A 288,358-nucleotide genomic window follows, 5' to 3' on the forward strand; every position below is an offset into this window, starting at 1 on the left:
CCAGCGGCCGCCCTATTCCAGCGAGAGTGGGTCAGGGCTACAGGGAATGGCCCAAGCTCCGTCTGGAACCTATCCGGTTCCATCAGGCACGTGGGGCGGTACCAACTTGGACAGTTTGGTTCCGCCTCCTCACGGTGGGGGGTAGCGCCAGGGAAGTCCAGCCGGAGACATGAATGATCTGACCATGACAGGGGGGTAATGTTTACATCCCCTCTTCCCAGATCACTCGTCCACTGTTCAGATACGAAAACAAGGTCCAGAGTGTGGCCACCTTCGTGTGTGGGGTCCTGAATTAATTGGGTCAGGTCCATGGCTGTCATGGAAGCCATGAACTCCCGAGCTACCTCAGATGCTTCCCCCGTCGACGGCAAGTTGAAATCCCCCATAACCACAAGCTTGGGGGTCTCAACTGCCGTCTCTGAGATCAGCTCGAGGAGCTCGGGCAGGGCTGCTGACGCATAGCAAGGAGCCAAGTATACAATCAGCAAGCCCCACTGCCTCCCTGGGCCCCATTTCACACCAAGGGACTCACATCCGGGTATCTGAGGTACAGTGAACTCCCTCGGCTCTAGACATTCCCGTATAACTACCGCCACCCCACCACCCTTACCCAGGGCCCGAGGCTGATGGAATGCACGGAAACCCGGTGGGCACATTTCCACGAGGGGTAAACCACCCTCGTGGCCCAACCAGGTCTCCGTTATCCCTGCAAGGTCCAGCTCCCCCTCTGAGATCAACTCATTAATGAGGGGGGCCTTGTTGGTCACGGACCTTGCATTGCAGAGCATCAGCCTCAGGCCCTGGCTCTGTAGTTCCTGACCACCTAGATTGCGGGGGTTGGTACAAACGACCGGGTGTAACCAACAACCACGGTCTCCCAACCGACGTTGTGGTCTTCTCCTGTCCTCGCATCCCCTCCTCCCCGCGACCGATGTGATAAGACAACCCTCTATTGGAATGTTCTTTCCCCTCCCCCCCTCCACCACACTCACTTCCCTCCTAGACTCACCTGTTCGCCTGGCACTGGCCCCCCTCCTGGACAGATTCCCCCCCACCCTAAAACCCTCCCTGGAACCCCCTAAAAAGGATAAAAAACATTTATTTAAAAACCCCCTAAGCTTCCGTTTCTTCCACCTCTCGGGGTCTATAAACCCGTCATCAAGGTGGGCCCTTACAAGCGACAAGGGCCATGCCTGCGAGAGGGGGGACTCCCGCAGGCGGAGCAGGTCTAGCCTCGAATAAATAATCTTAAAAGATCTTAAAAAACACGATGGGGTCAAGGTGCTGTGGATGATGAGGGGTCAGTCAAAAAAGGGGGGGAAAGAGTAATAAAATGTCCAAGTGGTGGTCTGGGTGGTGGAGAGATGATCCAAAGGGTGGTAGCAGCCTAGATGATCCTAGGTGGGTGGGAGTTCATAGAGAGAGTTTGTAGATAGTAGTCTAGAGTTCTTAAGGAATGGGGTTCCCAATTGGGAGGGGGACGATGTTCTTGGGGGCAGATGGTCTTGGCCTAGACATCCCTGTGGCCTACCCATGGCCCTGATATAGGGCTTCCGGTGGCCCCCGGTGTTCCAGGCCGCCCCCAGCCGCCCCCAACCTCCATTCCAATCCTGCTCTCTCATGGCCCCCACCCAAAATCCAGATGTTGGTGGGTCTCACCCAATGTCCTAATGATGTTCCTGGCATCCATGTCAGCTCTTTCAGCGGCTGCTACTGTTGGTGCCAGCCTCTCTCCTTCCAGCGTCCTTCCAGCGTCGCTGCAGCCGCAGTCGCAGCCACTTTCTCTCCATTCACCAGCTTCTCTCCTTCCAACTCCTTCTTTTTCTCTCTCTCTCCTTCCAATCTCTCCTTCTCTCCTTCCAATCCTCTCTGCTCACCAGCCTCTCTCCTTCCAGCTTCCAGCTTCTTCTTCCCTCTCTCCTTCCAACGTTGCTCACCAGCCTCACCAGCCTTTCTCCTTCTCCTTCCAGCGTCTGCTCACTCGCTTCTCTCCTTCCAGCATTTGCTCACCAGCCTCTCTCCTTCCAACGTTTGCTCACCAGCCTCTCTCCTTCCAACGTTCCAACAATTCTCTTCCCTTCCCGGCGTCACCACGGCTATAGCCTCTCTCCCGAGGCCTCTCAGCCTCTCAGCTTCACAGCTTCACAGTCTCACATTCGCAGCCTCACATTCTCAGCCTCCACAGTCCTCTTTCCTCCCGCTCTCTCCAACGCTGCTGCCGCCGCTGCCACAACACCGCCATTTCCGCTGCCGGCTTCTCTCCACACTCCACACACCATCTTCTCTTTAGCCTTCCCTCCAACCTCCCGACCCACCCTGGCGGACCCAAATGGGTCCAAAATGGGCCAGGGTGGCCATGCTGTCTGACTCCCGGCCCTCAGATGGAACGAGGGCCGGATACAGCCTCTTTCCCCCATCGCTGAGCTCCTTGGCGTTCCGGAGCTTCAAGACGCGACCTCCATTGCCGGAAGCTCCTCCTCTCTGATAGATAGGGAGGGGAGGGAGGGAGGATCAATATAATGGGTGGGTAGGGTGAGGAGGGGCAGCTGAGGAAGGGGCTTCACTCAGGGCAGCAGGACTGGCTGGTGGGCACTTCTCTCGCTTTGCCCTCAGATCACTAGGTTTTCTCATAACATCCCTGGGAGGTGGGGGAGGCCAAGAGGGAGTTATCTGGAAGCTCCAAGGTGGTCCTGGTTTGTGAGGCACAGCAAGGGGCTTTTGCTAATACCCATTTTGAGATCAGCCATTCTCATTCAGGCCATGTGAAGATGCCTCTGAAATGGGGGAAGCAAATTTAAGGCCGGGTCTAAGGAAGAGCAGCTTTTGTAAAGGCCGGGTCTAAGGAAGAGCAGCTTTTGGAAAGCCTAACATGATCTTTTCCAGAAAGGCATTCTTTAAAAAAAACTATTTTCCTCCCCTTGTCTCCCCTTCCCCATATTCCTTCCCCTCCCTTCCCTTCCCCTCACCATCCCATTTTTACCTTCTTTTTCTTCCATTCCCCATACCAATTCCCCTCCCTGTCCCAATCCCTGATCCTGACTCTCTCAACCTCACCCTCCCCTTCAGCCTGTCCCTCACCCTTTCACCTTTACCCCTCTCCTCACCCCCACCCTAAATCTAACCCAAACACTCACCTTCACTCACCCCTCTGGGAGTGAGTTAGAAAAGGAGGGAAGCTTCTCCAGAGTCCAGAAGCCACACTGAAGAGCAGCTTATCTCTAAGAAGGCAGCTTCACTCTGATAACTGACAATAACTGACAGTTTAACTTGCAGGGATGAAGTCATAAAGCCATCAGAATTCCCAAGGAGATGACCCACCTCCCTTCTCCTCCTATCAAAGGGCATCTGCTCCTCCACCTTTGTAACCTACATCTGTGCCACACAAAGGTCTCTAGGAAGCTACCAAAACAATCACTAAAGCTGCCTATTTGTCATTTTTTGCAAGGTAGCCATAGCTCTTTGGATGTGGATTGCCTCTTGATATAGAAGCTCCACTAATTGCTTCAGCACTGCTGAGCAGCTTAATAGTCTGCTGTTTGCTTTCTGAAGTCAGGGGTTGGAATTTAACTTTATTTAGGGAAGACCTCGAAATAGATTTGTCCCACTGTCCAATACAACTCAGTCTAACAAATCTCACTGGTTTTAGTGGCACAGCATTGACAAATGTTGAATCCAGTCCATTGTCTGGAAAGGCCAATAGATTTTAAACCAATATTATTCAGTCTGTCCTATTTATACCTATTACAATATATACTCTGCATTGTTTTCTGATTGACAAAAGGAAACAATTTTTTTAAATTTATTACTTTCTTCTCCCACTGTTTGAAGTCTCTGTCTTCCACATATGTCTCTGTTGCCTTGCCTTATTTAATCAATGAAGCTCCTTCTCTTTTCCCCATCAAAGAGGCAGGGTGCTATAAACTGTTCAGAAATGACAGTGGAAATAGAATACATTGGCTCAGGAATTCTAGGAATTAAAGTCCACAGGTCATAAAGTTGCCATAGGTGCCCAACTCCTGATATAGAGGAATCCTGACAAAAGAGGCCCCAGAAAATCCAATTCATCTGATGGTGCTATCAATTTTGGGTTTATTTAGTTTCTCATTTCCCAACTGCAAATTGTTTTCACCAACTTAAGTGGTCACAAGCTATACAACATGTTTAGTGGCTTATTCTTGAAGCTATAAAATGCCTGAGCAATATTACCGCATAGACTGAATCAAGGAACGATGTTTTATCAACTTCTAGCTGTGAAAAGCAATTGCTTACATCAAGAAGTTGAAGAAATAAACTTCCTCGTCACAGGTGAGCGTTATATGGATCCTGAGTGAGAGCACTGATGATGTATGATACCTTGTGCTATGTACTGAAACGTTTTCCTACCTAGGTCTGCCTGAAATAAGCAGTGAAATTATCATAAAGAGCACTCTTGGATTGGAAATTTTTCATTTCAGTGGGAATTATTCAGGAGACCTTGACCGTGGGATTGTGTCCTCTCTAAAATCAAAACCAATGGAAATATTATTAAAATTATATTGCATTGTGGAAAAGATGTCCTTACACCAACAGTTCATCACATTCCAGTTATAAAGAACAACCTTAAAGGGTCATTCTGACTAATGAAATGGGCTATTCTTAGTGTTTCTAATTGTGTAACTTCCAAAAGTTTTGCTTTGAATTAAACAAAACACTTAAGCTTTTGAGGTTTTTTTTTTCCCAACAAAGAGGACCCAACATTAATGTTCCAACATAACATTTTGAGTGGAGCTATTCTGTTCCACATTCAAAATGCATTTCTTGCTATATGCACAGCCTTAATAAAAATAATGTTCAATGCAAGTTGCACCTGGTTTAATAGCTAGAAATTATTATTAAGAAATAGGAAGGGGACAGCATGCTACTCAACATCTATTGGTTTAAATGGGAAGATGAAAGCTATGTTTAAACTGAAGGCTGTATTCAAGTATGAACTAAAGTCTGGTTTGTATAGTTTATGTCTTATGTGACTAACATATCTAATAGCAATTTGCTTATAACCATGCCATTTTTAATTCCATATAGAAGACTTAAAAACAACTTGAATTGTCAAGCTTGGGGAAGCTGTAACATCTGTATAGTGAGTTGCATATGATTGGCCATACCTAGGGATAGATGAACTTGACTCTTCCAAACACTTACCATGGTTCCAAACTGATTTGTCATCTGTTTGGAAATCAGTTTTTAAAAAGTCAGCATAATTTATAGGCATACAAAATTGCATGTACAAAGTAAATTTTGCACTCCCCTTACAGCTGAAATATTAAGGCTGTTTCTTATATCATTACAAGTATTGATTTTACAATCAAGCTTAGTAGTCCAGGACTGTGCCATCGCAGAAATAGAAGCAGTACTTGGATGAACGCAGCATCTTTTGAAATGTCTCATGGTGGCATCAATCCTGGAGCTCATCAAGAACAGAAAATTCAGAGACAAGGTGTTTCCATTTTGGAGTTAAATCTTAAAAGTGTTATAAATTTACTTGTACCACTGCAGAGCTAGAATAACTTTTTGTAAAATGTTAAAGACTCTATTTTAGGAGATAACATGAATCAGTAATCAAGCTCTATAGTATTTTAATAGTATAATGATGGCATGATTCCACCAAATTAAGCATGACTAAATCCCATTGCTAACACTGAGAATAAGGGCATTTCAGATGTTCATTTCATAAGATGAGATAAGAATGTGATGATTGGTTCGGCCTGCGTACATTACAAAAATGCACGCATAGTCCTCACGCATTGGGTATTGGTTCTTGTCAGGATTCATGGAAAAAGAAACTTACAAACTTTGGCACACTGAATAATTGTGATGATGAATAAGTGTACATGTAAGCATGCCTTCAAAATAAACACAATACAAATTATGGGGAACAAAGAGAACGTTGAGCAAGGCCAACTCTGTCTTGTAACTGCAAGAAGTGACTTCATCCAACACTCTCAAACTGGAGAAAAAGAACACCAAACTTGTTGCATGTAGTAAAACAGAAGGTCCAAAAATGCTGGCCTACTACAAGGGGAGTAAGGAAGGTCTTAGATCCACTACCATCAGCAAAATATGTTGAGTGATACAGACAGAGAGAGAAAAGAAAAAATTGAAAACTGTTTTCCATTCAATAAACAATCAATGAAATATATGATTTAGCAGTTGATGTTACAAACAATTCTATGCACAACAGAGCTTTGTTTTCAATCTTTGAGATCTTGAATTCCAGTGAAATGATGATTTCACTGCTCCCTCTTTATCATTCCCTCTGTTATGAAGTTTTTACTCAGACATCAATAAATAGTTTTAATATGGATTGTTTCTGTTTAAAGCAAACATATGAACAGGGGGCAGCACACTAAGAATCTACTTTTCAAATGTTCTTAGCTCCCATCCATGTTATCTTTAAAAGACTAGTTAAACTTCCCCCTCCTTTTTTTGTCACTCCCTTCATCTCAATATTTTAAGATAGACTTTAAGGTGATTGGTTAACTGGATGATTGATTAGGACATAACCTGTAATTCCTACAGCAGAGATTATACTAGTTTCAAGATCAAATCAAGAATCTTAATTTAATAGCTTGCCTTGGACACAAGTTCATCTTTTATAAGTAGAGATTGCAAAACTTCTATTTTGAAGTCAAAATTATATGAAATGTCCCATTTCGAATACAAACTGAAAGCTGGAACTTTCAACCCTGAAAAAAAATATTAAAGATGAGCCAAGTGAACCTTTTCTATCTACATAGATATGGCAACGGACTTCCAGTTTGCTCGTAGGGCCGGTTTAAGCCCTCCGGAGGCTTCCAGGACCTTCAGGAAGCTTCCCTGAAGCCTCCAGAGGACTAAAAACCACCCCACGAGCAAACCGGAAGTCCCTCTGGAGGCTTCAGGGCTTAAACTAGCGCTACGAGCAAGCTGGAAGTGACTTCCGGTTTGCTCGTTGGGTCCTTTTTAGTCCTCCAGAGGCTTCAGGGAAGCCTCCTGAAAGTCCCTGAAGCCTCCGGAGGTCCTCCGGGGGGGCAGGGGAGGCTGTTTTCACACTCCCCAGGCTCCTACGGAGCCTGGGGAGGGCGAAAAAAGCATGCAAAAATGGAGGGGAGCGCCTCTCATGTGGCATGCGCACTGGTGGGGGGTTGTGCATTGCATTATGGGTGCGGCACACTCACACACGACCCCCCTGCGCTCTCCCCCTTATGGCACGTGAGCCAAAAAAGGTTCACCACCGCTGCTATAAAATCTTCAGATATTGTGTTGAATTGGTTTGGCAGGAAGAAATTGACCAAAACTCTAAGAGACCAATCACTGATTATGAAAATCTCTTGTTTACTATATTTGCAACAAAATTGCAACCAGTTAAAACAAGAAACACTTTTTCATGCTGGCATATCACATCATGGATGACTTTCTTTATGAAAAAAATTAAACAAACATCAAACTTGAGTACAGTTGATGTATCAGCAGTACTCACATGAAACTCCAATGACCTACTGGGCAAAAATCAGAAGATTTCACAAATCTATATGCTGTCCTTCAACAGTAAACCTTTCATTCACATTGTACTTTTGGTAAATTATATTAAACGTAGTCCATACTTTCTTTATATTGAAAGTTACGATGCAAGGCTGTCACAATTTATTACCACAAAGTCCCCTGTGTAGAAGTGAAACTTTTTGCCTCATCAAAGTACCGAAGTTTGGCTTCACTACTGCTGATTTCTATGACCCTTCCAAACTCTCTCCAAAAGCACTTCCAGATACTGGACATATCAAAGACAGCAGCTAAAGTGAAGTGAGGCAGCAGCTTCGCTTTATCCTTAAAAAGTAAGGAGCCACATTCCTTTACAAAGCAACTTTGAACACTTTGCTCAAAGCATCCTTTGGGGAAAAAAATCAGTCCTTTGAAAACTCAGTCCTAGTATTAATCCAACTTTAGCCAGAGGAGTCAGTAACAGAGTGTCCCCCAATTCTTTGATGTTCAATTCCCATTCTCCCAGACTACTTGGCAGGTTGGTAGATGTTTATAGTAACAGAACTCCCAACTAACTATAGTTAGCTGCTTTTGTGTCTCAGGCAGACTTTTGACCATGTTTTTGATGGAGTATGGTAAGAGGACTTCTGTATGTAATGCACACACTCTAACATTCACCCTTTATTACTGGCCTTCTGTGCCCTATATTATCCCACCAATGAACCATGTTTTATATCAGAGGGTGAGCTTGTCTTGCCTTGGTCAACAGAGAACTAATTGTTAGTGGTCTTCTATCCATATTGATCCAAGGTGGTGGGGGGAACTATCCCTTCCACAATCAGTCTTCTTATTATATATACTTGTAATGAAATAACTGTGTTTTGAGATGTTTCTTCATATTTGGTCTTATGCATGTGGATTTTCTGGATTCCTCTGACAACACACAAAATAAAGAGAAGCAAGGAACCCTTTTTGCATCATTTTGCTCATTTATTTAACACTGATGGTCTACAGCTTCTGTTTATAAAATTCAGTACCATGTGTCTACTTGTCAAGCAATATATTTAGATGTCAGACCTTTAATCTGTTTACCCTTTTTATTTCAACAAATCAATGTGGCAGCAATTAGATACCTTGCCTACAAGACAATCATCTATATCAGTGTTTCTCAAACTTGGCGACTTTAAGTCCTGTGGACTTCAACTCCCAGAATTCCCCAGCCAGCTATGCTGGCTGGGGGATTCTGGGAGTTGAAGTCCACAGGACTTAAAGTCGCCAAGTTTGAGAAACACTGATCTATATAAAGTCAATGAAAGCCAAGGGAATGAAAGGTCATCTGCTGTGGCTGGTATTCTAGCCTATATAGAGATGTTTCCCTAATTGGAAATTTGCAATTGCAGGCTTCATCCTACATCATCACTTCAATAATAAAGGATTCACAGAATTTCATCTGCCTACTTCCTAATCAGTAATCTTTAAAAGTGTTACACTGAGTGTCCCTAAAATTTTAAGAAGATACCATAATACTTTTGTTCACTATTCACCATGATAATAAGAACATTTTAGAACACATGGTTTGCCACTGATCTCACTGATGGAGGGGTGTCAAACTTGATTTCATTGAGGGCCACATCAGAGTGACCTTGGGAGGGAAATGGGCGTAGCCAGGTTGGGCGTGGCCAGCTCGATATCATTCATATTGGGGGCACTTGTGATGGCCGAGAGCCTACCAGCAATAACGGGCTCTCAAGCTCCACTTTCGGCTATGACGGCTTCCTGCAATCCTCTGCCAGTGAAAACAGAGCTTGGGAGGGTTGCTCCATTTTCACTGCCAGAGGCACCATGGGCCCATCCTTTGCTCTTTCCAGGGAAGCCCTGCGGACCAGATCTAAGCTGTCTGCGGGCCAGATCTGGCCCCCAGGCCTTGAGTTTGACACTCCTACACTAGTGGATATAAATTGGACTCACAGCTCCAAATCCAAATGACAAGCTTTATAGCTTAGAAATTTCAGGGACAAGTAGTTCTGTATCAGATACTAGGTATGCCTAATAATGCAAATTATCAGAAATATGCACTCTGCATAGTATGTATGGGCTGGTTTATTAATTTAGTGATCTAATCTCAGTTCAGTGTTCATTTTTAGTGGGTCAGTAGATCAGGAGAACAAGCATTATAAACAGGGTTAAACACCAGGATTTAGTGCCTAAAATAATATTTTCTGCATCTAGAACACATAAAAACAGTATTATGAGGTTGATAGCAGAGAGTGCAACATTAATATTTTGATGTTTTAAATGGTTGATGGCCTTAATAACTAACTCAACTAACAAAATAACACAAAAGGTTAAGAAAACTATTAAAATGCTATCAAAATTGTACTAACAAAGCTAACCATCTAATCTGAATTATAATTTTATAATTTCATATTTTAACTAAAGATTTGGCCCTTCATCATTCGCTTATATATATTGTATCATCATATTTATCCAGCTGGTAAAATGACACCAAAAATCCTGTTTTTAGACAAACTGTAGATATGGAGAGAGTAAACATAAAAAAGAATAGCAAAAAAAAATCAACATTAATAATTACAATCACAAATATACTTAATCTGATACATTTAGTAGGAAAAGCTGGGGGTAAGAGAGGGAGGGAGGGAGAGGGAGAGGGAGAGACAGAATAATCTTATCAGATAATGCATCTTCATCCTGAAGTCTAAGTAAAAATTATAATAGTAGGTCATTTTTTATATTTTTCCTTTTAAGTTAATACTGGTGTCTTACATTGACAAGACATCATGATTCATTATTTTGTATCTTTTAAAGGTTGAAATTTAAATAATACATTCCATTTAGTCACTTAAATACTATTACAGTTATAATCATCAGTGGGTCAAAAATCTCCTGAGAGTTACCTTACATGTTACTAGATATAGCTAGACACTGTATTTCTTCTTCATAATTATGGGTTCCTTCTTTCAGCCTATAAATTAAATAGGAAAATTACAGCGGCGAATTGACCAGCTCTTTATAATTCCTCTCAGGACAAGGAGACAACTTGAGATTGCCTACAAGTGCCCCGTGAAGCTCCTCTTAAGGAGTTCACAATGCAGCATCTCCAGAATATTTAGATCTCTGAAAGAAAAGGGAATACCTATTTTGCTCAGCTCATGGCTGGTGCCTTCAAGACACTGCATTCTTATATTTCCTTTTCTAATCATTTTCAGATATTGCTTATTAGCCAATTTTAGCTATTAGAAACCTTTGGATTGACAAGTTTTAGAGGTTCCGGTTCCGGCGCCGGCGGCGGCGACGGGCAGCTCTTTGCCCGCTCCGGCTCCCCGGTGGGCTTCCCCACTCCTTGGGGGGCACAGGACACCCTGCAGAGGGGTCCTGCCGGAGGGGCGGCATCGCGGAGGACTCCTGCAGCGGCGGCGGCCGGCGGGAGGTCTCTCGCGCGCCCAAGGCACCGGGGAGCAAGCTCGGAGGGCGCTTCGCGTTTCTGCGCCTCGTGCCTCGCTATAAGCCGACTGGAGAATGCAACAATAGAAGGAAGCGGCTGCAGGGCGGTGAGGTTGCTTCTCTCTTCATTCCCTACTTTGCATGAAGAACTATTCAGCTTTTTTAAAAAGATTTTTACTTTCGGAGCATTTTGGAGGCGCGGCTGGAGGGAGGGGAGTTTTCCCCCCCCTTGGACAAGCGGCGAGGAACAATTCTGCTCTCAGCCCCCGGGGAAGGAGGAGGGGGGAGAGCCAACGAATGAAGCCTCACCCAGGCTGAGATGATTTTCTCTTCAACTTATTTCTACATATTACTGTGATTTGAGGACTTTTGGAACTTTTTAAAACTTTTTAAAACTTTGTTATGCCTCTGTGCCCAAAACTGGCAGGGCAAGATGGCACACTTCCGTTGTCTTTATGAACTGTGAAACCTGACTCCACCTTTAAAATTCAGGCTTCCAGTCTTTGTCTCCGTGTCTCCCAGAGGAATCTCTTGTGGATTGGTATTTTTTAAACTTCCTAGGGGAAATTTTCTATCTACTGCCAGATTTATTAGAGAGACTCTCTTCTGCCTGGCTCTTCTGCTCCCGAGACTCACCTGGCTACCCTTCTTTTCTAACTGTCTATCTTATATATGGACTGAACTTCTAACGTATAAAGGATGACATCTAAAAGACCACCTCCTGGAAAACCTGGCTTTGCCACTTCTGCTCCAACATCCGCAACATCCAGTCCAGCCACACAGTCAAAGATATCAGAACTGATGCAACCTAAGACTACAGAGATGGACTTTCAACAAATGCTTCAACAAATTCTACAGGGCCAGGAGGAAATTAAGAAACAGCTAAGGGAAATGAAAGATGAAATTAAAGAAAACCAAGCCCAAATATATAAGAACTCACAAAGACTGAATCTTGTGGAAGGGGGGGTGGAGGAGGTGAGGGGGGGGTAGAAGCTGTGCAGAAAGGGAACAAAGATCTTGACATCCAACAGATGAAAATAGAATTTGAGAGAATGTCCTATTACCTTAGATTTCAAAATGTTATAGAAGAAGATGGGGAAAACATAAAGGAGATCATGACAAACATCCTGGCTGACTACACACACAAAGAAAAACAACAGATGGGGTGGGATATAGACCTGGTTTATAGAGTGAACTCAGCTTATGCTAGAACACACGATGTACCTAGGGAGGTTCACATTAAATTTCTTAGAAAAAGCACAAGAGATGAAATTCTGGGTGTACAAAGGGGGCAAGCATTGACATACCATGATATGGAGATAACCATTCTGAAGCAGATCCCTAAGAAGATTAGAGAAAAAAGGAAGAATTATTCGCAATTAGCGAATAAATTATACCAGAAAGGGGTGTGGTTTAGATGGTTGATGCCTGAAGGTATGCTGATATTCTGGGAGGAGACAAGAATCAGAATCAATTCACCCATAGAGGCGCAGGCCTTTATGGAAAAAAACAAAACACTCCTAGAAAAAACACAAGACACTACAACGGACACACAGGACACGGGAGGGGCCAGAGCTCTGCCAGTGGAGGGAGATGGGGCAATAGCAAGAAGACTCAGATCACAAAAATAAACAAGAAAATCATATTATTATAAACTGACCGAAAGTGATAATGGAATTATATCTGGATTTTATACTGTAATGTCTAATCTGATTGAATTTAGTAATAGAACTAATATGCTGATTGTAATCAATTATATACCAATGCATTATATATAAATGTATACTATGAGTATGGAGGGAGGGACGCCTGCCACATTTTGCAACTGCCAAAATTTGTATACCTGTCCATTTACCCTTTTCCCTATAAATGTTGAAAAACCAATAAAAAATTGTATTAAAAAAAAAGACAAGTTTTACAGGACTAAATGAGTTTCTTTCAATTCTTATTAAAAGAATGTTTAAGTAGACTTTTTTTTAAAAAAATCTGGAATAACACAAAAGAGTAATTAAAACTTTGATTTTAGAAAGGTACAAACAGACCAAAGGTTAACATTAATTTGAAATAAGATTTTAGAATTAATTATAAGAATTCTTCCCATCAAAAAATACTTTTGTTTTCAATTCTGTAAAAACCATAAGGACAGGGACTTTGAAGGTTGGACAATAGAGGAAACTAGAAGCAACTAATGATTATAATTAAAGGAGAATACTTACATTTAGTTTACAAATACAGAAAGGAGTAAAATACATTATGTTAACATTCAATGTACTGACAGGTACTTTTGAACAATGGACCCATAAGTTAATTTTAAGAGTGTCTGCCTCTATAAGTAGACTATATTTAAAACACGTTATGGAAGAGAAACATGTTTACAGGACAGGACTGAGACAAATATAAAAGTGGATTTAAAAATGACAAGATACAAGAGTGATGTTACATGGGATATACAAAAGAAACTGCTGATGTCTTTATAATTAAAAGGAGTATACAAATAACAAACAAAGAGAGTGACCTAGATAGCCTTCCTATATTGGCTTTCCAAAAGAGGCTTGTTAAAGCTTTGAAGAATTTTATGAAAAGGGACGAGGAAATAATTTGGGGGGTGGGATTAGAACATTATTTGGAGGAACTAAAGATCAAGATTGTTAAAACTAACAGAAAACAATATAAAGTTGTTTTATTTGATCATGGTTAAAATAGAAATGTTATCTCTGGTAACTCTTAATAGACTTGCTGATCAGGACAAAAATGATGAGATTTTTAAGGATTTGTTTATAGGTAAGTAACGGAATATAGAATGAAGAAATATTTGCTGTATTTTAAGAAAATATGTTGAGTTACTAACTTGTTTATATTTATGAACAAGAAGGAAACCATTTATTTCTTTTATTTTTTATTCTTATTTTTTCTTTCTTTTCTATTTTTTCTGTTTTCTTCTTTTCTGGACCTTTTATTTTTTAGTTTGTATTAATTTTTTATCACTGTGGTTGTGATTTTTAATAAAAGTACTATTTTGTTTAAAAAAGAATATCTATTGTCACCAATGACGTTTTCTTCTTAATTCAAGCATGTAAACTGGTGTTTGGGAGTGGGAGACAGGCACATTAATCTCTGGGAAGAGAAGGTTCAGTTTGCAAGATGCATGGGTACTGGTACCAGTCCATATTGGAAACTTACATTCTTCAATTCTTTTGAAGAAAGTATGAATACACATAGAAGAAAAGTGCATGGTGGATCTGAAACAGTGGTGGGATACGACTGGTATGCCCCAGTACGGACATACCGGTGCCTGCTGAGAGCACCAGGTACCATTCCAGTATGGTGCTCTGGACGGCCCTCCCGCCCACCCACCCGCCCTCCTTACCTGTATTTGAGCCAATCAGGTCTTCCATGCACATGCATGGAGCGTATGGCACCTGCGCAATGCTCCGCCAAGCAGCTGGAGCAGCGCAGGCATTAAGTATGCATGCGAGTGCTGCGCATGTGCTGTGTGTGTGCATGTGGTGTATGCCCAGCCCCGTTGCACAGTACCAGTTGCAATGGGATCCGGAACCCACCACTAATCTGTAATGTAATATGCAACTTCATACAGAGGAACTCTCCCACTATAATTCAAGTCACAATGTTGTACCACATGATTTGGGTTCATCATTATTATTGTTATTCCTGACCAGAGGCAAATGATGCCCTTCTTAAAATCATGTTAAAGTGAGATGGACAAAAACTCTATTCCTTAACTTATCACAGTATCCATCTAGGCCAGTGCTGCTCAAACTTGGCAACTTTGACATTTATGAACGTCAACTCCAAGGATTCCCCAGCCAGCATGATTAGAAACACAGTGATCTAGGCTTACTATCATTTCATCTGTAGCAATACATTTTGCAAACTGTTCTTTCTCAGTATTTAGGATTTAGTTAACATATAACTGTTCCTGATAGGATTAGGTTCAGCATGAATACCACCTGCAGTTTTCCAATTAAACCATATTTATTCATGTTGGCCCTTTAAAGTAGTCTAGATCAGAAAACAGATCCCATGAGAAATATTGAAATTCCGCTTTATTGATATTGCTATAATAACAATCTTAGAAGCCTGATAGTGTTTTCCATTCCATCCCTTTGATACTAAACAGAGTCAAGACAGATCAAGTGTTCTCTTTTTTTCCTGAACTGAGCTCCTGTTTTGCTAACAGTCGCTACATATCTCTTCCAAGGTCATGTATGTCTCTTCTATAATTCTGTCAAAATATTCCCATTAATCTTTGGGAAGAAAATAATTTTTCATAACTCAACAGTCTTTGTTCATTCAGGGACCTATAATTACATCATAACTTAGAGCAATATTTTATCAGTTGAATTCTTGTAATTCATTAACCTGGAGATAATAACACATTTATGTTATACTAACAATTGACATAGATGCTGTTTCACCCACCTGATTTCCAAATTATCCTGTGGTGCTTTAAAAGGTTTTGTATTAAAGAGGTTAGTATCTCCCAATTATTTACATTTATCTACCCTAAACAGATACTCTGTTAATCATAGCTTCAATGCTATAGAGGTATTTAGCATGCAATCAATGCTGACATTGCTAAAATAAGCAGCTTGTTTTCCTCAGCTTAATAATAATAATAATAATAATAATAATAATAATAATAATAATAATAATAATAATAATAATAATAATAATAATAATAATAATAATAATAATAATTTTATTTGTTAGCCGCAACCATCTCCCAAAGGACTCGGGGCGGCGTACAATCAAAACAAATAAAATACAAATAATGACAAACATACATACATAAAACAAGGACATATACATGTGCATGGAGGAGGTAGACTAATGAGTGAAAACAATTAAAAAACGCAATTTAAAATCCCATTGAATAAAATTACTGAATTAAAAAACGCGTCAGGAGCGTTATGAAGTTATGGTTGAGCCAGGCCAGCTATTTGGAATAGGTGGGTCTTGAGCTTTACACGGAAGGAGCGGAGGTCAGTGGTGGTCCTAATATCCAGAGGGAGGTCATTCCACAGGGCTGGGCCCGCCACAGAGAAGGCTCTGCTCCTAGGTGCCGCCCCTCGGCACTGTCTGGTGGACGGCACCTGGAGAAGTCCCTCTCTGTGCGAGCGGATGGGTCGTAGGGATGTATGGGGCAGAATACGATCCCGCAGGTAACTAGGTCCTGAGCCATGGAGCGCTTTAAAGATCGTAATCAAGACCTTGAAACGCACCCGATAGACCACAGGAAGCCAGTGCAGCTCGCGCAGGAGAGGTGTCACATGGGAGTACCTAGTACTCCCCATAATCACCCGCGCGGCCGCATTCTGGACCAACTGCAGTCTCCGAGTGCATTTCAAGGGAAGCCCCATGTAGAGAGCGTTGCAGTAGTCCAGGCGAGACGTCACCAGTGCATGAGTGACTGTGCGTAAGGCGTCCCGGTCCAATAGGGGGCGCAATTGGCGCACCAGGCGAACCTGGTGGAACGCCCCCCTGGCCACGGCTGTCACATGGTCATCCATGGACAGCCTGGCATCCAGGAGGACGCCCAAATTGCGCGCCCGCTCCACGGGGGCGAGTTGAATGCCCCCAATGGCCAGAGATGGGATTAACTGGTTGAACCGGGGAGCCGGAACCCACAGCCACTCCGTCTTGGAAGGGTTGAGCTTGAGTCGGTTGTCATCCATCCAGACCCGTACGGCTTCCACACACCGGGACATCACTTCGTTGGGGTGGTTCGGGATGGAAATGTACAGCTGAGTATCATCAGCATACAGATGATATCCCACCCCGAAACCACGGATGATCTCGCCCAGCGGCTTCATGTATGTGTTGAACAGGAGTGGTGAGAGGACCGACCCCTGTGGCACCCCACAAGTAAGGGGGCTTAGGGTCGACCTCTGCTCCCCTGCCAACACACGTTGCGTCCGGCCAGAAAGGTAGGAGCCGAACCCCTGCAAAACGGTGCCCCAGACCCCCAACCCCTCCAGTCGGTGCAACAGGATACCATGGTCGATGGTAACAAAAGCCGCCGAGAGGTCTAATAGGACCAGGATAGAGGAACAACCCCTATCTCTGGCCCTCCAGAGATCATCAACCAACGCGACCAAGGCCGTCTCTGTGCTGTGCCCGGGGCGAAAGCCGGACTGGCGCGGGTCTAGATAATCATTCTCCTCCAGATGTCGTGGGAACTGAGAAGCCACCACACTCTCTACAACCTTCACCAGAAAGGGAAGGTTGGAGACAGGACGATAATTGGCCAGCTCCGTAGGGTCCAGGGAAGGCTTCTTGAGCAAGGGTCTCACCACCGCCTCTTTCAAGACGGCCGGAAGAGACCCCTCACCCAATGAAGCGTTCAGTAGGCCCAGGAGCCAGTCGCGTGTAACCTCCCAGGATGCCAGTACAAGCCAGGAGGGACATGGGTCCAGTAAACATGTGGTAGGTCGCAGTCGTCCACGCAATCTGTCCAAATCCTCGATGACAACCAAGTCAAACTCCTCCCAGAAAGGAGGAGACATAAGATTGCCTGAATATCTTTTACTGATGTGTATATCTTAAAATTTCAATAAACACTCTCTTAAGAAATAGGTACTATCTTTAAAACTGTTGTAATATGTTTGTTTAACATGTCTGTTGTAATGTGTTTTGTTTCTATGCAAAATTATACTTCTGCAGATATCCTTCCCCCACCAAATCCTTACTGTTGCAGGGCATGTGGGCAGGTGGGGGGATTGGGAAATGTTCCTGTCAGGAATGAGTAAAAAAATGTTGGAGGTATTTTGTAAAAGTATAGAATCCTAGCAAAGTCACCCAAACAGTGGAGATCATCCCTGTTGCCCAACTAAAGCAATTATTTAGAGCAGTGGCACAGTGGTTGGAATGCAATACTGCAGGCTACTTCTGCTGACTGCCGGCTGACTGCAGTTTGGTAGATCGAATCTCACCAGGCTCCAGGTTGACTCATCCTTCCATCCTTCTTCCATCCTTCCAAGGTGGGTAAAATGAGGACCCAGATTGTTGGGGGCAATATGCTGACTCTGTAAACCGCTTAGAGAGGGCTGGAAAAGCACTGTGAAGCAGTATATAAGTCCAAGTGCTATTGCTATTTTGGGTAGCCGTGATATGGGCAGTTGCCATATGATCACTTTAGTTACAATGTCAAAGGCATCAATTCATTCAGTGTGGGAAAAGGCAATAGTAAACCACTCTTGTATTTTTACCAAGAGAACCAGATGGCCATAAAATATAACACAACATAGCGCTAAATGATGAGTGCCTCAGCTTGCATGGCACTCGACATGCTCCTGAAGAAGAATTGAGGATGATAAATATTTCTTGATTTCTGATCACAATTGGAATTGTAATTTCCATCGTAAATTGGTGTGGTCATAAAGTGAGTCACCATATAACCAGGCACTTATTTTTATCATGTTAAATTAAGTCATTAAGTGAATCATACCTAGCAACCAATATATTAGAAAAACAGGTATGGGAGTGAAGTAAAGATTTGTATAAGGATTAACAGCAATTTACCTAATATTGGAAAATAATTTCTATTGCATAAATGGTAAAAGCATGTGAAGTACTATTATTGGTTTTCTGAGCCTATATGCTCTTATATTCCCTATGATAGGAGTGCTTATTTGAAATGTTGCTTGACTACTTAATTTTACACTGAGCTTTTTCCTTCAGTAGTTCTTCAGATATCTGTAATTATTTTCTTGTGGCTTTTGTTGTACTATTCCATTTTCTGTAAAATTTGTCCTGTAATTCTATAATTATTTCTGAGATTTGAGGGTAGTAGTTTTAAAAATTAAAAGTTGGGTTTATTTCTGCTCCAGTTCTCTTATGCATTGGTCACCCTTAAGTTCAATGTCTTTGGATAGTCTCAGTCAACGAGGTCATGGTTGTCCCAAAGGTGCTTTTTTCCCCCCTTGAAGACGTTTTACTTCTTATCCCAGTCAGAATTGAAGAATTTAATTGAAGAAGCTTCTTGGATAAGAAACAAAATGTCTTCAATGAAAAACAAAGTCCAGCTGCCTTTTGGAAAAAAAAAACACCTTTGGGATCTTAAGTTCAGTTGTATTATAACATTTGTATTGGTATATTCTCTACATTTTGTTTTTAATTCACTTAAAATTATTCATACTTGACAAATTTCCCGTATTTTATGGCTTTCATTTCAACTTAGCTGCACCATTGAGTTATTTATTAGATGGCAAAACCTACAGCAATCTTGTCAAGCATGCATTTATCCCAGAAAATGAGCTGTATGCATTATCCTTCACAGGTGACAGTTTTTAAAGAAATCTATAATATATTAACTAGGCAGTGAAGCGTATTATATATAAACGGAAGTGCATCGTATTGAAAAGTTCTGGGTGGGTTGGAAAAAGATATTTTCCATCTGCCTCTTTGATTCAAAAAAGGGGGAGGGGAAATTGTGATAGAATTAACATTAATTTTATTAAAATATATTATTGTACTACTGGTTGTATCCTTAGCATATTTACGTAAGCTAATACTAGGCAAGAAAAGAAAAACTAGATTTTTTTAAAAGAAATTATCCAGACCTGTGTTCAGCAACAAATAATTCCCAGTGGTTTCCATCTTTTAGAAGAAAATTGATCCAAGTTCAAAAGTACCTCAAGGACAAATCCTCTTCAGTCACTTAAAAGAGGAGAAAGGTGGGGGATGCATTTAATAGATGTGCTTATATAAAACAATCACTGTGTCTTTGAAAATACTCGGTATACAATACTTGCCTTATTTTCTTGTCCCTTGTTTTTTTTAATACGGTATTAAAAGTTGGACACAGCCTCTATCTCTAAGCAAATTTGCCTGTCAAGCTTGCTCTTTTGTCCTTGCTCTCATCTCATGTGACAGCCACAGGGCCATGTCCCTGAAGCCATAGGATCTGGGTTTCCTGATTGCTTCACTAGCTTCACACAGGCGGATGGGGGAGTTTCTATATGGAAGTTAAGTTGCTTCATCACCATTTTTCTCAAGAGGTTGTCATTTAAACTTTCCCAAATGCATTGTCTACAGTATCATAGTTTTATCACCAATGAGTTTGAGGAAAAGGAGTGTGAAATGGGATGGCAAAAAGGAAAGGGAACATATGGGAAAGAAGGAGATTAAATCATAGGATGAAACTGGAGGGGGGGGACTACTGGGTAGTGAGGCAAGAATTGATTAAGGTAGTGGTGGGGAACTACGGCCATTTTATGGCTTGTAGACTTCAACTTTTGGAATTCTTGAGCCAACATGGCTGGCTCAGGAATTCTGGCAGTTGAAGTCCACACGTCATAAAAGGGCAGTAGTTCCCCATCTCTGGGTTAAGGGGTGGATCTAAAAGACAGAATGATCTACAGAGAGTAAAAAGGTGAAAGCAAGGAGGAGTAGGGGAGTGAGCAGAAGTGCTAGAAGAAGGAGCACATGTCCAAAGAGGAAAATAATTTCAAGTTGAGAGATGACGGGAAACATGGAAAAGGAATATAAGAGATAGCAGCAAAGAGATCATTTCACAGATTCTCTTAGAAATGGTAACTCAGTGCAGGTGGGGAAGAGATCTGAGTCACAGCATTTCAAAGTATTCAGAGAAATGCCACCTTAATTAACTCACTATAAATTAGTCGGAGATATTTACAGTTTCCAAGACTTACATCAATCGGCCCAAAGCCACCTATTGGAATAAGAGAATCAATTTGTTTTCTCCAAAGTTGTCATATGATTCCTTTCTATACCATATGCAATGCAAGAGTTACTGCTGAGGCTGGATTCTAAATGAAGGCTTTTCAAACAGCTGGACAAAATAGTACGGTTTCTTGTTTTGCTGTGTTTTGTTGCTGTTATTGAAACTACTTCCTTTTGTGTCTCAGAAAACAAAAGGTTATTCCCCAGAAGTGCAATAAATACTTCTGAAATAAAGCTTGACATGATGTTCATTTTAGTGGATAGTGGCTGTCATAATTAGATCATTCACTATTCCAAAATATTTTTTACAAGAGGAGGAAATGCCTGAAGAGATGTGAGTCTTAGAACAAATCCCCAGCTATATTTCAAACATTAAATTCACTTGATACCGCAGCACAAATGCCTGTCTTTCTGTGCATGTATGTATGCATGTGTATATCTGAAGTTCGGATTATGAACCTGTCCATATTATAATAAATACAAGCATTCCTCACTTAACTCATTCAGTGACTGTTCAAACCAGGGGTGGGTTCCTGCCAGTTCTAACCTCTTCTATAGAAGAGGTTCCACAAATCTACAGTGCCGTTTAGAACCAGCTCCCTCCCCCTGCCCATCCGCATATCATCAAGATGAAGAAAGAGAGGAGAAATTCTGGGAGTTGAAGTCCACAAGTCTTAAATCTGTCAAGTTTGAACACCCTTGTGGTTTTTTTCTAAAGGGTTAGGGGTGCAAGGGTCTTGCAACTTGACAGCTTTAAGACTTGCACACTTCAACGCCAGAGTTCCTGAGCCAACATTTTGGTTGCTAAGTAAGAGTGTTGTTAAGTGAGTTTCACCATATTTTACAAGCTGGCCACGCCCACCCAGTCACATGGCTGGCAAGCCACTCCCACCTGGTCAATGGCCAGCAAGCCACTCCCACAAAGCAGGCCACATTTAAAGAAGAGGTTCTAAAATTTTTTGAAACCCAACACTGCTTCAAACTTACAATGGTACTGACCAAGTGGTACGGATGACCAGTCCTCATAGCTACAGCTGTTCCCCATGGTCACATGGTTGCAATCTGGGCACTCTGTGATGATCTCACAATCACAACATTGCAGTGTCTCACAATCATATGACTGCCATTTGTGACCTTCTCTGCCAGTTTCTTACAAGCAAAGTCAATAGGGAATCTGTCAGAAAGAAGCAAATGGCAGCCATGTCAGGGGTGAAATCCAGCAGGTTCTGACAGGTTCTGGAGAACCGGTAGTGGACATTTTGAGTAGTTAGGAGAACCGGTAGCGGAGATTTGAGTAGTTTGGAGAACCGGCAAATGCCTTCTCTGGCTGGCGGGTGGTGTGGTGGGAATGGAGATTTTGCAGTATCCTTCCCCCGCCATGCCCACCAAGCCACACCCACAGAACCAGTAGTAAAAAAAATTGAATTTCACCACTGGGCCATGTGATATTACACTTTCTGACCATATCACTTAGCAACAGAAATGTCAGTCCCAATTACCATTGTTAACCAAGGATTACCTGTTTTATGTATTTACCAAATGTTATAGCTTATCTTTCTAATGCACACCCACCCACACCCACTAGTTAAGACAACTAGCATCACTTAAGTACTTATTTAAGATTATTTAAAAGAGAAAAAAAAAACCTCTGAAAATAAGGATAGATTTTCTGACTGTAAGAGCTATGAAGTAATTGCCTGCTGTGGTGCTCTACCAATGGTGATTATCAAGCGAAGGTTAGACAACAATTTATCCAGAATAATCTGAGGTCTTTTGCCTTGGGCAGTGGTTGGACTAGAAAGCTTCTAATGTTCCTTCCAACCCTATGAATTTGTAAACCTAAACACACAATTATGCCAAACAACAACAGCCTAGTAATCACATCCTTTTTCACGTAGATAAATTATTAGTAAATATATTTGTAACAAATTAGGATTTTTTTTAAAAACACGGGAGCACACTCAGAGCATTTTTTTAAAAATCTGGAAATTGGATAGGTTTTAAAATTGGAACACTTAAATAAGGTCTTAGGATGTTGGTTGGTATAACTGCATTCTGCTATGGCTATTTTCATCTGGATAGCAAAAATCTGGATAATCCCTATGCTTGTGTTATTTGTTCCTCCCATGAATCCTTAGCAATCCCATTGTTTCTTAGTGGGCTTAATGAGTTTTGGGATTCTTTACACCACATGCTACATTTACGCCTTAGGAAAGCACCAGATAACCAGCTGCCATATAGTGACTATCTGGATTTTAGGAGTTCAGATCTGTTAGTCTATTCATGAGAAATGAACAATGGGCCAGGATTCTGTCTTTTTTTTTAGACATCCTGATTCTTCCAGTTGATTTCTCAGTGTCTTAAGATTATTTTTACAGAAAGATTTCCTGTAATAGCAGAATAAAGTAGAAAAGACTTCTGTAGAATTACCATCAAAATCTGTTCAGTAGAATGCAGGATATAAATCTATCTCTTTAAATGCTGAACACGCTTGATAGAAATCCCTGTTGAGTTTTTGCTGTTTTTCAGCTGTATTGTTTATAGCCAAATGCCTTAGTTTCAGCATCATTGGGTTTAGAGAGGGAACAGAAGTAATGTTGCATTTAAAGAATGTTCAGAATTGCTGTCTCATTATTTCAAAGGTATAGTTTCCTGCTGAGGGGCCAGAAGTACAGGTAGTCCTTGACTTACAACCAACTGTTTAGTGTCCATTCAAATGCACATCTAACAGCAAATCTAACCCTGTACTAAAACAAGGGTGGAAGAGTTCTTTTATGGTCTGATGATTAATTCTGCAAGTTGAGAAGTCAGTGTCTAAGTCACGGGTGTCAAACTCGCTGTGTCATGTTGCTGTCACATGACATATTGCAATGTTTTTTTTCTGTTTGCAGAGCTGGGCTGGGTGTAGCTTGACACCCCAGTCTAAGTTATTAAGCAGTCATGTGCCTATAGTATTCTGAGAAAGAACTACTGTATTTTTCGGAGTATAAGACGCACCCTTTTCCCTCAAAAAAGAGGCTGAAAATCTGGGTGCGTCTTATACACTGAATACAGCATCTTTTGTCTCCCGAAACACCACCCTCTTCACCAAAATAGCCAAGCATAACCTTTAGGATCCAGAGTGCTCCAGAGGACTGAAGAGGGCAGAGTGAAAAACAGGCTGTTTTTTGCTCAATTTTGCCCCCCTCCCAGCCTCCAGGAGCACTCTATAAGCCTCATAAAGGCTATGCATGCCCTTTTTCGTCAAAAACCGGGCCTGTTTTCACACAAAACCGACCATATTTTGCTCATTTGGGGGGGGGGCACCACCCAGGAGCACTCTACAAGCCTCTTAAAGGTATTCATGCTCCTTTTTTGAAAATAAACAGGGCCGTTTTCATGAAAAAACAGGCCGATTTTGGGAGGTCTGCAGAGTGCAAAAACTTTTTTAAAAAATTTGCCTCTTCAAAATCCTGGTGCATCTTATACTCCGAGAAATATGGTAAGAACATAAGATAAACCAAGTAGAATCAAAATAAGAAACACATCTTGTCCTGCATTCTGTCCAGATGCCTTTGGCAAGCCAAGCATGAGATCAACAGGCCAACAAAAACACTTGGAAATGGAAACAATTTTTTTTTTACATACAGCATTATTTACATAAATTTGGCACTTTAATTTTCAAGAACAGATTGCTGACGAGGTCCGTTTTGTATATATTCCACACATGCAGGTAGTCCTTGACTTATGTGTGGTTGCTTAGAAATCGGTGGAAGTTACAACAAACAGCCCAAAAGGTACTTATACTTTAATTCTGATGTTGCAACAGTCAGCTTCCCCTGGTCATGTGACCACATTTTGGATGCTCAGCAACTGACCTGAATTTATCATTTATTTATTAAATTTGTATGCTGCCCATCCTGCTAAGAGGTGACTTTATGGCCATTTGCAATGTCCCTCAGTCACATGACTGTGATTTGAGACATTCATACCCTAAACTAGCATTTACTTCTGGGCTTTTGGCAAAAATGCCCCAAAGCAAACAATGGATTCATTTAATTGTAGCATTTGCTTAAGGATAGCTGCAAAAAAAAAAAAAGATCATAAGATTGGGTTAGTCATGTGGAAGACTCATTTTATGACCATTGAGACTTACAAACATATTAGGCAGGCTTCACTAGTCATAAGTTGAAGACAATATATATCCTTACTATAATTATTTTACTTTGACTATTATTTACCTTTAACAGTAGAATTTATAGGGATTTATAGCCTACTGGATTTGAAAGCAAAAATAATGCTACAGGCTATGCAAGAGGGTACCACTTATATATAACTCTTTAAAGCAACCACATGGGATGGATCCCAAGGAAAGATGCATTTATTTTTAAAAGTTGCAGAAAACTTTTAATACATTCCCTCCCTTCAAGCACCTTTTTGCTCTTGAAATCTCAAGTACTGCACAGCTTCTCAGTCTAAGTTTTGAAGTTGTCTTCCCTCAATGAAAATGGAGGATTTGTATGCAAAGGAAATATTTACATTCCTTCTCTCTAGCTGTCTAAAAATTGTCCCAATTTTTGCTTGAGTACCTGAAAAGTTCATTTAAAACTGAGCTTATATATATATTATGGCTACCCTTTAACTACTTTAAAGATTTCTCTCTGTTTCTCTCCCTTCCCACACACATTTTCCCTTTAAAGAGTTTGCAAACAACATTTTAAATTCGGAGCTTAAATTATAGTTCAGAATTTAATGACAGCAGGATCCTCTGCCTATTTATCAATACCCTTGTTCCCACAATCCTCTTAATTGGCAATGGGGGCTTAGTGTGTCATGGAAACACTAAAAAGTAGGGAGGTGGGTTGGAACTGACTCACTTAACTAAGACTGAGAGGACTGGAATTAAACTAAAGCTGACTGAGATTTGCATAGGTTTAAACTGCAATCAATCCATATCATTGGAATACAATACCTGAACCCTTTTGACTAACTAGTCCTGTTAGTTTTTGTTACTTTTCTCCATTAAAGTTCCAGGTTTCCTTGCCAGAAATGTGAATATGTTTTTCTCTCAACAGACTTCAGTTTGGAGGCACTGGCTCAAGAATTAGGATGGTAAAGGAGGACTTCCGGTTCCGGCGGCTGACGACGACGGGCAGAGACTGCTCGCCCCGCGCATCCCCGGTGGGCTCCCCACTCCTTGGGGGGCACAGGACGCCCCGGAGAGGCGTTCTGCCGGAGGAGCGGCACGGCGGGAGGACCCCTGCATCGGCGGCGGCCGTCGGGGGGGCTCTCGCTTCGCTCCAGGCACCGAGGAGCGCGAAGGGGAGGCGCGCTAAAGCGTCTTCGCTGTGAGGCTGTCCGGAAGAAAAAAAGATACTTGAAGGATGCAGCGGCGGTGCGGTGAGGCGTAGACTCCCTTCATACCTATTACCAATCCTAAAACTTGTCAGTTGTGTTAATTGGAACTTTTGTTTAACTTGGAGAAGTGCGGCTGGAGGGGGGGATTTCCCCCCCCCCTTGGACAAGCGGCTAGAAACAAAAGTGCTCGTAGCCCCAGGGAAGGAGGAGGGGGAGAGCCAAACCAAAGAGGTCACACTCCAACTAAATGGATCTTCAGACTTAAACCCTTAAGCTTTAAGAAAATGTGATCTTTGGGAACTTTGAATTCTGAAAACTTATTTGTTGCCTCAGCACTCGAAGTTGGCAGGGCAAGATGGCACACTTCCGTTGTCTTCATGAAAGTTGAACTTGACTCCACCTTTTAGCTTCAGGCTTCCGGTCTTTGTCTCCGTGTTATTTGGATACTTCTCTTGTGGATTGTTTGCTTTTGAAACAATCCCTAGCTCCCAGCACTCTATAAGTGCTCCATAAGGCTATGCATGCAATTGTTTTGACAAAAAAACGGGCTCATTTTCGCGAAAAACAGACCATTTTTTGCTTGTTCCCCCCCCCCAGGAGCACTCTGCAAGCCCCCCCAAGGCTATTCATGCCTTTTAAAAAAAAACAGGCCTGTTTTCGCAAAAAATGGGCCTTTTTGAGAGGTTTGCAGAGTGCAAAAACTTTTTTTGTTTTCCTTTTGGAAATCTCTTTAACTGATTGATGAGAATTACATTGATCAAGTGCTGTGCCAGCAGAAACGAAGTCTTAGGTGCTGCAGATTGTCAGCGATTTTCTTCTCCAGCACATGGATAAATATATCTGGAACATCTACCTACCTACTCTCTCTCTGTCCCTTCCTACCTACTATATTTCTCTCTCTCTCTCTCTCTATCCTTCTATCTACCTACCTATTCTCTCTCCCCATCTACTGTATTTCTCTCTCCCTCCCCTCTACCTACATACATACCTACTCTCTCTCTCTCCCTACCTATCTACTGTATTTCTCTCTCTCTCTATTTCTTTCTCTATCCCTCTACCTACCAACCTATACCCTCTCTCCCTCTAACTATCTACTGTATTTCTCTCTCTCTCCCCCTCCCTTTATCTACCTACCTACCTAACTAACTAACTAACTAACTAACTACCTAACTACTCTCTCTCCCTCCCTACCTACCTACTGTATTTCTCTCCTTCTCTATCCCTCTATCTACCTACCTTTTTTAAAAAATTTGTCTCTTCAAAACCTTGGTGCGCCTTATACTGCGGTGCGTCTTACACTCCGAAAAATAAGGTAAATTCCTGAAGTTACAGTCATTGTAGTAGAGGTGGGTTCCTGCCGGTTCTAACCAGTTCGGTAGAAGAGGTTCGTCAAATCTACTGTACCAGTTAGAAGAGGTTCCACCGGTGGACCTGGAAGTAAGTTCCGGAACACCTGCCCCGGCCCTGTCGCTCACTCGCCCCGACCATTCCGTCACAGCTCGCTCGCTCCCCCACCCATCTGCACTAAACTAGCCTAGTCCGTCACTCACTGATTGGCTGGAGTCCAGCCATTTGTGAGCAGGCTGCAGTCGACCCACCCACTTCTAACACCCATTTAAAAGTGTGGCGCCAACGGCCAACATCCTGAGCAACTGTCACGTCGCGCTTGCTGATCGGGTCCTCCCTTCGCTTTGCTTCACTTTGCTTCGCTTTGCTTCGCTTCACCTTCCAGCAGCTTGCTGCTTCCCTCAGGTAAGCAACTAAGTGCGAGGGGGGAAGGCGATGGCAGCAGGAGGCTAGCATATGCCAGCCTTTCATGTCATGAAAGCCGTGGGCTGGCATACACCGTGTGGCCGCAAAAGGTGCAGTGGGAGGAGGCTAGCGTACGCCAGCTCGTGGCTTTCACGAGGGAAGGCCTTCAGGGAGGGAAAGCAGCAGGCTGGCATATGCCGCGTGGCCAAAAGGGGTTTCCTGCTACCCCCCCGCCCCCAGTCCCCAGCCTCGCCTAGCTGGCTAAGCCTGTCAGGCGGCACGCCTAGCTGACCCAGTTGTCCCTTGTCCCTTCAGTCCAGCTTACCCACTGCCTCGTTGCTTGCCTGCTCCCCGCTGCATCCATCAAGTGGGAGAGCTGCTGATAAGTGACCTGTTTTTTTTCTTTTATGCTTTTAATGTTTTTTAAAAGAATATTTTATTTATTGTGTATAGAATTTTTTTAAATCATTTTATTTAAAAGTATTTATAGATTTTTTTTAAATGGTTTATTTTAATTGATTGTTGATAGAATCTTTTTTTAAATTGCCTTATTCCCTAAAAATAATATTTTAAAAAATATTCTATAAATAATAAAAAATCCTTAAAAACCATTTTAAAATATTCTATACACAATAAATTAAAATAAAACCATTAAAATATTATATACTTAATACTTTTAAATAAAATGATTTAAAATATTCTCTCCACAATACATTTAAAAGTATTGTGGATAGAATATTTTTAAATGGTTTATTTTAATTTATTGTGTATAGAATATTTTTAAATGGTTTTTAATGATTTTTTTATTATTTATAGAATATCTTTTTAAATTATTTTTAGGGAATTTTTACTTATTTGTTGTTTATAGAATATGTTTATTACAAGAAATTTTATTCCTTTTTGCAAATGTTTTATTTGTGATGCAATATATTGCTTTTAAGTGTGCAGGTTGGTGCATGGTTTATGTTCTCAAAGTGGCTGCTTTTCTATGAGCAGGCCAGTTTGGTGCAAGGCAGCTTTGCCAGATTTTGTGTGTTTCTGTGTGATACCTGGTTATTTATGTAATTGTGAGGTGGTTGCTGGTTCTATGAGCTTCCTGGTACTGTCCTTTATAATTTCTCACAATGCCTTGATGGTTTTTATTCCAGTGGCTTTGTCTTTCCTGTTCTTAGGGTTAAGGAAAAAAACTGGTTTCGTCTGCAATCTTTTGGGGGGAAATTGTTATTTTTTGGTGTTTTCCTAGCACTGTCATAGTTTGTGTGTGTGGGTGTGTAATGTCCCACAGTTATCTACACATTAATAATGATTAAATACTAATAATATTTCCTTATACATTTTAGTGATCTTTCCTTACATAATTGGTGTTTTCTTTCATACATTTAGATTTCTAATTTCTGTTTCTGTTAGCAATTAATAAAACAAATCTCACGTAAAAAAGCATTCGAAGCCTTCTTGATTTTAATTGTCAATTTATTCATTCCTGCACATTCTAATATTTATTCATTTTCATATCTTTGTTTTTCCACTGTTGTCCAAACACAATTCCAGCAGCTGTTAACATGTGTAAAATTAAATATGTATTGTATTCCCTTTGAAATGCCCAACCAAATATTACTGGTTTTAAATCCATATCTTGCTTTACCATTGCTTCTAACCCACCACTAACTCTTGAATAGCTACTTGGTCTGTCCTAAGTACTGAACCTAATTCATATATTCCTGTTTTTTGAACTGAGGAATAAATTTCAGAAAAAGAAATCTGTATTGCTCTGTAAATCTACCTATGACATTCATTCTTAATCTAACTTCTTAGATGAAAAACTATAACTTTCCTGTTTGTTGGGGGACATCCTTCCTGAAAAGACTGTACATTGTTGGGTGAAAACAGAGGTCTCTTCTGTTACCTGTAGTGTAGTCCTAAGCTTACAACCACAATCGAGTTCAATATTGTTTTATTTCTTCTGCAGTTAGTATTATTTAACAGGATGAAGGGGCAACAGAGTATGACCGCTAGGACAGTCATCTTTCCTATGTAAGTAGCTGTTTTATTGCTTTGTGTGCTTGTTTCATCCTTAATATAGTAGTGCAAGCAATTAAAGTCTTCCTTTCTGTATCTCTTTGTGCAGGCCATTCATTGGAGCAAGGTGGTCAGTGAGTGACTTCAACACACAAAAGGTCAGTAATCTTCCTTTTCTATTATTTTGTGTGCTGGTTTCATCCTAATGCAGTGCATGCAATGAAAGAGTTCATTTCTGTATCTCTTCTTTGTGCAGGCCATTCATTGGAGTCAGTGATATTGAAGACTGGCAAGGACAGTCATCTTCCTTCTGTAAGTAGCTTTTTATTGTTTTGTGTACTTATTTTAATCTTATTTAAGTAGTAAGTACACAAAATAATAAATTTCCTTTTTTATATCTTTTTGTAGATCATCCATTGGGGCAAAGAATTCAGTGACATCATCTTGGCTACTCCCACCCAGTCACATGACTGCCAAGCCACTCCCACCGTCACATGGCTGGCAAGCCACTCCCACCAGTCACATGGCCAGCAAGCCACTCCCACCCAGTCACATGGCCGGCTAGCCACTCCCACCCGGTCACATGGCCAACAAGCCACTCCCACAAAGCAGCCACACCTACAGAAGAGGTTCCAAAAATTTTTGAAACCCACCACTGCATTGCAGTGTCCCAGTCACGGATAAAAATTTGGCCGCTTGGGCATTTGCCTGCACTTACAACTGCATGGGCATTTAAATTCCCCCTGCCTATCTCCTCCCATCTATTTCCTGTTGTTCTTCTGCAGTCCATGATTCTGGTGCCCTAGCTTACCTCTGCTGTCTTCTTGCTTCCACTGCTGACCAAGCGTCCCTGGTCTCACTCATTGCAAGGCAGCTGCTGGCCACACAAAGCTTTCTTCTCCCAGTTGTGCATAATGGTTTCTTATGAAACTTGCTACAATAGGCTCTGTTCTTAACTATGAGTTGTCTTTAAACTGAAGAGTTCTTTTTTTGTTATTCAAATTTTTATTGGTTTTTAAAAAGTTTTCAGGGAAAAAGGGTTATAGGGTATTAAACATTTTGACAGCTACATCGTGCGGGGGGGGGGAGAAGCCCCCCAGCTCTTGCAACTTACAAACAATGATAGAAAAATATCAACATTTTCCTAAGTATTAGCAGTTTAAAATTTGACACAAAATCATCAGTATGTTTCAATCATTTGTTTTGTATCACTTCCATAAAAATACATTGTAGCAACAATTGCAATAGTATTCCAAATCATTTTTGTGATCTTCTAGCTGTGCATCCCCTCTCCCATCCACCGGCTGAGCCTCAGCCCCTCCCTCCTTTGTTTCTTGTGTAACATCCCCCATTTCACCTAAAAGAGCACTGTGTTTTTTAGCGAAAGCCTCTGCTTCCGCTGGTGTGTGAATTCTAATTCTGCTGCCCTCCCAAAAAATCAGCTTCTGGAAATAGCCATCTGAACCAGACCCCATTATTATATAATTTTTTTGCTAAGAAGGAATATTTCCTTCTATTATCTCTTACTTTTTTTGGAATCTGTTTAAGAATGGTTATCTCTTTATCTTTATATTTTAGTGGTCCTCCCCTTTGAGCTCCTAGAACCTCATCTCTTGTAGTTCTAAGAAATTTAATATGAACTTCCCTTGGAATGTTATGTGTTCTTGCATAGGCCGAATTAACCCTATAAATCAGGTCAATGTCCCACCAAAGCTGTTGTTTCTCTCTATTAATATACTCTGCTAGTATTGTGGTCATAATCTCCTTAAGATCTTCATTCTCAGCTTCTGGTAAATTTTGGAACCTAAGAAAAAAATTCCATTTCAAATTCCTTTCAAATTCCATTTTTAACATCTGATTCCCAGATTCTGTATTCCCCCTCTGGATTGACTTCATCTCATCTCTAATCCCAACCGCCCCCTCCTCCAGCACACCAATCCTCTGTTCATTCCGTGTGGTTTGCTGGTTCGTCTCTCTGAGCTCTTCCTTTAAGTCCTGCAATTATTTTTTTAATTTCGTCCTGTCCCTTTAAAATGTTTTGAAGCATCTGCTGAGTAGACAGGTCTTTTGCACTCTCTTCAGAGGCTTTGGGTTGTAGGAAAGATCCCATTTGTGACTGGTGTGCAGGGCTGGACGTTGAAGATGTTGGGGCCGACGAGGCCTTACCAGGTGGCAATTTCTTAGGACACATCATGAGGCTCAGAGTTAATTGTTATTCTGTACAGAGAAATGGCGTCTGTGGGAGAGCACAGCCAGCAGGGATCACCAAACAAGCAAGTCTAAAGGAGAACAAGTCCTCTAGCAGAGAAGTTAAAACAAATAGGTGGGTCAAGATATTCCAAGTCCAGGGGAGTAACGTATTTGAAGAGGCTCCTGGAGGTCTCTGGGGTGGAAGTTAGTTGAAAGCCATAAAGTTTTCCAAGGGAGGAGTCTCATTCATAAAGACAAAGAAGAAGGAGGAAGTTGGCCATCTTGGGTCAACCAGTATAGGTGATCAGGAAAACAACAAAGTCAAAATTTCCATAAGTAGTTTAAAAAAGAATCAGTTCAGCCATCCTTTCTCTCGCAATTGTAGCCAAAGAAAAAGATTTTCTTTTCCCCATTATTTAAGGGAAGTGAAAGTAGTTTTTAATCTTTCTCTCTCCCCCATGAAGGGGAGGGATTTTTCAAGCGCCGCTTTTCTGAGGGGGGTGGAATTTCCCCCCCCCTCCAATCTAAGCTCCTCCAGAGGTTGAAACAAGCAAGGCAGGAAAACTGCAAAACCGTCAGAAGTATAAAAATAGTAAAAGACCTGGGGAGACCCCTCGGCTCACCGCTCTTCAGCTGCTTCGTTCTAATTGTTTAAACCTCCCAGGGCCATCCGGCGAAGAGGCGACGTCACTCGCCCCCCCATTGCTCCCTGGCGCCTAGGCAAAGCTGGCAAAAACACACCCACCGGCTGCCGCCACTGCGGGGGGTCCCAGCAAGCCGCCTTTCGGCAGGAGACCCTTCGCTCGAGCCTCCTGTGCTCCTTTCGGAGCCCGCCAAGGGAGCGATCGGCGGACTACACATCCGTCGCCATTCGGTCCCGGAAGCGGAAGTCAAACTGAAGAGTTCTTAACACATATAGCGGATCTATACCAATTCATGATGGATTGAACCAGTGGTGGGTTGTTTCCGGTTCAGCCCAGTTCAGCCGAACTGGTAGTAGCGGTGGCGGGAGGCCCTGCCCACCCACCCAGACGCTTCTGCACATGCACAGAAGTGTTGCACTTGTGCGGGAGCACATCCGAACCTGTAGTAAAAATATTTGCAACCCACCACTGGTTTGAACGCTACCTGGAATAAAATATAGCTAGCATTTGACCTTCTCTACAAAAACAATCCATTCTGGCTACAGGCAGGGGCCTTTCATCTCTTCTTCCTTCTCTTTTTTTAAGTGTTCTAAAAGTAAAATAAATTTATATCCCTAAATTCCAGGATTTTCTTATGGTATATTTAAACTGTTGGTAGTGTTTTTTTTAAGTTAGAGGCTGGTTCCTCAAAACCACAAAGCAAATTAGATGTTCTAAGCTATTCTTACCAATGTTCAACTGGTAATGATATCGTAATATCTGAGAATTATTATGGCTTAAAATAACTGTTACAATAGCACCAAGTTAAAGGAAGGCTGATTTAAGCCACTTAATTTCACAGAGAGCTCCAAGAGGTCAGCTACATACCTGAAATCAACTACAGAGCAGAAATAATAAAATAGTAATGCACTGGTAAAAGGTTACTTCAAAATGAAAAACAACAAAATACTTCTCGAATTACTTGTAACAGATACTCTTCTGATAATGCTAAAAAGAGAACTTGGCATTTTCAACAGACTCTCTCTCTCCCTACAAATTGGTCCCCAGGCAGGAGGATATGATGAATTGCTGTGTTAGATTTTTGTTGCTGCATCAATATAACACTTAGAAAAATAAAAAGAACTACGTTTACTGACAGCATGAGAAATGACAGTCAGATCAATGAATGTTGGACTACTTGACACACACCATATAAACCACTGTTTCTTAACTATGGTTTCTAGAGTAAGTCACAATTTCTTGGTTTATGTAAACACAAAATGGATGTTATTCAACGAAACAGAATTCACTAAATTACGTCTGAACTGTGATGATTTCTATACATTACATATTTGGTTTCATATCAGTTTCAGTCTGTCTCCATTATGGCGTCTCCCAAAATCTAAAACTTTCTTTTTTGACACCAGCCTCTCATTTAAGCATTGAAGTCATACAGATATGTAACTGATCCAGTCTATAGAAAAGCAGGTTCAGTATATTTCTGGATTTACTGCCAGAGATACTGAATTTCAAAATATTTCCTAACAGTTCCAATGGACCTTCCAGGAGCTCAGAGCTTTATTTTTTAATGCACTTTGGTGTCTATATTTAAAACAGCCAGAGGCTTATACTGGTGGCCAACATATCATGCTAAAAGATCTCTCATTTGGTTCCTAATGATAACATTATTGGAACCTGAATTAGAAGTTCACATTTGACACTGGAGCACTAGACTAGGAGAGCCTGGTTTTTATTGGTTGGCTAATCCAAATTCATTTTTTGAATTACAAAATAGTTGTTTGCTTCCACACTGGAAATAATTATTTTCTTTAATTTTCTGCAATATTAATTTAGGATTGTGAATAAGGGATTAGACACGGAACGTTCGATGTATTTGAGAAGTCTAGAAATATACCTAGGGCTCTGGTAAGAAAGTATAAAGAAAAAGTTATATATTATAATTTATAAAGTAAAATAAGTAAATTAGAGTAAAACAGTTATAAGAACGTATTAGTTGCAATGATAATTTTTCCATCATAACAGTTTTTTCAGCTTTGTTGTGACAAAGAAAGAAAGAAAGAGAGAGAGAGAGAGAGAGAGAAAGAAAGAAAGAAAGAAAGAAAGAAAGAAAGAAAGAAAGAAAGCCAGTGCTCTATTTTAAAGGTAGCCCACAAAGATCTACAGGGATCAGTCAGTGTGTATGTGGGTACATGTACATATTATTATCATCTCTTTGGGAGACTAAAGGAAAGGAAATTCTGAAATAGAAAGGGCTCCCAGAGAGGCTTACATCATCTTGACTTATTTTCTTCACTGAGCCACTAATGCCCTTGTTAGATTGGGTAATGGATAGGCACACACAGGCTTAATGGTAACAACAGCTCTTTATTAAGTACAACAAGTGAGAACAATCCAGCGAAGGTAGAGTCTGACAGCAGCCCTTTTATAGGGGGCTGTCAGACCCTTCGACCAATAGGATTAAACCTCTGTTCCCGCCGGAACAGAGGACCTTGGTGGAAACCACTGTAGCTAGGGCAAGTATCTAACACCCCTCCCCTCTTGGATGGAACAATCCTACTTGTTACGTAGTCACACAGGTAGGCGGACTTTTGGGTAGCTCTACCTGACCTGAGCAGTTCAGTAGGAGGGGTTTCCTTGGACAGGTTGGACAGACCCTTTGCTCCTCAGCTCCGTTTGGTGGAAGCTCCTGGATACTTTCACCGGCCGCGGCTGGAGCTTCTAGAGCTGGTTTGCTCGGAGCTCGCTGCGGGCCTGCAACATAACCAGATAAGTTTCCTGGTACCCTCGGGCTTGAGCTGGCCATGGAAGGAGTGAGTGTTTGCTCCGTTTGGGTAGGGCTTTGGCTAACTTGTGCAGGAGTTACCTCTGGTTGTCTAAGAGTGGAGTTGGAGAGGCAGCCACGGAGTTGGTCAATATGCCTTCTCCAATTCCTACCATCCTCGAGCTCTAGGAGGTAAGAGCGAGGGCTGGTGATGCCTATCACTGTGGCAGGAATCCTCAGAGTTCCCTCAGCATAGTTGTGGGCATATACCGAATCCCCTACGCTAAATGTCCGAATCTTGCTTGTGGAGTCTGGGGGCAATGAGGCAGAATAATCGGGGTGTAGCCGGTCTAAGAGGGACCTTAGCCGGCGACTCGTGAGAAGCTCGGAGGGGCTTCTTCCTGTAGTGGCACTGGGTGAGATGTGCTGAATTAGCAAATAGTGGTCTACCCATGTTTGCCAATCTCCCAGGCCCATCCTAGAGAGGGCCTCTTTTGCAGATCTCACCATTCTCTCTGCCTGACCATTGGAGGCTGGATTGAATGGTGCGACCAGGGCATGTCTGATTCCCTGAGCTGCTAGGAAGGTCTCAAATTGCATGGCTGTGAATTGGGGTCAGTTGTCAGAGACCAAGATGCCAGGCAAGCCGTGCATGGAGAAAAGTCTCTGTAGCACCTTGATGACCGCTTTTGCCATAGTGGAGGTCATCAGGACTACCTCTAACCATTTCGAGTAGGCGTCCACAACTACGAGAAATGTCTGGCCATGAACTGGGCCAGCAAAGTCAATGTACACCCTAGACCATGGTGCTTGATGTTGCTCCCACTCCTTAACGGGCCCCTCTGGGGGAGCTGGTCTGGACTCCTGGCATGGTGTGCAGGTAGCCACCCATTCTTCGATCTCCCTGTCCATGTTAAGCCACCACACATAACTCCTAGCCAAAGACTTCATCCTATGTGTAAAGCCTCTAATACTGCAATGTGCAGTTTGGAAGGAACAACGACCCGGTCCCCCCACAGTAAACAGCCATTTACAACCGATAATTCATCGTGTTTGGCAAAATACATTTTGAAATCAGCCCCAACAAGCCCCTTGGTCCACCCCCTCCACACCCAGTTCAAAATTTGTTTGATGGTGTAGTCCTTCCCAGAGTGATGAGCAACATCACTGGACGAGACAGGCCCAGTCTCAAGGCAGTCAATGAGGAGGACTGGCGTCTCAGGGGTAGGGTCTGCGAGAAATTCAGGCAGCGGGCAGCAGCTGAGAGCATCAGCGTGCCCCAAAGTGCAGCCCTGTCGTTCGATGAGATGGTAGGAAGACGGTCCATCTGGTCATGCGGGGTGATAATGACACTGGGGTAGGTCGGTCCCCAGCCAGTAAGCCCAACAACGTCTTGTGGTCCGTAACCAGTTCGAAGTCCCGGACATATAGATACTCATGGAACCTCTTTACTCCGGCCACTGCAGCCAAAGCCTCACGGTCCAGCTGGCTGTAGTTCCGCTTTGCGGCAGACAAGGTCCTGGAGTAAAATGCAATAGAGGCTTTGGTTCCGTTGGGCATGCAGTGGCTGAGGACGGCGCCAACGCCGAATGGGGAAGCATCACAGGTCAGCACCAACAGCAGGGCCTGGCTGTATTGTACCAGGAAGGAGTCCGCCGACAAGAGTCATTTTACCATGGCAAATGCGGCAGCCTCAGCTTTGCTTGTCAATTTCCCTGTCAATTTTGGGGCAGAGAGCAAAAGGTACTCTCCTGGGTTTTAGCCTTATTGGGGCTATGCTGGGGTCCAAACTAAAGGAAATTGGAGTCCCCACATACTTACCCAGACAGGTGCCGAAGACGTCCTCGAACTCCTTAAAGATGGCTTCAGCGCCATCGTCTTTCAAGGCGTTGATACTGGTCACCTCTAGGCCCAGGGCTTGGAACCAATCTAGCCCTAGGAGGCTCTGCAGGTTGCCGCTGACCACTGTCACTGGGAGTTTTCCGCTGAACTGCTTGAACTTCACCTGGAATGTGCCTTGACCCACAATGGGGACCCGGTTTCCCTGGTAATTGGGTAGGTGGATGTTAGGGGTGCAAAGATGCTGCTTCTGTAGGCTAGGGATAGCCTGCTTTAGGGTAGACTTCGGCATGATGGTCAGTGATGACCCGGTGTCTATCTCCATCTCAAATGGAGAGTCCTCAATGAGGACTGTGACCTTCAGCTTTTTTGGCTGCTTGGTGTGGACTTGGCCGATTGATGTGTGATAGGTGATTCTATTGTCAGCCTCTGAGCACCGTGGTGGTGGCCGCCATGCCTCTTGGTCGGGCCTCTGCTGGCGGTTAGATTGGCTTCGTGGCTGCCAGGTCATCGGGGGGAGCTTGCTTCGGCAAACCTTGGCGATGTGCCCTTTCGCTCGCAGTGCTGGCAGATAGCATCGCGGAGACGGCAAAACGATCTGGCATGGTCTCCTCCACAGCTAGCATAAGGCGGGAGACGCAGTTTGAATTTGCATGCCGGCTGGGTAGTGGCTACTGTGCATGCAGCAGCTGTCATCTTCTTCGCCTTCTGAGCTGTCGGTCTCTGCAGCTTTGTGATGTGAGCATGCACTCTTCCACACGTCCTGTGAAGCGCCCTGGCTTTCTGCAGACTTAGCGACTGATTCTGATGCCCCGGCTTCGTCCAAGGCAATTTGCAGAGTGAGGTCAGACGTGGCAAGTAACCTCCTCTGTAGGTTACTGTCCCGCACGCCGCAAATTATGTGGTCCAGAATCAGCTTGTTCAGGTCTCAGAATTTGCAGTACGCAGCAGCCTTGCAAAGCGCCGCAACGTGCTCATTTATTGACTCGCCCTCTTTCTGGTTCCTGATGTTAAACTCATGCCAGCGAACGTGTTTGGACGGCTTGGGGGCATAGTGGGTCCTCAGCGTCTGCTGGAGCATGGATCAAGTGACTGATTCCAGCGGGTCAGAGAGGTCTTTCGCCGTCTCGAACACTTCCCAGCCACAACTTCCGAGGAACATGTTCTTCTTGCGGCCTTCAGAAAGGCCCATGAGGTCGTTTGCCTTGAGGAAGCAGTCAAATCGTAGCATGTACGAGTCCCAGCGCTTGGTGACTGGGTCATACAGAGTCGGTGGGGCGTGCATGGCCGTTTTGTGTTCAGAGGGTGTTTTGAGTTTGCCACTCAAAAATGGCTGCTCGAAGCCGTGCTGAGCTCTGGGCTGGATAACTTGCTGGATTGCTACGCTCTTTTTGGTTCGCCTAGTTGCCTTCCAATCCCATCCTTGTCGCCAGTGTTAGATTGGATAATGGATAGGTACACACAGGCTTAACGGTAACAACAGCTCTTTATTAAGTACAACAAGTGAGAACAATCCAGCCAAGGTTGAGTCTGACAGCAGCCCTTTTTATAGGGAGCTGTCAGACCCTTCAACCAATAGGATTAAACCTCTGTTCCCACTGGAACAGAGGACCTTGATGGAAACCACTGTAGTTAGAGCAAGTATCTAACAGCCCTAGTATGGGGAAGAAGTCAGTCCTACACTAATTTCCCCCCTTCTTGGAAATGAATAGCATTGTTGAGGTTACAATAGTTTGGCCAATACTAAACCAGCCCTAAATTTAGCCTTTTCTGATGTCTCCAGAATGTTGAACTAGCACTACCATAATTGGATTGTAAAAATCCAGACCACCACTCAATGGTTGCAAAGGCAGAAATTCAGACTGTTACAGCCCAGGCTTAGCTATAGCTTCATTTCCACTCCGACACTAATGGCTATTGAACAGAGAACTTCCCTACTGCTATCAGCTGAGAATGTTTTCATCAGTGATGCCCTGTAATTTAATATGGGACCCTCTGTGGCAAATAAGGTATTTCTTGCCTGCTACGGGAAATTAAAAGGCATGGCCCATCTCCAGGCTGCTGCAAATTAAAAGGCTTTCGCAATTATTTTGCTGATGGGAATTTTATTAGTATCCTCCTTTCACACTGTAGAAAACTGGTTGAAAACAGTAATAATTTCAATAGTACACAAATTTTTAAAGGGCCGTGTTTGCTTTCTGGAAACAAATACAAAGAGGATGAAAAGAGCTCAGGCCTCATCTTGGCACAGTAGTGCTATTTCCCTCTCTAAAATCCTTAACATTAAATCATTTTTGGAACAGGACATATTTCTGTCCTGAAGGTGAATGTCATCCAGAGGGCAGAGCTGACTCTCTGCAGGTTATCCTGCTTTTCCAGGGCTACACTACCACTGCTGCTATTTTTTTTGCAGGATTTGCTGCTTCCCCCCGCCCGCCCCCCAAGCCATTGCAGGAATGAATTTGCACTGGCTCTTTGCCATACAATCAGGAGTCAGCTACTGTGCTAATGTGTTGTCTGAAGTGTACTGTATCTACTAGAGAGGGAGGGAGGGAGAGGGAGAGAGGGAGAGAGGGAGAGAGGGAGAGAGGGAGAGAGGGGGAGAGAGAGAGAGAGAGAGAGAGAGAGAGAGGGAGAGGGAGGGAGAGAGAGAGAGAGACCCTTTCCTATCTTGAAGCTCTTGCATGTGATACACATGTGCACAGACAGGAAGAGAACACAGTGTAGCAAAATATGACTCTAAATTGCTGCAAATAAAAATTAACTTGTCTGGAAGTGATGTATTATGGATACATGCTTTATAAATGGCAAATGGATTCAAATCCTCTAAAGACAAAAGATGGTGCCGAGGTTTCCATAGCTAACACTGGGAGTTGGGGAGCAGGATGCAGATTGCCAGCTGAACTGAACGCCAAAGACAGGCATGTTTTGCAAAGTCTGTTTACGCCAACCAGGGGGCAAACTGCTCCTTCACAGGAACGTGAAGCAGCCCAATGTGCTCAGGTCGAAGCCTCCGGGGACCCCATTATGCTGCCATGATGATGAAACCTGCCTGGTGTTGTTTGCTCCTTTGCTGCAGCTCAGCAGGCTCTCTTGTTATTGCAGATACTAAAGGCACTCAAATAGATTGAAAACGAGAGAGAAAAAGTGATATAAAGCAAGATGTGGAATTTCTGCCCAGACAGAATCAAAGAAATGACACTTGATCCCTGCAGCTCTCCCTCCCTTTTCTCTGCAAAGGTGGCAGTATTCCACATGCATGCAGCTGTGCCTACAGTATGGCACAGAATGGGAGATGTTTGATCACTTTGCTTGTCAGCAGGAACATTTGCTGGGCGGAGATGGAGGTTGGGAAGGGCAGGACTGCATCTCTGCTGCACAGAATCTGCTTGTCTTCTGCCGCGGAAGGCGCAGGAAAGGCAGCCCTTCCTCACCTCTTCCATTAAGGAGGCTGCAAAGCCACTCATTTAATTAGTGGCCCGAGTGAGAAAAATACAGGTGATGTGTGGAGGCCGCTTTTGAGAGTCTAGACATTGCAGTGGTAGCAGCTCTGTTTTAATGAGCCTCTCTGAAGCACGTGCACACACACACACACACAAACACACACGGGGCAGCAATGACAGACCCTTCCTTTTCTCATCCGATGAACTTGATAAAATTGCAAGTGACCTGGATGCAGCCCTTCTATATTTCCCTCCCCATATGCAGGTGTGTGGATCATTTTTATTTGCCCCATCAAAAATGCATTTCAAGATTTGCTTTCGCCTTCTACTGAGCAATGTACCAGCAGAAATAGAAACCAATCATAAGAACAGGCGAGACCCTTGCTGCCAGGATCAGAATACCTTGCTTTGAGATTTCTGCTCTTTGTCAGTTTTGAGAGCAAGCAACTGCACCAATGAGCCAGATGAAGTAGATATAACATCTCCCTTTTAGCTCCTTCACAGCACAATCCTATTTTGAATTGGGTCTGCGTTTAATGACTGGGATGCCAACCTAACTTTCTTTCCTAGCCATGCAAATGTTCTCACTGCTGCCTCTCTATTTCAATATATATTTTCCAGAGTTCTTTACCCAGGGGGAAAACTAGCCTTCCACAAAAGCCGTCCACTTGTAATATATGACACTTCTTCCTTCTTGACAGCCAGTCTTGCATATTTTTGCTGGCAAAGATATTACTGGACACAGAAAGGGAGAGTTTAGGCGGTTTATGAGGAACATCATCTCTCTCTTTTGTAGGAACACATAGCTTGTGTCCTCTTTTCACCTCTGCTCAAACAGATTGTGCAGGTTTTTGAAAAAAAATATATTAAAAAAGCCTTGCTGAGTTCAGTCATCTGAGATAAAAATAGGAGGCAAATAAAGCCCAAAAGAGTCAGTCTTTGAGCCAGTGACAGTTCCAGAGAGACGGCCTTCCACTTCTATCTAAGATATTTATCTATAGTTTCTTGCCAGAGGCTCCTGCTCTATTACTCTTCTAGCAATCAGTCTAGCATTATTATTATTATTATTTTTGCAAGTTGCAGGTAATGCTGTATGGAATATTTCTAAATCCCTTCTTTTTTTTACTCAATTAGATTTTCACCCTACCGCATTTTAAATGTATATGAAAGTTGAATGCTAAATACTACTAAGTTAAATCAATACAGTGGGTTTTTTTTTAAATGTTGCTTTCTTCCAAATGTGTCATAACTCTTACAGCAGCAGCTCTGCAAGCAGCAAATAATGAAGCCCTGGCTGTATCCAGTATGTTAGTAGGGTGACTAGATGTAAAGACCTGATTCCTTTACTGTGCAGAAGAGAGAATCTGTCAAGCAGAGATGAGAAAAGCTGGAATAACTTTTATATAAAGATGAAAGGAAAGCAGCTATCTTTTTCCTTTTTGCAACAGATTCTGTTTCCCGGTCTGATTTGAAGCAGGCCAGTCTTTCACACAGGGATACAACCTAATTCTCCTGGCAACGAGACAATTTTATCTATTTTATTTTAATGCCAAGAGATGGGGGGGGGGGATGGAAGTCAGAATTTAATAGGCAAATTCAACAAATGGTATTATCTGCATCAATTGAAAAGATCTTGTACACAGTGTTGGTAGGCCTGCCTGTTTTTCTTTGGGCTAAAAAACTAGGTACAGTTAAAAATTAAAAGGAAAAAAAACATTCCAGAAGGGGCAATTGTTCCATACTGTTATAAAAGAAACTGCATTGATATAACCATGAAGCCATCAAAAATCAATCACAAGTTGAATGGTTTTGCATTCCCTACAGCAGAAATTTAGAGATTATATATAAGTTGCCACGTCTAGATTTTTTTTTCTTTTAATTTTCCAGTGCAGCTTGTAATTTCCCATTCAAACAAACTTTCCAACCAATACGGTCCTGAGTTTTCTTTTGTCAACTGGGCTCATAATACTTGCTGATGTCGTAGATCCATCTTGTTTTAGGTCTACTTCGTGGACACTTTTTAATCAAGTGGGATCCATTCCATGACTGCCTTCGTCCACCTGCCATCACTTCTTCTTGTTATGTAACCAGCCTATTTCCAATGCAATTCTTTTACTCTCTTGATGATAGCGTATACTTTCATTTGTTCTGTAATCCATGTGCAGGTCTTTCTATTTTGCCCTCTACACACACACACACACACACACACTGCAGTGCACCCCGCCCCCTGTGCATGCATGCATGCATGACCTCCCATGCACCCCCCTGCCACCCATGCATGCGCACACATCTCCCACATATGCGGCAGAGACCTGAAAATCAGCTGGCCAGTAGGAGGTATGTGCATATGCATGGTAGAGCTGAGTAGGGCAACAGTTTGCCTGCCCACAGAGAGGGCTCCGCGTGCCGTAGGTTCACCATCACAGGTCTAGTAGATACGGCAATCAAAAGACTGTGAGTTCTAGACCCACCCTTAAATATGAGAGCCAGTGACATAACGAGAGCAAGTGACAAGCTGTTGCATTATTTCCTGTTACAACCAATGAATCAACCTTTGGTTAATTAAAAAGAAAAGTGGACCCTGCACCTGCAAGAAAATGCTAGAAAGAAAAAATCTATACTTGTTAATTTGAGGAGAAGACAAAATATGGAAAACTGATCTTTTGAAGTGAACTTTGTCCACTCCATGGTGCAGTGTTTCTCAAGCTTTCTTCAATCATGGCTCACTGGAGAAATATTCTGAAAATGCAATTAAAGGAACTGCCACTTCCTACATTTTCATCTTTAAGGGCACAGGAGTTCACACTTTTCAGTGAACAACATAATGATTATAATTGCATGTGTACAGTCCTGGCATATATCTTTAGATTGGTTTGGAGAACTTGCTGAACTAAAATATCCAGTAATTGCTAGCATTATGGCCAATAATGGGGGATGGTGGGAGTTACGGTTCAGCGGCATATGGAAGGACACAAGTGTCAGCATCAAAAATTATGTTCTGTACTATTTCATTATTGTACATTATATTAATGTTCCAAAATTTGGTAATAACACATGTTAAATTGCAATTTCAGCAACGTCTACTTAGAAATAAGGAACATACAATTAATGGAATTTATTCCAAGATAAATATCCTGGGTAAATAAGCCCGGGATTATAGCCCAAGAGTCAGTGTAAACATACAGTATGATTGTGCACTAATGCATGAATTCATTCTAATACTTATCCAAGGAACTCAAAACAATTACTATTGCTAATCACTATATTTCCCTCTTTATTTCACAAGGTTTGTAAACTGCTTTCATCAGACAATTCTAAATATCATAAACTCCCAAAATTCACAATTCAGAAAATTACCAACTGACATAATATGAACAATAACAACCCAGTCAATTTATAGTCTCTGTGTGTGTGTGTGTGTGTGTGTGTGTGTGTGTGTGTATCTGTGTCTGTGTGTCTGTGTATCTGTGTCTGTGTGTCTGTGTGTGTGTGTCTGTGTATCTGTGTCTGTGTGTCTGTGTGTGTGTCTGTGTGTACAGCATAGTACACCATAGGAATACACAAATACATACACACAGGCAGAGGAATATTAAAATCCATAGTCCCAAATTAAAACATATTTCCTCACTAAAAGGAGCAATCATAATATTCTGGCTGCCATGGCCTGAATAAATTTTGTGTCAAGGGAGCTATTTTCAATTTATAGTTCTTATTGACCAAAGGAAATATTAATATAATACTTTCAGGGGAAAAAATGGGAGTAATTCCAACATTTGAAGAAAAAGTCTGCTACCAGTAATTCTGCCATTCTGAATAGATTCTTAAGTGTTGCTTTGCAGAAGAAGAAGAAATATTTCATTTAGCCCCACCATACAGCTGCCAGTCACAATTTAAAAATGCCGACAAACCAGTTTTGATGCTAGCAGGAGCAACATGACATAGTGCAAGTCATGCTCATGTTGACCTTTACCTTGTATAATTTGTGACTGAAAATCTGTAAATAGCAGCGAATTCAAAAATGTGGAAGCAGAGTAACAGAATTAAGTTTTAATTGATAGAAGGGAATATTTGTAGCTCAGGTTTGAACTGGTGGGTCCCTTTGGTGCTCTGAGTTTGGCTGTTTTCTTGTACACATTTCATTACCAAATTAGGCGACATCAGCCGTTCTTTAGCTGTTACTCCACATTTCATCATCCAGGTGTTCACACGTCAGAATCAACTGAGCTATTCATGTGCATGCACTCCAAGAAGCAACTCACCATATCCAATGTTCAGGAGACTCGTGTAACAACCTGTAAAACAACTTTGTGCAAGTTGCATTAAATAGCAGCTAAGCTATCACTGGGTTGCTCTTTGAACATTGAGCAAATATATGTTCATTGGTTTTATTTACATATATCCATAGTAATTACTTTATTCATTACCTGGGTAAGTGGCATTATGGGCAAGAAAAAAGTTTTGAAAAGGTAGAAGTAAGAAAAAATTGGAAGCAAGGTACCAGAAAAAAAGGAAATTAAGTAGATTTACCATATACAGATCCTACATTTCTCCTCATTATCTTCCATGATAGGGTCGACAACATAAATATAACTCTCCGCCACTATCATGGCTTTGATCTATCAAGGATTTCACATGACATTTATTGGCAGATTTTAAAAAAAGAATCATCTAGGTAGCCTTAGTTGTATGTAGGTAACATGCAGCAATCTCTCAAAGGAATGATAACTGGCCATTATGCAAAAAGTTTAGCTAAAAATTAATTTAACCCAGGCATGATCATACTGCTCTATACAAAACAGGATCTCAAAGGATAAAATTTAAATAAGTGTCTCTTCTGGTTTCAAATACTGACTCATACATGGTCAGTATAATTTAGTCAAAGTCAAAGAGATAACTACAATTAAAGCATGCAAACCCTGACAGACCCTTGCCTGAAGCTTTTTAATAAGAACACACTGAAGATTAATCCAAAATCAGTCCAAGGCTCCAAGAGCCAGATCATAGTTGTCAGGCAGAGTCCACACAAATTGTCATGCAAGATCTGGAGATTGGACAATTGTTTCCAGCAAAGAAACATGGGTCAGGCCTGGGCCTTAAATCAAGCTGCAGTCAACAATCATTAATCAAGAAATTTACTCCCTTGCTGGGTAAGAAGCCTTATGGAATATCTCTGCTCTGCTATCCTCTCTATCTACATACCTACTACTGAATACAGGGATGAAGGACAGGGACACCTGATGCTATCCTCATCTGACTACTCCTATTGTCCAGATGGTGCTTATATTTGATCCGCCTCTGATTCTTACTGTCTCCTGAGGCTTAAATTCCACAGGTTCTGCTGGAGTATCTTCTTCAAAGTCAGAGACAGTATCTGAGTCCTGATCCACTAGACTGTCATTAAAACGAATTCCACTAACCATTAAAAACATAATGGTTTTTGCATTAAGATTTTTGACATTTTTATAAGTTTGTTTGTTTGATTTTTATGTTTCCCATCTCACTGATATAGTGATTTTCTTGAATAGTGGGAGAGTGAGATCCAAATGCATTCTTTGGGAAGTGCATTCCAGACCTGAGGAACCCCAAAGAGATGGGCTGCTTCCTCAATTGATAGGTAATAGATAAAATGAGTGTCTTGTAGCTTCACCTGGCTCTTCTGTTTATCTAGGACAGGAAAACAGCACTATTTTCAGATGTTATTCTGCTCCAGATGAATATTATAAATGTGCTAAATTCTATAAGTACACCTAAAAAGTGCAACTTCAGTTAAAATCTCTGAACACTGTGAAACAGAGGCATATCTCAACCTAGTGATCTCCAGATTATTTAGACTACCTACTCCACATCACTATCACATAACTGTGCTACCATCCAGCTTAGGTACCAAGCTAGCTCACAAAATATGGCATATATTCCTTCCAAGGAACTTGATATTTATTTACATACATATATAATCAAATGAACCAGACTTGCCTGATGATGATGATGATGATGATGATGATAATTAATAATAATAATAATAATAATAATAATAATAATAATAATAATAATAATAATAATAATAATAATAATTATTATTATTATTATTATTATTATTATTATTATTATTATTATTATTATTATTATTATTATTATTATTATTATTATTTTAGGGAATAATATGCATTTCAGAACTATACCTTTATTCTTGTTGCATAACAGAAGTACACAAAAAGCATTTGAATTTCCTTAGGATTTATTTTGGAATAATATTGCCATCTTCCCAAAAAAATAAAATAATTTTGCCACAAAATATAGAGAGCAGTGGTGGGTTTCAAACTTTTTTAAAACCTCTTCTGTAGGTGTGGCCTGCTTTGTGGGAGTGACTTGCCAGCCATGTGACCAGATGGGAGTGGCTTGTCACCCATGTGACTGGGTGGCCGTGGCCAACTTGTAAAATATGATGAAACTCACTTAACAACGCTCTTGCTTAGCAACCAAAATGTTGGCTCAGAAACTCTGTCATTTGAAGTATGCAACTCTTTTTTTTTTTTATAATAAAATTTTATTGGGTTTTCAACATTTATAGGGAAAAGGGTAAATGGACAGGTCTACAAATTTTGGCAGTTGCAAAATATGGCAGGCGTCCCTCCCTCCATACTCATAGTATACATTTATACTGAAGTATGCAACTCTTAAAGCTGTCATGTTACAAGACCCTTGCACCCCTAACCCTTTAGAAAAAAAATACCCCGGGGGTGTTCAAACTTGACAGCTTTAAGACTTGTGGACTTCAACTGTCAGAATTCCTCCCCTTGCTCTTCATCTAGATCAGGGGTGTCCAAACTTGGGAACTTTAAGACTTGTGGACTTCAAGTCCACAAGTCTTAAAGTTCCTAAGTTTGGACACCCCTGATCTAGATGATGTGTGGACGGGCGGGGGGAGGGAGCTGGAACCGGTTCTAAATGGCACTGTAGATTTGTGGAACCTCTTAGAACTGGCAGAAACCCACCCCTGATAGAGAGATATATTAGCATGTACTTGCATATGTGCATCAAAAGATAAAAAATATTATCTATACTCATACTATAATGGCCAGGTAAGAAATCCACTCAGTTGTTGATCTCTGCATAATTTTGTAATAATGGGATTGTTTTTTCATCTACAAAGAAGCATAATTTAAAAGCAAAAAATTATACTTTCCAGTTATATCTAGGGAAACAGAAAAGATACTGGTATTTAAATGCTATTTTTAAAATAATGCTATTTTCTAAGCAAGACAGTGATAGAAAATTGAATTTGCCCCCCCCCCTGCAAAGAACCATCACTACTTCTTTTTAAAAGCTATTAGAGACTTTTAAAATATTAAGTAATTTGCAAGTACTGTATGTAAAGCATTCAGAGATGTCCTTGTTCTGCATGAGTGTGCAGACAAGTAGAAATAGCATTCAGAGCAACTACTTGAGCCTTCTACCAGACACATCTGCTTGAAAGCTTGAGGAAAGATACTTTTCAGACCAAGAGATTTCCAAATGCTTTCTACAGGCCTATATTAGTGCTATGTGGCTTACAGCCTGGCCAAGAATTTTGGCTAAGTAACCCGAATAAATAAATAATTTTACATTCAAAGCAGCCACATAGTTATTATGTGTCATTTATGTGTTCTATAAACTTTATATAATAATAACTTCTGCCAGTTGTTATCAATAAATGGCAATCTCAGGATTTAATCACAATCATGGCAGACACCCCCCCCCCCATGTACTTGGAACAACAAATCAATAGAGAAATCAGTACAAATGGAAGAGAATAGCAAAGAAGGTTTTACAAACCAAAGGCAGAAAACTTGCTTCAATCTGACAGTATTGAAATTAAATCCTAGCACTACCTCTTTATGCTATGCAATAGAACTGGAGGAAGATAACGTTTATAAAATAAGACCAGATAATCTTTATTGTCGTTTTTTCTGTAAGCACACTGGCACACATTAAAAATAAAATTCTGTTGCCTGCTCTCAAAAGAAAGTACCAGTGGTGGGTTCCTACTAGTTCAGACCAGTTCAGCCAAACCAGTAGTGGTTTGGTGACCTGGGTCGCTGGAACCAGCAGCGACCCAGGCCTGCCATGCCCCCGAACCGGTCCTCCGGGCAGCGCCATCTTGTTTTTCGGTTCTGCGCATGCACAGAACAATTTTCATTGCACTTGCAGCGCGCACACAAGCAAACCAGCAGTAGTGCCTGCCGTAACCCACCCCTGGAAATACATATCTACCCACACACATGTGTTGGTCTGACTGGTGTTGAGCTTTTGGCAACCCGAAGTAAATACTTATTGGCTCTAATTAACTTCAATCCTAATTTTCTATGAAATTTCCCGACAAATCCCTCTTTTAAAGCTGAACAGTTTCTAGCCTATTTTCTCTCTAGTTATATTTTTTTCCCTCATTAACGATGTTTCCAACACAACATATTCTAGCATTTGAACACTTCACTTAGACCTCACTTAGACAAGTATATGGAACAAGGAAATGGTACCCTCTAAAAGGCCACACACATACACACACACACTAGCTGTACACATTATTTGGATGTACTTTTAAATACAAATCTAAATCCCTGTTTATTTAATAAAATAAGAATTGGTGGAAGGGACAGAGAGTTGTGGTAGAGATATTTTACTAGATATCTTATTAGTAAAGTCAGAGGTAGATTTACGATTTTTATAAATATTTAGAATTATTTTTATTGTGATTGTAAATGTAATATTGTATACATTGGTTTTATTCTTTCTGCATAATTTTAATCACTGTAATTTTTTTCTCATTTATCAATGTTTACTGTGGTTGGATCGTACTTCAGTGAGGGGGAAACTCTTTCATTAATCTTTCTTTTTGCCCACAGACTAATGCATTGATTCAAAATCTTCACTGCTGGAAATGCTAATGAAATCTTAACCAAAGATTGGCTATTTTTAAACTGTACCATTTTGCTTTTCTGACTTCTTTATCAAGGACCACTAGAAGAATATTCAGTTCAGAGTGTAATTTTTTCATTGTTATTACGTGTAGGTATATGCATACCCTGTTTCCCCCAAAATAGACCTCCCCGGATAGTAAGCCCAATCAGGCTTTTGAGCGCATGCACTAAAATAAGCCTTCCCCAAAAAATAACCCATCCCCAAAAATATTACAACACAGCAGCAGCCATGAAGTGACCACACTCACTGCCTCTTGCACCTCAAGAATAACAAGACCTCCCTGAAAATAAGTGCAAGTGCTTATTTTGGGGGTCACAGTACTTCTAGTTTCTCTAACAGTTAACTAACTTTAATAATATTGTATCTATTGTTGTTTTTTCACTGTTTTAAAACAAATGTCCCAATTTGATTAGGCAAACAAGAAAAATCAAACCTGTAACATAGCCTAGAACTTGAGGTCTTAATCCTCAATAGCAGAGCAATCTAAATCCTCAATTCTCCTGGTACAGAAAAGATGTATATACAGGAACTGCTTAGTGGGAGTCCCACTGCTCTTTGGAAAAACTCTGCAGACACAGAACTCTGTCAACAATCTTCCTAATAGTAATAGCCGACGTAAGATCTCAACCTGAAAGTATTGGAGTACTTGGCTACTAAAAAGTTAGTTTTATTAACCCAATAATAACTAAAAAACCTCTGATATCCCTTCCAGTCCTATGATTCTGTGATTCTGTTTGCTTCCAGCCTCTCATTTTTTAAAATGAACAGTTTACAGCCTTTCTTTCCTGTTTCTACACTTCCATGTCTGTGTCAACATTTCTGGTTGCCACAGCAGTGTGCAATGCATAGACAAAAGGTCCGTGGGTTTAAAATTGTGACACATTTGTTCGGGTTTGATTCTGAAACCTTGACCCTGCTCTTATGCCAGACCACAAAGACTTATCTAACTGCATCTAATTATACTTATTCTAAAAGGGTAGCACACAAGCTAAACAAACCTAATAAACTGAAATTATCGCTGAGCTCCCTCATGTCAACAACCTATACCCACTATTAATTAGAATTAATAACAGATAATCTTATGGAATGAAATTTAGTGGAAGCAGCTTCTCTATGATTATGAATATAATTACATCCTTTGTATGTAGAATATTCCTCAGTGTCATAATCAACAGTCAGGGGACAAAAGAAGTTGCTTACATTTGTCTAGATGATATTCTATCCAATGATTGTTTTGTTCTTGGGAAGTACTGTCTTGAAATATCCCGTGCTCAAATAACATCTGGTTTCTCAACATTTAAAAATATTGATTACTCATTAGCGTTCATGTTCAAGATTATTTATTTCAAATGTTTTAAAATCTATAACTGAAGTGCTCTAAAAGACAGCACCATATATTCAAAGCTATAATTTGTTTTTAAGAGCTTTTTAAATAATTCTATATTTGCAGCTTCTGCACCTGATTCTAAATTACTCTCCTCAATAAAATGTACATTGGAATGCTAGATGTTCTTTTGCAATCTAATCTCATCCTGATAGAGCTTTTTGTAAGTATTTGAATCATGCATCCAAAAGAGGCTTCCCATTCCATCCTAATTCAATTTAAAGCTGAAAGATGCTTATTTCTGTAAATAGTTTTTTTAAATTAAATCAATCAGTTTGCTTGAAAGAAATACACATTTCCAACATGATGTGTGTGTTTTTAACATAGCCTAAATTCATCTGAGTTTTAGTATCTTATCTCTTCATATGTATGTATGTATGTATGTGTGTGTGTGTGTGTGTGTGTGTATGTATGTATGTATGTATGAATATAAATACATATTTGTAAGCAAAAATCATTAAAAAATCAGTAAACAACTTTTTGAACATCGCACCTTTTTACAAAGGGTAAAAATGAGTGTCAAAAAACCAAACAGTAGTGACAGCCATGAATAACCAATTAGTTAAGTTGATAGTTGCCAAAATAAATATACTTTTAACAAACCAGAAAAATATCATTAAGGAAGAAGCTGAGTGGATTATTTGCAACCTGAGACTCTTACAACTTGGTACAATTGTAAAGAATGTTGGAAGTGATTTATGTGTGAAAAGAGAATATCTAACCTGAGCAACAGCTAGTGAGGTAACTTTAATTTTAACAGAAAGATTTATTACTTGAAACAAGGGGGGAGAGGGGAAAGCAAAACCTACTTTCTACAACTAATTAAGCACAGTGTCAAACGGAAAATGTCCTTAGGAAGATAAAAGCAGGAAGGAAGAATCCTGAAATGAAGAATTTCTCAGACAAGAATCAGGCAGAATGAAAGATCCCATTTAGTTCTGTGGCCAGATTATGAGATACAACTTACTCAATGTTACCAATATAAATCTCAAACAATTCTCCAAATATACTTCACATAAAAATAGCATAATTTAGGGGGGAAACCAGAGGTGGTAATTAGCTGGTTCAGACCAGTTCGCCCGAACCGGTAGTGGAAATCGCGGGTGGGCCTGCTCACCCGCCTTGGTGCTATGTCATCCTATTTAGGGACTTTTTTTAGCAAAGCGGATGCGCAGAAGACCGGGCGCATGCATGGATGGGGTGCATGCAAACGAAGCAAGAGCATGTGCAGCGTATTCACATTTGCAAACTAGCAGGGAAGGTAAGTGAAACCTTCCCCTGGAAAAAACACCTGGTGAGGTAGCTCTGAAACCTGTCTTTAGGAAACCATCTTCCGATATTTTGGTCCAAATCAATTAGAGCTTTAAAGATATGGGTAGGTATTACTTTAAAATATATTGTTCATTAGTTGGAAATAATATCCTAGGCAAGGGTAAACCTGTTAAGTATTTCATTGGGGCCAACAGAAAACATGGGCCTTTAAGTTCAGAAAATATCCCAGAAGGCAGGAAGGGCAAATCACATCAGAACTATTGCCAAAAAAACTGTGCAGATGTTTGAAAAAAATAATCAGGAATCAAGGCCAAATTAAGGGAGCCTCTACCTCAAAGTAAAAGTAGTCTACAGCTGTATCCAATTCAAAGTTCAATTGCTCCCTATTTGTTGATAATGAGTTTGAAATGCTGTCACTCAAAGCTCTCTGCCTCTTATCTTTTTTTTCCTTTTGTAAAATGGTATGCCCGCACAATATACAGTATTCAAAATGCTTATATATAAAATTTTAAAACTTGTCAGGAAAAAAAAAGCTGTCTACCTGGTATATCTGCCAAATGAGGAAGATCTTTTTAAAATTGCCACTTGCCTACAAAACTCCCTAGAAGTTTTGTTCAGCTCATATTTTTATTCATTTAGAGGTGTGGGTAAACATCTACTTTAATCTCCCAGGCTTTTTTAGAAAATGATTTAAGTGTGGTTTAATTAGACACTGCATTCTTCCTTCATACTGTTGATTTTAACTGCTATTATGCCGTGCTGCTGTATTTGTTTTATATTTATCTTACATTTTAAATTCAAAATTAATTTAAACACCACAAAGTGTTGGCAAACAGAAGTGGTATAATTTGAAATCAATTTTGATGAAGAGAAATGTCATTCAAATTCCCAAATCTTAATTTCCTTTGGACAATATATATCTAGAGCTTATTAGACATCCTTACAATACTTCAAGAGTGAGCAAGGAATAAATAGCAATGTATCACTGACATCCACACAAATACACATCTCATCTACAGTTTCACTTGTTAGCCTAACTAAAGTCAATCTGTACATCGCTACTATTGGTTTTACACATACATGCTGAGAGACAAGACCATACGGAAATGATCTTTCATGGAAATCAAGGTGAAAAGAAACCATGATTTATTTTAACCATCATTACTGAATAAACCACAATGACTGAGTTCATACAAAATTCTAAGTTATAAATTCATGGTTGAAAAACCAAAATAGTTGTATTCATATATCACACACTAAAACTAGCCGAACCAGATAAATGAATGCAGGACAGAGATGAAAAAGAAAGCCAGCTAATATCACTAATCTTTTCATATATTAAATATAAATTCTTGGTGGTATTGAATGGATGGTTACTAAAACAGAAATGGGCTTTCCTTTCCCAAAGCATTTCACACATTACATGACTGTGTAAAAATAAACAGGCTTGCAAATCCTTAATTGTATTAAAACAACTGCTTCAGAGTTATGCTTTTAGAGAACACACTTTAGCAAATAAACAAATGTAAAATGAAATACTTTCAAAGGTCCTTAATGTTTGCAAATTTCTAATAACATTGTCAATGCAAAAGAAAATTTAAATGAACATCATAATGTTCTTTTGCCAACATAAGTGTGTGGAGGGGGGTGTGGTGGAGAAATCCCCAATAAAAATAAAATTTACCTAAACAGGATTTTCTGTGATAGCCCCTTCAATCTGCTAGGTTGTCAAATTTTTCAACTTTCAATTTCCAAACATTAGAGGTGCTCAAAAGTTGTGACACGCCTTGGGGATTGTAAAGATATTTTGGTTACTTCAATATAATTTAGATATGCTTGGTAGTAACTACATAAACATCACAACTCTTTAACATTTTGTTTGTTTCATTAAAGTTAAAAAGTTATATAAATGGGGAAAACATATCAGTTGAATAAATTTTTTCTAGCAAACAGCAGCAGCAGTATCCTTTCTTGTCATTCTTCCTTTTTCTTAGCATATGACCTGAAGCATTGTTTCAAAATTTAGTAAACAGAAAACTAAAGATATCCATTCAGAAGTAAATCACACTAAATATAAGCAGGATAACTTGTATTCTAAGATTGGAACTTACAAGCATTTATTTATTGGATTTTTATCCTAACTTTTTTTTGTTAACTCAAGGTGGCACACATATCTAATGTTCCCATTTCCAATTTTCCGCCCAACAACAACTTTCTGCGGTTGAGTAAGATAGATAGAAAAAGCGAGTGGTCCAAAGATACTCTCCTGGCTTTCAAGACTAATGGAGACCTAGAACTCATAACCTTATGGTTATTAGCCCAGCATTACCCCAAATTGACTCTCATGATAGCTATGTACTTATTAAAAAAACAACTCTCACATAACTGCAAATTCAAGGTATCAATCAAACTGCCACAGCAAACGTATCAACTGCAGTATTCACTAATATTTATTCATTCACCATTTATTTATTCACAGTCAATCAGAATCCCTTAACAGAAAGCCATAGTATGTAACTTTTAAACAAAACCAAGAACCACATTAAATGAGGCATTAAATGTGCTTTTGCATTTAATGAGCATTTTTAAAACAATCATGGCCATAGGACCTGAAGAGGATTAGGAGCAAGGCAGAGATCAAATGGATATAGCTTTCTCAATTGGTAAAGCAAAGATTTCTCAATTGACTGATTTTAGTTTCATAAACTTAGTAATTCTTTCTTCTATAATTGTCCTATATTAATTACAGCAAGAGGCGAACATCTGAGAAATAATTCATAACAGCATGATAGTAACTTTTAACTTTATATATATATATATATATATATATATATATATATATATATATATATATATATATATATATATATATATATATATATATATATATATATATATATATGCAACACTGATATATAATTTGTTGGGTTTTTTGAATGTGGTACATGCTAGTATCTATAATTTAACAATAACGGTTGAATTATGTATGAATTTTTTCCTCTTATTTAATATGGAATTTCATGTAGTTACATGGAAAGAAATCTCACTATGTTCATGGAACATACCTCTTGGTAAACATGCTACAAATCAGACTGCCAGTGAATAATAACTCATTCTGAATTTAATCTTGCAGCAATGCTTACGTGGAGCTCTTTTTTATGGGAAATGGCAACTGCGTGTAGTTAAAGTTTACAGACAGGGTGTGTGACTTCCAACATAACACACTAATATAAATCATTGTCCTATTATTGCAAGGAATTGAGCTGGATTTCATCATGCACGCATGTGAAAAGTTTCTGAATCAAAAATATGCAAGCAGCTGTCAGTTAGAAATAAAGTAGGTGTCCATTATCTCTTTAAATGGCTAGGTCTAAAAAACATATGTAGTATATTTTCTAGAATGTTTACCTTTGTGTTAAAGATGGGTGGTACATTTTCACTTTTCAACAAGATCCTTAGCATATTTATTCAGAAACATTTTTGTTTGATCTACGAGTTATCTAGAGAAGAGGTTTCCTGGTATGGTGTGAAGTCTTGGTTCATGCATTCATTTTAATTTTTAATAAAATAGAACTATCTTATTTATTGAATGATGGCTCAGTGGTTAACACAATTTCAAGATTGGAGCCCTGATCGAGATCCAGATTCGAGACCTAAGCATCACTCAACGGGGTGAGGGCTATCTTAGCCGAACACCTAGCAGTTCGAAAGTATGCAAATACGATTAGACAAACAAGTACCACTTTAGTGGGGAGGAAACAGCACTCTGTGACATCATAATGGCCTTAAAATGGAGATGAGCGCTGCACCCTATAGTCGGCAACGACTATCAGGGTTAAAGTCACAGGGACTGTTTTCCCTTCCATCTTATTTATTATGTATATTTTCGCCACCCATCTTATAACAAATTCTGGGCCAAAAAACCCATAAAATTTAAATATTTTTTTGTTAGTTTTCAGTATTTGTTTTGGAAATTTGTACTTGTTTTAATGCTATACTGTTTTCACTACATTAATAAGGTTAATGTGTACTTATTAACATAGAACTTCAGAAAAAAATATTGCTTCTATTTCATGGATCAGCTTTCAACTAGACTTTTTTTTTGTAAAAGGTTTACAGGTGTGCTAATATACACAGCTGTGTACTAGCTGTATATTTTCCAGTTATCTTCACGGTCTTACTTTAAATAGGCTTTAAAAAGAAAACTCGAGTCATCCTGTGAATTTAAAGCTGAGTAGACTAAGAATTCCAAAATACATGTGATCTAAATTTCATTATTAAAAGGGGGAGGTGAGAGATTATATATTGCTCTTCCTGATGCATGTCAGAAAACAATCTGAGGATGAAAATAAATGGTTGTAGGCTTGGATCTGGCCATGGCCTATTCAGCATAGCACCATGACCTCTGTGATGATTTGGCCCAGAAGGAAGAAACAAGTACTTTTCCCGAAGCAAGGAACATTTCTGAGGAAATAGCTCATCCTCTGAAATACATATAAACAATCACTCATGCCTAATAAAGAGGCAGGCAAAAAAACCTCAATTCTGAACCCTATAGGCTATGTTTATTTCCCTGCATCACTTCATTTATTGGTCTTTAAACCACACACAAAAACACTTGGGGGGAAGGAGAGATTTGGAGATGTATGGTAATATAATTACTATTGATGTCTGAAGGCCTGTGGAATTGAAAAATATGAAAAGAGAAGCCATACCTTTATTCCAATGGTTCACTTTTCCTCCAGTAATCTGATCAAATTAATAGGATTTTCATAACTAATTTTAGAGATTATCTCTCATCCGGCTTTCTGCCTCAGTTTAGGAACAGTCACCAATCACTAGGCTGTGGAGAGAATTAATATTATGGTGACATGTGTTATTTTCCTCTCTCTTTCCCGATAAGGAGCTGTAGTCTTCATTTAGCAAGAGTTTTGTGTATTTTTCCTATGAGGCCTCTAAACTAATTAGAAAGTATATTCCACAATCTTTAGAGCAGTCGAGCCCAAATACAATTAGATTGCCCAAAACAAAGATGCAGATTTAAAAAAAAACATGACGAAGAGAAGACAGAACCTGGAATACTGCAAGCATATTGCCCATTGAGGTGGAGGAAGAGTTGCTCTGTAATTAACTTCATAAGGAAATAGAAATCCAATCCATTTTACAGGGAAGAAAGAAACTTGTCCTTATTTCCGAATACTATTAAAGAAAATTGAAAAGAAATTAGTTTCCGATCTGGCACAGGGAGGAATGTAAAACAAGGACTTTTCAAAGGAATTCATCAGATAGTCTATTACTTCTAGGGAATAAACTATTACACATGAAGTTGCTCATTGGCTAATTCAGCCTGAAGTCCTAAATACACATATTTGAAATCAATAAAATTTCAATTGGGTTTTTCACATTGAGTTTAGGTTTGGTGGTCATCAATATCTGACATAGTCTCTTAAATTTGTGCCGAATTCAGCTTCTGAACCTGCCTAAGTGATCACAAAATAATAATTAAAAAGGGATTTTTTAAAAAGGAAGCCTTTGGGATACCTTTGTGGATTCCCATACTTTAGGCTAGGTCAGTGATGGCGATAGGCTAGGTCAGTAATTTTGAGCACTCCGAAGGCATCAGAGAAGCCTCCGGACGATCCCTGAAGCCTTCGGAGCACTCAAAACGAACCTCCAAGCAAACCGGAAGTGAGTTCCGGTTTGCTCTGAGGGTCGTTTTAAGCGTTCCGAAGGCTTCAGGGAAGCCTCCGGACGGTCCCTGAAGCCTCCGCAGGGCCTCCGGGGGGGGGCTGGGGAGGCTCTTTTCACCTTCCCCAGGCTCCTATAAAGCCTCTGGAGCCTGAGGAGGGCAAAAAAAGCATGTAAAAATTGGGGGGAGCTCCTGTTGTGCGCGCATTGCATTATGGATGCGGCACACCCACACACGGCCCCCCTGTGCTCCCCCTTGTGGCACGCGAGCCAAAAAAGGTTCACCATCGCTGGGCTAGGTGGTACTTAGGAGGGGTGAACTATTCAGAACAACTCATGTTAAAGTTTCTATATCTCCATAACAAGTAGTTACTTTCTTTGCTGTGGATGAATCAACCCACCTTTTGTACAATTAAACTTCCTAATTTGTTAGATTTTGCCAGGTATTATTTTCTAATCAAATAGAGACTTTTAAAAGCATAATGGGAAGGACAACTAAGTAAAGGGAAACTTCACAACCAGCCTATTAGGAACAGCAAAGAAAGGACTTTTTTTACTGGACTTTATTTAAGAAGGACGACACATTGACTTGGTTGGCTATAGCGCATCAATGGCATTATACAAATCTAAGAATTAACTAGTTTTTGGTACCTCCCCCCCTTTTCTGCAACTGAAGTACAAGAAAAGATTCTTAAAAGCCATCTGTCAGATCTAGCATGTGGGCTCTGGGACCATCTTCTGTAGAGAGGGAGATATTTCAAATTGTCTATGAAAACTGCTGAAGGTATTTTTAGACTTGCAGAATATCCTCCTACACTACCAGGGAAGCCTGTCAAAAACATTTCTTCATTTGTTCTGCACTTCCAATTCATGCTTGTTTGCAGTAATATTTGTTGACCAAAGGTGGGTGGTTGAGCTATTTAGCATCCATCTCAGCTAATGTGAAATTAAAAATATAACAGATCTCTTTGCAAAGTTGTTCAGAAAGTTTGAACACAGAAAATTTAAGGGAGGATATGATGATAAAAACAATAGCCACAAAATGAATAAGATAAGAGAGGTTTTACATTTCACACTAGAAAGTCTAGGTTTACTAGATATTAATTATGAACACAATGTTGTGGCAGCCATGGACAAACAGGGGTATGTTCATCTAACCATGTTAAATTATCTGATTTTACAATGACCAGAAATGCTTTATGGATCATAAAGCATCCTTTCCAAGGCTGTTATAACTTTAAATGACTGGCCATTAGTCAGGAACAAGCTGTAAGTACTTTTAATATTTTACAGAGAGCACTGTAATCTTAACAGGCATTATTATAAAACAGCTATCTAAATCAGTAAAATATACAGAAACTAAAGTAATAAGGTTATCTTCTTTGCTTCCAACTAGGTATTTCCATGTGGCACTATACTTTAGGATATATCCCAGTCAGCAGAAATAGATAGCAATCAAAAGTCATGCAACAATAATGTAGAAGGGAAAAAGTATGAACATGGGGTGGGGGGGAATTGCATTATGAGTAATAAATGAGCAGAACAAATAGAAGCATTGCTTCTATTTTCTATTCAAAAATTGTATACTTTCAAACATAAAGATGCATCAGTTTCATTCAAGTGGTACTGTTTTTACGTTTTTCAACTGAATTATGCACATTAAATTTGCTTTAAATATACATGCTTTAACATAGTAAGTCTTCACCACAAAATATGTTTAAGTGGACCAATTCCACTTCATTTTAAATATTTTGTTTGAAAAATACTACTCCGACTTCTGTAAAATAATTAAAACATTGACAAGTCTTACAAGATTTTGAAAGTGTGAACAAAGAAAACAGACATGTTTCTTGTTTAGAGGAAAATCTTAAGTAGAAGATTCCTGCTGATGGCACCTTCAAATAGGTAATTCCCTATTCAAATAGGAACTTGTTTTCAAATGGGCTGAATGCAAATGGCAAAGCTGCTTTGGAGCAGTTTGAATCCTCATGTAGCATTACTGGCAACTCCTTAAAGCAGCGGCTTCTATTCCCAGGATCAAGTGGCTGTTCTCCATAGTTAGAGTGCAATCCTTGGAAAAGAGACATTTGGCTTAAAGAATTATAACATTGTACTAATACTGTATGTGCTGCGAAATATACTGTACTTTTCACTTTGAAACCAAAGGAACAATTCTTGAAGTTGTTAGATACCAGAAATATTGGTAATGGTTTACACAAAGGTCCTCTGTTCCAGCGGAAACAGAGATTCAATCTGATTGGTCGAAAAGTCTGACAGCTCCCTATAAAAGAGCTGCTGTCAGATTGAACCTTCGCTGGATTATACATAGTTGACTTGTGCTAATAAAGAGCTGTTTGTTTCTCTGAAGTCTGAGTGTGCATTCACCCAATCTAACACTGGCGATGAGAATGGGATTGGAAGGCAACTAGGCAGACAAAAAGAGCATGACAATCCAGCAAGTCAATCCAGCCCAGAGCACAGCGCGGCATCGAGCAGCCATCTTTGAGCAGCAAATTCAAACGCGCTCAGGAACACAAGATGACAATGCACGCCCCACCGACTCCATACAACCCAGCCACGAACACTGGGAATCCTACATGATGAGGTTCGATTGCTTCCTCGAAGCCAACAACCTCATGGGCCTTTCTGAAGGCCGGAAAAAGAATATGTTCTGAGCTACTGCGAACCAAAGATGTTTGAGACGGCGAAGGAATTGTCTGAGCCAACACCACTCCAATCGGTCGCTTGATCGGTTCTACAACAGACACTGAGAACACACTACGCTCCCAGACCATCTAAATATGTCCGGGGGAACAAATTCAACATCCGTAACCAAAAAGAAGGGGAATCCATCAATGAATACGTTGTGGCACTCAGAAAGGCTGCAGCATACTGAGAGTTTTGAGATCTTGATGAACTACTACTTGACCGCATCATATGCGGTGTTAGGGACTTTGGCCTGCAGAGGAGGCTATTAGCAAAAACTAATCTTACTCTCCACATTGCCCTAGACGAAGCCAGGGCTACTGAGTCTTCAATTAAATCAACGGAAACCCTGCAGCACCAAAATAGTCCAAAGAGTGCACAAAAGAGCGCAGGCATGCATCGTGAGGCCACAGAGCCTGAAGGCTCAGAGAGTGAAGGTGCTACCGCATGTGCAGTGATCGCACCAAGCTGGAGTGAAATTTGAACCGCATTTCCCGCAATGCACCGGCTGCGGAGGAAACCTCCTCAGAACACATTGCCATTTCCGCAATGCCATCTGTCAACGCTGCGAACGCAAGAAGCACATCACCAAGGTCTGCAGAAGCGATCGCCCCACTACAACCTGGAAGCCCAGAAGCATACCTAACCATCAGCAGAGGCCCAACCAAGGGGCATGGCAGCCGCCACCACGGCGAACAGAAGGCGGCACCAGAGTCACCTACCACACCTCCATAGGCCAAGTCCGCACGAAGCGACTAAAAAAGCTGAAAGTCACAGTCCTCATTGAGGACTCTTCATGCAATATGGAGATTGACACGGGGTCATCCTTGACCATAATGTCTTGGGCAGCAATCAAATAGGCTATCCCTAGCCTTAAAAAACACCAGCTGTGGGTTCCAGACATTCGCCTTCACGACTACCAGGGGAACCGAGTCCCCATCATGGACCAGGGGACCTTCCGGGTGAGGTTTAAGACCTTCTGCAGCCAGCTACCAATGACGATAGTCAACGGAGACCTACAGAGCCTCCTGGGGATTGACTGGTTTGAACCAGAATCAACACCATATGAGACAAAAGCACTGAGGAATTCCTTAAGGAGTCGAGGATATCTTCAGCACCAGTCTAGGTAAGTATGAGGGGACTCCAATATCTTTTAACTTGGATCCCAATGTAGCTCCCATCAGGCTAAAACCCAGGAGAGTACCTTTTACTCTCCGTCCAAAAATTGATTTGGAACTAGACAAATTAATTAGCCAGGGAATCCTAGAGTTGGTTGATCACGCACACTGGGAGACCACTACCTGTCAAGCCTGATGGGTCTGTCTGCATCTGTGCGGATTACAAGTGCATGATAAACAAAGCTTTGCAGCAAAGCGCTTATCCTGTACCCATTGTACAGCATTTACTGCACTCATTAGGCCCCGGAAAAGTTTTTGCAAAATGGCGCAGGCATACCAGCAGTTGCCTGTAGATGGTGCAATGGCGGAAGCCCAAATCATCATGACGCACAGGGGTGCATTCAAATGCACCCGTCTTCAATTCGGAGGTTGAATAGCCCCTGGACTGTTCCAAAGCGTCATGGAATGGATTTTGCAGGGGATTCCAGGAGTCGTCCCCTATTTTGACGACATATTGGTATCAGCTGCAAATAAGGTGCAATTATTTAAGATTTGGAACTGTTCTGGCCAGAATCAGAGACAAAGGCCTCCATCTCAAAAAAGAGACATGCCAAATTAACGTGCCAAAGGTTGAATTCTTAGGGTACCTAATCGATGGCTCTGTGATTCACCCGACCACACAAAAAATCAAAGCAATTCAGGATGCCCCCACACCTTGCAATCAAACCGATGAGTCCTCCTCATTGACTGTCTTGAGGCTGGTCCTGTCTCATCTTGTGACGTTGCCTGCCACTCGGGCAAAAGACTCTACATTCCAACATGTTTTGAACTGGGGGTGGCCCAAGGGCCTGTGGGGTCTGAATTTAAAATGTTTTACTGCAAACGTGATGAACTGTCAGTAATAAATGGTTGTGTACTGAGGGGGGACCGGGTCGTTGTTCCACCCAAACTGTGCATTGCAATATTAGAGGCCTTGTATGTAGGGCATCCTGGAATTGTCAGGATGAAATCTTTGGCCAGGAATTACGTGGGGGCCTAACATGGACAGGGAGATTGAAGAATGGGTGGCTACCTGCACAACATGCCAGGAGTCCAGACCAGCTCCCCCAGAGGCGCCCGCTAAGGAGTGGGAGCGACCTCAAGCACCATGGTCTAGGGTGCACATAGATTTTGCTGACCTTGTTCATGGCCAGACCTTTATGGTAGTTGTGGACGCCTACTCAAAATGGCTAGAAGTAGTCCTCATGACCTCTACCATGGCAGAAGTGGTCATAAAGGCACTACGGAGACTTTTCTCCACTCACGGCCTGCCCAATGTTTTGGTCTCTGACAACGGCCCCAATTTACAGCCATGCAATTTGAGACCTATTTAGCAGAACAGGGAATCAGGCATGCCCTGGTCGCTCCATTCCAGATTGGCAAACATGGGTTGATCAAGTCCTCCTCATACAGCACATCACACCACGTGATACCACTGGTAGAAGCCCTTCCGAGCTTCTAATGGGTCACCGGATAAGGTTCCACTTAGACCACCTACACCCAAACTACTGTGCCGCGTCGCCCCCAGATTCGACTGGCAAAATAAGAAACTTTAGCGTAGGGGATCAAGTTTGTGCCCACAACTATGCTGGGTGAACTCTTTGGATTCCTGCCACAGTAATAGGCATCACCGGGCCTCACTCTTACCTATTAGAGCTTGAGGATGGTCGAAATTGGAGATGGTACATTGACCAACTCCGTGGCCGCAGCTCCAACTCCAGTCTTAGGCAACCAGAGGTAACTCCTGCACGAGTTAGCCAAAGCCCTACACAAAAGGAGCATGAATTCACTCCTTCCACAAATAACTCAATCCTGAACGTACCGGGGCACTTATCTGTAAGTGTTGCAGGCCCGCAGTGAGTTCCGAGCGAACCAACTCCAGAAACTCCAGCCGCGGCCTATGAGAAGTTCCAGGAGCTTCCACCAGGCGAAGCCACGGAGACAACAGGTCCATCTGACCTGACTGAAGAACACCCACCAACTGAACTGCGCAGGTCTGGGCGAGCCACCAGAAAGCCCTCCTACCTGCGTGATTACGTCACAAGTCGGTTGAACCCATCTAAGAGGGGATGGGTGTTAGATACCAGAAATATTGGTAATTGTTTACACCAGGGTCCTCTGTTCCGGCGGGTACAGAGATTCAATCTAATTGGTCGAAGGGTCTGACAGCTTCCTATAAAAGGGCTGCTGTCAGACTGAACCTTCGTTGGATTGTACATAGTTGACTTGTGCTAATAAAGAGCTGTTTCTCTGAAGTCTGAGTCTGCCTTTATTCACCCTATCTAACAGAAGTGTTATGTAAATGTTTTGCCATCATACTTATCTTTACTGTAATCTTAATGTATAAATCTCCTGTTCAAATCCAAACACCAAAATGAACACAAATGAATAATTAAAACAATACAATGAAATTTTGGAGAAAGGTGGATTTATTCCAACAATGTGTAATTATAAGGTTCTTCACACCTTGCCTGAAATCGGTCTGTTTCTTCCCCAATGGATGTACAATTTGGGAAAGAGAGATATGAGAGCCAGTTTGGTGTAGGGCAGTGGTGGGTTCCGGATACCGTCGCATCTGGTACGCTACACATGGGGCTGGGTGTCCTAGTTGGGCATGCACGCTGCACACGCATGCGCATGCCACCGCCCTGTGACACCCAGCTTTTCGGTGGAAGTCACGCAGGCACCATACACTGCGCATGTGCGCAATTGGCCGGTCGCATTATAAACAGCTATGGAACGTGGGCGAGCAGATGGGCCAAATGAGCCACCATACTGGTACGGTGGCCGCTGCTCCCAGCTACTACCGGTATGGCTGTACCAGGCCGTACCGCCCGGAACCCACCATTGGTGTAGGGGTAAAGTGCTGGCCTAAAAAGCTGGAGACTATGAATTGCAGGCCTGCCTTAGGAATGAAAGACAGCTGGATGGGACAATCACTGTCAGCCAAACCCACCACACAGGGTTGTTGTAGAAAACATAGGAGGCAGGAGTATTTGTTATGTTAAGGTGACCAACCGTCCTCCTTTAGGGAGATCAGTCCTTCTTTTGTAAGTTCTGTCCTCCCTCGAAAAGTGTCCTCCTACATGTCCTCCTTTTTGATATTTGAAGACTAATCTGTTGCACATTATGTGATGTATTTTATTAAACAGTTTTTAATGGTGTTTTTTTTACTTCATCGCAAGTATATTGAACAGATATTGAATCTTGTGTTGAATTTTTATCTAAAGAAATGCTAGACATTAAAATAGACGACAATTGTCTCTTTGAAGAAATTAGAAGACTGAATGTATATTTAAATTCTGAAAAATTAATACAATGGGAAAATCAACACGTTGAAATTGATAAAAGATGGGTAGATATTTTCAGCCATTTCAAAAATGAAAATATTCCATGTGAACATTTATTTATACTTGTTCAATTTACGTTGTGCTGCCCTGGAACTAATGCAGCAGTTGAAAGAGTTTTTTTCAATTGCCAATGATTTTTGGACAAGTGAGAAATCGAGATTGAATGTTGATACTCTAGCTGCAGCACTTGCCGTAAAATTCAATATGAAGGATATTTCTTGTTCAGATATTTCCAATATATTCTTAGAAGATGATACATTGACAAAAAATATTAATTCAATGGAAAAGTAATCATTTAAATAATAATTAACAGGCATGTAAGCATAATTACAATATAAAATGTTACAAATGTTTTTATTATGCATATATCATATTTTAGTATATTATTGTTGCAATGAATAAAATATTTCTTTTATTTACGATATATTTTTTCCAATTTATTTGTCCTCCTTTTCATTGTAAAAAAGTTGGTCACCTTAGTTATGTTCACCACAAAGAGAGAGAGAGAGAGAGAGGAAGAGAGAGAGGGAGTGATTAGATTAGATTAGATTAGATTAGATTAGATTAGATTAGATTGACAGATAGATATGGAAAGATTACTGTATAACGAAAGACAGGACTTTCCCAGGCATCCCTTAGTAATCTCGTAACTAAATAAATACAATAATGTCATATTTAAAGAAATTTTGATGCAATTTCTTTGATCAAATTGAATGAAATCTGATTTTAAAAACAGCAGAATTTCTCTGCCTAGTAAATTAATTGCTAGTTGTACAAAGTATTAGTGTTGTTTGGTTTTTTTGCTTGAATTTTCTATTCACTGCCAATGTCATACTTTACTTTTGAAGTACTCTCGGATACCAATAATTTAGACTACAAATGTTTTGTTAATATATTAATGAATCTAACTGTGAGCTCTATAGCTTTGTTTCTAATCTTATCTCTTGGATTAACCTTCTTTTATGTCCCCTCTGAAAGATATTTTCTTCATAGCTTTTTTCAAATGAGATGCAAATATGGCATTTGAGCTATCCTTTCATTAACTACACAACATAGAACCAGGCCTGCACAACCCCTGGTCTACCAAGCAGCTTTGTGCAGCCAGCTGGTATTTTTTAAAAAGTCATAAATTCAACTACTGCTGCCCAAAAGACACATTGCTGAGCACCTCCAGGACTCACTGCTGCCAACTCTAATACTGCCATAAATACAATACAGGCAGTCCTCAACTTACGACACAATTGAGCCCATTTTTTTTGCTAAATTTTTTATTTTATTTTTAATTTTCAAAACAAACACAACGCATCCTTCTTTACATACTGTAGAAAGTGCATCAGTTGGTTACAAAAAGGCTTATGTGCATCTATTCCATAGTCAACAAACTTAATTCATATTAAGTCAAATATTTTAACTCAGATATTTATACATGTTATTATCATCATACCTCCATTTTCATTTGACTATAATTGTTTAAACGTCCTTCATCATAAAATATACCAAGATTTAATACATAACCACATACTGGCATTTCATTTACTATTTCCAAAATTCTCCAATAACACTAAATCCTTATGTCCTATTCTAGCTAAACATCCATAATATTTGATAACAAAGTTTTCTAATCCTTCTTTCCAAATCACTGTTTACAATTTACATCCCATTTCCTTATGTTGTACCCATACATATATAGACGTTGTTATCATTATCCCTCCTTAATTTAACTATATCCTGTATCATATCATTTCCCCCCCTAACAATCAAGACTTAACTGAATCTAACTTAATTCTTTTTTATTAACCTTTATATACAATCCAAAAGGGTTTCTAATCTTCCTTTCATGGGTGCCATTCAATATTCATATCCAGTTATTACTTATCATAACACTACACGTTGTATACATTATTATCATTATCAATTATTTATTTAACTAAATCTATTGTCACTAAATTTCAGTAAGTTTAACTAGTTTTAAGTTATACTTTTCCATCTATCAACCTGTATCTTTCCAGTAGAGCCCAAATTTTTTGTTGCTAAGCGAGATTTGTTAAGTGAGTTTTGTCCCATTTGATGACCTTTCTTGCCACAGTCATTAAGTGACTCACTGTGGTTGTGAAGTTAGTTATATGGTTGTTAAGCAAATTTAGTTTCCCCATTGACTTTGTCAGGTCACAAAAAGGGATCATATAACCCCAGGACATTGCATGTCATAAATATGAGCCAGTTGCCAAGTGTCTGAATTTTGCTAATGTTACCATGCGGATGCTGCAACGATTGTGTGAAAAACATTAAGTCACTTAGCAATCATAAGTCACTTTTTTCAATAATTTTCTAACTTTGAATGGTCACTAAATGAACTGTTGTAAGCCAAGGACTACCTGTAGCTAAATAACTGATCAGTTGGTTGGTTGGTTGGTTGGCAATGATTTTTAATTTATTCCCTCTACAAGCTGTAAAGGCCTGCACTATTATAAATATAGAAATACTTACCAGGATAAAACATGAAGCTAAATCCAACAGCCCCAGGAAATTTTCTTCACCTCATTTATAAACCCTATTACAATACAAGATTTTCAATCATAAAATCATTATCTCCTAGGAACATTTGTGCAGAGTTACCAAATACTTTCAATGATGCATATATCCAGTCAAATCTCAAGTAAGTAAAATTAGGTAGCCGCATGCCTTCGGAAGGATTGTCTACCCTGTTTAAAATAAACGAATCATTTAAAAAGTTGTTTTGAGTTGTCATCTAGGCCACAGATGAAATTTACACCTTTAAAGATGATAGGAATAGGCAGCAGATACAAAAAAAAAAAAGGTTTGACCAAAATGATCCCTGCTCTTACATGAAAAAATAATTTTGCATTAAAATCATGTTCCTTTTGGCTATTTTTTTTTAAACTGATGTTACTTTCAACAGATTTCTATAGAAGTTCAAACACGAACACTAGATAATTGTTCACTGTCTTCTACAATTCTAATGTAATGGTAATAAGATCTAAAATGTCAGACATTCTGCTAATGATATTTCTATTTAGTAAGTTTTATATTGCAGTACTCACCAGCATACACAAACAGTGACATCAGTCTAATTTCTACCAGCTGGGGAGATAAGCACTGCTTCATTCACTCAGTAGGGTAGTTGTCATCACCAGAAAGAATTAATAAGAAAGACTGAATAAATCAGAATAGATTATTTATTATTACTCACCATTTTGTAGACATGATCTAGTACAGTTTCTTAGTTGTGAATACATTATTAGGTTTATTGACTATGGTCATGTTGTATTATTGTTTGAACAGCTGTATGGTTCTTTGCCGTGTAAACCAGGTTTAGTGTTAAATTAAAAGTCATCTGATTGTACATAATGGGCTGCTGTTCTGTTCTCCACATTAGAACATTTTAGTGATTATTTTGTATGGTATTCTCAAAGCTTTATAGTTATGTTTGTTATCAGAGATGGACTATTTGAAAAATCATCACCATGTTTAAAGTTTTTGGTAAAACAGAAGAGAATTAAAAAGCAAAAATATCATAAGTAACTTGCATTCAGTTTGCAGGAAAATGAAATAAGGAAAAAGTTGTTCTTGCTACCTAATGCATATGTCAACATACTTAAGGGCAGGAAGAATGTTTGTTGAATTAGATCTTAGTCTTAATTGTGTAGTTAAAGTGATGGAACTGAGCTTTATTGATTTATTAAACTGTGGGATAGTATTTATTTCACAGGTAATGTATTTATGACTTGTTTGTACCAGTATGTACAATTCCAACTCAAATTAAAAAAAATTCTAAAGGTAGTCTTTGACTTACCACTGATCATATAGCAACCAGGAAAAATTATGATGAACTTGAGAAAGTTACTTACAACCCATCCTTGAAGTTATAACTGTCGTATCACCCCAACAGAGAAGTAATTGCATTTCAAGAGCCTAGTAACTGGTTTACGTTTATGAGCAGTTGCAGCATCCTGCGGTCATGTGATTGTGTTTTGTGACTTTCTTGCCATTTTCCAGCAAAAGATACACATTGGAGAAGCTGGATTCAGACCTCCAACTGCATGATTCGCTTAACAATAATTGTAAAAACAATCCGAACATTGAGTCTGATCCAAAGGTGGTATTCAGCAGGTTCTGACCAGTTCTGGAGAACCAGTAACAGAAATTTTGAGTAGTTTAGAGAACCAGTAAATACCACCTCTGACTGGCCCCACCCCCATCTATTCTCTGACTCCCGAGTCCGAACTGATCGAGAAGAAATGGGGATTTTGCAGTTACCTTCCCCTGGAGTGGAGAGGGAATGGAGATTTTACAGTATCCTTCCCCTGCCATGCCTACCCACCCACGCCCACCAAGCAATCCCCACAGAACCACTAGTAAAAAAAATTGAATCCCACCACTGGTCTGGTTGTGTAGTTAATCAGCTTATGACTGCAATGACTTATGACCAAAATTCCAGGGTCAAATGTGGTTGTAACCTGAGGACTACCTGTACATCTCTTCTGCTTTAGGAGTGCAGGGAACCATTTGTCTGCAGATATTGCTTGATTACACCTCCCATCATTCATGACCACTGATTATGCCAGATCAGTCGTTCCCAAACTTTTTCAGTCCACCGCCCCCTTGGTGCTACAAACTGATCCTCAGTGCCCCCCACCCAGTGGTGGAATTCAATTTTTTTACTACTGGTTCTGTGGGCGTGGCTTGGTGGGCATGGCTGGGGGGTCATGTGACTGGGCGGTTTGCATGACAGAAGGAAGATAATAATAATAATAATAATAATTTTATTTGATTAGCCGCAACCCTCTCCCGAAGGACTCGGGGCGGCGTACAATCAAACAGATAAAAAATACACATAAGACAAACATATATACAAAAAACAGAGACATATACATATGTGCATGGAGGAGGATGGACTTAAGTGAAAGACAGTTAAAAATACAATTTAAAATCCCCTAATAAAATTACCAAATTAAAAACCCATCAGGAGCGTTATTAAGTTATGGTCGAGCCAGGCCAGCTATTTGGAAAAGGTGGGTCTTGAGCTTGACACGGAAGGAGCGGAGGTCAGTAGTAGTCCTAATATCCGGGGGGAGGTCATTCCACAGGGCTGGGCCCGCCACAGAGAAGGCTCTGCTCCTAGGCGCCGCCCCATGGCACTGTCTGGTAGACGGCACCTGGAGAAGTCCCTCTCTGTGCGAGCGGATGGGTCGTAGGGATGTATGGGGCAGAATACGATCCCGCAGGTAACTAGGTGCTGAGCCATGGAGCGCTTTAAAGATCGTAATCAAAACCTTGAAACGCACTTGATAGACCACAGGGAGCCAGTGCAGCTCGCGCAGGAGAGGTGTCACATGGGAGTACTTGGTACTCCCCATAATCACCCGCGCGGCCGCATTCTGGACCAACTGCAGTCTCCAAGTGCATTTCAAGGGGAGCCCCATGTAGAGAGCGTTACAGTAGTCCAGGCGAGATAGTAACAGTAAAATTCAAAACTGTAACAATTGCACATTTATTGAAAATCCAATTTTAAAACCTTTTTAGTTAATGTTAATAGGATCCAAATTGGAATGGAGAAAAATGGTTTTATGCGTGAGAGAGAGAGAGAGAGAGAGAGAGAGAGAGAGAGAGAGAGAGAGAGAGAGAGTGTGTGTGTGTGTGTGTGTTTGAGTGAGTGCAGGGTCCGGTAAGGGAACTGCGCCTATTTAGAAAAGGTAAATTATTGCAAACATGATCAGTCGAAGATAAGTATGGGGACAGGTTGGGCGGTAGAGAGAAAGTGATAAAAGAGTGGGAGAGAGGAAGAGAGGAAGAAAAAAGAAGGTAGAGAGACAGAAAGACACAGAGAAGGAGAGAGAAAGTGACAGAAGAGTGGGAAAGAAGGAGAGAGAAAGAGAGACAAAGAGAAGGAAGGTGAGAGAGAGACAGAAAGAGACAAAGAGGAGAGAGAAGGGAGAAGGAGAGAGAAAGTGATAGAAGAATGGAAAAGAAGGAGAGAGAAAGAGAAGAAAGACAAAGAGAAAGAGGATGAGAGAGACAGAGAGAGAAGAGAGGAAGAGGAAAGAGTAAGAGAGAACATCTCATTTCAACCCTGAGGTATAAATATTCTCTTTGATTATTTGTCCATTTACTATCCAATGCTTTCATTTCTCCTTAAGTTCATCAAGAATTCCCTTCTTTTCATTGAATACCTTGAGAACAACCTTTTTCAGCATAACTTTACAGCTATTTAAAATATATAGTAATTTAGGTCAGGTTTTCAGAGCATTAGTCTATTTATAAGTCACTAAGTGCAAAGAAACAGAATTCAGAAAGTTGGCTTCCCTTTTTGTAATTGCCTATTGTCTGCTTAATTTTCTACCTACATTTTTGATAACTGATATTCACTGTTGACCCAAGAAGCCCATTATAGAAGTTTGATCTTTTTCTCAATCATACAGTAGCATATTCTTTCTAAGGAGGATATAATCAAGGTATTCCATAATTGCCTATCAATCTAACAGTATGGCGATTGGCAATCTCTTTATATTTCAACTCTAACTCTTTCAGTCTTAAAGGTTTGGTGGGGAGAAATCCAAAAATTATTTTAAAGAGGAAAAAAAATGATTGCACAATTGCATCCATGGAGACATGTATATATACACAACACACAGAGAAACAAACTTAACAAAGTGCTAAGTCTGCCCACCTAACTAACTCTCTCTCTCTCTCAATGAGAGAGAGAGAGAGAGAGAGAGAGAGAGAGAGAGAGAGAGAGAGAGAGAGAGAGAGAGAGAGAGAGAGAGAGAGAGAGAGAGAGAGAGAGAGAGAGAGAGAGAGAGAATGTGTATCCCTCCTTCCTTCAGCTCAACACTCTCACTGGCATCCCGGCCAAACAAGAGGGACTGCAGAGGGTCTCCCCGAGTCTAGGGCAATGAGTCATTCGATGAGAAACTTGCCTCTTGGAAGGAAAGTGGCTTGGCTCCCGCTTTCGATCTGCCGCCCAACGACCGAACGGAGAAGCGAAGAGGCAGGAGAGACAAAGCGGGAGCCAACCTGGGTCATTCCTTCAAAGAGGCAACTTTTTCATCTAATGACTAGCTGCCCTAGACTCGAGGTGACCCTCTGCAGTCCCTCTCGTCTGGCCAGGATGCCAGTGAGAGTGTTGGGCTGAAGGAAGGAGGGATACACACGCTCGCGCTCTCCCTCTCCTTCCCTCTTTCTCGCAAATGGCAAATCCGAGCAGCCACTGCTGGGAGCCCGTCCCATGCCTTCTCCCAACCCCCACACCCCTTCTCTCAGCTACTTTCTGCCTTGTGGACATAGAACTGATTGCTGACTATAGGCTGGCTCTCCTCTCCTATTATCATGGAAGATGTCTCACAAAAACCACTGTGCGGCAGTTGGAAACTGCTGAGCGGTGTTTTGTTGCCACATGCATGGTCGCGCACCTGCGCAGCTTAGAGGGAACATTGCTAGTGACCCAAAACATCCAACAAAATTGCACAGATAAACTGACAGATAGGAAGTTTAATTAGCTTAAAAGCAAAAATATTCTCAATGACTTTGAAAATCCCAATGAGTTATCAAATATCAGTGATGTCACTTGACTGGCTGGGGACTTAAAGATAGCTGAGATTGCAGCCAGGACAGGTAGAACAAGGAAGATTTTCTTTGAAGGAGAGAGATGCAGGAGGAAACAGACCCTGCTTCCTGCATTTGGATTCTGTGGCGCGTGCACTCTAGGATCGCTGCTGCGCTGCCCTGGATTTGCCATTGCGAGCTTCAGGTGGGTAGCCTCGAGAGAAACGGCAGCAGTGAGCCTCCTGCCATCGCTTTCTACCTCGTTGTGGAAAGGTTGAAAGCGAAGGCAGGAGGCTCACTGCCGCCGTTTCTCTTGAGTATGGGTTGCTCTCTGCGGAGCAACCCACGCTCGGCTTAGTTGGCTAGTTCTTGGTTCATGACCAGCCCCCACCCCCACCCCTTGTGAGCTTTTATGTATTAATCGAGGCACGGATGCTGGAGAGGAAGGGAAGCCGGCTGCTTTCACACAATACAGTTTATCTCAGAGGCTGAATTAATCATGCGGGTCAGAAAGACAGGGAACTTTCTTTCAGCAAGTTTCGGCCAATCACTCCCTCCCCCCCCCACCCAATGAGGCAAATTTAGCCCTCTTAAACTTGTGCAAAGGCAGCTATGGGCAATGTTCCCTCTAAAATAGTTGCTCCAGGAAGCCCGAGCCACCTCAAGCCCTCAACCCACTCACTTTGCTGCCCTGCTGCACCTCAAGACTCCTGTTTAGCTGGAGGGGGTTTCAATCGCGATTGTGCGGCCGCTCTGCAGACTGCAGTCCGTGTCCTGCAAACAACACTGCACGGCAGTTGAAAACTGCTGCGTGGTGTTTACTTTCCACATGCCAACTTGGGCAGCGGGCGATTGAAATGGCGGGTGCCCCTCTCCTGGGAGGAAGGCGGGGAGGGGAGGGTGGTGATGCCTCTGCAGCCAACACGATCTTTTTTTCCTCGCCCCCTTAGCGCCTCCCTGTCACCCCTCCCTTGCCTCTTACCGCCCCCCTAAGTCATCTCACCGCCCCCCCAGAGGGTGGTACTGCCCACTTTGGGAACCACTGTGCTAGATGGAAACCTAAAGTCTAACACCATCTGGAGAACTAAACATTTTCAGATGACATATAGTCTAGTTTGATTTCATAAAATATCCAGTTCAAATACAATAAAAATAACATTTGTCACCTAACATGTTTTCGTAAAATCCAAAGTATTCAAGTGGATGGTGGTTCCAGCAGTCAAACAAAGAGTTCAAAAAGCGAGTTGTAAATGATGATCTACGGAGTTTGCAGAGCATAGCACTCCCTCACACTCAAATATGACCAGAGAAGATCAGCCAAAGTATAAAAAAGTTAATACCTAGCATTCTTAATCATAAAAAGGAATGACTATTATCTTTCAAATATGATTTATCTGTTCCGACATTAGACTGCTTGAGTTTATTGATGTGCAGAGCTAAGGCCACTTCCAGCTTTTTTTTCTTTTTTTTGTAAAGTAAAAGACTGGTCTGAAAATTGTAAAATTGTATGACTATTCTACATCTGGAGAAAGATAAACATTGCTTATTTGTGTCATATCAATATACCTGAACTTGAAGAATACAATTGCAATTCTGAGAAAATATCATCCTTTAAAGCAGTGATGGCGAACCTGTGGCACGCGGAGCCATTTGTCAGGGCACGTGAGGCGCTGCCCTGTCAGCTGGCCAGCGCACATGGGCGCGCTGGCCAGCTGAGTTCACCATTTTTAAAAGCCATTTTTCGCCCTCCCCAGGCTCCAGAGGCTTCATAGGAGCCTGGAGAGGGCAAAAAGAGTCTCCCCCCCCGGAGGCCCTCCGGAGGCTTCAGGGACCGTCCGGAGGCTTCCCTGAAGCCTTCTGAATGCTTAAAACGACCCTCCAAGCAAACCAGAAGTCACTTCCGGTTTGCTCGGAGGGTCGTTTTGAGTGCTCCGAATGCATCAGGGAAGCCTCCGGACGGTCCCTGAAGCCTTCGGAACGCTCAAAATGACCCTCCGAGCAAACCGGAAGTCACTTCCGGTTTGCTCGGAGGGTCGTTTTGAGCGCTCAGAACGTGTCAGGGAAGCCTCCGGATGGTCCCCGAAGCCTTTGGAGTGCTCAAAACGACCCTCCGAGCAAACCGGAAGTGACTTATAAAGCCTCTGGAGCCTGGGAGGGCGAAAAAAGCATGTAAAAATGGGGGGAGCGCCTTTTGTGCGCGCATGCGCAGTGGGTCACGCATTGCATTATGGGTGCGGCACACACGCACATGACCCCCCTGCGCTCCCCCCAATTGTGGCACGTGAGCCAAAAAAGGTTTGCCATTGCTGCTTTAAAGTTTACTTCCTTTGGCTGGAAAATATGTGATCTGGCCTCTTGCTCACAGTGGAAAAATAAGATCCCTTACAGCAGAACTATTCAAAAGGAAAGTCCCTTGGCTGAATTGGGCATTGAATAAATAAAATAAACAAATCAATTCTGAAGCATTAGTACAGGTAGTCCTTGACATACGACCACAATTGAGCCCAAAATTTTCACTGAAAAGCAACGCAGTTGTTAAAGTGACTTTTTCATTTTATGACCTTTCCTACCACAGTTGTAGAGTGAATCACTGCGGTTAAGTTAGTAACATGGTTGTTAAGTGAATCTGGCTTTCCCATGGACTTTGCTGGTCAGAAAAGGTTTTCATCTTACCTAAGGACTCACTACAACCATCACAAATATATGCTAGTTACCAAGCATCCAAATTCTGATCACATGTCTCTGGAGATGCTGCATTGGTCAAGTGAAAAATAATTGTAAGTCACTTTTTCAATCCCATTGTAATTTCAAATGGTCATTAAACAGATGGTTGCAACTCAAGGACCTGTATTACATAGGCTATGTTTTGCTTGTTCGTTTTTAAGATTGATATGGCTGCCATATTCAAATAAATGAAACTCTGTAACAAATGACATTCAAAAATAAATAAATACATCCCATCATATAACAATTAGCAAATACAATATATAAACATAAAATAGCAACCAGTACCTACTACACACACACACACACACACACACACACACACACAATCAGCAATGATAAGTACATAAATACATGAGCTACATCTTACCATATATAAAAACGTATTTTGTGCACATAATTGTGTATAATAATAATAATAATAATAATAATAATAATAATAATAATAATAATAATAATAATAATAATAATAATAATAATTTTATTTGATTAGCCGCAACCCTCTCCCGAAGGACTCGGGGCGGCGTACAATCAAAACGGATAAAAATACACATAAGACAAACATATATACAAAAAGAACAGAGACATATACATATGTGCATGGAGGAGAGTTGACTTATAAGTAAAAGACAGTTAAAAACACAATTTAAAATCCCCTTAAATAAAATTACTAAATTAAAAAACCCATCAGGAGCGATACGAAGTTATGGTTGAGCCAGGCCAGCTATTTGGAAAAGGTGGGTCTTGAGCTTGACACGGAAGGAGCGGAGGTCAGTAGTGGTCCTAATATCCGGGGGGAGGTCATTCCACAGGGCTGGGCCCGCCACAGAGAAGGCTCTGCTCCTAGGCGCCGCCCCATGGCACTGTCTGGTGGACGGCACCTGGAGAAATCCCTCTCTGTGCGAGCGGATGGGTCGTAGGGATGTATGGGGCAGAATACGATCCCGCAGGTAACTAGGTCCTGAGCCATGGAGCGCTTTAAAGATCGTAATCAAGACCTTGAAACGCACTCGATAGACCACAGGAAGCCAGTGCAGCTCGCGCAGGAGAGGTGTCACATGGGAGTACTTAGTACTCCCCATAATCACCCGCGCGGCCGCATTCTGGACCAACTGCAGTCTCCGAGTGCATTTCAAGGGAAGCCCCATGTAGAGAGCGTTACAGTAGTCCAGGCGAGACATCACCAGCGCATGGGTGACTGTGCGTAGGGCGTCCTGGTCCAATAGGGGGCGCAATTGGCGCACCAGGCGAACCTGGTGGAACGCCCCCCTGGCCACGGCTGTCACATGTTCATCCATGGACAGCCTGGCATCTAGGAGGACGCCCAAATTGCGCGCCCGCTCCACGGGGGCGAGTTGAATGCCCCCAATGGCCAGGGATGGAATTATCTGGTTGAACCGGGGAGCCGGAACCCACAGCCACTCCGTCTTGGAAGGGTTGAGCCTGAGTCGGTTGTCATCCATCCAGACCCGTACGGCTTCCACACACCGGGACATCACTTCGACGGCCTCGTTGGGGTGGTTCGGGGTGGAAATGTACAGCTGAGTATCATCAGCGTACAGATGATATCCCACCCCAAAACCACGGATGATCTCACCCAGCGGCTTCATGTATGTGTTGAACAGGAGTGGCGAGAGGACCGACCCCTATGGCACCCCACAAGTCAGGGGGCATAGGGTCGACCTCTGCTCCCCTGCCAACACATGTTGCGTCCGGCCAGAGAGGTAGGAGCCGAACCACCGCAAAACGGTGCCCCGGACCCCCAACCCCTCCAGTCGGTGCAACAGGATACCATGGTCGATGGTATCAAAAGCCGCCGAGAGGTCTAATAGGACCAGGATAGAGGAACAGCCCCTATCTCTGGCCCTCCAGAGATCATCTACCAACGCGACCAAGGCCGTCTCTGTGCTGTGCCCAGGGCGAAAGCCAGACTGGCGCGGGTCTAGATAATCATTCTCCTCCAGATGTCGTGGAAACTGAGAAGCCACCACACTCTCTACAACCTTCGCCAAAAAGGGAAGGTTGGAGACAGGACGATAATTGGCCAGCTCCGTAGGGTCCAGGGAAGGCTTCTTGAGCAAGGGTCTCACCACCGCCTCTTTCAAGGCGGCCGGGAGAGACCCCTCACCCAACGAAGCGTTCACTAGGCCCAGGAGCCAGTCGCGTGTAACCTCCCAGGATGCCAGTACAAGCCAGGAGGGACACGGGTCCAGTAAACATGTGGTAGGTCGCAGTCGTCCACGCAATCTGTCCAAATCCTCGATGACAACCAAGTCAAACTCCTCCCAAAAAGGTTTCTCAAGACTCGCCACTGGCGTCTCGACTGGGCCACTGAAGGGGACCCAATCCTTCCGGATTTGAGCGACTTTATCCTGCAGATATTTCCCAAACTCCTCTGCCCTACCCTGTAGAGGGGCCTCCCGCGGCCTCTGAAACAGAAGGGAGCGGGACACCCGAAACAGGGTGGCAGGGCGGTTCTCTGCGGATGCAATGAGAGCGGCACAATATTGACGTTTGGCCGTTCTCAATGCCACTAGGTACGTCCTTAAATGGGCTCGTACCTGTGCTCGGTCAAATTCGGATCGGGAGGATCTCCAACGACTCTCTAGGCATCTCTTGCGGCGCTTCATCACCCTTAGCTCCTCGGTAAACCAAGGAGCAAGGGTGGATCGTTGCCGCTGGAGAGGCCGCAAAGGCGCCACCCGGTTCAAGGCCCCGGTAGTCGCATTATTCCACGCGGCCACCAGGTCCTCTACCCGAGGGCGGGTCAGGGCTGCAGGAGGTGGCCCATGCTCCGTCTGGAACCTGTCTGGTTCCATCAAGAGCCTGGGGCGGAACCATCTAGTGTTTTCCGGTTCCGCCTCCCCGCAGCGAGGGGTAGCACCAGGGAAGTCAAGTCGGAGGAGTGAGTGATCTGACCATGACAGAGAAGTGATGGTTAAATTCACTCCTCCCAGATCACTCAACCACTGGCGAGAGACAAAAACAAGGTCCAAGGTGTGACCTCCCTCGTGTGTCGGGCCCTGAATCATTTGAGTCAGGTCCATGGCTATCATGGAAGCCATGAACTCCCAAACCCCCTCTGATGCTTCTCCCACCGACGGCAGGTTAAAATCCCCCATCACTAGAAGTTTGGGGGTCTCAACCGCCACCGATGAGATCAGCTCGAGGAGCTCAGGCAGGGTCGCTGATGTATGGCGGGGAGCCAGGTATACTATCAGCAGGCCCAACTGCCTCCCAGGGCCCCATTTCACAACAAGGGATTCACATCCGGACGTCTGTGGCACAGTGGACTCCCTCGGCTCTAAGTCCTCCCGGATAATCACTGCTACCCCACCGCCCCTTCCCCGGGCCCGGGGCTGGTGAAATGCTTGGTAACCTGGTGGGCACATTTCCACGAGGGGTAACCCTCCCTCGTGGCCCAACCAGGTTTCCGTTATTCCCGCGAGGTCCGGCTCCCCCTCCAAAATTAGATCATGAATGAGGGGGGGCCTTATTGACAACGGACCTCGCATTGCATAACAACAGCCTCAGGCCCTGGGCCTGCAGATCCTGACCACCTAGAACGCGGGGGTTGGTACAAGCGACCGGGTGTAACCAGCACCCACGGTCTCCCAACCGACTGCGAGTTGTTAATCTGTCCTCATATCTGCCCCTCCCTACGACTGTTGGAATCAAGGAGCCCTGTATAGGAATGATATCCTCTCCCCCCTCCTCCTCTCTGCTCCTTCTGCTCAAGACCCCACCTGGTGACCTGGCTCTGTCATCGCTCCTGATCTGACCCACCCACCCCCCAACCCCTAAACCCCTAAAAGAATTTAAAAAACATTTAACTAAAAACCCCCTAAGTCTCCGCTTCCTCCACCTCTCGGGATTAATGAATCCGTCATCAAGGTGGGCCCTTGAAAGGGCGGAGGGCCACACCTGTGAGAGGGGGGACTCCCGCAGTAGGATTAGGTCTAGCCTAGAGTACATATGCTGTTAAAAAATTCATCAGGGCCTAGGCTCTGTGCTGCAGATGGTGTGGTCAATACGCCATAGTCCAATAAAATTGAAAAAGCCGGGTTCCGGTGCAAAGAGAATCGTCGAGTCCAAGATGAGGGGGTGGGGGTAGTGATGATAATAAGCTGGTCAGGTGCCGGTCAGTAAGTGAGGGCTAGTGGGTGGTCAATGGTGGATGGTGAGGGGTAGATGGATTTTTGCTTGATAATGGGCAAGGGGCAGATGGTCAGTCAGATGAAGATAGGGAGGTAAAAAACCTCCAGGGCGCGCAAGGATGAAAAACAGGGGCAGTTGTTAGTCCAAAAGCCAGCGGGGGGGGGGGGGTAAACGGAACAGTCAATGAGGTGGCTGGCAGGAGGTAAAAAACTCCCCTGCCAAGTCTGATGTTAAACCTCCTGCCAGTTCCCAGCAAGCCTCCCCCCCAGCCTCCAAGCAGCCTCCTGGAACGCAGCCCTTCTCCTACCAGGCCTTCGGCATTTAGGTCTTGCCTAGGCCTGCATCCAAGTTCTAAGCACTCCAGCCAAACCATTACAAGCCCCAACGCCGCTCCTACCGGCCTCCTGTCCTTCCTGCTCCAGTCCTTGGCTCGCTCCAAGCCACAAGCCTCCAAAAACGACCACAGCACGCCCCCGCACGCTCCAGGCGCCGTTTCTTCACCTTTCGCCATTCTTCCGAGCTCCTCCAAACCTCTCCGCTCCCAGAACGGCGAACTCAACTCCTCCGGTCTCAAAAACGGCGTTTCTGGGCGGCGTCTCTCATTGGCAGCTCACCGGTCCACTCTCCGAGCTATTTCCAGGTCTTCAAGCCACCCTGGGAGACCCCCTTGGGTCATAAAAAGACCCAGGGTGGCTGTTTATTGGACACCTGGTCCCCATGATGTAAAAAGGGGGCCGGCAGCACCCCTGCTCCCTTAAAAGAGCTCGTGGATCTAAGGCAGACCGCCATTGCTCCAGGAAGCTCCTCCTTCTATATAATTATTGCTTCCCCTTCACTGTTTCTGAAGTTCACACAGTTCCCTTATTCATCCAAGCTTTTCTATTTACTTTAATAGAGGACCCTCCACATACTGAATCCTCAGCATAGACCTATCTCTTTGAAAGAAATGGGAGCCATGATAATAAACAATCAGCTGCAATAGGTTTTCTGAATGCAGCTGATCAGTACATGGATCTATACATTCTTCAAGTGTTTGTAAATCTAGTAGGCGTATACTTCAACAATCAAAAATAGATTTTTATCCTGGGTGATTGAAAAGATAATATGGATGGCATATTTGTAAGTTTGTTTACTTATTCTTACTCTAAATGTAGTAAAGAAATACTCTGACATCTATCTTGCCAATATGGAATCTCCTCTGACAATTACAGATGTATTTATAATGTGCAATAGGGGCTTAGTAGAGAAAATAAACATTCTCTACCATTCAACTACTTATTTTACTACTGTTTTGTATGTTGTTGGGATAAATCTTATCTCTAAAAAAAAACTTCTAGCAGGTGTGTGTATGTGTGTGTGTGTGTGCGTGCTGGTCTTGTTGTATTCGGATCTTTTCCCATGTAAGATTGAGATTGTCTTGGCAACGTTTCGGGGAGGTCTCACTCGCCATCTTCAAGCTGGGTTTTGGGCTTAAAGCGTGGTCGGAGCTGCTGTCTTTCTATAAATCTTGGTGGGGGTGCGTGGAGTGCTGGTTTTGTTTCATATATATATGAAACACACACACACACACACACACACATTTGGGTCTTTTTTCTCTTTGTTACATTTATAAAAACATGATTTTATTTATTTCAGTTCAATGTAATTCAATTACTTTACAGTATGTGTATCCTTTCATTATAGAAAACAGGTACCATTTATTACATTTATGCATTTCTCCTACCTACTCAAAAAACCCCACCTTTTAGTTCAGTGAGACTTCATATGCTTACATATCGATATGCAGAACACATTAATTTGACAGTATCTGCTGAAAGGAACAAGAATAACCTGTTAAGACCATTGTTATTTATTTCTAAACAGTCAAGTTTATAGAAAATTTGCAGTGAGGATAAAGTGGTAGTATATGTTAAGTAAAATATGAAATTATATCTAGATGGAGGCAGGAAAAACAATTTTCTTGTACTGGTTAAAAGAAAAAGAAATAGGTAGTCTTTGGAAGAAGTTGTCCTCATTAATTCTAAGCTGGCCAACGTTGATATGTGGTGTAGAAGACAGAGCAGCAACTAGAACTCAATAAAACAAAAGGAAACCATACTGTGCATTTTTAGACTGTAGGAAAGAAATTAATTAAGTACTTGCAATGGCAGAAAAATAAATTAGTCCTTCAGACAGTGATAGAATTACAAATCTCAGGGAATTTAGTGCAAAGGAAACCAAGCTAAAATCCTGAAGAAGGAAAAACAGACAAAATGAAAAATAAATTAGAGAAAAGAAAAAGAGGAAACATAATCTTGTTCTGAATTAGCTGGCCCATGCTCTCTGAACACAGCTGCTATAAAACAACTGTATGTTCAGGTGAGGGTGGTAAAAGACATACCATGGCCATGCTAAACTGTTCAGAGTGATATAAATGCAAAACCAAATAGGAAAAAAAATAACATAGATTTAGAATGCTCAGACCTTCAAGCTCATTTTGGCAACTGGCACACAGCCACCTTCTTCTCTCCATGCCTATCTGTCCCTGTCTCTCAAATCAATGTCCATCTTTATAGTACATAAAGTGAAACAATTATCTCCAAGAACTTTTTCTACAGGTCAGGAATGAAAGGTTTGTTTGAATTATGTGGGATTTAATAAAACACTGTCCTTTTAAAATACACAAGGGAATATGAACAAAATTTAAGACCAATGTAGGCTTGATTTCGGAAATCAAAACCTCCACAAGTGTGAAATTATTTCCTGCTCACTTTCCTTCAATTGTTGTGGGTGAACATTGGTAATCAGAATAGATGCAGCAATCTGACTCTACACTGATTCTGTATCTTTGAAGACAAACAGAATGGTTTATGCTGTCACAACTGTAGCTGCAGACATTGTTTGATTAATCAAGTCACTACTGCTTTCCTCTATCATCTGCAATCCCCTTAGAAAAAAATTGTGCCTGACAGTATTCTTTACTAAGGTTCATCATACTCAAATTCGTGCCAGGAAGTAACATTCAATGTTTCTACAAGTGATGTTCTTGTCATAGCAATACTAACCTTCTTTGCTGTCCCATTTCCACATAATCTTCAACAGGCCCACAGGTAATATCATAGACTCTAATACTTCATGTAAGTAATAATATTCCACTTTCACTGCAGTGGCTTCTACATTTTTCAAGGCACATAATATTCAGAATGTGGTTACGAACATACTGCTTTTGACATTTTCATGACATTTTTTTATAGACATTATATAAAGCCTTGTTGCAACATCTTCTAATAAAACATATGGCAATGGTTTATATTTCATGAAGCATATTAAATTTATTTTCATTTATTGCTATAACCATATATTTCACTTGTGAATAAGCTTGGTACATAAATCTCTCTAAAAAAACCTGGTGATGGCATGGATAGAAATCAACAAAAATATGTTGTTCCAACTTCCAATAATTGAGGTATGACCAAATATCCATAGCACGTTATGTCTAATATCTATAATGTAAACAGATCTCAAGGTTTACATACTATAAAATATATTTTATATACTCTTATGTAGAGAGAGCTACAGACAACCACTATTTATTAGCTTATTTATTTACATTTCTAAGATTTTGATAAAATATGTTCTCCAAATCTTGTAAATTTAAATCATAAAAATAATACTGTATAAAATCTAAAGCATAATAATAAACCCAAAACAATAGGAATTGCAGACAATACCTTGCCAAAACTGAGCACCTTAATGCTATTACCATATAGAATTTATAGCATATATTCAAAGGAGAAAAGATAGTTTGGATCAAGCATGAGTTTATAAGCAAGTCCAATTGACATTTAGAAAATATCTTTTCACAGGATTGTGCTGCAGCTATATAGCAGAGTTGCATGATTCAGAGAAAAGATGTAACTGCTTTAAAAAGTTGTCAACAAATTATCTATGAGCATTCCAACATGCTCTGATATATTTTTTCCCTTCTGAATCTGAATCATTTGCCTCTTTAATCCTACAATTAATTAAAATGAATACATAAATATGCCAGTAAAATAAAATTTCAGAATTATGTAGTTTTTCAATACTAAATGTTAACGTTTGTCATTTTTTATAAGTTGTGGGATAATTAGGCACAATTATTTAGAAAAAATACAAATAACTTTCATTTATTTTATTTTCTAATATAATGTTATGATTTAAGCATGATTATCTCAAGAATGGAATACTGGTTCAGCAGACTGATGATTTATGTATGGCCAGTTTTAGTTTTATATTAAAAACTGGATTTTGAATGTAAAAGTCTTATGTTTTTAAAATTCTAAAATGTATCTTCCAAATTTCAATATCTCCAAAAGAGTCTAATGCTTTTCAAGTCAGTTTTGCAGCAATCAACATAAATAGGATCTAACTTCAAACATACTTTGCTTTGATGTTCAAAAGACTGAATCTCTCTCATGGCAGACTAAGCATACAGGAGTAGGACTAGAATCTTAATGCTGTACAACACATGAAGGGGCAAAATATTTATGGGAGTTAGTCTGGTATAGTAATTAAGGCACCAGGCTAGAAATTGGGATATTGTGAATTCTAGTGGGTCATCAATTGGGTCACTTTGGTATACATGTGTATTCCCAGCTAAAAAATGCAAGCAAGGAGAACAGTTTGTCTTTTTCTTTGCTATATCAGACTTTCAAAATTTTTACAGAGTTTTTAAATGGATCAGTGAAAATTTTTTTGAGAGTTACAATTTTAGTGGAACAGTCCATATTATCCTCAAGATCAAGATGAAAAGATCAAACTCAATCAAACTGACTTTTAATTCCTGGTGATTACATGTTCATGGCTATGAATTGTTCTTGGCAGTAATAAAGGTATCAATTTGCCTAATGTCTAGATGTTTACCTATGTTCTCAATCCATTTTACAGTCCTGTATTTCCTTGATTCAATCTGGAATACTATTTTTCAAGTTCAGCATTGATAAGGGGCTGCTGCCAGCTTTAAGTCAAGATACAATATTATATATTTTCCCTTTAATCCCATTCCATTTTGTTGTAAAACAGGCCTGGTTTATTCAGTTTCATAAGACATAACAGTTTAACAGTTATCTTACTGTAGTTGTAGCTTGGGAAATGAAAAATGACTGCTGAACAGCTCAGATACTTACAACAAAGTGAGAGAGAAAGAATGCTTATGGATATTTACTTTAGCTGGGCTTGCAAAGTTTAAATCTGCTATGATTATGCTCAAAACACACTACATTAACTTACTTTGGAGTAAGTCTTCGTAGGGTTAAAGACTTAATAATCACTTATAATACCTACTAAATTTCTGGGTCTGAAACACAATAGAGGTCTTTAAAAGTCTTAGGGTAACTTATTTTAATTAAAATAAGCTTCTGAATTAGTTTTAATGATTGCAAATTTATTTTTCCTTATTTTATTTTACACTTTACATTTGCTTTTGATTTAAAAGACCACTTAGATGTGGTGTGATAAAAATATGTTCAAACACAACTTTTTCCATATAAGCTGGCCTTTAACTGATCTAATAATTTTACCAGAAACCTGAAGGCATTTCTAAGATACATCACAAAAATCTGAAGAGAAAACCATTAGGGCTATCTGTTTAGTTTTTTTTTTAATTAACGGAAAGCAGGAACAAACCTCTCAGATCTAAAAATATCCAAAGTCCCTCTGGAAAGCATATAAGCATAAGGTGTTTATAGGCGTTTTGAGCTGAGATCATTCCTGTCCAAGACTGGCCTGTCCTAATCTGCCTCTTACTCCGCTTTTACTGCTCCATCAATGAAAAAGCTTTCGACCAGCATCAGCACTATCCTTTATCCCTCCATCGCTTCCTGCAATACAGCTGCCTCATTTCTTTCACGCGGAAGAGAGGACTTCAAAGAAGTAAACAAACAAAGTTTAACCACGTCGTCTCTTTTAATCATTTGTCTCCACGGGGAACGGCCATCCAAGTCACCTTGGGAGCCCGTCAACTTTTGAAGGCGACAGCGGAATTTCCCCCTTACTGCCTTTACCTGAACGGAGGGCGCACTGGCGCTCCGTCCTCACCTGGGACATCCCTATTGCCGCCTTGCACAACAGCAGGGATGCCCCTCCAGCCCCATCACCAGGCTCTGTGTGCCTGCATCTCTGGCGTCGGGCGGACGCGGTCAGAATGCTTCGAAATCGGACCGACCGACTCATAGGTCGGCGGGAACTTAGCCAAATAATTGCCCTTCGACGACCCCCCCCCCTTTTTTTTTTTTTACTCTGACGCACATCCCACCTCTTGAGGCAAGCGGGAGCTGGGCTGCAGCCCCTTGCAAGCCTCTCCAGGAAGGTACCCGAAGCTAGACCTTCAGGCGCCCTGTTCAGCCGTTCCAAGACGCGCTTTTTGTCCCGGAGGCTGCATTCAAAGGGCTTTAATTCCCCCCTCCCCCAGCCCTGGCTCCCAAGAGGCCAATGCGCCCCCAAAACCCCAGCACGCCTTCTAGGAAGGCCGTTAGGACGTGTCTCCCCCCCCGCCTCCCCCCAATAACAAGAAAAGACAGCAACATCCGGGTGCTTGCAGGAAGGCCTTGTACCGCGCATGCTCCGCCTCGGTCACTCCTGCTTTGCCACTACCAGCAGTTTAAGGAGACAACAGCGATAAGCTACCATAGGGGTTTGGTGGGGAAGGAGGAAGACGGTGTTGCCACCGCCACCGCTTCACGGTGGGATCGCCTTTCTGTGTGGCGAGGCGAGGCGAGGCGGCAGCAGCAATAGCTGCCGGCATAGCCTTTCCGGGAGGATGATTGTGGGGGCGTGTGACAGCCGGCGGCAGCAAAGTCCCCGCGAAGCGCCGCTGGCGACACTCCCGGAGCAGGAGTCGCGCTGAGGGGCAGCGTTGCCGGCGAGGCAGGGCGGCAGGCCGGCGAGGCAGCCAGCCAACGCAACCACCGGGCAGCAGGGAATTGCAACTGCGCCGGGGAGAGAGAGAGAGAAACTGTGGTGGGCACCCGGCGAGATGATGGACAGCCGCTTCTACTCCCTTTAAGTGAAAAGGGGTGGGAAGTTGAGGCGGCCGCCGCTGTCACTTCTGGGTTCGCAGCCGCACGAGGAGGAGGAGGAGGAAGAGGAGGAGGAGGAAGGGGGGAAGAGGCAGGCTCGGGCTCCCCTCGCCGCGCAGCAGTAGTGGCAAAGAGCGGGAGGGGCAGGCGAGGAGAGTCGGTGCAAAAGGAGGGCCGAGGCTTAGGGGTTTGGGCGGGAAAGGAAGTGCAGGCAAAGGGCAGCCTGCGGAAGACAGTCGAAGCGGCCTTCCCGGAGCCCAGAGGGCGCCCGGGGGGTGGGGGTCGGGGGCAGAGTCGTTTGAGCTGCTCGCCTGAGTGTGGCGTGCAAGCGCGCTGGCGTGGCGAGCCGCCCCAAAGAAGCCGCCGCGCTACGTTAATCTCGCCGCTAGATTTATTTACTTCGTGCGTTCCCCTCCTTCCTTTTCCTCTTCCTGTTCGGCGCTTTCCTCTTCCTTGGTCAGGTCCACTCCTTCCCTCAACTGATAAGGGTGACTGCTCTGCCCCCTGAGTCCGCCTCTGCCTTGAGCAACCTCCCCCCCCCGCGCGCGACTTGCCTTCCCACCCCTTGCCCAGACCGAGGAGGGGAGGTGATAATGGTTGGATGAAGAAGGCAAAGCAGGAGGGGGGAAAAGCCGACACTTCGAGGCGTCCTTCCCTTTGCTTCCCCCTCCCTTTGCAGCGGGACCCTTCGCCTAGCCCGCCTGCTCCTTCCCTTTCTCCGCTCGTCTGGATGAGGTGTGTGGCCGGGCGGGAGTAGGAGCCACGGCAAGAGGGGGGTGGAGAGGGGGAGGAGGGGGAGGAAGAAGAAAAGGGTGCGCCGCCGGAGAGACCATGAGGAAATTTAACATCAGAAAGGTGTTGGACGGCCTGGCGGGCTCGTCGTCCTCTTCAGCTTCCTCCTCCTCGCAGCAGCAGCAGGCTGCAACCCGGGAGAACGACATCCAGGAGACCCTCCAGTCCGAGCACTTCCAGCTCTGCAAGGTGAATGCTGCAGCCGGTTGGGAAGAAATGGGGGGGGGGGGGGAAGCAGAGGATGATGTAGCCATGATGGGTTCTGCAGACTCTGGACTCCGATGCTTTTAAAGCTGTCAATTTAATGTGTTTGGGTTGTTGTTGTTTTTTTTAAAAATTGTGGGTGGGGGAAGAAGAGCAACCGCGAGGATGACGTTATGAGGGACCCTCGGCTTTTATTGAGAAGCATCTTCCCCTGAATGGCTATTTATCACTTGAATTTTAAGATGCAGATATGTACATGTATATCTGAGATGCTTGGAGGGAAGCCTCTAAATGTGTGCTTCGCTGTTGAACACAATTAAAATACCACTCTGATGCGATCAGAGGACAGAGTACTAAATGCTCTGCATTACCAGCAAACGGGGATTTTAACAGTCTTCAGTAAATGGTGTTCTCTAAATATAGAGGGAATAATTCTTCATTTTGGGGATGGAGGAAGAAGTAATAGTAATAGGAAAAGATATTTCTTTTCCGATGGGATGCAGTAAATGCAGTTGGAGTCTAAATTCCAAAACGGTGATGCAGCAGATTAATTCACCAGTTGTGCCAAATTGAAACACAAAACGAAGTGGATGTTCCTCTCCACCTTTAGACACCTGTGGCCTAAGCTGCTGTAGATCAGCTTGTGGATTGAATACTTTATCTAAATAATGGGTTAGGATTGATCCTTAAGATAAAAAACATTTTGGTTTTACTGGCTTTGCCTGTGCTGTTTGCTCATTATACCCCACACACAATGAGGTTAAGTATACCTCTAGTTGTTAAAAAATAAAAAGGAGGAGCATTGGTGGCCATTGTAATGCATTAAATGCAGAAGTGCCTATGTGTTGTTGTTTTTTAAAAAAATCAAGGCCTTCAGAGAAATAGAAATAGCTCTCCAAAGAGCTATCTTAATAATTAGTGAACACTTAATTACAGGAATGACTGCATCATCAAATTTCTCAGTCTGTCTCAGATTTTAATACAGTTGTTTAATTTTTGCAAGAGTTTCTAAAAATAGTAAAGTGAGAAGTGAATGATAAACTTATGTATAGGTATTTGAGCAAAGACTTCATTTTGTTTTCTGTATGTTCAGTAAGATTTAAATATATTGTAATCTATTTTCCTCCAAGTTAAAAAAAATATTTTGTACATTAAATTAAGTCATTTCTTCCTAAAACATTGGCTTTTTATTTTTCTTTGGTTGCCTGAATCACCATTGCTTCACTACCTTGACTTGACAGACTGTTCGCCATGGTTTCCCCTATCAGCCTTCAGCCTTGGCTTTTGATCCTGTTCAGAAGATACTTGCCATTGGAACACAAACTGGCGCTTTAAGGCTGTATCCTTTTGTTATGCTTTTAAAAGAAAATACTTAGAAGGCCGTCCTTATGTTCTATTTAGTCCTGGAGTTACTGTGACAAAGCACTCTGCAAGCCAGGTATGCATTTGAACGGGAGAGACAAAAAAGTTGTTCCTTTGCATTTACTTCTGTGTCTGTAATCTAAGTCTTCCAGTATTGGAAGTATAAGACATTGCGGGAAAACATGTTGGTTATTTTTACTGTTATTAATTGATAGTTTTTCTGGAAGATTAAAGCAGAGTAATTATTTTCCATGTTGCAAACCAAAAACGTGAATTAAGATTTGGGGAGGGGGGGTTTCCTTGTATGTTAAAATATGAATCAGAAATGTACCACTGGAATATGTTATCTAAAATGTTTTGATAAGTAAAATATTTTTATTGTTGTTTAATGGCAAATGAAGTAGTTGTTATGTGGCTTTCAAGTTTAAAAAATGATAGATTATTTCATAACTCAATTAGAGAACCAAAACTGAGCCAATATATGGCTTTGTTGGTAGCACTGATAGCATTAAATGTTTCTTAATAGATAAAGAAACAATATATTCTCCTTTGGAAAAAACTTTTGAGATATAAGGGAATTGTTGGCAAATGTACATGATCTAGGTACATAGTTAATAAGTGATGGTGTTTCTTTAGTAGAAGTTTAAGGTAAACAAAAGCAATTCATTTGGGGATGGACTAGAGCTGTATTCTTGCCGAGAAAATTACGTGGACATATCTATGAAGTTACTAAGAGACATTACCTTTTAATCACCTCTCCTGTTGTGGCAACATCTTAAATTACAAAAATGATTGTAGTGTTAATTTGTTAAAATTGTAATTTAATTAAAATGTTAATGCTGATTTTATCCTATTTTTTTAAACTAAAAGATGGGATGAAAGCATTGGTCTTTTTGCCAATTACAAACTACAAAAAATACTTCCAATGATGTGTTAATATAAAAGAATTTAAAATAAAGGTTGGATGCAACCAATACTTAATCCATGTTTCTTTGTTTACAAACTAAACATCTTTCTGTCTGCATTATAAATGGCAAGTCCTTCTCAACTGGCAGTTTCTGGCTTTGCTTAAGAGAGAATATATGCTACTAATTTGCAGGATGTATAAAGTCCTTTAGAAAAATACTGAACATTTGGGATTGGTTTCCATATATTGACCTGCCCTCATTGAGGATAGTGTGGAGGCTTATGTTCCACGTGGAGTAAAATAATCAGTTTAGCCCCTTGATGATTCTTTTATTGACACTGCAAATACATTAGAAAGTGGGGGATGATGCACAGGAGTAAAATTGTGAGTCAGTGTAAATAATCTGTTGAAGAAATTATAGCAAAATAAACAGTTGGATAAGAGCTGAACCATTGCATCCTGGGATACAATTTTATGTTAAAAGTCTTAGTTTTCAAATATGGACAGTGGATCAAACTAAACATAAAGACTAGACTAGTTTATTGATGTCAATGGGTATAAGCAGTTGTAATGGTTGTAATGTAAGCAGTTGTAATGATTGTGTCTATGCTATCCATAGGGTGTTTGTAAGTAAGAATTGAAAATATAAAATGCCTACATTAATTGTAGAAAAATAGTTTTTAATACTGGGACAAGTAACTTGATATGCTTTTCAAATCTTTCTATACACTAAATAGTAGAGTTGAGATTATTAGTGTGGTTTTCTATCATTTAACATGTTCTCTAGCCCCTTAGTTGCACCATATTTGCAGAATTGGAGTGTGATAATTAATGAGTTATATAGCTTGTACTTCATAAAATATTGTTAAGTCAGGAAAAACAACATGGATTTGGAATGATAAGGTTGGTTTTTTTCTACTTCCACTGTGCAACAAAAGGCATGGAGATAATAGGTTGTCAAAGTCTAGGAATAGGGTTTCGTACTTGTCAATCACACATAGAAACTAAAGGGGACTACTGCCCTATATTTCAAATTCCTGGAGTACGTACTTATTCAGTCCAGTAGCACCATAAACAGCAGTTTCTGGAAAGGTTTGCTGCATAAACATAGCTTGCTTCATTCGGTATAGAAACTACAGTGAAAATTCTAAATTTTATAAACAGCTGAAAGCTTTTTTTTCTAGTTTCTTTTAAATATTTAGTAAAATGTTTAGTGACACCTACTTTCTACTGTTCTTTGCATAAATGTGTATCCGTTCCTCTTAAACAAAATTTTAGTTTTATCAACTTTCATCAGACTAGTCAACTTCAACTCTAGTTTGAAGATCCTATATATAAAATTATATTAATAGGGTCTTATACTGTTGTTTCCTTGTTCCTTAAGCAACTGCTCCTCTACATGACAAAGAGATTTCAAATCTGGCTCTTTTAAGGGTCCTGGAATTAATGGAATTAATAAACTATACCCAACAATGTACATAGAGGTAGTCCTTGACTTAATCACAATTAAGCCCCAAATTTCTGTTGCTAAGCAAGACAATTGTTAAGTGAGTTTTGCCCCATTTTACAACCTTTTTTGCTACAGTTATTAAGTTAATCTCTGCAGTAACAAACCTAAATCTCAAAGGTGCTTAGTAACAAACCTAAATCTCAAAGGTGCTTTTTCAAAAGGCAACTGGACTTTGTTTTTTCCTTTTTTTTTTTAAACAAAATTTTATTGGTTTTTAAAACAAAATATTCAAGGAAAGGGGTAATGGATGAAGTACAAATTTTGACAGTTACATTATGCAGGAAATAGCCCTCCCCCCCCATTCTCATAACTTTCATTTACTAATACATTAGTTTGTTATTACTAAGTACTATTTTGTCAGCAATAAACTTTTATCTTAAGATAATTTCAATCATTTTATATCACACAGATTTTCAAGTTCATTTTTGTGATCTGAGTTTTCTCAATGTTGCCTCTTCTCCCCCCTCTCCCCCTGGCAGGGCTCCGGCACCTCCTGTGTCCTGTAAGTCCGGTGTAGTGTCATTAGGTTTATCTAGGAGGACTTTATTTTTTCCATAAAGGCCTCAGCCTCAGTTGATTCTAACTCTCATGTCCTCCCAGAATATTAGCATACCTTCTGACAACAGCCATAGAAACCACACCCCTTTCTGGTATAATTTATTCGCTAAGAGCGAATATTTTTTTCTTTTATCTCTAACTTTCTTTGGGATCTGTTTCAGAATGGCTATTTCTCTATCCTTATATTTTAATGTTTGCCCCCTTTGTGCACTCAGAATCTCGTCTCTTGTGGTCTTTCTAAGAAATTTGATGTGTGCCTCCCTTGGGACATTGTGTGTTCTAGCATATGTTGAGTTTACTCTATAAACCAGGTCCATGTCCCACCCCATCTGTTGTCTGTCTTTTCCAATAAATTCAGCCAATAAATTTGCCATAATATCCCTCAAGTTTTCATCATCAACCTCAATTACATTTTGAAACCTAAGAAAGAAGGACATCCATTTTTATCTGGTGGTTCTCCAGTTCTTGATTTCCTTTCTGCACTCCCTTTACCTCTCTTCTCATCTCAGCCGTTCCCTCCTCCAAAAGTTCCAGTCTCTGTGAATTTTGGGTCACATGGTCTTTATTCTCTCTGATCTGCTCGTTCATTTCTTTCAGTTGATTTTTTAATTCCTCCTGCCCCTTTAAGAGTTGTTCAAACATCTGTTGAAAGTCCACTTCAGAGGGCTTGGGCTGGAACAGGGAAGTTAGTGTCTGTTGTCCGCTGGGGCTGGAGGTTGAGGATGTTGGGGCGGAGCCGACTTTGTTTTTTCCTTGATGAAGATGTTTATCTTCTCATCAAAGAAGATTCATCAATTGTAACTGGATGGTTGGGGTGTGTGTGGAAAGATTAGTTCTGAAGTTGTTAAATGAATCTGGCTTCTCTATTGACTTTGCTTGTCAGAATGTCGCAAAAGGTGATCACATGGCTCGTGCGGCCGCCTGCACACTTGATGTGCGCTGTGTGAGCATGTGCAGTACAATAAAAATTGTTCTGTGCATGCACAGAAGCGAAAAACAAGATGGCGGCGCTGATTTGGGGTGCGGCAGGCCTGGGTTGCTGCCAGTTCCAGCGACCCAGGCTGCCAAACCACTACCGTTTTGGTTGAACCGGTCCAAACTAGTAGGAACCCACCACTGAAGAGATCCATGGTTTTACGAATTTAGTGCCCTTCATTAGATGTTGAAGATTGGCTACGTTCTCAAAGTACAAAAATTGGGCAATTTCAACTGCCCCACCATTCCAAGCATTGGAACCACCATAGGTTAAATATTGAGATTCATAATGCCCACAAATCTAGCCATTCCACTGCCTCTAATTCAGTAAGCTTAGTTCACATGGTTTTAGCAAAATTTATTAGTTAAAAATAGCTATTCATTTTTTCTGATTTTTGGATACCATAGTCTAGCTGCCATTCAGCTCTCTTTCTACAGTGCCTATTTGTTTTAGTATGGTTTATTATTATAGCATATTTTCAAAAGGTTACTTTTTTATAACTATTCACTTTCAAGCAATGATCTATAAAAATGTCCCTCCTGTCAAAAATAATATTCTCTTAACCCCTCTATAAATTGCAGCCTAGTAACTTCTTGGGTTTTCCTTCTCTGAACAGTTGATCAATTTGAATCAGTTGACTTTGGGATTAGCAAATAATGCCACAGGAGAGTTTCAGGTGGGATTTGCAAAAATTCAACCTTAATTGTGCATGATTGCAAAAACCTATAAGCTATTTTAAATTTTGATAACCCACAGCATTAAACAATATCTCACATTAGAATCTTAATTCGGAGACTTGTATTCCATTTTAGAGAGCCAGTTTGGTGTAGTTAAGGCATCAGGCTAGAATCCAGAGATTGTGAGTTCTAGTCCTACCCTTAGGCAAGAACCAGCTGAGAGACCTTGGGACAGTCACTTTTTTTCCAGCCCTAGGAAGAAGACAGTGGCAAACCACTTATTTAAAAACAAATCTTGCCAAGAAAACTGTAAGGAGTAGTCCAGGCAGTTTCTGAGAATTGGACCTGATTGAACAATAACAAAAAAATATTTTGAATCAATTGGCATGACTGACTCAGATTCATCCAGAATTCAGATTCTGTTTTAGCTTAATTCTTAAATGTATGGGTTTTGTTTCTATTAGCACTCCAAATTTTGCAAGCTGTAGAAAAATGAAATTATGATGCAACTATTGACTTAAATAACTAACAAAACTCATAAAATACACAAAGCATATTTTTGATAGTTGTCTATTATCATGAGCATAAAACAATATATTTTGGAAACTCAGTTTTATAAATTAGATAATACCAGATACTGTTAGTTCGGCATGTGACTAAATTATTAGGTGATTTATTTATTCTATTTAAAATTTCCTTGTACGTTTTTCAAAAAGAAATTTCAGTCATAAAAAGAGAAGCATTTCAGGTTTTGCATTTACAGTTCACAGTTCGTCTTCTTTCTTAACTCCTGTTAATAACATTATTTGTGTAAAGTCTCTAATAGAGTATACTTTATAATTGTTAGGAAGTGTATTTTTTTTTGAAGGAAGCTTAGATAGTTCATCTGCAGTTTCCAGCATACTTAAGCTTCATGAATATGCTAGGACTTCTATTGCCTTGTTAGTTACCTGTGGCAGCTTCCGTTCTGTTTCTCAACTGAAGTTTGATTGCTTAATCCATAAAACTTTCAATAGTAATCTAGTGAACTTTAGAAAAAGTGTGACTACTAGTGCTGCTTATAAAGACTAGATTGTATCCCAAGATCTAAGATAAAATTTTCTTCTTGTTGGTTGACAGTTACTGAGCAAAGAATCCTTTTTTTCATGATTGACCAAATATTCTTACTGATAGCATGGTAAATAAAATTACATAATAAAAGTAGTAAATGTGAGCGACATCTTATTAACAAGATAGGTTAAACCATTTGAAAATAGATTTATAAATATTTATTATGATCAAATTACTTGTGTGATCAATTCTGAAATTACATATTTTGTGTAAAATGTTATGAACATATTTCTAGTTGCTTAATAAAATTGTTTCATTGCGAACTACTTTTCCTTCTTTGAAAGTTCTGTGAAAGATTTCATAGATGCTTATAAAATCATAAGTTTTACCCTATCCAGTAAGGTTTAATAGAAAAGGTGATAATATCCTTGGAGCAAAATGTTTGATTCCAGAACATGTGGGTTTATGGGTATGATGCTTATGTATTAAGTGTACTTTATAGTTCAGTCAGCTAACACAATGTTTGTGTGTGCATGATTAACTGTGCTTCGCATACAAGATGATTCTGCTGAGGTTATATAAATGTAAATATTACTAATACAGTGCCCACTTGTTCATTATTCTTTGGGTATATGTACTTGGTGTAGGCATTTTTTAAGAGCTGCAAGTTAGCACTGGCCTGCTTTGGTATGTGTGTATACATGATATGGATGTTCCTTTGTCATATTTTTAGTGTTCTTTGTACAAATAAAAAGTATCAGTATGCCTTTTATTGCGCTTTCCCCAATTGGCAAATAAAAACATCAAAAAACAACAGGATAGCTTTTCCTGGGCTTGGGCCCTGGCAGGTAGTCTGGAAAAAAACATGTCCCATCTGTTGCTTGATCTTGCTAAGGAAGCAAGATGTCAATGCCTGCAAAAAAAATTGAAACAGATTTTTTAAAAATAAAAACTTTACAGGAAAAATGTGTTGAAATACTGTTAGTTGTGCACTGAGATTATTGAAAAGATCTCTCGTGTGTTTGTGGGCAGGTTATTTTTAATGACAGATTCCACTCTAAAGAGATTTTCCAGTGGGTGGGAGTAGAGGTATGCTGGTTGATTCCTCAGTAACTTTTTTGGGGAACTTGGTTGAAAGTAGCACTCAGGATGGCTCAGGATGCACACCTCTAGAGTACATTATAAAAGACTGAAATTGAGTATTCCACTAATGATGTACTTAATGGCCTTCCATATAATGCTTTATGAAATAATGTGATTGTTCAAACAGCATGTTTTTTGTGTAATCTTCAATTATATGAAGGCTGTAGTTGCAGACCACGTTGTTCAAGGTTTATAGGGCAACCTATTAGAATGGATGCTTATTAATGGAATTTAAAATCTGAAACTTTAAGTCCCTTTGGTAATGTTACCTAAGATTAAAAAATTGACTAAGTTCATGCTCTGTACTAAACCATTACAATTTTGTCATATATGTAAATAAGACCAGTGTGGCTTATTCAACAAATCATGCCATAAAATTAAGGCAAAGCATGCTGTATGATTTCAGCTATAAGATTAAATGCTGTCACTGTAACTTTAAATGCTATAATTGTAATAACTTTTTGAACTTTAGTATGTAGTTCTTTTTATAAATTAATTGAAGATCTCATTAACAAATTTTGATTGGAGTTAAGCAGCTATGATGATGATGATGATGATGATGATGATGATGATGATGATGTTAATCTTTGGTGAGATTCACAGCCTTTGGGGCTGGTTGGTAGCTCAACAGCTAAAGTCCTAACCAAGGACCTAGGAACTGTTAAGGTAACGTCGGAGGATATAAGTTGTTCCAAGTAGGGTGGTTTTTTGTAGAGTCAGAATGTTATGTTGTAGGCCAAGTGCCTGTCAGTCTGGATTCTGAAGTCCCACAAGATCTTGCCTTTCTCATTCTCTAAAACCTTCTCAACCTGATGGTCCCAGTGGCTTTTGCTGTACTCCAATCCAAACTTTTGGCACAATTTCCAGTGAATAATCTTAGCAATGCGGTCATGGCATTGTAGATAGTCAGTTTGTGCTGCACCCACTGATCAAGTGGTCGACTGTCTCATCTTTCTCATTACAGAGGCGATATTTGCTGTTGTTGGTAACGTTGAATTTTTGCCTTCATGTAGTTTGTGGCTAAGGCTTGTTCTTCAGCTGCCAAAATAAAGCCTTCTGATTCTTTTTTCACTACTCCTGATCTTAACCAGTTCCAAGTTAGTTTTTGGTCAGCTTTGCCTTCAATACTTTTCAAGTATTGGCCATGCATAGCTTTGCTTTCCCAATTTTCAGCTCGCTTCTCAATTACTTCTTTCTTATATTTAGCTTTTAACTTAGTTGCCTTCAAAAGGCCTCCTTTATTTACTTCCTTAATCATTGGTTCTTCACTTTTCTGGATGTAATCATTCAAGCTGTGTCTTTCTTCTTCCACAGTCTGCTTTACTTGTAGGAGGCCTCGACCACCCTCTGCTCTTGGTAGATACAATCGGTCAACATCACTTTCAGGGTGCAGGGCATGATTCATTGTCATAAGCTTCCTTGTTTTTCTGTCCAAATTGTCCAACTCCGTCTGGGTCCAGTCAATTATTCCTGCAGAGTATCGAATTACAGGTATAGCCCAGGTATTTATGGCTTTTATGATGTTTCCTCCACTCAGTTTGGACTTTAGTATCTTGCGAATTCGTCGAATGTACTTGGCTGAGGTTAATTCCTTGACTTTATTATGCATTAAGTCAGAGGCCTCTAAACTCCCCAAGTACTTGTAGCCTTCTTCTGATTTTACTGTCTTTATCATTTCTTCATTCTCAAGTTGTATTCCATCATCTTCTAGGACCTTGCCTGCCTTGGTTGCCATTGTTGCACATTTGTCAATTCCAAACTGCATACCAATGTCTTGGCTAAATTCTTTTGTGCTTTCAATTAATAAATTCAGTTCAGCTTTTGTTTTACCAAACAGCTTCAAATCATCCATGTACACCAAGTGTGAAATTTTCAGTCCTTTCTTTGCAAGTTCGTATCCACAGTTCACCTTCTTCAAAATGGTTGTCAGTGGTAGCACTGAGAGTATAAAAAGTAGGGGTGAAAGGGAATCACCCTGGAAAATGCCTTGTTTAATTTCAACTTCACCCAATTCTTCTCCATTAGCCATAAGCTTCGTTTTACAGAGGTTCATTGAAGTTGTTGTTGTTGTTGTTGTTGTTGTTGTTGTTGTTGTTGTTGTTATTATTATTATTATTATTATTATTATTATTGGTCGTATACTCAGAGAGATGCTTAAACTGACTTTGGGATATTTATCCACCTATCGAGTCCTTCCCTAAGGACTTGGAATAGGCAAATGTTGTTTGATAGTGTTTAAGGCATTCTCGCAGGATGTGATTTCAAGCAAAATTGCATTTTGCAATTGATTTGTTGTGATTTTGACAATACCAGTGGTGTTCACACAGTGCTCCAGATGCTCGGATTGTACCCAAGGTGCCTATTAAATTGATGCGGTCTTTGCTTCCTTTTGCCACGTTCATTCTATTTGCAGATCTTTATATTTTGTTACTTTCTACAGTTCTTTAACTTCTCCAAATAATGTCACATCCATTATTTTTTGTCCTTTTTTTATCAACAGTTGTTAAATCTAGAGTGTTACGTGGCAGGTACTTGTCTGTCTAATTCTAAAGTCCCAGAGTACTTTAGCTTCTATTTGCTATTAATTTTCTGTTACTTAGTCTATTTTGTGCTTTCACCTGTTTTTCTTGCAAACAAATGGTATTTCTTGCAAACAAATGGTATTTCTTGCAGATATTGTTGCTAGCTTGTCATGCCCTTTTTTTGTAATCAGTTTGTGCAGTTTTCTTGCAGTGGTTAAATAGGTGGGCCACTGTTTCTTAAGTTTCTCTGCATAAGCAGCATTTGCTATCATGTGTTGCCTTCTCAGTTCTGCCTTTATATGCATTTGTTCTTAAAGCTTGAGCTCGTGCAGCCAGAATTAGCCTGTCTGTTTCTTATTTCAACTTTCCTGCTCTTAGCCATTGCCAGGTCTTCTTGTTATCTGCTTTGCCTGCTATTTTTTAAGTACTGGCCATGTAATATTTTGCCCTGCTTTGTATCTCTTTTCTAATCTTCATTTGGTCTGTATTGTAGGCCATGTTATAGGCCAGTTTGGTCTTTCCAGTTCTCAGTAAGCCTTCATGGTATACTAGCTTCAGTGCATCTTCTTCACTGTCCTTCAGATATTCTTCCAATGCCCTTTTTTCCTTCTTCAACTGTCTAGTGCACTTACAGCATTCTATGCCCACCTATTTCCCTTGGTAAGTAGAATCTGACAACTTTACTGTGTGGATTTAGGGCATGGTTTATCGTCATTCTTTTTCTGATCTTCCTATCAAGGTTTTTTTTAAACTTCTTTTTGAGTCCAGTCCACTATTTAGAGGCTGTGTCTCTAATGATTGAATTGCCCAGGTATTAACTGCCCTGATGGTGTTTCTGTAGTATTCACTACATTCACTATTATATGAAATGCTAATAATTATTTCATCACTATTAACAAGATTTTCAAATTACTTCCAGAAATTTGACAGTGTACCTTTGACACCCCATTAAGATTGTGAGAGATAATTTGTTCAAAAAGAAAAATGTGACTTGGAATTCATATGAGCACACACTTACCACCTGTTGGGAACACCTTAAACAAATTAATCTTTTCCTAGAACTGCTTTTTGACTATGAAGGCCACCCAGTAAAAACCCAATAAAGCTGCAGCTACTTTAAAGTATTTCTGAGAGGTGATATAGGAACATCAATGCAAGTTTTAAATCACATATTGCCCTTCAAATCCAATCCTATGTGCACCTATATTTTTCTATTTCTTTACACTTGGTTTCTTTATCAAAAGTAAATGGAGGTCCTTCTTAAAGCTCCAGAAACCTAACAATGCTTTCTATTAAAATGGAGATAAACATTTTGGCTGTGACAAATCTTTTAATTAAAAGCTTATCTTTTCTATAATTTTGGGTTTTATGATATTTAGGTTGATTCCTCCAAAGTCTTATTTACTCTTTGGTCACAATCCTTGCCATTTTAGCAACTTTTACTGCACATTGCTGTCCTCTGAATATTCACTGCTGTGAGAGGAAAGTAATGTCATGCACATTTATGGAAGTTCATCCAGGCATATATAAACATTAAGTTCCCAGTATGAGTCAGGACATTCAGAAGATGTAATAATATTGCTTTGTGTTGTATGGGTCAAACAAATGCCAAATTCTCCTACAGTGGGTTCCAGCTATGGGGACTTCTTGGCTTCACTCCACCAACTGCTGTGGGCACCAGCTGTCATTAGACTCTTCTGAGAATCTAATCAGCTGCCATATTCTGTTGGAGGAGGGGAATTCTGCTTCTTGATAATTGGAGGACATGACATCCTATCATGATTCTAGCAAATTATTCCTTTTATTTTGAGGAATTTAGCCACAGGATATTTTAGCTGAATAATTTCATTATTATTGGGATTTCTTTGTTGCTGTGCAGTGCTACAGATTTAACAGAAAAAAATGTACTTCAGAGTGACCAGACATATGCACATAGCATCTACCTTAAAGAAGCTAGGTTTGTGTGGCTGCCTTGCTAAACTGCAGCACAATTTGAGGAAAGGAGTATATATTGTTTACAGAGTTAAAAACAGAAGTTATGTTTTGCACCTCTGCAAGTATTGAAGGACCTTTTAGCCTTTGAACTTAAAACACTGCATAGTCTTACTGGACATACAGTAGGAACTTATTTTTTGTATCCTTATATTTTTGGATATTTCCTCATTTCCATATGAGTTAGGCCTGTAATTTTTGTTGCCTTATTGTCTAAGTTGATTGATTATTGTGAAATCTCCATGTCTTATACTCTCAATTTGCAGGAAAAGATTCATAAGTGATCATCCACTTTATTGGATTTTTCCAATACTGTTCCTCTTGACTGATTTGCCTATTCCGTTGTAACTTAGGGAGTAGCTCACTGCAGTGCAGCAGTATGGATAGTTAAATGTGCACGTTACACCTCTGGTACATGAGATGTATTGTTTGCCAATTTGCTTGGGTCCAATTCAAGGTGCTGATTATAACTTTTAAAGTTCGATGTACCATGGACTGAGATATTTGAGGGACTAACTCTTTCAATTATATCTATTATTTTCTCTGGCAAGGGAGCATGTTGTGGGTTCCATTGGACAGGGAGTGTCATCAGGCAGGGCCCTAGGAAGAATGCCTTTTCTACCACAGTCCCCACTCTGCAGAACATCATCTCTGCCAAGGTGAGACTGGGCCCAACCCTGTTGGTCTATCAGAAGGCCTTTAAAACATGGTTTTGCCAACTAGTTTGAAGATTGCATTCGAGTATAGTTTGCTGGATGGGTGTATGACAGTTAATGGAATGCATTTTATCTCTGTTTTGTTGCCATTTTCATTATTTTTTTCTTCTAGTTTTTAGTTTTAATTCAGATTGGTTCTTTTGATTTTTTTAAAAATATATTTTGATTATTATGTATGCTGCCCACAGTTTCTTCTATGTAGAATGGCTGTCTGTACAAATGAGACTAAATAAATGAATAAATATTGTTTTAGTGCCACACAATTTATCTGGTGATCAAATATAAATAGCAAAATATTTAAGTTATAGGATTATTATGAAGCTGTTCTATGCAATTTATAGTAGTCAACTTCAAAATGATAACAAAGTGCCCCACATACTGTATGCTGGCTGGTACATTTTTATGTGAGAGTTATTACCTGTAAGAAATAATTTATTAGTTTGAATGGAACACTGAGGGTTACATATATAAAAAGTCTGTGAATAATAGGAGAGTCTGCTATAAACTGTTTATGGCTTACATTTACTAGCTTTAGAAGCTGTCTCTCTTAATGTCCACATTTTCTTTTCTTTTTTGACTTCTGTTCTCTTTCACAGCAAATAGTAAGTATAAATTTATATTAAGCTTTTATTACACTTTATCATTGTTGTAAGCATCAAATTGTATGTCATTTAATTATTTTTTGTTTCATGCAAAAAGTCCAAAGGATTTTTTTTAACTAGCATTAAAATTTATGCCTTTTCTCTAATCAGAGCCATTGATTTTACCAGCTCTATTCTTCTGTTATAGGTAATGTCCATTGTTATGCATATAAAAGTCTTGTTGTCATTTATCAAAAGAAATGTTTTGATTTATTAAAAAATGTTCCATGTTTTCCAATTGTTGGTCCACCAGTCCCAAAGTAATATTTCTGAGTTTCAACTGTATATTAGTTTTTACAAACTTCTGAATTAATTGTGCATTTGAATCCAATTATTTTTGGCTTTTGAACGTGTTCTCTCCTGTGGGCTGCATTTCCAAGATACATTTGAGGTTGGACAATTTTAGACAATTTTTTTTTTGGTAGCAAATACCAGCAACACATCATTTTATAAAACATCCTGTTTAAGATTATAATGTGAATTTCAACCCTCTCATGCAGATATCTCATTGTTCCATTTGTATATTATCTTTTTCTTGTGCCATATCCGTTATCGGACATTGGTGATCATGTTGGCGATCCTATTTTTATCAACAGCCGCACAAAAAAGTGCTGTTGAGTTTTGTCAAAACCAGTCCCTTAGATTTTGAAGCCATGATGATGATCTTCTGGCTGGACCTCATTTGCCTTCAATCTTTCCTTGGAGGATTAAGTGAATATTATACACAAAAGTTTTGTTCATTTATCAAGCATTCTTTCCCTTGTTTATCTTCTATTTTAAATTTTAGTGGCAGTTTATAGTTTTTAGCAATAATATGTACATTTTTGTACATAATTCTATTTCAAATTTCTTCTTTTTGTGTTTACTGCCCAAAGTCCTTTTATTTACTTTAATAATTGTACATAGCAAAACCATTGACATATATATCCTTAAAATTCTCTTTTAATATTACTTTAAAATCTCCTGAAAGAGATTTCTAATATATCACTATAAGCTAACCATTATCCTTAGTTATCATGCCTTTTTGGTAATATGCTTCTTGTAGCGAAAAGACATACACATATTTTCAGACATATAATTGTCTATGTGTTCCATACTCTTAATATGGCATGTCCAATAAAATGATTTTTGAACTCAACATTAACTTTAACTTTGTCATACCATAAATAAGTGTGCCACCCAAATCTCAAATCATGCCTTTCTACTTCAATAACCTTCTATTTGACAGTATCACCAAATCTTTCATCCAAACTAGATAACTTGCAAAATATAATTTTAAATTAGCTAGACTTAAGTCTCTTCTTTAGCATCTTGTAATACCTTGTACATAACATTGAATTTTAAAAAAAACATAGTTCTAGAATTTTTTGCTTTCAATACTAGTTTTTAAAGTACATCTTTTTTGTTGGTGTTGCAATTATACAATTCTTTATTCAGCTCATATTCACTTTGAGGTAGGTCTTCCTAAATTCAGCTGTATTTTTAATAGTGTCTAGTTTATTCCTCCTCAGGTTTGTTTAATTAAGCCTGAGATATCAAAAGCTGCCTTCACAAATGATGACTCTGGAAAGCTTAGTCCTTAAATGTAATTTCCAGGTTTCTAAATTGGATTTACGTATTGCTTCCCACCACTGATAAGATTTTTGTGCCTAACCTTTCCACCTACTATCTTCAAATCGTAGAGGTGTATGTATATTGCTTCAGCACAAGTGCTGGTTCCAAACAAGGCTTCATTTGCCACCTTTTCCAGGGAAAAGGCCTTTTATGGGAGCGTGTGACATCAGAAATAGCTTTAGGCTACAACTGAGTAGGCACTGACCCAGGGCACCAAAGCTTAGGGGGTGCCAGTACTGCCCCTCCTGTGAATTGTTCTAAAATTGAAAATCTTTCCATGGTAGGAGTTGGCTCCATCAGCAAATATGACTTAAAGGTACATATATTCTTGAGCCAAACTTCCTGGCATGTTTTGCCAAACAGTAGGGCTTGCACTGCAGTTTCCTAGTCAAAAAAGCTGGCAATGTAACAGTGAGTGCCTATTGCCTTATTGAATCTGCAAAGCACAAGATTAGTTAAAAAAAAGGGCAGCGTCTGGAAAACCTGAATTTTGACTGAGTTATTAAGATCAACCCCAACCCCACCAATTTGTATGTATATTTAATAATTTGTCTAATTTGCTAAACGTGATAACTGTAATTATAATAATGCCATACAGCATCAAGTATATTAAAGGAATCACTTAAATAATTGTTTAAACCAGAAGTATTGAACCCATGGCCCACAGACTGCATGTGGCCTTGGGCAGCTGGTAATGTGGCCCCACAAAGTTGTAAACCTTTAAGATATTTACGTGATATATATACATTAACTATATTGTATATTTTACATGCATCCCAAGACAGCTCTTCTTCACTCAATGGGGCCCAAGCAAACCAAAAAGTTGGACACCCATGTGCTAAACCAGGGGTGTCCAAACTTGAGAACTTTAAGACTTGTGGACTTCAACTCCCAGAATTCCCCAGCCAGCCATGCTGGCTGGGGAATTCTGGAAATTGAAGTCCACAAGTCTTAAAGTTTTCCTGTGCACCGCTTGGAGAGTCCAAGCAATGGGTTAATTCACTCTGGTTGCCCTGGATACTGAGGAACTTTTTTTCTCCCTTTAACCACACCTCCTCGTGTGATTACTGCCAGAATAATTTTCCTCATGCCCAGATCGGATGTATTTTTGAGTTCAGGCTATTAATCCTTGGCTTGGACTCTCCTAAAAATTTGGAAAACCTTTTCCTCTTCAAAACGAACTTTTCTCCCTGCCTTTTATTCTTCTACAATCAACATCAGCTATCTAGGAGGCCAGGAGGTAAGCGTGTGTGGGGGAGGTTGTTTCTCCACAGCCTCGCACTTTTGCAGGCTTGGAAACTTGCCGCTTGCTCCCAGAGCGCGGCAACAGCGGCGAAGGGGTTTTTTTTTTCTTTGTTTTTTGGTCGGTTCCCTCCACGGTTGTTATTTTCCAGCCTAGTTTTTTCGTTTTTTTGACTTCCCTGCGTTTTTTTCCACCCCTCAGCCCCCGCGGAGCTACGAGCGGCCCGGATTGATCCTGGCTGCCGCTCTCCTCTCCGCCCAGCTCCTCGCTGTTGCGGCGGCCATTTTTAGGCGCGAAAAGTTCGCGCCTTTAATTTTAGGCCTCTGCCGCTCAGCCACGCTCCTGCAGGAGGCCGCTTGGTGGCTACAGGGCCTCGCCGGGCCCGCCCAACGGACCCTCGGCCACCACCCACTGGACATCAGCGGCGCTGGTAATTTGGCCACCACGTGTCCTTTGCACCGGCACAGGGAAGGATTTTCTTTATCCTTAAGATCTGGCCAGGCCTTCGCCTTTTTTTAAGCTCTAGTCTCCTGGCCTACGGACTTCCCTGCCTCTCCTGCAAGGGTTACTGCAGCCTGAGCTGCAGGCCCACCTCATAGCTCAGCCTCCTGGGTGTCCTCCTCCCATTTGGCTACTGGTGTTAGGCTGAAATGGATTTATTAATTTTTCCTATACCTGTATTATTAATCATAATTGTCTTTTTTCTTTATGCCTTTCAGTGTAGCCAGTCGAATTCCGCTGCAGCCCACCCGTTTGCCTGTGTTTTCTGCATCATCCTTGTGCGGTCATTGGCATGGAGCTCCCTCCATCAGGTTCCGTTGAGGCTAGATCCGGCCCCTCTCAGGCCCCTAGCAAGGATCCCCCTTCCAGTAGGGGTGGGAGTGTGGGCAAGGGTATCTCAGGGGACACCCATAGGCACCCTGTCAAGGCCCCGACTGCAGCCGAAACCAAGGACGCTGAGAGACGCCAGCGGGCCCTTGATAAACAATTTGAGAAGGCCCGGCGCCAGGCTGGGACAGGGTCCCCCCCAGAGGTGGCCCCCGTTCCCCCATCCAGAAGTGATATCTTGGCATTGCTGAATGAGGAGGTAGAGTCTCAGGATCTGTCCCCGGACAGATCACTGGCGGAGCCAACTTCTCCTGCCCCGTCCTGGTCATATGAGCAGGACCCAGTCCCAGAGGGTCACACCAGGGCTTCCCCGGCTGGGGGTTCTCCCTACCATCTCCAAGACCCCAGGGACCCGGGATCAGATTCTGATCAGGAGCCCGAGCTGTCACCGCGCGTGCAGGCTTTGGTCGATCGTGCTATCGCCAGAGGCATTGCTGAGGGCCTCCAAAAGCGCTCCCCTCCCCCTTCGGGGCCAGGGACCGCTTCCCGGGGCCCGGCGGCCCCTCCTCCAGCCAAGCGTGCCCGCCATCCGTCCCTTGAGTCATCCGTGGTCAGCGAAACCTCCGCCATCGAGGACGCTGACCAGGACGGCCTGGAGCTATCTGAAGACGAGGGCCTCCCCCCGGACGCCCCTGCCTTTTCCGGACTTTTCAAACCCACTCTCTTTAAGTCCATTCTCCGTAAGGCCAAACTAGCTAGCAGGGTAGGGATTAAACCTAAGCCGGTCCAACCTTCGGCCGATGCTGTTCCCGAAAATCCCAATGCGGCCATGTTCGACGTCCCGGCCCCCCAACAGGAGCTGGTCCCGGTTCCGGGTTTATTCCTGGACGTAATCCAACGCCAGTGGGCCCAACCAGCCACCTTGTCTTCCCCCAGCGGGGCAGACAAGAAACTTTACTCTATGGACCCCACCTTGGAAGACCTTTTGGTTCTCCCAGCCGTGGAACCACCTATCACTGCCCTGACCTCCAACTCTTCCCTCCCAGCAGAACTGCTGGATGGGCTCAAGGCGGAGGATAAGAAGGCGGAGAGGGTGTGCCATAAGGCCCACCTGGCGGCTGCCTGGGCCATCAAAGCCTCCTCTTCCGCCTCCTTTTTTAACAGGGCCTCCGTTATATGGCTAAGGGAACTGTTGACCAAACTCCCGGCAGGAGACTTGCGCCTCCGCCAGGATATTTCAAAAATTATTGCGGCCTCCCAATATGCGGCGGACGCATCCCTTAACGCCTCTAAATTTGCTTCTAGAGCCTTGGCGGCCAACGTCACCTCACGCCGCCTGATCTGGCTCCGCCACTGGCAGGCGGACCAGAAGCATAAGTGGAAGCTGGCCTCAGCCCCCTTTAAGGGCGCCAAATTATTTGGGGAGGCGCTTGAGCCTCTCCTCATTGAATCCAAAGATAAAAGGAAGATTTTGCCTTCCACCACGAAAAAGCAGGACCGCAAGTCCGCTCCATACCCCAGGAGGCAGCCCTTTCGTGCCCCTGAACCCTCTACCTCTACTTCCTTCTCCCCGCCCTACCAACCGGCCGGTCAGTCAGGGGACAGGTTCCAGGACAGGTCCTCCTTTAAGGACAGAGGTAGACAACAATTCGGTTTCCGTAAATCCAACCGCGGAGGTGCCTCTAACAGGCCCTTCCGCAAATCTAAGTGACTGCCCGGGCCCGTCACCCATAGGGGGGCGCCTCCAGCTATTCGCCCACCATTGGGTCCAGACCACGGAGGACGCCTGGGTCCTCCAGATCGTGAGGGAGGGCGTATCCCTAGAATTCCTATCCCCCCCTCCCCGGAACTTCATCCGGTGTCCCACTCCTTCCTGTCCTCTGAAGAGGGAGCTTATGAACCAGGAGATTCGCCATCTCCTGGAGATAGACGCGATAGAGCAGGTTCCCCCCGACCAGGAAAGGAAGGGGTTCTACTCCATCCTCTTCCTGGTACCAAAGAACTCGGGGGGCTGGAGGGCCATCTTGGACCTGAAGAACCTCAACAGGCACATTGCCTACCGGAGGTTCAAGATGCAGTCCCTCCAGTCCATCCTGTCGGGGATCCGTCAGGGAGACCTCCTTACCTCTATCGACCTCAAGGAGGCTTACCTACACATCCCCATCCGTCCCCAGCACAGGAGGTTCCTGCGCTTTTTTTATGCCGGCAGGCATTTTCAATACCGGGCCCTTCCCTTCGGCCTTGGAAAATCATTGGATAAAATGTGAAGACTGTACTTTTCTACCCAGCCTATATCTCAGTTTGGTTGCATTTTCCTATAGAGTGTATTTATTTTTTAAGAAATAAAATTATAGTAGAAAGATTGCCAGGTTAAAAAATATGGATTAATAAATCCTGTTTTGGAATCACTTCATGAGCAATATCGTTCAAGGCTCAGAGAGAAGATTGGGAAAGGTAACTAAAATGCAGTAGGAAGACACTGGAACATTTTAAATGTAATTAAGCCAACAGTTTCAGCAAAAGAAGGTGATGTTTTTAGACATTGCAGAGAAATATTTAAGAAATTTATAAAAGAAAACTTTCACTACTAAAATACAGTCCTGCAAAATACCAATTGTGACATTTTATATTTGCTCTTAATAGTTAAATTTTGAAGAAAATGAAACCTTTAAGGCACTTTCAATAATGATTTTTTATATACAGGTGAAACTCGAAAAATTAGAATATCGTGCGAAAGTTCATTTATTTCAGTAATGCAACTTAAAAGGTGAAACTAACATATGAGATATTGGGATTACTGTGCATTGCCAAGAGAAAGATGAGATACATGAGGCCAAACAATGCAGAAGAGCTGAAGGCCGCTATTGAAGCATCCTGGTCTTCCATAACACCTCAGCAGTGCCACAGGCTGATAGCTTCCATGCCACGCCACATTGAAGCATAATTGCTGCAAAAGTGGCCCAAACCAAGTACTGAGTACATATGCATGCTTATACTTTTCAGAGGTCCAATATTGTTCTATGTTCAATCCTTGTTTTATTGATTGCATGTAATATTCCAATTTTCTGAGATGCTGGATTTGGGCTTTTCATGAGCTGTAAGCCATAATCATCACAATTGTGACAAATCACGGCTTGAACTATCTTGCTTTGCACGTAATGAGTCTATCTCATATATTCGTTTCACCTTTTAAGTTGCATTACTGGAATAAATGAACTTTTGCACGATATTCTATTTTTTCGAGTTTCACCTGTATAGCTTTGAGGACAAATATTTCAATACTTCTAGAAATTTGGATTGAATTCCCTTTTAAACTTATTTTGCAGTATATGTTGTCTCTCTAGTATTTAAACCTTTTCATTCTGTTTGGCGAAAATATATTTATGAGTGATAGTTATTAGGATTTCATTTCAAAGAGACTTAGGTAATAAAAGATGTTGTATATCACTGTCTATCATTTTCCACAAAACATTTATCTTGCTGACTTTTTTGCATAAGGTTGATATAAAAGCTAATTCTTATGGGCAATACTGTTGAGCCGCTTTTCTGCTCATAAAGTAATTTATTTTAATTCATATTCTCATCTGGTTTAGTATTAGGAGCTCTAGATATATTTAGAGTGCAATATATAGATTTTTAACAATTGATAGAAGCTGAATACATGCATGTGTTCCTTGGCAGTCTATTAAAATAAGAAGTATTGGGACAGTTATTTGAGAAAATGTGGTGGTGCCACTATTTGTGTAAAATTTGCTAGAGGTAGGTTGTAGATATGAATATACTTAATATAAAATATATATTTTCCCTTGCTTTATAGCGCTTTTATAAATAAACAAATTTAAAATGGAAGCTATATACCTAAGCATCTTAAAAAAAGAAATTGGGCAGTTAGCAAAAAGTCTCCCAAACCATAGAACCTTAAGAAGATACTTAAACACATTAAAGAAAGACTTTAATTATGATGATGTTGACGATGATTTGTCACACAGTCAACCAGTAGTTTAGAGTTGATTTGGTATTATACAACCTATCGATTCCTTCCCAAGGGTCTGGGATAGGCTGATGTTGTTTGATGTTTAAAATATCCTCTCAGGTTGCAAGTGGTTCCAAGTAAAGCTGAATTTTGCAATTGATTGATGGTGATTTTGTCAATGCCAGTGGTGATTACATGGTACTCCAGATGCCTTGGGATTATTACTATTGGTGATAGCTTTGCTTTCCTTTGCCACAGACATTCTCATCAACAGTTGTTAAATCTAGGGTGTTATATGGCAGGTGCTTGTTTGTTTAAATTCTAAAGACTCAGGGCACTTTTACTTTTCATTTCATGTTGTGTATTTTCTTCTGCAATTCTTGCTTGCAAGCAAATAGTATTTATTGCAGATATTCCAATTCACTTTTGTTGGGACTTCGTCATGTTGTTGTTTGTAATTACAATAGTCTGTGCAATTTTCTTGCAGTGGTTAAATAGATGGTCCATTGTTTCTTCAGTTTCTCTGCAGAAGCAGCATTTGCTGTCTTGCTACCTTCTCAATCCTGGTTTGTATGCATTTGTTCTTAAGTCTTGTGCAGGAGGAATTAGATCTTCTATCTCTTTATTTCACTTTTGCTGCTCTTAGCTGTTGTCTGGCCTTGTTGCTTTGCCTGCTATTTTTTATATGTAAAAAAGTTTACGTAAAACTTTACCTTGCTATTTCTCTTTTCATTTATTTAGTTTGTCTGTCTTTTTGACCAGTTTGATCTCTCCAGTACTCACTAAGCCTTTGTGATATACTAGCTACAGTGCATTTTCTTCACTGTCCTTCAGGTTCTTGCAATGTTGATGCCATCAACATTGCTATTTGGATGAAGGGCATGATTCATTGCCATTATTTTTCTTCCTATCCTGCCTTCCTGGTCTTCCTACCCAGGGATTTACTTCTGCTTGTGCTCTATTCCAGTTGTTTATCTAATGACTAGAAATGCTCCAGTGTTAGTTTCCTTGATGTATTTCCTCCACTGAATTTGGACTTTAAGATCTCCACTCTCATGATATATTCATTTTTAATCTTGTTGTTGACTTCAGCGTGCTTGATGTTGGCAGCTTGAAGGATGCCCAGGAATTTGGTGTTATTTGCTACCTTGTTATTTTCAGTGCTTCCTTAATGTTTCTTGATCAGGTATTGTTTCATTGTCTTGTTTTTCAGCTTCTTTTTTTCCATCTGTTCTATCTTGCTTGAATATGATCATAGCATGCTCATCTTATTTTCCAGCCTCATTTTCCAATTTAGTAATGTACCGTTTGGGTTTTTTCTTCTTTTTTGATTTTGCATCCCAATTATTCAGGTGTGCTTTACATTCTTTAGTTTGTTTCTTGCAATTAGCTACTGCTTATATTTTATATTACAGCATTGGCATCATTTAATAGTTGTGCTACATAGATGTTTCTTTGGAACAAGCTTCAGAGGGCTCTGCGTACCACCTCTGACATACATGCCATAGTTTGCCATCACTAGTCTGTAAATGCTATGGAAAGTGTGCCTTTGTCCTTTTACTGCATATCAAAGATTCTCAGATTCTCTGCCTCTTTATTCTCTGGGAAAGGCCACTTCCTCCTGCAACTCTGGGCTACATTCTGCCACAATTGTGTTATTTCTATGCTGTTCTAGATGCTCAGTTATTCTTCGTTTTAATTCTTTTTCAATAAGAAGGCATTCTTTCTGAGGAGAAGACAAAGAAAAGGGTACCTGATTTGGAAATGAACATTGTTCCATAACTATGTTGGCTTCCTCTACAGCTTGCACTTCCTGATTTGTCTCTACCATTTGAGCTATTTCTGGCAAAGCTTTGATTCCTTTGCCCTGTCTAGATCTTTGCAGTTCTTCAAGTTCTGCTTCTGTGAATACTTTATTTCGTATTATAACTCAACTTTGATCTGCTAATCTCTGTTCTGTTATTTCTGATTCTGAATATTGTTCTTTCCACTTTTCAGATACCTTTTTCTTATTGGACCTGATTTGTAATAACACCATTATTTATTTGTTTTCAAACGTTGTATATTCAGTATTTCAATTTCAAGCACCATTTCTTCCAGTAGTCCTGTAGCTACTGGTCTTGGTTGCTCAGTCAACAGTTCCAAGTCCTGTAGCCCATTTATCACCAGATGTCCAGGAACTAGTACAGTCTTTGTTAACCCGGGTGATGACCAATCCAATATGGGTTTCTGAAAATTACATCTCACCATATTGTTTATGGGAGATATACAGGAAGTCCTCAACTTACAACAGTTCATTTGCTGACGGTTCAAAGTTACAAGAGCACTGACAATAGTAACTTATGACCATTTTTCACAATTATGACTGTTGCAGCAACCCCATGGTCATGTTACCAAAATCTAGATGCTTAATAACTGATTCATATTTATGATGGTTGCAGTGTCCAGGGATCATGGGATCACTTTTTGCACCCTTCTGACAAGCAAAGTCAATGGGAAAGCCAGGTTCACTTAACAATGGTGTTACTAATTGAACAACTGCAATGATTAATTTTAAAAATGTGGAAAGGAAAGTTGTAAAATGGGGCAAAATTCACCTAACAAATTTCTCAGCAACGTAAATTTTGTGCTTAATTGTGGTTGAAAGTCGAGGACTACCTATACTCTTTGTCTGGATTTTCTGAGGAAACTTGTCCAATATGGTTGAATCTCTGACATAGCACTCATCTTCAGAGTTCAAAAACCACACAACAACATCAAGGGGATGCCTCACTGGGGAATTATTTTTATACTTTTATCCTGTCTTTTATATATATAACTCAAGGTGGCAAACATACATAACATTTCTGCCGCCTCCTATTTTCTCCACAACAACAACCTTGTGAAGTGGACTGAACTGACCCACAGTCACCTTGTGTTGGCTTTCATGCCTAAGGAAGGCTTAGAACTCACAGTCTCCTGGTTACTAGATCAGTACCTTAACCACTACACCAGACTGGCTCTCTAGGAATAACCACTTTTGATTTTTTTTTTGAGCTTTTGATAGAGATACTGTATTATCCAGTCATGGATTCCATCAAGAAAGAAAACAAGTCAAGTGCTTTTGAAGCCAAGTATCTACTCCAAATTCAATTTGAGGTTGGAAAAATCCTTAAAATGGTAATTACATAACAGTTAAAATAAAATCATGATCCCAGCTTCCAATACAGATTTGCGGATGAGCAATTTTTTTCCCCACCGATTTCTCCAGAAAAGGGGGCAGCAAAATGGCAAATTTCAGTAGTGTGATTGTCCATAGTGATGGTGATAGCGTCCAGGAATGGGTTAACTGTGTCTGTCATCCAATCTGCAAGCTGTGATGACACGCCTCCTCTGGTAGTTCCTCCCAGCTTTTAGACTCAGTCTGTCTTAGGACAAGACATGTTTTTAAATTCTCCTCCATTCCTGAATGCCTTATATCTTCCACCTCATCCAAAGAAATCAAGAAAAGGTGTTTTCTTCTGGAAGTCTGGCTCCCATCAACAGCAGGTAGAGCAGCCTCCTGTTCCAGCGCCTGGGGCTTCTGCCCGAGCCTGCTGAATGTGGTCAGACAGCAGTTGGCTGGGTTCCAACAGCCAATATATGGCAGAGGATTGCTCTGGAATGCTGACCCTCACCGTGCGCAGGCTACAAAAGGTGCACTCACTAGTTTTCAGTCCTTTGCGCTAGCTAGGCCTCACAGAGCAATTCCGGTGTCTCAAGGCACCAGCAGGCCTCAAATTGCAAATTCAACATCCCGGTGCCATTTTGAAGCTGCGCCAAAATGAAGGGGCTCCCAGGCGCCATTTAGAAGAGGTGCGAAGGTGAGGTGAACTCTGGGGGGCCCCTTTTGACACCACGTGGAGCCCAGATCGAGGTAATCCAGGCCCCACATGCATTAACTTTAATCACTACCCATATACTTCAATGTAGGGCCACAGGAGTGAGATCAGAATCAGAGGGAGGCCAAACAGTAGGAGTGCCTCGTGGCAATACAAGATGGTGGATACCACCCCTGAAACTTTGGCCACAGTGACAGAAGTCTCTCAGGTGCCCTTCTCTCATGGAGAGGACATGGCAGGAGCCTCGGGATCAGGGCCATAGATAGAGTTTGGCAAGGCCCAAAGGAAGGCAGCCAGGAGGGCCAATGTCCCACAATCCACAGGGCAGGTTAGCCCCCATCCTTTCACATTGTAGCCTCGCACGAGTGACAGCCCACAGCAGGCTGCAATGTTTCCGGACAGCAAGGAGGATCTCCCTTCCACTTCTGTCACCATTCTTCCCCCAGAAGGTGGAAGTTTTTCTAGCTCTCCTACAGGCGGCAGAACCCCTTCAACCAGGGAGCAGCCAATGAGATACAGGGCATCCAACGCGGCAGCAACCTTTACTCCAACGGCTGCAGGCCTCAAGAACCTACAGGGTTTTATCACCTCCCAACATGGCAGCCATAATCTCACAGGCCATCAGGCAAGGAATTGCTGCAGGATTGGAGCAGAGCGCTACCCCAGAGGCCTCAGATATACACACACACACTTACTTTCCAGTTGGTGAAAATTTCTGTTTTGACAGCTGGGAAGCTGACAAAGAAGCCTAGTTTTCCCTGCTGCCTGCAGCTCTTAGAGGAAGGAGGCAGGGAAGCGAGTCCCGGGCCTCATCTCTGCTTCCTTCGTTGAGAGCTGGCTTCGGGGATGCCAGCCTCTCCCGTCACTGCGCCCTTCACTCGCCTTTCACCCGGAGGCTCTGCCAATGAGGCATCTTCCATTTTACCTCCCGAGAGAAGATCGGGAGAGACGCGCAAATGGCTGCAACTCGAGGCTCCCGAGGAGGACGCTGGACACTGGGGGTAGAGGTTGCGCCCACTGCTGATCCTTCTGCTGCTCCCGGTAATGCAGACATCTTGAAGAGCATTAAGTTGCAGGCACAGTGGCCCACCAATTCCAGCAGCTGCGTTTTTCCTTGAAATTTGCTGTCCCAGCAACCCGAAGGGGACATTCTCCCAGCAGCATCTCAGGTGCTCCCATTTTTAGCCAGGAGGGAGTGAGGACGGCTTGGCGCAGTTTGGCACCTCCCGGCTCCCCTCAAATCATCAAGGGGCCTTGCGTGCCTGCTCACATGGCCTGCGTGCTTCTAGCGGAAATGGGAAGCGCGGGGATCTTATTATAGTAGGGCGGGGGAGGCTGGAGCGGAAGGTGAAATAAATAAATTTGGCTTCACCTCCTTGCACAGCAAGAGAGAAAGTTGCCTGAGACGCTGCTGGGAGAATGTCCCCTTCGGGTTGCCAAAACAGCAAGTTTCAAGGCAAAACCCAGCTGTGTCTCAGGCAACTTTCTCTCTTGCCACACAAGGAAGCTGGGTTTTGCCTTGAAACTTGCTGTTCCAGCAACCTGAAGGGGACAGCACGTGCCCTTGGGCTTGTGCAGAGCCGAATCCTCTCCTCCTGTTCTTCGGCTGCTGCACAAGCCCACGTGGCATGCGCTGCCCTCTTCTCTCTTGACAGCTGCCTGGTTAAAAAGAAGGACAAGGCTCTGCTCGTCCAGAGCCCATCCGGGAAGATGAAGAACGCGAGGGGGACCCCTTCCCACATGGATAGCTTCGGACCAGTGGAGCCTCGTCCTTTTTTTTAACCAGGCGGCCGTCAAGAGGAAAGAGGATAGCACGTGCCCTTGGGCTTGTGCAGAGCCGAATCCTCACCTCCTGTTCTTCAGCTGCTGCCCAAACGAGTGAATGAGGCAGACGGAGAATGAAAGGAGATCGCGTTGGGCGAGGGGAGCAAGGCAAGTGTTCCAACCGGTTCTAAACAGCATGGTAGATTTGTGGAACCTCTTTTACTGAACTGGTTAGAACCGGCAGGAACCCATCCCTGCTTCCCAACCACAGGCAGTTTCTCTGCTTCTTCTATGCGGGCAAGCATTATCAGTAGAGGGCCCTCCCCTTTGGTATTTTATCAGTGCCCAAGGTATTTACCAAGCTGATCGCGTCTCTAGCTGGGCATCTCCACACCATGCCAGTCAGGATCCAGTGCTAGCTGGTGATATCTTGCTCCAATCAGGTCAGCAGCTCAGGTGGAGAGAGACCTGGGAATCACCCTTCAGGACCTATAGGACAAAGGGTTCTCCATAAATCTGGACAAGAGTCACTTCCTCCACCTGGGGGCAATCATAGGCACCACAGAGGGCATGGTCTACCTCTCCCAAGAGTACCAGTCCAGTCTTTAAGATCTAGCAAACCACCTCAGGAGGTAACAGCAGGTTCTACTGCTCCTACTCTTCCAACTATTGGGGAAGATGGTGTCCTGCTTGTCCATCGTACCGTGGGCTCAGCTCCATAGCAGATTACCACTAGAAGTAATCAGGTCTCTGGGGTGGTGGCTGTCCTCAGCCATCTCTAGGGGTTGCCAATTCAGGGAGCCAGACTGCCTGACATAGACAACAGATGCCAGCCTCTTTGGCTGAGGAGCACACTTCCAATCTATGTTGGCTCAAGGTCAGTGGTCCCAACCAGATCTGAGCCACAACATAAGTTGGCTGGAGCTTCAGACGGTCCATCTGGCCCTCGTCCATTTCCAGAAGAGCTTGTCCAACGACCACTTCTGGTCCTCACAGACAATACATTCACAAAGGCCCATATCAACTGCCAAGGGGGAGATTTACTCCCGGTCCCTCATTCAGGAGGCCAACAACTGGGCCTCTGGGTGGAAACATATTTCCTGTCCATAAGGGCACATCTTGGGGGTGGCAAACGTACAGGCGGACTGGCTCAGCCGAGCTCCAGTCGATAATGCGGAGTGGTGCCTGCACCCGAACCTATTCTGGGAGCTGGCCGTGCGGTAGAGACTTGCAGTACTCGATCTCTTTGCCACCCCAGATAACAGCCAGCTGCCCTGATACTACACCAGGTATACAGTCCCAGGGAATCACTCCACTGCCCGTGACCTCCAGGTCTACTGTATGCCTTCCCTCCTCATCCACTCATCCAGAGGAAGATGCTGGAGGAGGAGGAGGACCTCCTGCCCCTGGCACCCCACTGGCCTAGAAGGCCTTGGTTCGCAGACCTGATGAGGCTGTCCATGACTCCACCTTGGAGGATCCCTCCAACCAGGATCTCTCTCAGCCATGGGTCTCTGGTACACCTGGACCCTCAGTGGCCCCAGTTGACTGCCTGCCGATTGAGCAGAGGGTCCTGAGCAAGGACAATCTATCCACGAGGGTCATCAGGATGATCCAGGCATCACGACAGTCTTCGACCAATGGCAAATACGGCGCCACCTGGAGGGCCTTTTGCTGTTGGTGCTCAAGTAAGGATCTTGCACCTACAGAGGTTTCCATTCCTCAAGTCCTGGATTTTCTGAAGGAGGGACTTGATAGTGGAATATCCCCTAATACTCTCAGGATGCACGTGGCAGCTCTGTCTTCTGTTTTGACATGTTGCTCACTGGAATCTCTGGCCCACCATCCTTTGATCTGACGGTTCTTACAGGGCGCCACCAACCTCAGATTCCTGGTTGTTCACAGATATCCAACTTGGGACTTGACCAAAGTACTGAACTTCCTCACAGGGGGGCCCTTTGAACCCTTGAGGACTACTGTCTATGCCACCTTACCTTTAAGGTGGTGTTCCTGGTGGCCATCACATCGGCCAGGCGGGTATCGGAACTGGCAGCCCTATTGGTGAGGCAAGACCTCTGTGTGTTCCATTCTGAAAGGTTGGTGTTGCGGCTGGGCCTATCCTTCGTCCTGAAGGTAAACACATAGTTTCACTGAGCCCAGGAGCTTGTGCTGCCCAACTTGTGCCCTGAACCAGTCCATCGCCTGGAGCGGAAGTGGCAAACGCTGGATGTGCAGAGAGCCCTCTGCATTTACATCAGGAGGACCTCTTCTCTGAGACGCACAGAATCCTTGTTCGTCTCCTTTCAACTGGTCACAATGGGCAACAAGGTAAGCAACAAGGTGACCCCGTCTTCTCTGAGGCATTGGATCAGGGCCTGCATTGCAAAAGCCTATGAGTTACAGGCATTACCATCGCCTAGACATATTACCGCCCACTGTACCAGGAGTGCGGCCACGACTGCAGTATGGGCAATGCAGGCCTCGATTGAACAGATCTGTCGAGCCGCCACCTGGGTCTCTCTGTCTCCCTTTATCCACCGTTGCAAGTTGGACAGCTACGCCTTGGTGGAGGCTGCATTTGGTAGGCGGATTCTGCAGGGAGTACACACTGCTCAGGGTACTTCGGCCCACACAACAGCCCACCCGTAAGGACAAGCCAGGCTTTGGTATGTCCCATTCCTGGATGCTATCTCCACCACTATGGAGAATGGCCATTGGTCTTACCTGAGATGCCCGTTCTCTGGGACGTAGAGATAGCATCCAGCCCCACCCGGATAGGTGTTCGGCTCTGGGTCCCAGAGGAGATATTTCTTCACCATCACACGTAAGTCTGCAGTGATGCCTTCGTCAAAAGGTGGGAGGAGCTACCAGAAGTGGCATGTCATCACATCTTGCAGGCTCTGTCCGATTGGATGACAGACGGAGTTAATCTATTCCTGGATGCTATCTCCACCTCTCAGAGAACAGGCACCTCAGGTAAGACCAATGCCCATTTTTCCATTTCTCTATTTCTTTTACAAATTAATCTTCAATATGTGCATACTGGCCCTTTTTTTAAGGACAAAAAGTAACTCCCCCCGAAAGGCCCCAAATCACCCCACCAGTGATGTTACTACCATGTCACGCTGGTCTTGATAACTAGGTAGGTAAGTTGTTTGGTAGATGGAATGTACGTTTCCGAGTCAGCATGAGGCACTTCCTTCCATTATATCAAATTATTTTGAATATAATTTATCTGAAACTTTTCTCTTTTTCAGCTTCTGAGAGGAGTATATTTCCACCGTAAAATTTTCTAATTAGGTATCTTCCCCTTTACCTCCATCTTTTTTCCTTTGCCTCACTAGTCCATTTTTTAGTTGTCCCATACACATAACTTGGATTCTTTTCTGTTAGAGGGTTCCTAGTGCTACAATTAAAACCACTGTTTGTTTTGATACCTACAGTACTGATTTTCTGAAGTTTATTTATATGGCAATGAAATAATGGCACTATTGTTTCACAATAAATGCATTTTCAAAAAATCCTTCATATTAGGTATGCTGGATAATTGTTACTGTTTTTGTGTACTACAAAATGGAGATGTATGTAAGGATAAGTCACAAGAACCGGTTCTGAGGGTACAGAGCCAATTGTTGAAGCTGATCAAGATTCTTCTGCACTCTCTTGCATTCAAACTATATAGGTTGGAGATAAATAATTTGTTGTTCTCCTAAAAACAAGGTTATTGATTAATAATTAAGAAGAGCCAATAAATCTGGTTTTGGAAAGAAGTAAATATGTTCAAACTTTATTTCTCTGAAGTTCTTTTTGATTTCCTGGTTCATTCATCATAGTATAGAATACTAGGTAAGCTTTTAGCAGATCTGTTTGATTTCAGGTTTGTAGAGTGCCTTCAGATTATAGGGTTCTTAATTATTTTTTGGGCTTTCTGATTTCAAAGTTTATTGCATGCTAATCTAAAATATTATGGGCAACATTTTATCTTCTTTTTCTGTCCCTCTTGCAGAGGTGGGTTGCTCGCAGTTTTACTACTAGTTCGCTTCGTGTACCCTTTGTGCATGCGCAAAACAATTTACAGTGAACTACGCACACGCATGCAACAACATACTGGCAGCGGCAACTGGGAAACCGGTTCGGGTAGATAGCCAACCTGGGTCACTGCTGGTTCTGCGACCCAGGCCAAAATACCACTACTGGTTCGGCTGAACCAAGAGCAACCCACCTCTGCCCTCTTGTGCCACCTTATTACTTATATCTCTTTCCTTTTGCATAAAAAGTTTGTAAGGAGGAAAGAAGACTGAGTTGCTGCACAGTGTTTTTTAATTGGAAACACTCTGTGTGGAAGCATCATGTATATGTTCAAAACAATAATATAGCACCTAAATGACTAAGTCAAATATAATATCTGAATAGACTTTATGTGATATGTTTCTGTAGCTTTCATTAAAGTGCTACTAACTCCCTAAACTGCTGAGCCATTAAAATTAAGGTTCACAGATAAACATTGTATAGAATGCAAGAGTATGTGTGGATGGATAGGGTTGGGTATTAGCAATCCTTGATCCACTCTTCTGCATTTCTTCAAGCAAATTAAAATAAATACTTAATTTTCTACAAAACAATATATGAAGTTCTACATATACCCATTAACAAGAGGCAAATGTCAAGGTTCCGACTAATGAACTCAACCAATTCAGCACTCTGAGACGTGCAGCTTTCTCAAAGAACCATTTTATTGAGTACATCATATTGGCATGAATGAAAACAAAACCAGTGCTAACTATTTCCCACATTTTCAGTATAATTAAATAATAGATAACTCCCTCCCTCATTGTCACAGGTGTTCTGGCGTCTTGGTAATCTCTTCCAGTCTCTGGCCAGCACCTGTTGGGATGACCTTGGTTCCCATGGGAATAAGTTGTTTTGTCTGGTCCATTCCAATCCTCTCCCCGCTCTCATACTGTGTGGCAACCTGAGAAACAGCAAGATGGCTGTGACAGGCCTGATCTGTTTCGAAGTTGACAGCAAATAAATTTCAATATTACTTGTACCTCATGACTTACAAAAGTAAAGTCCTTTATTATTATTTTATTTACTTATCCTTCCTTACTTTCACATTTTTAAAGCTAAACACTCTTTCATACCTATAATTCAAGGGTCTATGTTCAATTAAAAGAGGGCCCGTGGTTGTTTTGCTCATTGATTTGACTTCCTTACAGGTATGGTCCTTGAAACTCGGGAACATATTTACTAGAGTAAGGGTTTTCAAACCTTTTCAGATCTTTGAACCAGTAAATTAAAAAAACAATTTCTGGAACCTCTGGTCAGTTGGCAGCTTTTTGCCAAACCCTAGAGTTTGGCAAAACTCTTGTGGAAGAAATACTCAAATACCCTTGAAATACATAGTTCTTGAAAATCTAGCTACATATGGGTAATGTAGAAAATTATAATGTATTTTATATATAATGGATACATATTTTAACCAGAAAAATTTACATCTTAAAGCACTCCAAAAAGTCCTAGACCTATAGTATGGATGCCTGTTGAAATATTATTTAGAAACTAAGAAAGTCAAATTATTTTTCAAATGTATGATTGATTTAAAAATGATAATTGATTTGCAAAAATAGGCAGATTAAAGGATTTATTCTGAATATTGAAGTTAGAGAAAACAGTTGTTTTATCACAGGTACACTTTTCAATGCTGATTGCTATAATAAATCCTTCATAATCAAAAAATGGTTGGAAATCCAATAATCAGAGCAGTATTATAAAGTTCATCAATTTTGAAAGATGATGCAGAACAGAAAGAAACAACTCTTAAATGTTAATTAAAAGTTTTTTTATTTTAAATTTTCAAAATAAACACAACACAAAGAATCCTCCTTCTTCATACTGTAGAAAGGTTACAAAAAGCTTTTATGCATCTCTTCCACTGTCATCACAAAATTCATATTAACTCAAGTATTTTAAATCAGATATTTTTATACATATTACCATCCTCATACCTCCATTTTATTTGACTATAAATGTTTAAACGTCCTTCATCATAAAATGTACCAAGATTTAAAATCTGACCACGTACTGGCATTTCATTTGTTATTTCTAATATCCTCCAATAACACTATATCCTTATGGCCTATTCTGACTAAACATCAATAATATTTAGTAACAAAAATTTCTAATCCTCCTTTCCAAATCACTGTTTACAATTTACATCCAATTTCCTTATGTTCCTTATAAATATATATATTTGTTTTCGTAGATTTTCACGGGTGTAGGTATGCTCGTTTTGTTGTATTCGGGTCTTTTCCCGTGTAAGGTTGAGATTGTCTTTGCAACGTTTCGGCAGGATCTCACCTGCCATCTTCAAGCACATACATACATACATACATACATACATACATACATACATACATACATACATTGTTATCATTACCCCTCCTTCATTTATCCATTATCAAAGCATTCCCCCTCCAATAATCAAAACTTAGCTAAATTCAACTTAGTTCTTTTTTATTAACCTTTATATATAACCAAATAATAAATTCATATCCAATTACTACTTGTCATACCAATGCATATGTATACATTATTATCATTACGGGTTGATTATTTAACCATAACTATTGTCACTAAATTTCACTAAATTTAACTAGTTTTAGATTATACACTTTCATCTATCAACCTGTATCTTTCCAGTAGCAAAACAATCTCATGTCTTCTGCCATTTGTGGTATCAGTCCTCTAATCATCTCCTTAATCAAATTTGTATGGACTCCTCTTTGCAACTCATTGTTTATTGAGTCTCTCATTTCTAATTTCGATGCCCTTCTTCTGTTTCCTTGATCAGCTTATCTTTAATTGTCAGTGGTGTTATCAATGATGTTGCTAATAAAATTTCTCTCTTTAAATCCATAAATTCTTTCGTTTTTTCTTCTTCTGTACCTTGCCATCTGGGGTAGAGTTCCCCTCCATTTAATTCCTCTTTCTATATTCCATTCTTTCCATTTCCTGACACAAACCAATCACCATAGATATCAGCAGATTTGATTTCTTTGTGGTCATTTTTCTCTTTGGTTTTTAGGACTCTAACTTCCACTTTTTCCACTTGATAAACTCCAATTTCTTCATCATATTTTGATCTTCATCTTGATAATCTCCAATTTCTTCATCATATTTTACTGTTAGATGCTCTAGATTTTCCAACTTCTTCTCCGTCCTCTCATATGTGTTTGATAATTTCTGAATTTCAAACATATTTTGCAAACTTAAAGCTTCTTTCTGCTGTTGAAGTTGTGCCGTAATTTCCAGCTGACAAATACTGCTGCTCTGGCTTGAAGGATTTTTACAAGGTTAAACATAAATTCACAGTGAAATCTTTTTTTCACTTTCTCTGGTTAGAAATATAGTTCAAAAGGACACCTGTGTAAAGAATTTGTCCTTTGGTTCTTATCACTCTCTATAAATAAACTGTGAGACTTTGAATTGCCAAGCCAGACTGTTCAGTGAGGAAAGTAAAAGTGCTTTGTTTCCAATACACAAGCCTCCAGCCTCCGAGCAGCAGCACTAACTTTCCCTCTGTTGTTAGAATTCTCTTTGTTTCCTTCTTTTCTTTTCTTTTTTATATTCCAAATAAAAAAAATCAAAATCAAATTCTTGAGTAAAATAGAGGAGAAAAAGAGGAAAACACACGTAGTAATGAGGAAGGAGAATTTTAGTCCATAGGTTGCAAAAATAATAATAAAAAAAGATAGAAGAAGAAAACTTAATTCATTCGTTTTAAAAGGCTTGCATAAATTCCATCCATAAAAATAGCATTTAAGAGCAAGATAACACACTGACCAAAACCATTCAAAGCTTAATTCCGCCGCTTATTTCTTCTGTTCTCAGATTTAAATTAATTTAAGTTTTTTATAGGCAGTCTCTTTTAAAACGGTAAAAATTCCTCACCAGCTGTAAACACTTTCTCTTTCCGTTTCCTTCCATTCGGAGCCGTCCCAACTTCATCAGCCTAGGGGCTGTGCTTTTATCGCCAGCTAGAAGAACTTCTCCTGGGTCGATCAGGGACTTTGCAATGTCCCTGAGATCAACAGGATGTATTCTTCCCGTTCACTGTCTCTACGGGACGGTTTAGGTCCCAACGATAAAAGTTTCAGCAGCGATCTCAGAGCTTTGAGATTGCATATCCGTCTCGTAGCGACATTGGCTCCTCCTTTTCACAACTCTTAAATGTTGATTTGACTTTCCTGCCGGCTGTTACTCCCTTAAGCATTACTACTAATAAACCCTCAATCAGGGATGAGTTCTGGCTGCCACTACTTCTGGTTTACAAAAATTGCTCTGCGCATGCGCAGAAGGCAAAAACAAGATGCCAAGAGAACCGGTTTGGGGGTGTGGCAGGTCTGGGTCACTTCCGGTTATAGCGACCCAGGCCGCCAAGTTACTACCAGTTCGGCTGAACCAATAGGAACCCACCTCTGCCCCCAACACACACACAAAATATAAGAAATTGGCTTACTATATGATAACAGCTGCCATGATACTTTATGCTTCTTACTTACCAGGTAGATCAGACCAAGAATCAACTTTTTTCCAAAGAAAAGATGAGATTACTGTATTGAGAATAGCTATAATAACAAAATCTTGCAAATCTGATTATGCTATACATTCTCTCCTTTCTATACCCACGTGTACCAGAGAAGTGTCTATCTGAGCTGCTTCTCCATACTTTCTTCTTGTTATGGCCATAAGATGTTTGTTACTCATTAGTAACTTAATATTTGAACAATGAATCTGATACAGGGCTTAATTCAACCTTGTAAATGTTATGGGTTATAATTCGGTTGATGGGTTTATATTACATTGGAAGTTTGGAGTTCACTTAAGGTAAGGATTTAAAATATTGGAATTATCTGTTCATCACAACAAGGATGAGTTTTTTAAAAGTTGATAGGAACTTTTACTAATTGTTTATAAATCTTATATTGGCTGCTATTATTAATGATCATTCCAGTAACGGTTAAAATTGTTTTATATGCAGCATTAATCTAAAGTCATTTTTAAAAATATTATTCAGTTTTAACATTTAAGAACATTTTTGTTCTTAACGAACATTTAAGATTTTTCTGTCTTGTATATTCTTTCTTCCTGATTGTGCTATTAGAAGTACAGAAATATATTAAGAACTATTTTAAATGCCTTATAAGACTCATTTTTTGGGAAATCCACTCAGACCTAACATTATTTTGGAGTGGAATCTGAAAAACAGTTTTGCACCAGTTTTTTTAGGAAAAATATAAACACTTACAATGGGACAATATTTATAGGAAATGAGAAATAGAAATAGATGCAGGGATTTTTAAATAACATGCTTTTAATATATTTTTTCAAACTTGTTTTTTTATTTATAGGCCACCATTATTAAGAGAAGACTTTTAAAAGTACACTACCTCTTATTTTTTATTAATAACATTGATTGTGTTGATTTTCCAGTGAGCAGTATGTATGGTATTTTCAGAAAGGGATGGTAGTTCCTTCAAAATGTGTAGAAGTTTCTGTTGGAACTGAGGATGGTAGTAAATTGAGGTGAATAAAATTCTAATATAATGAGTTATTTTGCTTTTTTTCTTAAAATAAAATACAGTTTTAGATAGCCAGGTAAGGCAGTCATAACAATTATTATTTTCAGTGATGGGAGATACAAAATGTAAGGTAAGATATAAGACTTCTTTCTCAGACTTTCTATCTTTATTGTTCAAAATGTTAGGGTTAGTGGCTAATCACAAGGTTTACTCTTTTTGAGGACAAATCTGTCAGTCGTAAATCTGGTTAGTCCTTTTTACATGAAAGAAAACAAAGCTTTTAAAAACGTTGTACATACATGTATTGATCCTTCGAAAGTATGTTTTCAAAGCAGAATTTTGTGAAGGGTTTTAAATAGCAGACAGGGCAATTTTGCCTGTGTGATTTGCCTTAGACTGCTTTGACATCAACAACTTGATGGGGAACACAATGGCTCAATAGTTAAGACTCAAATTCAACTCCTGAGTGCCATACAATGGGGGTGAACTTCCTAGTCAGTGTTAACTCCTGGAGACTGCCTGGATTAGTCCCTGCAGTTTTCAGAAATGGCTTGCTATTGCCTACTTCCTAGAGCTGAAGAGTGACTGACTGAAACCAACTAGTTGGTCACCCAACTAGTTTTGTGCCAAAAATGGGATTAAAAATCAGTCTCCTGGTTTCTAGCTTGATGCCTTAACGTCTGTGCCAAACTGGCTCTTTATCTCTACTAGTGCTTATATGCCATTGAATTCAGGCTTTAGTCCTGCAATAGAACTGTAAAAAAAGATGTATGCCAAGGAAAAAAATTAAATATTTATGTACAATAAGAGAAAATCATGATTAAACCAGAAGGTTTTACTTTTTGCTGAATATTACTGTTATGTGACAATAATCATAGTAACAAAACATTTTTTACGTACCCTGCAGATTTGTGCTGAAAAGTAATAATGGTCTTTTCTGGAATAAGGCATTAATAACATTTTGGGTAAAGTGTCATACAGTGTGGCTAGTTTGCTAATGAGATTCTTAATATTTAGTATTCTGTGTATTCCATTTGTCCAAATCCAAACCCATACATTTTTGGAAAAATTTTGTGTTGTATATTTATACTTCATTATAGCCTTAGATTAGCAATACCTTAAGAAAATACAGGCAGAACATGACAGTGCTGTAGAAGATAGTTACAATAATTCAACTGTCCTAAAATAATACAAGTTCTTCAAAAAATGTCTTTTGTAACAGTATATATTTAGCTTTAGTTTTTGATCTTCTAGGCAGTGAAAATAAAATTTCCCTTTGTAACCTGGAATCTCTGTTAATAAAGGGCTTACATTAGCCTTAAGCAGAGGTCAGAATAAACTTTACATCACAAAAATCACATGTTAGTTCACTCGATCTCCTTACATTTAGAAGGGCATCATCACTTAAATAACTTAGATATTATTAAATCTTCCTTCTAAAACTGCTGAGGAGAGAATATTCTGATTCTAGTGAAGGCCCATAGGATAAGTAGATACTACTCTGATTTTGTCTAAAAGGTCAATACATTTTAAAAGTTTGACAATGTTCACTTTGTGGCTCTGTATCATCGGTCTTTGGCTTAATTCTTTCCTTACCTCGATATAGTATATGCCAGAAGTTAGCAGTTGCTTCATTGAAAATTCCTAGTTTGCAGTTTACCTATAAAACTGCTCCACCACTTGGATTTGTTTTCTTTCTAGTGGTGTTGATGATTGTCAGTTTAATTCTGATCCAGGTAAATACCACTGTTGGCCATGGTTTTCATTTTGTTCTAGGGCAGTGATGGCGAACCTATGGCACGCGTGCCACAGGTGGCACGTGGAGCAATTTGTCAGGGCACGTGAGCTGACTCAGCTGAGTTCACCCTTTTTTAAAACCATTTTTCACCCTCCCCAGGCTCCAGAGGCTTTATAGGAGCCTGGGGAGGGCGAAAAGAGCCTTCCCCGCACCTCGGAGGCCCTCCGGAGGCTTCAGGGACCGTCCGGAGGCTTCCCTGACACCTTCAGAACGCTTAAAACGACCCTCCGAGCAAACTGGGGGAGCGGGGGAGGCTCTTTTTGCCCTCCCCAGGCTCCTATAAAACATCTGGAGCCTGGGAAGGGCAAAAAAAGCATGTAAAAATGGGGGGTCGCGTCTGTAGTGTGCGCATGCACACTGGGGGGGTCGCGCATTGCATTATGGGCGTGGCACGCCTGCACACGACCCCCGTGCGCTCCCCCCACTTGTGGCACGCGAGCCAAAAAAGGTTCGTCATCACTGTTCTAGGGGGACACCTTCTAATTTCAATGTTGCACTGAGAAAAATAACTTGGCATACCAGTAATTTTAAAAAGTTCTTTAAAAGCCTATCTGAATTTTTTTAGAGGTATTGAAGTTAGAAATAGAATGTATTGTATACATAGAGAACATTCAATAGTGTTTTTTTCAGTAAATATATTGATTTTGATGGTAATGTAGTTATCTGTCTGATGTCTATGTAGAACTTGTTTTAGAACAGCTAGTTTGTGTACTGTTTTACATTTTTAATATAACATTGAGACAAAACTAAAGTAAGATCCATTCAGGAAAACAAAACAGATTTGAATGAATAAATAAACTATACATTGTGCTTAATATAAATAATGAATGAGTGCAATTTTCTGCTGTTGAAAAGCAGGAGGTATATGGAAGGAATTATAATTGGTTGTGTTTGTTAGTAATAGTAATTGTAATTTGAAATTTCTGTGACATATAATACCTGCATATTGCTTAGTAATAGTCATAATAATTTTTACTTTTAAATTTAGGAAGGTGTTAAATTATGTGAGAATATTTATGATAATTATGTATTCTTAAAAACTGAATGAATGTTTCCTGTTTAATAATTACTGTTCTCTTCAGCTATTTAATGATTTATTTGTTTGTTTATTCATTTATTGGACTTTATACCACTTCAAACTTAACCATTGCTGAAGTACCTAGCAGTCAATATACATTGGAAAAGTAGTATTCAATGGTTAAATAAACTTTACAAGTTTGTCCAATTAGTTAATTGAAATCTTAGTATAGGAAAAGTCATTGGGCCAGTGGATTCAGCGATTATCAGTCCAGGGACGTAAATGAAAGCAACTTTTCCAGAGATTTGTCCAACCTCAATTTAAACATGTCCAGCAATAACTGCAAATACATCAAATCTCCAGGAAGTTGCTTTCATTATTCATCTACTACAGTGGTTCTCAACCTTCTTAATGCCGCGACCCTTTAATACGGTTCCTCATGTTGTGGTGACCCCCAACCATAACATTATTTTCATTGCTACTATGTAACACCGGGAGCCACAAAACCTGGGTGGGTGTGGCTAACTCAACATCACTCCCACCCATTCACATGACAACCCCCCCTCCCCGGACATGCCTACCAAGGTTTCATGGCTCAGTGTTTTCTGTGGGAATAGAGTCTCCCTCTCTTCTCTCCCCCTTCCTCTCATTTCTGTTTTTCTCTATTTTTCCTCTCCCTTTCTCTTCTTCCTTTCTTTCCTTCCCTTTCCCTCTTTATTTTTCTTTCTTTCTAATTGAATACAATAGCAAATTCAAAATAAAGTTATTAATTGTAGGAAATTGCTTCTCTGCAATCTTTTCAAAGTGAACTATCAGTTGATAGAAGCTGGCAAGATTGTACTAACAGCAATAGGATATATATTTTGATTTCTTTTGAGTTTGACAATATAATACGTTATCCAAAATTATATATAATCTTATTTTCAGATGCATTTTTTTTTGCCATCTCTGTTATTTTCTTTTTAAAAAATCAGACTTGCTTCCAATTTGTGCCTTCTTGCAAACTACAGTTTTCTTGGCAAGAGATCTAGCTTGCCATTGCTTTTGTCATAGGTCTGAGAAAGTTATTTTCTTTCTTTCTTTTCTCTTCCTTTCTTTCCCCAATTGTTTACTTCTCTTTTCCCTCTCTCTCATTCTCTCCCTTCAGCTCTTTCATTTCTCTCTCTCTGTATCTCTCTCTCTTTCTCCCCTTTTCTTTTTCATCTCTTTCTTGCGCGTGCAAGCAAAATACCCTCCTGGGCCGGGATCATGGGACAGTGACTCCTTCTGCTGCCGCCACTGAGAAGTGAGTAGCTGGCTTTGCTGCGCAGGAGACTCCTCAGCGCCAGATTCAGTCGGTCCCCTTCGTTTTGACTCAGGAAAGAGACGGAGCAGGGATCTCTGGATGCAGAGAGGGAAGAGTTCCAAAGCCTTGTGCAAGGAGAGCCGTGTGAAGCGCAGGAGAACTGGAGCTCTCCCCTCCCTGTACCCAACCAGCTGCTGCTGCTTCTCCCCATTCTCCTCCTTCCTGAGCCAACACGAAGGGGACCGAGGCTCGTGCTTACCTGAGTCTGGCGGTGAGGTGTTTCCTGCACTGTGTACCCAGTTACCTCATTGCACAGTTGCGACAGCAGGAGGAGAGTTGTTGTCCCTTCCGCCTTCATCTGGCCCAGGAGAGAGGCTCGTGCCTTCTTTAGGCGGAGAGCAGATTGCGCGATTGGGTCAGCAGGGAGCCGCAGGAGAGGGGCCAAAGCCTATTAAGACTGTAACCCATACTAAGCATGGGTAACAGTCTTAATAGGGAATCTCAGAGTACGTGCGTCCCACGTTCTGTTATTTTATTTTATTTTCCCCACCTTGTTTTACGCCTCAGAAATGATATCTTTTGGTTTCCCTAGCTCTGCCCATCAACCTCCCATCACTCGGAGCGAGCTGCTTTCCCAGCGTCCTCTGTGCTGGGCGCGTCTCTCTTTTCCCCCTCCTTGCCTCTATTCTGGCTCCTACTTCCCACCACCACATCTCCTTCGGTCATGCAGGGAACCCGAGCTGCTCCTTCCCTTTGGGCCGGCTTCTTGCCAGCCTCTCTGCGGGAGGCTCCTCGGCGATCCCTGTGAAAAGGTTGTTCGACCCCAAAAGGGGTCACGACCCACAGGTTGAGAACCGCTGATCTACTAGGTAATTTAATTGGAAACTACTTTTGTGTAACAGTTCTATTGCTTCATATCCTGCATCCTGGAATGAAAGAGATCTTGATTGTTTTCCAAGTGCTTCAGGTATTTGGAGAATGTGATATCATATACTTCATCATTCTTTCCTTCTTAGGGCTAAATGGTTATTTAAATCTCTTCATAAGGATTAGTTGCTAGTTCCCTGATTAACTTTACCATCATTCTCTGAATCTTTTCCACATGACTAAAATTCATTTTAAAGCATGATCTCCAGAAACTGCATTTGCCACTTTTGTACCCAAATCACACTGCTGACTCACATTCATTATATAACCAGGTTTTTTATTCCTATATTCATGTCACAAATACTGTTGCAAAGCCAATTATTCTCTATTCTTATCAGAAATGAATTTGGTGAGGTAAGAACCATTACTTATCTTCCCTATCTTGAGATATTATGGTTCTGTCTTTGCCAAGAACAGCCTTTGCAGTATTATATCTGCATTTGATTTTTTTCCTAACTGCATTAACCTGCATTTGTCTTGTTAAAATGTATTCTGTTCAGCCTATTTATCTAACCTATCAAAATAATTTTGAATGCTGTTCCTCTCTTCTATGATATTTGATTTCCTATCAGATTTTTGTGAGAAGTAAATTTGTGAGAAGATTTTTGTGAGAAGATTTTTGTGAGAAGTAAATTTGTGAGAAGAATACTTCCTACTTCCTCATCTGAAACTTTAATTTAAAAAAATAGGTCAGTTCAGAGCTCAGGATTGTGAATTCTCACTGAATTCCTAAATCTACTTTGAAAAAGAACCATTGATAAGCATTTTCAACTGTATTCAGCTTCTACCTTTAGAACATTATTATGCTCATGGTAGAATTTTTTTCAGTAGAAGTAATTTAATAATTTAGCAGCTTACATATCCAGAAATAAGTTCCCTCTAATTTACTTATAATATTTCTGTTATTTGTTTTCTACAAGGATCTATAATTATCTGAGAGTATTAGGGGAGAAAAGAAGCAAGTACACTAAAGTTGAAAGCTACAGTCTGGCTTTTACCTTTATTAAACCTGATTCAAGTTGTAAGAATGCATTAGAAACACAACAAAACACCTGAAATATCACCCTGAAGAATTTGTACTAAACAAGTTCCAAGGGGCCAAAGCTAGAAAATAGTGTCAGCTGAACTTTACAAGTGAACCGAGCCAAAGATTTAGTATGAAATATTAAAGCTGTTTCTAGTTTGGTCCGTGAATCAGTTTAAATCTTAAGCTGGGGCATCTGTAGGTATGCGATATTTCAAGTGTTACAGTATGTATTTCTATTGCTAGCAATTAAGAGCTAAAGGAAATATTATATTCACAATAAAATAAAAATGGTATATAGATAGTCCTCCATAGACCACAATTGAGTCCAACATTTCCATTGCTAAGCAAGACATTTATGACCTTTCTTGCCATAATTGTTAAGTGCATCACTGCAGTTGTTAAATTAGTAACACAGTTGTAATCTGGCTTCCCCATCGACTTCACTTGTCAGAAGGTCACAAAAGGTGATCACATGCAACTGTCATAAATATGAGCCACTTGCCAAGTAGCTGAATTTTGATCACATGACCATGGGGATGCTGCAATGGTCATAAGTGTAAAAAGCAGTCATAAATAACTTTATTCAGTGTCATTGTAATTTCAAACAGATAGGTTAAGTGGAGGACTCCCCACAATGAAGAATGATATCCTTTGTCAGAATTCTTTGACAGCCTATCATTGCTTTTGTGTTTCTTTATAGATTGTTAAATGAACATTTGGGTTTTTTAAACACCATTTTATTGACATGAGGATGCAATAAATCTAGTATGAATATATATTGAAGTAAAACTTAATTTGGAATACAGTATTTAGTTTTACAGTCCTTTTTTAAAATAGCATTTTAAAGGTAATTTAGCCTTAACACTATTATTTTGTGCCTAAACTTGGTAGATGTTACCAACTACTAATTTAGAACAGATCAGAGAGCAAATAGTTGTCATTGAGATAACATTGTTATTGATTCAAGGACTCTCTATTGTTTAGTTTATGAATAGGCTACATTTCGTGTGTAAGAAAGAAGTGGATTTGGTTAAAAAAAAAACTTCCTAATTTTTTTTTAAAAAAAACCATGGATGTCATTCTAAAATACTAATATCACCTTTAATTAAAACCTAATAATGAAGCCTAAAATTTGAATTACTAATTTGTAATTCCTCAAATGTATTAAAAAGGTACAGTGCATATGCATGAAGCAACCCACTTTTAAAGCACTAGAATTTATAGCCAGGAGTGTCCTTTCTGATTTAATTCAGAGTTCTCTTTAGGCTTGCATTCTGTACAAACACTCCAGATTAAATACAGTCTTATTTCTATCCAGATATAACATATGTTAGTTTTTAAAATGGCAAATCTGTTATTTTATGAGTAAATTAAGTAATTTCTTCATTTTTTTATTTTAATAATGGAAATAAATTCAGATTATCTGGGCACCATTCTTTCATTATCAAAAGGCTTTTAACTACTAGTATTATTCTACATTCATTCCATATTTACCACTGTGAGTCTTCATTATTTATTATTTATACTTCTATTTCAAGCTGAAAAAATTTACTGATCTATACTTCATATGAGGGATGTTATATCTAGTTTGATATTAACCAAATCAATTTTTGAACTGGAAAACTTTTAATTGCTATAAAGCTGTGATTTAGTAAATGAAGCTAAACTATTGTGTAATTAATTTTTCATACATTTTCCAGAAAATTATAATAAGTTTAAATAAAATATGTGATTACATTATTTATAATATATTATTTATTTTAAAATATTAAAGTCTGTGCAAAAGTAAGTGTTAAATATTCCTCTACTTTCCTTGTCATATCTTTTCATAATAGTGGAATTTTAACTTCATTAATTTTAACTACACATTAGTAAGATTGAGATTACTTTTTGAAATATTAATAACACCATATGATTATTCAGTTTTATATGCTACAATATTCTATACATTTTTATATAAGAAAATGAAAGAACTGTGTAAGTTTTATAAACCAAAACTGAACTGGTGACTCATTGATGACAACGAGGTCTTTAAATTAACAAGTCTTAATATATTTTAGTTATATATTAAAATAGAACGGAAATACTCATTTTCCATATTAGTTCATTGAAAGATTCCAGTAACTACTGTTGTTATCATAGAAGCAATTAATTAATAGATGAAGAATATGTAAAGTTTTGAAGAGTTTCCTATATTTTCAAATAATGTTCCTTAATTAATCTAATGCCAGATTTGGTCGACCTGGAGTTGAATGCTACTGCCAACATGATAGTGGTGCTGCAGTAATCCAGCTTCAGTTTTTGATCAATGAGGTTTGTAAGCTTGTGGTATAACTTGTATTTGATTCCTTTAACAGGGGGTTGTTTTTGTTTTGGTAGATAAATAATTCAGAAACTTGTTCTGTTGTAGTGGGTGGCTAGTTGCTATCAATGATACTTTAAAAAGTAAGAAGAATTTGCTGATTTGCTTGATTAAACCTCCCACCCCACAATTTGTACCGTTTTTTATTATTAAATATGTGTTTAATTATTACAGTATATATGATAAAATGAACAAATGATTCTGCCTGATTGAAGCAATTATTGGATAATAAGTTGTAAGAATTTCTGTTAGTGTATACACTTGGTAAAATGGCAAATCATATTTTCTCATTCAGAGCCACTTTTACTTGTACACTGCCAGTTTAAACATATAAATAAAGGAGATCAGAAGAACTTCATTTTTCTAACATTCTTTTCAAAGTTACTATGAGATTCTAATATTAAATTATTGACTCTAAATGACATAATCAAAAATAAATGAAATGGATCTTGCCACTTTGTATTTACAAACCAATAACTTCAAATATATTGATTTTATCTTTCAATTGCTACAATGGAACTGGTCTTCCTAAAAAAAGACAGTGTCCCTAAATCTCTATAGATTTTAACTGTATTTTTTTCTTTTAAGGGTGCCCTTGTGAGTGCCTTGGCTGATGATACCTTACATTTATGGAACTTGCGTCAGAAAAGACCAGCTATATTGCATTCCCTGAAATTTAACAGAGAAAGGTAAATAAATAAATATGCACATATGCACACACTCATACATATATTGTTTTCATGTTATATGATCTTGCTGACTTTTCAAAAACTCTCAACCCTTAGGTTGTAAATATTAAATTCTGATTGTGTTCCTTGATTGTCTACAAGCTACTTACACTGTTTTTGTGACTTTCTTTGTCCCTGGTTCTAAAAATCAAACGCATTTTGTTGCTTTTATGTTTTAATCACATCAAATGATTGTGTATCCACCCTCTTTTTAAGTCTTGTGAGCAAAATGCACGGTATTAATTCCAGTATGAATCCATGGGGATACACACACAAATCAATTACGTACATAAGGAAGTTCAGGAGCCTTAGGTGAACAAATCTAAGCCTTAGATGAACAAAAAAACTAAGTAACCTATTAGATGACTCTTGAATATGTGCGTATTAAAACACCGAAAATTTAAAACTTATATTTACTACCAGAGTTCAATTCCTGGTAGACAGGAAAAAAATCTCACCTACATATGTCTGATAAATCATAAATAAGATGAAACCAGTCAAGTGTGGCCTCCTGGTGGTCATTATGAATACAAATACTACATATGTCTAAAAATAGAATTTTTTCTCCACCCCCAACAAGGGGCATGGAAGAAATATGAAACCTCATGAGGCCATAGCATATGTAACATCTCTCTGGTTTGAATGCTGATGGAAAGAAAGGTGGATTATATATTCCATTCTAAGATGAAAGAATTGTAAAGATAGTGACATTGATTAACAGCTCTTAATGAAGAAAACTCTTGGATTCTGAAAAGTATGACCATATCAGTACTCTTTTACCAGAAACAAATATTCAGTTAATTTATTTGTAATTTGAAGTTGTGGGGAGACAAAATTCTTTTTTCAAGAAGTCAAGGCCTTTTCAGTTATACGATATTCTAGAAGTAGTTCTAACACAGGTTTATATATTAGATATTTGTAATTGTTCCCAATCAAACTGACTGACAAAATTTGGCTGTTCAGGGTAATATTGTGCTCCTGAAAGTGTTAAGCTATTTTTCCAAGCTACCTGGCAATGCAGATCAACTGTTTGTTCTTGTCTATGGAGATTCTCAGTCATCCAGGTCATGGTTGTCTTAAAAGTGCTTTTTCAAAAGGGAATTGGAGTTTGTTTATTCCTTGAGGAAGATGTTTCACTTCACATCCAAGAAGCTTCTTCAGTTCTGTTTGTTCTTTTGAGCTAAAAGGTTATGCCTTTTTGATGGGATCAGAATTGGACAGCTGGGAACAATGGAGATACCTTCATTAAGGTCTAATCTCTGGTCCTGCTGGATCAAATTTAACAAAATTAATCATATTTTCCTATCTACATGGAAAAGGATATATGCTATAATGATGGAAAGTTGAAAGATTAAAATTAAAAACATAATAAGTGCAGCTTGTTAATGTTTGGTGAGGTTATGGCATTTCCTTCCTTTTCATGCTAATGTTCATTCTTCAATCTTAGACTATTAGATCAGGAAGAGGTATTAACTGTTTACTCTCTGTTTTGACCTTCCTTCTACAATTCTACAATTAAGGTAATCAAGGGATTAGGGTGACTGCTTAGTGTCAGTGAGGTTGTTGGTAGACTACATGCTTGTGTGAGCAAATAGCATTTTTGTGATTGCTGTTAGGATTACACTGTTAGAATAGGGAGTAGTTGCATAATTAGCTGCCTACTAGTAAGACAGTATCTATTGTACAGATAGTGATGAGGGTTCCTGGCTCACAGGTAACCAAATCCAATGATGCCTAATCTTAGCTTGTTCCTTAATGCCAATGCATATTTAGGATTAGACAGGAGAGAGTACACAAAGATTTTTTGTGAATTGATTTAGTTGTTCTCCTTTATTTGTAACATTTCCAGAATAAAACAACACGTTTCTCATAAAATATTAACTATGCAAGGAACATTTAGTCAAAGCATACAAACCGTTCTTCAGTTTCCCTTGTCTTTTGTCTTGTGAGGAATACAGTGAACTGTTTTATGGCTTATTGATATTCTATGATATCAATCGTTAACTATCTCCATGCTGCCATAGTTTTGTTTTTGCTGCTGTATGTTTCTATTTTAAATTACCTATTGCTATGTATATAGCAGCTACTAAATTCTCTATAGAGTTAATCAGGGCTTAAGGTACAGTTTAGTCAATAATTTCTAATTCTAGTACAACCATTATTATCATCTTGTCTCTGGATATTGATGCATGATGGGCAGAACCCTTGTCATATTAACTTCCTCTCTAGTGTATTAAATCACTCAGGAAAGTATGTCTCTTCAGCAGACTATTACTACTTAAACCTACCTTTGCCAGCTAGTCATTTTTATTTTTTTTATTTCCTCTGACTCCAATCACTTTTTGACAGTTCCTTAGCATGTTTCAGTTTCTCTTACCAAGAAATACATTGTGCTCATGAAAAACTTGGTTTTCCTCTAAGCTGTTTCCCAGGCTTAAGATATCACAAGTAAAGTTTATGTGTCTGTCTGATCATGCAACAGGATGGTAAACAGCATTTATCTTTTCCACTCAGTCATACTGTAGCTCTATTCTCTTAGGTAATCACCTTTTCCTTGTTTTTTTGCTATGGTGATGCTAATGTGACTTCATCTTTACTGTCATTTCACTCCCTATAAATTATGGCTGCTATACTTTGTGCCATTTGTGGACATAATTTATTAAAATCAGTAGAGCTTGCTTTTAAATAAAGGCACAATTGTGATAGATTAAGAATATTTTGTATATGATCATAGAATATTAAGCTATAAATCTCCACTTTATTGTGAAAGCTTGAGCAAGTTATTGCCTTCAGTTTGGAGTCTAAAATATGTATATATAATAATTGATCTTATATTATTAGAATATCAATTGACAATGTCTACCTATGATTTTTCTTTAGTGCCAATGATTAAATTGTAATTGAACTGTTCAGGCTATGTAGCATAATGTTGTTATTGCTGTTTCTATATGTACCTAATCGTACTTTTAAGTAGAAGTAGCTGAAATTGGTCTTGAAATCATTTGAATAAGAGCTCTAAATAGTGAATATATTTTGTTTATTAAATTTCTGTATTACCCATTTCAACTAAGTGATTCTGGGCAGTTTACAAATAAAAAAACATAAAAAGAGATGTAGTTAAAAACAAAATTAAACAGAATTTTAAAAAGTTATACATTTGAAAATTATAAAAGTTAAAAAAGGCAGAGGGAATGTCTTCAAGCTGCCAACCACTTCTAGAATTGCATGCAATTTTTAGAGCCTCATGCTAGTTGGCAGAACCAGGTTTTGATGCTGTTCTGGAAGGCAGAAGAGTGGGGACTCACTTCACCTCTGGGAGCAAGGTATTCTATAGGGCCGTGATGGCGAACCTATGGCACGCGTGCCACAAGTGGCATGCGGAGCCATTTGTCAGGGCACGCGAGGCGCTGCCCTGTCAGCTGGCCAGCGTGCATGCGCGCGCTGGCCATCTGAGTTCACCTTTTTAAAAGCTATTTTTCGCCTTCCCCAGGCTCCAGAGGCTTTATAGGAGCCTAGGGAGGGTGAAAAGAGCCTCCCCCGCCCCCCCCCCCCCGGAGGCTTCAGGGACCATTCGAGGCTTCCCTGATGCCTTCAGAGCGCTTAAAACAACCCTCCGAGCAACCCGGAAGTCACTTCCGGTTTGCTTGGAGGGTCGTTTTAAGCGCTCCGAAGGCTTCAGGGACCGTCTGAGGCTTCCCTGATGCCTTCGGAGTGCTTAAAGCGACCCTCCGAGCAACCCGGAAGTCATTTCCGGTTTTCTCGGAGGGTGGTTTTAAGCGCTCCGAAGGCTTCAGGGAAGCCTCCGGACAGTCCCTGAAGCCTCCGGAGGGCCTCCAGGGGGTCGGGGGAGCCTCTTTTCGCCCTGCCCAGGCTCCTATAAAGCCCCTGGAGCCTGGGGAGGGCAAAAAAATGTAAAAATGGGGGGCGCGCATTGTGCACGCATGCGCACTGGGGGGTGTCGCGCGTTGCATTATGGGTGCGGCACGCCTGCACTTGACCCCCCTGCACTCCCCCCACTTGTGGCATGCGAGCCAAAAAAGGTTCGTCATCACTGCTATAGGGCAAGGGCAACAGCAGAAAAGGCTCTCTTTCTAGACTCTGCCAGTCAAAGTTCTTTAATTAACAGAATCCATAGCATATCCTGCGTGCTTGACTAGGTGGGACAGGTCAACAAGTTCCTGGGTGGGGCAGGTAGAGCACTTTGCAGTAGTCTGTACTGGAAATGATTAGGGCATGAGTGACAGAAAGAAGGACCTCTTGATCCAGGAAGGGGCACAACTGATGCATAATACAAGCAGGAGCTGTGAGTCCAGGAGAACTTCCAGATTACACACCAGATTCCAACCCTACCCAATCCCAGATTTTTTTTTTAAAAAGAAACCCTACCTATGACCTGTGTTTGCTTAAAACCTGTTGTTTTGCATCCAGACCCCTACAGCCTTAAAATACCACTTCACAAGAACATCCATAACATCACTTGACCAGGGATGGGGATGTATTAATGGATATCATCCATATACTGACAATGGTGACAGATGATCTTACCCAAAGGCTTCATGTAGATGTTAAAAAGGAGAAAACAGAGCCCCGAGCCCCGTGGCACCCCATGAAGTAAGGACATGGGCTGGATCTCTCACTCCCTATCAGCACCCATTGGGACCAGCTTCAAAGAAGGAGGTGAATGAGCAGGACAGAGGTTCATGCACTGCTCTGACAAGAAAGCCATGTTTGGTGTATAACCACTGTTTCAAGCTGAGATAGGCCCATGGCCACCATGGTGGCAATAAATCCCCAAACTTCTTCCAAGGACAACAAATGGAAGTTTCCCAAGACATCTGCCTGGATAACTCCACTGCCCAATTATCTACACCTTCATACACACATAAACATCAAAATTCAGCTCTGTCCCCTGGGCTCTCACTCTATGGAAGAAAGGTTACCCCACCACACCAGTGATTCCCCCAGGTTGAAATGCTCTCATGTTGGGTCCCCACATAACCAGTTCTTACAGGGTCTCAACCACCAGCCTCAGATGCCCAGACTGCCGCTCTAGCTAGCCACTGTTTCCTGTTGTTTGCTGCAAATCAGCAATCTCACTACAGGCCACAAACCCATCCCTCCAGTGTTGTTGCCACCACCACCCAAATTGCTGCTACTGTTGGGTGCTTGCTGTTGGCCTGTTGCCCCATCCTCCTATGGAGATCCAGCAACTTTCTTGGGCCTATTAAATCACTTGACCATTGCCTGCTCCAGCCTGCTCCATCCAATTACTGGCCTAAGCCTGGTCCAGGCTTCTATCTGGGTATCCCAATTAGGAACCCTCCAACTTCTTGCCTGGGAAAGCTCAGTTGCCTTCCTGGGCATGCATATTGCCCTTTCCTCGCTGCTACTCACAGCTCACAATTTCCTAATTGTTCTGCCCCCCAGGGAGGCACCAGCTGCTTGGTTACTGAGTACTCCAGCCGTTCTGTCATTATGGCACATCTTCTGAGTTAGTATTCGTAATGGCATTTTTAAATGATGGATTTTGTCTTATAAACTACAACTAGTACAAAATAATGTAGCTAGGTTGCACAATAGGCAAATTATAGTAAACTATTTCATCTATCCTGAAGTTATTGGACTGGCTATAAATTTACTTCCAATTCAAGGTGAAGAAGTCTGCCATAGTATACAAATCTATATATAGCTAGGATCTGGATATCAAGTGATATGCTTACTCCCTATCAACAAAGATGTGGCAAAGATGCCAGCTTGAATTTGCCAGGACTGCTGGCTGTTCATTACACATTTATTTGAAGGAGGGTATTCTCAAACACTATAGTTGTAGAATCTTCTCTGTTTTGGCACCACACTTCCATTGCTAGTTTAAGACCTATCTATTTACTTTACTGAGTTGATACTGCTATACATTTTCTGTTTATATTTTTAATAACTGTCCTGTAGTCGGAGTTTTAAGATTTAAATATCTTTGATTACTGATAATTTAATTTATAAAATATACATTTTTGAAGCATTATTTTTCTTGGGATCAGTTTTTTTAAATATATATAATTGAATATTGTGATTATTAAAAAGTGTAAATGTGGGGGAAAATAGATTAAGATGAAAGCCAGTGCCTGCAAAGTAGTATGTGGAACAATCTCTTTAGTACACGCATTGGCATTGTACATGTGAATTTTCTTTCCAAAATTACTTAACAACATGGTAATAGTGTCGCTGCGTCCATCATGAGGTGAATGTAACCAGTTTTGTAACATTTGAATAATTACAGATATTTGACAAACTGATAATGCATTAATATATTTTTATTTGACCTTTAATGTTTGAGATTTCACAATGAAACTATTTTAGGCAACAAGTTTATTTGTTTAATTGTTATGCATTATGCTAAGTTTTACAAATCATGATAAAGGTTTCTCTTAAGTAGCTCTGACAGTTTTATCAGAGGAGACGTATGGCCTACAAATACCAAAGGAAATCCTTTGAAAGCATCTGCAAATTGCCTCTCAAGTGACCTTGTTTTACTGTTAATACATTTTCATAAGTAATTATGCAGATCGCATTTAGACTCAATAATTTCATAATGTTTATTTTAATTAGAGCTGTATTGTAGAGCTACAGTTTTACTATTTTATTAGCCACAGACATGCCAATAAATACCAAGCTAAAATAAAGCCTAAATTAAACTACTAAGTAGTACTTGACTTTTATTTACTATTAACATATTCAGTTATTGAAAAATCTCTTGTCTATTGCTACATTTCCCATATACCGTTTGTGTCTTTTGATTCCTGTATTCCCAAAAAATTAAAAGCTAACAGAAAAATTGTTAAAATTATTAATTTAAAATAATTTATTTTAATTATTGAAATTATTTATTAAAACAAGACAATATAGTTGCAATAAATTAGAAATTCTGAAAGATATGAATACTAGGATCCTTAACTTTGAACCATGTATTTTATAGATTAAAAATATTGACTTAAAAATGCAAATCTCATAAAGAAGTATTCTGGGAAGAAATGTGATTCAACTTTTATGTTTGAATATAGTAGACATAAATATTTTGGTAGATTGCTTGCATTTTTTCTATTGAATTTCATTTTAATGAGGAGAACATTTTAGTAACTAATTTATAGATTTGACATGTAGCAATTTGTCCCAAATATTTGTGACAAATTTGAAGAAAAAGTCATACAGTGTTAGTTTTTCCAAAATGTTTTAGGAATATATTTACATTTTGTTGATCATAGAAAATTTTTGACATCTTTCCATATTTAATGTCAAAGAAGTATACTAGTTAAGAAGTAAAAGGTGTTCTATTTTGTTTGTATTTTTTAATAGAGGCACATTTAGAAAATAACATTGTTGATGAAGTTGAAAATTTGTGCTTAGCTTAAAAAAGCAGTTTGGATAATGTTAAATTAACTGTATGTGCTTTTGATAATTTTGTGTCTGCATTTATTTTATTTTCAAACTATGCATTCATTTTATTCTACTGTCGGATTTTAGTATTTAGAACTTACTATTTTTAATATGTTCTCTTTCAGGATAACATTTTGCCATATCCCTTTCCAGAGTAAATGGTTGTATGTGGGTACCGAAAGAGGAAATATACACATTGTCAATGTGGAGTCTTTCACTCTCTCAGGCTACGTCATCATGTGGAATAAAGCCATTGAACTGTGAGTATGACATGGGTGAAAAAAATGGATATAGTCCATTTGGACCTTGATCTTTAAAATATACAAATAATTTAATTATACTTTTAATTTTTACTGTGTTTTTGATGCTGGATTGCTGTCCAGGAGGTACAGGCATTGCATAAAATAATAATAATAATATTCTATTCTGAGAAAATATTGTTGCTAAAATAACAACTATTCCAATATTATTTTAAGTGGTTATATGCATAAAACTGTACTCTATTCCTTTACTCATTTATAATTAATTATAGACCCATGAATATAAACTGTTCTCTTCCAGTAGCCCCAGCAGCATTTCATTTTGCCTGTAAAATGTGAATAAATATTGAATGAGATACATAATAGAGAAGTGGGATTTTGAATAATGTGCAGATCCATCTTCGGCATAATGCTTCTGTCCAAATTTCCAGCGTGTTCACCTGATTTACCCACCTCATCCTCATAACAGGGATGCAGAAAGTATCTGCTAATTAAAAAGTTAGTAAATAATGAAAAAAGTAGTTACATTTATTGAATAAGTGGGTGTTAAATAATTTTAAGGTTATGCTCTTTTAAGTGGAAATTTTAAAAAATTACAATTAAAAACCAATGCAAACCTACAAAAGAAAATATGCAAAGTATAGAAAAGAAAGAAAATGAAAATGACTTCGTCATTTCTTCCTCGTTTTCATTTTCTTATCTATACTTTTTAAATTTTCTTTTAAAAGGCTCCACTGTTAAAAGTGGAGCCAATGATTACAACAGAATGTAGAGCTGGCAAGTAGATCTGCAACAGGTTTCCATGTACTGGTGATTCGTACAGCTGGTTAAGGTTTTCATGTGCCAGTGGGCTTTGTGGCATGTGCTGGGCCTCCCAGAGATTCTCCATGGCGCTGCTTGGAGAGTCCAAGGAAGGGTTAACACAGCCTATCTGCCCAAGGACTGAGTTGATTTTTTCCCCTGGTCATGCCTCCTTTGCCTCCCTAGGGTCAGTTTTAAAAACTCAGTCCGCCCGATAGGACGTGTTCAGGGGAGTTCCCGGTCTTTGGACAAATAGGCTGGGTTCCCCAGAAAAATTCTCTTAGTGTAGGATAAATAGTTATAAGGATTTTCCCCCTTTAATTCCCTTTTTTTCTAGTACTGATTCGGCTTTTTTCTTATTGTTTTTTTACATAAATTGAGTAAGCTAATACAGAGGCATTGGAGGAGCCCACCTGCTGTCCTTGCAGTGCAGGCTTATCTGTGGCCACTGGTCTGGCGACTGCCAGCGAGTGTGGGGACGACCCTAGCTTCGGTGCGCCCCCGGCCGCTCGTTAAGGAGATTTTCGGCTGGATTTGTCCACCTTCTGAGATATTCCTGCATGCCTTACCTCAGATTTTGTCTGCTTAATGACCATGAAACAAAGAGTGTCAAATGTGTGAAATCTAGCTCAATGACTGCTTTGCTTAACAACTGCGATTCTGTCCCAATTGTGGTCATAAGTTAAGGACTATATATTTGAAGGGACTAAAGATCAAAATTATTAAAAGGAAAGAATATAATTTGGTTTATTTTATCAAGGTTAAAATAGATATGTTAATCTGCGATGATGTTTAATAGAGTTTTGCTGAACAGGATTGAATGACAAGATTTTAAGGATTTGTTTATAGATAAGATATGAGATATGGGAAAAAGAGAGAAGGTAGGTGATAAGTTACTAAAACATTCTATACTTGTGATGAAGAGGAAAGTTATTTGTTCATATATTTCTTTTTCTTATATTTTCTTTCTTTTCATTTAAGCTTTTTAAATTTTATTTATTTATATAAACCACACTTTTATTTAGGGCACTGGACCTGAAAGCAATATAACATTAATTGCAAATCTGTAGTTCAGTTGAACAACATACACCACCCAGAGTTGTTTCAATACAAGATGAGCAGCAATAAATTTAATAGTTAAATAAATAAAAATAAAATAAATAAAAATTAACCAGATCAAAGGATTTAAAATATTCAACCAAGTGAAAATATAATAGCTGTAAGCACTTAGGCAGATTAAAAAAAATACTACTTAGAGCAGACCAGGGCATTTTATGGCCCCCGGCCACATCCGGCCCTGTCCAACCCATGTAGGGTCAATCGGAAATTAGAAATCAAATGTAAATAAGTTACTGCAGACTGTAGGAGAAGAAGCTGAGTTGGATCCGGCTTTGCGCAGTTGCCATGCTCTCCCCTTGCCTGGAGCGGACTGAGGAAGTGGTGGCGTCATTGCATGATGGGCTATCCACTACCACCTCAATCAAAGCGCAGTCTTATAGGTGGGCGGGTGGAATGCAGCTGGGAGCTAGCAAATGGGTAGCAGCGGCAGCAGAGTGGTGGCCACGGTCTCCAACAGAGTGGAAAGAATTAGTGCCCCATGACCACCCCAGGATGGGAAAAAGTTGCCTGTTCCTTCTTTAGGGCTCTAAAATACAACTAGCACTTTGACTTGGGCTCATGAATGAAAAGTCAATCTGTTTAATAATGACATTGGAGTTTACACTATAAATGATGTAATATTCTATAAATCTGTATTTTTGCTTCTTAAAAATATTGTTTACATTTTTAGGTCATCCAAGTCTCATCCAGGACCTGTTGTCCATATTAGTGACAATCCAATGGATGAAGGCAAGGTATGTTTTAAAAAAACATTAAACCAAAAACATTAAACCAAACCTAAATTATATTGAAGAAGATTGTGCTTTAGCACTAAAGTATGACATATGCTTTATTGGATGGCCCAGGAATCACTTTACATATGTCAAGCATTAGAACAATGTATTTTTTGTAATTATATCCCCAATGGCTATTTGCAAGCTTGTCTACTGACTATTCATAATTGTACTTTTGGCATGTTATGCTTCTAAAACAAATAAATGGAAACTCTAGTAAATGCTCATATGTTTACTTTAGAATGTGTTTGTATTATTGCAAGCAATTACCAAAACATTTGGTTAATTTTTAAAACATTAAATTATTTTTATTACTTTAAAACATCAAAAAAATTCAAATATAGCATATAGCAAAAACAAAAACATGCTGTGATGCATGTAACTACTGTAGTTATGAAACACTGTACAGGTAGACCTCAACTTACAACAGTTCACTTAATGACCTTTTGAAGTTAAAACAGTACTGGAAAAAGTGACTTATGACCATTTTTCACATTTATAATCATTGCAGCATCCCCATGGTCACTTAATTTACATTTGGATGCTTGACAGCTGACTCACATTTATGATGGTTGCAGTGTCCTAGGGTCATGTGATCACTTTCTGCAACCTTCTGACATGCAGAGTCAATGGGGAAAGCAGATTCATTTAACAACTCTGTTGCTAATTTAACAATTGCAGTGATTCCTTCTAAAATGATATAAATAATGCATGCTAATGATAAGACTGAAGGTCAGGAAAACTAATCCCATTTCATCATATAATAGCCATAATTGGGATGAATAAAATCTAGGTTATGCTTCATGTTAAAAATATTTTAAATAATTTATCAGTTTGCTTGATATACTCAGGTACAACAATGGGTATCTTTCTAACAGTGGTGGGTTCCGGATCCCGTTGCAACCAGTATGGTGCAATGGGGCCCAGCATCCCCCACATGCATGCGCATAGCACATGCATGTGCATGCATCCTTACCTCCACGACGCCTCTGTGATGCTCCAGCTGCTCAGTGGAACGTCACACAGGCGCTATACACTCCGTGCACGGAAGCGCCAAAGAGCTCAAATACAGGTGAGCGGGGCGGTGCTCCTGGCAGGCACCTGTACGCCTGAACCAGGGTGTACCGCCTGCAACCCACCACTGCTTTCTAAGCACAAATATTATCTAGGAAGTAATATTCATTTTGACAACATTGGTCTTTCCTTCTAAGTTCATTGTGATTTTTAACTATGTCAATACTACTCAGGTAAAATGTCTCTATATACAGTACTGTACATATTCAGTATATTGCGACCCTTCAGAAGGGGGAGGAGGTGATGCATTTTTTTTACCTTGGAATCAATAATTTAAACAGAGACTATTATCTGCTTATTAATTAAATAGCAAAGCAGTCAAAAGATGAGAAGTTCATTAAACTGACAGAAAATTGAACTATCAAATAAAGTTTGAAGACATCAGCCAAAATTTCAACGTCAAATTTTGGTTGATTTTTTAGATAGTTTACATCTTTTGCATGGAAGATTGATGTCTAATTTTATATTTTTTCATTCATTGAGTATGTGTATATTTTTATTAATTGAAATGGAATATAGTACAGAATAGTTATGTTAGGATAAATTTAAATATTGGAAAATCTTCTCTGATATCTGATTTTAGATTTTAAAAATTGATCTTATATCTAAAACTAAAAGTATATACTTTTCTTTGGTCATATGCAATAGCAGCCTTTGTAGCTAATCAGCAAAGGCTTCTCCTTTCCCAGTCAAGTGGAGATAAACTAGGGACAAAACAGGACCATCCTTTGGGGAACTACTAACTGCATCATCTTCAGATAATGTAGCCCGATGAAATGTTTGCTTCTACGTAAGATTGAAGAACCCAGGCACCATTGTTATGAGATGAGCGGAGGGAAATGCAGCTTTCTTTTATATATATATGCTGGTTTTGTTGTATTCGGGTCTTTTCCCGTGTAAGGGGAAAAGACCCGAATACAACAAAACCAGCATACCTACACCCGTGAAAATCTACGAAAACATATATATGACAGATATATATATATATTTAATGAATTGTTGTATTTGAAATCTTTTCCCTTGTCATGTTTGTTTGCTTACATTCAGGGTACATTTTTATAAGGAATTTCATTCAAGTATGTAGTGATTTAGCTGCAGACTTGGTGATGTTTTGTTACCTTAAGTGGTTCTTAAATCTTCCAATAGTTACTTACTTTAGAAGTGAGTAATTTAGCACTATGTTGTACATTTTGAATGTTGATTTACTTTCTAAAAGAAGAAAAAGGGAATGCAGAAAAGTACAGAGGAATAATTTATTTTTCCAGATCAGTTTCTAGTATTTTTCAGCTCAGCTTCCACTTGAAGCAATAAAGAATTAAGCATGCCACATAAATCAGTGCAGTACATGGTTTACTATCTCTCTCTATATGTAGATATCAGTTTGTCTGTCTATCTACCTGATTACTTACATCCTTCCATATGAACTGAAAAGGCAGTTATACAAGTTGTACTGAGTTTCAGTTTTTGCCCCCATAATTTGCAAAAGCAGAAAATATTACCTACGATAAGTTACAAAAGAGATAAATAACTGTATGGGGAAAAAAGTAATATAGTGCTGGGGGGGTTTTCCTAGCATTTTTTTAAAAAAAATGCTAGGAAGATGATTCAGTTCACATTTTAGAAACTGACTTAGGAAAAAACTGGTCTTGTCACTCAAATTATTGTGTCATGGGGAGATGGATTAGATCTAAAAAAAAGAAGGAAGTAAGATAAAACAGATATTCTGACATATTTTCTACTGAATCGTTATGTAGAGAGTTTCTTAAGTCATGGTATATTCTTAAAATAGTCTTCAAAATCTGAACACCATATTTGTATCCTCCATTAAGTTCAAGAAATTGTAGAAGTATTGGCATGTTTTCTAACATACCACTCACTCCTAAACCTTGAAGCATTTCAAAAAGGTGCCATGATTGATGACATCAAAAGACCTCAATAAGGACTAGGATGTATACATGACTACAGTGGTGAAATTCAATTTTTTTTACTACCAGTTCTGTGGGCGTGGCTTGGTGGGCGTGGCAGGGGAAGAATATTGCAAAATCTCCATTCCCTCACCACTCGGGGGCCAGCCAGAGGCGGTATTTTCTGGTTCTCCAAACTACTCAAAATTTCCACTACCAGTTCTCCAGAACCTGTCAGAACCTGCTGAATTTCATCCCTGCATGACTACCATCCCAGACCAATCAGAGGTTATCTAAAAATGCATTTGGTGCTGTCTCAATGTTATATCCTGCTCTGAAAACCAATTGGAATTACTCAGGATAATCCATTTATTCAGGGCCCTCTATAGTTGCAATCTTTTCAACAGCCTTCCCCCAAAAGGAAGCCAGATAAAAATTGTCCTTGGAAGGTTTTTTTGAGAAGGGGAAGGACCAAAGACTATGTAAGAATGAATTTAATTAATATAATATTTGACAGATAAAGCAGCTTGAGTCAATAAACTATCAAGGGATGTGTTGAACTCCAAGGTACAGACCAGGTCAGGAAACGGACTCCAGGTTGGCCTAAGATGGACTGTTTTAGCAGAATCCTGAGGCATAAATTACTCTTGAGCAAGATTTCTTTGGATGAGTTGCACTATTTTTCTGTTTTCTCCAGACATATAATTTGCTTTATTGGATTAGCAAGCTTGCCATGTACAAGTATGATGAAGAGAAAGGATAGTTGATTATTTGTAACTATAGTTCTTTATTTAATTTCCTATGCTTTTTGCAAGTATCTGTCAGAACAGATTTTAAAGTTCTGTGGTTGCTATGGCAGTTTCCAGGATTCAGTGAAGTGGAGGGGGATGGACTCACGCTGCATGTCTGCATTAAGAAAAATAGCACCCGTGAAAGTGCATAATGCATATTTTATTTATTCAAATAATCTGTAAGGTTACCCATCTTTCCAATGTGACTCTGGTGACATACAAATGTTAAAGCCACAATAACAATAAGTATTAAATGCAAAGGCCACAAATACAATCAAATTCATACAGAGTAATTTAACGACATTTAACCAGCAGAGTTTACCTAAGCACATAGCCTAAATACTTGGAAGAACACCCAGAATCACAGCCATCCTAATCTCTGGGACAGTGCTCTTCTATAGGAATACTACCACCACAGAAAAGACATGACTTTGGGATGTAGCAAGATAAGATTGTTTACAATAATGGAAAGGACATGTGAATGATTAGAGAGGTGACCATTCAGAACAGCAGAGATAAGCATCTTGTTCTTTCTAAGCTCATCTACAATTTACACACTTCCTAGGTCTAGGATACCATGAGCATATTCAGGTAGACTAAATTGGGTGTCTGCAACCTGCAGCTCCAGAGCCACATGCAGCTCTTTGGGCCCTCTGCTGTGGCTTCCTGTTGGGTGATCCCACCACTGGCTGGCCCTGCCCCTCACCATCCCCTTCCAGTCATTCCTTGCCTGGCCTGAGAAGGTAAGCACAACGGGCGGGGGATGGAGAAGCCTCCGAGGCTGATTCTTTGGTGCCTCACACTTGCTAGAGCTTCTTCCAGCCCTTGTTGGTGCTGGGTGTGCCTCAGTCGCTTGGGAAGAAAAGCAACCAGTGGTGGGATTCAAATAATTTAACAACTGGTTCTCTGCCCTAATAATTTCTTCCAAAAACCAGTTCACCAAACTGCTCAGAAAGTTAACAACCAGTTCTACTTAAGTGGTGCGAACTAGCTGAATCCCACCACAGCACGCAACCTGCTCTCCGCCCCAAGATACTGGCCTCACCCAGTTGTGATCGCCGCTGGCTTTGCTAACTTGAGGACTAGCAGGGTGGGATCTGGGAGGAAAGGATGATGGAAAGGGGGATGCGCCCACAGTGCCCAGACATGGCTTTAAATCTTGCATGGAGGGAGTTTCGCCACCTGGAGGGTGCTTTTCAATGAAAGCCACTGGTGGCACCACTCAGCTGGAAGAATAAAGAAGTTCAGGGCAGCGGGAAAAGGGGGCTGGCCCCACCAAACCTTACATGCCCACCCCGGAGGTTAGGCTCAGAGAAAACCAGAGTGCCCTCGCCAATGATGCTCACCCATCATCTGGTCTTCCCCTTCTGTGTGTGTGTGTGTGTTGTATTTGTGCATACCAGGGGTTGTAATACAAATACACACACACACACGTACGTACGTACGTATGTATGTATGTATGTATGTATGTGTGTATGTGTGTTACAACCCCTGGTATGCCCAAATATGGGAGGGAGCTCACTACTCCCTCTTTCTGTCATTCGGCTCATCACAGAAAACCATCCAGACAGAAACCCATATTTTTATTTTTAATGTTGCCTTTTTATATTTGTGTTGTATTTGTGCTGATAAATAAATAAAGGGAGACTAGTATGGATCCACTTCAAGCTATTTAGCTCTCATCAGCTAGCCATACCCTTACTGGGATTCGAACCAGGGCTGTATTGCATATTAGGCTAGCTGATGAGAGCTAAGTAGCTTGAAGTGGATCCATACTAGTCTCCCTTTATTTATTTATCAGCACAAATACAACACAAATATAAAAAGGCAACATTAAAAATAAAAATATGGGTTTCTGGCTGGATGGTTTTCTGTGATGAGCCGAATGACAGAAAGTGGGAGTAGTGAGCTCCCTCCCATATTTGGGCATACCAGGGGTTGTAACAAAAATACATACCTATTTCCCTGGCTTAGCTGATAAAGGAGGAGAGCCTGTGTCTTAGTGGCAATTACATCGGCCTAATATGTAATACAGCCCTGGTTCGAATCCCAATAAGGGTATGGCTAGCTGATGAGAGCTAAATAGCTTGAAATGGATCCATACTAGTCTCCCTTTATTTATTTATCAGCACAAATACAACACACACACACACACACACACACACACACACACATATATGTCTCTGTGTATGTGTCTTTGTATCTCTCTCTCTGTGTCTCTTCTCTCTCTCTCGGAAAGCCGAGGCTAGGGCAAGATGAGCTCTCCTCGCTACTCCTTTTCTTTCTTTTTGACAACTTTTTGGAAATCTGGGATGGCTGAGGAAAGAGTGGGTGATCCTCCCCATCCTTCTCCTCTCGCAACCATAGCCGGCCAGAGAGACACAGAGAGAGAGGGGGGAGACACAGAGAGAGGGAGGGAGGGGGGAGAGAGAAACACACACACACAGAGAGATACAGAGAGGGGGGAGATCAGAAGGGGGTTGCTCCCAGTTCAGGAGAATCAGTAGTGGCGGTGGCGGGAAGCTCTGTCCATCCGCACGGACGCTTCTGTGCATGCACAAAAGAATCATGCGCGTGAGTAAACCAGAAGTGACAGGTTGTATATCTGGGGGAGATAGAAGGGGGGAGAGAGGGAGGGCGGGAGATAGCGGGGGGAGAGAGACATAGAGACACACATAGAGGGGGAGAGGGAGACATAGAGATACATCGAGTGGAAGAGGGAAGAGCTGGGGAGAGAGATATACAGAGGGTAAAGAGGGGGAGGGGAAGAGATAGACACAGAGAGATATACAGAGAGCGGAGGGAGAGAAAGAGATATAGAGAGGGGGGACGAGGGGAGAGAGAGAGGGAGGGAGAGAGATGTCAAAAGGGTTTTGTGGCTCCAAGTGTTTTTTAACAACCAGTTCTCTGCCTTAATGACCAATTGGGTAGTGTGGATAGGATGGTCATGTGACTGGGTGGGAGTGAGTGATGTCAAGTTGGCCACGCCCACTCAGATTTTGTGGTTCCTGGTGTTTTTTGTGGAAAACGGGTCCGAATGGCTCCCCATCTTGCTGGCTTCCCATCTTGAGCCACATGCATCATCAGCTCTACGAAGGCAGAAAGCCTTAGTGAAAGAATACAACAAAATTTTGAGAAGCCCCCTTCTTTGTGTGCACACTGATCTTCCTCAGCTATCAATTGGCAGGCTTAAATCCAGGAAGCCCTCTCTGGCACTCGCTCAACAACTGTCTAACAACTTTGACATCAATATACCCAGATACAGGCAGTTACATAGATGACTACACAAAAGGTACCAGGTTTCAATCTTCTTCGCCAGCATTGGTCAACTCTGAACAGGATCCATACCCAACATGGTGTCTGCCAGGACCCCAGTAAATGGGGTCTTGTCTCTATCCCTCAGTGTGACTGTGGTGCTCCTCGACAAAATAGCCATCACATTGTATCCGAATGTCCATCAAGAGATTACACCGGCCCAATGTCTGATTTTTTTTCAACATAGACCACCCTGTCCTTGAATGGCTGGGTGGACTGAACATTAACATTTGAACCACTGTGAGTCTATGTATTTGCCATAAACTAAATAAATAAAATTCACGTAGTCCTCTACTTACAAGCACAATTGAGCCCAAAATTGATGTTGCTACATGAGAAATTAGTTAAGTGGGTTTACCACATTTTATGACTTTTCTTGCCACATTTGTTAACTGAATCACTGCACTTGTTAAATTAGTAACCCAATTGTTAAGTGAATCTGGTTTTTCCATTGAGAAACTTGCTTGTCAGAAGGTTGCAAAAGGTGATTGCGTGATCCTTGAATACTGCAACCATCATAAATGTGAATCAGTTGTCAAGCATTTGAATGTAATTCATGTGACCATGGGGATGCCGCAATGGTCAAAAGTGTGAAAAATAGTCATATGTCACTTTTTTCAATGCCATTGTAACTAAACGGTGACTAAGCAAACTGTTGTAAGTCGAGGATTACCTTTATAGAATATTTATATGTCTCAGAATATCAAATTATTGGATGTCCCAAACAAATGATATCTCAATTATGATTTGTCTACAATACTTATTGAAATATTAATTTATCTAACATGCAAATGTGTTTATAATAGTGAATTGTAATTTGGTGAGCCATAAAGTTGCACTGATTATTATGTACTAGAATGACATTAATATAACTTGTAATTTATTACAGCTGTTGATTGGTTTTGAATCAGGAACAGTGGCATTATGGGATCTCAAATCCAAGAAGGCAGAATACAGATACACACATGATGAGGTAAAAAAATATATAAGTCTGGCATGTTTTGAGTCATACTGTAATTTCCTTGACTACATTGGAGTTTTGCAGAATAATTATTATTTAGTAAATGTTTACTCATCATTGATATTTATATTTTTGGGGGGAATCTAGATTCAGTCATCTAAATAAAGCAGGAAAATATTCAATTTATTGATTGACATAGGAATTGAAATGTTACTAAAATGGCTTTAAGTGTTGTAGTACCTAAAAGTATATCTCATATATAAAGGACAGAGTAGATTATATGTTTTAGCCACCCTTGTATACTTGGATTGTGAGATTATTGGGATACCTCATATGGCCACAATCAATAATTTGGGCTTGCCCTCCTATTGGGGGGTCAGAACTATCAGACCTATTTTTTCCTGTTATGTAGGATTTTGTAGAGAGCATTACTAAGGAAAATTAGTGTCTTAAAACTTGCAGAAGTTATTTTAACATTTTTTATTGCAATCTTTGAAAGATGCCAAAAAACTGGGGAATAATAAAAATTTCAACTTTTAAAGAAAGGAGAAAGAAGTATCTAAGGAATCAGGGATCAATCAGTTTAATATCTATAGAGGCAAGAATCTAGTTACTAAACCAGAATAAGTGAGCTTTTAACAGGGTTGCTTTGTCAGATAATTTTCTCTCTTTTAGGACAGAAAAAGCTAGTTACATAGTAGAAGTGGTTTACTGACTGATTAGTCTTGCAACGTTATGAGCAAAATAAAATATAATATAATACATAATCTACTTTCAGAATGAAATAGATAGAAGGCGGTACAATGATAAAATATCCATTTAGTAACACAAGGAATTAGTAATCAGATAGACGAATCTCCCTTAAAGGGAACACCAATCTGTTAAATATATCAGGTTCATAGGAACCCTGATTTAGTTATAAATTTAGCAGTTTTGAATACAATGAGCACATTTGAGCCCAAGAGGAAATATGATTGTGGTTTGGATTGCAGTTAGCTGTTCTTTTCAATAAGGATAATAAGTATTTAAGCTTAATGGGGCATATAATTGAGAGTTGAACAATATATAAGAAATATGTTGAGTAGCTAAGACACTGCATATACAGGTTCTCTCATTATATGGCAAGTGGTGGAAATGCTCATATTTGGCCATGAAGTTCAATAACTCAAACTTAAATAGAAAAAAGGAAAGCTGTTGCTGTTGTATGCCTTGATCTCAGTAAAGCATTTGATCAGGAGATTTATAATAGCCTTGTAGACAAGATAGAAAAATATGGACTAGACCCGTGATGGCGAACCTATGGCACGCGTGCCACAGGTGGCACGCGGAGCCATTTCCTAGGGTACGCGGGGCATTGCCCTGTTAGCTCCACTGCACATGCCTGCGCTGGCCAGCTGATTTTTGGCCTTCTTTTTTGGCCATTTTCCCCCCTTTCCTCCGGAGGGCGAAAAACAACTTAACACGCAAACCGGAAGTTCGGAACAGACTTCCGAGCACATTGGGTCATTTTTCTCCGGAGGGAGAAAAGGGAGCATCTCCCAACTTCCCCCCTTTGTGTGTCACTCTTTCTCTCTCTCTCTCTCCCCATTTCTCTCTCCCCTTTCCTTCCTCCTCCTTTTCCTCTGTATGGTTCGCCCCAGTTTTTCACGCTGAGCCATTGGGGGAGGACAGAGGGAGGGAGAGAGAGACGGATTGAGGGGAGCAAAGAGATGGGGGCGTCCCATTTTGAGAAGGCTCCCTTCTCAAAAGATGGCTGAGAGGAAGAAAGGGAGGATTCCCCACCCCACTCAGCGCTGTTTTCGATGGGAGGCTCCCCCCCCCCCTCTCAGAGCTGTTTTAAGATGCAAGGTCAAAAGTGGGGGGGAGGGATGTTGCAGGCATCCACAGGGTGAGTGCTGGGAGAGGGATGTCTCGTGCGCATGTGCAGGGGGTGCATGGGAGGAGCATTGCATTATGGGTGTGGGCACGCAAGTGCATGTGACAGCGTGCATGCACACGATTTCGGCACCTGAGGAAAAAAGGGTTTGCCATCGTTGGACTAGACGATACTATAATACAATACAATGCAATGCAATGCAATGCAATACAATAGCAGAGTTGGAAGGGATCTTGGAGGTCTTCTAGTCCAACCCCCTGCCTAGGCAGGAAACCCTATACCATTTCAGACAAATGGCTATCCAACATCATCTTAAAGACTTCCAGTGTTGGGGCATTCACAACTTCTGGAGGCAAGTTGTTCCAGTGATTGTTCTAACTGTCAGGAAATTTCTCCTCAGTTCTAAGTTGCTTCTCTCTTTGATTAGTCTCCACCCATTGCTTCTTGTTCTGCCCTCAGGTGCCTTGGAGAATAGTTTGACTCCCTCTTCTTTGTGGCAACCCCTGAAATATTGGAACACTGCTGTCATGTCTCCCCTAGTCCTTCTTTTCATTAAACTAGACATACCCAGTTCCTGCAACCGTTCTTCATATGTTTTAGTCTCTAGTCCCCTAATCATCTTTGTTGCTGTTCTCTGCACTCTTTCTAGAGTTAACACATCTTTTCTACATTGTAGCAACCAAAACTGAATGCAGTATTCCAAGTGTGGCCTTACCAAGGCATTAAAAAGTGGTATTAACTCTTCACGGGATCTTGATTCTATCCCTCTGTTTATGTAGCCTAGAACTGTTTTGGGCTTTTTTGGCAGCTGCTGCACACTGCTGGCTCATATTTAAATGGTTGTCCACTAGGACTCCAAGATCCCTCTCACAGTGACTACTATTGAGCAATCCTAACCTATACTGTACCTGTGCATTTAGTTTTCCTTGCCTAAATGTAGAACCTTACTCTTTTCACCATTGAATTTCATTTTATTAGATAGTGCCCAATGTTCAAGTTTGTCAAGACCCTTCTGTATCTTAAGCCTGTCTTCTGGAGTGTTGGCTATTCCTACCAGCTTGGTGTCATCTGCAAATTTGATGAGTTCCCCATTTATTTCCTCATCCAAATCATTGATGAAGATGTTGAAGAGTACTGGGCCTAAAACAGAGCCTTGGGGTACTTCACTGCATTCTTCCCTCCCATGTAGATGCAGTTCCATTGAGGACTACATGTTGAGTGCGATTGGTTAGCCAGTTACAAATCCATCTGGTGGTGATGCTGCCTAATCCACATTCTTCTACATTATCTAGTGGTAGGTTATGGTCTACCTTATCAAATGCCTTACTGAAGTCCAGGTAAACTATATTGATGGCATTCCTCTGGTCCACTATTTTTGTCACTTTGTCAAAGAATGCAATAAGATTAGTCTGGCATGATCTGTTTTTGACAAACCTATGTTGGCTTTTGGCTATTACTTTGTTTACTTCTAGGTGTTCGCTAATTCGTTGCTTGATTATCTTTTCCAGAATCTTTCCTGGTATTGAGGTCAGGCTGATAGGTCTATTTTTTTTTTCCTTTTTGAAGATGGGAACCACATCAGCTCTTTTCCAGTCCTCTTACAGTTGCCCGGTGCTCCAGAATCCCTGAAAGATATAGTTGAGTGGTTCTGAGATCTCATCTGCCAGTTCCTTCAGAACTCTTGGGTGTAATCCGTCCGGCCCTGGTGATTTGAACTCGTCTAGGGTAGACAGGTTCTCACTTACCATTTTCAATTTGTGTTCCTAGTCTGATTTTTGTGGTGCTGTTTTTGATAGGTTGGACTGTTTTATCCCTTTGTGTAAAGACAGATGCAAAAAATAAGTTAAATAGTTCTGCTTTCTCCCTGTTGCTTGTCACCTTCATGCCACTTTCTCCCAGCAATGGACCAATTGTGTCCTTAACTTTTTTCTTGTTTTTAACATGCTGGAAGAAGCTTTTTTTGTTATTTTTTACTTTTGTGGCAAACCTTTCTTCATTGTGAGCCTTATCTTTCCTTATTTCATCTTTACAGGCTCAGGCTATTTGCTGATAGTTATGTCTCCCTCTTTCTACTTTTTATACTTACCTTTTTTATCTTTTAATTTATCAGAGAGTTCTTTATGCAGCCATGCTGGTTTCTTTTGGGAGTTGTTATTTTTCTTCTTCATTGGTATTGTGCTAGACTGAGCTTTTGTAATCTCATTTCTCAAAATTTCTCAAGCTTCTTGAGTTGTTTTCCCCTTGAGGATTCTCATCCATGGAATCCTTCCCAAGCTCCCTCTAAGTTTATTGAAATTAGTTCTACTAGTTGTGTTTGCATAATGTTGAATTCCAATATTGCATGGTCACTTGCTTCCAGGGTTTCTGTGGCTTCAACACCTTGTATCATTTCTTCTCTGTTAGAGAGAATTAAGTTCAATATGGCTGATCCCCTTGTTCCCTTCTCTACTTTTTGGGAAACAAAGTTGTCTGCTAGGTTCGTTAGGAACCTGTTGAATCTTCCACTTGGTGCAGAGTTTGTTTCCCAGTTGATGTCAGGGTAGTTAAAATCTCCCATTACTGTTGTGGTGTGCTTCCTAAATACCTTAGTTAGCTGACTAGCAAAAAGTTCATCTACTTGCTCTGCTTGGTTGGGTGGCCTGTAGTATAGGCCCCAACTTTTAATATTGACCCAAATGCATTCAAGATAATTCTCATCATTGTTGTGCTCTATTTCTATAGAGATGTACTTATTTCTTATATATAGTGCAACTCCACCTCCTCTTTTATTTGGTCTATTTCTTTAAATAATTTAAATCCTTCTAGCTGTATGTTCCATTTGTGGGTTTCATCCCACCAAGTTTCTATAATGGCAACAATATTGTATCTGCCCTCATTCACTTGAATTTCTAATTTATCCTGTTTGTTCCTCATACTCTGTGCATTGGGGTATAGACATTTGAGTCCATTTTTATTAACCCTGTGTTTACTGTCTACATAACCTGTGTTATGCCTGACTGTCCCTATTTTCTTGCCACTTGTATGATACATGCACATGGTATGGCACTCACTATTAAATGCTTGATTTTGCTTGACAGCAGGAGTGATAATCTTACCCGGATACACATCTATGTTAATTTGGGATATTTTCAGCTGATTAAATACCTACATCTAAAGTATCATCATGAGTGGTTTTGATCATTGTGGGGGAATGTTGAGTGGAATGCTTGAAATTTTCATTCTTATTCCAATGCTATTCAACATCTTTAAATACCTGGCTTGAGGTAGTGCATATGATAAGAATCTAGAAATATTTGTATAGCACTACTTACACCCATTTCTCATTTAGTGACCAAGTTCTGTTAAGCAAAATGGTCACTAAATGAACACGTGACTGAGAGAGAGAAAGAGAGAGAGAGAGAGAGAGAGAGAGAGAGAGAGAGAGAGAGAGATGTTACATGTTACAAAGATTACTGGTCATTGCCATCTCATTCAGATAAAGTTCTCTTGCTCAGCTAGTAATTCCAATATTACTTTCCCTCCAGCATGCATTGTTGTCAGGTACATGAAATTTAGTGGTAATTGCATGCATTGGTCACAAAATGATTTTTTTACTGCTGTATTTGCTAATGATCACTAACTGAAGAATGGGCGTATATGTAAATAATCTGTGTGATGTAGCAACTAATACAGGCAAATTACATCCAGATCAAGAGTTAGTAATTACCTGTGTACTCTACTGATTAAACCACATTTGAAGTTCAGTGGTACCTTGATCCTCATCAGTAATTATTTCCAGAAGACGTGCTGAATACTAAAACTGGCTACCGAGAGAACCACGTGACCTGCCACAAGAAATAGCGAGTCACAAGGCAGCCAACATCAGCAAGTTCTTTTTTTGCATGCCAGGAGAAAGACAAGTGTCAGGACAAGATTTCTGCTTCAAAACACGTTGAATACTGAATTCAACGAGTTTTGATGCATCAAGTGCCGAGGTATGACTATATTTTATGCCATTTTGGGATGCTGCACTGAGTTCACAGGATATGTACCAGAATTAGGAGGCCTCTGAAAATCAAGCCTTATGAATAATGGCAATTTTTTAGCTTACAAATAGAAAATTAAGAGGAAATATGAAAGCAGAGAAATATCCAAAGTCTATCATGTCGCAGAAGGGTGTATTGTTCTCCATTGAAACTGAAAGGACAACAAGATTAATGTGTATTAATTAAAGGAGATTGAGGCTAATTATCAGTAAAATGTTCTTAATGACAAGCACCATTAAACAGTTTTCCTAAAACATTATCCAACTACCTCTCATTTGATGTTTTAAAACTGGCTGGATGGCCCTATTAGAAATGATTTAGTGAATTCTTGTACTGTTCATCAATAGCAATTTAATTCCTCTGTGGTTTCCCATCTGTATAATAGTTTTCCAGTTTTAAACATTTGCTTTTCTGCTGTAGGTAAGTACAATAGATGTTCACATCACCTACTTCAAATAAGCTGTAAATATTTTTCAGCTGTGGCATATTCCACAATATAGAATTGCACGACTAACTTTATAGAACATTTGTCCCCTAAAGCAGAAACCATTCATATTCTCTATAGGATTGTTGCCTAAAACATTTTGAGGATCATTTATGTTCAAATGACAGCATGGATTGTATATAGACATTAACAAGGCTTTAATCTTAAAAAAAAGTAATTATATGGAATATAATATAGTTATTTTAACTTGTGATTGTGTATGTGTGTTTGTAGGTGTGATATCTATATCTTAAAAATCTGATTAGATCCAAATTTAGCATTCTGCATTTGGGAATCAGTTCTTTGATGAAAGTTTCTACAAAACTTTCTTTTGTTGTGTCAGTTTAATTAGTAATATTTCATTTTGACTGTTGTATTTTGCTATCTCATTAGCTTATTTCTAATTTCAGAGTGCATTTTGTATGCATATAATTAGATTGTCTAGCTCTTTTTCTTTCTTAATGTTTTGTTTTTAAATTTCAGGTAAGTTAAATTAGGTAGGCGGACATTTGCTGGACACAGTATTTAATTAATGCAGTGATAGCAGAAATTCTGTTCTGTAATTCATTATGCAACGTGTATAGCAGATATACTGTGGTGATAAAGGATAGGGAAGTCATAAAAGTTTGTTAAAAATATATTGATAATCTTATAAAAATAACATCTTTTTCAGTGATATGCAAGTCTGCTTTCAGAAATATAACCCATTAAGATTTTTTGGCCTTTGCCCTGTTATGCTTGGAAGGTTCTTTGCAAGGACACTTAAATTTCTTCTAGATAGCCCAGACTTTAGTTGACTGTAGGTAACGGCTTTTCCTACCATCAGAAACATACAAAAGGTTTATGAGGAAAATGTGAGGAAGGAAGGGAGGCACCCCACATTATATGATTCTTTATGAAATAAAAGTTGTTATTTTTATAATTAATTTTTATAATTAACTGCATATGTCATAATATTTTCAATATTATGAAAAAATAGTGATCTTTTTCTTAGGCACATGCAAGGCTAGTATATGTTTAAAATATTAGGTTGGGTTTTAAGATATAAACTCCTACCAGTGTTGATCATGGTATGAAATTTTACCAGTAATTAATAGCAATATGTCATTAAAGGTGGTAATCATAAAATGAACATTTTACCCCTAAGTATTCCAAACCCATTCTGTTACACAAGAAAAAGGAACAGTATGACTCTTGAGAGTTTTCTTGAAGACTATAGGGATGGGACTTGGTGAATTTCAATTAGTAAAGAACTCCAGTGATTCTGTAGGCATGGAGGAAAAAGAGCAAGCACCCTGATTTATTTCAAATGAGAACAGGTGAGAAGGTACAAACCAGAGGTGTCAAACTCGCAGCCTGTGGGCCGGATGCGTCACGCGCTGGCCACATCCACCCCCGTTTTAGTGACCGGGAAGAAAGTTGCAATACGTCACATGACAATAACATCATGCCACAAGTTTGACATCCTGGTATAAACAATCTGATAAGATTAAGGTAGTCCTTTAAGTAACTTGGCAGCAAATCATTTAATCTTTTAAAACTTAAAACCAACTTTTTAAACTGGGTTCCACCTAAACTGGCAATTAGCAGAGAGGTCACAATTTAATGTCACACAAATTAGTCATTTAATTCAGCCACAAGCATAGATGACAGTTTTTAAAAAAAGTTTTCTGGCTGTTGCCATCTCCCCCATCCCTATAAGAAACAAATGATTTTGGAAGCCCAATCCTTCAGAGACAGGACTGCTCCAAGCTGGAACCACCCAAATGTTGATTTCTTTATATTAGCCACAATGTTGATTTCCCTCTCTGAATCACTTTTGTGTTTCCTGAATTAAATATATTTCTACCAATATGTATGTATAGTATATGTAAACATATACATGGAACTGTATTGTACTCTTTTATATTAAAAGAAGACTCTTTACTCTTAACATTTCCATAAGAACAGTTATACTCCCACTTGGAGCCACATTAAATCCCACCTAAGTATTAAGATGGTAAATTGTTCTCTTCTTGTTTAATCAGCATGATATTTAAACAGAAATTCCAATTTCTGGTATTTCACAGTAGATGCTGCCTTGGTAACCATTATTGGTCCAAAGCAAGGAGCATATTGGCTATTTTAAGGGAGTATTCTGTAAAAGAGAGAAAATATTTTCCTTTTTTAGGACATCATATGGCGGGTCTTCAGTCCATTCAGGAGGCAGAAGCCTATTTGTGATGTGTGAGGTCACTAATGTGGCCCTCTGCTGTATCCCAAGACTGGATGCCCTACATCCAAAGGTTAGTGAGTGTAAATTAGGTTAGGTATTTATAGCTTTATTAGAAAGGACATACCCACACATATTTAATTTCCTTAGAAATTTTATCAAGTCCTATGATTGAAGAACTTAAAAATGGTCAGAAAATTCTTGAATTTAAAATACTAGTCTATGCACTGTAAGTTGGAAGTGCTTACCTTTAAGCTTGCATTTTACATATCAACATAGCATATTCTAAAGAAATCCAAAATAAGAATTGTTTGTAGCATTCCTTATGCAGCTAGTGAGACGTTAAATCTTACACTCCTCTTGCAATAATAGTTCAAATTAGAACAGAGTAATTTTTCTTCATTTAAAATACTAGATTTTACTAGGAAATAGAGATAAAGGATTCACTATAGAAAAATAAATTAACACTTTACTCCCCAAATGACTGAATTTTACAAATTTTTCTTTTAAAAATGACACACAGAGAAGCAAAATATATGCTTTCAAATTCTAATCATTCCTATTTTCAAGTGTAATACTTTTTAAAACAATATTTCTGATTACTCTAGTGACCAAACAAAGATCTGCTTGCTTGTCAGAATATACCAATAGCATCTACAATTAAAAAAAAGGAATTATGGATTTTATAAGCAGTTGCTTTCCACATTTGTATGGTTTATTACTGCCCTGTCCTTGTTTCTCTGAAGAGATTTGTTATCCAGGATTTTGTTGGCTGTATTAGATGATTGCATTCTTTGAGATTGACTTTTTAATACTTATTTTCAGATTACTGTTTATTTATTGGAGGTCTCAAGAAATTGTTTCAAACTATTTTGCATATCCTTGTTTTGATTCAGCATATGTAATCCTTTCCTTTCATAAATGAAGTTTGGAGAAGAAGAATAAAATCTGCTTCATCATGCTGTAGCAAAACTGCCTCTTTCTCAAACTCAATCACACCTCTAAAGTAAATAAGAATTTCTCATGGGAAACAATTTTGGACAAATGAAATGCTATGCGTTTTGTATCAGTTCTCAATTCTTTCCCTTTTCAAAGTTGCCACGTTGTGGATAGTATATGTTGGGTGAATTGTTTTTTTTTTTGTCCTCAACTGGCTCTTGTGCCATGCGCTATCCACTGAAGTCTGTACTATACAATAAAGAAGGAGAATAGCATGCTCTCCTAATGTAAGCATTTTAATTAGATGCATGGTAGACATCATTGTAGAAAAAATAGTTAACTATCAGCAACAGTTTGCAACTACATAATAAACAGCAGTTATTGATGGCCTGTTGCAAGTGCAATCTAGTGCTAGTAATCTGTAGCACAAAATAAGTTTGCATGTCAAATCACAGAATGTTTGTATAAATTCTCCAGAATTTTAAAAAGAATGATTGCACAAGAAAATAAAACATCCTGTTCAAAAGGTTGCTTCTCTTTACTCTTTTGTGAAAGATTTCCCTAAAGAGATTATTTTTACTGATAAATTATTGGTAAACTTTTCTGGTAAATTACTTTTATTAATTAATTTTAATTTAATTTAATTTTTTTTCTAATTAGTGTTTTGATACTTTTATCTTCTTAGTGTCTCTTTTGTCATGCAGTGAATACTCAGCATGTGGAGACTAGTGTTAAAGTTTTCTAATGTTTTGAGAACCAAAAGTAATAGAGGGAAAGTATGTTAGATAATTTTAGTGACTCTTATTATTACAAAATGAAAATGTAATAATTTGTAAGTAACATAGATAAGTATCATGATCCACAGGCACAGATGCTATCTTAAATGAGATGTGAAAGAGTAAAAGAATCAAACAACACTTTAAATTAATATAAGATTGCCCTTCCCAATTGGATGATAGTGGTATTTATAATAAGCAGAGTATTATATAGTAGTGTACAATATAGGCATTTTGAGTAAATGAGTGTTGTCCCAGAATGCTCAGGTCCTTTTACCAGATATGCAGGCCCAATGAACGACTTCAGATAGATGGTAGGAAAAATAAATATTTTATTTGTAAATAAAAATTTACTTGGAAACAAGTTCTAAATGGACTCTTTTATACAATTTTGAAAGGCATACATTGCCATTGGCAAATTATAGAAACATACAAACTTATAAACCAATAATTAAGAGTAACATCATGCATACATATTCAGTAGTCATAGTAGCACTGTTATGAGATAGGCTAAGACCTTTGTCTTATTAATATTCCCCTTTACTAAAAACATTCTTAAGCAACTTGGTACCAGGATCTTGTCATCATCTTTAATTGATACTGTGGCATTTTAATTTACTAAATACTTCAGTATGTCAGTAGCAAATATTTTATCAATACACAAATAAAATTGGATAAGGCTAAATAAATTGGGCTCTCTTAACACAAGCATATTTTGTCCTAAGATGTATAATTGATCTATTTTATCCTTGCAATTTAATGATTTATATAAGAGGGTTGTATATATGGTTGTGTGAAAAAGAACGTACACTATCTTTGAGTTCTTTGGTCTTGCATAGTGCAATAGTAAAAATCATCTGATCCTTAGCAGTTCTTAAAAGTAAATGAATACAACCTTGGATGAATAAACACATGGCATGTTATTACCATGTCATCATTTATTTTACAAAAAGAAAGCCAAAATGGAGAAACCATGTGTGAAAAACTAAGTACACCTTAATGATTCAGTAGATTGTAGAAGCACCTTTAGCAGCAATAACTTGAAGTAATCATTTTCCATATGACTTATCAGTCTCTCACCTGGAGGAATTTTGGACCACTCTTCTTTACAACATAGCTTCAACTCATTGAAGTTTGTGGACATTTGTTTATACACAGCTTTCATGAGGTCCTACCATGGCATTTCAATCAGGTTGAGATCTGGAACATCACAATTCTTTTTTTTTCAACCATTCTGTTGTAGATTTGCTACTGTGCTTGTGATCGTTGTCCTGTTGCATGATGTCAGCCAACCTTTAGCAGTGGGATAGATGGCACCACATTTGACACTAGAATTCTTTGGTATATAGAGGAGTTAATGATCTATTCAATCACTGCAAGAAATCCATGTCCTGTGGCTACAAAATGAACCCAAATCATCCTCTCTCCATCACTGTGCTTGACAATTGGGTATGAGATGTTTGTGGTGTGTTTAGTTTTTGCTGCTAAACGTGACACTGTGCATTATGCCAAACATCTTCACTTTGGTTTCGTCTGTCCAAAGGACAGTGTTCCAGCAGTCTTGTGATTTGTTCAGATGCAACTTTGCAAACCTAAGCCGTGCTGCTGTTTCTTTTAGAGAGAAGAGGCTTTCTCTTGGCAACCTTTCCAAACAAACAATACTTGTTCGCAATGGCAAGTGATTCCACAAGGCACTTGAAAGTTTTTGTAAAACAAATGACATCATATAATACGTCATGCGATGTTCATCTGACATACTTATCTGCTTTTAAGAACTGCTAAGGACCAAATGATTTTTAGTATGTCCTGATACATAAAACCATAGAACTCAAAGAGCATGTACTTTTTCACATGACTATATCATAGTAGTAATGTATTCTAGTACAGGGGTGTCAAACTCACTGCATCACATTGCCCTCACGTGACATAGCGTGACTGTTTTCTCATTCACTAAAATGGGGTGGGCATGGCCATTGTGTGACTTATCCAGCTCATGGGTCCAAGTATGACATCCCTGTACTAGTAGGTTACAAAATCTGGGATTTCTTATATTTCTTAAGTGAGAAGATTACTTTAGAGATAGGATTTCCTGAGAAAACAGACTTGTTATAAATACTAGTGTTCCCTGGTCAAATGTAGTGTTTCAGGAATATCTCAACTGAATTAGTTGCATATCAAAAAATATTCCAAAAATGATTGTACCGTCTAAAGAATCTGTGGCTTTAGAAAAGAGGTGTTTTTTAAAAAAAAGAACTGCATGTATATGTTTTAAAGTCATGGTTGCAGATTTTTGAAGAAGGCTGAAATCATTGTGATGCTTCTTTCCTGATTTTTAACAATATCAGTGTTTTAGTTGTCCAAACTGCATCTTGTTCCACATACAGTACTTTAAGAATTCTGTTGCATTAGTTGATTCTAGCTGCTAATAAAAATTGTTACCATTTTGTTCTGTTAAACATTGGTAATGTTCCAAATCATAAGTTTAAGACTAGTAGTAAATACGTTACATATTTTATATATTATGATTTAATTAATGCAATAATTTTAATATATTAGAAAGTAGATTTGTTCAGAACTTTATTAAAATAACATTCAAATGTTATTCAGCTGCAGTTTTTCTTTTCTACAATGATTCTCCCTGTAGTATATATTAAGTTGCTCTTTGCTGTATAAAATCGGCCTATTTTCCAATTATCCATAAAAGTTGATGAACTGTGTGTGTGTTTGACATGCTAAGCTTTTTATGAGTTTTATGAACTGTGCTTAATAGATAATCACATAATGCAGTTATAAACGATACATCAAATTCTTAAATTCATGATAGAAAGATTTTAAAAGTTGGTTTTCAAGATGGAAGCAAGTCTGCATATAATGATCTTAACAACTAACTAAAAATATATTTCAGAAGCTACATGGGATGGGGCGTGGCAAATATATTACTGCAAAAATAAAAATATAACAGGCTATCATAATTTTCTGATGGTCTACAAGTATAAAACAGGTCGTAATATTTAACTATAAGCAATATGCTGCTGTCTATCAGGCTGCGATAAATAGCCATTTTTATATGAATATAGGTTTATTTTTCTAATTTTTATCAGTGTAAAATATTTGCATTAGAACAGTTAAAATGATTAACTGAAATGACATTAAATGATGTAACTGATATAGCTGCATAAATAATACATGTGTCCTTTAAATGTGGAGACTTTTTCTTTTGAATTAATTTTGTATTAAAATATTGTTTTATGCCAAATTTAACTGCATTGAGGTACTTAACCATACTATATACATATGCATGCATATTATGTTCAATTTATTGTTAGTTTCCTCCTTGCTTAATTTTAGATATTATAATAGAAAAGCCGTATTAGTCTGTAGTGAGAAAAAACTGGCAGCACTTTTTCTGACTAACAGATTTTGTTAAAATACGTAAGCATTTGTGAGCTGCATTCACATCATCAGATCCAACTGATGACGTGAGCTGCAGCCACAGTAGCTTGTGCCTCTTAATATGTTTCTCAGAAAAAATGCTACCATAATCCTGTGAATCCATGCTGTTTTAGTAATTACATTAAATTACTTTTATATTTCTTAATATTTTAAATTATTATTGTTTTGCTCAGGCAATTCATTCTGTAGCTTGGCATCATGACGGAAAGCAATTTATTTGTAGCCATTCAGATGGCACTTTGACTATATGGAATGTAAGGAACCCTACTAAGCCATTGCAGACAATCACTCCCCATGGTAAGTTCACAGTGTATGTGTTTTGTATTTAATATGTTGGTACACTATGCCTTAGGTTGTACTTCTCCACATATCTAGAAGTAAATCTTATGAATTTGCTCCCATATTGTGCCTACGGTGAATAATGTGCCTAGATTGTTACAGAATATTTGTATATTCTTATATGTATAAAAATATTTTTCAGCGTCTTATTCTTAGATACATAGATTAGTGTAAGTAATGACAGCAATCACCATTTGCATATGGCCAGGCTTGCTTTATATATATATTTTACAGTTAAAACTAATTTGACTTTTTAAAAATTGAACACATATATGATTCAGAATTAGGTTGTAGGTCATTATTACAATATAAGAGTGTTACTATATTTCATTGTGTTTAAATACTAATACTGGTTTTAATTTGGTCCTGATATGTAAAACCTTTAAGTATAATGTTAGTGTGACAAAAAAAGGATTATTTATCCTTTGCCATTTTCTAGGAACACGTTATATTACATTCTATTCAATTGAGTGTCAATTACTGATGGTTATTTTAGATAAATGCTCATTCCTTATAAAACACACGGGGATGATTCCACTTAAACATTTATAACAAAACTGAATTAAACAGATTTTCCTGATTATTCTTTTCATTGCATACTCTATTTACCAAAGATTACAGGTAGTCCTCAAGTCACAACAGTTCACATAGCGATGGTTCAAAGTTACAACACCACCCTGAAAAGTACCTGAAGTTATGAATGTTGTCGCATCACGGTAGTTGTTCATCCTTATGACTGACTGCAGAGACACTGCAATGTGACCCCTGCCTATTCCCCCTCCCTGCTATGCTAGGCCACCGGCTCCATCCCATCACTGATTGCTGAGTTACCTTTCATAGATCTGTACAGCTTAGGGCCACATGGCTGGAAAGCATCAATCTTCTCAGATGCTGGTGAAGCTACTTTGGTTAGATTGGTTTGGTTTGGTTTGGTTTGGTTTGGTTTATTTGGATTTATATGCCGCCCTTCTCCAAAAGGACTCAGGGCGGCGTACAACATTAAAAAACACACATCCCAAAAGTTAAAAAAGATTAAATCAATATCCCAAAAAATAAACTGAATTAAAAAAAAAACAATACATTTAAAATAAGTTAAAATTAACAGGCCAGGCCGGCTTGCTGGAAAAGCCAACTTTTTAGGGCGCGTCGGAAGGACCAGAGGTCGGGGATTATCCGAAGCTCCTGGGGCAGCTCATTCCAGAGGGAAGGCGCTCCCACAGAGAAGGCTCTGCCCCTGGGCGTCACCAGCTGACACTGCCTGGCCGACGGCACCCTGAGGAGGCCAACTCTGTGGGATCGTACTGGACGGTGGGAGGCTACTGGTGGCAGTAGGTGGTCTCGCAGGTACCCTGGGCCTAAGCCATGGAGTGCTTTAAAGGTCATAATTAATACCTTGAATCGCACCCGGAAAACCACCGGCAACCAGTGCAGGCCGCCTAAAAGGGGTGTAACATGGGAGCACCTAGGTACCCCCATGACAACCCGCACGGCCGCATTCTGGACCAGCTGAAGCCTCCGGGTGCTCTTCAAGGGCAGCCCCATGTAGAGAGCATTGCAGTAGTCCAGGCGAGAAAGGACGAGGGCATGAGTGACTGTGCACAGAGCATCCCGATCCAGGAAGGGGCGCAACTGATGTACCAGGCGAACCTGGTAAAAGCCCCCCCCCCCGGTCACGGCCATCAGGTGTTCTAAACTAAGCCGCGTATCCAGGAGGACTCCCAGATTGCGAGCCTTCTCTGAGGGGGCTAAAATTTCTCCCCCTATCATCAAAGATGGAACAAGATGTACAAATCGGAATGACGGAAACCACAGCCACTCAGTCTTGGAGAGATTGAGCTTGAGCCTGTTCCTCCCCATCTAGATCCGCACAGCCTCCAGGCATCGGGACATCACGTCGAGGGCATCGTTTGGGTGATTTGGGGTAGAGATGAAAAGTTGGGTATCATCAGCATATTGATGATACCGTACCCCAAAACCACGGATGATCTCGCCCAGCGGTTTCATGTATATGTTGAATAGGAGGGGTGAGATGAACCGACCCCTGGGCACCCCACAAGTGACGCGCTTGGGGGTCGATCTCTGCCCTCCAGTCAACACAAACTGCGACCGATCTGACAGGTAGGAGGAGAACCACCGTAAAACGGTGCCCCCCCTCCCAACTCCCCAAGTCGTCGCAGTAGGATACCTGTATTCTTAACCACCCTTCTGTCTTCTTTGTAAAAGGCTTTTCGCACAGATTACAGAGGCCTGCAGGAGCACGAGATCGCGCCCCCAAAGACTTCCGTCTCCTTCACAAAAGGCTTTTGGCATGAAGAACGGAGGCCTACAGGGTCACAAGATCGTATCCCTAAAGGCTTCCATCCCCCTTTGCAAAAGCTTTTGGAGTGGGGAATGGAGACCTGCAGGGGCTCAAGTTTCCATCCCCTTTGCCCCTGCAGGATTCTATTCTTCAGGCCAAAAGCTTTTGCAAAGAGGGATGGAAGATCTAAAGAAAACAGCTTTTCCTGCATCTGAGAAGAAGGCTGCTTTTCTGCCATGTAGCCAATCTTTGAAAAGTATATGGGGAGAAGGCCGAAACAGCTATGGGGACCCTAAGGGGTGGAAAGGAGAGCATGAGGTATCTCAGGCCTCAGTGCAGGGAGGCCTTGGATGGCCAGAAGCAAGTGATCTTTTCCTGCACTAGCCCCCCCCCCTCCCGAAGTACCTCATATGCACGTTAACAAATGCATTATGGAGAGGAGGGATTCAGTTCATTTGTTTAAAGTGATTCAATTAATGTTATGACCGTAATAGGCAGGGTCCATTACGGCCATAAATCAAGAAGCTATAGTATTTATGAGCAATGATGCTCCATCGAAGTTTTAGGAACACCTAGCCACCACTTCCCCTCTAATTTCAATTTCCCATTTACTCTAACAATAAGGAATTACCCTGAGAAGTTGAGAAAAGGGATGATTGTTCTAAGTAGGCCTTTTGCATGAAAGTTAAGCTGTATGGAACATATTGCTTTTCTAATACATGGATATATTGTTAAGATTGTAATATAATTTCTATGATTTTGATAACTTTCAAATCAATTTTAAATAAAAATAAGGCAATATTTTGTTTTAGGGAAGCAGGTCAAAGATGGAAAGAAGCCAGACCCCTGTAAACCTATTCTTAAAGTGGAATACAAAACATCTAGAATTGGGTAAGAATTGAATCACAGGTATTTAATGATGACTTGAATATTTACTGTGTCTAAAGATGGAATGTATGATCTAGATTTGTCCTGGATAGAGTGTCTTTGATGGGATACTCCATCAGAAGAGAGAAAGCAGCTTCAGTGGATTCCTTATTTTTTTCTGTGTATTGCTACAACAATCCTCCATCCCTCCAAATCTAGAAGGCCTCAGAGGAAAAGCAAACAGATAAAAGTTAGATCTCCCTTATGGCATCCAAAATGTTCCCTGAGTTGAAGCCTCCCCCCCCCCCACTCCCGAATCCAGCCTACATTTTGCAAATTAAGATGTTTCAAACGGGTATAAAAATATTTAATAAGCATTCAAAATGCAGAAATAACTGTTTGTATTCATGAGTTCTTCAGTTTGATCCAGTAAAAAGATATCAAAATTTATACACTTAAAATATACAAATATCTATAAATATAACACCATAAAAATTATTACATCTCTGGAAAGATTTTATTGAACTTTATATTATATCTCCATATGTGACGTTCCAAATTTATTTATGCATGGAAATTACAGAAAAAGAGCAAATTCCATTTCATGGATGGAAATATATTAATGGGATAGTGGATAGAATCAATCATTTTAATAAGTTTAGTACATTTTATGTGGAGTCCCTCTTTGATAAAGGAGTGACTTTGCTCAATCCTTGACCGAGATATGAAGCCCAGTTTATTTGAGTTTGGTAGAATGTGCTAGGCACTAGGTTTTCCTTTCCCTTTCCCTTTTATTACTATTGCATTTATTGTTTTATTATTGCTTGTGAATTACCCAGGTTTATGTTACATAAGATATGTTTAAAGCAGCTGTACAAAACTTTTAAATGAATACATAAATACATAACATTCTTCAACTGCTCCAATTGTAGCTTGAACGAGATACCTTTTTTAAAAAAAGTATCCATTAATTGTTCATAACTCAGTACACTGTCAAGTTTTTCCATGTTTTATTGTTTTTGTTTTAATATGGTATTAAGAACTCATAGAGTTCTTAATATATTATCCCACTAAATCCAACAGTTCCATGTTTTTAATGTTATCTTTCATTGTCTTAACTATTTATTTGTCTTGATTTTCAGAGAGCCTTTTATCATCTTGTCAGGTGGTTTATCATATGACACTGTTGGAAGAAGACCCTGTTTAACTGTTATGCACGGAAAGAGCACCGCTGTTCTAGAAATGGATTACTCGATAGTAGATTTTCTAACTCTGTGTGAAACTCCATACCCTAATGGTGGGTTTTTTATTTTTATGTTCCTTTGTTCTATAATTCCAGCATTCCTTAATTACATTCTTTATTAACAGCATTCTCCACTCAACATCCAGCGGGAATATTGGAACTAAACTCCCAGAACTGCCACCTTCCAATCATGTTAGCTTGCGATTCTAAAAGTTCCAACATTTCTGAAAACAACTAGATTATGTAAAATAGAATATCCAGTTCAGATTTATTTTTATTTATGTAATAAATTTGTTCCCCACCCATTTCACAGCAAAGTGACTCTGGGCGGCTTATAACATAAACTCTGGGCGACTTACAACATCAGATTTATAACCTGATAGGCAATGAAATTGTATAGATATTTACCCAATTTTCCCCTTACGAAAATATCATCGCCCATCAGCTTACTTTACAATAATCTACTGCCATAGTGATAATATTGAAAATAGATAAAGTGTATCGGAGAAAATCATATATGAATTTTAATTGTTTGCAACTGTTTGCAAAGTGAGCCAATTTTTAAGTATGATTATTGTAATCAAAATGGTAGAAGAAATCCACATAGCAGAAGGAAAGTTCTTATACAAATTTTTAAAAATAGTAAATGAATAGATTAAAAAAATAAAAGAATATTTTAAGTGTATGACAAAATAGTCACTAGAAGTATAGGTATGAATAGTATCATACATAGATTTAATTTGATAATTTCTGTCCTGTTAGAACAGTGAGACAGTTATAATAATTAGATTAATTCGATTAACACTTATAAAGAGATTTTTAATTACAATAACATCTGATAAAGAGATTTTTTGAAAAGGGCAGTGGGTTAATTGATACAAAGTTAAGATTACACATAGTAAGCATCTGGGTAATAATCCACATTTACTGTCATTTTTAATTTCTATAGGTTTATGATAATATCATACATACGTAAATGCTTTTGCAATCATCTATGAAAATCATACTATTGTCCAGATGTTTAGGATTGTAATTTCAATTATTTCTAATTAATATGACAATGCTGTTTTAGAGTAATGGAAGCTCTTCTTCAGTTTATTTGATAACTGTTGAATACATATTAGGTGTAGGATATCTGTTATTTCTAATTCTTGCATTGATAATATGGAATGTAATTGGAATGGAGAAATGTGTTTAGGAAATTGCTAAGAAGGCCTTACAGAGAAATGGGAGAGGTATTTGGAATGTCATAATTGAGTGGCTTGGAAAATACGATCCAGATTCTTAAAATTAAAAATGGAAGTTTAATTTCAGAATGGATCCAAGGAAAACTAGGGAGAGATGTGTTGGAATGAAAACTTTTGGAATACCGAGAAATTTCCTGTAAACTCTTTCAGAACTTTTCTTAGTTGCACCAGTTTGCCCTCGGCCAGCTTCAATGCTTTTTGCAATTTTCTATTGGAGTTATTTCGTTTAGTGCATGGGATTATCAGGCAGAAAAACAGAGGGATTTAGCATTGGCCAAGAGGAGAATGCAAGTTATATTGTGACTTGCATTCTTCTTATATTCTTATCAGAATATTGTGATTTACATTCTTCTGCTTTTCCCTATCAGTGAAAGCTTTTAATCCTTTCTGCCAAGGATCGGCAAAGCTATCAGTTTTGTTTGAGGTTTTGAGGAGTTCATTTTTTCTTGGTTTTGTTAGATGTATATTTGGCTGGATTTTTATATTAGTGGTTATGCTCATTTTGACTAGGTTCAATTTTCTTAATTGTTTTATTAATGTTACACTGTTTAGGGATTTTTTTTACTGACAATTAGTAATAAAGTTTTGCAAAAATGATACAAAATGCATGAGTAAAATACTAAACATGAATTATTCTGACAAATTAAAATAAACTCTTGTATGTCAATGCTTTATACCAGTGGTGTAAAGACACCACTAGTTTCTTTGTATGAAATCAACAGTGGCTAAATATTTACTAAATGTGAATTATTAAGTGGCCTTCTTTGAATATTTGTATCTCTTTCTTAGATTTCCAAGAGCCATACGCTGTGGTTGTTCTCCTAGAAAAAGATTTAGTAGTTATTGACCTTGCACAAAATGGGTAAGATATAAAATGTAATATGGAGATACCTATTTTTTTGCTTATTTTCTTATTCATGTTTAACAGTATACTGTTTTTATAGTGGTCAATTTTTTAATGAACTAGGTTTATTGGACATCTTGAAGAAAAAGATTTTAATGAAGTTTTGGCATCATTGAATTTAAATGAACTTAAATTTAGTTAACGTATTTCTATAGTATCTATACATGACATGCTATGGACATTCTAACTTTATCTAAATATAACTTTCTGATCTTAAAATTTGCATTTATTCACACACATGGAAAGTACCACTGCAGAGTTCAAGAACAGTCTTGAGGATCTTTCTCCTTGTTGAGCCTTCTTAGAAGTCTGTAAGCTTACATTTTAATGTATTTCATTAACTGAAATTTTTCACAGTAAAATCTTGTATCACCTTTCTGTGATGTACTTTTAATAGATTTCTTGTATTCCCATTTTTCATATACATACTTTCTTACAAATGCCAAATCCTTGGCATAAGGTACAATATATGTATATTGTATGCCTATACATACACCAGAAAATACATAAGAATACAGCACACATACATATGAATCAAACTACTATAAATCAATATAGAACACTAGTAATGGTCAGTGATTATGCTTCAAGTGTTCTTCAAGTGCTTCATTTTTTCTATTGTATTCATTTCTTTTTCTTTTTTAATGTTTTTATCATTGAAAGTATTTTGAAGAGTATCAAATTTAATTTGTAAAAAATAACAATCCTTGTCTTTTCTGCACCTTATGAAAGGTATCCTATATTTGAGAATCCATATCCCTTGAATATACATGAATCTCCAGTTACTTGTTGTGAATATTTTGCTGATTGCTCTGTAGACCTTATTCCAGCACTTTATTCAGTGGGTGCACGACAAAAGCGTCAAGGCTATAGTAAAAAGGTAAAAAAAAAGTGTTAACATAATATTCTGCAGTACTGTTATTTATATATTGGTAGGCAATTATTATTATTTAATTAATTATTTTTTAAAATAGGAATGGCCTATCAATGGTGGAAATTGGGGTTTGGTCACACAGAGTTATCCAGAGATTATCATTACTGGGTGAGTAATAAAATATGCCAAACAGAACATCACTACATATTGAAAATCTTAGTCATAATGTATGTGTTACGTTTATTTCTTTTAATAGATTCCATTGATCATTCTAGTGCATAAAAAAATAGAATTGAGAACAATGCAGATAGGATTGACTTCTTGTGTAATTTAAAAATAATCTTGTTTGAATTCATTCGAGCTTATTCTCTAGTAAGTATTAAGATTGTAGCCTTGGTTTGCCCTATTCTACAGAACAAAAAGTCTCCAAACTGATTAATGAGATTAAAGACAACTAATCCTTCTAGATTCTGAGATGGTATAAAAAGAGAGGATTCTTTTTGCATTTTAAGAAAGTTAAATCTCAATATTCAACAACTACTGTATATTTCACGGGGATTAAAAAAAAATTATCCAGACTTAGGTTGGAAGGGAAAAAAAGGCAAGTCTTAATTTCTCTTTAGATTACAAAGATACTTGTAATATTGCATCTAAGTCTCTAAGCGCAATAATTTGCTTATATTGTTGAACTAATAACATGTCAATGCTAAGAAATCAGTAACTATATAAAGCTGTACAATTGTTATATAAATTCAGCATAATTAAGTAAATCTCATTACTGTTCCATTTCTAAAAATCCTTTTAAAATATTTCATATTTTAATAGGCATGCAGATGGATCGGTCAAGTTTTGGGATGCTTCTGCAAGTGAGTGATTTGCCACTTTCAATAAGGTTCTTACTCCCACAAACCCCCAAAAAACTGTTATAATAACAGCATAATACTAATGACATAGTAGTGACATTACTTGTCTCATTTTTTTCTTTGTTTGTTTGAAAGTTAAATATTAATATCAGTCTTGCTTGGATCCAATTGAAATTAATGTACTTTAAATTAGTTGTGATAAAATTGTATACTTTGAATAAGACAATTTTTAAAAACTCAACAATTTTTGATTATGCATTTTATCTTAGTGCCATATCATAATTAACAATTCTTTTAATATATAAAATTAAGTACTCATGTTGTTGAAAATCCGTTATTTTTTCTTAAAAGGTATTAGAGTTGTAAAGTGTAATATCTTTCTTACAATAAATTCAGCTCAGACACAGCTCTTTCTGTGCATTGATATTTGATGTCAACCAATGTTAATGAAACTTAAAACACCCTGCAATATAACCTTTATAGGAATTGCATTGTTTGAATGATATTCCTATCCCCTGTTTCAGAATTCCATCCCTTGAATAATAGTCCTATTTATAAATGGAGAAATAGTATCCTCAAAATGATTTCATTCAAATATATAACCAAGTGTATTTCTTAATTTATTCTAGTAACTTTGCAAGTACTATACAAATTAAAAACAGCTAAAGTATTTGAAAAAACTCGAAATAAAGAAGAGAGGCCAAGCACTGACATAGTAGATGAAGATCCATATGCCATTCAGATCATCTCATGGTGTCCAGAAAGCAGGATGCTGTGCATAGCAGGAGTTTCTGCACATGTCATTGTTTACAGATTCAGCAAACAAGAAATAACAACAGAAGTTATTCCGGTAATAGAATTCACTTAAATTCATTTCTACTTAAGTGGCTTACTTAACATTCATATCTATTATTATCAAGATCCCTATATTTCAACAGTGAAAATATAGTAACAATGCCAACTTGCATAATTTTTGTTTCATCAGTTCTTTAGATTTAAGTTTATTAAAAAGTCAATTATGTTTGTGGGTACTTCCCTAGGACTGGGAAATAAGTGGCCTTATTCATTACAAATACAAATACAATTGAAACAAATTTGATAAATTTAGCAATTAAATCATGCCTGTTGTAAGGTTTAAAAAATGTTTCTTTTACTTTACAGTTCAGTCACAGGAAATCATTAGACCTTATCCTAACCATTTTCCATCTTGTGCTCTCTGGCATCCCTATGTACCTGTGGCACAGAAAGTTTAGTACAAGTAGTCCTTGGTTAACAATCACTCATTCAGCAACTGTTCAAAATTAGGATGGTGCTGAACAAATGGTACTTACAACCTGTCTGTAAAGTTCTGGCTGTCCCAGCATTGCTGTGATCATGTGATTATAATCTGACCACTTGGCAACCAGCTCACACCTATGATGGTTGCAGCATCCCATAGTCCCATGATTGTCATTTGTGACCTTCCCTCTAGTTTACTATAACCAGAGTCAATGGGAATGTCAGTAGGAAAGGATGCAAGTAGCTCCTATAAGTCATTCCCACTCCTGTTACTTTCCCACACATCCTCCCACCTTCCGCACAGATGACCGAACTGATTCCAGGATACAGCATCCATTTGCCCACCTTCCTCTACTCACCCCACTTTCAGACATGCTTTTACCAGGCCGTTGCAGTCATCTGTGCAGTCTTCCACACTCTGGAGTACTTATCAACTACCCAGCTGCACTTGTATCACAGCAGCCACAGCCAGCTTGCTTGTGAGCACCCTTGGACTTGCAACTTCCTGCCAGCTTCCCCATTGACGTTGCTTGCTGAAAGTCATAAGGAGCTCCTCAGTAAATGAATTGCAATCCTCGATTAATGACGGCAACAGAGACTGCTAGGATTGCTGTCACTAAGTGACATGGTTGCATGAAATTGCACTTTATGACAACATTGCTTAGCAATGCAAATTCTTGTCCTAATTATCTATAGCTGCTTTCAATTGAGAAATGTTATAGTTTTGTCAGTTCATTTTTATCATATCCAGGAAAATGGTTTATTTTATTATTGATTGTTTGATTAGGTTTATGTACTTGATGGAGTCTACGGTAGGATCTCAGTGTAAGAAGATATAGTATAAAAATCTGATTGGCTGTCATTTATTCTAGATAGAAATGCTAATGGAGTCTCTTAGATGTTGAATGACAAGAGTAGAAATACAATGAGTTTTTTTAACCAGAGTAGGATGCTGAACTAGTTCTGAGTGTCTAGCAGTAATATTTGATTACTGCCTCAGGCTTGGGAAAATGATATAGGAGTTCCAGTGATATGGAGTGCAGAAATTAGCTTAATTGATGAAGATGGGCCAAAATCTTCTCTGTTATTTCAAAGTCATCTATTCTGGTTTCTTGTAAGCTTTTAGTAGCAGCTCAAAGTACTGGTGTTAATATTTAATGACATCACCTAGAAGCATTTGCCCTGTATGTAGCTCTCTAGTACTCAAATTTAAAAGTAGATTCTTTAATGTCTGCCTTTATGGCTGTTAGAGCCATGGGTGACATCTTCATAAAATACCTGCTTTGTTTTTGTAATAGTTTGATGGATGCATTTCAACTTCAGGATATTGACAAGATTAGTTATTTGCCTTTAAGAGAATGCGTCACTGATTTTAAATTCTTGTTATCAAGTTTGTGCTTTTTCATTCTCATTCACAGATGCTTGAAATACGGCTATTATATGAAATAAATTATATAGAATCTCCTGACCCTGAGCAAATGCCACCATTGCCTACTCCAGGCACAGGTTCCAATCCTCAATCCATCATCCCCCAGTCTCATCCCTCCACTAGCAGTAGCTCCTCTGATGGACTTCGTGATAATGTCCCATGTTTAAAGTAAGTATAATAGTGTATTCTAAATAATGGGCATTGTTTATCTTGAGGGCTTAAGCTGATGGAAATACTTCAGTGTATTTTGTCACATATTGTTTTAGTTAGAATATTAAAATATAGTCAGCTTCAGAATCTGAACAAACAAGGACTAGTAGTGTAGAACTATCACTTTTTTTATGCTGGGTGACTTCATCTTCCCTGCTTTAGGGGCTGACTCTGACAAGGCTTTGGAATTCCTGGCCTCCACAATCATGCTTCACTATGGCCTGACATGTGTAGAAGGTTTCAGATTTCATATTTGCCTTGGATTGATGTTATAGCATCTGTAATTAAAAGGGATTTGATACCCTATTGTTATGGTCAGATCATATTCTTACTTAGTTACACTTAGAGTCACCTCTATAGGATGACAAGATTATTTGAATGGCTCATCCCAGGCACCTAATGGATTCTACTGATTTCTGAAGAAAGTGTCAACAGAGACCACTCCTTCCTGAATGCTGTAACCAATTTGAACAATACTTTGTCCACAAAATTACTCACCATATTCTTGTATCTCCAAAGGCAGTATCGGTGGTAATAACTGGGATATTATTTTGTTCTCTGGAATTCCTTTTGGACTGTTTGTTCTGAGGAAGTGGACAGAGTGCTGTCTCGACTATCCATTGTTACACATGGTTGTTCCTTTAACCAGCCCTCACAATAGCTAGGATGGGCATTCTGGCTGTTGTGAGGGCTGGTTAAAGGAAAAACCATGTGGATCCATAAGCCTGTTAGTACCCCCTTACATTTGGGTCAGGGTCTGGCTGCCTAGAAGAAGGAAATAAACACTACCCTTGCTAAAGACAATGATTCTCAGACATTCTCTATCCCATAGTCTTGCATAAATATTGTGTGACTTCCGATATTCAATTTCTGGGGAATGTCGCTGAGACGACTTTCTTCAATCTGGGCTTAGGCTCTCATACAGACTGAAACAGCATTCAATTTCCTTTGCCATTTTAGACCTCTCGGCAGCTTTTGATATTATTGATCATAGTATCTGACTAGGTGACCTCTGAGCCTTGTGAAAGTTTTTCTTTTCATTCTTTTAATGTTTTATTGCAACATCTAAGAGTGTAAAATTGAGGTGGGAAAAACTGTATAAATACAAGAATAGATAAAAATTCAAAAAGAGAGCATTTTTATGAATTAAATGTTTACAGTTGTATGCTTTGCTCTAAACGTTTGCTTGTGGAGGTTTAAAGAATCTTCAAATCAATGAGCTATTTCTAGTAAATATTTAACAGCTGCTCTAGCGTGCAGAAATATGTAAAACCAATAATGAAATATATATCTTTTGAAAAATACTTTCCGCAGGCTAAGTATTAATGCACTTTTCATTTATGTTACAGAGTTAAAAATTCTCCCCTTAAACAGTCTCCAGGATACCAGACCGAGCTAGTTATCCAGTTAGTATGGGTGAGTGGTGAACCTCCTCAGCAAATAACAAGTCTTGCAATCAACTCTGCCTATGGATTGTAAGTAAACTGGTTTTACATTTTATCTCATTCAGATACTATAGTAGAAAATGAACTCAATATTTTAACTCACACAAATAGTAAATGAACTCAGTATTTTTTTTTATCCAGGTACTTTAAGGTTATATACAGCTGTATTAATCTACTGGTATATATTGCAGTAGTGCTGTAGACTTAGTCTAGAGTTCCATTAATTATAATAACAATCTATTGCATTTCTATATAATTAGTAGGAAAAATAACTATTGATGTAAAGTGTGCATGACATTTTAAATAGAATTTTTTTTAAAAGTATGATTGATGTAAGATGAAGAGGAAAGTGTAACTGTACTGGGAAGGGAAAGATAAAAAAAGGGAACAAAATTGAATGGTAATAAGATGAGGGGAACATGTACAGGAAAGGAAAGCCTGTTTAAGTACTGGAGAAAGGGTTAAAAATCACTAGATAAGCAATCCTAACTGCTGGCTAATTGTCAAAGACATTGTTACATTTCAGCAGAGATGCCTAAGTTATTTGCATCTTTGTCCGTTGCTATCTATTAAATATTCTCTTTTTAAAATCAGAGAATATAAGAAGCCCCTCAATTCACAAGTACCGTAATTATTGAGGGTAAAACGTTGTTCTTTTGTGTATTATGAATAGTATTCGTTCATATTGCCCAACGTGATTGATGTTGTATCTCTTCATTTATATGGATGATTAATTTTTTGAAACTGTACATGTCCAGAAAATATCAACCATTTTATATTCCCATGGCATAGCATTATAATAATGTATTAATATTTTGTCTGTATTTTTAAAGTTATTGCTGTTTAATAAATTAAGCAGCCAATGTGGAACTTAATATTAAAGTATATTTTATTTAAAAATATATAAAAAATTTATATATGCAACTTTTTATAAAATAATGAAAGGTTGCTGTCAAAATCTATGTCAAAAATCTATGGCTGTTATCAAATATTGGTTTGATAGATTGCTACATTTTAGTCAAAAAGTAGAATGTCTTAAAAACTGTTAATAATGAAACTATATTCTTGAGCTCTAGCTAAAGGAAAATGTTTGCAAAATTTAAAAACTTTGATGAGAGTAAGAGAATCAGAATAATAAGAGCAGGAAACCTTGAGGAAGAGGCTTTGAAGTATTCAGATGCTTAGAGTAAATCCATGTTACTATTATTGAAGTTATTTTTCAGTTACTTTTTTAGTCTGAATGTGCATATTGGAAAATTAAGTTATCAGTAGAAAACATTCATCTGAAATATGTTTTTTTCCAATAACTCTTTTCCAGAGTAGTTTTTGGTAATTGTAATGGTATTGCAATGGTTGATTACATTCAAAAGACCATGCTTTTAAACCTTGGCACTATTGAATTGTATGGCTCTAATGATCCTTATCGGAGGGAACCTCGATCTCCACGTAAAAGTAGACAACCATCTGGAGGTAAGGGGATAATAAAAATGTATACTTTGCTTTTTAGAAGTGTGGATTACTAGCTTTTTCTTTGAAAATGACAATTAATCAAAGCTAGATAGTAGCTAGGTAGATAGTAGGATTTTCTTCTAGAAAACCTCCCTTCTGGTTGTCATGGACAGACTCATACTAAATTGTTCAGATACTAACACCTTTTTCAATTAAACAGTATCAATTTATCATATTCTGCTCATTATTTTCAAATTCTCCCTCATGGATTCTTTTTTGGAAATTTCTGAACTAATTACTTCAGTCATAACCCCCAACGCTTCTCCCATCTTTCATTTTTATTTTTTTTAAATTCCATACTTCTTATAGTATATTAAATTTGATTGGCAAAAAAAAGTCAACAGTCTCTCTGTCATTAGGAGTGTGGCCTATGTCTGAACAGACAATTCTGGAAGTGCTGAACACTACTCATTAGGACTGGGCAGCTGTTGATACCTTCTTAAAGTAACTCTCTTTATAGCTGTGTTTGTAAGTCTAAGATAGGCATGCTACAATTAACAGGAGTCAGCATGGGTTTGCTACAAATAAATCATGTGAGTCTAACTTTGTTTCCTTCTTTGATAGAGTTACTAACTTTGTAGATGTAATGTACAGTGTCTTCGTGAGGTTAGACTTTGGCAAGCTTTCAACATGATATTTCATTTATAAAACAGTAAAATATGAGTTAAATATTAGCTGGGCCCACAGTTGATTAAATGAATTCTCGAAAGACTGGTCATTAACATTTCTGCTTGGAGGGTAATATAAGTGAAGTGCACTGTCCTAGTCTCTGTGCAGCTCAACTATTTTTTTTTATTAATGACTTGGATGAGATTGTTTAGAGAACATTTACCAGATTTATGGATGATACCAAACTGGGAGGAGGAGGAGGAGTTTAGATGAAAGAAGACTCAAAAATCTTGAGCAGTTAGGCCAAATGGAATTAATTGACTGGAATGGAATTAATATAATGAAATTTACTGGGCAGGAAAATTAAAGTTCTAAATCTGGATAGGAAAAATGTATAGAATGATGAAGATCTTGCTTGGCAGTAATACGTGTAAAAAGGATCTGAGTGTTCTTGTTGATTACAAGTTAAATTCAGCGAGCCGTGGGGCACTGCTGCTAAAAGACCAAATGCTATTTTAGGATGCATTAACAAAGAGTCCAGATCATGGGAAGTAATTATTAACTCTACTCTTGCCCTGGTCAGATACCATTTGGAATACTGTGTCTAGTTATGGGCATCACAGTTCAAAAAGGATGGTGACAAATGAGAACAAGTTCAGAGGACTTCCAAAATGGTGAAGTATCTGGAAGTCAAGCTTTAAAGAGTCAACTAGGTAGAAAAGATGACTGAGAAAAGATATGATAGCAACTATCAAATGTCACATATAAACTGGAATGGACATTTTTTTCTGTTGACCTAGAGGACAGGACGAGAACTAATGTTTTTTTCAAAGATTTTATAGTAGCTCTATATTGTGATCAACTGAAGTAATTATATAAAAGTGTATTTGTAGCTTTCTTCTAGGCAAATAATAGAAATCATTTCTGTATTCATTTTTTTTATTTTTAGTAGATTCTATTTCTAATACATTTATTCAAATCAAGTTCTGCCGTAGATTTTCCTGGCTTCCAATGCAAAATGTTGGTGTTTTGTCTTTTCTTTTTATTGCTTCACTAAGGCATGCTGGCTGTTGTTTCTTGCATGTGTGGCCACTCTAGCTTATATTCAGACTCTGTGAAAAACCTTCTCACCTCTAACATATGTAAGTTAACTAATTGCAATGTAGTAGATTTAGGTTCAGCATAATTATTCATGTTTCCTGATATTTATTTTATGTTAGCACTTTTCTAACTTTTGTGTGAACAAAAATGGATTTTTATATTTACAAATATACGTATTGTTATGCTTTTAGTGCAAGATACAGAATATGCATGATTCCTCCGTATCTGCTTCATTTCTTTGTGTCAGTTACACTGATATATTTGATTTATAGCCAACAGTTGCCAAATCTCACCAGCACTATTTAGTTATTACATATACTTTCTAGTGTAGGCTTTGGAAAGAGGCTATGAGAAAATGTTCTATCTGGTCTCTTTACAAGTCAGTAAATAAGGTGCCTTTTCCAGATTCCGTATGTGAATTTTCCTGCCATGTTACATAGTTCAATGGTCACCAACCAGTGGTCCGTGAAAAAAATGTAGAAAAATTATTTGCATTTTTATATTGCACTAAATACTATTTATCTTTTTAAAAAATTCATATTAGTGGTCCGTGGAATTTAAAATTATGAGTTTAGTGATGCTTGAGGTTGGCGACCCCTGACACAGTTCATAGTTCATGCCAGTTTGAAAGTTAACTGTCAGATGAAAAAGGGGAAATTTAATTGGTGTTTGCTGTTGCTTTCAGTAATGCTTTTTCCCCCTCTTTTCATAGCAACTTCACTACAGGTAGTCCTCAACTTACAACAGTTCATTTAGTGACCGCTTAAAGTTATAATGGCACTAAAAATGACTTATGTCCGTTTTCCACATTTACTGGCATTACAGCATCCCCATGGTCATATGATCAAAATTCAGATGCTTGGCAGCCGATTTATATTTAGGACAGTGGCAGTGTCCTGGGGCCATGTCATTTGCTTTTGCTACCTTCTAAAAGCAAAGTCAATAGGGAAACCAGATGTATTTAATAAACTATGTTACTAACTTAACAACTGCCGTGAATCACTGTACTGTGGCAAGAAAATTTGTAAAATGGGGAAAAGTCACTTAACTGCCTCACTTAGGAACAGAAATTTTGGGCTCAATTATGGTTATAAGTCAAGGACTATCTGTATATTATCATTAATTGAACAATGCTTTGTTTTTACAAATAGACATGCAAATAATGCTGTAGCTTTAAGCTAAAGTCTAACCCTAACCCTATTAGTGAGGTATAGGAAGTCTGTATAGTCCACCATTTGGTGGTAATAATTTCTAACCCTGCCATAATAGATTTCAGAGTATTTCTTCACAAACTAGTATCTATGCCACACATCTCGGTCACATGGTCGTTTTCTTTCATGATGGTCTCAAAACTGATTCTACTCCATTTGTAGTCTCTCAGATAGGCATGGTCAACAAACATTCTGCTAAGGGTTTGGATTCTTCTCTTAAGCCTCATTAATTTTTTACCATCTCTTCTCTTCCCATCCTCCTTGGTGAAATAAGGAGATGTCAATAAAGCAAGAAGCTAGATTTCTCTGAAACCCTCAAAAATTCACCAAAAGTTGCTTTTGCTCAAGAATGATTATTCTTCAAAGGTTTCTTATTTGGGGAATAAGTTGTCAAGGCTTTCTTCATGAAGGAGGAATGATTGCACGTATTTGGCATAGTAACTTTGAATTTCTCAAATATTTTATATTTTTGACAATAATTACAACAGGATGTATACTGGAATCCCTTTTAGTAAGATACTTCTGTACCACTAGGTCTTCAAATGAAATAGGACACATAAATGCATTTTACCCATCATATTGATTTAATATCCGTACAGGATATTCTACTGCAGAAATAGGAACGAGAAATAGATATACAAAGTACGAAAGAGATTATCTCAGGCTGCCTTTATTTTTTTAAGTCTAGTTACAATATATGATGTTAGAGTAAAAATACAGAGTGAGTTATTATATGTAACTATATATTATACAATGTATATAGTTTCCAGAAAAGTAGAATTATTTACCTCAATTTTTTTACCTGAATTTTAAAAAAGTTACAAAAGTATTGGAAAGCAAAGTTGGCAGGTGGTAAACATCATTCCCACTGATAGTAATTGCAAAATTATAAAATGATTGCATAGGTTAGTTGCAACAAAATAAAAAAGAGATCCTTTCATCAAAAATGCTATGATAAAAGTAGTAAACTTGCATTCAATTCAAACATAGTAACTTCATCAAAGTTGTTTTTGTACGTATGCCATAAAACAGCCCTTTAAAAAGTGATAGAGTACTGTTCATTATTTATCTTGTGCTGATATGTCTAAATTTTAAAGTTCTAATTGCTAACAATATGCATCTCAACCAGTGATACGGGTTCTATTTATGTAACAAAATAATTTTTATCTCCCAGTTAATTTTTGAATCTTCTCATCAATCAGATGTTTTTCCCAGAAATGTTTGAATCTACTATTCTTTCAGCAGCTTCAGGCAAAATCAAAGAGACATGTCTCCCTGAAAAGCGGTGATAGTGAAGGATAATTTTAAGTCCTTGCTGCTTTTCTTTATATTCTGGTTTCTCCTCCCCATTTTATTACCAGTAAAGGACATAAGGCTAAAAGAGATAAGGGCTTGTGAAAATTACCAGTTAATGGGAAAACACAATTGGAATAGTCAATAGGAATATACTACAAAGAAAAAGAGCATTCCTCTCCCAATATGAATATTGCTTTCAGTATCTATTCTGACTTTGTGCAGGAATTTAAGGCAAGTTACATGGAGGTTGTCCTTCAATTTGTCTCCTCAGCAACAACAGAGTAATGCAGTTGGTTGAGCTGGATTTCAACTGGGTCATTTCAATCCTAATACAGCAGTTTAACCAATACACTGTGCAATTTTTTGTTCTAGTTCTACAGTTTTACCTCAGCATCTCCCATACTACAACCCACCCATTTTATCTATGGACTTGCCAACATCTTATTTCATTTTTGTACTGGGTTCAGTTTCAATCTTTAAAGGGTAAATTGAAGATGATATATGAATAGTTTTTGATTCCTGTGTTAAAGATATTCCCATTATTAAATTGCTTAATAGGCTTTTCATCTGATTTTAATCAGCAAAAACTGTTTGAACCTAAGTGTGTAAACTCTATTATGTACAATTCATTAAATTGTAATTTTTACTGATTTTTCGCAAATGCAGCATTTAGTGAAATTAAAAAGTTTATAATAGAAATGAAGCATAAACTGTCTTTTCCAACCTGTTATCTTTCCACACATTTGAATGTTTCAAACTAAGAAAACAAAAGTTTATGCTTTTGTGATTAAAGGAAGCATGGCTTATTTTTCCTTGTATATGGAGAGGCCTGGCCAAATTCCATTATTGGAATTATTTTTAATGACTGTGTAAATCAAATGAGAGTCTTTAATCACAATAACAACTGTTGTGTATTTTGCAATTCAAGAAGTATCATTGGAATATGAACGATTTATGTTTTAAGTGTTTTTCATATTTAAAATGCAACATTGAGTTTGCCCTGGGACAATATATAATAAAAGTGAAGTATTACTATAGTACAAGACTATCTAATGTTTTGGCTTGAGTGTTCATTTGAAAGTGTTAGAATTATCATACATACCATTACAAAATGAGTGACAGTGGACCATTGGTCATTCATGAAATGCTACAGTAACGGATTTTATAAAAAGGTTACTTCAAGGCTACAATAAAAATAATTAATGTGAGACCCTGAATAAATAGCATAGTTAATGTTTAGGCCTTCCAAATAGAAACTCTGTTGACTTAGGATTTTTTTCTGTATGACCATCACCAGATCCCATCCTCATATGCCAAATCTTCTGACAGCACACTTGAATCGAGTAGAGACTTTCTATGTACATTATTGCATGTACACATATTTCTAGCTGCCTATCTTGATTATTTTTATTCTTTCATTCTCTCATCCTTGATTTGTTCCACCATCCTCCCTCTCCTCATTGCTCTTCATAGCCTTTTTCATTTTCCTTCCCTCCATCTGATCATTTACATCATTACCTTGGTATTTTGCCGCACACGAGTTTTCCCCTAAATTACCAGTCTGGTCTGTACTTTCGGGGGGGGGGGCAGAGCCTACAAAATGTCTTTTGGGGATGCACTGTTCAATTTAATATGCTAATTATCTGTCCTCTAACATAGAAAACTCTTTTACAAACCAGTTTGCAAAACTTTGAAAAAAATATGCTATCCACACCCAGTATTTGTTAGTATAAAGAGAAAGGAAAGATAATGCCAGAGACAGTAAATGGAGTATGGAGGTCAGAGATTGAAAAGGGGGGTTTAAATTAAAACAGGAGTTGTCCAGAATGAAGAATTCTGGAGTTTTAAATTAAAAAAGCAGAGAGTGGTTATTGTGTTTCATTTGCTGTTTGTACCATAGATTGTATTATGTTCCAGATTAATCGTATGCAGCTGCACTTTATATACTTATTACATTTATACACTTGGTCTCAATAAACAAAAATCTTGTGTATTTTATTTTCCAAATTAAATCTTGTTAAAAATCTGAAAAAAGTCTATTGTATGCTTTTTGTTTTGCAGCAGGACTTTGTGATATCAATGAAAGTACTACAGTGCAAGAGGATCGTTGCAAGTCACCCACTTCAGGTAATTAATTAAATTTGCAAATAGTTTAAATAATACTTCAAAATGCTACATGATTGGGGGGAAGTGTTCTTTGATTTTTGGGTTCCAGATGGTACTTCACAATGAACTTCACAATGATTTTTCATATATACAGTTCAAGCAAGTATGTGGTGCTCTTAACTTCTTTGTCAGGTGAAAAGTTTGTCCTTGATTTAATTTATGAATTATCCTTATACCATATCCATTTTTATGTACTTATACTTTATGTATACTATTGGCAACAAAAATAATTACAGTATGTAGGGGAGGTGTTTCAATTACCTGACATTATGAGTTTGAAGTAAACTTAGATCCCAGAAATTTCATGCAGTGTTTTTCTAACTATAGACAAATATGAAATTTCTTCTATCATTCTATCATTGAGAAGCATACTTTCTTTAATCAGAAACAAAAGTTTGCAATTGAGTGTGATAATTTACTTTGTCATCAGCTTTAATTTATATGTGAATGATATATTTTTTAATATAGAAGACATCCAGGATTTTTTCACATATATATATTAATTCTGGAAATAAGATGTAACGATCAAAGTGGGATCTAGAATAAAAACAAAAAAGTTGTGACGGTATCAAAAATATTCATAATTGAATCAGCATATAAAATGATTATTTGTAATATTACTTAAAGGTATGAGTGTAATTACACCTTTATCAATTAAAATTTTATTGAGTGGTAGCAAATACTTATTTCATTCTATTCCATCATTTTTCCTGTAGCCTGAATTATTACAGTGGCAGCAATCTGAGATGCAGGGAGGAAAAGGGATACCAAAGTACTATAAAAAGTATCCACTGCTGGTGGGAAGGACTTTAGAAATTAGTAGAAAATTTTGGGGGGAAAATAGATCATACTGCCATAGATGGTGCAATTTGGAATAATGGCAGGATCCCCATGACTTTTTAAAACATATTTAATTTGTTTTGAGAAGAGTCCCTTACTTATTTGAGCTTAATTGCAATGTTACCTGATATTGGAGAATAGAATTAGCTATCATTTGAAATAAAGAAACAAAGCATACTCCAAAATTCAACGTAGATTCTTAGAAAGAAGTAGCTCAAAATAGTATTTTCATCAGGTTATTTTAGAAGTAATTTTACAGGTAAGTAAAATATTATTTCTTATAGGTTTTGATAAATAGAAAGGCAGCTGTGCTTTAAATTTTGTTTAAATACTCCTGAAGAAATAGTAAAGACAAGTATCCTTGTATTTTCATAATTTTGTTTTTGCATGAATCATCTCAATTTAGATAGGATCGCAGTTTCTAATGGTAAGTCATCCTAGAGAATGTAATGGAGTTTTTTCTTCCTTGTCACTAACATGAAAATCCTAATCTAACCTTTGAATATGCACTATTTCAATTTTATTAGCCAATTCTGTTACTCTTCATAGCTTCTATAAATTACACATATGAGATTTGCCCTGTGCAGATGTTCTGAGAATGAGCTTTTTTTAAAAGTAAGAAACTCATTTAAATTAATCACTGTGCCCAGATTTTTTTTTCCAGTTCCTCTTCTACAGGTAATAGAAAAAACATTCTGCTTTGAAATGAAGAGTGGCACTTTATAATTTATTATGCAATAAAACTTTCACTGATGTATTTTCAATCTTTATTTTCGTTTTGATTTAGATTGACTACATATATAATTTACCATTGGAATTTAAAATCTAAATTATATTGTCTGTCATTATGCACTGTGAACTTTTTTGTTGAACATAGTCCTGTCAAATTTTATTTTTCTTTACAGTATTAAGTAAATATGTATCATCTGCACTTGTTTAATAGATGGACTTTGATTACCTTTCAGTAGGAAATGAATACTTTAGCCAAAATAATGAAACATAATGACATGGTGACTGATTGAAAATATAATGACATGGTGACATAGGAAATACAAAGTTGTCTGTGAAAATGAGGTCCTTTTACAAATTCTGTGGGCATCAAGGGATGAAGGAGGTATAATTGGAGAGGTGAACGTTATATAGAGATTTTTACCAGTACAAAAAATTTAAATAGGAAAATTATCCATACTCAGTGATGATATATATTTTAGACTATCATTGCATTTGATGCAGACTGGGACATTGTGTCCTTTCTTTATTTTTACAATCTGTTCCAATTCCTTGCCTGTATGTATTTTGTTTTGAACCTCTTTTCTTTATATTCCTTTCATTCTTGTCTTCACTCATGTAGGTTCTGGTTCCCCCAACAATTCTGGTGATGAACAAAAAATGAATAATTTTATAGAAAAGGGTATAGTATTTTTATTTATAAGAGTACAGTATTATCATTGATTTCACTAGCTTATCTTTTTAGTAAATTGACATTTTCTATCAAAATATTATTTGCAGTGAAAACCAAAAGCAGAAAGTTTTCCAAGATGATAGCCAGTGATATAGGTAGGAACTAGAAAAAAATATCCTTTGCTCCTTCCTGGCACTTTATTCTATGCAGCGCTTAATTCAGTTGTAAAACAAAGCAAGCTGCAGTGCATTACTATTAAATTAATACTCTCCTAACCATTTATTTGCTTATTTTCTAAAATACTTTGCTTTGTCATTTAATCAAGGAGATGGGCTCTTAATTTTTTTCTAATTTTATCCTCACATTCCTCTACCAAGAAAATGGCTTCTGGTTTAAAATATTGAAGAAGTTCAATCGTGTAAGCATTACTGCATAAATCATTTGTAACTTGGTCCTCTTGAATAGATCTAATTACCTTGAAATGAATCATTATAGATCCTTTTTCTATTTTAAGAATAAAAGTATGACACATTTTTATCTCTGAATTACTGCTAACCAAACTAATATAATTTACAATAAATTGAACATTGTAACATTTGCAGTATATGTGAATGATGATTGAACCCTTCTGTTGGAAGGATGTAAATATGGTGAATGATGAATTAACAAACAGGAGAGATAGGCATACCTTCTTGCTTGGATATGGTTATTTTGCTTTTTAACTTTTATTTTAAAGTATAAAGATACTGGTTTTCTGTTTAAATTAAAGCTTTAATTCTTTCGCCATGTATCTGAGAGTATGTACTTTAATTGAGTGGTGCTCGGTTGACATTAATATTACATTATTGTACTATAAAGGCTTTTCTTCTTTCTTATATTTCAGTTTCTGTCATTTTTACTTATATTATTTTAGTAATTATCTAAGAAAATATATATATATATTTGCACAGAGTTTGGCTCATTCAAAACTTGACTTTTTATAGCACACCTGATAAATTTATAAGTTATCTCTTTTCTTTTAGACAATGTTCAAATAATTTATATATATTTGGTTGCATGTTTGATACAGTTATTAATAACTTCCAGGTTTTGAGTGAGAGTGTTGAAATGTTTGTTTGTTTTTTTTTCGTTTTTATTGGATTTATATGCCGCCCTTCTCCCAAAGGACTCAGGGCGGGGTACAACATTAAAAAACACACATCCCAAAAGTTAAAAAGAAATTAAATATATATCCAAAAAACCAAATCGAATTTATGGAACAATACATTTTAAAAATGAGTTAAAATTAACAGGCCAGGCCGGCTTGCTGGAGAAGCCAACTTTTTAGGGCGCGCGGTCAGGGATTATGCGAAGCTCTGGGGGCAGCTCATTCCAGAGGGAAGGCGCTCCCACAGAGAAGGCTCTCCCCCTGGGGGTCACCAGCCGACACTGTCTGGCCGACGGCACCCTGAGGAGGCTAACTCTGCGGGATCGTACTGGACGGTGGGAGGCTACTGGTAGTAATAAGTGGTCTCGCAGGTACCCTGGGCCTAAGCCATGGAGTGCTTTGAAGATCATAATTAATACCTTGAATCGCACCCGGAAAACAACCAGCAACCAGTGCAGGCCGTCTAAAAGGGATGTAACATGGGAGCACCTAGGTACCCCCATGACAACCTGCGTGGCCGCATTCTGGACCAGCTGAAGCCTCCGGGTGCTCTTCAAGGGCAACCCCATGTAGAGAGCATTGCAGTAGTCCAGGCGAGAAAGGACGAGGGCATGAGTGACTGTGCACAGAGCATCCCGATCCAGGAAGGGGCGCAACTGACATACCAGGCGAACCTGGTAAAAGGCCCCCCTGGTCACGGCCGTCAGGTGTTCTTCTAAACTAAGCCGCGTATCCAGGAGGACTCCCAGATTGCGAGCCTTCTCTGAGGGGGCTAAAATTTCTCCCCCTATCACCAAAGATGGAGCAAGGTGTACAAATCGGAATGACGGAAACCACAGCCACTCAGTCTTGGAGGGATTGAGCTTGAAATCAATGACTTTCATACCTTATAGTTTTCTGAAATTAGAATTCAGTATAAGTTCATGGTGATGGGTATTATAGCAGAAATACATTTTTAAAATCATATTAACAGTATTGAATGATAAGCACTCTTAACAAACAAATGTATATTTCATTTAGAAAAAGTCTATATTATAATAATAACCAAATCTGCTAGATACATTTATGTTGTACTAGCAGTGTAATATAGATTTTAAAAATGTATTATATGTTATTTTAGGAGCATCAATATTAGGTTCTTCTGGATGGATCCTGCGCCATTCAGATAATGCTACAAACTGAGAAAGATGGATCAAATAGGAAATGCAGTAAATTCTGTAGTTCCAATGTAATATAAAACTTATGAAACAATAAAAGTACTTAGTTTTAATGTGTTTGTTTCCATTAGTCTGGTGTCATCTACAATTAAAATAAAACTACTCAAAATAAAGACACTTATGATTACTTGCAGCAATTGCTTTGACTAAGTAGCAGAGAAAAATAAAAAATACTCATTCTATTAAATATATAAATGGAGAAGTTGTTCTGGTCACCTAATATTTCTGGAGGGGGAAGGAAAGAAGAAACCTTCCCCTCCCCCCACAAAAGGGATTTACATTTTTCCTGAAGAAATGTTGGAATTAAACTGGACTGAGGAATTTGGGGGGGGGGGGATTTTTTTAGAATTATGAAAAAAATGACAAATTTTCTAGATATTGTAAACTTTTGTATCCAATGATACCTAATACCAATGCAACTACAAGCCTTTTCTGTACTGAATTATTCCAGTTGCTATGCTTACGACACATTGTCATGGATGGGTTCCAGCAGCCGCTACTGCTGGCTCGCTCAAAGATGTGCCCCGCGCACGCTTGATGCGCACTGTGCACGCATGCACAATACAACAAAAATTGCTCTGCGCATGCGCAGAAGCAAAAAAAAAAAAAAGATGGCAGCGCCTATGGCCCCACTGGAACAACCGGTTTGAGAGCATGGCAGGCCTGGGTGACTGACAGTTCCAGCGACCCAGGCCACCAAGCTACTACTGGTTCGATCAATCTGAACCAGTAGGAACCCACCTCTGCACATGGTCCTCTTAAAATAAGAGTTAGGCTTAGTGTTCTTGGGAAGTGGAAAATGATATTTTCATTTTCATAAGAGAAGAGAAAAAAAATCATTTTTTCTTTGCCTGATGGCTATATGGTTCACTCTTTATCTGTTTTCCTGCTTGCCTGATTAGGACTCAGAGGACTAAGATTACAGTGAAAAACAGAAAATGTTTGCTTGATTCATGTAAGTCAAGGAAAGTTAGAAGGTGCACTTAGTTCCACTATGTTTGCTCTTCAGATTCAAAATATATCATAGCAAATTTAATAGTTTGGAAAGAAAGCATCACATTTTTTGTTGAAAGATAAAGTGTTTATCTTTCAGTGTAATAATCTTATTTTATTTTATTTTAGTTCCATTAGTTTTATTTTAGTTCCATTAGTACTTTGTAAATTATAATTGGGTTTTTACTAACCTGTTATTTAATGGAGAAATCATACAGGGATATATGTTCAACTACATTAATTTATCATAAATCAAGATTTATATAAGCATGTTTTATGTTTCATAGCATCACTTTATATTATTAAATGGTGGTGGTTGTTTTTTAACTTTTTTTTCCTAGGGTCAAAATTAAACAAGATTTATTTCAAGATTTAAAATCTTTAGAAATGCTTAAATTCATATTCACAGGTCTATCAAAAAGTGCTTCCTACAGCTACTAGCTTCATGAAGCTTTGTTTTCAGAGAAAAATACCTTTCATTTCCAGAGAATGATTGGCAGTTTCAAACACCATAAGGATGTTTATTAAGATTTCCAAATAAATAAATAAATACTAGTTTCTCAAGTCCCATTCAAAACAGATGTAGATACAGTAGAATTCTCCAAACCTCCTTTTAACAACAAGATGGTAAGAAAGCAAATCTAAGCAAGAGTCATCTTTAGTTAGTTTCTACCTTTATTGCAATAATCAACTAAAGTTTTTATCTGCAAATGTCTCAAAAATGATAAATTAGGCAACATGATTTTGTTCCTGTATAAAACGAGGAAAGCATTGGATCAAATCTAACATAAATTTCTATAAGTGGGACAAGATGGAAAGATCAGTTTGACAAATGATGTTATGGTGCCAAAATTAGTCCAAACAATGTATGATTGTATTTAACATTAGTTGAGTAGAGTTGAAAATAAAAGTAGCAAATGGTGTACTTAATAGTCTTGCATATAAAATTTTAAATCAATAGATTTTAATAAAACTTTATATTGTTAATAAAATTGTTATATACACAACAGTGTGAAATCTCAGTGGCCAGTTCTTTAGTTGGTATGGCATTCTTATGCATCAAATTCTCCCAAGAACCTGGGTTATTGTAATGTATCAACGTAATATACAGTATGTATTCCAAGTAGTGTTATCTTTTGTAATCGAATAACGGAAATTTTGCAAGTACAGATTTTCTCAGTGCTATCAAAATTTCCATCTGTCAGTTAAAAAATTACAATTTTAAAGTGACATATGGAAATCTAATGCAGTAGGACCTCTGGACATGAATGCTTTTGACCACGACCAAATCAGATTCCAACCAAAACATTCACAATATTTTTGAATCTGGTCACAAATGCATACTTGGGTGGCGATCAAACAAGGCCATGACCGATTTCCCCTTCAGCGCCATAAAGAAAGTCCTGATCTACTGAACAAACTTATCTGCCATTCCACATGTTAAAGTTACCCTTTAATCTCATTCACGCTGACTTCTAGTTTATTATGTAAGATTAACTTTCTCCCCAGCCAGGCAGCCTCTCCCTCTCCTACCTCCCCAGGAGACCCATGTGACACTGCAGAAGTCTCGATTGCAGCTTTATTGTTACTGTTGTTTTGCGCGGATGGTGAGGGTTGGGAACAGAGCCAAGCAAGCTCTGCAGTTGGGAATTTTGGCAGCTTGGAAGTCAGGATCTTTCCCACCCCCTCTCAGTCCTCCTGGGGCTGGCGCTCGGCTTTGGAGTATGGAAGGAGGGCGTATGTTGGGCTGCTTCTTCTCGCCATGGTTTCCTTGCAGAGAGGAAGGCAGGAGGAGTGCTGCAGAAGCCAGCCAGCCCAGCTCAAGCTCTCCTGCCCTCCTGCCCAGGTTGTGGGAGAGCCAGGCCCCTAAGATGGCCGAGAAGAAGGCAGGAGGAGCACTGCACAAACCAGCCCAAGCTCTCCTGCCCTCCTGCCCAGGTTGTGGGAAACCCGGGCCCCTAAGATGACCAAGAGGAAGGCAGGAGGAGCTATCAGTGTTATTAAAGGATTTTACATTTTACTATTCTATGGCATAATTAACTGTTTTTGTGCTTTAAAATCTTTTAAAAAACAATGTTTATATATAGTTCGTAGCAGTCTGGGACGGATTGATCGTATTTACATACAATCCAATGGGGAAATTAGATTCGGGTCACAACCAAATCAGGTTGCCACCAAAGTTATGGAACGAATTATGGTCGTGACCACAGGTTCTATTTAGAGGTGGGTTGCTTCAGGTAGTAGCTGCGGCAGGAGGCTTCGTCCACCCACCTGGATGCTTCTGTGCATGTGCAGAAGTGTCAAGCATGTGTGCACACGAGCGAACCAGTAGTAAAAAAATTGGAAACACACCACTGGTTCTACTGTATATGATATATAATTATTATTTCAGTATTTAGGATTTAGATGGGTGACTTATATGTTATGCCATTGGTGACTATTTAATTTTTTTCTGCTTAGTGGATTATATAGAATTTGCCCTGATAAGCACTTTTAATATATATTGATTATAATTCAGTACCAACATACTTTTAATATATTGGGCCTAATAAAGTCAAGTAGGCCCTTCTGTGTGGATGGCAGGTTTAAAAAGGGAGTGACACTTGATTAAAATTAATCAGATTATTATATCATGGGGTGTGTTTTAAGTGTATAGCCGCTATTCCCAAGTTTGGATTAATCTAATCAGATAATAGTCAACACTCTTTGGTTACATTTATTAGAGATTATTTGGCCATGTGTAAACTTTTTACTGGTTATTGTGCAGTATACTTGAATATTTACTAATGATTGAGGTAAAGGTACGATTTCTTTAATTGGAAAAAGATGGAGAACTGCTATATACTAATTATAATTTCCAATCTTCAGATTTCTAATGCCTACAGAAATTTAACCTTTTTAAACTGTGTGTGGATTCAAGTTTGTATGAACCTGTGTTGCTGTCTTTGTCTGTCTTCAAGGTGGTGAAAAGCTTTCCATTGTGGATTTTGAAAACTCCCGTAAAAATAAAAAGAGATAATTGTATTAAGTTCTGTCTAAATTGTATTTAATAAGGATTAAGCTGCCTAGATTCTTAATTTAATACAGAGAGCGTGTTAAATTCTACAACTACTTTCAACTATATTTTAAACTAACAACATATAAAGCAATATACACAATATAATCCAAACTGTGATTTTACATAACATAAAACATTTTATTCCACTTACCTGTAAACCAAATTAATTACTCTAAAACAAAAAGCAGTAGCAAATAACAGCCTTAGAAAGCTCCACCCCCAGGCCTTTTATTAGCATAATTTGTATTTCCTGAAGAAGGGAAATTGGTAGAATTTCCTGAAAACAGTTCAGTAATTCCAAGGATCCTTGATGAAAAGGATATGTTTATAGTAGCTATAGTTCTAATTATTTTACAAGGCTTTTTTATTTAGATTCTTTTACACCTTTCTGACTCTAGATTTTAGCCAGTATAGTGTATTTCTTTAATATGTTATTTTCCTGCAAAGCATGGCCTTGTCTTATTTATTGATGTAAAACATGTTTTTTTTTAAAAAAAAGCTGTATCACAAGATGCCTTAAGAAACAGTTTTATTCTTAGCAACTGCAAGCTTTAAGGGATAAATCTTGTATTATATAACCAAATAATAGAATCCTCTTTATTCAGGTTATATATGTCCTCAATAATAGGAACAGAATGTATTTTTGAAAACCTCTTTTCCTTTTCCCTAAACAAGCTAGGAATAAGAATAGTGGGTCATTGAAAGGAGAATGCTCACTCATCCCAATGCCTGCTATGGCTGTCAAAAAGCATCATTTATAAATATGCTAGGAGTTTCTCCCATAGTATATCTCTAATTGCCCTATGTAGCCCTATATTTTACCCTTTGTGGTGTTTTAATTTTCCTATAAATTGGAAAATCTTTCTAACATTCAGGAGCTTATGAAGACTCAATCTCCTGGCAATTTTCTGTGATCTTTGCCATTTTAGAATTGCAATATTTGGGACAGAATATTGTCTTGTAAAAATATATTTAAATAACTTTGGCTCCATCTTGATTGTATTGATTAAAATATGTATTCGGGAGAGCACAAATATAAATCAGAATATCTAATGTGCCACAATAAAGACATTTGAAAATCTAATAATTTTAAATATTAGTATTTTTAACTTGCTTTAATTCCAGAAAAAGTAATTGTCATACTCTCATTGCACCTTTGTAATTAAACTTTTCATAAATATTTGTTTACATACACATACTTCCTTGCTTAGAACTAATATATGAATTCTGAATTTGAAAATTGAAAATTTTAATTTTTTCATATTCTCTGAAAATACGATAATTCTAGTTTTATTACAAAACTATACATTATTTTTCAGCAAAGATGTCTAGAAAATTAAGCTTACCAACTGAACTGAAACCTGAGTTAGGTAAGTATTTGTTCACAGCCTGTATTAATGGTGTTTATACTCTTTCAAAAGGCTATAAAATACACACTGTGTATTTTGAAATTTCACACATCTTAAGTAGGGAAAATTTCCATTTATTTTTCATTGTTCAGTTCCAAGATTTGATGCAGTGCATGTTTACAATTTCTTTGCCCACAATTTGGAACTACTTTTATGTTCCTCTTTAAAAGCCATGAAAATTTCACCCACAGAAATATAATTTTCTTCATAGTTTATTTTTTAATATTCATAACGTACACTATTACTTTCAATAGAAAACAAGAATATAAAGAAATCGTACATAATTTTCAGTTTGGTATAAATAATACTAATAAGTAATTAGATGGAAAATGCAAATACAAATCTCGCTTTAGCCATAAATTTGGTGGAGAACATCAGCTCTTTCGGGTGATGTTATCCCATGTTCTATACTGATACATTAAAATAATGGAGATATATAAAATACACCCTTTTTTGAGAACTGGCAAGATATAAATATAATAATTTCGGACAATTTTCATAAAAAATATTTTTAAATATACTCTGGTATGTTACCCTATATTTTATTGGTATCTAAATAGATATATCCTTTGTCTAATCTGCAACTAAATAAATATAAAATTTTCTAATTGTTTAAATCAATTTGCATATAAAATATCAACTGCCTTAATACAGTTGATTTAACATTGCTCTTTATTCAGTATCTCACAATTTTCTTGTTCATGGATGTAAGGGTCTGAATTTTTGAAGATAGTATTACCTTCAAAAACATTTTGTAATTGTAGAAGATGAAGAAATACATTACAAGGCTCGGGTATATTTATATTATGAAGCTAATTCATGGTTAAATATAGCCTGGCCTAACTGAAATTTATGTTAACATTTCTTTATTATGACATTTTATTATCTAGGATATATCAGTAATAGAGTGGGCTGAACTCACTTTAAAATCTGTTTGAGTAACTTTATTCAAGCATGTTGCTACCTTAAACTACTTACGGAGAACTTTACTAATCTCTTGAAATGTTATTTTGCCCTTACTTTGTAAGAAAGTTCTTCTTAGAAAGTATTTTATCATGTAAAGCAAATAAAAATACATATCAACTTAGTCAAAACAGGCTGAATTCGCATTTTCAGTTTTCTATAAAAAAACTCATTTTTTGTTTATGGTAAGATTTTGTATGAATACTTTGGTAATTCTTCATCTCTTTATCAATTATTTTATTTTATTTAAAAAGCAAAAACAGTTTATAAAATGCTATTCTAAAAACATGCTAACTGTATTGTAACAAAATATGCAAAACATTTTGATCTTAAGAGGGACCAAAACTTTTTATAGTTCCAAAGATATAAGATCTGGGCAGTGAGTATAATCAAAAGTCTGTTTATGGTAACTTAATTTTTTCTATTGGAAAAAGTGGAATTGGGATTGGGAGCAATCCAACTCTTATTCTGTCAGTCTCTTTAGAAAGCCTCAAAAACTTTTCTGGAAATTTTAGAAAGTTTCATAAAAAGATTTGTGGGATATACTGCAGTTTGTAGGTAAGGAGGAAATTTATAGAAGAGCCATATTGTAAAAGGAATGGGTAGTATCTGGCATTGGATTATTTTTACTTGGGTCAATCTATGTCCAAAAAGTTTAACATGCTCTTCTGTTTTTCCATTCATTTTCACTATATTTTTAAAAAGTGAAACAAATAGTACTTTTCAGAGTTTATTAATGTAGAGTGATGAGTGTATCCAAGAAGAGCCTTAATTTTTCAAGGAATATTTTGGTTTATTTTGAAACACACTAGAATTGCCCAATCAAATATTCCTTATACAGTTGAGAATATATTTATAGCTGTATCCAATTGTCTGCTCTTTATATTAAAATTACCATTTTGAAAAATATTAAATTTACAACTTAGGTTAAGGCAGCAATAAATAGTATAATTAAATATTCACACCTGGAATATATTATTTCCCTATGCAAAGCTTACTCAATTGGCATACTCTTGCCATAAAGGCCCCACAATATGTGTTGATATTGCATCTGTTATATTGTATACATTGCATATATACAATATAGCTTTACTAGGGTAAATACCTTTTTATTCAGTATGTTCTCTAAAATTATCAGAGTCTGCTTCCTGCAGATTAAATTAGAAATTTACAAGACAGGCTCTAAATCTTCAAAATGATATTGAAAAGATGGTGAACAAATAACTTGCTGCTTCCCTTCCAATAACTTCAAACAGATTTTTCACATGAATTCTCTTTAATTATGCTTCGGTACATCTACTATATTTTATCACTATCTTAATAGCCTTTACTATTCTGTAAACATATCGTTTCCAATCTTATCATCTTTAAAATCATATTCAGTAGGTTACGTGGTTGATTGTTGATACATGTTTCAGTGTCTGGATTTTTATTTTCTTCTGGATAACTGCTTGTTTTGTTTTTTCTGTGCTGTTTCCAATAATTAAACATTCATATAATTATTTCCTTTTTGTATCACTAATCAAAATTACTGAAATTAGATTAAAAATACCATCATAACGGCTGTTCAACAATAAAACTGGAATTCATAGTTTTATATTTGTGTGTATGTATGTGTCAGAGAGACAGATTTGAAAGAAGTTTTCCATTCCGGTGTACTGCACCTAGTTTTCATCAAAATGAAAATGGCTGTATATATTTGAAGTAGTACATCATGTATAATGTTGTATTTATTTTTGAGAAAACTATCATGGTGGCTAGTCTCCTGTTCAAAATATTACTGTGTAGTATGACCTAAGTAAACCATACATGTCCAGGTTCACTACTGAATCTACAGTTCACAGGGAGCTATAGTCAGTTAACTGTCTAATGAGTGTGTTTCTACATTTCCAAATATATAAATATATTTTTTATCAATCCTATTTACTTCAGGTATACAATTTAAAAATCTTAAGCGTACCCCTAAAAAGGTGATGTCAGATATGAACCTAACATTACTAGGTTGAGATTTTAGAGGTGGATATACTGTATGTTCTGTAAAGTATGAAATAGAAACAACAATATTGTGTTGCAGTATGTTTAATTAATGCAAAATCTTTCAGATGTTAGAGACAATTCCTTCAGCCGATCCAGAAGTTCTAGTGTAACAAGCATTGATAAGGAATCCCGAGAAGCAATTTCAGCGCTCCACTTTTGTGAGACCTTCACTCGAAAAGCCGATACATCACCTTCACCATGCTTGTGGGTTGGGACTACTTTAGGCACCGTTTTAGTCATTGCACTGAATTTACCGCCAGGAGGAGAACAAAGACTGCTTCAACCAGTAATTGTTTCACCCAGTGGTATGTATTTAACAAGAAACTAGCAAGACGATGATTTTACTATTATTGACAATGTACTAAGAAATATAAGCTTTGGTTGAATATTTTTGATCAGTATGCATTTCATTAGAAAAGGGAAATTTATCATAAATGTCTCTTAATGTAATCTTTTTAATAAAGATTTCACCAGCTTGGTTTTGGAATGTACATATTTACTTTAAATTTGGACTTTAAATATTTTTTAAAAAAATAAAATCTTAAAAGTAAAAGGCAGTCAACAAACCATAAAAGACTTAAAAATAAAAATATGAAATAATCAGTGTAAAATTTCACTGTAAAACACATTAAGAAGAAAAAATTAGATAAGGAAAGACATTCTAAGGATGCTGTGTGTAGTCTCTTCTTCTTGAGAGATTGTCACTATGACAAAGTTCACTGTCATTTCACACACAGGAGCAGCAATACTCCAGCATGACACCAATTCTTTGTTGGTCTATTAAACCTCTGGCTACCTATCTTCCCCTAATCATATGCCCCTTTGGCTGCTGTGCAAAGCAGTAGCAATGGCAGAGGCTGAAATAGAGACTCAGTGCCTTCAACTGTCTCAGCCGGCTGCTACTACCCCAGGCTTCTCCTGTACTTCAGCCCCAGCACAACCACTGCCACTAAGAAATGCCACTTCATGCCTGTTTAGATTGGGAGAATAATTGGGAACCTGTTTTTCAAACTTCTATCAAGGAAATCTACCAGCCTCCTTAGAGATTGTATATTTCAGATTTTAGAAAGCTTTAACTAACCTTTAAACATACATATGAGCAGTATAATTTCATTTTTTAATGTGTGCCAGTATGTTTACAGAAAAAAGTGACAACAAAGGTTACCTATCTTATCAAAGTTTTCTTTAACAAGAAGTGAAAACTGATTATAAATTCATTTTTTGTGTTTATGAATAGCTGTCCAGGTTTCTAATAGTTTTGCAGTTTAACAATTATTTTAAATACTTTTAATTCAGAAAGTTTCTGTTTCAAGTGTTATGTCTGGCATGCATGTAGTCTATTATGAATAGAATAGATACTACAGTATTTTACAGATAAAGTATCTACTAAAACATAAAGAAAATACCCTTGAGCTATGCACAGCACTGAGAAATATCACTATTTTCTTCATCTTAGGAACTATTCTGAGACTTAAAGGAGCAGTCTTAAGAATGGCTTTTCTGGACACGACAGGATCATTAGTTCCACCTGCATATGAACCCTGGAGAGAACACAATGTTCCTGAAGACAAGGATGAAAAGGATAAATTGAAAAAACGTCGGCCTGTCTCAGTATCTCCATCCTCTTCTCAGGAAATGATTGAAAACCAATATGCAGTGATATGCTCCGAAAAGCAAGCAAAAGTTATATCACTGCCCTCACAGAACTGTACTTATAAGCAAAATATAACAGAGACTTCATTTGTCCTTCGCGGAGATATAGTGGCACTCAGTAACAGTATCTGTCTTGCTTGTTTCTGTGCCAATGGACATATAATGACTTTTAGGTAAGGTGTTAATTGCTAAAAAGAGAAAGTGTATCTGTTCTCTTGGAAATAAATTACAAAATAAAAATATGAAGGGACAATTAATATAGTTACATAGATATCTAAATCTGTCCTAGATGGGACTGATTCCCTCGAATCTATTTTATTTCAGATTTTTTTTTCTTATGTTGCCTTAGAAATAATTCTTTTTTATAATGCCCCTTGTGTTTTCTGTAGATAAGCAAGGGAGCAAATCGTTTGGTTCCCTTTCTTGTGCATGCAGACAGAGAGATGCCTTAGTCCTTCATCTTACATTCTGGTTAATTTGATAATGAAACTATACTTCATTTGCTTGGGTGATATGGTTTCAATGTTTAAAATTACATAATATTTTTGCATTTTTCTTTTTGCTGTCTTCATTTTGAGGAGTGGGTTTCTTGATTTAATCTGAACTATTTAAAATTAAAGTTAAAAACTGTGTCGTGACGTGGAACTGTTATAACAGTGGTTTAGAATCTAAGCCCCTCCCCCCCAATTGGGGTTTATAACTGTTTGTCTGCTTTGCACTTCCATATGGTACAGGTTATGACAAAGCCTCAGCAAAAAGTTAATTGGGACCCTAGGCCTAAAAGAATACCAGAAGGCCTCTGCTGTCCAGTGCTCACCCAAATAAGCATTCTGTGTGTGTGCCAACCAGATGCGTCCAGAAACTCACAAGCAAAACATCAGAATAATGCTTCTTTTTCATTTGTTCCCCACTAAGAGTGTTATATTGTCTTTATATTGAGAGTTGAAAGAAAAACTAAAATATTTCTCTCCTCGTTTCATATACCAAATAATTATTTTACCCATCTCTATAATGCTTCTGAACAAAAGCACCAAACTTTGCAGTTCTTTCTTATGGGGAAGATGTTCTGATATTATGACTTAAGAAGTAATATTTATTTTAAAACAACCTAGGGAAGAATGGCACAGTTAGGTTTAGGGTTATACTGTTGAACAACTGCTAAAAAAATTTATATCAGAGTATATTTGCAAACATATTCAAATTATATTTTTTGTAATTTAATATATTTGTACATTTAGTAAGTTGCTAAATGTCTAATGTCAGTCCTCCATAAACATTTGATTTATTTGTTCTAGTCTTCAGAATTAGAACGATGTCTAATTGATTCCTTCTGCCAAAAACTTTCTTCAGATTGTGTAGCAGAAATTTTCTGGGTAGGAACTTTCAGGAGCAGGGGCTAGATTGCAATATATATATATATATATTAGTATTGCTAATAGAAGTTAGAAGAGCTTTGAATTTCCAAGCAAGAATAACATAATTTTCTGTGACATTTATGATAAAGTTGTTTGTGCTTGTCTATTGTATCTCCTTAGAAGCTTCTGTTAATATATTTTTATTGGGTGTTCCATCCTTGAAGGAATTAAAGGGAGTAAGTTATGAATTATAAGCATCACATGGAAGTTTTCTGTAGTGATCAGAATCCCCCCCCTTAAAAAAAAGCCTGGGATTTTAGTGTTTGGTTATTTAAATTATCAATACAATAATTGAGAATTCTGATATTTAATTTACTGAAGTTGCATCTGATAAGTGGAAAAGTCCAAAGAATTACAGTATATATTTATAATTATATTCATTCTTGCAGATCATTATGCATATACTCCCAAATTCTATTTAAATAATTGTACTGGAAATTTTCTTTACTATTTCCATATACCTGATGCAATTATCTAACATCAAAATATTTAACATGGATAAATAGTTGAATTGTTTTATGCACACAGTCACATGGACTCCTTGTTAAACACGTTAAAACCTGTTTAGGCAGAACTTTGTATGGAGTTCTGTTATGGAGTCAACAATATATGACTTTTTAAAAGAAAATGAGACCATAAAATGTATTATACTATAAAGCTTTATTAAAGAAGACTAGAATAAGATATTGTGATTTATTTTAACAAATTTTAATTCTGTTCTTTCAAGTTTGCCAAGTTTAAGGCCACTATTGGACGTATATTACTTACCACTTACCAACATGAGGATAGCCAGAACATTTTGCTTCACCAACAATGGGCAGGCATTGTATCTTGTCTCACCTACAGAAATCCAGAGAATTACTTATAGCCAAGAAACATGTGAAAACCTGCAGGTAATTTTTAAATGTATTGTTATTGAAAAGCATTTATTGAAGAATGTGTTATTTATTTACAAATTATAGCCATGCGATGTATGTTTTCTCTTCCATCTCAGCATACACTTTTTTAAGGTGTGGATATTTTATATGCATCTTAAAGTTTCAGTTTAATGTATTCAAATGAATGGATCCAAGTATAACATTATACTGGGTATTTTTTCCTTCAGAAAAAAGTAAATCAAATCCTGTTACACCCCATAATAATTGGGGATGAGCACAAGATGAAACCATTATTCTCAAATTATGGACTCTGATCAAATTGATGGGTTGCCAATTGGTGGCAGATTTGCCAATGCAAAGATGGTCTCTAAAAATTTGACCCAGCATGACCATGTTCTTGCAAAACACCTGCTTTGTGCATGGAAATTTGATGTCCAAGGAACATTGGCACATCTACACATTCCTTCCCGAACCCTCAAGGGGTTTGAAAGCTGCACTGCTCATTTGTGAGGAATGGCTGGTTGTCTAGTCCACCTCAGTGAGGTGGAAAAAGAAGGATCCTCATCTTTTTCCACTTCGCAAACTGTAGATATACAAAAGTGCACAATCTGGCAGACTTGGAGAAATGTACACCTTGGATATAGGCATTGTGGCATTGTGCTACAAAGCAAAGGCACATGCAGTTGCTGTGCAAGTCTACTAAATTGGAAACTGGGAAGCAGGAGGTTAGGAAGACATATATAAAGCCTCATAGTATGTTGTTTATTTATTTATTTAATGTATTTGCTGCCCATCTCATTTTTTACAACCATAACTGAGTCCCAAATTTCTGTTAAGCAAGACATTTGTTAAATTAGTTTTGCCCCATTTTAGAACCTTTCTTGTCACAGGTGTTAAATGAAACATCCATAGTTGTTAAATTAATCATCCATAGTTGTTAAATTAGTAACAAAGTTGTCAAATGAAGCTGACTTCCCGACTGACTTTGCTTGTCAAAAAGTCACAAAAGATGATCACATGACCCTGAGACACTGCAACCATGTCATAAATATGAACCCATTGCCAAGCATCTGAATTCTCCATGGCGCTGCTTGGAGAGTCCAAGGAAGGGTTAACACAGCCTATCTGCCCAAGGACTGAGTTGATTTTTTTCCCCTGGTCACGCCTCCTTTGCCTCCACAGGGTCAGTTTTCAAAACTCAGTCCGCCCTATAGGACGTACTCTGGGGAGTTCCCGGTCTTTGGACAAATAGGCTGGGTTTCCCAAAAAGAAAAAATATTTTTTAGCTAGCATAATACTTATCAGAATTTTTTCCCATAACAATTCGACCTTTTTTATTATTGGCTTTGCTTAAAATGGACTAAATTAAAACAGAGGCATTGGAGGAGCCCACCTGTTGCCCTAGCAACATACTCAGCTGTGGCCACTAGTCCGGCGTCTGCCGGCGAGTGCGGGGACGATCCTGGCGTTGGCTCGCCCCCGGCCGCTTACTAAGGGGATTTTCGGCTGAATTTCGCCCTCGGCGGCGTCCTGGCTGGCTCCGGAGGTTGCCGCGGCCATTTTGGAAGCTGCGTGTTGGCGCGCTTTCCAACGGCTGTTTTAGACGTCTGGCTGCATACTGGGCGCGCTTTTAAAGCGTGCGAAACTAGCGGCGGCCATTTTCTCTGCTCACTTTAACTGCTAGCAGCAGGGAAAGCGCTTGGATTCTCCGCACCTCTCTGCCTCTCAGCAGATCGCCGCGGAGAGCTTGGAGTGTCCTGCTTGGGTCTCCAGCAGTACCGGAGCCTCTTGAGTGTCCCTTCGGCTGAAGGAGCGGCTGTGGAGTGTCCTGGTGCCTTCTTCCAGCCTCCAGAAAATTTGAAGATCTGCAGACGCTTTGGAGCCGGCTGGCCAGCGTCAACTACCCTTCTCCTGCAGTTTGAATTGATCCAACACCCGTACAGCCATGGCAGACGAAGGTTTGGAGCAGAGGGACGAGCTGGCTGGGCCATCCGCTAAGCGCAGTAGGCCAGATCCCTCGGGCCAGGAGAGAAAGGGTGGGAAAGGGGCTGGGGGAAAACCCCCCCATAACTCCTCAGGCAACAAGGGCCCCAAGCACCTAGGAGATAGGAGACTTGAGGGTTCCAGAGAGCAACCTGACAAGGCCCAGGCCCCTCATCTTCCTCAATCCTGTGAGGCTGAGCTTGGCCCTGTCCTGAGCAGACGTGAGAGAGAGGACTCTCTCTCTAACCAAGGGGATCAATCTCCTCCCATTAGTGGTAGGGATTCCAGATCTGTTTCTCCTGCTGCATCTCTGGGTTACCCAGATTCCCCCAGTTCCTCTGTAAGGGACGATTTGGGGCCTTTCCCTGGCTGTTCCCTCATGGAGGGGCATTTAGCTCCTACTCACTATGCAAGGGGTTCAGGCTCTTCTAGGCCCAGACCTGTTGAGGACAAGGGCCCAGCTATTTCGCCTGAAATGCAGGAAATCATTACTCAGGCCATCTCTCAGGGCGTGGTAGAGGCCTTGCGCCACATGGAGAGCAAAAAGGGTAAGGCCTCAAGGCCCACCCCCTCTCTAGCAGCGGGCAGGGGTCGCGAATCTGGTTCCCCAGGCACCTCTGTCACCACAGAGGTGTCCACATGGGAAGATGAGACTGCAGATGAGTTCCAGCTTTCGGAGGACGAGGATATGCCCCCGGACAAACCTGCCTTCACTGGTTTGTTCAAGCCTTCTCTGTTTAAGGCCATTCTGCACAAGGCTAGAACATCCACAGAGTTAGGGACTAAGCCTAAGGATAAGGCCTCTATCCCCATTCCTCAGGATCTTAAAGCGGGCCTATTCAGTGAGACCACTCCAGATCCGGAACTTATTCCAGTTCCTGACATGTTTATGGACGTGGTGCAGCGTCAATGGGTGCAGCCGGGGACCCTGGCCAACCCCAGTGGCGCAGACAAAACTCTGTTCCCCCTGGAACAAAAGTTGGAGGATGTACTTAAAATGCCTGAAGTGGATGCTCCAGTGGTTTCTCTGACCTCCCCTTCTTCCCTCCCAGCTGACCTGCTGGAGGGCTTGAAGGCAGAGGATAAGAGGTCTGAGAAGGCCTGCCTTAAGACGCACCAGGCGGCTGCCTGGGCGATCAAGGCCTCCACCTCCTCTTCCTTCTTCACGAGGGCTTCCTTGTTATGGCTGCGCCAATTGAGATCCAAGCCTCCCTCCGAGGCATCTCGCTGGCGTCATGATCTGGACAAAATAATTACGGCTGTAGAATATTCTGCCGACGCTTCCCTAACAGCGGCAAAATTCGCATCCAGGGCGCTCGCCTCCAACGTGACCTCACGTCGCTTGCTATGGCTCCGGCACTGGCAAGCCGACATGAAAGCAAAATGGAAGCTGGCCTCAGCTCCCTTCAAGGGGGGGTTCCTCTTCGGGGATGCTTTAGACAAATTCGTAATAGAGACGAAGGACAAACGTAAAATCCTTCCGTCTACTTTCAAAAAAAATGACAGAAAAGGTTCTGGATCCTTCAGGAAGCAGCCTTTTCGTAATCAGGACTCCGCCCAGGCCTCCACCTCTTCCTATTTCTATCAGAGGCCCTACAACCAGTCCACTGACAGGGCACAGGACAGGGGTAGTTTCAACCCCAGGGGTAGGCAGCAAAACCAGGGCTCCTTTCGTAAGCCCTTTCGAGGGGGAGGCAACAACCGTCAGTTCAGGCGTGGCAAGTGACCACCACGGAACTGCTCCCATCGGCGGCCGCCTGCAACTTTATGCATATCGGTGGGAGGAGATTACCACGGATTCGTGGATCCTAAACACTGTCAGGAAGGGGCTGACTCTAGAATTTCTATCATTCCCGCCCCGGACATTCATTCGTTGTCCTGTAGCCAGAAATCCCATAAAAAGATCCCTCATGCAAGCAGAGATCGATCATCTTCTCTTGATAAGGGCCATAGAGCCCGTTCCCCCAGAGCAGGAAGGGCAGGGATTTTACTCCATTCTATTCCTGGTCCCCAAGAGCTCGGGGGGGTGGAGGGCCATATTAGACCTAAAGCGCCTGAACCGGCATCTGGCCTACAAGCGCTTCAAAATGCAGTCCCTCCAGTCCATTCTCAGCTGCATTCGGCGAGACGACCTGCTCACCTCCATCGATCTCAAGGAGGCGTATCTACATGTGCCCATTCACCCGGCTCACAGGAAGTTCCTTCGGCTGTTCTACAACGGCAAACATTATCAATACAAGGCACTGCCGTTCGGACTCTCTTCAGCTCCACGAACGTTTACGAAGCTTCTTGCAGCTGTGGCGGCCCACCTGCGCAAGCTTCCCATCCGTCTGGAGTGCTACCTCGACGACATCATCATTCACTCGAGGAGCCAATCACAAGCAGCAAGGGACGTAAGTGTCACCATTCGCACCTTGCAGGACCACGGGTTCTCTGTGAACTTAGAGAAGAGCCACCTGGTCCCTGCCACTCGCATACAGCACCTGGGCACCATCATAGATTCGGCCTCGTGCCATGTTTTCCTGTCTCCAGACAGACTGCGCAATCTCAGAGCCAAAATCCGTCAGTGTCGCAAGACTACCACAATGCCAATCGTCCATCTATCCCAGTTACTGGGGATAATGATATCTTGCATCAATGTGGTTCCCTGGGCGCGTCTTCATGCCAGGGAATTGCAATGGTTTCTCCTGCCGATGCAGAGGGCGAAGGCAAGCAACTCGCCCAGGAAAGTTCGACTCCCATTGAAGGTGTCCCGCTCCCTGAAATGGTGGCAGTCACGAGCAGTGGAGAAGGGCTGTCTGTTCAAAGAGCCCGACAGGATTGTTGTCACTACAGATAATAATAATAATAATTAATAATAATAATAATAATAATAATAATAATAATAATAATAATAATAATAATAATAATATTTAATGCTTATAGACCGCCCCCTCTCCCGCAAGGGACTCGGGGCGGTGTACAGTTCATACAAAATATAACAGGATACAATAAAATTAAATTAAATATGTACAGTTGACAATTGACATGGAGGAGGTTAAAATGTAGTTAAAAGAACTGTACAAAGCAGATATAAAATAAATTCAAACCCCTAAAAACAAATACAGTAAATTAAAAAGGCCCTAAAATAACCAGATATAATACATTTGCCAGGAGGGACAGTTGAATTATGCCAGGCCTGCTAATCGGAACAGGTGGGTCTTCAGTTTTTGCCGGAAGGAGCGGAGGTCAGAAGTGGTTCTAATGTCGGGGGGGAGGTCATTCCAGAGGGTTGGGCCCATCACAGAGAAGGCCCTACTCCTCGGTGTCGCCCGCTGGCATTGCCTAGTGGACGGCACCAGGAGAAGTCCCTCCCTGTGTGAGCGTACTGGCCGCAGGGATGTATGTGGGAGGATGCGATCCCGCAAGTAACTAGGTCCCATGCCATGGAGCGCTTTAAAGATGGTAATCAGCACCTTGAAACGCACCCGGAAAACCACAGGCAGCCAGTGCAGCTCGCGCAGGAGAGGTGTTACGTGGGAGTACCTCGTACTCCCCATCACAGCCCGCGCGGCTGCGTTCTGAACTAACTGCAGTCTCCGGGCGCGTCCCAAGGGCAGCCCCATGTAGAGAGCGTTGCAGTAATCCAGGCGGGACGTCACCAGCGCATGAGTGACCGTGCGTAGGGCATCCCGGTCCAGTAGGGGGCGCAATTGGCGCACCAGGCGAACCTGGTGGAACGCCCCCCTTGCCACGGCTGCCACATGGTCATCCATTGACAGCCGGGCATCAAGGAGGACGCCCAAATTGCGCACCCGTTCCACAGGGGGCAATTGTTCGCCCCCTATGGCCAGCGATGGGATCAGCTGGCTGAACCGAGGTGCCGGTAGCCACAGCCACTCAGTCTTGGAGGGGTTGAGTTTAAGTCTGTTGTCCCCCATCCAGACCCCGACGGCCTCCAAACACCGGGACATCACTTCGACAGCCTCGTTGGGGTGGTTTGGAGTTGAAATATACAGCTGAGTATGATCAGCGTAGAGGTGATACTCAACCCCAAAACCACGGATGATCTCACCCAGCGGCTTCACATATGTGTTGAACAGGAGAGGCGAGAGGACCGACCCCTGTGGCACTCCACAAGTGAGTGGCCTCGGGGTCGACCTCTGTCCCCCTGTCAACACACATTGCCTCCGGTCGGAGAGGTAGGAGCCAAACCACCGCAAAACGGTACCTCCGACTCCTATCCCCTCCAACCGGCGCAATAGGATACCATGGTCGATGGTATCAAAAGCCGCCGAGAGGTCTAATAGGACCAGGATAGAGGAACAACCTCTATCTCTGGCCCTCCAGAGATCATCAACCAACGCGACCAAGGCTGTCTCTGTGCTGTGCCCGGGTCGGAAGCCGGACTGGCGTGGGTCTAGATACTCGGATTCGTCAAGGTGTCGTGGAAACTGCTGCGCCACCACATTCTCTACAACCTTCGCTAGAAACGGAAGGTTGGAGACTGGACGATAATTAGCTAGCTCCATTGGGTCGAGTGAAGGCCTCTTAAGCAAGGGCCTCACCACCGCCTCTTTCAAGGCGGTTGGTAAGGATCCCTCACCCAATGAGGCATTCACCAGGCCCAGAAGCCAGCCTCGGGTCACCTCCCAAGATGCCAGTACCAACCAGGAGGGACATGGGTCCATTAAACATGTGGTGGGTCGCAGCCGTCCACGCAACCTATCTAAATCCTCGGGGGCAACAGAATCAAACTCCTCCCAGGATGGTCTCACAAGACTCGCTGTTGGCGGCCCGTCTGGTCCACTGAGTGGGGCCCATCCGCTCCGGATCTGAGCGACTTTGTCCTGCAGATATTCCCCAAATTCCTCTGCTCTGCCCTGTAAGGGTGCCCCCTGTGTCCTCTGTGACAAGAGGGAGCGGGTCACCCTAAACAGGGCGGCAGGGCGGTTATCCGCCGACGCAATAAGGGTGGCGCAATATCTACGTTTGGCCACCCTTAATGCCACAAGGTAGGTCCGCAAGTAGGATCTTACCTGTGTTCGATCAGATTCGGAGCGTGAGGACCTCCACCTGCTCTCTAGACGTCTCCTGTGGCGCTTCATCACCCTCAGCTCCTCGGTATACCAAGGAGCCCGGGTGGGTCGCTGCCGCAGGAGAGGTCGCAAAGGCGCAACCCGGTCCAAGGCCCCAGCCGCCGCCCTATTCCAGGCGGCCGCTAGGTCCTCCGACCGAGCGCGGGTCAGGGCTACAGGTAATGGCCCAAGCTCCGTCTGGAACCTATCCGGCTCCATCAGGTGCTTGGGGCGGTACCAGCGTGGACCGTCTGGTCCCGCCTCCTCGCGGTGGGGAGTAGCGCCAGGGAAGTCAAGCCGGAGACATGAGTGATCTGACCATGACAGGGGTGTAACAGTAAAATCCCCTCTACCCAGATCACTCGTCCACTGCTCAGATACAAAAACAAGGTCCAATGTGTGGCCTCCTTCGTGTGTGGGGCCCTGAATTAACTGGGTCAGGCCCATGGCTGTCATGGAAGCCATGAACTCCCGAGCTACCTCAGACACTGCTCCCGTCGACGGCAGGTTGAAATCCCCCATAACCACAAGCCTGGGGATCTCAACCGCCGTCTCCGAGATCAGCTCGAGGAGCTCGGGCAGGGCTGCTGATGTATAGCGAGGAGCCAAGTATACAATCAGCAGGCCCAACTGCCTCCCTGGGCCCCATTTCACACCAAGGGACTCACACCCGGATATCTGAGGAACAGTGAACTCCCTCGGCTCTAGACCTTCCCGTATAACTACCGCCACCCCACCACCCTTACCCAGGGCCCGAGGCTGATGGAATGCACGGAAACCTGGTGGGCACATTTCCACGAGGGGTAAACCACCCTCGTGGCCCAACCAGGTTTCCGTTATCCCTGCAAGGTCTAGCTCCCCCTCAGAGATCAACTCATTAATGAGGGGGGCCTTGTTGGTTACGGACCTTGCATTGCAAAGCATCAGCCGTAGGCCCGGGCTCTGTAGTTCCTGACCACCTAGGTTGCGGGGGTTGGTGCAAACGACCGGGCATAGCCAACAACCACGGTCTCCCAACCGACCTTGTGATCTTCTCTTGTCCTCGCATCCCCCCCTCCCCGCGACCGTTGTAATCAAACAACCCTCTATTGGAATCACTTGTTCCCTCTCACCCCCCTCTCCGCTCACTTCCTTCCCGGACTCACCTGTCCGTCTGGCACTGGCACTGGCACTGGCGCCTCTCCCGGCCTGGTTATCACACCCCCCCTCCCTGGAACCCCTTAATAACAATAAAAAACTTCTGGATAAAAAGCCCCTCAGCCTCCGTTTCTTCCACCTCTCGGGGTTCACAAACCCGTCATCAAGGCAGGCCCTTGAGAGAGCCAAGGGCCATACCTGCGAGAGCGGGGCCTCCCGCAGGCGGAGCAGGTCCAACCTCGAATAAATAGTTCGTTAAAAGTCCAATGGAATCAGGATGCTAATAAAGGTTGATAGAAAGTTGGTAAAAGTTCATAAAAGTTGATGGTTAATGAGTCGGGGTCTTAGAGGGAGGAAGGAGATGTTAAAATATTTAGATAGAGAAGAAGGGGGTGGGAATGATCGAATACCCCCAATTACATAAAATTGGATAAAACGACGAAGGTGACCACAAGGTGAGAGATTGTTCAAGGTGTTCAGGATGTTCCATGGCAGAGTGACCCAAACGTGGGAGATTATTCGCGCTGGTTCAGGGTGGTTCCTTCCTAGAGGTCCACAGAGACTTACAGTTAGAGTTTGGTGTCCCCTGCTGGCGTTGACAAGGCCTGGGGGGGGCATAGGGGCGTTGGGAGCAGCCAGGGTATGATGGAAAAAACAGCAGAAGTCCAGGCAATGGCGGCCTTCCTTTCCCTCACCCGCCGCCATAGCCACCTCTAGTTGGTCTCTCCCGGCTAACTCACCAACTCCTAGCCATATCTTGTTCTCCTTATTCTCCCCCCCCCCCCAGTCTTAGGTTAGTTGCCAGCAGCAATGCAAATCTCTTGCAAATCTCTTGCGCCTCAAGCCTCACACCCATCTGACCTTTTTTGGTTGTTGTTATTTTGTTGTTATTTTGTTGTTGTTCTCTCCAGCGCTGTTCATGCCAGTATCTTTCACCTTGCACCATTCGTCCTGGGGCAACCCGCAGTCCGCTCCGTGCTGCTATTCCGCTCCGTGTTACTGTTCTCACTGTAGCCACCATTGCAGCCCCGCCTTCTCCTTGCTCCAAACAGCCTTCCTTCTGTTTCTATTTCAGCGCTCTCCGCGCTCTCCGCCAGACTCCAAACTCCTCCGACCACCCTGGCAGCCCAAAATGGGCTCAAAACAAGCCAGGGTGGACAGGCTATCAAACCCTCGGGCCTCGGATGGCATGAGGCCCGGCAGCAGCCCTAATCCATCGGGGAACTCCGCGGCGTTCTCCGGAGCTCAGGAGGCGCCCGCCATCACCGGAAGCTCTCCTCCATGCAAGCCTCTTCGGTTGGGGAGCGCATTGTCAAGGTCAGCTGGCACAGGGCAAGTGGTCTCGCGCGGAAGCGGCTCGAAACATCAACTGGCTGGAGCTGAGAGCTGCCAGACTCGCTCTGCGACGGTTTTGGAAACAACTCCGGGGCCACCACGTGCTTCTGCTGACAGACAATATTGCCACAAAAGCACACATGAACAGGCAGGGTGGCACTCACTCCAAGAGACTCATGGCGGAAGCAGAGGCCCTGGGTCGTTGGGCAGAGCTTCACTTAGCGTCGCTGAGAGCAGATCACATCTCAGGCACCAGCAACGCAAGTGCAGATTGGCTGAGTCGTCAAACACTCAACAGCTCCGAGTGGAGGTTGCATCCGGACCTGTTCGACCAGATTGTGCAACGGTTTGGCCCGCCACAAGTCGACCTCTTCGCCACGGCAAAGAACACTCACCTGCAGAGATTCTTCTCTCGGTACCGGTCTCATCAGGCGGAGGGGACGGACGCCCTGAGGTCCCAGTGGCCCCCCGGGCTGTTATATGCGTTCCCACCTCTACCTCTGATTCCACAGGTAATCTCCAAACTCCTGAGGGAGAGGGCAGAGCTCATCCTGGTAGCTCCATTTTGGCCCAGGAGATCCTGGTTTGCGGATCTGACCGACCTCTCAGTGGAGAGACCATGGAGAATCCCCCCACAGAAGGTGGTACTGACACAGGGGGCAATCACTCACCCAGAGCCCCAGTGACTCCAGCTAGCCGTCTGGCGCTTGAGGGGCAGCTCCTGAGGGACCTACACCTCTCGGACAAGGTCATTCAGACCATACAAGCTTCCAGACGACCGGCCACGACTCGAATTTACGAAGCAACTTGGTCTGCGTTCTCCACTTGGTGCGAACAGCGGAACATTGTGAGCGCTGAGGCTTCTGTGCCTCAGTTACTGGACTTTCTTCAAGCTGGGCTGGACAAAGGTTTGGCACCAGCTACTCTTCGGAGGCAGGTCGCGGCCTTGTCTACCATTCTGGCGAGGCACCAGCCTCAGACATTGAGTCATCACCCCCAGATCAGGAGCTTCCTAAAGGGGGCCTCCAATTTGCGACCCCAGGTGGTGCATAGATACCCAACCTGGAACCTACCATTTGTTTTGCAGGCTTTAACCTCTGCGCCCTTTGAACCGTTAAGAAAGGTTTCACTTCGGCACCTGTCTTTAAAAACCGCCTTCCTGATAGCTATCACCTCGGCCAGACGGGTGTCGGAGATTGCGGCCTTCTCTGTCAGAGAAGAACTTTGTATCATCCACCCAGACCGTGTCATCTTACGTCTGGACCCCACCTTTTTGCCAAAGGTAAATTCTCCTTTCCACAGAGCGCAGGAGGTGATACTCCCGAACTTCTGTCCCAAACCTCAGCACCCCAGGGAGCGCGGCTGGCACAAACTGGATGTGAGGCGTGCTGTTCGAATCTATCTGAAGAGAACTAAGGACCTCAGACGTTCTGAGGCCTTCTTTGTATCCTTTCAACCGGGGTCGTTGGGGCGCAAGGTTTCCTCATCAACTATTGGGCGTTGGCTCCGGGCCTGCATTAAAATGTCTTATGAACACCAAGGCCCGTGTGACGGCCCACTCCACGAGAAGCGCGGCCACGACTGCAGCATGGGCGACCCAGGCGTCCATCCTGGACATCTGCAGAGCTGCTACGTGGGCATCTCCAACGGCCTTCATCAGAAATTACAAAGTGGATTCCTTTGCCTCCGCCGAAGCCTCATTTGGGAGGAGAGTATTGCAACAAGTGGTCGAGGCTCCGGCCAGTGGTGACATTTCCCTCCCTGGAACAAAATAGCTTGGGCATGTCCCTTCCTTGGACTCTCCAAGCAGCGCCATGGAGAATGACCGTTGTCTTACCTGAACGGTCGTTCTCGGGGCACTGCGGGAGAGTCCAAGACCCACCCAGGGTTCATAACTGAATAAGTGACAATTTCCGTGAACTTGCAGAAGCATTGAACTTCCTCGACGGTCAAGACTTCGTTTTTAAAACTGACCCTGTGGAGGCAAAGGAGGCGTGACCAGGGGAAAAAATCAACTCAGTCCTTGGGCAGATAGGCTGTGTTAACCCTTCCTTGGACTCTCCCGCAGCGCCCCGAGAACGACCGTTCAGGTAAGACAACGGTCATTTCCATCACATGACTACAGTGGTTGTAAGTGTGAAAATACCAATAGCATTTAGCACTGTATACCTCTTCATAGTGCTTTACAGCCCTCCCCCAAGTGGTTTACAGAGTCAGCTTATTGCCCCCAACAATTTGGGTTCTCATTTTACCGATCTCAGAAGGATGGAAAGTCAACCTTGAGCTGGTCAGGATCGAATACCTGACAGTGAGTTAGCCAGCAACACTGCATTCTAACCACTGTGCCAACATGGCTCGAAGTCACCTTTTTCATGCCATTGTAACTTTGAACTGTCACTAAATGAACTGTTGTAAGTTGAGGACAAGCTGTACTAGGTGTCTAGGGCTGCATGCAACCCATGGCCAAAGGTAAGATATGCCTGCCTTATAGTGTAGTATTTCTAGGGTGAATGGGAAGGGGGGGATTTGCTCAAGAAAAACAGAGATGGTGAGGAAGTCTGATCTGCAGACTCCTCAAAGGACTTCCTTTTCCTTAGTTCCTCCTTGTTCATGATCATAGGAACAAATGCATGAACAACTTTGCTATCATGCAGGTCTGAAATTCATCACAATCCCTTTGATGGAAGCAATTCATATAAAATGCACAAGGGACAGAGAATTGGTATGATGGTTCCTTGCAGCTAGTGGGTACTCTTCTTCCTTCTTGGGCACCAAAGGGCCTGCTACTTGCATTGGAAGACTCACTCTAGATATTATTTAATATTTTTGTATTTCACAGCCTTCAACTTTGTGGAGTAATACAAAGATTTGGGCACAGAACTTGTGTCCCTCCAAGTGATGCCCATTATAGCAATCCAGCTTTGTCTGCATAAGTCATTGCCATGACAATAATTACACAAAGGAAGACTTTGCCAGAATTCTGGGCTAGCGTGCTGTCAGAACTTACTCCTATTTCTGCCTGAATAACCCAGACTGATTTGTCAGGAAAAACAGAACCATGTTTTGTCAGTGATCTGAAATTTATACACAGACCATCAGGATTGCACAGGAAAGGGAAAAAAAACACGCTCTTATAAAAAATATTTGGCTCACTAATCAGCGCAGGATTATTGCAGAATCTGGTCATACTCTTCCTTTACAAGCCAGCAACAGGATCAAATTTTAACATATTTAAAATACTGTAAATGTAGAAATATTTGAAGATGAGACCCTGAAAATGGGAGACATAGCCACAGGATATTAGCCTTCCTTTTGCTTTTAATAAAATCCAAGAAGAATTTTCTGATATGCTTTAAAATGATTTTTATTTAAAGGAAATGTTGGGTGAGCTCTTCACACCTGTAGAAACACCAGAAGCACCAAACAGAGGGTTCTTCAAAGGTCTCTTTGGAGGTGGTGCGCAATCACTTGACAGGGAAGAACTCTGTGAGTTGATTTCATCATTTTTCTTTAAAACAAACTTATCATATGAGGGGAATAGAAAATTAAACACAATTTATCAGTCCAACATAAACTAAAAGTTTAGAAAGAAATTGTTTATTTCCTCATACAAACTATGAATAAGCTTCATTTATAAAAGGATGGGGTTGGTTCTCTTTAATATAGAATTCATACAGTTGTATAAATACTTAAAGGTGTCTGTAATTTTAAAAAATGGGATAGAGTCTTTGTTAAAACACTTTTTTAGTTCCATCCAGACAGAAAACTGAAAAAAGGCATTTCTAGTTTCCATGGGATGCACTAAAATACAACTACACATATGGGAGCAAGTATCCTGTAAACATTCCTCCTAGATTAGATACCAATAAATGGATTTATATCTTTTCATATAGATTATTGTTCATTAATATATTTTCCATTTTCTGTTTTAAACAGAATACATAGTTTGTTGCATGTAAAAAATACCATTAAAAGAATCCAAATGCAAAGTTTAAATAGGTACTCATAAAACAGAAATTAATATCTCTGCAAGTACTTACCTATTAGAAAGACATTGGATTTTTTTTTCTGAATATAAATGCAAAATATTTATTAATCTCCAGCAAGTGAAAGCAGTTCAAGATACAGAACGGATATATAATTATATAAAGATAATAATGATAATAGCTGAGAATTATAACCAGGTCTACAGCTCAACCAAAATTAGGTTCCGGGGGGGGGGGGGTGTTAAAGCACAATGACTATATATGTATACTTTTCTGTTATATCACTTTTTTTTTACTAAAAAAGGAGGAGAAAAATTAAATATGTATATTGAAAAAGAATTATAAATACCAAAAACATAAAAGGGAGCTTGCTCAGAAGCTGAAATACACCAAGTAAATGAGATGAAGGGTGGGAAGTAGAGGAGAAGGGTAAGGGAAGAAGGCAGGAATAGGAGAGAGGGCAAGGGAGAGGGAAGAGGAGGAGAGAAATGAGGAGTGGTAAGGGGAGGGAGGAGAAGGCGAGAGGAGGGGGAAGTTGAGAAGGATGACAGAAGGAAGAAAGGAGGTAGGGAGAAAGAGGAGAGAGGGAGAAGAAAGTGACGGACAAAGTACAAATATGGTGTATGGAGAGCAGAAGAGCCAATAATTGGTTTTGGGGAGTTGTTGGTAAGATGAATTGATGTAAACATTTAATAATACAATGTGATGTTGGTTATGAAATAGTATACATGTGATATGTTGTGAAAATGGAAAAATAAAAAACTTTAATAAAAAAAGATACAGAAAAAATCTAAATCTTACAAATAGGAATTTACAAAGTTTAGAGAAGATTATACTAGAAATTGAGGCACTGAAACATATTGATGTTATATTTAAGCAAGATATTAAAAATTACTGTGAGTCAGAACTATGCTGACACACATTGCAATCCACTTTTGTCATGTATATTCAGTGACTTCTTAAAATCTTCCAATGCACATAATATTATTAAAATATAATAATACTGATCTCTCTTTTATTGGTAATAAAATAATGGCAAACCATTAGTAGTTTTACTGAATACTTTTCAGTTTCTGACTCATAAAGACAAAGACAAAGGTGGTTGAAATAATACCCTTCGTTGTTACAACTTCCCTCCTTTTCTTTCCTTCTCTTTTGTTTTATATTTAGAAACAATGCTGCAGCATAATGTAAAACAGTGTTTTTCAAATTTAGCAACTTTTAAATGTGTGGACTGTTGAAGTCCATACATTTTAACTTCATGAAGTGAAGAACATGATATAAAACACTTAAGGACTGTTGAGGAGCCAAACCAATCTACACAACTAATAGCCACACGAAGGGCTTTAACTAACACTCCAGTCCCCATGCCTGGAACACATCTGGGTCTTAAGAAATTTCTGAAAAGCCAGCAAATCAAAGACAATCTAATTTGGGGAGCGGGGGGCAAGGGGGCTCCAAAGGGCAAACTGAGCAACAGAAAAGGCTTACTTTGTAGTTTACTACTTCATTATGAATTGGATAAGGAACATACAATTCATTGGTGTATTAACTTCCTCTAAGTAATTTCAAATAACATTTTTAAAATAATGTATATAGTTAAATAGGGATAAGATATTGACTATATATTGCTGTTAGAATTATTGAATAATTTTAAACACATTATTTTCATTTGGCTTTATCATAAAGTATATGGTTTCATCTCTCCCAATGTGTAATTTTGATTACGAGTAGTAAGTTCTCCTCTGCAAGGAATGTAAACATAATTTGTTTTTTTCTTGATATGGTCAGTTGGTGAATCCACAGCTGGAAAGGCATCAAGAAGCCTTGCCCAGCATATACCAGGTCCTGGTGGTATTGAAGGAGTCAAAGGAGCAGCATCAGGAATAGTTTGTGAGTTGGCACGAGCCAGAATAGCATTGGATGAAAGAGGGCAAAAATTGGGAGAGCTGGAAGAACGAACAACAGCCATGTTAACTAGTGCTGATTCTTTCTCAAAGCATGCACATGAGGTACGTCCTTCCCGGGTATCAGTTGCCTTTTTTACAAGAAGGCCAATTCTTTTGGTTTATTCTTTCCAGTTTGAATAGAGCACCATGAAAACTAGTTCACTGTGGATATTCTGGGGAAGGAATGTGAATATTCCCATTATGTCAGCAGTTATGATCAGATGGGCTTTCCTGGTCATCTTTATTGGAATTAATTGGTTGTTATATTGTTATAGGCAGAAACTAAGAAAATGAATTCATGCAATTTATATTTGGGAGGTTCATTTTTTTCTATACCACTTTAACTATGTATCTATTCAATTATTTATTTTACTTTGTAGTCTTTAGAATAAATGGTATTGTGTATTCTCTCAGATGCATTATTATATACTCTGTTCCTTTGTTTTGCTTTTAGATGATGTTGAAATGCAAGGATAAAAAATGGTACCAGTTCTGACAACACATTTTCAAATACATCTCTATAACTTTACCTTGAAGAAAAATCTTTTCATTAACTTCTGCAGGACCAGCAAAGCTGGAAGGGTGTCAGCCAATGGGTACAGATGTTTCCTAGCACAAATTATGCACTGGTTTACCTCAGTCGTACAGCTTTAACTGAGGATCATTGTATTTAAAACTGACACCCATATCGTGAGGGTGTGTTTGCGCATCTGCGCATGTATGTGTGTTATCTGTGGGCTGACTGGGAGCTTGAGAACAGAATTGATGGCAAAGAGAACACATGGACAAAAATAGAAAATTTGGAATCAAAAGAGCAGGGGCAATGCAGGATCTATCCTGTGTTAATAATTCATATGCCAAAAGTTTTGTGCTATTGTTGTTGCTGCCAGTGTTTCATCCTCCTTCAGGAGGCTGCAATAAATCAGGGGTCCAAGAGCTAGAATAAAGTTCATTTTATGGGACTATTAACTGATCTACACCTTTCCTCCTTAAAAGCACATTCATAAAGCTGTCTGAAAATGACTTATTCTGCTACCATTTCTCTGATCTGATAAACTGGAAATACACAAGTTCCATCTTGAATCTACACATAGTTCACATGCAGTCACATAATCTCTTCTTGGACCCCTGATCTAATAGTATTGTCTTTGCATCTTTATATTGTTGCTGCATTGGGACTTCATAATAAACCATGGCATGCTTTTGCTTCAGTTTTTGTTTAACTATAGCTTTGTCCATATTCAACAAGATTACTTATAATGCCTGTGACTTACTGGTCTGAAATAAGCCATCTTCATAATCCAGTTTGAAGCTAGCTTGTTTCAATAAACTTTAGGTAAGTTTGACCACATATGACCATATAGCATTAAACTGCTCTTAATCAGATGTGAAAGCTTCCAATTTGTATGGCCATATCTGAGAAGCAGAAGAAAGGAACATGTAAGCTCAAGGCTTGCTGTCGCTCATTTCTCTCATAATAATCCATGTTTTTTGTGATGTCCACATGCAGCCAGCATCAAGTAAAAAATAAGATGATAAGTTATTTTGCATCATAAAAACACAAGTGATTGACCTGCACATCATGCTAAAAGTTTTCATTTGTGTTATGGCTGTCTAATGTGAAAAGTAAAAATATCTCTTGCAATGATACATATTTGTCATCTTTCAACCAGTTATATAAATATATATATATATATTATTTTCCTGCCAATATAGCTGGATCAATTTATAATTTTTTACATGGATACAAATTTAATTCATGCTGTACAACTTACTTTGTGTGTTTATCAGAATGTATTTGTGTAAGAATTTAAATATCAGGTATGTAGCTAGCTTACATGCCCAATCAGGTAAACTTGTCTTCAGTTCAGTGTTGAACTCTTAAGATACAACTTTCACAATTTATCAATTGCATTGTACTAAAATATATTCAGGAAAAAAACAGAATTTAATTTCAAAATAGTTTCTAAGTCAAACCCATCAGCAAAGAAGTTGGCTCCTTAATCTGAGGGTGCTTATTTGGAAACAAGTCTTTTAATTTGAAAGGAATTTTCTTCCATGTAAGTGCCCTTTGATTCACTGCATAGATTACACAATAAAGTTAAAGTCAGAGTGGATTGTTTTCAAAGCACTCAATATTTTACCACTTTAGGAACTGGTAGATTCTTATGTAGATTTGTATGAGAGGAGGGATTTAAGATGTGCCAAATTGAAGCAGTATATTTTTAGCTAATAAAGGCTGCACCAAAGCCATATTATAAAATATAATTTATTTTAAAATATTTAGAAAAATACATAATTAAGAAATGTTTGTCATGTTGGAAATCCGAAATAGTGACTAATTTGTGATCATTTGCAAACAGCCTTAATTAGTTTAGGCTTTATTTAAGCAAGTGCCAGTATATGGCCATTCAGAGGCTTGAGTTTTATTTTTCTAAACACTTGCCCAAACTGCAAATGTTGAATGAATTATTTGATATGCATGTCTGAAGTTTCAGCCAAAAGAAAATTTCCTGTTGTTGGTTAAGCAATGGTTTGGCTCAAAATATTATTTGGATATGCATTTATCTGTAATATGGTTCAGTCCACGTTAAAAGTTACTGACTGGCATTGTTTAATGAAGTCTTTCAAATAAATTAGATCTACTTCTGAAAGAATATGATTTAAGAAACCTTTCATTTAATAAACCTAAGCCCTTACAGTCTGGTTACAACACTGGGTGGGTAGACGTGCAAACTTCAGGAAAGTTGAAATCTGTTTCTCTCTTGGGGTTGCTAATGTATTTTGCTAGTATATTTAAAGCATTAGATTATTACCTCTCTTCAGTGCAGCTTTGGGTAAGGATTCTATGAAATTCACTTAATGTATCAGAGAGAAAAATTTCAATATTCCTGGGGATACATTGATTCAACAAATGGTTCTTGCCACCAAGATTTGAGCCAGATATAAAACTACTTGCTTTCTTAATTTGCTTGTATGACATTTAATTATAGTACAATTGTGGGGTGTTTTAGGGGTGTTTTACTTGAGTTTATAAGAATATGTTGAATAAGATCCATAAGCCAAATTTTTAAAAAGTATGTGATATAAGCATAAAAATGTTAACTTATTATTGTAACTTCCCTATGCATTCACTTGTCAGTTGCTAATTTTTGTTGTTGTACAAATAGTATGATCTAGCTTAAAATTGTTAAGTTTTGTTGATTTCTGATGGAAACATTTAAGCACATGCTAAAACAATTTCCTATTGATTTCTTCGCTCTTACCTTGGCTTGATTGTGTCTTGCAGTCAGAAGCATAAACCTCAGTACACTTAACTGAAACGTGATTTCCCTTAAGGAAAAAATGTTTTACAGCTACAAATAAGCAGAATAGTAATTCTTCCAGTTGTAAAAGTGGATGGAAAAGAGAACGCTATAATGAATCAAGAATTAATGATATCAGCTTTCTTACCTGCTGGAAGTGCGCCACTCATTCTGAATTCTCATTACCTTATTCTGAGGTGATCTCCATTATGCATTTCTGAACAAGTATTTGATAGATGACAAGCTTCATGAAGGAGATGCCAACAAATACCTTCTAAACTTATTTATGCATTTTATACCATGAATGTAATAATTTAACTAGTAAATATTTGCAGAAAATAGACTTTGGCAAATATGTCATTTTACTGGTTATGTTCATTTAATGCTATTTGTCAATTCTCCTTGAAGTAACATACAGTTGTAGGACAGTTTGCTTCATACATAATTTATTTGCTATAGTATTAGGGACATTACCATTATCATCTTCATTTGTATTTCATCTGGAAAAATAGTCAGAATAAGGCCGCATACATTTTCAAGATTTGGAATGAATATTAGAAATGTTTGGTGGTTATGTCATATTGTGGTAGACATCCTGATGCTCTCTTTATTGCATGGCCAGTAATCATAAATTATGAGCTTTATATCCAAACTATATAAGGAGCATCAAGTTGTATACTCCTAGTATGGACATTCATTTTTGAGGCCTTCCACAACTCTTATCAAATTGATTTGGGATATTTTTCATAGTGCTGTGCTGAGCCATCTCATATTTGAAATGTGTATGTGAAGGAGGACAGACTTTTTAAGATTTGTTGAAATTTCCTGAAAGATTAGTTGTAGTTTATTAGTGATAAATCCCTATTCACCAATCCATTCGTGCATTATTTAAAAAACAAAACAAAAAGTGCTTTCTTTCTAGAAAGAGTGGGTTGTTTATGTAAACATTCAAACATGACAAGTAATACAAATGATTGCATTAAAGCATTACTATAAATTTTGTTTTCCTATGGTTACATAATCTGTTTCTAATGATTATTTTTAATGGTGTTGAAACAACAGTTAATAGTCTCTACAAACTTATTTAAAAGATACTGTGGGCAGAATTAAAAAATGGTGAGGAATGTATAGATGAGATACATTGTAAGGGCACATGAACACCTTGATAATATTTGAAAATTTAAAAATTAGCAAAGTGGGAAATCATGTTTTCATTCACAAAATATGTCCATAATTGCCCAGCACATTTTGTTTGGAAAAGCCAAAACAAAATGCAAACAAAATCCTTCCACATTATGGTTGCTGATTTTGTTGAGCTGTTGAACTGATGTAACAGCATTGGGTAGTGAGAGAAATATATTTCACATAAATATGTATACCCCTTCAAAATCAGTGGAAAGAAATGTAGTGTTTCCTATGAGGAAAATGTGTAGCTCAGAACTTTTTAGAAATAGATATAGTGATTAAAATAAAGAATTTTTAAAACGAGCCAGCATTGTTTCTTTACTTATCACAGCTGTGCAATTATTAAACCACTGATATTGTGTCAGAGGCTCATTCCACAACAGCCAGGACAGTTTGGTAGCATTGTTGTAGAAAAATAAGCAACTATATGTAGTCCAGGGAAACTGCTGCTACTCATCTTTCATGTAATATTAACAAGTTTAATTTTAATAAACTGAAGACATAATTCTTCAGTTAAAAACTGCCAAACTGTAACTCCTGAATGTTTATGTAAATATTATTTTAAGCAAGCCTGAAAGTGTGATTCCATTATAACACTTTGTACGACTTTGTATCAATAGCCTTGAGATGATTTAATTTACATTTGTTGCTTGAGGTATTTCCTTCGTGTGACATCTCTATATTAGAAAGCTACAGCCAAAGGTAATTTTGATGCAGTGGGTTTTTTTCTTTTTTGCTTTCTATAGCACTGATCTTATCTGAGCTATAAACTTGAATTTCTTTTCCCTGCACTTTAAGTATTGCAAGCTTGAGTATTTCATCCTTTTCCAACTATAAATTTTAAATTCTATGTAGATAATATCATTTAGAAAATTAATTTCAGAAAACATCCTATCTCTAACACCAGAATTCTACATTTCCCCATGTATCAACAAGTTCTTTGTGGACAGGAGCTTCCAAGCTGGTGAAGGAAGGAGGCCTTCAGGACTAAAGACTGCATATATGGACCTGTTTCCTTCTTTGTATGAGTAGAGAAGTAGAACATGCAGGAGGTACTGTCTATTAAAACTCCAAAGGTTGAGGAAAAATTAACTGTAACATAATGATTTAAAAAGCTTTAAAACACCAGCAGCGACTGAAACACTTTCAGATTTGTTTAATGGTCACCTAAAGTTGCAGTGTTGTTCAAAATAAAATGTGCTTTTGGTTCTATGTAAAAAAGAATTAAGCACAGGCTAAATTGGAGTCGTGATCATATTTTTATATAATGTCATAAGATATAGTTGGCTACACATTTGACGATACTTCTTTTAATTAAAATTATGTTAAGTTTGTCGAAGATAATATATATAAGAAGCATACAAAAGTTAATTCAGCTTATAGGAAAAATGTCATCTTATGTACAGATGACAATAAGCATACCCATTCTAATAAATACTTTTGGCCTAAAGCAACATTATATCACTACCTAAAAAACTGCTCCATGAGAAGGGGGGGAATTACATAATCCAAATGTAACACCATATTGAAAAGCAGCTTGTTGAGGGATATCCATTATAACTCTTGTTTTCTATGAGTATATTAAAACTGAATTCCATTTATTTTATTTTGGTCAGCTACAGTATTTTGTATTCTGAAATACTGTTTCCTCCATATTTTGTATTTGTTGGTCTTTGTCTTCAGAATGGTTTTATTTTTAAATGCATATTCCTGTGGTTGGTGATTAATCCCATTTTGTTAGTGCCCTGATGCATAGAGATGCAAATATGACTCCACTAGTTGTGGTTTGCCTAGTGACTGAAAAGTACTCATTGCTTGCCTTTGTTTATTGTGCAAATTCTCAGCTGCGCTTGTTCCCATAGTCTAGATACCTGTCTGTACAGTATTGTAAATTTATTTTTCCTTGTGAATGTTAGTGATGTTACTACCAAAAATAAAGATTCTGTTAAATGAATTTTATGGTTGGGGGTGGTGGATGATAAAAAGCTAATGTCCAGTACATACATGAATTATCTGCATTTAAAAACTGCTTAATGTACATTGAGAATCAAATCAGGAATGCATGAATATGTTTCCTATGTAAATCATGTTTGTTTGAAGTCCAGATCAGTGTGCTTTTTAATTTTCAAAATAATTTGGTTATAGGAATCAAAATGCAACTAAATCTGTATTAGCATTTTTCATAAATACATTTAGAAATTAGTATTTCTAAATGTCAAGCAACTGTATGTTTCTTCTTGACCTTTACATTTTTACCGATTAGTAAGTCTGATTTTTGGATACAATCATGGCATCATCCATGGAGTTATTATTTGATATTGCAAAGTGGAGAAACGGAATGGTAACTCCCCTTTTAAAAAATGTGTAAATAAACTGTACTTGAGTTACTTAATCTCATATGCTGCTATTCATATTGGTTAGATCTAAGAAGAACATTCTACTTTCTAGAATTACTTCTGTTTCATTAAGCAAGCACCACTGAAGAAGAAAAGAGAAGAATATCAGTAAATGATTGTACCATTATTCTTTGGGAAAGCATGCTTGATATAGAACTTCTAGCTTAAATGTATTTTGCGCTATGTACATTGTGTATTTCATTTTTTTTTATTGTCCTCTACCATTTTAGTCTTGCAGAGCCCCACTGTGTGTTCTGATGATGAAACTGGGAAATGCATTTTAGGATAGGGTTACAGATTCATCTGTCTACAAACGTAGTTTCATATGAACGGTAAACCATACCATTACAAATGGAAATGTTAGATTGCATAATTTTACTTAATGTACTTGATTCTAAACTATGTCATAACATTAAAATTAAGTATGGGATATTTTTGTAAATAAAAATACCTGTGCAGTTGGTATTTTAAAAAGGGGGAAATGTATATTATACATTAATGTTTCAGAAAATAATGTTTATATGTGTATATGAATGTGTCATTATGCTGAAGGGCTCTGACTGGGCAAAATAAACTATTCAAATCTCTCCTGAAACAAAACTAGCTTTTGTTTCATGCATCATTAATGCATTCTTAACATGATCAATTCTTGAAGATCTATCATCTATCCCACTTTCTTATGCTTTCAAGAAGGAGACAAAGTGACAGACTTTTATGTTTAAAAAAGGGTCCAACATCTGAAAACAGTGCTAAGTTTAAGTTGCTGACTTCCTTGATTATGAACTTAAAATGCTGCCTAGTAAGTGTCACATGTATTTTATCATTTGCTTTTTAGCTGAAACTGTCGGGAGAAAGAATTATCAAAGGGAAATATTTCCACGTTAAAAGAAATATTACTTTATCCTTTTGTCAAATTACCTTCATTTCTATATTTCTGACCGAAGTGTTGCACACACTTTATTATTTGTGTTTATAAGATCTTATAGACCTTATCAAATTGGCCTTGTACCCCTCCCTTATAAGATCCTGTAAAATCAAATTTCTACTCAGGTATTTATTAGTTTACATATATTTATATACTTTGCCCTATCTAGCTGTTCAAAGTGGCTTCTATAAAATCAGAAACTAAATTAAGATTTGATATAATTAAATTATGAAGTATATACAAAACACACATGATAAAAATAAAAGCCAACCTCTTATAATACATTTTAAAAACTACAAAGTTAAATTGGCCAAGAATATCAAACTGCCAGCAACTATTTTAAAAACCCAAGCGTATTAAAAGATTTAAAATTTGAAAGTACTAAGAATTTAATAATCTATTCTCAGTTGATCTCGGTGGAAAGTATTCCATAACCCCCAAACCACCACTGAAAAGATCTTTTCAGAGGTGATCTAAGGAATATTTATGTATGGAATAGCCAACACTCCAGGCTTAAGATACAGAAGGATCTTGACAAACTTGAACATTGGGCACTATCTAATAAAATGAAATTCAATGGTGAAAAGAGTAAGGTTCTACATTTAGGCAACAAAAATGGAATGCACAGGTACGGTATAAGTGGTACCTTGCTCAGTAGTAGTAACTCTGAAAGGGATCTTGGAGTCCTAGTGGACAACCATTTAAATATGAGCCAGCAGTGTGCAGCAGCTGCCAAAAAAGCCAACACAGTTCTAGGCTGCATCAACAGAGGGATAGAATCAAGATCACGTGAAGTGTTAATACCACTTTTTAATGCCTTGGTAAGGCCACACTTGGAATACTGCATTCAGTTCTGGTCGCCATGATGTAAAAAAGATGTGGAGACTCTAGAAAGAGTGCAGAGAAGAGCAACAAAGATGATTAGGGGACTGGAGACTAAAACATATGAAGAACGGTTGCAGGAACTGGGTATGTTTAGCTTAAGAGAAAGAAGGACTAGGGGAGACATGATAGCATTGTTCCAATATCTCAGGGGTTGCCACAAAGAAGAAGGAGTCAAACTATTCTCCAAAGCACCTGAGGGTAGAACAAGAAGCAATGGGTGGAAACTAATCAAGGAGAGAAGCAACTTAGAACTGAGGAGAAATTTCCTGACAGAACAATTAATCAGTGGAACAGCTTGCCTCCAGAAGTTGTGAATGCCCCAAAACTGGAAGTCTTTAAGAAGATGTTGGATAGCTATTTGTCTGAAACGGTATAGGGTTTCCTGCCTAGGCAGGGGGTTGGACTAGAAGACCTCCAAGGTCCCTTCCAACTCTACTATTGTATTGTATTGTATTGTATGTATTGTATTATTGTATGGGGAATATATATAGATGAAAGCATTTCCACAGGTAATAAGGTGCCAAAACTGAAGAGCCCTACCCTCGAAACCAGAACTGTAAGAATGAAGTGACATGTAGTGCAAGGGAGAAATGACTGCTTAAATATAGTTCAACCTTTTGATAAGGTGGAAACATAGATCGACCTTATTAAAATTCTCATTAACAGGATTTCTTAAGCAGTCTCATAGAGATTGCATTCCATTAGTCCATACATGAGATTATGGGAATGTTATCACTACAATCTGCCTAAAATCAGAGTTATAATGTATCCCAAACACTAAGTTATGAACCAGATCTCTTGGGAATAAAAGCCTCTCCAAAACAATTTGAATCTTCATCCACATTTAGAAATTACCTATCCACAAAACTATCCTACCTGGATTTAACAAATTGTTTTTTAGCATTCTTGTAAGTAATAGTTGTTTTGTATCCTTGGCAAAGATACTTTGATAAATAATATTACACATACACACATATACACACACATACATATATCAAAAAATGCTTTGATATATATTACAGATTCCAATTGTAAACAATTTTATCTTTAAAGATGACAAAATGCTGTTTTTGCATGTCCCAATAAAATATTAGCTATGAATTTAAGGCATTACCTTGAATTTTAAGTACTCCTCTTTTTAAAAATACTGAGTATTAAAAAATACTCAGAAGTTTTATATTCAAAGACAGTGTTTCACTGTGTGATTTATGTCTCTCTATTGCTATTAGTTTGAGGTATTGCTAGAACAAGCCATTTAATCATTATGCAGTCGAAATGCCATATTTATTTTGAAGTAACTGCTACTTTGGGATTAGGGTTAAGTGCAAGTATGTTTCTGTTGCATTGAAACCTTGCTATTAAGGGCACGGTAATATAAAAGAATTTTCTCATAGAAGTATCTCTAGTCTTAGAGACATCATTTGGAGCTTGAACAGTCAAGCCTTGGGGGGGGGGGGGGGGAAATGGGAGCTTAGAGTAACACACTATACTTAAAACAGTTTCTACTAAAATAACTACTGTATTCAATGACCATGTCATTTCTGAGGATAATATAAAGGACTGAAAAAAGATTGCTTCTTCCAATATCTTTTTTAAAAAGCATTTCTGCAGTTCCTGAATAAATGGTTAGCCACAAATGTAGAATCAATGTTAAAATATGTATCTGCCATATAAGGCTCATATACATTTATTTTAAAACTTTATCATTTATTTTGGAAGAGTTCAAAATTATATACAATACCAAGAATAAAATAATGAAATAAGCTATTTTGTTGCTGTAATTTACTACTACTTCCCTCAAAGAAATATGAATATTTGAGTCAAATAGTTAAACAAATGTTTACATCCACTGGTGAAATTTTCAAATTATTATAAGGATTTTTTTTTTTAATCTGAGCAGGTATGTTGAACAGCATGCATGCCTCTGCTATTACCCAACAGTAATATGGTAAAAATGTGATATTACAAGCTATTTCATATATCCAAGAACGATAATGCTTTTAAGGTCTTACTTTTTAAATCTAGAACAGGCTGTCATGGAGAAAAACTATGTGGTTACTAGGACATGTAAAATGACTTGATGACACACAAGTCAATTTCTAGACTATTTATCTCCAAATGACCCACTGTTGTCCATCTATCACTAAAGATTAATTAAAAAGTAAAAGAATTTGATGAAAATGTCATATTTGGAAGACACTATGCAGGCCAGAGTAGATCTTTTTTTATACAAGGTTTATCATCGAATGTAATTTAGATTCAAAAATTGTCCCTAACAATGGATAAAAGAATATAGTTAGTACTAAACTTAGGGATCACAATTGGGACCAGATTTCCAGTCATTATGGTCATAAGTCAAATGATCCACCTGACTACCCGATTTTATAACATTTTTACAGTTCTTAAGCAAACACTGCAGTCATAAGTGCAAACCAATTCTTCTGAATGGGACGGGGCGGCGGGGTTTCTTTGCACAGCAAGTAATGGTCATACAAGCGCAAGATCAACTGGTCATAAAGGTGAGCTGGCTGCCAAATGCCCAAAATGCGGTCACATGAGCAGAAGGGAGTGGCATTATATTTTACAACAGACTGAAGTGCTTTACAGGCCATAATGTACCTGTTTTGGGCCTTCTATAATTTCACAGGTGCTTAAACAACCAGTCGTGTGTGTGTGTGTGTCTACACATAAAACCCATCCATTTTACTGCTTATCCACATGTCGTAAATTGTTAACGTTAATTATTGATTTTTAATTATTTTGTTTTTCTTAAACTCAGCAGGTGGCAGCACTTAGCTGACTGGCTAATTTAGAAAGCAACCCCGATTGATCCTAGCTGGTACTTGGACAGGGATTTATCTGGAAAGTCTAAGGCTGTAGGCCAAACTGGGAAATTATGTTTTTAAAATAATCTGGGAAGAAAACATTGCAGATTCGCTACCCTTTCGAATGTTAGACAATTAAAAAAAATCAATTGAGGAAATGTTTAAAGTCTCAATTTTATATGAGTGTCATAGAATGGTGAAAAGAATGGCAAACACACATTTTAGAACTCCAATCATTTGTTGATCCAATTACATTCCTGATTGGGGGGGGGGGAGAGTGGAGTTACTGGTTTGCTAAGTCACATGAAAGTTGCGTGTTGTTTTAAGCAACAAACATAGTGATAAAAATTTAGTTTCACGATTAAACTGAAATTGTCAAATGGTATAATCCTTGATAAAAAAATCTTCCTTAGTACAGGTGGTAGGAATAATGTTTTGCATATTCTGGATGTCCAAATTGGTAACGTGGATTAGTTCAGACTCTAAACAATCCGAATCAAACCAGCCGGTTTGAGTGGCAGCCACCTTGCCGTATTATAGGTAATGTGTCATTTTGTCCTTTTCAGAGGAAGTGCAACAAGGGACTTGAATGCTGTTGGGAGTTTAATTCAGTTAATTGGTATTACAAACTCTAAGGCAATGACATTTAAAAGCATCCAAATTAGCCATTCTGTATCACCTTGAATTTCTATCTTTCATAATTTAGCTTTTCAAATGATTTTATCTTTGTTTATCAAATTTATATAGCTACCTATCTCGTGATAAGTGATTCTGGGTGGCATAAAATAGTCCATAAAATAATACATATATAAAATCAGACATTTAAAAATAAAAAGTCAGCATTAGAAATAAAACTAAAAGGATGTACAAATTCCAAGCAGAACATCCATTTCAATAGTGGAACCAAATTAAAATCATTATTATTTGTTTATGCTTAATTTAAGATTTTTATTTTCATTTAATTTGTCTTTGTCCAGCTTTTTATTATATCAAACACTTTGAGGATACCAGAATAGGCAAATAATTGTCATTCAGTATTGAGAATCACAAATCTTGTACTTTAGCCTTTGGCCACAGGGTGGCAGCCCTATTTAACACTTTTTACTATCCAAGCCCATGTATAATTTGTACAATTGATGCCATCAATATTTTTTGTTACACTAAAACAGTTTTTGTATTTCTGTTTACTTATCATATAAGATATTATATATTTCTCATCAAATAATTCAAAATTATTGTGCAATTAATATGCATAAGGAATGCAGAACAGTTCGGCTTAGAATGGGACTTATGGCTAGAATAATTCTCACTAATATAGGAAAAGCTCTTAATGAAATCTTACAAACCTCAATATTATGCCAGCTTCTTGTTGAAAGAGAGGATTAGTACTTGGATTTCCTTAATATTTATGTGTCTGTGTTATTTATATTACTGAACTGGCCACAAGTATTTTACAAAGGAGAAATAAAGGATTATAAAGTCTTATTTTTTTTAAAAAAAACACAACAGTAACATTTGCTAAACACTCTACATATTAAGCTTTGGTTTGAGATGTAAAGAGAAGTAGTGAGCATGCCAGACAAACTTTCTCTGGGAGGACATTCACAGATGAATGCCATCATACGTTATACGAATCTTTAAAAGTTGTTTGTTGCACCATTGTTGATAATTGTGCCTGGAGAATAACTTCTGAACATTATTGATTGATTGATTGATTGATTGATTGATTGAATGAATGAATTTATATTGCCACCTATTCACCCATAGTGACTCAAGGCAGCTTACAGAGTGTAAACCATATTTAAAACAATAAAACTAATAAAAAGAATCAAAAAAATTAATGTAGTATAATATAATAAAAATCACCCCTGCCCCAGTGACAGCAGATCACACAAGCCATTTAATGGGCTCCATCCTGCTCTGAGTTTCCCTGGTCCCCTGGCAGAACCAGGTCTTCAGCGCCTTCCGGAAAAGTATTAGAGTGGGGTCCGTTCTAATCTCTGGGGAATGATGTTCCAGAGAGAGGGAACCACAACGGAGAAGGCCCTTCTTCTGGGTCCCACTAGGTGTATCTCCCTCGGGGACAGGACCCGCAGCATTCCCTGCCTCCCCGCTCTGATGGGTCGGGTAGATGTGACCAGCATGAGACAGTCCCTCAGATAACCTGGTCCCAAGCCATGAAGGGCTTTAGCTTAATCAGGCAGAAATAACTCTAAAAGGTGCTCTTTCATAAGCCATTTAGAATTTAAGATCAAACCAGTGCTTTGAATTGGATCAAAAGAAGGACTAGAAGCAAATATTAAAGCCTGTCTTAAAAAAATTTTTAAATAAGAATTGAGATATTGACTCCAATGCAATTAACATAAAATTGAGATCACATCAGTGTTACTAGTGATAATAAGATGGATTTAAGGAGTCCCAACAGCAATGAATGGTTTGTAAGTCAATAATAACTAGCCAACAGAAAAAAAGTTATGATATATGGCTTATTACATATAAAAAGATAGAAATATTTTTGCATCTATTTTTATCACTTTGCAAAAGTATGGTATCAAAGAATGTCACATTGTCTTTCTTAATTTACAAAAACATGCTAAATAAACAATTTTACAGTGTGGTATGAAAAAAATGGTCTGAAGAATAAGAAGTTTCATTTTTAAAAGGTTTAATCAACATCTGATGCAATGAATAAAGGCAGTAATTTATCTAAATCACTATACTGGATTAAGATACTGTACATTACACCACATACCCATTCTGCAAATGGATTCAATAAGATCCCAACTTCATAATTATTTACTTTGAAATAGTTTCTTCAAATAGTTTTTTTTTTTTATGTTCCTGTGAATCTGACACCTTTTGCATTTCACAAGTCTTCAGAGATCCATTAAGCAACTGGTGTTAATTAGATTGTCAGTTAGGCCAGATACTTTCCTAAACCCTAAGCATATAATTAGTTATCGTAAGTTAGATAATACATTTACTAATAATATTTTCTGGTAAAGGACACATATCTTTTTTAAAAAAAATCTGTTTCCATATTTTTACTTTACTTTTACTGCAGTGCTTTTTGGAGTGCTGTGTCTGTTTTCTCCAATCTATTCATGTAGATATTCTGCACTATTCTATTGTAGCTATATCTAAAATACTCCAGTATTAAAATATCAAAATCCTATAAAATAAATGAACCCTACCTACACTATCAACTCAGTTAAGCCAGGGCTTCACTTTTAGGAGAATAAACTAAATGGGAGAATTTTATACTGGATAACTATTTGGATAAGAGGAGCAGTGCAGTGGCCTAAAGGTGAAGACACTCGCCTCCCACTCGGAAGGTTGAAAGTTTGATCCCAGGCAGTGGCAGATGTTTCTCTATCAGGACACAAAGAGAAAATATTTGCTGTGAACTCCACTTAGGTGTCAGGAAAAGCATCCAGCCAGTAAATGCTCAGCTCCACTTAGTTGCCCCAACCCCATCCCGACTAAAGGGATTAAAGGGTCGTAAAAAGAAAAAAAATATTTAGATAAAAGCCTCCCCCCACCATATAAATATAAGGAACCAATTTAAAATCAGGTATACCTTTTAATAACTTTATTTGATTTCTAAACCACGCCCTCTCCCAGAAGGGACTCGGGGCGGTGAGTGGAGATCTTCATAAAAAGTTTATTTTGTGATGGTTCTTTAGCTGAAGAACCATCAGAAAAGCAGAAAACCAGAGCTGAAGAAGCTACTTGGATAAATAGCATGTTTCAAACCGAAAAAGTCCGGTTACCATAACTCAACTTCCAGACAACTGTTGCTGGATGGCTGAGGATCTTCATCAACATATTTCTTATGCAAAGTTTGGTCAGATAGTATTTATTTCGACTAATTGCAGTTTTTGAAACATATTATAGTACTTGACATATTAGCCAAAACAAGCCCAGAGTAGAGCCACATTTGGCAGAATAGATCTTCCTCCTTGATTCGTTTTTCAATGAATCAAGCTGTAGTTACTTCATATTGTGTACGAATCCTACGCTATAGTGAGGTTGGTTTGATTTAGTTTAATAATTTGTCTGGATTTGCCTGTTATGGTTAGTTTATGGTGAGAGTGAGCAACTTCATTCATTTGATGAACATTTTGTTTTCTACTCTTTCTTACTTTTAGCCAGGGGTGTCCAAACTTGGCAACTTTAAGACTTGTGGACTTCAACTCCCAGAATTCCCCAGCCAGCTCTGCTGGCTGGGGAATTCTGGGACTTGAAGTCCACAAGTCTTAAAGTTGCCAAGTTTGGACACCCCTGCTTTTAGCCTTAAGATTGTCCTTTTGAGGATGATGTGTTTTACTTGTGATAAATAAATAGTCCTATTTACTTAGATAATGCAAATTCACATATAAAAATGCACTTTGTTTTTTTTAAGCATATACAATAAAATGAATTTTGTATTGTAGGTTACATTACATGAAATCTATAAACCCATGTAAATTTACAAGAACAATAGTGTAAAAATAACATTCTAGACCAGTCAACCTTTTTAGACCTACCGCCCACTTTTGTATCTCTGTTAGTAGTAAAATTTTCTAACCGCTCACCGGTTCCACAGTAATGGTGATTTATAAAGTAGGGAAGTAACTTTACTTTATAAAATGTATAAAGCAGAGTTACAGCAAACCCTTACCGCTCACCCTGAAAGCTGGAACGCCCACTAGTGGGCAGTAGGGACCAGGTTGACTACCACTGTTCTAGACAATCAAAAACTGATGCTGAAGACACATCAATTGTTATTCATTCAAAGCTTGGCAAATGTGAACATTGTATCTCGCTGCCTACTATTCAGCACAGAAAGCACCTGAAAACTGTGAATAGTAATGCTATGATTACTAATGTGGTACAAGTAGTCCTCCACTTACAACAGTTTGCTTAGTAACTGTTCAAAGTTACAATAGCACTGAAAAAGTGACTTGATCATTTTTCACACTTATGACCACTGAAGTATCCCCAATCACTATGGTCATGTGATTTACATTCGGATGCTTGACACAGACTCATAGTATCCTGGGGTCCTGTGATCCCCTTTTGCAACCTTCTGACAAGCAAAGTAAACGGGGAAACCAGATTTGCTTAACAAGTTAACAACTGCAGTGATTTACTTACAAATGTGGCAAGAAATCTAGTGTAGAAAGGGAAATGGGACCTAATTAATTGTATTTATATTGTGCTTAGAACATAGGATCATAGTGCTAGAAGGGACCTCTGAGGTCTTGTACTCCAATTCCCTTTATGAAGATGTTGAAGGCCACTGGGCCCAAGACAGAACCTTGAGGTACTCCACTGCAAGCAAGTTATAGTTTCACTAAGGACTACACCGGAGTGTGGTTGGTAAGCCAATTGCAAATCCATCTCATGGTGGTACTGTCCCACATTCTTTTACTTTATCAAGAAGTAGCTTGTGGCCTAATTTGTCAAACGACTTACTGAAGTCAATTTGACAGTTATAAAGTTTAGTCTAAGATTTTTTTTATAATGCAGCAGGGACTTAAATTATATTTTACATGCATGGAGAATTTCAGTTGAATGTGTAAAGAAATAAATTCACCAAAGTCCAATGGATAAGTGTACACTAATATTTGCAGTCAGCGAGAGGTTTGCATTGTATTTTGAATAGGACTATCAGATTTGAGCTGTGAACATCCAGGTAACTACAAAATAGCAACTACAAAGAGAGATCTTTAACTACAAGGGTTGTCTGGAGTTTTGCAGCCCATATTTGATGGCCCAAATATTGAAGCCTTTGCTCTTAGGGTGCCTAACATTAAGGTGACCAACTTTTTTACAATGAAAAGGAGGACAAAACACGTTCTATTGTCCAAAATGGCATACCTTTGGTAAAAGTACCAAAGAGAATAACTTTTCCACTAATAACTTGCATAGTTATGTTACCTGGTTTGATATTTTCGCTTCTTTCCACAGGGAACCAGCATTTTAATAACACTGATTTTTTTTGTGTGTAACACACCATTTACACAACCTTATATTCTGGAATGTATTATCTGATATTGACAACAAATAGAACAGGACAATGCAAATGAGTTTGAAAAGCAATTCCATCTTACATATCTCTATTCAACATTTCTCAAAATTGTACTAAAGAGTGCTAGTCTAGATTAGTTTTTTTTTTTAAGTTTACAGGGAAGCACACTGAAAACATTTCAGCCCAGCAGCATAATTTATTTTTAAAAATCATTTTTTTTATACACACGAGCTCTGGTATGTCAAAGACCCTTTTTTCCCCCCCGTGAGCTGATTTGGATGTCAGATTTTCATTTGCTTTCAGTAAAAGTACCTTCATGCCATTGAAAAGCACATTCATTCATTGAAACAAATATAAAAAGACAAGTAGTTAAAAATGAAATTAAAAACCAGCCTAAGAATATCAATTCTTCATGACACAAGGCCTACTGGAAGAAGCTTCCACTCTTTGAGGCTGCTAGCTAGCTTTGCATTTGATGCCATTCTTATAATTTGCTTCATGCAGCATCAAAGTTAATGGGTTTACCCCAGTGGTGAAAAAAAAAAATCACTACTGGTTCTGTGGGCATGGCTTGGTGGGCGTGGTGTGGCTTGGTGGGCATGGCAAGATACTGCAAAATCTCCATTCCCATCCCATTCTAGGGGAAGGATACTGCAAAATCTCCATTCCCACCCCACTCTAGGGCCAGCCAAAGGTGGCATTTGCCGGTTCTCCAAACTCCTCAAAATTTCCGCTACGGGTTCTCCAGAACCTGTCAGAACCTGCTGGATTTCACCCCTGGTTTACCTCCATTCACTTGTGCAACTTTTGCACGCTATAAGTTCATATGATTTCATACTCCCCCCCCCCCCTGTTATTTATGGAAATATTGTCCCCCTGTTACCTTTTGGAAATCCTGTCCAAAAACAAACTATATATTAAATGCAGCTACAGCGGCGGCGGCGGCATTATTGAGCTATATTTTACATCAAGCAAGTGGAGGCGCTGTGAGCTCAGAATTGGAAGCGAAAACCAGGCGAGAAAGGAGAACACGTACTGAAAAGGAATTTAAAAAAAACACACAACCGAAGAATTACGGGAGAAGCCTCCTCTTATTTTTCCGTCTCTTCAAGACAACTCTTATTAGGAGTCCCGCCGGGGCATTTTTGATTCTTCCTCTCTAGCTAATTAAAGCGAAGTGAATAGAAGACACTCTCATCCCATCCCTACAAGCATTGCTTTTGCAAGCCTAAGGCGGTTCAAAAAGGATACGAGACGGATGTCGGTGGTGTTGGGTGGAGTCAAGCTCTGCGGCTGCTCCTCCTCCTCCTCCAATTTTCCTTTTCCAAGAACAGTTGCGAGCGCAGGTTTGGTGTTCTTCCAACAATATGGAGCAAGGGAATGGGGCATGATAAAAACGGCACCAAGGATCACACAGTTTCACGACGATCCCGGCTTTGTCAATGCCATTGCAGCTTCGAGAAGCCGACAACTCTCACATACGTCAGTGAGCCCTCTGGCCCCACTTCCTGCTCCCCTCCCCACCGAAGGAAGCTCCTGTTGCTGGTGCCATTTGCGCTCGCCTCCTGCACATAGACATTCACTTTACCTAAGCGTTAGTTAGGCGGTATGCCCTTCTTCCTCTCCCCACCGCGTCTATAGCTGTTGGAAATCCGGACTTTTCAGAACTAGGAGAAGCAGGAGTTAAAGGAAGCGGGGCAGAGGATTACAGCGAAACACGCCCACTAATGATGGCAGGGATGATCGAGACAGTCGCTCCCCCCCCCCCCCTTGTAATGAAGGAAATGAAAGAGATAATTCCCGCTAATGGCAAAGCCGGAATTGGGTGGTTTACAATTTTAATCTGCGAATCAAGCCTTAGAAACTTTCCCCGCTTTTTGCTCTTCGGGAACCAACTGCATCCCTCTCCCACCGCACCCAGCTTCAGCAATCAAGGAAATATGTACCCGAAAGTCTATGGAGATTCTCAGTCATCCAGCTCATGGTTGTCCCAAAGGTGCTTTTTTCCCAAGGGGCAACTGAACTTTGTGGTTTTTTCTTTAAAGACCTTTCGCTTCTCATCCAAGAAGCTTCTTCAGTAATCTTGGACGAGAAGCGTCAAAGAAAAACCAGAAAAGTCCAGTTGCCTCTTGAAAAAAGCATCTTTGGGATATGAGCCTGAAACTGATGGCTTTTCTTGATCCACAGACAAAAGCTCTACATGAACGCGTGTGAGAATAATATATCTGTAGAATAGTGTTTCTCAACCTTGACAATTTTTAAATGTGGGGACTTCAACTCCCAGCAATGATGGCTGGGAGATGCTGGGAGTTAAAGTCCTCAAAGTTGAGAAATATTGGTACGGAGGTGGAGTTGTACAGTTCTACAACAGTCACAATTTCCTCTCTCTTCTTTACTCCTGCAAGGGAGATTTATCAAGGCAAGGCGAGAAGGAACCACCAGCCAGTAAAGTCCAAGCCTTTGCATGTCTGGATAATTTCCTCTGAATGCTTCCATTTCTGGGGCATGTCAAAAATGAGCAAAAGCTGCATCTCTGGGTTTCCTCACCCATTTTCTGGGCAGCTAGAATGCCCTTCAGAGACAGTTGAAGTTTTCACTTCTCTGCAGGGGAACAGGCACCTTGTGTTCGGTCATCTGTGCGATCCCACAAGTTGCTTAGGGATTTGGGATAGGCATAAACCTCTAGTCCTTTGTAGCATTGTAGAACCAATCTTAGCAATCTTTCAGACTTGTGGACTTCTATTCCCAGAATTCTCTAGTCAGCACAGGAAATTCTGCGAATTGAAGTCCACAAGCATAAAACTTGCGAAGGTTGGACACCCCTATTGTAGAAGCTTTTTCCTCCACACCAATTTCTAACATCTTCTTGTGTTAGTCAACTTATCCTGTTCTGATGATCATCTCAGCAAACCCCTTCCCGGCAGAAGGAGGAACTATTGCCTTGACCAGGATTTCACGGGCCTTTAGTATTGCAGCTTGGCTTTTATGCCTGAACCAAAGTTATAGCCCATCTCACTGATAAATGTATAATAGTCTTTCAATTGCTTGCCACAATAAAGGCCAAGTCACACTAGTACACACTACAAAGCACTGGTGAGAAAATGGCCACAAAGAGGAGACCAGAGAATAGATTTGGGTATCTAAACCAATAGGTTTCCATTGCAGTTTATTGAAGATGGGCAGCTAATAAATTCAAATAAAGGTCTGTTGCCCAAACGGAGTGTTAGGGAGGAATCTCTTACACAGCAGCAGGTTTTGCTTGCAAATCTGAGTTGAATGATGCAATATTTGGGTACCTAGATATAACCCTCCTGATTTAAGAGTTTCACAAATGACTGCTGGATTAGAACATTGTTGGTTCCAGAGAAAGTAAGTTGATGGGTGTTTCCTTGTGAGCAGTTAATGTACCACCTAGCCCTTCCCATATTAATAAAAGGGAAGAGCTACCATAAATTGTGCTATTATCTTCTGTACATTTGTCCTATGAAGCAAAGGGCTTTATGAAAGGGGTGCTAATATTTTTAGACCACTTCACCATTGCCAGGCTTTTCAAATATATCTTGTTGCTAAGGTTTGTCACAAAACATACATTTGGGGGTGGGTGGGGGAACATGATAAACCATCATTCAGGGAGGGGTTGCAGAGGATTCCAGAAGGAAAAGATTAAACGAGGAAAGGGCCAGCATCTGTGCAGAGGCTGCTCCTCATCTACTGCTGTTAGGGTGTGTGCAATCCAACTTGTTTAATGAAGCATGAACGAGCAATTGAAGGTGAGGAAGAGGCGAAATAGGCACAGCTGCTGCTTTTTTTGTTGAAGGCGCGCTTCCTTTTTCCTCGTGCTCCAAAATGGCACTATTAGGGGGCTAAAGAGATTCCGGAATTCCTGGCCTTGGAGCGGGACAAGGCTGTTGCTCGAGAGAAAAGCCCTCTCCAAATCCTCTTTTCCAGCCGGCGGTAATCCCGTGGAAAGGAGAGGCCGGTCTTGGCTGCAGACTTACTATTTGATTTGCGCTCTCCTCTCCAAATAACGGTGGCACTTTCAGACGCACCTTCCCCCCAGAGGGTGGGAGCCGCCTCCCACCCTCTGCTCCCTCTGCTCCGCGGCCGGAATTAAGGCGCGCGAGGTCTCTGGAGGGTGCGAGGCGAAAAGGTGCAAATACCTGGCTACGAAAAAAAAGGCGGGAGCCGGGGAAACTTGATTTTCCGGCCTTTCCCAGCTATACGGCGAGGGGTTTCTCTGCAACCCCTCAAGACATGAGGAGAGCCGAAGGATGCGGCTTGGAGGAGAAAGGTCGGGGAGTGACACGGTGGCTTGTCGGATGAGGTCTGGAGTTGTTCGCTTTCCGAACAGACCGGCGAGGGAGCAAGCTGTTGCAGAAGCGGGCGGGCGGGCGGGCGAGCGTTCGCTCCCGCCCCACGTGAGTGCGAGGTTGGATTAAAATGTAGGCGCGCCAGCATACGGAGCACACAGCGCACACCGCGCTGCGTTGAGGGGGTAACCGCGGCCGAAGAGGGCTGGGAAAGAAACGCCTAGCAAGCCGGAGACTCCAGAGACAGCAAGGGGCCGCGAACGGTTGCTGAGATAGGCGGTCGCCGGTTTACAGTTGGCCATGGGACCGGGCGGGAAGCTCGGGGAGAGGTGGGGGGAATGGACGGAGGCCGTAGTCCCCTTCTGAGAGCCGGGGACGTCCGTGACTGAGGAAGCAGAGGGACTCGCCGCAAGGTGTGCTTAGCGCCGCCCGAGACTCCCATCGCGCCGGGACTGAACCGTCTTCATTCTCGTGCAGGGGAAGCTGTTTTCGCCAAACGCGCGTTTCGGGCGTCCCTCTCAGCCGATGCCCATATCGCGTCCGGATTTGGCTGCCGGGCTGTGCCTTTTCCGTCGGCGGGGCTGCGGGGTTTTTGCAAAAGTTGCCTTTCGCACCTCTTCCTCCTCCTCCTCCTCCGGCCTCCCGGGCTGCTTTCCACCATGTGCGCCAACGTCGTTTACGAATGGTTGAAGACCCTGAAACTCACCCAGTACGCCGAGTCTTTTGTGGATAATGGCTATGACGACCTGGAGGTGTGCAAGCAAATCGGGGAGCCGGACCTGGATGCCATTGGGGTGTCGCTGCCCCAGCACAGGCGGCGTCTCCACGAAGCGGTGCGGAGGCTGAAGGAGGAAGACGAGACCACCGCCGGCCTCTACTTCACCTTGGAGCCGCAGCCCCCTCGCCGGGGCTCGCCGGGACCCGACATCTACACCGGCCGCCTAGTGGAGCCGCGCGAAGCCAAGACGTGGAAGGACCTACCTCGGCAGACGCCCCCGCTGGGTCACTCTTGGGGGGCGTCGCGAAAAATGGAACTCAACTCCAAGGAGTTGATCACTTACCCCAAACTCAGACTGAAAATCATGATTAGGGATAAACTCATCCGGGATGGCATCACTCTCAGCAAGCCCCCTTATTCCAGCAAGGTAAGGTAGCTAGCTGTGCCTTAAAAATCCTGTTGGCGTTGCTGGTTTTTCTCGCCGTCGTTGCTACTGTTGTCCCTTAACTCTTCTGGTTCGATGGAGAACGCGCTGCAAAGAGTGAACTTTTTTCGCTTTTCTCGCCAAGTTGAGTTGATTTGCTCTTAAGTTTGTTTGTAGGTAAGCAGTGGGGTTTGCTTTGGTGTAGGAGAAGTCGTTTTCTCCTGTGTGGAGTTGAAAGGGTGATTGTGGATTCCAGGTTCAGCACAATCCATTTCTGATGTGAAAATAGTTAAGCGTGATGAATACAGGTGGTATTACATAGTAGGTCTTATAATGGCTCCGTTCGGCTTCATTGCCTTGCACTTCCCTTGGAATATTTGTGGAAGAAGATGGCAATATGATGAAGCCAGTAATATATCTTAGTACTTCCATTTGATTCTTGAGGGTGGAAAGTATGTTTCATAACAGAGTTATCTGAATTGCAATAGCATAAGGTGGAAATGTTTATTTATTTGTTTAGGTGTGTGAAAGTAACTGGCACAATCCACAAAGACATATTGACTTAGAAAAAAGTTAAATAATGCTTGTTTCTTCACTTTTGAATTGGGAGCTTGCATCCAGTTTCTGTACATGCTTATTCACAAGTAACTGGCACCTAATGAAAGTGATTGCCAAGAAATCACAGGTATCACTCAAGTTTGTTCTTTTATGGACAAAGCACCCGTGTTAAGTGATCTAAAAGAGGCACTGTATCTACTGACAATCAGTGTCAAGCTCTGAAGATTTTTAAGGGTCAAGTATTTTGCAAGTCTTTGCCAAATTTAATAATTGCCTTGATTTCTTAAGACGTTTTTTAAAATCATGCTTATGTACAAGGAGCAGACAATTACAGAAGGTTTAATAAACTCAATAGCACTACATGAGAACTTCAGGTTAATTCATTTTCACTGCAGAATTGGTTTGTGTGAGTGACAGGTAAAATCATTATCACAATCTTGTATATCTAATGTAAATCTATAATATTATAAGCTTCTCACAGATGGGCATTGCGCTCACAAAACATATATTTCACAGATGTCATGGATAATGGATATGACTAGCTAGCATACAGGAAAAAAACAGTTCTAAATGCAAATAAATGAATGAATGCAAGTGAAAATCTGAAGGAAGAAACATAATGTCACTGTCAAAAGTGGTATGCTGTGCTATAAACTGATATGAAATGAAATGGTGTTAAGGAAGAGCTGTGTTAGTTGTGAAATGTATGTCAGAATAATTCAGAAATAATTGTAAAAAATATGTACAGACACACATATACAGAACTCAGCCATGCAATCTATAGGAATATAGTACGACTACAACTGAGAATATTGTATACTACTACATTAAAAAATGAATAAAATCTTTCCTCCTAGTTTTAGACAGATCATAGCAACTCTCTGACAAGCCAAAGAGTAATAACAACCCATATTTGGGGTACCAGATGTCTAATATGAATTGGCAAATAATGGTGTGTAAACTCTCGTATCCACTGTAAATGATTCATTTTCTGAAGCAATTTGCCCGTGGTGTTAGTCATAGAACTTTTTTATGGATCTGTTTGTAACCTAGAACAGAAATAGAAAAGCTGTTCCTCTATTGATAATTTAGTCTGACATTATTTTGAGAGGCACAAACGTAAAACATAAGCCTTGATCATACCTTATATTTTCCTATGGAGAATAGCTAAAAATTAGATGCTCTGTCCCAACTTTGGCAAGGAGTTATTATAATCCTGATTCTGATGAATAATATAAAAAAAATAATTGGCTTACATCTAACACATTTCAGGCTACTGAAATTAAAATAGCTAAAAGTCCTTAGTGATTTAATTATGTTCCATAGTATTTCTCATTTCTGTATTTAATATTTCTAATAATTGAAAAAACATTCATTTATCACTTCAACTATTTGAAGTCAACTATTTGTATTTAATTTTTATCCTGCCTTTATTATTTTATAAATAACTCAAACATTCCTAATACTTCTTTAATGAAAACTATCCCAGAATTAGTAAGAATATAAAATCATCAATTAAAAACATTTTTAAAAGTGATGGAAGAAAAAACTAACATTACAAATTTGAGTGTAATGGTTACACTGGGCCATTAATCAATCATCAGCATGTCAACAAAGCATGTAAATCTTAACCATTCAGTGCTTAACCAAGTGCTGAATGAAAATCAAGTTAGTGATTAGTCAAGTTAATATTAATGTGAATGATGTAAATGCTGAAAGCTGTTGTACAGAGATATTTGTACCCGGAGGACACACACTGTTTAAGGAAAGTTGAAATGTTTATATGATGAAAAATAAAAAAAAACTTTTTGTAAAAAAAAGAAAAGGTAAATCAAGTTAGTGTTTGGCACACTCTGTTTCAGATGCCAACACACAGTGGTACTATCTCAAATCACTACCAGATGTTCCAACCAGCATTAAGACAAGTTGGGATTTCCACTCCCCAGTTCTGCCACAAGGTATATAACAGCACAGGCAGGTCAGATTTCCATGTCCTAAGGCTGAAATGACTTATATAAGAAATAGCTGTTGTATCAATGTGGAACTAATATTGATCTTCAGAGCTTGGCTAGGAATCCATTGATTTGAAAAGACATGAGAAAAGAGGGCTTAAATCCCTGGGCCTGTGTGCGTCCCCCTTCCTCTTAAACACACACAGTATGAGATTGTCGAATATACATATAGAGTATGTTTGGAAAGGAATTTTAACTTGGCATGCGTTAGACAGAGACACAACTGATTTTGTGACTGTAATCAAAATCATTCCTGGTGCTCTTGATTCCAGTGAAATGCCTAGCATATTTTTCGGAGTATAAGATGCACTAAGGTTTTCAAGAGGCAATTTTTAAAAAAAATAGATAGGTAGACAGAGGGATAGAGAAATAGAGAGAGATAGAGAAATACAGTAGGTAGATAGGGAGAGAGAGTGTGTATAGGTAGGTAGGGAGAGGGATAGAGAGAGAGAAATAGAGAGAGAGAGAGAGAGAGAGAGAAATACAGTAGATAGGTAGGGAGAGAGACACACACAGAGTAGGTTGATTGGTAGGTAGAGGGATAGAGAAAGAGAAAGAGAGAGAGAGAGAAATATAGTAGATAGGTAGGGAGAGAGAGAGAGAGAGAGAGTAGGTAGGTAGATAGATGGATAGAGGGGGGAGGAATAGAGTAGATAGGTGTAGAGAGAGAGAGAGAGGGAGAGAGAGAGAGAGAGTAGGTAGGTAGATGTTTCCAGGTGTATTTATCCATGTGCTGGAGAAGGAAATCGTTGACAATCTGCAGCACCTAAGACTTTGTTTCTGCTGGCACAGCACTTGATCAATGTAATTCTCATCAATCAGTTAAAGAGCTTTCCAAAAGGAAAAACAAAGTTTTTGCACAAAAACGGCTTGTTTTTCATGATTTTTTTTTTCAAAAAAGGCATGAATACCCTTTGGGGGGGGGGGCTTGCAGAGTACTCCCGGGGGCAGGCAAAAATGAGCAAAAGGAGCGTTTTTTGTGGAAAGGGCTCGTTTTTTGTCAAACAAAATTGCATGCATATCCTTATGGAGGCTTATAGAGTGCTGCTGGGGGCTGTGGGGGCAAAAGCAGCCCAGTATTTGCTCATTCCTGCCCTCCCCAGCCCCCAGGAGCTCTCTGAAAGCCTCCATAAGGGTATGCACAGCCATTTTGGTGAAGGGGCGGGGCTTCAAAAGGCAAAAAATGCTGTATTCGGTGTAAAAGACGTACCCAGATTTTCAGCCTCTTTTCTGAGAAAAAAAGGTGTGTCTTATACTCTGAAAAATTCGGTACATTGCAAGCAGAGTTGGCTTATTTAAAATAATGTTCTGATAACAATTTAGAATAGGATTTGATCTGTCCTTGTTCTTGCTCTATGTGTTCCCCTATTTGTTCTTGTTAAGAAAAGGTCTTACAAGATCCTGACCTCTGTAACTACTGGAGATTATTATCCTTTCTCCATCATATTTGAACTCTTAGAATGACTGCCAAATTGGTTACTCTGAGTCGATAATTCATACCAGAAAAGGACATGGGAAATGTGACATTTAAGGTGCATCCATATATCTGCTTTGCTGTGGTTTACTTCCATCCTGGATCTGTCAATATATGATGCTAAAGGTAGTGATTGCTTAAAGAAACCAGAGAAGGCAGGGGCATCCGGGGGAAGGTCCTTGTCCTCCAAAAGCTCCTCCTCCTCCTGATCCGGGTCCTGCAAAACTGAAGCCTTGCTGAGTGCCGAGGATTCCAGAGAAAGATGTCAGACCTGTGTGGCAGTAGTGGTAGTCTCCTGCCTGGGCTGAGATGCAGTAGGATTAACTGACAATTGGTCTCTCTTTTGGAGCCCCTCGGCTATGCTCTGGGAGATGGCGCGGGCGACAACCGCTTGCATGTGGGTGGATAATTCGGGTTCCTGAGCTTCTCTGGTGTCAGGCCTGTTCCTGGAAGAGGAGGGACGCTGTTGGGCAAGGGAAAAGTCAGTAAACACCCCAGGAATGGGCCCCACATGAGTGGGTCCAAGCTCAGATACAGAAAAAGGGGTAGGAGAGCCCAGGTCTGCCAGCGATCTATCCGGAGATAAATCTTGTGACTCTACCTCCTCATCAGTAATGGACAGGGCCCCCCCTTGGGGGTGGCAGGAGGACCGGCTCAACTTGAGTAGTGGGTTGTGGGGCCTCCACTGCCACCTGGCGCTGGGCCTTCTTGAACTATTTTTTGAGAGCCCGCTGTTTCCGTTCGGCATTCCTGACCGCCTCCACGGATGGAGCTTGGGATGACTATCCTGACCAATGTTCCCTCTAAGTTGTTCGGCTGTGCGGCCACGCATGTAACAAGAAAACTCCATGCAGCAGTTTCCAACTGCTGCACAGTGTTTTTTAATGTCTTACAATATGACTTAAAATATTCCCCCTCCCTCCCTCCTCTCTCTGCACCAAACTCTCTCCTCCAGCGGGTGAAGTCAAGGAAGACTTTGCCCGGAGACCAATGACACTGCAGAAGGGAGAATTCCCATTGGTCCTCTGGGGCTTTGTCGGTTCCTGAGAAAACGCGATTTGCTGGTTGTAGCCTGCATTTCTCTGCACATTCTGCGTTTCTCAGGCATTGCGTCGTCTGAAGCCCCGTTCTGGGCTGGGCAGCTTTTCTGTGATCCCTTCACTTTGCGGTGAGAGGGAAGCAGCGTAGAGTTGGACTGCCTGAGCCAAAAGGGTCCACTGGATCTTGAGACTTGATTTTTGAGCAGTACCAATCCATTCCACTCTTTCCTTTCCCTTTCTGTCCTTCTATCTTCTTTTATTTTTCCTTTCCTTTTTCCTTTCCTTTCTCTTTTCCTTTCCTTATTTCCTTTTCCCTTCTTTTTTCTTTTCCCATACCCTTCCCTTTCCCTCCCTCCCTTCATCCTTTCCTTTTTTCTTTCCCATTCCTTTCCTTTCCCTCCCCCTCCCTTCCCTCCCTTCCTTCCTGGGGGTCTGAGGGAGAGGGAGGGGACCTTTTTCCTCCTTGCCCCCCTCTGATGGCAGTTATCGCTAAAAAAAATTCAGGTGCTCAGGCATGAAAATGTGCCATTCAAACACTATACTTTTCCTCACACACTGAAAAAAAAAATAGAAGAAATATTGATCCTGACTGGCCACCCTGCCATTCCTCGCCCTCTTGCCCTTGGCTGAGGAAGTTCCCTGGCTAGGGGCCTGGGAGAGTCCTGATCTACCATCAAGGGAGGCAGGTGGTCCAGGCTGCTCCATGGCTTGGTAGCACGATCTTCAGCCAAGTGGACCCAGACAGATGGAATCAGGTGGTGATGGAGACTTTGGTGGCTGGCACTGGAGCAGTTGACAGGCAGCTAGTGATGAATCTGGAAACAGTCAATGAGAGGAAGCCGAGTGGAGAAGGCTAGGGCTCTGAAAGGAGTCAGATGGAATGCCAGCCACTTAACAGGAGGTGCGATGATGGAAATGCAGCTGTGGCTGCAAGACCAAGCAGATAAGGCAGAGAGGGTCACTGGAGCTAGAGACACAACCCTCCCTGTGCCAGTGTATGACCGCCAGGTAGACAAGACACCGCCCTTAAGATCGTTGGGGGTGGCAGTGGCCCTGCCGGAAACCTGAACAAGGGCCAGCTGACCACCCTGCAACTATCTGCGGAGCGTGGATGAGCGCTTGGGAGCTGTTGGAAAAGGGCGCAAAAAAAGCCCTTCCAAAATGGCCACCGCTCTGGTGTGAGGGCGAGAGGAGAGAGAAAATGGTGGCCGCAAGTTTTAGACCAGCTACACACTTCTCTGCGGCCAGCTGCGCCTTCCCAAGAGTTAATCAAGTAAAGCGCTCACTTCTGACAGCTGCCAGAAGCCTTGCCGCCCTGCATTCTGGCAGTTCCCTGCTGCCATCCTGAAGCGGCGTGGCGAGCGGAACACTCCCCACCTCCATGGCTACCTCCTACCTTGCGTTTGTCTGGAATTGACAAACGCAAGTTAAAGGAAAACAAACAAAAATTATAAAAATCAATTCTAACTAGTGGGGAGAAAACTATAGATCAAGGGGGGGAAAATTTAAGAAGGAGAATGGAGAGTCGAAGCCTGAACTAAATTAGTAGCTGGAGCTCATACAAACAGTCCCTAAACGGGCCAGACTGAGGAAAAAATCTGGCGCTAAGCAACACCAGGAGGCGTGGCCAAGGAAAAAGATTCCTCAGTCCTAGGGCAACCAGACTAATTTAACCCATTGCTTGGACTCTCCAAGCAATGCACAGGGAAACAACTGTTTCAAACATGAAAGAACTTTAGATTTTAAAAAAAGATTTAATTTGGAAATACTTTGTATACTAGTAGTTTGTACCATGTGTTAAACTGATTTACAATTTTATCTAATGCATGTTCCATCAATATTGAGGCCAGAGCTGTGAGAAATGTACATTGAACTGCAACATAATACTTTCTAAAGCCCTAGAAAGAGAGGCTTGGAGAACTGTTTATTATTAGCCTTGACAAAAGTCTGAGGACTGTGCCTGAAGTTCCTGAAAAAGCATCACACCAAAAATGTCAAGGTTTATTTATTTATTCATTTATTTTATATCCCACTTTTATTATTTTTACAAATAACTCAAGGTGGGAAACGTATCGAACAAATCTTGTTCTTCCTATTTTCTACACAACAACAACCATCTTGTGAGGTGAATTGGGCTGAGAGAGTGTGACTGATCCGATGTCATTCAGGTGGATTTCATGGCTACTAAGGCAGGACTAGAACTCATGGTCTCCTGGTTTCTAGTCTGGTGCATTAACCACTAGACCAAACTCCTCTCCTCTCAATGATTTATTCCATTGAATATTTGACAGTTACTGAAAGAGATAGTAAGCTCCTGCTTGATGGATTTATTTGAGGAGAGTTTGTTTATCAAAGAAGCTGTGAATTGAGCTCTCACTGAGTAAAGGGTTGGACTCGGAAGCCTACTTCCAATTGATGATCCTATGAATCAGCCAAGATGAGGGAGTACAAATAATGTCCCTGGTATTTGGTTGCAACTTTTATTGTTGTTTACTTTATTGTTAACATTTCATTAGGCATTATGGCTTCAGGAATGAATCAATACAATTAAAGTATTGTTTTTCTTCTTCTGGATGCCATACGCTAATAGGCAAATGTGGCAAGCATCTGTTCATGTATAGTTGTGCACTGCTTTCAGCAAACTACAAAAGATTTCCGAACACATATTAGACAAATAAGCTTTCTGTTTCAGGAATATTCAGGTAAAGTAAGAAATAATATTTGCTTCTAAAATCTATGTGAAGAATGTAATAAATAAGAGTGATAGATACAGGGGACGACTTCCGTCAGCTGAAGGTGACGGTTGCGTGCGTCTGCCTTCTCGCTGTTTCGGTGGGCTCCCTTGAAGTCTAGGGGGAGCACAGGGTGCCTTGGAGGGGCGCCCTGCCGTAGGGGGGGGGGCTTGCTGGGACCCCTTGGAACGATGGCGGCCACGGGGGGGGGTCTCCAGCTTTGCCCCAGGAGCCGGAAAGCGTAGGGAGTGCGCGGAATGACACCGTGCGCTTCGCCAAACGCAGCCAGGAAGGAAATAATCAATTTGAATGAAACAGCTGAAGTGCGGTAAGGTGAGGGGTCTCCCCGGGTCTTTTACTGTCTTTACTTTATTGACTGTTCTGCAGGTTTTTTTTTGGGGGGGGGACTCTGTTTCAACCTTTGGAGGAGTTAAGATTGGAGGGGGGGAATTTCCACCCCCCTTGGAAAAGCGGCACTTGGAAAATCTCTCCCTTTTATGGGAGAGAGAGAAAGTTTAAAATCTACTTTCACTTCCCTTAAACAATGGGAAAAAAATTTCTTTTTTGACCACAACTGCGAGAGAAAGGATGGTTGAACTGATTCTTCTCTAAACTATGCATGGGAACTTTGATTTTGTTGTTTCCTGACCACCTATTCTGGCTGAGCCAATATGGCCAACTTCCTCCTTCTTCCTTGTCTTTATGAATGAGACTCCTCCCTTGGAAAACTTTATGGCTTTGAACTAATTTCCACCCCAGAGACCTCCAGGAGCCTCTTCAAATACGTTTTCCCCCTGGATTTGGAATATTTTGACCCATCTATCTGCTCTAGTTTTGTATTAGACAATTTATTCTCCTTTGGACTTGCTTGCCTGGTGATCCCTACCGGCTGTGCTTTCCCACAGACACCATTTCTTTGTATAGAACAATAGCTATCTCTGAGCTTCATGATGGGTCCAAAGAAGTTACCGCCTGGTAAGGCCTCATCGGCCCCGACATCTTCTACGTCCAGCCCAGTCACAACTGGGATCTTTTTTACAACCTAAAGCCCCTGAAGAAAGTGCAAAGGATTTGTCTATTCATCAGATGCTTCAATCCATCTTAAAGGGGCAGGACGAAATGAAAAAACAACTGCAGGACTTAAATGAACAGCTCAGAGAGACGAAACAACAAACCATACGGAATGAACAGAGGATAGGTGTACTGGAGGAGGGTGCGGTTGGGATGAGAGACAAGGTGAAGACAATCCAAAGGGGGAATGTAGAATTTGAAAATCATATCATAAAAATGGAATTTGAAAGGATGTCTTTTTTCCTTAGGTTCCAAAACTGGCCAGAAGTTGAGAATGAAGATCTTAAGGAGATTATGACCACAATACTAGCAGAATATATTAATAGAGATAAACAACAGCTTTGGTGGGATATTGACCTGATCTATAGGATTAATTCAGTCTATGCAAGAACACACAATGTTCCAAGGGAAGTTCATGTTAAATTTCTTAGAAAAACCACAAGAGATGAGGTTCTAGGACCATTAAAATATAAGGATAAAGAAATAACCATTCTTAAACAGATGCCAAAGAAAGTAATAGATAAGAGAAGGAAATATTCCTTCTTAGCAAAAAAATTATACAATAATGGGGTCTGGTTTAGGTGGCTGTTATCAGAAGGCATGTTGATTTTCTGGGAGGGCAGTAGAATTAGAATCAACACAGTTGTGGAAGCAGAGGCTTTCACTAAAAAACACAGTGCTCTCTTAGGTGAAATGGGGGATGTTACACAAGAAACAAAGGAGGGAGGGGCTGAGGCTCTGCCGGTGGACGGGGGGGGGGAGGATGCTACAACTAGAAGACTCAGATCACAAAAGTGATTTGAAACATTATTGCAATTGTTGTTACAATGTACCTTTATGGAAGTGATATAAAACAAAATGATTGAAACATACTGATGATTTTGTGTTAAACTTAAAACTGCTAATACCTATGTAAATGTTGATATTTTTCTATTTTTGTTAGTAAAAGTTGTGAGACCGGGGGGGCACGATGTAGCTGTCAAAATGTTCTATAACCTTTTAACCCTTTTTCCCTGTAAAACTTCTAAAATCAATAAAATTTGGACAATAAAAAAAAAGAGTGATAGATACAGGCAAGGTTGATAAATGTTTAGAAATTCTTTTCGTCCATCTTTTAAGAGAAACTTTACATGCATTTATATATTTAACACATTTAACCAATCTCTTACCAAAGACATTTCTGATATATTGCTTAGTTTGGGGTGCTACTGCCATTCTGTGACAAACAGTTCAGTAATTACTGTATTTTGAATATGCCAATATAGTATACTTCGTTGTATCTATCTCCAAGATTATTGATCCCTCATTTAAAAAGGACATATTTTTCTGTTGTATTTTCAACAAACTCTTTAAAATTAGACTTGGACTTACAACTGTTCATTTGGTGACTGTTCGAATGGTCAGAGTTACAATAGCACTGAAAAAAGTGACTTATGACTGTTTTTCACACTTATGACTGTCGCAACATCCCCATGGTCATGTGGTCAAAATTCATAAGTTTGGCAAATGAGTCATATTTATGACGGTTGTGGTATCCTTGGGTCATGTGATCACCTTTTGTAACCTCCTGATAAGCAAAGTCAATGGGGAAGTCAAATTCACTTAACCATCACTAACTTCACACCTGCATTGATTCATTTAACATCCGTGTTAAGAAAGGTCATAAAATGGGGCACTTAACCTCACTTGGCAACAGAAATTTTAGGCTCAATAGTTGACATACATTAAGGACTACCTCTTTTATCTTCTAGTTATATAAAAGACAATGAAGATAACTTATTATAATGCATAGTGTACTATAACGTAATCATATGAGTTTATAGGATTTATCAGATATGACACTAAAGTTCCATCCTATTGGTAGAGAAGGAGATTCATAATGCATAACTATGATAAACACAATACGGTAATGTTTTAATAAATAGGAACCTCAAACTTCAATTATAAACCAGTATACTTGCCAAATTATCACTAATTGTGTATTTACTCATAATTTGGCATATAATGGTTTATCATATTGCATCACTTAATTGCTCTTTTAGGAAAAAAAAATCTGCCTACTGTAATTAAACTGAACAGCCAAAAAGTCTAAAAATCTTGCATATTCAGATAAGATTATATATCATGCAATAATCATTTTTGCTCAAAGCATATAGATAATTCATAAATTTGAATGACCTCTTCACAGCATTTAAAAATAATTAATATTATTAAATAATAATAAATAATAAATAATTTAAGGATACAGTATATTTAAATAAAGTATATGAAAAGTGTGTTTCAGTTTAAATTTGAATAGTTTTCCTGCATTGATACAATAGTGAATGAGAGAGTGTTGTTTCAGATTCATGGGATGCACTGTTTCATAAATCTACTTCTTTGAAGGGGTTCCCTTGGAGAACCATTAAACAATCCATGGATTGAAGATGTATGAATCCCTCATACTCTATATATCAAAATTTGAGACTCTTAAAGTTTCACAGGAAAATCCTTACATTAGCCTATCTGAATACTGGGTATAAAATTGGTTGGTTTTTTAAAAAATGATTACTCTTTTAAAAATTGTAAAAAGATGTATCAATGTAGAATTCAATGTACAATTTAAGGTAGTTGTGATTATAACAAATATGCAAAAGTTCTCAGTGACATAATAGCTACTCTATAGAAAAGAAAATCAATTTATTAATAGATGTGAAATGAGAAAATGTTGAAAATATATGGTCTATCATATATGATGAACAGCAATAATTCTTATTAGAACTTGACTCCAAATGCTGGGGTACAGAATTAAATATTCTGTAGATGTTTTATCTGACTCTCACTAAACTACAGGATATGCCAATTTAAACATGTGATATGAAGTATACGAACTAACATGCCATTTGCCATCCAGCTGAGGAAATAAATCAAAATAGGGATCTTCTTTCAAAATTCTTTTTTTTAATTAAAATCAATATTAAGTATAAAACTTAAAAAAATTGAAAATAGAATAACAAAACAAAATCAGGGCTGTTTTTTAAATGATCACATACTCCTGAAAATATCCTCTCAGTGTCCTCAGCAGTGAAGCAGATAAAGAGATTTTATAATTTTGAAATGAAATTGAACAGCTTTCAAATGATACTGCCAACAAATATTGTTCAAAATAAATAATGGAAGTATATCTATCACGTATATTTTGGAATGGTAAGCAAAACCACTATGCAGCATCTATTTTACTTTTTCCAGTGGAAGTTTTTTTGTTCACAAGATATGTCTTTTGGCTCCAGGATAACTCATGTTTTTATGTTTTTTAATGTTATTTAGTCTTTTTGTTGATGAGAATGCTTACTGAATTACAGGTAAAACCATTAATCCAATCTAAAATAATCTCTAGAAGTATCAAATCCAACTTTAAAATATACAATTATATATATATAATTTTTGAAAAAAGTAATTCCTAAGCTATACAAGTCTATTTTATTTCAAAGAACATAAAGTATATTTTAATACTAAGCAAGAAATAGTTCGGAGTCAAATAACTGGATGTATTGTTGACAGATGCTAGTTAGATATCTGAGCTTTTATTTCTGGACAAAAGAACATACCTATTATTCTAAAAATATAAGATGAATTAATTATCTAAAGACTTTGTGAAAAGTTTTTGCAATTAATATTATAAAATCTACATAAAAATGCAGTAGAAAATGACACTGTATAGACGATGCTACTTTAACAACAATCATAGACATAATTTTCTCCATCTGTATGAGTTTTCATGTCTTAAGACAGGGGTATCAAACTCCATTATCACAGTGGCATCATGTGATGCATCGGGACTTTCCCCCCCTTTGCTAAACTGGAAGGGGCGGGGCCTGCACATGGCGCATCCAGCCCGCAGGCCATGAGCTTGACACCCGTCTTAAGAGCTAATACAATTTTCCCTCTTTATTAGAGAAGATCCACACATCAGCATTTATGAGTATTTGAACACAAGCAAAAAGCATATTCCTGCATCACAAATCATAATTTTATTATGATTTTTAAAATCTATGTTAGATTTTCTAATCTATACTATACTAAAAATTATTTAAAAATTTATTGAGATGGACACATTTAATATGTGTTTCTCTTTAAGCAATGTTATTTTTGCTCATACAGTACAATTCTCACAGGGGAAAATGGAATAAAGTTTCTCAAGAATGGATAAGGTCAGGTCAGGTCATTTATTTCAATTAGAAGCTCTAATTAAATTTCACTAAACTATCAGATACTAATTAGTCTATATGTAAGATGAATAGAAGGTCTAATTCCACATGACATGCCCTATAGTTGTACAACCCTATTTTTTTTTACATTAAGAAACTCCAACTTCTATTCATTTTAAATAATTTGTTAGCCATTTTAATCATTCTTTATTGGCCATATAATTATTATTCATTAGCTGCATAAATTCCCATCACTGTTGCTTTTTTTACATAGAGTAAAATAGGGTGCTTTGAGCTAGAATGAAACTGCATTCACCATTGATGGTTGACTGATAAAATTAATTTTCTCCAAGTGATACATGTACCATCCTTCCCACAAAGTTGCTCATATTAGTAATAAGAGTTTTTTTGGTGGGAAAGGACAGAATTCCATTTGGAATGAATTTCATTGGAATTTCAGTATGAGAGTTGGAGTGAGAATCAAAAGCAGGCTAATGTTATATGTATTAATAAGTTATGTTATGATATGATTATCTGAATTGCCAATATTAGTGACAATCATAAAAGTGTTCATATTGCTGCATTTCAATTCCATGGGTTTTGCATTTGAGCATTGATATGTTGTAAGGAAACTCTTTTAGAACGTTCTTCCTTGATATTTAATTAAGAATGGTAAAAGACAGTAAACAAACTCAGCCGCATTACCATTTAAATTCAGTAGATTGAAAAATATGAGGACATAAATTATTCTCCCAGCAGAATGAAATGGAAAGAGCTATAAGAAAAGAAGTTGCAAAAGCTGATTGGAACATAAGAAAAAGACTTTAAGTTACAGAACACCACAGTTGGGTATAGTCTTATACCAATGTGAAGTATGAAAAAGAAGCTTGATGGAATGATAAAGTGAAAAAAAAACTGTGGATAAAAAAAGGCATGCAAGAAATTGGTGATTGAAAAAATTGAGAGATAAGTGCTGTCTAATGTACATATGGAAAAAAGATGCAAATAGTGTACTCAAAAGAAAAAGAAACAGTTGACATTAAAAGAAGCAAAGAAAATGCAGAACAAGTTTATGTAAAAATGTAAATTAAAAATTGTTTTAGAAATGTGAAAAGAATGCAATTTTTATATTAATGGCATGTTGCCTTTTTCTAGACAGACCATTACAATGTTTTCCTACTTAATTATTATCTCATAAAGGAGAACCACTTCAGTTTCATCATTTAATTGTAAATTAATGTTATGTGAAGTTGCAAAATACATTTGGAATAGATTCTAAAATATAATTGGCTGTATTTAATAATATAGTGTGTACTTCCACATACCCATCTACTGTTGGAAGGGCATCAATACTCTTATATATCCTCTGGGCATCCACCAACATTTTCTTTTTTTAGATTTAGGGTTATGTACATGAAAAAGCAAAGAAACTAGAGGCTAGGAGAAATTCCATTGTATAAGAAGATTTTTATTTGAATAGTATTCTACTTTCTAGTTTTACACATACAAAACACTATCACCAAACAAAATTAAAGAAATATCATGGTTGAGAAATTGATTGAATAACCAATCTAAGTTAACGTGAGTAAGAGTTACTCACATTTGAAACTGGATTGTGGCAGTAGTTTTTATTTCAGATAAAAATATCTCATTTTGCTAAACAACCTTTCTTTTTTAATTCCCCTCTACATCTGGAGGAATTCTGTAACATGAAACATTGGTCCTCTTTGCCAGCATTTTGATGTTATATTTCTGGTTTTGGTCCCAGTCATAAAGAGAATGAGGAATAAAGTAATTAAATAATTGAGGAAATATGTAAAATAACTTGAAAAATCTTAATAAAATCCTGATAGTTATTATCCTGAACATTTTCTGCCATTGGGTAGCTTTTTCTTCTGATACTTTCCTTAAGTTGGGAAAGAAGAATGTCATTCTTGGTTCAACTTATTAGTTTTCTGTGCCTGAAGCAGGTGACATGTTTCTTCTTGTGAAATTTAAAGCTTCAAATGGCACAATAAATCTGTTCTAGTCTTCATAGAGGCTTATATTTTTGCCACATTAAAATTGTAGTACAATATATGAAGTAGAAGCCTGCCAGATTTTGTTGAATTGAAACTCTTTAGCACAGACACAGAGACTCAGTTTGCGGCAAATGTTTCAACCAAAGCCTATTTATTCACAGACAAATGTTAAATATCAAGCATCTGCCTCCTAGCCTTTTTATAAATCAATGTCAGCATAGGAAAGCTCATAAAATATATTAGCCTGAAAAAAATGTTTACTCTCTGCTCTGCTATGGGCTAGCAAAGAAAAAAATTAGAATGGTGGGTCTCCTTTTAAAACAACTTGATGAAGTTCTCTGGTGGAGAGAGAAGTTTCCGCTTTCATTATGCAAAGCATGGACACTACATTTTGCTTCTACTTCAGAAAAATGTAGTTGCTTATAACCGGGGATGGGACTCTACCAGTTTGGACTGGTTCGGGTGAACTGGTAGCTCCGACTTTCAGCTTGGAACGAACCAGTTCACTCCGACTTTGAAGTGGGCCCACCCACCTGCCCCTGTGCTATATTTCCTTTTCCGAAGCCCAACTGATCAGTGTGGTAGAGTGGATTGCCGAACCTCAGCTGTTTTCCTCGCTAGCAGTAATGCTAAAGGTGAGTTTTTTGTAAATTGTGCATGCGCGTGCTGCGCGCAAGTTGTGTGATCAGTGAACCAGTTGTTAAACTGGTAGGATCCTACTCCTGCTTATAGCTGCCCTTCTCCCCCTCAAGAATACAAACAGATCTTGAAAAAATTAAGTTTTATGTACTTGTAGTGAAAACAGCTATCACTTTTAAAATTTATGTTGTACCATGTACTTCAGGAAAAACTAATGAAAGCAAGTAGTGACATTTGATTTTCACATTTCTAGTTTTCTGTCATTTTGTCATTAGTATGATTGATTAATTATTAAATGATAGCTATCACTAAATAATTTATTGAAGTTGCACTGAGTTTTCATTTTTGAAATCTTTCATATCCTTTTTCTAAAATACACTAGAGAAAGGACTTTAGGCAGGGGTCTGTGTAGACTGTTGCATGCCAGCAACTGGTGTGTGCAAACAAAGTCCCGTTTGCACAATGTAAGCAGCACGCGAAACCATGTCCCCTCCAGTCTGGGGGAAAACATATCTACATGGAACTGGTCCCTGGTGCCCAAAAGGTTGAGGCGGGCACTGCTTTAGGGTACTGACATGAAACTTTGAATTGGAGTTATATCTGCATTGCTTCTGATTGTCTGTTCGCATACTCATGTTAAACATAAGCTTAAACCAAATTATTAGTGTTGCCTGTGCAATTTCAGCTTATCAAGCCTTGAAGTGGAATCTAGGTCTTGCTGCCCTAATCACTTTGGAAGATAAAGTAAATGTTTTCAAAGTCATTTCTGCATGACACTAATTCCCAGTGTCAAAATAACTTTGAATGCTGGTGTGAAAATTTATGGATTTCAATTAAAGCTTGTAATGCATCATAATTCTAGCTTTATATCCTGTGCAGTGCAGTATTTTGGATTTTTAATGGTTGTTGAGCAGTAACCATAAAAGTTATTCAAAATGCGCACAGTAATTATAAAGATTTGCTGTAGCATATGTATTAAAATTGATGATTTACATTCCAAAAATGCTGTGTAAGGTTGTACTCTTGATATTGGACTACACATTAGTTATAGCCAAGTAATTTAAGATCTATGAGCCACACATTACAAAGCTGTATTATTTATTTTTTGGTAGATAATAATAACTCTGAAATTGATGTGATGTTAATTACAATCTTGTATATTAAAGAAAATATGTGTATCATTTTGCAGGTCCTATTTTTAAATTGCAGTAATTGAAAGTTAAAGTGAAGAGATGGGATTTTAGTACCCGCCTTTTATACTGTAAAGTGTATTCTCTTCTCTTCTATTTGCAGTGTTAAGATTCCCTGCAGAAGTCATTTCCATCACAAGCACATTTTTGATGCTTTTATCATTATTAATACCTCTTGCCCTCCAAATATCTTGCCAATATATTTTAGTTGCTTGCATAAAATGATTGTACAATGAATTAGATTTCAAAATGACTTATTATTCCATCTATGTTTTCAATCATAAGCAGGTATGATCTGCTTCTGATCATAATCAGAAGTATTTTGCTGTTTTTGCATGCCTTAACAATAGGAACTATGGAAGCTATACTAGCCGATATTTGTGCATTGCTACTTCAGACACAACTCTTGGATTTTAACTTTATCTAAAAACTGTCCATCTTTTTAAGTTTGATGAAGGAAATTGGACATTCCTACCTGCAATAATACTGTAAGAAATTGGTTTTGAATAGCCACTTGCCCAACTTTCTGTCCTTCAGTGTGTTGGATAGCAGGTTCCTACAATCCCATTTAGCAGAGCCAATAGTCATACCTATATTAGTTAAATGTTGAAATACTGCAGCTATAATTATTTCCGGACTGAAAATCAGATATTTTATAAGATGCAAGCTAGAGAAGGTTTATATTAACTGTAGAACAAATATTATTATATGAAAGAAGTTTCAAACTTTACTTAAGAGAATATAACAACCAGGATTGCTGAAGCGTCAGTACTAATAGGAGATCGTGTCCTGGCACTTGGAAGATGTGTATAATCAGTTAATACACCTAGCACTAAAAGGATAATTATCTGTCTTACCTTATTTAAAAGTAAATTAAAATAATTTTGCTCATTATGAACTATGAAAAATATTTCTTAAGGGCTAATAATCAAGTACTTACCTTCAAATTTCAAACCAGTAATAAATCTTCACTCTTCAGAAATTCAACTCCTCCTTTACTAACTAGTTACAGCAGAAGCTTCAGAAACTGGACCGAGCTACAGAAGTTGGTTTATTTTAAACATGAAAGAATATACAATATATGCAGAATATTTGCAGAATACAGGAAATAAACTCTGTGTGTATGTGTGTGTGTGTAGAGGGAGGAGGTGGGGGAGAGAGAATTTTGGTGCAAACATTTTCATAGATTTTATTGTATTTTTTTTAAAATAGGGAGTCAAATCAAGAAACTCATTGGAATGTTGAAGCTTGCAAAGTTGGAAACAATTTGATAATTTTCAAATTGCAAGTTAATGAGTGGAGGTGTGGAAAGCATTTAAAAGATGTATTATTTTTTAGGGTATGTTAGAGCGAATAAAGGACTTCAAAATGGTAAAACAGCCACGTATTTTGTAAAACCTGGATGGCTGCTTTAAAAGTCATTTTCATATGACCACAGATACACACAGACTCAGAAGCAGGAGTTTGAGATGGGAGGTGATATAGTGAAATGGAAAGGTGATAGCCCAAAGTCTAGCTTAGCTAGAGAACTATTTATCTCCATGTGGAAAAAAATTCTGGCTTTTATATTGTAACATAGAAGATGATAAATTCAATTCAAAACAGAATTATTTCAGAATAAAGATTAATTTCTAGCAGAGGTAGGAAAAAGCAAGACTACAGTATCTATGATTTATTCAACCCAATGTTTTATTTGAAATGTGAATGACCATTTTATTATGGAGTCAGAAGGAAAAGGGCAAGAAAGGAGTCAGGATAGTTTTATATCCTTGTATATTATAACATCCAGACACTGAAATTGTCATCTAACTTCTCAGTTTGAAACACAATAGCACAAACAACTACATTTTTAAAAGCAACTGAATATTTAATAGATGGTTGAAAGCATTTTAATGGTGTTTTGCCTTGGGATCAGAATAAAATCAATGAAGTTTAAAACTTAACACAGTATGTTTTACATATGACTCTTTGGAATGTTGATAATGCATTTGGAACACGTAGAATTAGAGAGTGATTGATTGTATCTACTTTGCATATTTACACCCTTCTGTGCTCATTCTGAACAACCATAAAATTGAATGGATTGTATTATGTTAAATAACCTGTAGCAATCATGTTTATGGCATTCTAGGCATATTTTGTGACTCTTCTGCTAGCTAGATAAAACCTGGGATTGTGTATTAAATGAAATTCTTCTGATTCCAATCAGAAAAGGATTAACTGGTTTGTTGTCATTTTTGTTCAATATTCCATTTCAGCAAGAAGCTTTTAAAATGAAAATGTCAATTTCATTAATTGACATCTGTTCTCAGATCTCCATTGCTAAGCTTAGGCTTGTCTTTAGATATTGCTTTTCATGAATAGACAGATCTAACCATGGGAAGAAACCTCAAATCTTATCCAGCATCATCTTCTAGGAAGAGTCATCCAAAAAGAATGAACCCAGTGAAGGTTAAAAAAAAAGTTAACAAGGTGATCATTTGATCCTGCATGGAGGATTATAACTACCATCTCAAGGTTTTCAAATTGGATAACTTTGCCTTTTTTTTCTTCCTTGGATGGCTCTTTCCAGAAGATGGTGCTGGATGAAGGACTACCAGAGAATGCATACCTACCAAGTTCAGGCAACTGCTCCTAACAGAAGTAATCAAAAAGAGCAACAAGACTTCAGTCAGTTGGTTTAAACATCAGGCAAGAAGGACTCAGAAAATTAATGATGTCTCAAGGTGTGCCGTTCTCTTTAGTTAGGAAAAAAAAGAGAAGAAATGTTGCTACTAAATTGTTAGGATTTTGATTTTATTTGTTCTTCAAGAGTAGTTGTAATTAAAGTCTCATTTAAGCCAGACAAAACTACCCCTCTCTTTTTTAAAACAACAGCTTATTCGGCTAGCTGCTTTTTTACATGTGCTTGCTCATTCCTTTCCATTTGTTTTTACTACAAGCCAAGTGCCTACATACTGAAAATAATCTAGAAATAATGTAGGCATTTATGAAGTCCGTGTGAAAGCAGATACAAGTAGTGTTATCATTTAAAAGAAATTCCAGTATGTCACTGTGAGCCATTGAAAGTTCCAGTATGTCCAGCTTTAAATATAAACTGTTAACAAGTCTTGGGGAAACTCTACAGGACAACATTAAGATTGTGGTAGCATTAAAGAAAAGAGTTTCATCAGTATCAGTAACGTAAGAAACAAAGAAGGCTTCTTGGATATCTTTGAATTGTTGTATCATGTAAGACAAATACCAGTATACTTTTGTAGCATCTAGAACAGGGGTATCAAACTCGATTTCATTGAGGACTGCATCAGGGTTGTGTTTGACTTCGAGGGGCCAGGGTGGGGGTGGCCAGCTTGACATCACTTGTGCCTGTGGGGGCCCGAGTGCTCTGCCAGTGAAAACGGGCTCCTGAAGCCCATTTTACGATGCAACAGCCTCCTGCAACCCTCTGCCAACAAAAATGGAGCTTGGGAGGGCTGCATGTGTCCCTCCCGAGCTCTGTTTTCACTGGCAGAAGTACTGTGGGCTGGTCCTTCTTCTGTTTCCAGGTTGGCCCCATGGGCCAGATCTAAGCACCCGGTGGACCGGATCCGGCCCATAGGCCTTGAGTTTGACACCCCTGATCTGGATTTGAGCCAAAAAGAAGGTTCAAAAATCAGTAGAAACTTTCCTAAAAGACAAGAAAGAGGATAAACACTGACACTACTTAATTTCTTCCTTTCCTTTTATACCGTTGAAGTACAGGATGAAGCTAAACATTCTGGCCCAGCTGTTCCTCCATTTAACAGGTAGTTGAAAGCAGTTAGTTGTGTGCTCTGTATTTTTGTTCTGATAATTTCTCTGAAAATTCCTTGCCACTAACAGAATCCCAGATTCTCATGGTGCTTTAGAAATGCACACTGAACATTTTGACATGGAGGATTGTAGAATTGTGGTTTTTTCCTGTTATACATCTTCTCAGTTACTTTGCAATCAATTTAAATGTTTATTCAGATAGTCCTTGTTTAGCATCCAACTCATTTAGCAACCATTTGCAATGAGAAGTTCCCTCAAGATGTCTTCCCATCAGGATTTAATTTGCATATCATTGCACTACTGTATATCACTCTAGCTAAATCTCAGTTCAAAATATGCTTTATCTCAAATAGCACTTGCATAGTAATTGGATTTTTTTCCTAAGTAAATGATTTTACTTAATTTACCATTTTTTGAAATAGATTTTTTTTTCTTCTGCTAGATAATCTGTTGCAGGTCAGTTTAGCATCCTGTGGCAACCAAAATTAAAATGATTTAGTTAAATTTGTAATTAGTATATATTTTTCATATTACATTGTACTTTTTTAAGTTCATGTGATTTGATTGGAAATAAAAACAATAAAGCATGTTGATTATGAAAATGGTGCTAACTGATTAGTATGATAATCCTATGATTTGATTGCAGTTTATAGGTAGAAGGGCATACATCGAATAGCCAGCTGCTAACTCCCATCTGATGTTTTTAATATGGGCTCACATGATAACTGAGTTTTAGTTCAGATGATGCTAATTGTGCACCAACTGAATTTTAGAAGACAAGAATATTTAATTGATTTTAGAAATTAATTTACTTCTTCAATTATCACTTTCCTAGGAAATCCATATCCTCATCTATCTTTCCTGTTTACAGTCTAAAAATACACTGCATATAGTTTTCATATTTAATAATGGATCATGTGAGTATGATTAACAGTCTGTGTTTGTTGAGATGTAAAGTTCACTGAAGTTGTGATAAGCTTGGGTTTAACAGTGCCTGCTAGACAATCAAAGCCTGTTTCAATTGGCTTTTATATAGGATGTGTGCTAATAAATTTTTAAACGTGTTTTCAAGATAGTGTGACTTTAGAGCAAAAATCTTTCTACAATGCATTTTAAGAATTGGAAGGGGCAGATTTGAAGAAAATCTTTGAATTTATTATAAAGGTAAGAAATGCATCAGGAGAATAAATACCATTTAGCTTCATGCCAGTGAGAGTTAGAGGATGTAATGGAAAATGAAACTGAGTTGGGGCGGCGGCTACGTAGAGAATGTTCAGATAAAAGGCAGCCCACACCTGAGTAGCTGATAGAAAGAAACTTTAAAAGGATCTGGGCTAACTAATCAAGCAATAAAAAGAGGCAGTGGGAGATTTGTACTTTTAGACCAGCAAGATTCTGTTAATGTCGCCTTACAATGAAGTAGAATTAGCTGTTCTTGACATGTTTCCTGTCTAGTTTACTTGGGAGGCTGTCAGAGCTAAATTGTATTAAGCCAAACGACACACAATTAGCTCTGTCTCCCCCCTTTCCCATGAATATGTCAGTTTATACATGTACAGGTATGCTTTTTTCCTTCACATATTTGCTTTACAAACACATATATTTCATGCTACAGCCCCCTTTTCGTTCTGCCTTTTTCACTTAAAGAAATGTTGTTTTATTCCTGAGAGTTAGTGATTTTAGGTTATTTTGCTTGCAAAATGCCTTTACTGTCAGACCTGGAAGCCGTCTTTTACCTTTTGGACTTCAGGCCTGCCACATTTTCTACTGTGGGAAAATGGGAGGAGGGATTATACAGAGTGTGGGTGCTATGTAGCCATAATAACATCTTGAGACAGTGTTGGCTCTTCAGCTTTGAAACAAAGATGAGCACCGCCTCCTAGAGTTGGGAACGACTAGCACATATGTGCGAGGGGAACCTTTACCTTTATGTTGCTTGACTCCTCATTACAAAAATAAGCAAACTCAGGGCTGTGTCATTTTTGTTCTTGAGTATTGTCTTTGACAGAACTTTTAAATAGTTTTGAGAAGGCTTTTTTACAGTAAGGATTGGATTAGTTGTCATGCTGATACTTTCAGGCAGTAGTATTTTTTTTTTCTCTGTCACAATTAAGTTTCCATATGATTATTTTTACCATGTTGTTCATATTTTTTAGTTGTCTGGGATTTATTTTAGAAAGTTTTTCTTCAGCATTGACTTTTCTGTGGAATTTTGAGGTCCTTGGCAAGGAAAACAAAATGCGGATGCTTGATCAGAATTCTAGATGACTCTAGACTGCTGATTAATCTGTAACATGGTTATTATTTTTCATAATAGCAAACATGATATCGAATTGTCTGGACTTGAATATTTGAAACATAAAGATATTTTAAAAAACACACATCCATTACCAAAATGGATTTTTTTTCAGCCAAAGCACATTTTTAAAAACAGTTTTTCTGCTTAGTGGCTAAGCCTTGTGTAGCATATATTGAAAAAATGACAAAACAAACTCTTTCCTGTAATGGTTAACAGCAGGTTGGGGAAGAAGAGGTTATTTTTGTCAAGATCTTGGTGAAGAACAAGGAATAGCTTATAACTCCATTTAAAATGATACTTACTCTGATAGGGAAAAAGATATTCAATAATGTGAATGCTGAATTTGCTATTAACATGAACTCCTGGGAATAAAAATGACAAATGCATGGAGAAGAGGCGCTGGCAATGAAAAACTGTAAAGAAAATTACACAATATGTTGAAAAATATACTCCTTCATTTTTCAAACCAGAAAAAAAATTTACCAGTCTTTCTGGTTTGAAAAATGAAGGAATGCATTTTCAATTTAAATGGAATATGTAATGAATAAGTCACTCCAGGAAAACTTCCCAAAATGTCTTATAAAAACCTGATAGGTAAATTTATCCATTTTTTGAAAAACAACCACCAGTATTTGAGATTTTAATCTCACAGCGATAGAAATGACCATTATCAAAACATCGATGTAGGCTACCCCTCCTGAACTGTTTCTAATCTGTATTAGAAAGAAAAATTGGACGAAACAGAGAAGCATATGCCCTAAATTATTGGTATCTTTGGCCGTGTTTCTTCAACAGCCTATATACGTAATCAAATACTCTCATTGAACATGAAATTCCTAATATTTGAATATCAGAATACTCAGTGCTAGTTCAAAGTTTTCCTGTTTGGTTTGTTATTGGCTCCACTGTATTCCCGAAGGTGATAGATTTGAAGGTAATAGTGGCATTCCAGAGTACAGTTAAGACAAGAGCAAAATAGAATTTGGGGAGTTCTGCTCTCTCCCCACCACCTGTTGATCAGAGGTAGTATTCAGCAGGTTCTGACCAGTTCTGGAGAACTGATAGTGGAAATTTTGAGTAGTTTGGACAACCGGTAAATGCTACCTCGGACTATTCCTGCTGCCATCTATTCTCTGCCGCCGCCTAAGTCCAAGCTGATCGGGAAGGAATGGAGATTTTGCATTAAACTTCCCCTGGAGTGGGGTGGGAATGGAGATTTTACAATATCCTTTCCCTGCTATGCCCACCAAGCCACGCCCACAGAACCGGTAGTAAAAAAAAATTGAATCCCACCACTGCTGTTGATGTCCCATCATCTTCTATAGCACTAACCCTTCCATTTCATTTACATTCCTTTATTACAGTGTAGCCTATAAGCTATTTTTGTGTCTTTTAGCTTCCTTTGCAAATCAAAGTTCCTTTTGTGCTTTAAGCTTTCCAACTTTCTTTCTGAAAATATTAGCTTCTTGCTGGTACATCTCCTTAGGGATCGCACCAGTCTTTCATTTATACTACTTGTTCCTTTTCATTCTTTGCCTTGTCAAAGGGTCCCTATATATCCATAGTGGTTTCCTAAGCTGCTCTCTGTTTTTTTTTTCTTAATGGAATAATGAACAATTATACTTTCTGTATTTTGTTTTTAAGAAGTTCCCAGGCCCCCACCTAGAGCTTTCTGTTTTAATTAGGACAACTAAGCTGTATGCATTCTGTAATAGAAAAGGTACCAGTTTAGGTTGTTTACCAGAATGATAGCATGATGCAGAGTCCTTTCACAATTGTACTTGAAAGCTCTTGACATATTGGCATGCTTCCTTGATTTTGGGCAGGCTGCCCATTTCCTCCTGCACCAGGGGTGGGACGCAGTGAAGCAGTGCATTTTCAGACTCAATCAGAGTCTCAATTGGGAACCTGAGCATCTTAGACCAAGCTAAATCCAAAAATGCTAGGGAACTCCTGGAAGCTTGGCATTCATCAAAGAATGCCAAGAAATACAGTATATTTACACACCATTCAAAGAGACAAAAATTTAAGAAGGAAAAGAAAAGCCAACATTCTGGGATAAGCTGGGATTAACACCAGACAAACAACCAGACAGAAAACAATACCTTAATCAAAGAATTACCAAGGAAAAAACCATAGTCCAACCAACATAGGCAGGACAAGTTACTGTATATAAACAGGAAGCAAATATATCAGAATATGTTTTCATAGTTGAGTGCTTTTCATTTGATGCTTATAGAGCAGACAGATTCCATCTACAGCTTTATAATTTTGTTTTGTTTTTGTTTTTAAATTCCCTACATTGTAACAGCATTCAGCATCTGCTCGGTTCATCCATACATCCAGCATGGGGTTTTAAAGGTGTGTTATTTTCAAATATATTTTATATCAGCAGCTATTCATTTTAGGCACTTCTTGAGCTATTTAATTGCTTGCACACCGATGAGAGAAAAGAAGAGCAGTTAATCCCAAAGGCACTGTCTGTGTGAAGAATTAGATAGCTTTGAGAGGGTAGCAGTGCATGTAAATATTTTGTTCGATCTTTGCTAGTTGGGAATTTAAGGTTGGGGCGCTTGCAGAATTTTAAGTGCCATTGATTAGCAAAGGACTATGAAGGCTTTCCTCATCTCAGACAATGTAACAACGAGGGAAAAACCAAATGGCCTCTGCTTTTTAATATGAAATCAAGTATGAGAGTTCCAAAGGCATACTTTAGCCTTGTGCAGTGTGTTTGAACAGTGTTTATAATTCTTTTTCAGTTCCAGAGTAATAGACTAGGTCAGTGGTGGGCAACCCGCGGCTCGGGAGCCACATGCGGCTCTTTACACCCTTTAATGCGGCTCTTCTGTGTGCCGGGTGCCCGCTCCCCTCCCTCCTCTCGAGCTTCGGAGGGAAGCTTCTGCAAAAGCCCGGGCGAGTGACAACCAATTTTGGTCCTATGACTGCAGAATGCTGCAAAATACCATAAATGCAGGCCAGTTGTTGAGTGTTTCAAATGTGATTGGAACACTCAACAAGGTGACCACAGTGTGTGTGTGTGTGTGTGAGTGAGAAAGACAGACAGAGAGAGGAACAGAGAGAGGGAGTAAGGGAGGGAATCAGAGAGAGACTGACAGACAGACACACACACACACACACAGACAGAGAGAGACAGAGGGGGAGGGAGGGAGAGAAAGATAGACAGACAGAGAGACACACACAGAGTGAGTGATTAAGTGAATGAGTGAGAGACAGACACACCCACATACACAGAGTGACAGAGAGAGAGGGAGGGGAGAGAGACAGAGGGAGAGACAGAGACAGACACACACACACACAGAGTGAGTGAGAGACAGACAGACACACACACACACAGAGTGACAGAGATGGGGGAGGGAGGGAGAGAGAGACAAAGAGCCAGAGAGAGAGAGAGAAAGAAAAAGAAAAAAAGAAAGAAAGTGGGAGAGAGAGATGAAATTAAAAACAACAACATACAAACCTGACTTACTCAAACTATCCAAGGAAATGCAAGGCCAATGTTCACATTAGTGGTTGTGACTTTGTCAGTCAATGTCAGGATGTAATTTTCTCTACATTGTAAGGCAAATTTTACGGAATTTAACGTTATCGATAAATAATATCGTTCTAAAGTTTTTGTTTTATTAGTTGTGTTATTTGTATCCTCCCGACCTATGTGGATACTTGCATGCAGAATATTCTCAATAAAAACTTATTGAAACTAAAAACAGTGTACCATCCTATGTATTTTCGGTTTTAAAAATGTGGCTCTCAAAGTAAATTTCAATCGTGGTTTTGGCGAGATTTGGCTCAGTTGAAAAAAAAGGTTGCCCACCACTGGACTAGGTTGATTGCAATCCTATGTGGAAGAACAGTGTGGTGTACCACTTCTAAGGTCCAGTCTGTCATATGATTCAGATCAATTCTTGTGCATTTTGTTCTATCATAATGTCTGGGTTTGCATTGCAATACTTTGATCTTGGTTTTAAATATCCATAGCTTGTGCTGCTTTAGATAAAACAACACCTTTATCATTAATGAGAGAAGGAGAAATGTGTGAGAAGTGGTGTATAAGACAGCATGAATTTCAAGGCACCGAGGCAATGCATCTGAAGCATCTATTAGAATCAGCTTGCTTGCACAGAGCTTGTATTATTATATTTGTAATCATATATACATACATACATACATACATACTTGCAATATATATTTGAGAAGAAAACCATCTTCAGAGTAGTTTTTACTAGTGATGCATGTTAGATCCAGTCGCGTCTCATTAAGGAACAGAATACAGAATAACATAGTTGGAATACAGAATAACATAGTTGGAATACAGAATAACGTAGTTGGAATAGCTCAAGCCATTTCTGACAGGTGGCTATCCAGTCTCTTTTTAAAGGCTTCCAGTGATGAAACTCCCACAATTTCTAAAGCAAACTGTTCCATTGGTTGATTGTTCTCACTGTCAGAAAATTTCTCCTTATTTCTAAGTTGAATCTCTCCTTGATCAGTTTCCATCCATTGTTCCTTGTCTGGCCTTCAAGTGCTTTGGAAAATAGGTTGAAAACCGGGTATTATTAGGACCATGTTTCCATTCCCTCAGGATTTGTAGAGATTCTCAGTCATCCAGGTCACAGTTGTCTCAAAGGTGCTTTTTCAGGAGGCAATTGGAGGTTCTTTTTTTTTCTTGGAAGACGTTTCACTTCTCATCCAAGAAGCTTCTTCAGCTCCATTCCCTACTATCCTGTCAGAGCTGAAGTATGAGTATGCTCATCTCTTGGATGAGTATGCTTATCTCATCTTGAGAGACATTCACCTCAGGATGAATGTCTCTCAATTCTCCATTTAATTTCTTGGAATTGCTGAAGGTTTTAGAATCTGCGAAGTGGGGAGCCATGGTACCTGCAAATGAGTAAATGAACGAAAGAAAGAAATCTTGTCACAGACATAAAACGCTGGAGGAGCAAAGAAGAAAAATGAACAATTTAATTTAAATAGCTGTTAGGTCTGATTAAAATCAGTAGTGGTCCTAAATGTGTGATATTCCCAAAGTTCTTCATATTATTTTCTAAATTGTACTAGCTAACTATTTGTTCCTTGCGACTAATATATCTTTATTATTTATTCACATGAACCTTTATTTTTTTAACCACATTTTCTAGTGAATATTTTCAGCCATATTTCTAAAATGCAGCCATCTGTTTTAAAATAGATTCAATATTTGTTTAGTTCAACATTGTTTCTTGTTATTTATTATTACTGTAAATATTTTGTAATAGTTCAAATATTTTTAGTTTCTTTATATTTAGGTTTGCCTTTTGTTCTCTTATTTACTTCTGTAGGCAGTTTCTGCCTTTCACTCACTCACAAAACATACACCCTGCTGTTAGAGATGGTTCTGATCTTTGTTATTTCATACTTGCACATTAATACAATATATTATACAATGTACTAAAACCCTTACTGTGTTGTTTGTGCATTATACTCCAACAATGTTTGAATCAAGGGACCCAAAATCGACTAAGTTAAAGAATGTGTAAACAATCCAGGACCAATTACTCCCATAGAATTGAAATTTCCATGATGATCACACCAATTTTATTCACAGAAAGGGGGCTCTTTCAGCGTCCCCATAGTCATGTGATCATGATTTCTGATGCTTCCTGCCAGTTTCTCATAAGTAAAGTTAATGGGGAAGCTGGTAGGAAGTCAGATGTTACCCCTGCTCCCACTGCTTTTTTGCCCACTGTGATCATTCTGTTTATTTTTTTTAAAACTGATTTATTATTCACATTTGTTTGTCACTATAATTATTTTTCTATTTATGATATATATTTTTCTTAGATGATCACAGAACCATCCAATGTTGTAAAAAATATGGTTCATCTAAAATGCAATGTTCACTCTGGTCACATCGGATTGTGCTACCTTCCTCTTAAAGGATGACCCAATAGACCACAGGGTTGTCTATTAATATTTAAATTAATGATACGTGCAGCATCAGGTCCATTCTTCTTCTTACGAACATAGGGTATAGTTGCAGTCCATCTTATGTACCTTTTTCATTATGTAGTTTCATCGTGACCTGATATACGTATCTAGAGTGAAAGAGAAATAGTGGGAAAGCAATGTTTTTACCATGCTATTCAGCCACAGTTTTCTAGTCATGGTGGCCATAGCATATATTTCAAATTCAGTGTTTGAAAAGCCAGACCATATCTCAAGCAAGAGAATTATATCATTTCCATTGCTAGTTAAGGTAAGTGGTTTTTGCTACTTTCTCCCATATTCTAATTTTGAAGGAGACAATTTTAACTTCAGGCAGCACTCCTGAAAGACGTAAAACAGGATTTTGTTTTATTGGAATTTCAAGTTTAGTTTGTGTTTTTGATTAGACCCAAATTAGTTTTATAGTGGAAACAACAGTTTTCTCAGATAATAAATTTCATAATTGCTTGAAATAAATTTGGGATGCTCTGTGCTGTTTCTGATGGGCCTTCTTAGATTTCTGTCAATATTTTTTACAAATTAATCCCACCGCTTGCAAATTGATAGAATTATAGCAATTACAATATGTGGTAAGAAGATATATTTATTAAAATAAATACCTGTTCAAAAATGACCTTATGGCTACATCATTTTGTTAATATTTTAATTTGTTTTCGAAATCACAAGGTGAAAAATTATAACAGAACAATGGACTATGTTTTATTTTACCATCACCAGAATTTTAGCTTTTTGTAAGAACATTTCCCTACCTTATTTCACTGCTGACAGAAATGAATAAACAAAGAGTTTGGAAATCTGATATTAAGATATTATAACCCTGGGGATTAAGATATGAAATCACTTAATTGTTGTATGCAATGTATTGACTGGGGATGGATTAAACTGTTGGTCAGAATGTTCTTCACCCAGTTCTAATCAGCAACTGGTTCACCTGTTAACTTTTTGCAAAATGAGATAGCTGGTAGAGATGACATTGAAATGATCTTGATGCTTCTAATTGCAAGATTAGAGTGGAGTGCATTGCTTTCTTAGCATGAATCACTTCATACCAGGGGCCATCTCTATAGTGTGGATACTGGAATTCTTGCCCAGAATTTGGCATATTCAACAGTAAGATATAACACTGAGAGGTTAGTTTCTTTATTTCATATAAGAAGTCATATACTGTAGGCAGAAATCAAAAGATGGGTTAAGCTTTAGGCAATTGACAGATTGGCAGTCCTCTCATAGCCTTGGGAGGTATCTGATCTGGGGTGACATAACAGTGTCAGCCACACCATCTTCATTCCTTACTGCAGCAGAGAACTTTGCCTGCATGATGCAAAATGCCACATGGAGGCAAAGCATACCCTCTTGCTTAGCCCTAATACCGAAAGATGGCCACTATAATTGCAAAGGGGGATGGTTTTGAAGGACATTGCTGCTGGGACAGTGGTTAGATAAAAAGAGGCCTGGCTCCAGGGCTAGATAGAATGTAGTGTGAGTAAAATATCTCATATTTTTGCTCCCCCTCCCCAATTCACTAAAAGATAAAAAGAGGACGAGGGAAGCATATTCTGTTACTATTGCTTTACCATAAAAGTACATGCCATTGACTTTCTAGTCTGCTCTACACTGAAGGACGGGCTGACGGGATATAGCCAGAGATGCCTTGTTTAAGGACAACATATTTGGTATGGGAGGAAAAGTCAGCAAATACCAAATTCAGGGGCTGTGGAGCAACAAATCTCCAGGAAATTTCCTCACCACATACATGCAGATGATTGAGTTAGGTGGTCGTTTGGAATGTTAAACAGCTTTCTCCTGGTCATGTGACACCCCCTCCCTCAATTGACCCACACTGTGTTTCTCCATAAACCAACCCAGTAAGAACAGGCAAAAAAAGAAACACCCCAAAACATAATGCACTGGTTACATAGACAATGCAGACACCTCCCTTGTAAATGGGTTAGAAAGAATTCTGGAAGCCTGGCTATGCCTATTTTTTCTACCTTCCAGTCTAGCTTCCATCAGTGGTATTAATCAGAGTACTGCTTAGCTTCTTGAGATTAATCAATATTTGCAGCATTTTCTGTCTTATTTATTGTCACATAATAACTCACATAATTTGAAGTTGGAATTCTGGGAGTCATAATTGATTGGGAGCTCCCCAAAGTTTGGTATAAGATGGGCAGCTATATAAATGTCATAAATAAATTGTCCTAACATATCTGGAGGATACCAGAAAGGGGACAGGCTAATTTAGGTAATTTCATTTATTTTCAGAAATGCAACATTAATTTAAGCACAAAATCATTAGCAATTCATGTTGGTGATTGTTATCAAAATCATTAGTGCTGATTGTCATTATCAATATTTTTAAATGATTATTCATGACTTTTTGTCCTAGAAATCAAGCCTTAGAACTATCTTTTACATATAAATATATTGCTTTATGTAAATATTTTATGCCGCTTTCCAGGATGTTCAAAGCAACTTAGGAAATACGATCAGAATTTGTTGTTTAAAGAAGATTATTTTCCTTCATCAGGCCCAGGGCATTGAACAGCGCAATATCTCCTTCCTGAACATGTTTTGAGGTTGCTTTTGATGAGAAGATATATCTTATTCCTAAATCTAGACTTGCCTGGATTTACAGAGCAGGCATGCCCATTTGCTCTGCCAAGTACTTGCTCCACATTACCTGAACTTTATCTCCTCCATTAGCATGTTCCGTTCCTTTCCTTCATTTTCCTTTACTTGGGTTCCGTAAATTCTAAGAATTTTCATCTATGGTTTGCTACCAAGCTACTGTCCACTGTCACAATAATGCATACCCTTATTTTCTTATTTGGTTGTCCCATTTTGTCCCAATCAGATTCTGGCAAATGCAGCAGTAGCAGTATAATATCCAACAACTGTCCATTCCAATCTTCACAGCAACTAGCTGGCATGTTGCCACTCTTCTGGTAGGGATGGAAGTTGGATGCAGGGTGTCGGTTTTCCCCATTGCTCTTTGCCATCCTTGGACCTCCTCAGTTGGTTCCACAAGAAACCTCTGTTTCAAACCCCTTCAGCTTTTTGCTTTTGATCCCTGTGATCTACTGTTGGAGAGGGTGGGATAGGTTTAGAAAATAAAAATGTCAAAGATCCCTGTAAAACTCCCAAAGGAGAGAAAAACAAGATGATAGCGTATGGGACCTACCCACAAAAAGTGTCCTTGCTAACTCAGTCAGTTCTCTCCTGTGAGTCAAACAGATCAACTCATCCCACCAGAATAGAAGATCAAGAAGAGCAAAGAAACTGAAGGCTTCTTTCTTCAGGGCAATCAATAGTCTGGACAATGCCTAATTACACTGAAAGCATAGCTTTCCCTTAGCCAATGACCCTAGTGGGGATCTAAGCAGAAACCTGTGTTAATACCTGTTTGTTTAATTTGCATTGTGATGTATGAGGTTTTTATTAAGGCAACCAGAGTGAATTTGTAAGAAGAAAGGAAGACAAGCACTTTTTCCAATTCTGTTTGATTTCTGTTTCTCTCTTTCTCCCTTTTGAGTCTAGAGATGGAGAAGCCAGGAGGCTGAAGCATTAAGGGCCTCGAATAGCTCCCAGTTCTTTTGAAAGTGATAATCTAAAACTGTAGACCTGTGAATCCTATGCCACTGAATTTAAATCAAAGCTCCATCCAATGTGACAGAACTTATTTCTGAGTAAGCATAAGCTAAATTGGGCCACAGAGGTAAATTGGACTCTGGACATCTAAAACAGAGAGTGAAAGAGACATTTGCTCTTCCCCTCCAACCCTTTGTCTATCTTGATTTGCAATAACTAGTTGCCCTGAAGTCTGAGAGGTTTTTTTCAGCTGCACTTTTTGCATTTTTACAGCAGCTGCATGGCCTCTTTCAAAAAGGCCTGTAGGAGGAAAAGAGGCGAAAAATAGCACTTTTCTTTCCAGCTGTTTCTGTGGCTGTTGGAAATTTGCCAAATCTAAATGGGTTGAAATAAATGGTTGAATATAGTACTTTTGTAACCTTCTGGTAGAATTTGTATTAGATGGAAAGATATTTTCCTGTTCAGTCTAGCTGTAACTCCTTGATTGAAGAAGGCTGCTCCCATAGTGGGAAGTACCTGTGGCTTAAAAGTTTATAATATCTGAAAAAAACAGTTTGCACAGAACACTTAAGTCATAGCATGGTTGAGTTTGTGTAACATTCTAATTGGATCAAAGATTAGACTGTGATTACTACAGAGCTAATCGTTTTTACCCATAGTTGTTTCCAGCTTGGTCATGGTCCATATGTTATATGAACCTAGCGAGGTGACTTAACTCATGGTTTACTTGTGGGTCTGCTTTGGCCATACAGCTGAGAAATTGGACTTAAAAAATAGAATTACGTTGTTTTCGGGATCTCTATTCTCCTCTCCTCGTTCCCCACTGTTAGGTTGAAATGTGAAAACTGATAGGGAGGTTCACACAAACACCCTTTGCCCCCTGCATGTTGGCTCCTAATCAATTGGGCTATATTTTTGTAAGATTCCTCTTTGCAAAAATTAAGAAAAACTGAACATCTTCCAGCAGACTTACCCCAAAAGGGCCTGAGTTATTGGCTACCACATGCTTAAGACTTTTATTCATTGCTTACTATAAACCAAGGTTATATATTGTAGAAAAGATTCTTGCCTCTTAAATCTCCCTGCATGAGGTACAGGTGGTACTCGACTTCATCACTAAGCAACTGTTTGAAGTTACAGTGGAGTAGCCCATGGCTACTTATGACCCCCTTATGGTCATGTAATCACATTTTGGATGCTCAGCAATTGGTTCACGTTCAGCAGTAACATTATCAATACCATTTAGACTTATATACCACTCCATAGAGCCTTACAACACTCTCTAGATGGTTTACAATTTAAGTATTATTTGCATATTGCCCCCAACAATCGGGGTCTTCATTTTACTGACTTTGGAAGCATGGAAGGCTGAGTCAACCTTGAGCCCCATCAGGATTAAAATTCCAGGCTATGGGCAGAGTTGCCTGCAATACTGCATTTTAACCACTGTGCCACCAGGGTTCCTTTACAGCCATTTGCAGTGTCCTGCAATTATAATGACCATGATTTACAATGGTTTTGACTGAAAACCAGCATTTACTTCTGGTCTCTGGCAAAAAACACCCATTTTGAACAATTGATTTGCTTTAAAAATCCTGTTGTCACTTAGTGACTGTGGTGTTCACTTAATGACCACCACAAAAAGGCAAGGTCATATGGTGACCCATATAACAACCAGCATGACTTACAGCAAGAGGTGGTATTCAGTAGGTTCTGACCAGTTCTGGAGAACCGGTAGTGGAAATTTTGAGTAGTTTGGAGAACCGGTTGGGCCCGCCCCCATCTATTCTCTGCCTCCCGAGTCCCAGCTGATCGGGAGGAAATGGGGATTTTGCAGTAACCTTCCCCTGGAATGGGGAGAGAATGGAGATTTTACAGTATCTTTCCCCTGGAGGGGAGGGAATTGAGATTTTATAGTATCCTTCCCACGCCCACCAAGCCACGCCCACCAAGTCATGCCATGCTCACCAAGCCACGCTCACAGAACCGGTAGTTAAAAAATTTGAATCCCACCACTGCTTATAACTATAATTCCAGGATGAAATACTGTCATAAGTTGAGGACTATCTGTATTCTTCTTTTCATTATTTTGTACAAACTTTAATTAAATTTACTTAAATATTTTTTTAAAAACTATGAATAAGAATAAAAATGCTACTACATGTCCCTTTCAGTTAATATCTACAAGTTAAACATAGTTTGATTTCCTAAATAATGTCAGTTTCACTGCAGATATCTAGGACTAAGAGAGACTTTGGAAATATGTACTTATCAGATAATCAACCTTCTATTTGGCTGCTTGTACTTTGTAGCTTTTTTCTTTTCCATACATATTTTATTTATGTGTTAGCTTCTTAATAAATTACTTCTGAAAGAACTATTTATTACTTTGTTTCTGTACAGGACCTTGTACATGAGCTCTCCATTTGGGTTTCCAGCTCAGATGCAATCAACATGATTAATATTATGATATGAGTATAACTGAAAGTCAAGCATTTGAAGTTAGGACTTAAGGGAATCTGTTTTTAAAAGAGCTGTTTCATTGATTTATCCTTTACCAGTTTACCCAGCTGGCCTGAGTTCCTGAGTTTCATTCAGTGGTCAATCTAATACACGCAATAAATCATTCCATTTTCTCTTAATTCTTTTTATGCTTGTCAAACTTATTTCTACAGGGATATTTGTTATTGCAAGAACAGTGATGAAATGCATTTATTGACTGCACTCACAAGTCTCTAAGTATGTGCTTGTCTTCACTTACCAGCACGATAATGAGATATAGGAAAGGTATTTTTGAAATAATCCTTGCATCGGTTTTCTTTAACCAGTTCTGAAATTTTCAATTCCAGAATATTGGCAAAGTCAGCAAAGATCATTTTTCATAATATGGCATTTCATTTATTATGTTTATATATGGGTGATGGTATCAAATATTCTACAGTATGTTGTAGGGAAAAAAACACTCGTGTCATTTTAGAGTTATTTTCCTTGTTAACTTACAGTACATGGTAATACTGTGTTATGTGTGGGTTTATTAGCGCACTGATGCTAGTATTCAATGTTTTTCATTTTCCCAATAGGATTTTGCCTTGCCGTATCAACCACACTCTTCATTGTTTGCAAAATGCTTTCTTTCTATTTGAAATTTCTATTGATTACTGTCTTATTGTTACCAACCTTACTATGGAGCCAATGCAGTATGAATAGCAATACTGAAATATTTTAACAAATAATAATTCTGTGGTGTTTTGGGGTCTTTTCCACTTAGCTCATTCAAATCATTGTTTTATTTTTGTTTTGTATTTTTTTTAAATTAGATCAGGATAGTGTTCTTTATCTGAATTTCAGGGTAACTATTTATCATAAAGATCACAATGATAGTGTGTAATCTAGTGATTAAGTCCTTAGGCTAGAAAGCAGGAGATCCTGAGTTCTAGTCCCACCTTAGCCACGAAAGCCAGCTGGGTAATTTTGGGCTAGTCACTTTCGCATAACTCAATCCACTTCACAGGGCTGTTGTTGTGGGGCAAATAGGTGGGGGAAGGAGTATTAAGTATGTTTGCTACCTTGAGTTACATGTAAAAATAATAAAGACAGGATACAAATAAATAAAATAAATAAATAACTATAACCCTCTCATCTGGAAGTGAACTGATTCAATGTAGTTTGCTTGTAGAATGTTAAAAAATGTAAATATATTTAAATAATTAGGTATGATGGGAAAATAAATAAATAAATTTTCTAGATTTGTGGTGTTAATTTAAAAGAGAGTGCTTCTCCAGATTAGCATTAGTTTTTTAAGGGGAAATTCTGGGAATTAGAAAAGACAAAGATATGTAGATCTTTTCTTTGCAGGTCTGTAAAGCAAAGGAAAACTGAAGTAGGTCATATGCACAGTTATAGTTTCACTTAGGAACCGCTTCACTTAACAACCAAGTTGCTGGTCCTTATTGTAGTCACTAAAAGAGGACTACCTGTATCTCTTTCTGCAAGTACTGAAATAGAAATGATTAACACAAGGGCTGGTCTTATTTTTCCCCAACTGAAGTGTGTCACCGAAAGGTATAAGGAAGTTGATTCAATAGCTAAACAGCCTCTGTTGGTAGTTTTCTTCTATACCTTTTCTCCTAGAAATTTATGATATTGACAGCAATCATTTACAGGGTGAAAGAAGGAACTTTTGATTATTTCTTTCTGACCTTGAAATTATGATTTGAAATATCCTTCAACTCCTAAAGTGTTGTCCTGAGATCCAGGAGACCAGAGATAGTATTGCAGTCTTGGGTTTTCACATATGAAAATAAAATAATCATTATATGCCCTCTATATAGAAATATTATAAAATCATTGCAAAATAAAATAATCACTGGCATAATCTACAGCAGCACTTCTGTAACACAATTCTATGTGGAATTGCATATTCTATTTAAATGTAAATTTTTCTTGGGTTGCTTCGCTTGTTGGAGATGTTATAATTAAATATTAATTTCTTTTTATCTCTGATAAAAGATAAATCTTTATCTTCATGCCTTTATCCTGGTAAGAGGCTAGGCACTATAACAAGCTTTCATCCAATTTTATCAAGCTTGAGTATATGCTGTATCTTTGCTAGAATGCTATAATTGATAATTCAAGATTCCCTGGCCACTGGCTGTTCATATTTGATATACTGTAGTGTACTTGGTAAGATGAAATAAAAATTCCAGTCCAGCAAAAAAAAAAGTTCAGTTTTGACTAAGATCCAAATAATTAAGCAATTATTTGTACAAGTCAAAAATGTTTTGATCAAATTTCTTTTAATAACAGCTGTCATGTCACATAGCAAATTGCTTTTGAAAATAAGATGTTATAATATGATCTTGTTCAAGGAAGGTACAGGAAAAAAACCCTTTAGAGAAAACCTATTATTTAGACATACTACCCAGCATAGTATTTTCTTGTTTGGCATAATTGCTACAATGCATTATTTCAATATATTAAGTTTAATGAAAACCCACAGAACAGAAACAACCTGAAATTAGTTTTTAATTGTAAGTTCTTTTGCCATATTCAGTTATGATGAGCCTTCTGATAATATTAAGTGATGAGTATCAATTCTCAGATTTACATGATTTGGGAAATAAATGTTCACCTTATGCCTACTCCAATATAGACATATAGAATAGAATAGAATAGAAAATAGAATTCTTTATTGGCCAAATGTGATTGGACATACAAGGAATTTGTCTTTGGTGTATATGCTTTCAGTGTACATAAAAGGGGGAAAAGAGCGAGAAAATACATTCATCAAGAATCTTAAGATACAACACAGTCATAGTCATACTAATAAGCAATCAAATCATACTAGGAAACAACAGAACAATATAAATTGTAAAAATACAAGCAACATGGTTATAGTCATAAGTGGGAGGAGATAGGTAATATGAAGGATGAGAAGAATAATAGTAATACAATCTTAGTAAATAGTTTGACAGTGTTGTGGGAATTAGTAGTTTAGCAGAGTGATGGCATTCAGGAAAAAACTGTTCTTGTGTCTAGTTCTGGTGTGCAGTGCCCTATCACGTTGTTTTGAGGGTAGAAGTTGAAACAATTTATGTCCAGGGTGTGAGGGGTCTGTAGATATTTTCACAGTCCTCTTTTTGATTGGTGTGGTATACAGGTCCTAAAGTTACAGATACAAATATTGATAGCTCGTTGAAGTATGGTTTGTTATTCAGACAGGCTTGTGTGTATATTTAGTTTTTCTGGATAAAAATAGCTTGAATGTATCATCTGTTTTTAACAGCTGTTTATTAAACAAATCAAAATCAGCGGTGCTTTCAAAATGATCTCTAAACAGTCCTTAAAACTACAGTAGTTATGTTCACATTATTATATGAACAAACCACAAACATGCAAACTACCATTTAGCTTACTGTAATGTGTGAGCCAAGGGGAGGAGGAGCTTCCGACAATGGCAGTCGCCTCTTGAAGCTCCGGAATGCCAAGGAGCTCGGCGATGGGGGAAAAGAGGCTGTATCTGGCCCTCGTTCCATCTGAGGGCCGGGAGTCAGACAGCATGACCACCCTGGCCCATTTTGGACCCATTTGGGTCCGCCAGGGTGGGTCGGGAGGTTGGAGGGAAGGCTAAAGAGAAGATGGTGTGTGGAGTGGGGAGAGAACCCGGCAGCGGAAATGGCGGCGTTGCTGCAGCAGCAGCAGCAGCGTTGGAGAGCATTGGAGAGAGGAAAGAGGACTGTGGAGGCTGCGAATGTGAGGCTGCGAATGTGAGGCTGTGAAGCTGTGAGGCTGAGAGGCCTTGGGAGAGAGGCTATAGCCGCGGTGACGCCGGGAAGGGAAGAGAATTGTTGGAACGTTGGAAGGAGAGAGGCTGGTGAGCAAATGCTGGAAGGAGAGCAGCGAGTGAGCAGACGCTGGAAGGAGAAGGAGTAAGGTTGGTGAGGCTGGTGAGCAACGTTGGAAGGAGAGAGGGAAGAAGAAGCTGGAAGGAGAGAGGCTGGTGAGCAGAGAGGATCGAGGCTGGTGAGCAGAGAGGATTGTAAGGAGTGAGGAGAGAGGCTGGTGAGCCTGGAAGGAGTTGGAAGGAGAGAAGCTGATGAATGGAGAGAAAGAGGCTGCGACTGCGGCTGCAGCGACGCTGGAAGGACGCTGGAAGGAGAGAGGCTGGCACCAACAGCAGCAGCCGCTGAAAGAGCTGACATGGATGCCAGGAACATCATTAGGACATTGGGTGAGACCCACCAACATCTGGATTTTGGGTGGGGGTCATGAGAGAGCAGGATTGGAATGGAGGTTGGGGGCGGCTGGGGGCGGCCTGGAACACCGGGGGCCACCGGAAGCCCTATATCAGGGCCATGGGTAGGCCACAGGGATGTCTAGGCCAAGATCATCTGCCCCCAAGAACATCGTCCCCCTCCCAATTGGGAACCCCATTCCTTAAGAACTCTAGATTACTATCTACAAACTCTCTCTATGAACTCCCACCCACCTAGGATCATCTAGGCTGCTACCACCCTTTGGACCATCTCTCCACCACCCAGACCACCACTTGGACATTTGATTACTCTTCCCCCCCTTTTTTTGACTGACCACTCATCATCCACAGCACCTTGACCCCATCGTGTTTTTAAGATCTTTTAAGATTATTTATTCGAGGCTAGAACTGCTCCGCCTGAGGGAGTCCATCCTCTCGCAGGCATGGCCCTTGTCGCTTGTAAGGGCCCGCCTTGATGACGGGTTTATAGACCCCGAGAGGTGGAAGAAATGGAAGAAATGGAAGCTTAGGGGGTTTTTAAATAAATGTTTTTTATCCTTTTTAGGGGGTTCCAGGGAGGGTTTTAGGGTGGGGGGGGAATCTGTCCAGGAGGGGGGCCAGTGCCAGGCGAACAGGTGAGTCTAGGAGGGAAGTGAGTGTGGTGGAGGGGGGGAGGGGAAAGTGTCCCTCCTGGTTGGTATTGGCATCCTGGGAAGTGACACGAGGCTGGCTACTGGGCTTGATGAACGCCTCTTTGAGCGAGGGGTTCTTGCCTGCCGCCTTGAAAGAGGCGGTGGTGAGGCCCTTACTCAAGAGGCCTTCCCTTGACCCGATGGAGCTAGCTAATTATCGTCCAGTCTCCAACCTTCCCTTTTTGGCGAAGGTTGTAGAGAATGTGGTGGCACAGCAGTTTCCACAACATCTTGAGGAATCCGAATATCTAGACCCACGCCAGTCCGGCTTCCGGCCCGGACACAGCACGGAGACGGCCTTGGTCGCGTTGGTTGATGATCTCTGGAGGGCCAGAGATAGGGGTTGTTCCTCTATCCTGGTCCTATTAGATCTCTCGGTGGCTTTTGATACCATCGACCATGGTATCCTATTGCGCCGGCTGTGGGGGATGGGAGTTGGAGGCACCGTTCTGCGGTGGTTCGGCTCCTACCTCTCTGACCGGACACAATGTGTGTTGGCAGGGGGGCAGAGGTCGACCCTGAGGTCACTCACTTGTGGGGTGCCTCAGGGATCGGTCCTCTCGCCCCTTCTGTTCAATGCATATATGAAGCCGCTGGGGGAGATCATCCGTGGTTTTGGGGTGGAGTATCATCTGTACGCTGATGATACGCAGCTGTACATTTCCACCCCAGACCACCCCAACGAGGCTGTCGAGGTGATGACCCGGTGTTTGGAAGCCGTCGGGGTCTGGATGGGGGACAACAGACTCAAGCTCAACCCCTCCAAGACGGAGTGGCTGTGGCTACCGGCACCCCGGTTCAGTCAGTTGATCCCATCACTGACCATAGGGGGCGAGCAATTGCCCCCTGTGGAACGGGCGCGCAATTTGGGCGTCCTCCTAGATGCCCGGCTGTCAATGGATGACCATGTGGCAGCCGTGGCAAGGGGGGCGTTCCACCAGGTTCGCCTGGTGCGCCAATTGCGCCCCCCTACTGGACCGGGATGCCCTACGCATGGTCACTCATGCACTGGTGACGTCTCGGCTGGACTACTGCAATGCCCTCTACATGGGGCTTCCCTTGGGACGCGCTCGAAGACTGCAGCTAGTCCAGAACGCAGCCGCGCGGGCTATTATGGGGAGTACTAGGTACTCCCACGTAACACCGCTCCTGCGCGAGCTGCACTGGCTGCCTGTGGTCTTTCGAGTGCGTTTCAAGGTGTTAATTACTATCTTTAAAGCGCTCCATGGCTCAGGACCTAGGTACTTGCGGGATCGCATCCTACCACACACTTCCCTGCGACTGATTCGCTCTCACAGGGAAGGACTCCTCCGGGTGCCGTCCACTAAGCAATGCCAACGGGCGGTGCCTAGGAGTAGAGCCTTCTCTGTGATGGGCCCAACCCTCTGGAATGACCTCCCCCCCGATATCAGAACCACCACCGACTTCCGCTCCTTTCGACAAAAACTGAAGACTCACCTGTTCCGTTTAGCCGGCCTGGCCCATTTATAGTTTTATTCTACCTCCTGGCAGATATTTTAATTGGGTATTTTTAGGGTATTTAAATATTGCTTTTAACTACTTTACTTTAGATATGTACAGTTTCTTATTGCCTCCTCTTTGTGTTTGTATTTTTAATTTATTGATGTGTTTTTATTTGACTGTACACCGCCCCGAGTCCCTTTGGGGAGAGGGGGCGGTATAAAAATCTAAATAAAAGTAAAAGTAAAAGTAAAAGCCATAATATAATCCTTGGATCCAGTTTTCATGGAAGTGCTTGATATTCCTCTATCTATATAACAGAAGAAGACTAAATTAGAGTATTAATCTCCAGTACATTAGCAAATTCTAGTGGGTTACTGTACTTTCTTATTAGGATTTTCTTATTATTACATTGTAAGGTTCCAGCAGTTTTCCCTGAGCCACTGAGAGGCCAAAGAGAGAGACTCCAGACGAGGCTTGCAAAAAGTATCAGCTTTTATTTATGGCCATAGCAAAAGCTGGGTGAGAAAACTATATCCAAAGCATACAAACAAATGCATGTAAGGAATAGCCATACCCTGGAAGAGTGGCTCAGAGTATTATATGCATTTTAGCAGATATAAACAAAGTTTATCCAATCAGAGACAAAGGTTCATTACCAACGTGATCTTTAAAGTGTTTTTTTGTTCCTGTCTCTGTCTACCTTATCTGTGGAGTATTCCTATAGCCTACCCCCTTTGCCAAGTTGTTTTTTGGCAGAATGCTTTAAGGATTTATGAGCCAGGAAAACTCCCTAGTTTGGTTCCTTTACCTATGCAGCCTGTGTAACACTTTCTTCTATGTTTTCAAGAATGTCCCTAGCTTTGAAGTCAAAAATAGAAGCGAGACACAGCAGTGAGATAACATTTGCAGTCCAGTATTAAGGTTACAATTTGCTAGGCTAGAAAACAGCTACCGTATTTATTGGCGTATAACACGCACTTTCCCCCCCGAAAAATAGGGGGCAAATGATGTATGCGTGTTATACGCCGATACTGTTTTTACAGTAGCCTGAGGCTGCCTCAGCCTCAAGCACACGTGACCCCATTACCCCGCCTTCCTGAGCGCGCTTCGCCGGTTCGCGTTCTGCGATCCCCAACAGCAGCTGCTTTTCTGTGTGCCTGGCGTTTAAAACATCCGGCTATCTATCTAAACGCCAGGCACACAGAAAAGCAGCTGCTGTTGGGGCGAAGCGCTCCGCGATCCTTTTCTGTGTGCCTGGCGTTTAAAACATCCGGCTATCTATCTAAACGCCAGGCACACAGAAAAGCAGCTGCTGTTGGGGCGAAGCGCTCCGCGATCCTTTTCTGTGTGCCTGGCATTTAGATAGATAGCTGGATGTCCTAAACGCCAGGCGCACAGAAAAGGATCACGGAGCGCTACTCAGCGGGGTGTGGGCGAGAGGAGGAGAGAATGGATGAGCCGTCTCTCCTCTCCCTGACACCCGACTAAAACGCTTTCTTTCGCCCGCGGAAGAGCTCGGGCGGGCGAAAGGAAGCGCTTTAGACAGCGGGGTGTGGGTGAGAGGAGGAGAGAATGGATGAGCCATCTCTCCTCTCCCCGGACTCCCAACTAAAAGTTAATAAAAAAAAGTTCTGAGCTACCCTTATTTTGCTTCAAAGTTCTTTATTTGAAATTTAAATTTTTTTCCTGAAATTTCCCTCTTAAAATGAAGGTGCGTGTTATACGCCTGTGCGTGTTATACGCCGATAAATACGGTAATTTCTGACAGTATACAATAATATAAACAGAAGCAAATATTGATTCATATACTCCTTCAACATATTACTTTCTTTGGGAGTCAGATTTTTGCTACAGTAAAAATATTCTCTGCTCCTGCTTTACCAAATTCAAAATTATTGAACTATCACTTCTGGTCTACATTATCGATCAGCGTACAAAGATTTCAATTTCTTAAGTGAATTCTACATCCCGGTGATGCATTATTCCTTTTTCTTTTACCACAAAACTTCATAATGTAACTTAGTATTGCAATTCTGAGAACTTTTTAGCAGAAATGCTGTGAGATTGCCTTGCTGTGTGTTTGTGATGAAGCACTCATCTAGAGACTCTTGTCTGAACCAAATATGACAGTTGCAGAAATTCAGAGAAGGGCATTAATTAGTGAAACTGTATCACTATATGTCACACAAATTAAGGCTATAGCAGTGAATTCCATCCACATTGTGAATTCAAACTGATGATTTTTACATGAATAAGGAATTGTATCTCCATAGCCTGTGGAGAGAGGCCAGAAATATCAATTCTTGCTCATGCTAAAATGGACTGCATCAGCAATTTATGTATAGCCAATGTTATGGGATGCAGGTTTTGTAAAAAAAAAGAAAGAAAAAAAAAGTCATATTGAGTAAGTATGAAATTCAAGGTTCATTAGCGTGAAACCAGAGAACTGAATTATTACCTCCCTATTGTCTTAGGTTTAATGAAGAATGTTAAATGCTGATGGATGCTATAAAAAATTCATCTGTTGTTGGCCTGAGATAGTTTGGAAAGCTCAGAGGCAACAATTCTAGGGGTCATCTCTTCTACTATAAGTAACTATTCACAAATTGACTTACTGGCCCTTGCTATTATAGACCAAGATGGTCCATAATTATTTGCATCATTTAGAAATCTTCTCTGATACCAAACCTAGATTCTAAATATCGTCCTCACATATTGATGATGAACATTTATGATTGTATGCAATAAACCAATGCTGATCCTGTCACACCAGAAGCTGGATTTTGCAGTATTGCCACTGCTAGATATCCTGATGCTGGTAGGTCCCCTGGCTCAGCTATTTATAGGCTGATCTAATTGCATGTTTGGCTGTCTGAGATTCTAAACTAGCTTTTGTATTAAGCTGGGTGTAGAAAGGTGGCCAACTAAACTAATATGTTATCAGAAGGATTTAAGCCAGAGCTGTCTAACATGCTGCCTGTGGCCTGGATGCTGCCCACCCCCATGACCAGTTTAGCAAAGGGGGGAAAAGTCACGATACGTCACGTGATGATGCGAGTTTAACACCCCTTTAACTTTAACTTTAACTTTATTTAAATTTATAAACCGCTCCCTCTCCCCAAGGGACTCGTGGCTGTGTACAGTCAAGGTAAAAAACACCATACATACATATAGATAGAGGAGGCAATATACAAACTGTACAGTAAAATACAATTAAGAACAACGATAAACGTTAAAAATCAACCCCTAAAAACTACCCCTGATTTAAGGCGTTCAAAAGCTTCCCACAAAGGGTATCTCTTGTGGGGAAATTATGTATAATTGACAAGAGCTTACAAATGGATTCTAATGCAGAAGAGGATATAGTAAATTTTTACATACCGGTATATATAATGTTGAAACATAATGAATTAAAGCATAATATCCCCATTGCTTGTTTCTTCTTTCCCAATTTTCATTTTTCTGCAACTGTGAAATCATTAAGCATAACGTAGAAAGACCGCATAGTTGTCATGGAGTTGTCTTTTTATGTTTAAGAGACAAAGGCCATGACCACTTTTAAAAAACTATTTTGCAACAGCATTCTCCTTTCACGAAGGGTGTTACAAGTCAGCTTATAATAGTATGTTTCCAAATAATGATGTTAATTACACAGATGGGCATTTAGAAAGTCAGCATTTTCTCAGCTATAAGGTTGATGACTTTCTTTAACATTAATTAAAAGGGGTATTAATGCAAACAATTAAATTCTTTTCTAACTACATCTGTCTACTTAATTAATCTATTAATTAATTAATCGGTGAGCTTTCCAGATGTCTAGTGAGATAAGGTCCCTTGACCAACATAGTGACTGATCTTTTCTTTAAAAATAAATCTGTAATTAAGTTACCTTTTTATAGCTGGGTTGTAAGTACTTCATATATTTTAATTTACAAGATGCAAATTGTTATTTTTGAGCAAAATTTATTATTATTATGGTTACTCTTTACATATTAGTGCCATGCTTGTAAATTGATAATGTTATGATAAATTGTAAGGAAGTCAGATATGCTTTTTCATTCTTTTGGAAAATAGTTTGCAAAAAAGTAATACATCATATGAAATGTTGTATTTTGGTTTGGTTTTGTTTTTAAATTCCAACCCATAGAATAGAAGTGATCATTTAATTAAATCTATTAGTGTTAGAATTATTTCATATGTTAAAGTCATTTTTAAGAATTGTATAGATTTTCTAATTAAAATACATGGCAAAGATGGAACATTAGCCATATTATTCTACACATTATGCTTGTAATCTTCTGTAGTTTTAGAACTTTGTTGCTTCTTTATGGATAATGCAAACATCAGGAAGAATTATTCCTACAATATAATCCAATTTTAGGTTTTCGCTTACTTCGTGCTTCCCTTTTTCTCTGTCCATGTGATATTCAAACTCATAAAACTGGGATTTCTTAAATTATGGTTAGAAAGAACAAAATAATTTAATTCTGTGTGTAGTAACTTCATATTCACCTGTTCTGAGAATGTTGAAAGAATCGATCTAATCAACTTTCCCTCGTTCCCCTATTAGATCTCAGCCACATCAGTCTGATGCAGATAAGAAACTTCT

General features: G+C 39.2%; 2 protein-coding genes across 5 annotated transcripts; both read left to right on the forward strand.

Annotated features, from left to right (window-relative positions):
- The first annotated feature begins 86,191 nt into the window (after positions 1–86,191).
- Positions 86,192–221,895, forward strand: STXBP5 (syntaxin binding protein 5). 4 transcript variants are annotated; one of them, XM_081945643.1, is made up of 28 exons: positions 86,192–87,618; positions 88,875–88,972; positions 132,840–132,921; positions 133,559–133,659; positions 141,252–141,386; positions 143,977–144,040; positions 152,053–152,136; positions 166,063–166,186; positions 169,340–169,418; positions 170,537–170,691; positions 172,674–172,746; positions 173,521–173,668; positions 173,763–173,830; positions 174,488–174,528; positions 175,155–175,375; positions 177,222–177,400; positions 178,792–178,917; positions 180,206–180,357; positions 186,675–186,740; positions 188,971–189,030; positions 189,129–189,176; positions 196,756–196,806; positions 199,911–200,150; positions 201,302–201,671; positions 203,641–203,806; positions 216,678–216,789; positions 219,081–219,301; positions 219,693–221,895. In XM_081945643.1, exons 1-28 carry the CDS (start codon positions 87,469–87,471, stop codon positions 219,732–219,734), a joined length of 3,456 nt encoding a protein of 1,151 aa, XP_081801769.1. In that variant the 5' UTR covers positions 86,192–87,468; the 3' UTR covers positions 219,735–221,895. The 4 variants fall into 4 exon arrangements, with proteins under 4 accessions (XP_081801769.1, XP_081801770.1, XP_081801771.1 ...); XM_081945644.1 differs by lacking the exon at positions 189,129–189,176; XM_081945645.1 differs by lacking the exons at positions 188,971–189,030; positions 189,129–189,176.
- A 19,529-nt stretch (positions 221,896–241,424) lies between these two features.
- SAMD5 (sterile alpha motif domain containing 5) lies at positions 241,425–246,261 on the forward strand (the record flags this gene model as incomplete). Its single annotated transcript, XM_081940440.1, has 2 exons — positions 241,425–242,230; positions 246,181–246,261. The coding sequence occupies exons 1-2, from the start codon at positions 241,745–241,747 to the stop codon at positions 246,259–246,261; spliced, it is 567 nt and encodes a 188-aa protein (XP_081796566.1). The 5' UTR covers positions 241,425–241,744.
- Positions 246,262–288,358: the final 42,097 nt, after the last annotated feature.

This window comes from Natrix helvetica (assembly GCF_964273705.1).
Source record: "Natrix helvetica genome assembly, chromosome: 2".
NCBI classification, from domain to species: domain Eukaryota; kingdom Metazoa; phylum Chordata; class Lepidosauria; order Squamata; family Natricidae; genus Natrix; species Natrix helvetica.

Bases quoted from the DNA above. Each gene is read 5' to 3' on its own strand.
- STXBP5 (XM_081945643.1), top strand. From the start codon at position 87,469: ATGAGGAAATTTAACATCAGAAAGGTGTTGGACGGCCTGGCGGGCTCG. The intron at 133,660-141,251 runs GTAAATAAATAA...GTTCTCTTTCAG, and splicing joins CTGAAATTTAACAGAGAAAG to GATAACATTTTGCCATATCC. The intron at 166,187-169,339 runs GTAAGTTCACAG...ATTTTGTTTTAG, and splicing joins GCAGACAATCACTCCCCATG to GGAAGCAGGTCAAAGATGGA.